This window comes from Lytechinus variegatus, chromosome 6 (assembly GCF_018143015.1).
Source record: "Lytechinus variegatus isolate NC3 chromosome 6, Lvar_3.0, whole genome shotgun sequence".
NCBI lineage: Eukaryota > Metazoa > Echinodermata > Echinoidea > Temnopleuroida > Toxopneustidae > Lytechinus > Lytechinus variegatus.
In genome coordinates this window covers 43,594,063-43,882,420 of record NC_054745.1, presented here as the reverse complement: position 1 = coordinate 43,882,420, position 288,358 = coordinate 43,594,063, and the positions used below count along the sequence as shown (strand labels likewise).

Here is a 288,358-nt window from a genome sequence, read left to right as displayed (position 1 = left end):
TCAAACAAAGTCTATGATTCATTTTCGATAATGAAAAAAGAGACATTCAAGTCTCTGATTGACAGCCGCAGATTGAACATTCGCATGGCGCAATGGTAACGTTTTCGCCGAATTCGTCGGGGCGAAAACACCAAGCGAGCCGTCCCACTCACCAGTCCCGAACGCTGCGCTGTATGTTTGATGATATATCTGGTGCCATTTCGTGCTTATAAATTGGTTTTTTCTACAATGCCACTATCTCATTAAAATTATTTGTCATGATAACATTGGAAATATTATCGTTTAATGGCCCAAATGATTGACTGTAATAAAATACACTTTGAAATATTGTCAGAGAGTGATTAGTTAGGTGATGTTTATGGTCAGAATTTAGTCATGGCTTCGGGTGAACTTACGCGAACGCGGTCACTTGCTCACGGGGCGAGTCGGCCTGGCCCTTTGGTGGAAGGCCGTTACGTGCAGTGCAGCAAGAGCAGAGTTGGGGAGTTAAGTAAAAATACTTTGAAATTAGTAATCTGCAACTATTTTTTTTTGTCTTACACTTATCCCTTTAGATTAATTAGATAAGAGATTAAAATTCTAAAAGTTTAAATCCAATTTTAGACAGTGGCATAACAAAGAGTGGTGCTTTATAATTATGGGGGGGCTTGCATGCCCCCAATTCAGAAAAAAAAGGAAAGAGAATCTTGCGAAATTGTTCAATTGGATTTTGTAACAAAAACATCAAAATTATGCTCATGTCGGTTGCAACTTACTAAATACTTTTTAAATTTTGCCTGATCGATCGATCGATACGCCATATCGTATATAACCCTCAATTTTTTTCGCTCATTACGCCACTGATATAACAGCTAGTTTATCATGCCAACATTATTTGGTTGCGGGATCAAAGCATCAGCTATAGCTAAACATTTATACTTTATGCCTGTTCAACTTCAAATACAGGTTTAGGCCTGTATTTACGAGATGTTTTTAAGATCTATGGGTGCCTTTATTATTTTCATTTTCAATTAAAACAATTATTAATTATGTATTAATTTAGTATTAACCTCCATGATACATTTTATTGTGTTAAATCATGCCATTTCTGTTATATTAAGCCCTTGTAAAAACATGCCCAGTAGCAGACCCCCCCTCCCCCATATATAGAAATGTATATAAAATGAATTGACCCCCCCCCGCTTCCCTATCGAGGACAAAATGAAAAAAAAATTCAAAATAATTGACCGCCCCCCTTTGACGAGGCAGCTGTCGGTGGCATGATGTCTTTGACTTTTTTGCGTGTAAAAATAATACTGAAGAAATATAGGGGCACTCTAAGTGTCCCCCATGAAAATTGATCTGGATCTGCAAGTGCATGGGGCTGCGCCCTCTCCAACGTCATAGCTACACCATGGCTCCGTAACACAAAGATTAGCGATCAATCGCTAAATGAAATGGCTAATCAAGATAAATGTTACACGCGCATTTAGAACCAATCAGAAGCGTTCTTTCATATTTGCTCTTCATCGCAAACATTTGTGTTATGGAGTCCATATCTTTACGTTCTAGCTCTCATATTTTTCAGCTCCCTGATTTTTTGGAAGAAAAAAAAAACAAGGCGAAAGAAAAGAGTGAAATAAATCCAATACGATTAATCACAATTTGTATATAATTATACATATCAGATAAACTGAATTAAATTCTACAACCATGATGAAGAATATTAAACAGTAATCTTGATAAATTCTGGGTTTTTTTTCAAAATCAGAACCAATTAACCTTTTTCTGTCACTTTCCACATTTTGAAGAAAAAAAATTAAGTTGTTCATCGACGCCCTGTAATACTACATGATGAAACTGTATGTATCCCCACTGGGTCCTCTTAACTCCCCCCCCTCTCTCCCCCCCCCCCATAAAGCGCCTTGCTCATTTCTCTTATCTCACCTTGACCTTACTTAGTTAATCTTAACGATTTGGCGGTACTGTCAAACGTGACTGGTCGCCATCATAGCTTCATCCCCAACAAACACGAAACAAACAATCACAATATTCTGTTGTTCGACCCAACATCATTCCGTTCAATACGCGTAAGGCCATACGTGGGCATGCACAAACAACGTGGGTTCTCAAAAACTGACCCGCGTTTGGACTGAAATTGTGATTAAAATAAAAATGTTATAAATATCACAAAAATATGGGTGTAATAACGGATATTTGATTAACGGAAAAACATCAATCGCTTATTCATAAGAACTCCGGAAAAGATTTGAACGAGGTTTTTATCAATGGTAATCAAGAGGAATTAGTGTATAGATGAATGGCGCTCAACGTTAGCCGGGTGAGGGCGCGGGCCAAATCTGGCCAGAATCTGGCAATATGGCGTCGCCCTTTAAGCTGACGTTGGGTCTATGGCTCGTGCACGTACGTGGTAGGCCTTGGCCTACCAAATTGAAAATGTGTGCAGAGGCAGAGGCCATTGGGGCTGTACAAAGTTTTTTTTTATTAACAACAGGGCAGGGTCGTGGAATCACATCAGAAACTCGGGGTTCCTTGCTTTAATGTTAATAGCGTCATTGCATTCACGATCTGCATTTTCGGATTGAATCATTTGGACTATGATTTTGTATGAATGGTTGTTGGCAGGGGCCCATACTTACAGAAAGAGTTGCAATTAATCGTAACTCTAAAAATCATTCGCAACTTGATTTTCAACCAATCAACAGCTCACATTTGGGACTTGCGATTGATATTTTTTTTTACTTGCGTTTAAACACAGCTCTTTCTACAACAGACCCCAGAACTCATTGTGTTTAAAATGAAATTTATATGTGACAATATTACAATGTCAAAAGTCCACTTTTTATGCATGTGTATCTAGAAATACATGTAGATTTGATCCAGATTAGGAATTCAAACTGCTACCTATAGGCTATACACACTGTATGATGAAGGGGGGGGGGGGGGGGGACCTTGGCTAAAGCTAGCTCTTTGTTTTAAAACAATAAAACCATGCCAATTTTAATATTTGAACAAATTATCTTTTACTAATTTGTGGCAAACATTCTAAAGATCATTAAACCAAGTAGAAAATATCACAAATCTCACTAATACGAAAATCCTGCCGTGTTTTCCAAACACCACTTGATTTCGCCGTCTGATGTAGAAGAGGTTCTAAAGCTACGCATTCAATTTATCATGCAGAAAATAGTATTGCTTGTGCCTCAAATTCTAAAATATGTTCATATTATTATATGATAATAGGAAATCTATAAAGCAAACATAACTCCAAAATTCCAAACAGTTGTGGGTTTTCTTTGCATTTAGAGATTACTGCAGCCTCTGTACAAAAATGAATTGGAATTGTTTGTCACTCTGCAGTCACAATTCCACACACAGAGTGCGGCACATTTGCCATTAAATGATTAATGGCCTTAGATCAGTGCAGTATCTAGTAAACTGCATGTTCTCCCATAGACAATTGCAGTATTAACAAAAAACAATAAAAATTAGTCTCATAAAGGGCACTCAACTATATTTGGGTTTAGCTTTTTTGTCTCACCTGCGAAGCAAAGTGAGACTATAGGCGCCGCTTTTCCGACGGCGGCGGCGTCAACATCAAATCTTAACCTGAGGTTAAGTTTTTGAAATGACGTCATAACTTAGAAAGTATATGGACCTAGTTAATAAAACTTGGCCATAAGGTTAATCAAGTATTACTGAACATTCTATTAGAGTTTCATGTCACATGACCAAGGTCAAAGGTCATTTAGGGTCAATGAACTTAGACCATGTTGGAGGAATCAACATCGAAATCTTAACCTGAGGTTAAGTTTTTGAAATGTCATCATAACTTAGAAAATATATGGACCTAGTTCATGAAACTTGGACATAAGGTTAATCAAGTATCACTGAACATCCTGCATGAGTTTCACGTCACATGACCAAGGTCAAAGGTCATTTAGGGTCAATGAACTTTGGCCGAATTGGGGATATCTGTTGAATTCCCATCATAACTTTGAAAGTTTATGGATCTGATTTATGAAACTTGGACATGATAGTAATCAAGCATCACTGAACATTTTGTGCAAGTTTCATTTCTCATGATTAAGGTCAAAGGTCATTTAGGGTCAATGAACTTTGGCCGAATCGGGGGTATCTGTTGAATTACCATCATAACTTTGAAAGTTTATTGGTCTAGTTCATTAAACTTGGACATTAGAGTAATCAAGTATCACTGAACACATTATGCGCGTTTCAGGTCACATACCAAGGTCAAAGGTCAATGAACTTTGGCCGAATTGGGTGTATCTGTTGAATCACCATCCTAACTTTGAAAGTTTATGGATCTGATTCATGAAACTTGTACATAAGAGTAATCAAGTATCACTGAACATCCTGTTCGAGTTTCAGGTCACATGATCAAGGTCAAAGGTCATGTAAGGTCAATGAACTTTGGCCATGTTGGGGTTTTTTGTTGAATAACCATCATATCTCTGTAAGTTTATTGGTCTAGTTCATAAAAAGTGGACATAAGAGTAACCATGTATCACTGAACATCTTGTGCGAGTTAGAGTAGTATTCAAAGTCAGCACTGCTGCTATATTGAACCGCGTGATGCAGGTGTGACGGCCAGAGGCATTCCACTTGTTTTTTAATACTGAGGTCCTTTGAAGTGATTTAATAATAATGTATGTAAAATTTGAACACTGATAAAAATGTGAATTTGATTAGATTATAATGGTTAGCAACATACATTAGGCCCTTATAATATATCCACCTTGTTCAAGGCGCTCCTACATGTATATTACCCGGCTAAGCTAGAGTTCATAGCGCACACAGCTTTTTAAGGAATTACTTCCTTCCGGTACCCATTTACCTCACCTGGGTTGAGTGCAGCACATTGTGGATCAGTTTCTTGCTGAAGGAAATTACGCCATGGCTGGGATTCGAACCCACGACCTTCTGTTTCAAAGTCCGAAGACTAATCCACTGGGCCACAACGCTCCACAGTCTGATGTTAAGGCTAGATATGTTTTTAGTTTTGTACAAAGTGAGTGCATTTTTTTTCTCACTCCACCATGCAACCTTAAAGTACACATAGAGTATTATCTTAAACCCAAGAAATCATAGAGCCTGACTTATATGTACGTAATCTATTTTATAGTGAATCAAATTTTATTTTAAGTTACATGTTATTGACTGCAGTGATTTCAGCGGATAGAAAATGATGGACCTTTGTACTGTACACTACATATATTGGATTTTTCAATGGAGATATAAGTGACAAACATGGGATTTGTCTAATATCATAAAAAACCTATAAGAAAGCAACAAATGTTACATGGCAGCTTTAGAACCTGTGCTGATAAATAGTTGTACACATACATTTACATAAATTTATGCTTGATGTGGATAGGATAAGAATTGATGTAAAATGTAGATAAAGTTGGGTTTGATTTAAACTCTGGTCTAAAGTTGTGATTTAACTATGGAAAGCCAATTGTGATAGAAGAGGTTCAATGAAGCAGCTCATTTGATTCTCATATCATTGTTCACTGTCTGGGAAGGATAGATTGTCTTCATCATTTATAATAAAGAAATAGGAAAGAGCACAGTGAACGTAGGAAGCATACAAATAACAAAATTTGTGCATGTTTGGCTTACCATATTTAGGGCATATTTTAGCGCAGAGTTTATAATAGACTACAATATGGTCTATTAAAATTTAAACCCAATTTTGGTCATAAGAGAATATGGACCAATGTGTGGGGCACCATACTGTATGTATGAGTACATGTACCTGGCAAACATCACTTGGAATATCTTATGTGGCTAGCCTGGATGATGATACAATTACACTATCCTTTTTTAATACAGGTGGACCCGGCTCCCGTAAAGGAAGGATCGTGGATGATATGGTTCATATGTATGGATTCAAGGTGATCATTGTGGAGGATCTACTCTTGGCTGAACTTCCAAAGAAAGTAGCAAACATCTCGGCAGGTGGAAGCATTAGAGAGACAATGTCTATCGTATCGGTAAGTAATATGGATCACTGATGGAAAGGTATATTTGGGGGGGGGGTGGGCAAAGTAAAGTAGAGAGAGCGGTAGGAGGGGGGAATGGATTCTAACTGGTGGAGAAACTTATTTCTCTAATGACTGATGGAGAGGAAGAAGGGGGGGGGGAGAAAGGAAAAGAAAAAGCCAAGGGAGATTACAGGGGGTGGGGGAGGAGAATGAGAGAGGAAGATATACAGGAAGAGGATAAAAAGAAAACATCAGTGTACTGGGAATAATTTTAGGAGCAATACAGACTAGATCTACTCTATGCCAACATGTATCACATGTTTCTCAAATATGGGGAAATACATACATGTACATGTACAGTACGTGTAACACAGTGTTTCCAAATGGAGTAATAAGAGGGGAAGGGGATGAAATAGGGAGAGTGCACCAAAAAATGAGAACAGCCTCCAGAAAACTTTGTCATCGCTTTTACATCAGGGACTCAGTGTTATAATTATGAAGGGAGCAATGGGGAGCACTGCAAAAAGCTCTTCTTTGACATACTGTACAAAGGGAGCTTTTTTGTCCAATTACGAAATGGATGGAAGAATGTACATACACACTAAAAGTCACAACCCACCACCAAAGAGACAAAAAAATCAGATGCCCTGAATATGCAATATTTATCTCATTATGTGTTATTGCAATTAATACTAATTGTGTGTTATTTATAAAACCTTGACTATTGAGAATGAGGTTTTTAAGGTTGGCTCTAACAGCTCAATCAATGTCTGACATTTGTTTTACATTCAGGAATAAGTAATAACAGGATAGAGATTATTCCTGGGAATAAAATGTTGAACAAACTGTATTTCTGTATAATTTATCATATAGTCACAAAAAAAATCAAACTCGCTTTTAAATTGGCGAGTGATAAAGTACCGGAAATGGATTCAGGCCAGCGGTAGCGAGTGATCACTCTCATTCCCCTGAAAACTGAGTCCTTGTATACATGTATTCATTTGAGAGAGATGGATGGATTAAAACAGACATGAGACATTAATGTCTTCACACATTCACACTAGCAAAATAATCATGATCTGATGAAAAAGAACAGTCGATCCGGTATAAATTATATACATGTAGGCCACCCCAGGCGAACGGAAAAAATAGCAACTGGAGACAATGAAGTTGGTTTTCATATATACCATGTTTACATGTGATCGGCTTTTGGTTCAGCGGCTTCTGAGTTTATCTTGCACCGCGTTTACACGCTGCATCAGCTCACGGTTTAGAACCGGCTTGCGTGTCAAACACCTGAAATGATCCGCACACCAACAATATACGTCATAATATAAAGTAAATGAAATTGCCAATGCAGAATCGGCTTTCAGTTTACATGTAGTAAAAAAATTGCTTCTTCATCGGCTCGCGGTTCTGAACCTACATGTACATGTACTACTTTGGTGGTGCAAAATGGTGATTTTGAACCGAGAGCCGATGCAAGTTAATCGCGTTTACATGCAACAAAAGAGCTGATTCTGCACCGGCTCGTGGTTCAGAACCGCGAGCCGATGCAGAATCGAAAGCCAATCACATATAAACATGGCAGGTCTTTATGCAACAAACTTTCTGTGACAAATAAGAAAGGTTTTCACCACAAATAGGTTGCTGCTACATGTACATGTACATAAGATAAAGGCCACCCCAATCTAGGGAAACATAAGAAGTGGCAACTGAAGATAAATATTTCTAGTTTAACCCTTATAATCTTCGGGTTTTATAACGGTATACACTGTTTTAAAATCATTGTCATTTTACATGTAATATATCATTGTCATTTTTACCGTTGTCATTATCATTACCTAGTTATAAAATACCTTTTTGAAATAAGCCCCAAAAAGGAAGGTTTTCACAACAGACAGGTGCTCGCTACATGAACAGTGTACATGTATGTTTGGCTGTACTTGCAAATTACTATGTGTACAGTATAATAAAGAGATAAAAAGAGAGCAGGGGGGGGGGTAGAAGAGAGACAGTACACAATAGAGATGAATGATGAAAAAGCTTGCCCAGGTATTTGATGGATAGAAATAGGATACAGTGGCACACTGGGAAGATGAATTGATCTTGAAGGATCGGGAGGAAATATTTCTGATGACGGAGACGGATTTCAATCAATTGAGAAAGATTGATGGAGATGGATGAAGATTAAGATTGAATGAATGATGAGAGAGTGGGATAGAGGGGGAGAGAGAGAGAGAGAGAGGAGGGCTGGGAGGGTAAAGGGCATTTGACAATATTAGAAAATTCTCTTTTGATCACCATATGAAGATGTATCACTCTCTATAGTCTCTATTTCATTAATTTCAATAATGCATTGAACAGTACCATGATTTATAAAAGTTCTGTACCTACATTTTATCTACCTGGTGGGTGTTTCATAAAGCTGTTTGTATAAAGTTAAGGGCGACTTTAAGAACGACTGTTGATCCTTTCTTGTGGTAAATGCTTTATTGAATTGGCGATGGTTTAGCGTGTAAGAAGGGTTCACCAGTCGTTCTTAAAGTCGCTCTTAACTTTATACGAACAGCTTTGTGTAACGCCCCCCGGAACAGAGTCCGTATTCTGAAGTCGGGTTTAACTTAAACCATTTTTTAAGTCTAGGATAAGATTATGGGGAGCCAAAAGCTTAACAACGAATTGATCACCTTCATAATATTTCCAAGTAATTGATGTCACATTTGGTTTTCCATAGTTAACGTAATCCACAACTTTAGACCATGGGGTAGAGTTTCTAGTATATGGTTTTGTTTGTGCCCTCCACGCGCCGTTGCTATTATCTTTAATTCAAGTTCAATATACATGTACATACAATTCATGTAGATTGCAAATTCTATATACTATGTACTAGTACTTTCTTTAATAAACTTTTAATATTTAGCATATAGAAAAAATGGATAGACGATATTTTGTATATTTTCATAAGTTACAAAATTGTAAACTTTTGTAGTATTTATAATTATACAGCATTTAGGCTACCATTAGGTTACATTTGGGCAATTCCATATAGTATGTACATGTATGTCCAACCCATTTATGTGGGACCTTCATGAAATTTTCTGTCTGTTATTTCTGATTCTTTTGACTCAAAGGACCATGACTTGGTCAGTTTTTATATAAAGTGAAGTAGGGCTTGAGAAAATGGGGGGTAAGATGTACAAAAAGGTTGATCATTTTATTTATTTATTTATTTCTGTATAAAAAACATTGCACATAGTAGCCTTACGGCTGAATTGTGTACAATTTACAAAGATACAAAACACAAACAGTAATTGATAAAAATATAAGATAATGAAATAGCTCTGATCTATAATCAATGAATCTATGATTTAACAAATGAATTTTCTAATGTATATTTTATGATATAATTCAAAATGGTTGCTTTGGGATGTCAAATAAATATGCCATCTTTGATATAATTCATGTACCCATTAATGCAAACCAATCACATCTGTTGCAATAATACATATGAAGCCAACTTGTCTGCGTGTGTTATACGGCCATTTTTACGGTGCAAGTATAGGATTTAGGGATACAAAGTTTAAGGTAATATAATCCATAATTTTGGATTTTTTTTAATTTTTTTTTAATTTTATTTCTTTTCATCAATAATAATTGATTGCCCATTAGAGAGATTTGTCTTTTCATTGTGATGAATGATAATGTACACTGTATTTGGGCTATTATAGACTAGAGTACTTGCATTGATGCCTACTGTACATTAATATTGGCTTGTGGTTGAGTATGCTGTCCAAACGGTAGTGTATAATTGATGAACGAGGGTGACAGATAGACACTGCTGACATTTATCCTAAATTTATGAACATACATGAACAATGTACTGTACAGTGTAGGTACATGTATCATGAGAAAACAAATTTAAAGGTATACACATGTAGACTCCTGTGTGTACATACATGTATGCTGACTGTACAGTGTGTATTTTTATATATATTGTACATTTATGAATGTATACATACATGTACAATACAGTCTCCATGAAAAAAAAGCAGTATATTATATGTGTAATGTACATGTACATGTATACACTAGAGACTTGTGTGTATACTATACATTTTCAATTTTTTTGGAAAACTTAGCTCTGCAAATATATGAGCTTAAATTTACACTGGGCATACACGTACACTATGTTAATGCACAGAAGCAATACATGAACATATCAACCACTCAAATACAGTACATGTACATGTAATTTCATTAGCATCAATTGGTCATTGCAAGTACACTCTAAGAACACTGAGTAAAATTTTACCAAATATTGGGTATCTTTTTGCCCAACCAACATGCATGCTCCTATGTTACAAAATATTGGGTAAACCTACCAGGTAATTTTATAGAGTCAAAAGGGGCCTAAGCTTTTGATCTTAGCAGAATCTTCTTCGGAGGAAAAATTTTGCCTCCGAAGAAGATTCTGCTAGGATCGAAAGCTTAGGCCCCTTTTGAATCTCTTATTTACTCCATTGGCTCTTTTTTTAGATAAGCAGTTTTCAGCAGCTTCTTTTTGCCAGGTAATTTTAGAGTTACATGTAGAATGATAAAAAGCGCCCCAAAAGTTAACCTCAATAACAGCAAAGTCTTTATTTCTACATGTATCTTTGAAATTGATTTTCTCTCACCTCTTTCCAAATAAAATAATTTCTTTAAAAATTTTATTCGCCAATATTCAAATCAATACTGTACCTGTACATGAATATGTTCCATGCATGCGTGTACATATTTGGTGCATGACATTGCATGCAATGTGCCCACTATGGCTTGAGCTGTCTTTTATATCTGCAATCTCTTTTATCAAATTGAGATTGCTTTTATTGTATGCGCTGCCTCAAAACATACAAGTACATGTACTACATGTTGCGGTCGTTCTGCAATCACTTTCTTTATGTGCAAGTCAGGAATACATATCTTCGTCTACATGTATGTCTCCACTCAAATACTGTGATAGGATTTCATTCTAGTTGCCTAGCAACCAAGCAGGTCTTCATATATGTACAGTATATCATCAGGAGGAAGTTTAATATACATGGTGCAGATGCATCTTTTTTTTTTCTTGTTTGAATTATCATATACATGTAATAGAACCTCATGTACCACTGCATTGTGTATATGCTGGATATCTTATTTCAACTTTTCTTTCATGCATTATCTGTTCAATGATTTTGCTACATGTACATGTTTAACAAACATTTCCCATAGATTTCAGCCCACATGTAGAATGTATATAAGGGCCAAGTCTTTCAAAGCAACATAAAAAATGCTTACCAAAAATAACAGGGACCCCCCCAAAAAAAAAACCTTAGAATTTTTTTTTTATTTTGTTTATTTTCTATGAAAAAACTGAAGATCATAATTCAGCAAAACAATCTACATGTAGGATGGTATTATACCATGATATTAATGCATTTTTTTTTTCAAAATTGAAATATGAAAATTGAAACTCATATGCTATCATACATGTATTTTCCTGGAAGAGATATCAAATTTCAAGATTTACATGCAAATCTCTGAACAACATGTACAGTTCTATCCGTATTCATGGGTAATATTGATTTTTTTTCTGGTCTAGAACAGCTCACTGAGATTGCTTAAATATTGACATGATCAAGCCTGGTTGTCTGGCTGTAAAAACACTGCACTGGGTCTGGGTGCTGTATCACAGACCTTTGTCATTGGTCATGCAGTTGTATTTTAATATGAATCTTTGCACAAATTGATTGATGTACATGTAGAAAGCAGTCATGACTACATGTATGTTCAATTGTTAAAAAGTTTGTGAAAATTGGACTCTGGCCTGTAATAACATCAGTATGCTATTCTAACAATTGGAATGGGTAGTTTGTACTACACCTCCGGGGGGGGGGGGGGGGGGGCGGGGGTACTTACATGTAGATTTGGTTTGCGGCTGAAGGTTCAAAACCCATACACATATTTACAGGTCACTTATTAAAGCTAAAAAGGGATTTCTTAAAAGGGTGGACCCAGGGGCGGTATTCCGAACATTGTCTTTTCTCCATATTTTATTTTTTTTTCAGAGATATTGGTATTCTGGTGGATGTCATAAGTTTTGTCGCGAAAATTGTTGTTATGGTGTATTAACGAAATCTTGTAGTGTAAAGAAGTACTTGTTTGATGTTTCCTAAGAAAATGTAATAAACTGATGTGCATGTTTAAAGAATATCTCTTATTTTTTAGCTCACTGCATCATAATTTGTACCTACATGTACATGTACACATGGAAATTGTTCACTGAACCTTTTACCTTTAATAATCTTGATCAATGTACATGTAGAAGATGTGTACATGTATGTTCATGTGAATGCTTGAATTTTAGGCCACAGTCTATTTGATGAATATTGTCTAGTTTATGAAGGCACTACATAAATGTAACATGAACAACACATGTATACATGTACACATGTACTGCAAACTGAGTACAGTATGCACTGTGCATTACATCCACTGTACTATACATGATGTAAAGTGTACACGTACAATACATGTACATGGACGTGTACTGTGTGCCTGAATTGCAAATTAATTTTGTGTTGTGGATGAAATCTATATTTTAGTTTACATGTATATCTGATTGTACCAGAGCAAATAAACCTGTGAAAATATTAATTTCTGTATGGAGTTCAACCGCTTGCTAGTAATCACTAATTAAAGACAGAGCAAGCTCCATTGCTGTGCCTGCCCCACTGATTCCTTTTACTTGCCCACGCTGCAACACAGGCAAACATTGGTTTATTTCATAGCCATCCTCGAACCTGCAGGAATTTTGAAGTTGTGGTCGTCTTTGCCAGCTATTAAAGGACAAACATCATCATCAGTGGTCACCGATATATTTTCACGATAATAAATTTTAGTAACAGAAGTCTCTAGAAACGTACTGCAGTGTTTAATATTTTAGTTAAAGAAAAACTTTTCTAACATTAAAATCATAAAAGGTACAGTATGGGTTCAATTGAAGAAATGAATAAAATATTGACTTTTTCATTTTACATGTACTTTAATGACAAACCAAGAGCAATATGAAAAAGAATCAAAATTAGAGACCACCCCACCCCCCCTCCCCAATCGATAGTCAGCATGAACCATACATGTAGGTGAATACATTATGTACAGGGTGTACATTTTAATACAGTGTATGCCTGATCTGGGCAAAACTGTACTTTGAATAGAATGTGTGTGTCTTTGTATACAGTGTTTACACTTAATCCGCTTGTGCATCGGCTTTTTCATAGCGTGTAAACGCGATTAACTTGCATCGGCTCCCGGTTCAGAATCAGCAATTTGCACCATCAAAGTACATGTACCGTAGTAGGTTCAGTACCGTGAGCCGATGCAGAATCCGTTTTTTTTACAACGTGTAGAACAGAAAGCCGATTCTGTATTCGGCAATTGGTGCGCATTTCATTTACTTAATACCATTGTGAAGTAATTGTAAGCGCTCGGATCCAGCGTTGTCTTTATTATGACGTATATTGTTGGTGTGCGTAACACTTCAGGTTTTTGACACGTGAGCCGATTCTGCACCGCGAGCTGTATACAGCGTGTACATGTGGTGCAAGATAAACTGAATGCCAATCACATGTAAACACGGTAGTAGTAGTAGTACATGTAGGGGTGTGGGGGGGGTAAGGCTTGTCTGAATCAAGCTGGAAGTGATCACACTTGATAGGCTGATTGCAGAAAGAATTGTGAATGACATGTCAAAATACATACATAACTGTACACTTCCAAATCGATGTACAGTGTACATACATGTATACTGTAGGTACATGTATGTACAGTGTATGTGTATTTTGGATCAGCTATGTACAGTATGTATTTTCACTGTTTTAAACACAATTCTGCTTTTCCATAGTGTTTAAATACACAATTACATGTACATGTACACACATCTCCAGAAATCAAGCACAAATGTACTTGTGCTTGATATTTGGAGTTAAGTTTGATTGCAATTCTCTCTGCAGTCTTTTTTGTATTTTATAAAAGAAGACTATGTATAAGTTCCATACCACCTTTATGAGGATGTATTGAGGCATATTAATGGAAAGCTTGTCATGTGATGAAATCTTCTACATTGATAGGTTTATAAATTAATATACAACCAGAAGAAGGAGAGAACGAGAGAGAGAGAGTGAGAGATAGAGCAAGCGAGAAACTTTTTTAATTTTTTTTACATCACAGGATAAAGAAAGAGATGGGGAGAAAATCCCACAAAATATATTGATATCAACTTGGTGTTTCTTGTGTACCGCAATAAACTTTGACCGAATCTACAAATTTTCTTGAAAACTAGACTATTATTTGAGTAAAAATGCATAAATGATTTTTTTTTATTTGAAAGTATGCAAATCATTGGTCATGATGAAATTTTATACTTCATGTACAGTTTACATGTACATGAATACTATGTAGTTTTTTTTACATGTACATGTACATACATACTGTGGGTATATGTATTGTACATGTTTGTGTATTTTGGATCAGCTACATGTATGAACAGTAAGTATTTTCACGGTTTTAAACACAAAATTCTGCTTTTCCATAGTGTTTAATACACAATTACAGTTGACAAACATCTCCAGAAATCAAGCACAAATGTACCGGTAATTCATATACATGTAGTTGTGCGTGATATTTGGAATTATAAAGTTTGATTGCAATTCTCTCTGCACCAGGCACCTGATTTTTAAGACTACATGTACATGTTCATGTATTAAAGATTTCCATACCTCCTTTATGAAGATGCATTGAGGCGTATTAATGCAAAGCTTGTCATGTGATGAAATCTTCTATAAATTGATTGATAGGTTTATAATACAACCAGAAGAAGGAGAGAAAGAGAGAGAGCAAGCGATAAACTTTTTTTTTACATCATACGGGATAAAGAAAGAGATGGGTGGAAAAACCCACAAAACATGTACATGTATTTGATATCAACTTGGTGTTTCTTGTGTACAGCAATCAATTCTGAATCAATCTACAAATTTTCTGGAAAACTAGAGTATTGTTTGCTTAAAAATCTATTTTTCTTTTAATTCGAAAGTTTATAATCATTGATCATGATGAAATTTAATACTACATTGTACAAGTAAATGTATACTAAATGTATGTATTTTTTTTTAATGAAAAAGAGCCAGTTGGAATATTATCTGATCAAAATAAATTCTAATTAAAAACTAAAAAAGACTCCTTTCCACATGTATGCTCTTTCTATATTGGTTTAGTACAGACTGGTATTATTTTTCAGCTGATAAGCATGTTTGTGTGTTTGATATAATTATCAAGATAAGATATGAAACCACTCTCAGTAATAATGTATAAACACTATTCATGAAGACTGGTATGATTTCTCAGCTAATCACCATGTTTGTGTTTGATAGAATGATCAAGATAAGATATGAAACCACTCTCAGTAATAATGTATAAACCCTATTCATGAAGACTGGTATGATTTCTCAGCTAATCACTATGTTTGTGTTTGATAGAATGATCAAGATAAGGTAAGATATGAAACCACTCTCAGTAATAATGTATAAACCCTATTCATGAAGACTGGTATGATTTCTCAGCTAATCACCATGTTTGTGTTTGATAGAATGATCAAGATAAGATATGAAACCACTCTCAGTAATAATGTATAAACCCTATTCATGAAGACTGGTATGATTTCTCAGCTAATCACTATGCAGGGACTCAGTTTTATAATTATGAGGGGAGCAATAAATAGCTCTCCTAGATCTTTTAAGGAGAGCGGTAGAGGAGCACTGCAAAAAGCTCTTCTTCAACATACAAGGGGAGCTTTTTGTCCAATTAACAACCAAAGGAAGTATTTGTAATTGTTTTACAATGTTTTGTAATTAGATTGTGTGTTATCAAAACCTGTTTGAGTTAGGTTTGACTTTGGCTTAAAGTTGAGTAACTAACAATTTTTTTTTCAGGGGCTCCATTTTAAATTTTTTTGGCAAATTTCGGGGGCTACTTTTGCATTTCGGGGGCTCTTTTTAAATGCTACTTTTTTGTATTTTGAGGAATACCTGTTCACTTATTAATGAATTATTACTTTTTGTTCAATATTGTATGATTTTGTAAGTTATTTTTCATGCTTAGAATCTTGGATGTGGGTGTGTGTGGGTGAGTGCGTGTGTGTGTGACTGTGAGTTGGACTTGGATATACCTGTTCACTTATTAATGAATTATTACTTTTTGTTCAATATTGTATGATTTTTACAGTTATTTTTCATGCTTAGAATCTTGGATGTGTGTGGGTGAGTGCGTGTGTGACTTGGATATACCTGTTCACTTGTTAATGAATTATTAATTTTTGTTCAATATTGTATGATTTTTAAAGTTATTTTTCATGCTTAGAATCTTGGATGTGGGTACGTGTGTGTGTGGGTGAGTGCGTGTGTGTGTGACTGTGAGTTGGACTTGGATATAAATGAATTCAATATCTAATTTCTACTCCATCTATTCCAGTACAATACCTTGTACTCAGCCATGTACATGTAATAAAGGCCCACATCCCCTAACTTTTCCTGAAGTTCTTTGAAAACGCAGATCTCCATGAAAATTTCATTTCTCTATTGGGGAGTCTAAATTTGGTGAGAATGTATTCATTAAGAACTTAAATATACATGACAATGAAGAAATCATCAAACTTTATTGGCAGTTTTGAATAATATTCATGAAATGTAAACTCTGTCTGAAACAGAAAATCACCATCATTGAGGCCTTTACTGAGTGAATTGTCCCCCAGAGCTCTGGCAGAGACAGAGCTCTAACTGGCTAGCTAGTAAAAGCGCCAATGCGTGAGCCTGCTGCCAGCCTTGTAAAATAGATGGAGCTTTGTTTGATGATTTATTGTCTGATATAATACCTCATCCCCTAGAAAAGAAAATAAATGATTTTTTAGTCATAATTAATAAATAAGGTAACTTATTTTGGAAGTTAATAGGCCTAAGCCGTTTTGAAAAGCAAAGCCGAATGACAACTCACCAATGCTAGGTTACAAGTCTCAGGGATTTATTTCCTGTGTAATTCGAATTATTTAATCACAGAATCGTGATATCTGTAGGGGAAACATGTGCATTCGAAATTGCACATGGTGGTAGTCATAATGGACCCCTATACATGCAACTGTTTCCCGACCGTTGCATTGATTTTTTTTTCCGTAGTTGGTACCATGTGTATGGAAATACGTGGTACAGAAAAAATAACGCAAAGTCGGCATTTGAAACTGCGCTACTCGCACTATTTTTAAGGATTATTCATGACTTTGAGTGTTGGTTTTTGGATTATTTTTAAATGGTAAGCGGAGCTCGAGCATATTGAGTTGTTATTCACTCGGCAATAAGCATGATTTTGGGTGATTTCGAGGGCGACTTTAGGCATTTCCGCGCAGGTCAACGATCACGAGGCGCGCTATTAATCGCGCTACCAAAAATGGATTAAGGCGCGCATGTAGCGCGCGATCGCTCTCGCGCGCCTTAAAATCGAATCCCTGACTATGTTTGTGTTTGATAGAATGATCAAGATAAGATATGAAACCACTCTCAGTAATACATGTATAAACCCTATTCATGAAGACTGGTATGATTTCTCAGCTATCATTATGTTTGTGTTTGATAGAATGATCAAGATAAGATATGAAACCACTCTCAGTATAAACCCTATTCATGAAGACTGGTATGATTTCTCAGGTAATCACCATGTTTGTGTTTGATAGAATGATCAAGATAAGATATGAAACCACTCTCAGTAATAATGTATAAACCCTATTCATGAAGACTGGTATGATTTCTCAGCTAATCACCATGTTTGTGTTTGATAGAATGATCAAGATAAGATATGAAACCACTCTCAGTAATAATGTATAAACACTATTCATGAAGACTGGTATGATTTCTCAGGTAATCACCATGTTCATGTTTGATATAATGATCAATATAAGATATGAAACGACTCTCAGTAATAATGTATAAACCCTATTCATGAAGACTGGTATGATTTCTCAGCTAATCACCATGTTTGTGTTTGATAGAATGATCAAGATAAGATATGAAACCACTCTCAGTAATAATGTATAAACCCTATTCATGAAGACTGGTATGATTTCTCAGCTAATCACCATGTTTGTGTTTGATAGAATGATCAAGATAAGATATGAAACCACTCTCAGTAATAATGTATAAACCCTATTCATGAAGACTGGTATGATTTCTCAGCTAATCACCATGTTTGTGTTTGATAGAATGATCAAGATAAGATATGAAACCACTCTCAGTAATAATGTATAAACCCTATTCATAAAGACTGGTATGATTTCTCAGGTAATCACCATGTTTGTGTTTGATAGAATGATCAAGATAAGATATGAAACCACTCTCAGTAATAATGTATAAACCCTATTCATGAAGACTGGTATGATTTCTCAGCTAATCACCATGTTTGTGTTTGATAGAATGATCAAGATAAGATATGAAACCACTCTCAGTAATAATGTATAAACCCTATTCATGAAGACTGGTATGATTTCTCAGGTAATCACCATGTTTGTGTTTGATAGAATGATCAAGATAAGATATGAAACCACTCTCAATAATAATGTATAAACCCTATTCATGAAGACTGGTATGATTTCTCAGCTAATCACCATGTTTGTGTTTGATAGAATGATCAAGATAAGATATGAAACCACTCTCAGTAATAATGTATAAACCCTATTCATGAAGACTGGTATGATTTCTCAGCTAATCACCATGTTTGTGTTTGATAGAATGATCAAGATAAGATATGAAACCACTCTCAGTAATAATGTATAAACCCTATTCATGAAGACTGGTATGATTTCTCAGCTAATCACCATGTTTGTGTTTGATATAATGATATACAAAGATACATGTACATGTATGATGCTAGCATTCAAGATATGATTAGAAAGTGCAAGTGTCTTTTTAATATTTAGAAGGATACATTTCCTCGCATGCAATTTGGAATTTCAAAGTACTATTTTATTAATATTTCATGTACATGTATTCTCTACAAAGCAATCTACATCTACATGTATGCATTGTATGTTTGAGTACAGTGCATATACATGTACATGTACGCATTGCATTCTGTTCGATATTGTCATGTGATTTCGAAACTACTTCCACTAGTACATGCCTATATTCATTGTAATATTTATTTGTGTCCCAGTAGTGCAGTCTAATGCATTACATGTATGTATGCAATCGAGCAACACTGTATACCGCGATAGCATTGGTTTTTAACTCATCAATAATTCATCATTAATTGGGCAATATTTTGAGATGATTTTGCTTTCACACACTACATGTACATTTGTACATGTGGACATGTAGTGTAGCTTTCATCAACCAACTACGCTGTATGATATTTCAATTACTAAGGCTGTACATGTACAGTAGTCATGTTTGGTGTTGAGAAAATCATACTTGCCTACATGTACATGTACATGAGTACAATTTGAAATGACGAACTACAGGGCTCACGCTATACATTGTACATGCACAGGTACAGATATTAATGATAGTACACGTTTATGCAGAAACATGCCTGCAGTACATATACATGTAGCATAGTACATGCATCATATTATACTACAATTTAATTTATTTTTACAACGACAGTGATATGAACATGATATGTCGTGCTTGAATACAATTTACTGAAAAACAGGAAAAGCAAAATCAAACTGCTAAAGAAGAAAATCAAACAATCATATACATAAGATTTATCCTGTCATCAAATAGAAACAGCTGCAGATCTAAATGGGTGGCAAGAGCTAAAAACCTTCAACAATAACAACCCATAAATTCCCCTCTGGACAGTCCCATGTTTGTACATTGGTGAAGTGCCCATGCATATATGTAGAGTGACCATGGGATGATATGTGTGAGTGAAATATTTAACACTTTCACTCAAACTGCAATGTGCACAGTATAGGGGCACACTCAGTTGCCCTATTCAAAATGCATTCATCTATGTACATGTAATTGCATTGCATGTGTGGTGAAATCGCAAGGCGCGATAGCGCACTGTATCTACAGTATTCCACAAACCGTCCTCTCTGTTACGATGCCCACTGTGGCGTAAATATTTAACTTCAAGAAAATAAAGATACAGGATTAAAATTGGGAACCTGAACTTTTGAACAAAGACACCGGTAAATAATTTGCTTTCCTTTTAGTTGCACTTATTGCTGGTTTTAAAAAAGCTTTTCTTTAAATGCGTTTTCTGCCAAACTAACTTTCGCATCGAAGTGCGCAGAGATGACGATTTGTGGTGCGTGCGACGAATTGATTGTAGGCCTGGCAGCCATTGAGAAACACCGCTTAAAAGAACCTCTATCCCCTTAAATCATTTAATGTTCAACAAGGTAGCAGCAACTCTCGTCTTTTAACACCGGTTTTCCATGATTCAATATTATTCTTTATGTGTTCTCATGTAAATATTTCTTTCGTCGCTTTGATTTCTTGTAGCCGATTTACATCTTTTTTCCTTTTTAAAATTCTTAAGTTTATTAAAGCAGAAAAGAAAAGAAAAGTGTGATAGTCCATAGTGTACATGTAAATGTTTATCAATGGCTTCACCCCAGATGACAAGCAACCGTGCATGCATGCTTGTCAAATTATTCCCTTGTTGATGACATCATTTGGTATGTGTGGGACCAGATGGCATCCTTCTGAAGCTTATAGTGTAATCTAGCTAATGAGATACCCATTCCAGAGTAAGAGCTTTATAATTGGATCATAGCTTGTTGAGCACATGTTTGTGAAATTTACTGTGCAGTCTGCAATGATTGTGGCGTCTTAAGGGAGCTACTACTATTCAGGGTGAAAATAGAAGCAAGAGAGATAGAAAGACAAGGAAAGAAGGAAGAAAAAGAAATGCCCCGTCCATGTCCTATGTACACTCTACTCTTTTTAAAACTTTGTTTTTTTTAGCAAATCAAGAAAACAAAAAGGTCATCTATAACTATAATACCATTCATAAAAAACAACCCCAAATATGCTACACTGTCTGTATAATTCCGGTAATTTACACCCTATTGGAATTGCAGAAAATCTTTGTAATATTTAAAGTCTTCCACAGCTTTTTTTTATTTCAAGCACCCTTGTTCTTTTCATTTGAATGGCACCATTCTGTCTTCCATTTTAAAACATATACCAGTACCTGCATAATAGTATAGGTTTTTTTCATATACATTTGTGTGCATGCCTTTAAATAGAGACAGGCTTTTTAAAAAAGAAAATCTGTGTCTAATTTTTGCAACCAGAACGAGCAAAGTTGGCTCAGTCGGTAAAGCGTCTGCCCGTAGAACCAAAGATCATGGGTTCGAGTCCACCCTGATTGGATGACTGAAGCCAGTGCGTTGTGTGTAAACGTCTCTCCCATGTTTCATAGGCTTTGCAGGCTATGTTACAGTGGAAAACACTCCGTCCCTTGGATAGGATGTTAAATGGAGGCCCCGTGTAGAGGAGAATCACCACCTTTTCACGTTTAGAACCCACTGCACTATTCGTATAAGAGTAGGGGTAAAACCCGGTGTAGCGGTCCACCTGCATTCCCCCCAGTTATCGGGAGGAGAGACCTGTGGGTCACAGTTCTGTGTGTGCGCCCTTCTCGGCGACCCAGATTGGCTGGCTCCTCCAAAATGCGCCTTTGGATGTCTTTGACGGATACATGTATATGGCGCTATACAAATGCGGTGCATCATCATCATCATCAACCTACTGACTAAAACTTCAAAATTGAATAAGCCTTAACATTGCAGTTAATGGTGATTTTCCGGGGCGTGGGCCCCTCTTTTATTTTCCAGGTCCTTTGTAACACTTTTTTGGGAAATCCCCCTGAGACCAGCATAATATTTTTCTGATTAGATGTCTAGACTGAGAGGAAGAGAGAGAGTGTCAGAGAAGCAGAAAAAATGTGTATTTTGCAATAAAAGTGTTCTCTTTGATGCATCTTTAATTGACTCCTGCCAACTCCTTAAAACGGGAACGAAAGCAACTGTGGGAATGCATTTCTTATTATTAATGCATGAAACTCTAGCCTCGTGTCACTTTGCACTTCTTTAATTTGCTATGACCTTTATTGTATGGAATGCAGCCACTGATGACACAGAATACTTCATATGGGACCAAACTGGGTAGCTCCACTTCAACCTTGAGCTATCAAGATGGGTATCAGATTTCTCTACCATGAACCTCAACAGTGCAATTCACTTTCAATGCATATTGATTGAACCCTGTGTTTAGACACCAGTCTCTAGGGCAGTCTCTCAGTGTGCTCATGTTATTGAACAATTCATAGCGGTATTGATTGAGAATTTCGGCTGCCCTCCGCAAAATGTTGTGTTTTCATAGAAACCCACCGTCTGGAGCATCATAAATTTTATTAGAAATATCCAGGCAATGCAGCTACTCTGTTTATTTTCATACAGAACACTATGAGGAGAAAGAACATGTACTGTACATACATGTACATTATGCAAAATGTTGGACGTACTTAAAGGGGAATCCAACCCAAATAAAAACTTGTTTTTATAGGAAAAGAAAAATCAGACAAGTTGATAGGTAAAAGTTTGAACAATATTGGACAAACAACAAGAAAGTTATGAATTTTAAAAAGTTGTAAATATTGGTACATGTAATCACTATACCCATGGAGACTTCAAATTGGCCGCATATGGGATGTCATAGTGATGTAAGGCAAGGACTACTCTTCCATGTACTCCAATACATATAGCTAAAATGTCATTTTTCCCAAAAGTTTTATTTCAAATTATATTTTTCTTTCATGAAGACAAAACAATATACTACCTGGGTTATATTTAGATTACTGCCCCAGGGGAATAGGTACTTAGGAGAAAACCACAAATCCCTGATAATAAAGTACATGGCCTATGGGAAAGTTGTCCTTGCCCCTTGTCATAATTTACTTAACTCAGTTGCCAATTTGAACTCTACATAGTATTAGTGATTTCAATTTTAAAGCATCTATAACTTTCTTATTGCTGGTCCAATTTCTTTCAAACTTTCACCATTCTGTTTAATTTTTTTTTCTCCTTCCCAACACAACATTTTATGGCTTAGGCTGGATTCCCCTTTAAAAAAGAAAGCAATGTAGTCTAGAGGAAACTCAATGCCTGCAGTCTGGAACATTGTACAGTGTAGATCATTATCAAATTTACAGACACTGCAGGTTATAATGCTCTCAGTTTTTCCTCATACATGTACGTAATGTTCCAGCAACAAAATTTTGATATTCAAGGATGTTTAATTTCTTGTTTATACCGGTACATTAAATAATTTTTTTGTCAGAACTTTAAAAGGGAAAAGAATATTGTGATTTCATACTCTATATGAAATTTGAAAATATTTGCATTTTCACCTACAGTGCAGTGTCTATGTCAGAAAATATTTCAAAATTATGGAATTGTATTTCCCTGACTTATTAGAAAACAAAATAAATTGCTGCCAGTATAGAGTAGGACTTGTACTTAAACAGGTCGTGTGGTCCAGTGGTTAGAGCATTGGACTCATAATCGCAAGGTTGTGAGTTCGAATCCCAACTCTGCCATTGTCTCCACTTTGATAAAAAGGCCCAAGAGTGATATCTGTCGTTTATTACGTCAGCCACTATGAATGATTTACCTAGACGTAAAATGTTTCCAAGGTAATTGGTTAAATACCAGCTTGGCGTTTACCAGCAGAAAGTGCTGTCCTGCTGAGTTCCTACGGGAGTTACCATAACCATTAACCATAAACTTGTTTTTGCTATTAAACAGGTATTACAAAAGTCAATATTTTGGCCAAAAATCGAATGAAAAGAGAGTCTGAATGAACACACAGTGAGGTGTCCTATAATGACTCCATGTGTGATAATAACACTGTTTTGAACTTTTGAGTGAAAAGGGTAATTAGATTGACTCACTTCATTACCTTACCCACTGTACTTGATCACCATACACATACTGTACATGGTGATGTAAAGTACATGTACTGTACACTTGAAAATACGGTCATACAATACATATTAAGCTTCCCAAGTTGCTCTTTTTTCATGTTATTTTGAATAGATTTTATTGAGTCTTCTCTATTACAATATTGCAATAAATCCTGTAACAAAAATCCACATTATTTTATACATGTATCATGTGAAAGCCTTTAACTGTTGAATCTAAAAGACATTTTTCTAATTTGTTCTTTTGATATTTGTTTCATTTTACAAGTGCCATATGGATGGTAATTGCCCTTAAACATTTTATAGGCAATTTGGCTTATTTGTATGTTTTCTGACACTGACAAAGTGCTGTTTGTGAAAAGTCAGTTGCATTAATATGATTTATGATGTTGAATGAGGATCTAAAAAATCAATCAGAAACAGGGCATTGTTTCTGATTGTAATGACAATGAATATTTATTATCATCATTAATGTTGCCAATGTGTAAACAAATTTGATAATACTGATTACCATAATTTATTTTCTTATATTCAATTTGGTATTCAAAGTATAATAGTTACATGTTTATTTTGACATCATTTGATTATTATTGCTTTTACATTGTATGCTTATTTGGTTTAAAATGCTTGCTTTGCAACTAAAAGACCCTGCTAAAATTAACATGTACATGGACATGATCATACATGAAGGAAAGAAATATTCTCCCATCAAATACAACAGGTTTTTAAAAACAAATTTTGTTATCACCATTATAATTCTCATACTTGAAATGCTACATGTAATTTTTTTTTGCATAAAAAATACTTTCATTCTCATCATACAGTAATCTCAATTGTGGAACTCAGTATTAAAGTCGGTTTTCATGAACAAAATTGATTTAAGAAAATGTACCTACCACTTTCTTGATGACCTCAAATTGATTGCTTGAGGATACATCCATGTAATAATAATTACACACTATAATCATAAGAAACATGATATTTATAACATTGCTCTTGGGGGAGTTAAATATGGAAATAGATACAGCTGGGAGAAATGGAGGTGTTTATTAGCCTACATTTGTAGATAATTTTAATAGCATGTCTTGATATAGGAGGAGTTTGATGTTCTGATGAGGAAGAGAGAGTAAGTGGGAGGGAGGGGGGGGGAGGGATATAGACACATGCATGTAGAGGGAGTAGAGACAGAGAGGGAAGGGGGGAGGAAGGTTTGAGGGGAGGGGGTAGGAGAGAAGGGTGATATAGACATATGTATGCATACAAAAGAGAAAAGGGGGGGGGGAATGATGGGGAGAAAGGAAGGGGAGGGGGTAAGGAGAGAGGGGTGATAGAGCCACATGCATACAAAATAGAAGAAGGGGGGGGGGGTAATGGGGAGAAAGGAAGGGGAGGGGTAAGAAGGAGATAGAGGGGTGATATACCATTGTACATGTAGACAAACATGCATATGTAGACAAACATGCATGTAGAAGGTTTACTGGTCCCTTTAATTTTTCTCAGTAGAATGATGCAGTATTCCTTCAAGCGTGAGTATTGTAGGTAATAGGAGTGAATGTGAAGAAGAGAATGAGAGGGAAGGGAAGGGGGGGGGGGACGATAATGGGGTGAAGGGACAGGGAAAGGGGGTAAAATGAGTAAGAGCTGTATCAAGGGGGTAAAAGTAGTTGTAAGCTTGGGGTATTAAAGGAGAGAGAGGGGTGAGATAGATACACATTCATGTAGAAGAGACAGTAGAGAAAGAGAGGGGGGATAATGGGGAGAAAAAAAAAGAAAAGAAGGGGGTGGGGAGAAGGAAAGAGAGAGAGAGAAACGGGGGGGGGGGGGGGGTACATGAACCAAGAAAAGAGAGGGGTAAATTGGATAAAAGAAGTGGAAAGATTGGGAGTATAAATGAGAGAGAGAGGGGGGTGAATCGAAGAAAAGGGGAAGTACAATAAAATGAGAGTGAAATATACATGTACCTTGTCAAAAGTATCATTTAAATATGTTTGACTGAAGGTATCGATACAACAACAAATCATTGAAATGTATTAAAAAAAGAACCTTGTATATGTAGTTTGTACTGAAATCTTGCAAGCATCATGTCAATTCCAATTCTGACACTTCACACACAAAATAATGCAGAAAAGCCACCTAAAAACACATACATTTTAATAGTGCCTTTATAGTGGGATGCATGCTAAATGATGCAACAGACCTTTGATATAAAAAGGTCCCTAATAGAAACTTACTGGTCCCTTTAATTTCTTCTCAGTAGAATGATGCAGTATTCCTTCAGGTGTGAGTGTAGTAGGTAATAGGAGTGAATGTGATTGAGGGTGAGACAGAAAGGATGCAAGCATTTTACGCATCCCTACCTCTAATAGAAAATCATTTCCCACCTAGCGTGATGAACATTGGTGTGGTTTGGGTATATGGGTAGCGGTCTGTCTGCAAAAGCTGTCGTATACTTACAGCTGGAAGAGTTGCTTGAAAGGGCCATACCAAATTTTGAGTTAAATTAGTATAATGAAATTTTGATCGTATGTACGTAGAGTCAAATTTTGTTTTAATAAAGCAACAAAAACCTTTTAGGAGTAAAATACCACCTGTCTATAAGGTCCACATACATAGTACGTGTATGTTGTGTACAGTACATGTGTAAATGTATGTAGGTTTTTACTGAGCAGATTTCCCTGTTGAAACACACATACACGTATCAATAGACCTGGCAAAAACACTGACATGTACATGTATAATTCATGTACCTGTGGCCCTTTTCATAAGATTTGTCTCAATAATAAATTATTTGCAATATTAAACCTACTGAAATCATTGGCCAATGTTAACATAGAAAATACATGCATGCATTTATTTTTCTTTGTATGAAAAAGTGTCCAGGGCTCCGTAACACAAAGGTTTGCGATGAATTGCAAGTATGAAAGAACCGCACCGATTGGTTCCCGGTCAGTATTTTAAACAGTGCGTGTGCAACGACGATCTTGATTGGTCATTGGTATTTAGCGATTGATTGCAAACCTTTGTGTTACGGAGCCCAGGTGTGTGTTTCATATTAAGCTGTATAGTATTAGGAGTGACTTTACAAATGACTAGTGATCCTTTCTTCAATATAAATTATGTTCACAATTTATTTTTTATTTTTTGAAAGAAATGGTCACCAGTATAAGTCACTCATAATATGAAACATCCATGCCCCCATTGGTTGATCCAAGTTTCAATATGCTTACAATACACTCGAGTGATCATGGAGAAGATTGGATGGAACACAAATAATGCATGCAGCCAAGTGCGTTTATAGTGGAAATACAGAGCACGCAAGGTTTCTTTAGATAGGTTCCGCACTGTGCATTGTGCACGAGCTGCTGGAGGCGAGTGCCAAGTGTGCACCATCTGAAGAAACCGAGGTTTCTCTGCATTTGCATTTACGCACAACAGAGCAAGTGCATTATTTGTTTTCTAAAATAGCAACATGGAAATATATTCTTAAAAAGTTACACTACAGTTTTGTTGGACTTCTACCGTCCTGGTGTGCTTGAGCGTGCGATGTCAATTTTCATTGTGCACCTTTTGCACTGCCGTGCATGCACAAGAAAATTTGGATGTCATGTGACGTGTATTGGCCAATCTTGATTTTTGAAATAATACACCTATTATATAATGTTTGATATTAAACCATACCCAAGTTTTAATCGTGTGAAAGGGGTTCATATTGTCTCCATCATCAAATGCTTTCAAATAGATGAGACAGAGCAGGACTAGAATTAGGCATGGATGAAGCATACATTGTACGTGATGATGTACATGTACATGTATGTTTCCGGTATTGCATTAAAAGAATGCAAATATAACCATGTTTGCACCATGCTAGTTGGTCTGCATTCTCAGTACACTTTGTGTACATGTACGTGCATGCAGACATGCCAACCGTTCCCTTTGTTAGAGTATTTGTTCCTCTTTTTTGCTATGAATACACCAATACTTTTTTGTATGATTTCTTACTTTTTTTAAAATTTCCAATCATGGAGTATGTATTATACACAGCATGTGACACTATAGTCTGACTATCCCGGACCAGTAAAATCACTGTTGGGCCAGTAACTTGATGCATGAAAAGAACAAGGTAAAATTCTAGCCTACGAGCACTTGTTCAAAATGGTGAATTATCAAGTTTTCAAGTAGAGTCATTTTACTTGTTTTTTTACCGATCTCACTACAACATGCTGGTATAGTTGCTATGTTGAGACAATTTAAAAAAAATGCTTTTTTTTGTCAAAAAGTCCTTTTTTTTCTTTTCTAAGAATACTTTTTTGCTTTAGAAAGTTGGCAGGTCTGTAAATTGTATATTGAGTTTTTCAGATATTATTGGTACATGTACTGTAAATGTCTGTGACCAATATTTAAACTTTGTCATGTACAACTTGACCCATGGCTCAAACCTCCTACTGTACCTCTGCATCAACCTACTCTCTTTTTACTCACTCAGTGTATAGAAATATGCTTATTTCACTCTCTCTTGAGAGAACAAAATCATTGGTGATATGGAAGTCCTGACAGCTTTAACTTAACTTAGTACACTGCAAAAACTACGGTGTTGATTTAACACCAGCCCGGAATCTATATATGCCCACACCAGAGAAGTATTAAACAACACCGGTTAGAGTATTAGTATAACACCAGATAGATTCCGGGCTGGTGTTAAATCAACACCTTATACACTGCAAAAAACCCTAGTATTGATTTAACACCAGCCCGGAATCTATGTACATGTATGTCCACAGTATTGAAACAACACCATTTTGGAATCAAACCTATGCTTTTTGAAAACAAATTGGTGTTGAATAAACACCTATCTGGTGTTAGACTAATACCCAAACCGGTGTTGTTTAACTCTTTTCTGGTATGGGCATATATAGATTCCGGGCTGGTGTTAAATCAACACCGTAGTTTTTGCAGTGTAGTTGATGTTATTTAGCGATGCATGAAAAAAATTACAATTGCATGCAATGATTGATATTTCAAGCTACATGTAGTAATAGTTCATCACTTTATTCTACATCCATATCGTATAAAGCAAAGTCTTGAATAAATACAAACGTAGAAGAAAGGTCACCCAAGACATCTCTTAGTAAACAGAACAAGCACGGCATACATAAATCAAATAACAAAATGACATATTAACAGGAATTGTAAATATAAAAAAAACCTCATAGAAATGAAGAGACAAAAAGCTAAAGCAATTAAGAAAAGGAGGGGCAATGAAGGAATGAAAAATAAATAAAATGAGTGTGATTTCCGGGAAGATCAACCCCTCTATTAAGGTCTTAATAATGATAATTACTTGACTCTGCTGCTTTTGATCAGGGTAATCCGTTGCTATTGCGTAATGATGCTAATTGCACGTTATTTGGTTTTATTGCCATGAGTGACCCTGTATAATAATGACTGGATGGTATGCTTCAAGGAAATAGCTTCCATTCAACAAGATGCAATTTAGAGATGATATTGCTTTGATGAATCGAATACAGAATATTGAAAAAAATCAAAAGTACATTTGGACATTTATACGTATGACTTATATTTAGAATTCCATTGCAACTGTCATTTCTTTTGCTGAAAGCATCATGGAATGAAAAAAAAATGATGAAGATTATTACACATATTGCAATTATGAGAAGCTACTCAGGATATCATCATCAATGAATGAATACAGAAGTAGAAGATAGAAATAGTCACAAACCACCTGCCAAATTGATGAAAATCTTTTCAAAGAACATCCCAAGGTTCTCCGTATTTTCATGGCTTCTTTGATGATTACGTAGATGCATCTATAAATTCATTGTGCAAGTGAGGTTTTGTTTGGTAATAATCACATGGTGTGTTTATCAAACTTAAGAAATTATCAACACCTTCCTTTGGCAAGGTGTCGTGGTGTAGTGCTTCTGACTCTCGCCTTGCAATCAGAGGGTTGTGTGTTCAAATCCCACCGCGGCCTAGCGCTCCTTGGCAAGGTGTCAATTCACAATTTTCCACTCTCCACCCAGGTGTTAAATAGTTACCTGGTATAGGATGCAAAGGCCTATGATAATTGCAATGTAAAGAAGAAGAAAGAAAAGAGGAGACATAATTTCGTTTTGGTTTGCTTGTCAGATTTTTCCTCGGGGGAAAATGTGTCCCCCTCCCTTTTGGAAAATCCTGGATCCGCCCCAGGGTATAGTACACATACATGTATTTCAGGGTGGAAAAGTAAAATAGGAAGGAGAGAGAGAGAGAGGTGGATATTTAAAGAGAGAAAAAAGGGTGTTGATAACATGATACTGAATACAGAGGTGGAAATTGGTATTAGTGTTAGAGGCCAAATGAGCAATCACATGTAATGAAGGTTTTGACGATGTTTATTAACCTCGATTCAATGCTGTATTCCATTGGGAAATAACTGGCAGGCTCAGATGAAGATTGTTATTGCTTTTCTAATGACCCATTCTATTACATCCAATCTTCACTATACACGTTTCTACAGACCTTTTTAAAGGGGTACTCTGGTCTGGAAATATTTATATTTAAATAAATATAGTAAAATTCATGAAGCAAAATGCTGAAAATTTTATCAAAATTGGACAACAAGTAACAGAGTCATTGAAATTTAAAGTTTAGCAATATTTTGTGAAAAGTTATATGCATGCCATCATGAATATTCATTAGATGGGCTAATGATGTCACATCCCCAATTTTTTTTAATCATGTTATTACATGTAGTTATAAGTTGTGGAAGAGGTTGAAGGTACATGTGTCACACATACATGAAGTGTACCATCGACCTCTGTTCCAATTGATCATACCACCATGTAAACCTTCAAACATCATCCAAAATCATAATTGTTTAAAAAAATTTCATACATGTGTAAATAATGTATCTTCTTTATGTAATGAAATAAGTTGCAGCAATGAATGCATTAAATCAGCTGTCAATCCCATTTTTTCAGTTCTTGGTAGAAAAATTTGTAGAAGCCTATTTTCATATAATAAAATAAAAAAGAACAAGTGAGGATATGACATCATCAATTTGCTGATTGAATATTCATGAAGACATGCCGAGAACTGTTTCACCTGAATAATGCAAAATTCTGTAACTTTGTCATTCCTTTTCCGATTTTTATCAAATTTTCAGTGTTTTGTTTGTTTGATTTTTCTTTATCTGTTTAAATCAAATTATTTTCAGCCGAGAGTATCTCTTTAAAGCAAATGACTCCTTCGCTGTGAAGAACACGGTAGGCCACAAAGGTGATTTGGACTTATTTTAAACAAATGACTGGTGATCCTTGGTTAGGCATTAAATCAACATCAATGAAAATATGGTGTGTATACTTCACCATAAGAAAGGATCACCAGTCTATTAGACACACTTTATGAAACACATCAGGACTAATCCATGGTTTATGAAAATATCATACATTTTTCAGATTTCACCCAAATCGCCGTTATCAGTCTATTGTGGTAACAACAAAATAGACCTTATTTTTCCAGAGAGTACAAGAAGTACAAGTTCTATTCTATAATTGTACATAACTAAATTTCTAGGCAGCGATTTATATTAGTATTTAATATATTTTTTCAAGAAGGACGAAATCCACTTGCTACATACCGTTTCAACCATTGCATGTTTATTTTTCTCAATCCTGGCCATAGTAGAATATAAAAACACAAATTTTTTAAAATCAAACCTTCTTGTTGCTGAGCCAAAGGCTTTAAATGAAGATAATATTAAACGATCAATTACAGTTTGATTGGGTCATACCCTCTTTCATCTAATGCTGATAACATTCAAACGACATCATATAAATGCTGATTACAATGCAAATTTCATACTTAGTGCAATTCAAATGGCATATAATGCTGATTGCAATTCAAATGACATCATATCTAATTCTGATTGCAGTTCAAATCACTTCATATCTATAAATGCTGATCGCAATGCATCATATCTTAAATGCTGATTGCTATTCAAAGAAAATCATATCTTGATTGCAATGACTGCATACTAGTATCTATCAAAATTGCAGGTTGCAATTCAAATGACTGCATATCTAATGCTGATTGCAATTCAAATGACTTCATATCTAGTGTTGATTGCAATTCAAATGACCTCATATCTAATGCTGATTGCAATTCAAATGACATATCTAATGCTGATTGCAATTCAAATGACATCATATCTAATGCTGATTGCAATTCAAATGACATCATATCTAATGCTGATTGAAATTCAAATGACTTCATATATAATGCTGATTGCAATTCAAATGACTTCATACCTAATGCTGATTGCAATTCAAATGACTTCATATCTAATGCTGATTGCAATTCAAATGACCTCATATCTAATGCTGATTGAAATTCAAGTGATTTCATATCTAATGCTGATTGAAATTAAAGTTACATCATATCTAATAATGATTGTAATTTAAATGACTTCATACCCAACGCTGATTGCAATTCAAATGACCTCTTATCTTATGGGCAAGTCCAAGAATTCGCGCGTGTTACGTATGGGACATTTCAGAGGCTTCAATGACCTGAAAAATAGTGTTAATTGACTTTGATTAGATTGAATACCCTCATGATGGTAGACATCTAGGAGAAGAATAATCATGGAAATAATGGTGGCATATGACCTCGACCTTGACCTTTTAGAGAGAAAAGATGGGCCGTTACGTATGGGACGCAGAAAAAAGACAATTTTTAAAACAATTTTTTCAAGTTGAGAATTCTCTGAAAGTATTTCATTTGACAACTTGTAACTTAGTGTGATAGAAGTCACAATACTCTAGTATATCTAAGGAAAGTTTCATGTCATAAGCCAAATCCCTCTAATTACAGACTCTAATTAAACAAATTAATGACATGTTACGTATGGGACAGTTACGTATGGGACATTTTGTCCCCATAGAGAATGTACACAATTTTCCCCATAATTCAACAAATTGAAATAATTTAAAATATAGAAATAACAAAAGAGTTTCTGTCTTTTAAAATGTTCTATTGAGACATATTTGATATGACTGAAAAGGAAATTAGCCATTTCAACATTTTTTTCCTTGTTTTTCATGGTTTCATGAATTTCTTATGTATTTCTATTGTTTTTTATTTTATTCATATTTTTCCATTTTAACAATTTTTTCGCTTCAATTGCTTTCATTAATCAGTATTCATAACAAATCAGTCTTTAAAAACTAAAGAAAAGGTAAATAATCACTTTTTAGAGCACTCTTGATTTTTTTTTCTCCATTCACTTTGTACACAAATCTCCCCATTGACATTGTGTGTAAATGTCCCATACGTAACATGTTGTCCCATACGTAACAATTTTTTAATTAATTTTTAATTAAAAAGTAAACTCTATTTTTGAAACTTTTTGGGGTATAACATTTTCATACTTTATAAATTAGAACTCCCCAGAGATGCAACAATGCAAGTATTGTATTATGAGAAATAACTTTAAAAAAATCCTCAAAATGTTACGTACAGTGCCAGCCGCGGGAAACGTCACAATGCCCCCTCGGGCAAACGCGGTAGCCCGTAGCGGGCATTTGAGGGGAGCGGACGCGGGAAGACGCCCGCGTCCGCTCTCCTATGACATGAGTGCCCGCAGTTAGCGCCCGCGTCTATCCTAGGGTGTTTTCTCTAGGATGTTCGGCAGTGCATTCTTGGTCGAAAGAAGAAGTCTGATTTGAGACATTCGCTCAAGACTGCATGTGATCTTTTTCTCATACCAAGCATAAGTTTTCGATCATTTATCGTGGATAAAATCTGTTATGAAAATTACATTACAAAGTTTTGGGCTGATAACTGGGATTTTAGGCTTTTCACCGAATGACTTATTGTGTTGGGTTACACACTGGCACCAGCGTAAATGGTCATTTCCTATGAATATTCTCCCCGTGGTGTCCGTTATTTCATTAACTGATATAATGAGTTTCTGACAAAGGAGCCGGTATTTGTCGATGTTGACCCTACATTCCGGAGGTCGTCCTAGTTACTCTATTCTTTCCCTGCATGGCCATCCTTTTTTATATACCCTGATATGCCTTTCAGGCGCGGATCTACGAGATGCAGATAAAAGGGAGAAGAAGAAAGCAAAAATGAAAGAAAAAGGCGAAAAGGAAGGGATGGATTGAAGACGAGAAGAAAAGAGATAAGAGAAATAGAAAACTGAGAGCCCGGACTGAGAGAAGGGGAAAGGGGAGAAAGAGAATAGGGGGGGGGGGGCTAAGAGGAGAAAGAGGGAACGGGGCGGGGGCAAAGAAAATAAATAAGGAAAAGGTAAAATGGAGAAGGGATAAGGAAGGGGGAAATTAAAACAAGAAGAACCTAGAGAGAGAGAAAACAGAGGTGATGAAAAAAAGCGAAGGTGAGATAGAAAGAAAAGAGGGAAGGCAAACAAAAGAATGAAGGATAAAGAGAAGGAATAAGGGGTGAGAAATTAAAAAGGAAGGGAAAATTGAGAAAGATGAAATAGCGGGGATAAAAGTTACTGAAGGGGAGAAAGAGAGAGGGAAAGGGACTAAGAAAAGAAACAAGGAAAAGGAAAGAAAAGGATACGACTATTCTTATCAAAATACTGGAACCCCTCTCTAATTTTTATCATTTTTATCCCCTCCCTGATTTACCTTTATCTATCTCAACCACTAGCTCTCATCTTTTCCCGATGTTTATCTGTGGACATCATTTTTATATGCACCTCTCATCATCAAATTTATTTTCATTTATCGTTTAGTTCTTTCTCAATCCCTCTCTCAAACTATTCTTTCTCTCTTCCCAACATATAATGCTATGTTAAATTAAGCTACTTGTACATTTCTATAGAATACAAGAAACTGTTGTTTCACAATATAACGGAGAGGGTATTACAAAAGAAGGGGAAGGGAAAGCAAGAGAAAATAAAGGGGAGAAAAAAATCAAGGAGTGAAAGGGGGCACAGAAAAGGAAGAGGGGAAAAGGGAAGAGAAGGGATAAAGGAAAGGGAAAAAAGAAGGAAAGGGAAAAAAAATATAGAGGGACAGCAGAAGGAGGGAAAGAGAGAAAAAGGTGAAGGGGAGCAAGAAGGAAAAGAGTGAATAAATGGGGGGGGGGGGGATAAAAAGAGGGGAAAGGGAGAGAAAGAGAAAATATAGCGGGGGATATCGAGCGTGATGATTAAAGGGATTTTCGACTATATTATATAGAGGTGAACCGGGACGGGCTTTTATTCTTCAACTTGGCTCGACTAACTCCTTTGTTCCCCGAAAAGAATAGTTAGGTTTGATAGTTAGCGTTTGCGTGAGCACCCGCTAAAATTCTTAATAAAAGAAAAGAATGGTTTGTATAGCTCCATTCTTGCTTTGTCGGCAAGTGATAATTAACTCGTTAAGTACCCATTCCATACAATACGTCATAGTAGCTTTTGAAAACATACTTTTGCTTGGGTTTAAGCATTTAAGCTAAATGCGTTAGGAAAGTTTTTAATAGTTACATATATGCAAATAGTTTTGTTGTTCTGCTCTGAAGCGCATTGAGCATCTAATCAAGATGGAAAGTGCGCTTTACAAATCTCATGTATTATTATTTTTATCTTCCATATAACACTGAATTATGTATTGTAATTAGCTCCATGATTGTACCAAGCTGTGGTTTGGTTTTGTGATTTGGTTTTATCATAGCTCTATGGTTTTATCATTTCCAATTCATATAACAAAATATATTCGAAGGAAAATCTTGTTTTACTGAAATGAAATAATTGAAAAAATGTCTAGACCCTCAATGATATCCAACAGTTCGTAAAAATGATAGGTTAATCTTTACTTCGACGATCATCATATAAGTGTATCAAGGATATTAATATTCGTTTTAAACCCATCTATAATTTTGTATAAAATTGCGCGTAATAAATGCGTTGGACAAGTAATCTTTACTTTGATTATGTTAATTATTATTATCTTCCCAATCCGAATATCTACCGATGTTACTAACACCGCAATCAAGAGCAGATAATGTAATCAGATGTTTTAGCAAAAAGACAAACTTGTTAAATCTGCAACATTGGGGTAAATTTATACTTTTTACAGGGTGGGGGTTTTAGAGACCCGATTTGAACCGAATTGAAAAGAATATCCTTATTCATTGTTGTTGACGCATCAGATAATTAATACCCCCCCCCATTTCTAAGAACATCCTGTCATAAATTGGTAAGCGGATGTGATCAAAGGAGAGGGGTCGGTGTGGACGGGGATCAAAACTCTCACAGACTATTGACAATAACAAAAGAACCAAATAAAAAAATCGATGAGCACAACCTGTTTTGCTAGTGTTCGCTTTTTGCGCGTCTACTTTTTATGATGTAAGAAAGAACAATTTCCCCGATATACAAATGCATTAGCATGATTAGAGAAATGAATTAAGATGATTAAAGGCAAAGAAAATGAAGGTAGAAAGGAATGAGCCAAACTCTAAATCGGAAAATAAAGAAAGGGACAAGATAACACTACACTAAAAGGGAAAACAGAAATTAAAGAATGAAAGAAAGGATGAAAGAAAACAAATAACATCTTAAATCAAAAATTCAACCTACAATAGATCCCGATCACGCTAGTTTAAAAACATAATGGTCTATCACAAGATAATCGAAGTACATGCACATGTAAACATAATGCAATGTACGTACCCTAGGATTTCCTAGGGTAAGTGCGGGCACGGCCAATTTTACATAGCACGCAGGAAACCGCGGGCCCGTCTAAATGCCCTAGTCTGCTCCCCTTGAATACCCTCGGTTAGACGCGAAAGCCCCCTAGGGTGTTTGCGTGCTCGGGCGTGACGTTTCCTGCGGCCGGCACTGTATGGGACATTCCATCCTTGGACAAGACCTAATTTGCATAATTAATTAGATGACATCACATCCCCCTATGACTAAATCTCACAAGTTTTGTTTTTATTTTCTATGAATTTTTATAATTGTCCCATATGTAACGCCCATTTTACCTATTATGCAAATTAGGTGCCCCAAATTAGCATAAATATTCATATTATCAGATTTTTCTTAATGAAATTTTAAAATTTAACATTTGGGCTTTCTTACCCCACCAAAGATAACTTCTTTGATTAAAGATGAAATTTTGCCTTCTAGGGTGACCTTTTCTTGGACTTGCCCTAATGCTGATTGCAATTCAAGTGCTTTCATATCTAATGTTGATTAGATTGCAATTCAAATGACCTCTTATCTAATGCTGATTGCAATTCAAGTGCTTTCATATCTAATGCTGATTGCAATTCAAATGACATCATATCTAATGCTGATTAGATTGCAATTCAAATGACTTCATATCTAATGCTGATTGCAATTCAAATAACCTCATATCTAATGCTGAGTGCAATTCAAGTGAATTCATATCTAATGCTGATTGAAATTAAAATTACATCATATCTAATAATGATTGTAATTCAAATGACTTCATACCTAATGCTGATTGAAATTCAAATGACCTCTTATCTAATGCTGATTGCAATTCAAGTGCTTTCATATCTAATGCTGATTGCAATTCAAATGACATATCTAATGCTGATTGCAATTCAAATGACATTATATCTAATGCTGATTGCAAATCAAATGACGTCATATCTAATGCTAATTGCAATTCAAATGACTTCATACCTAATGCTGATTGCAATTTGAATGACTTCATATCTATTGCTGATTGCAATTCAAATGACTTCATATTTAATCTTGATTATAGTTCAGATGACTGAATATCTATAATGCTAATTCAATAGACAATATGTAATGCTGATTGCAATTCAAACGGCATCATATTTACATGTTTATGACATCATGTCTAATGCTGATTGCAATTCAAATGACATTATAAATTGTAATTCAAAATTTATTTGTTGATTGCACTTCAAAAGACTTGATCTAATGGTGATTGCAATCCAAATAACATTGCAATTTTACAAAAATGACATATCTTTTGTTACATGTAATTGCAATCCAAATGACTTCATGTCTAAAGTTGACTCCAATTCAATTATGTACTTCATATCTAATGTTGATTGCAGTTCATTTATGTCATGCTAAAGATATTCTACCTGCACTTTTATTTTACACAGGTAGGAATGTTTCAAAATTATCAATGACATTTAGGTGTGTATTATTAGGGATTACATCTATTACAAAAAGGGTTATAATCAAACACTAATCTAAAAAATAAAACATTCATTTAAACAAATCAGAGGTGGGCATTCAGAAATGGCATTTAATTTTTTTCTGTGGATAAATATTTTTGCAATGGGGCCCCGGGAAAAGTCTCTTCTCATCGCTGAATAAAGTTAAAGTGAAATCTGATTATCTTGCTGTATAATGGATTGGGATGAAAGAATTCTACTGAGAGATCTATGAGCTCTAAAATCAATGAAATAAAGATGGAGTTAAGATGTCTGAATGCCAAGGTCACAGTGATTAACTACATAATCTAGTTAGAGCTAGAAGGTTGTTAGACTATTGTGAATCATAAAAAACTGAGTGCTGTAAAGGATGTGGGATATGACTAAGATGGAAGTATGGGAACATTTTCTATGCAGTGGAGTATAATGTTAATATGTAAAAATACAAATGAATGAATTAAGTATTGCTTTTAATAATGATTAAATTAATAATTTTGCTTAGTATCATTGTCAATTTATTTAGGATTATTAATTATTTGGAACCATGTTTCATCAGCTCTTATAATCTTTACAATAGGAAAGGAATTGGCAATTTCTTTTCAAGTTAAAAAAAAATATCTGTATTTTTTTAAAATAAAAAATGCAATTGCAAAGAAACATAATGTATCTTTTATGGACTCTGACCAAATGGAATCAAACTGATGGATATCATTTATTATATTTAATCCAAAAGTTATTCACGGGCCTCCTAATTTGCCTCCGAAATTTACAAATAGAAATAGGCATAAAGCTGTACACAACTTCTTTGCCCCTCTTCATGTACATCCCAAAGTTGGTACCTAAATCTTATTTGGCATTGCCTAGCATGGGTAGAGTAAGGACATAGAAAATTCTCATGTGGATTACATATTCAGGGGCCTTTTCCACACCTTTTCCAAACGTAATTTGAATATGTTGACAGATTGAATGTTAACAACTTCATCTAGTAGATTGTTTCTACAGTGTATGCGTCACAACTCTTTACAAAGTGAGAATACGCCTTGTCTCAACTTTGTACCAATGCCATTCTTCTGAATTTTTAAAATTGTGTCCATGTGCTCGCTCTGATCTTGACAATGTAAAGATTTGATCTTGACTATAAAATTCATCAATACCAATTGCTAATTTGAAGATCTGAAATTTGTTCAGTCTGTGTCTCCTATAGGCAAGCGTATGCAGTTTCAGGACTCTAATGAAGAGTGATTGTTTTCTTATAATTTCAGGAGAATTCCGGTTTAATCAATCTTGAGTGGATATTTCAAATGATATCCGATGAGATCGACAAAGCTCCTAAGCACATCTATCTGGTTGACATCGTTCCAAACCTAAGGTTCCTTCTACGATGTGGGGCACTCACGGGGGATCCGGAATATGAACTCAGCAAATTCACACAGAAGGTAGGCTTTTTGAATTTCATGTTTATTCTATCAGGGGAAAATGCTTGTTTACAAATTTATCCCACCACAGAAAGGCATCAATCCAGTTTGCCACTCTCCACCCAGGTGTTTTATCAGTAGAATTGGGAAACCCTATAACTACAAATTGGAAATAGATCGAATAGATAGAGAGAGATATAGAGAGAGAGCATCAGAACTGTCAATAAATTGGATTTTATCCTATTTCAGTAGAAAAGGGGAAATTGTACTAAATGAGATCTACATGTTGGAATCCCTAGAAATAGGATTTTTTTACTCACAAGAATGATTATTTTATTGTATGTTTTTCAAAACTTTCAAGAGAAATAGAGCTTTATGCTTGGAAATAGGACAAAATGAAGAATAGGATTTTTTCACAATTAAGGTAGTCAGCTCTGGCAGAGAGAGAGAAAGAGAAAGAGAAAGAAGGAGAGGGATGATGTATGAGGGAGACAGGTAGATATCATTGGAATGCACATAATAATACTTGTATATTCAATGGATCTATGGAGGATAAAGGCAGACATCATGATGAGATTCACATGTCAATTAACATTCCAACATCCTCACCTCACGCCACATGTTATTACATGCCATGCATTCTATGCATCAACCTAATCAAAACAGAGATGTCAACACTGTCATCTTTGACATGTACACTCTTCATGAAGAAATGAAAAGGGGGAAAATAAATGATACATACTGGTGTACTTGTTCTTTATAATACATGTATGTTTCATGAGGTATATATGTGCAGATGGCCTACAATCTAGATAACCATGTACATGTATTTATCTATTTTTTTTTGGAATTACCGGTACCATCAAGCTCTCAGAAACACCATGTATTAAGCGCTATATATATAGAATGTATCATTATTATTACCTGAAAAAACAATTATAAAATGCCTTGTATTCAGAGATGTACATGTATGGGGGGGGGGGTAGGAATATGTTACTACTGTATGGTAATACGTTTTTTTTGTTTTTGTTTTTACTGAAAGGGTTAACATCTCAAATTAAAATTCTAATTGATGCTTTGACAAATATTTTTTTACTATGGTATTCAAACAAACTCTCAATATATACAGGTATGCAGAGATGAGAAGGTATCAAGAATTGGGGGGGGGGGGGGGCGTTACATGTATGGAGCTTGCATAATTTGAGGATTCATACATGTACATGTATTGTCTTTGGGAATGACTATTTTGAGAATACATAAATGTATAATCTTTGGGTATGACTATTTTGAGGATATACATGTATGATATCATCTTTGGGAAATGACTATTTTGACTTTGTAAAAGTCCTCAGAATGTCTTGTAATACCTTCCTCCCTGTTTCATCAAAATAATGTGAAATGTTTATTTCCTTCTTCATGTACACTGAGACTGTATGCTTTTCAACTATGTCTAATGTCAACTGGTTTGGAATGTTCGCTTGTTTATACAATATGCAGGCTAGCCTGTTGTTTAAACGTTGAAACATCAACACACTGAAAATTTATATGCATGCAGGTTAAAGTATGGTTCAAATAGAAAGTCTGCCGGTACATGTACTGTACATATTAATAATAACCCTTGGGTACTGCACTGAAAAAAAATATGCACTGTAAAATACATTATGAAAAGTAGTTTTAGGTTGTCAAGGAGTAGTTTTATTAAAGAATAAAAGCATATTCCATATGGATTATTGAAATTTGGATTCTGGGGGTTCTTTCACAGATAATTTAAGTGCGACTTAGTGTCATACTTAAGTTCTCAGTTGCGTCCGGTAGAAGATATCATGACAATGCGTGTACTACTGCATATTGTACATGTATGTATGGCTCTAGTCACATTTGAATGTAATTTTTGTTAAACACCCCCCTGGTTCAGTTATTGAAATCAAATAGGATATAATATGCAAAGCACTGATCCCTCCACATTGTATACTGTATGAATGGACTATATCTTTGTTATCATTCTTTGGACTTTGTTGTAAAATAATGTGGACCCAAAGCAATATACAATACTACAATTTAATATATTTTTTAATCACACAGTACCCATCATACTTTGCGTTGAACCTTGCCATCCACGAAAACAAGATTCTTGAAGAAGCTAAAGCACATGGAGCTAAACACCCTGATAAGATGAAGGAAGGCGGACAGAGTGATGAAGCCGATTCATCAAGACTAGCAGTGAGTATTCAGTAGAGGGGGGGGGGGGGTAAGGAGGGGTTGGATCACACAAAAACCTATACAACAGTGTATGCATCCTAATATTGAAAGAAGGTGGATAGATTGATTGGGCTTAAAGTGAGGAGTAGGTGGGGGAGGGGAAATGGGAGGGTGGGAATGGGTTAATTGTAAGACATGGAGAGCTATTAACATCCTGATAAAATGAAAGTAGACAGAGTGATGAGTAGAGATGGGACAAGGAGGGAATTATTGTCTCAGCTGACAGGCAGCATAATGCAGTGGGGGGGGGGGGGCTTTATATCAAACTGACACTTTTTTGTTTCTAGTATGCAACCCCACCCTCCTGTTGAAGTTGACATTACTCTATGTTCTATATGAGATAATTTTCTTTTCCCAGAAGCTCATGTAGTTGATAATAATCTCTTTTATTCTTTTTTTCTTTGATGGTCCACAGAGAAGAAACGTATTGTATCAGAACAGTGTTAAGGCGTGGCTAGCATATTTCCGTAATGAACATCGGTTGGTAACAGTTGATGTCTCTTGCGGTGTGAGTGATCTCATCTGGCATAGAGTATGTGATTTCTTTGGACATGATCTGGAATGTTTGCCAAAGAAGACGGTCAATACAGTAGTTTTATTCGCTTTCAGTGAGTATAGTCATCTTCTTTATCAACAGCCACCATTAAAATCTGCTTCTCTATCTTCATCATCATTGTCATCATCATCAGCAGCAGCATCATCCTCATCATCATCGTCATTACCATCACAATCATCCTTAATATCATCACCAACACCATCATCATCACCATCATTATCGTTGTCATCATCATCATCCTCATCATCACCTTCATCATCATCACCATCATTGTCTTTTCACTATCATCATCTACTTAATATATATTATGACTTTTGTTATCATTCTTTCTCTTAGAGCAGTTTTGATTCATTGACTTTGACATAGAGATCTTCAGAATGCAATTTAATTTAATTTGACTCGAATCAATCACCGTATGCAGAACTGGAAGAAACTAATATGTTTTGATCAATACAATTTTAGAATAATATTAATTTCTACTCAGCATTCAATTTCTGTCCATTATGATGCAACATCATTCACTGGAATTTGTGATAAAAGTAATCTTATCATCAAGTAGTCATCTATTACGGTCCTGTATTTATTTCCCTCATGAATTTCATTGCTTTGATATATATTTTGTTATTCTGTTTGTTTTTCAGACAGTAAAAAATTACCCCCATTCATTCTGTATTCTTCCATTGTGGATATTAATTAATGATTTTGTTATTAAAAAATGATTCTGTTTGCAGATGGGTATGACTATTCAGCAATAGATATGCAGAGATATCATATGGAGCTCATTCATCTTAAAGACGTACTGCCAAAACCAGATATGCTACCGGTATGTATCACTTGATCTACCACCAGATGGTCTACTCCCAATGGGAAAGAACACAGTGTTCCACAGTGTATCCCACAGTGTATACACAGTGTGGAACAGAATGTGAAATCACCTTCACACTGTTGAATTTTTGAGCATTTTAACAGTGTGAATCACATATCCACATAGTCCGCCATGTGAACAGTGTGGCAGACACACTGCCTAGGTATCCACAGTGTGATAATATCATCACACTGTTGAATTTGAGCATTTTAACAATGTGAATCACATATCCACATAGTCGAACATGTGGACACACTGTGAACAGTCACACTGTGTCCACAGTGTGAAAATATATTCACACTGTTAAATTTGAGCATTTCAACAGTGTGAATCACATATTCACACAGTCGACCATGTGAACAGTGTGGGCAGTCACACAGTCGAGGTGTCCACAGTGTGATAATATCACACTGCTTAATTTGAGCATTTTAACAGTGTGAATAATATTTTTCACATATTCTCAGTTTTAGGGCTAACCCATTTGATTTACATGTACTATCAAATTGGTTAATACACAAATTGTTCTTTGATCTACATTCTACTTCAAATGCCCAATCGGTCCAATTTCAACTTTGTATACTTATAATTTGTTACTTTGTCAAATTAAATTTTGACAAAGGCCGCTGACGGGATTCCCATGTGAAAAATGCAGCACTGACTTTTGACATAGTATCTTAAACAAACGAATATTAATTTTGATTGGTTGTTTTTACAATTTTCATGTATACCGGTATTTGAGTGCTCCAGTGAGCATCAATGACATATTATTTTAAGTTTCATAATTTTTGCCAAAACGATCCTCATCCTGTCTGAAAATTATGTAACATATCTTTATCAAACTTTAGGATGCTGCTCTCCACACACTAAGCTTACACATTGACAAAACGGCGCCCACGGCAGAATCATTCTGCGTTGACCTGACGGACACATCAATCACAAAAGACATGGAGAGGCTGGATCACTCCAAGCGAGAGGTAAGCCTTGCACAGCACCACCTTGAAGTTGCTCACATTTTATCCTCTTAAAAATTCATTCCATGGCAAATATTTATTGTCAAATATTGGTTTAAATAGGATTATATTGGAAAGTACTGTCTGCAAGTTCGATTGTCTGTAAAGTACAAATTGAAACGTTACTGCACAAACAATGATTTTTAATTATACATGTAGTATGGTCAATGAAAATAATGATATCAGAAATGTTTATTAAAAAAACATAGTAGTTGAAGTTGTACATGCAATGAAATATACAAGGACTAGACCAGTCCATGTCTAATCAATACGTCTAGTTGGTTTATTTATCCTTTTCTCATTTTTTTCTAGTTCCGGAGAGAGATGAGGTTTATTGAATGGGAAGACACGTACTTGGACAAGTAAGTATTTTGTTCTTCTGTAAAAAATGTTAATTTCAGAAAAAAAAATATATATCCAAGCTTCAAATCAGTGATCATAATCATTCTTTAATATCTTCAGGAAGAATGCTCCGTAATTTGTAGGACCAGTGGACAAATAACTCAGTCTGCTTTTCAGTGAATCCCTCCATTTCCTCAACTTTTATTTTATCAACAAAGATCAAAATAACCTTCCAGATGTTTAATTGAGATTGTTTTACATTTTGCTTTACCCTAATTGTATACATCACAATTGTACAATTATCTATTGTTAACCATAAAACATTTATCTATTTCTTTTGTATGGTCAATATTGCTATAGTCCCTTGTATTTGATTGATTTGTATGGTTATTATTTCATATTTGTGTAATATGTTGAGTCGAAATGAAATAAAGGAAACTTGAAATGACCTTTCCCCCATGTTTTGGAAACTTTAGGTGTAATAGGAGTACTGGAAAGAAGGATTGTGATGGGTTGTATCTTAATTCTTGGCTGCTATAACTCAAGCATTTATTTTGCTTATATAGTTTGCCACTGCATTTGTCTTTCACTACTTTGTCTTATCCTTAAATTGTATTCATGTCTAAATTTTGTTATCACACTGCTGTAAATTTTTCACATTATACAATGTACTTTAATGTCATACTACGATTATGTTTATGTATTGTGAATTTATTTTGACAATAAATGCAGAAACTGTATTTTGACAATAAATGCAGAAACTGCCAAAAAAAATAATGAAATTGGGTCCCAGCTGTGAAGAAGAATCATGCACACGGTAAAGAGTAAAAAAAAAAATTGTTTTACACAGAGCCAGTGTCATGATTGCAAAATACGAGAGAATGTGCATAGATCTGAGATCAAAAGTAAGAGGGTAGAATAAAAGAATGATGTAGGAAATAATTTAATAGAAACTCTTTCAAATAAATTATCATTACTCCTATTAGATACATCTTCATTAGCTCGGAGAAAAAGGAAAGGGGTCGCAAGACTAGTCTCTTTGTCCAGACCTTCAAAGTCATCGCTACCACAGAAAACGAAGTGTGTCTTTTCCCACCGGAGACCGACGTCGGACTCTGTCAGGATTTGGCCTTCTCATTCGGTCATCACAGACACCCCTCTGCGAGATAAGGAGGGTACACCGTTGCCCCCCTCACACCCCCTATTAGACTTCAGCAGTGTAAAAAGGTTGTAAGTTACACGTTTGTTGTGGGGATTCCATAACATAGGGTACATGTGGTATTTTTGTGTCCCATTAAATGCATGATAAATTTTGAACCATATACCAACCAACAATCATAGTGTGAAGAAACATAGGCTAATATACTTCTCAGTATTTGGTAGCCAGCGGAGATCAACTAGTCTCATGACAATATTTATGGTCTCGCTAACTCAAACTTTATCATTTGATTGGGACACTGAAATTTTCGCAAATTGCCACCTATTATAGAATCACCCTAGTAGATTTGAGTGTTAGCAGATAGCAGTATTACACAACATTCCATTAAAGATATGTGTTTTTATATTGAGTGACACACACATTGACTGGGTTAGATGCATGAAACCAGTCTTTTGTACGATTCAATACCATTTCAAATATTCTTGTTTCAATTTCAATTTGAGGGAATGTTTTTCTCTTTGTTTTTTAATCTAGTGAGTAAATTGGTCTCTTGTGGAGCCATTTGCTGGTTTATGCCTTGTTGAAATTCTTGTTTCAAACTCAAAGAAAGATGTTTGTTCCACCTTGGCTCTGAACATAATAACAATGATAGAGGCAGTGGCAAGTAGTGATAAATAGAAAATAAGAGGAGAAAATCAAAGTGGACGCTGGTTTTGAGTGAGCCTGTTTTTTTCTCTTGTACTTACAACCTTTTTACACCCGATCTTATCTCTGAGCTAATCTGTATATATCCTGATCTATTATTGTTTTTTTTTTAACCATTGATTTATAAACTGTATTGAATTTGACATTGTTAACCATATTGGGAGAAGTTTGTCTGAAATATTCTACTTGAGATTGTGGTAATAAGCTATGAAATGTATTCATATAATTGTAATTAAATGAATTATTTACTTCTATATATATATATGAACATGTATTTGAGGTGGGACCTAAACAGGTTTCCCAATTTTTAACCGTTTGAGAGAAGCTATATATGGATATATTAATATTGCCACTCATTTGTAGCAGGATGGCAGTTGATACTGAATTTTGTTGTTTGTTTGTTTGTTAAAGGAATTTTCTTGTTGTTGAATGTACATGATTCTTAGGCAATATTACTTAAAGTACATTTAGAATAGAATGTGGAAGATTGGATTCTCTTTTAATTGAAAGTAGTTTTCATCAAATCGATTCCAAATGAAATTGGTAGGAGAATCATATCATTTTTAAAGTTCAGGCAATATGACTTATTATTACCCGTATCAGACATCTTAGCTGGTCAAAACCATATTGCACTATATTTTCTGAATATCGGGAAGGGCTTGATTGTTTGTATTTTGCTTGGTCTCTATGCGCGTATTGACTTTGTAAGCAGAGACAACGCAATACAGTACCTTTGTTTTGTCTCTGGTCTCACATCCAGGCATTTGCGGATAAGGAGAAAGTGATCGGCTTCATAATGATACAAATAAATTTTGCAATTATCTTTCAAGTACTACAAGAAGAAGTTCTACACATTCTCACACACAACCAGTGTGTGTATCTTCAGCATCTTGCAGTAGAAGAAAAAGAAGAAATGGAAACAAGGAGAAGAAAGAGAAGAAGAAGAAGAAGAAGAAGAAGAAAAAAAGGAAAGGAGAAGAAGATGAGGAAGAAGAAACATAATTACCCCTTTCCCTTGATATTTCTGTTTTCTTCAGAACACATTCCATAATTTCTGTGATTTTTTGCAAGTTTGGAAAACCGAAGACACCACAGAATTTTAAAAGTGAAGATACTATACCCTCATCCATATTTTCTGGCTGCTGACAAGTACCTTTATGATAAAAGTGTTGTATTTCTGACTAATTAAATAGTTGAAAAGGTTTTAATAGATGTGATAGGGTTTTTGAAGAACTTGTAAGACCTAGAGTCATCAACAAAGAGAAATATTGATTGAAATTAATTTCCATTCATTTTGACATATGGTGTTGAATTGTTAGAACAATTAGCATGCTACTTCTATAAAAGCTATTATAAATATCAGTAAGATTGATGGATTGAGAGCTTGACCAAATTATTACAACTGAAAGTGCTCATAAAGCACCTTAAGACTTCAATTTCCCCAAACTAATACCAGCAAATTCACGTCCTTACATTTTTTTTCTATTTTAAGATTAAACTTGGTAAGAACATGTACATGTATCTTTTTTACTGCATTTTTTTCTAAATTCTGTACATATCTTTTTTGACTGCTATATAGTATATATTATTACTGAATTGATACCCATAATGTGTATGCTTATTGGTACTACTGACACATATTAGGTCCTTACATGTTTGGCTAATACCTTGTTCATCAAGATTGAAGTCAATAGAAAGAGTACATTGTGCTGCACTCGACCCAGGTGAGGTGAATGGGTACCCGGCAGGATTAATTCCTTGAATGCATGAGCGCTGAGAGGCAGCTCGAGCTAAAGCCAGGGTAATAATGATAATAACAACGCGCCTCGGAATAGAATATTTCTAGATAGATGGCGCTATATAAATGCCTATTATTATTATTATTATTATTATTACATGACTAAATGTATCACGTGAGATCCATCGTTTACATGTACTAGAAAGGGGTCTAAAATTCAATTTTTTAAGGATTTATTCTTTCAGTTTGTTTCAATTAATACATGAAATTTGATTTTTACTATGTCCTTTTATATTTTTCTGTAAAGACAAATTTTTTCTAATGTTTTGTGCTGGCATTCTTTGGACATCTATTTTTTTCATGTGTATGCTTTGCAAGCCAAGAACATATATGTATTTATAACTACTACTCTACGCACTTTTTTTCGCAAAATTGAAAAAAAAGTGATTTTATAGTGAAATGCATATGAAATTTGGATATCAATTTGGGAGAAGCAAGAGTATCCAAATTCATCCAAGTTAAATGCTGGTGCAATAATCTTCTTTTCTTTGATTCTTAATGTTTTGTGGACAAACAATTTTAAATTTTTTCAATTGTGATTTCCATCTTCAAAATCAATTTCAATTGTAACTTTTTTTTGCATGCCACACTCTCTCTTTTATTTTGGTGCTTATAGTGTTGTTAATAGGTGCTAAATAATTTATTGTATAAAAAAAGAATTTCAACCTGAAGATTTTTTTTGAATAAAAAATGAAATGAGAGGAATAGGAGAGCGGGTCTTACCACTGAGTTAAGGTAATAAAAATAATGATAATGGTAAAGAAAATTAACATGATGATAAAAAACAAAATATCAATTCAGTATTCTCCTACTTAACCAGATATATATGGAGTGCAAAGGAATTTAAATTTACCTGAATTTCATTAGTTCACCAGTCAGTATGATATGTGTTCAAAATTGTTTGCCTGTGAGGGGAAAGGGGAGAGGTAGAAATGTCCAATTGAGTCATATCAGGTTGCTCTTAACTAGTTAATATCAAATGTAACTTTATAAACCTATAATCTTTTTTGTTCAAAATCAGATTATGATTATCCCTTACACCCCCCTTTCCTCTTATTCATCCTTGATTCAGCTCTACAATGTGTTTTTTCAGGTATAAATTTTAGAAAGCTGCATTTGCTAATAATCTTGAATGCTACTATTGTTGTAAGGTATGAATTCTTGAAAGCTCTGCTCATTATCTTTAATGCTACTATTGTTGTAAGGTATGAATTCTTGAAAGCTTTTGCTCATAATCTTTAATGCTACTATTGAAATTTTATAATGAATACTCTGTAGATCTACTTCTTGTTAAAACTAAAAAACAAAACGAACTATACCTGTTTACTGTGTCAAACAATTTTTTACCTTTTGTTTCTGAGTATTAACCAACAGTGTTAAGTGTGTGCATTGCTTTTTTAAACTTGAATTTGTAGATTCATAAAAAATGAAATATTGAAGAACAGAATGAAACAATATGCAATTGAATTGCTCCTGATTTTACAACTAGTTTCAATATTGGACTTGCAATGCTGCACTAATGTTTTTATTTCAAGACTTTACCCACTTTTATATGAAAAGTCCTCCAGCCTATTTGCACTCTTTATTTTATTAAGGTTTTCTTTAATACCTGTACCATTTAAATGCAACATTTAAGACATCTACATGTATGTGCAAATAGCTTCATTAAGACTAAATCAAATTTCTGATTTTAGTTGTTTGTTTTCTGTGCAATGGCCATCCTATTTTGTGTAATTTCTTTTCAAACAACTGGATTTTGAGACTATCTGTGTTTGGGGTATTAGTTTGTGCAATTTATATTTATGTTAATATGATTTATGTGCAAACGGCTGTATTGCAAGACTATTGGCCACCTTGATGAATAAATACTTGGCTCAGTGTTAGAATTCAGGCAATGTGTAAATGTATGTATATATATCAACATGTATATTTCTATTTTTTTTTGCTTTGTGATTGCAAAATAAAATGAGGCTGGAATTATATGCTACGCTTTTTGTAAGAACAGGAAATATATAAATGAAGCTAGTTCTGAATCCTTCTTAATAGTTGTAATGTGAACATGGCATTAAAATGCACTTGTAATTTGTACTTGTAATTTTGAATGTACCCTTTTGATAGTTCACAGATAGCTTGAATATAGTCTGACATCGTTTATCCGGCAGTCTTGTGACCAACACCCTATGTAGAGGAACGTTACAGTGGGGTTTTTTACTTTAAGATCACAGATAACTTTACTTTATACCATTTTATTTGTACGAGATGAATATAAAATGAAATTGAATATCCTGAACATTTCTGACTCTCCCGTGGACATGCATATGTAGCAGTCAGTTTGATAAACACAATCAGATTGTCCATGCTTGTATTAAAATCACAAAGAAGAAATGAATATGGGCAATGCAGTTGTACAATTAAATCATTTACAAAATGTGAATGAGACCATGTTTTTTAATGTGTTTAACATGATTTTGTTCTGGCTGTGTTCCAATTTTGCACATGCAGCTTTACACCCCCGCACATCAATACACCTTAAGGCCACCGCACACCTTACAACTGTTTGCGATCCGATTTTGGAACAAATCATATTTTGATCATTTTATGAAATTGTGATTGGAACATATCATTTTATTTGAGGTTGAAATTAATTAAAAGTATACTAAATATATATATTACCATTTTGAAAGATAGTAAACCTTTATTTTGGAATAAAGGCCAAATTAGTTTCAAATCGTAGCCAATCGTATGACTGGTATGACGTCATAACGACTAGATATTAAATTCACTTTTATTTTAAGAAGGATGATAGCATAGTCACAGATTTGAATATAGGTATTTATATGATGATTTAGAACAGTACATTTTATTCTGAAATCGGGTCGCAGACCAGTCGTAAGGTGTGCGGTCGCCTTTATGAATATAATGTCATAATCTTATGGTGTGCATCGTCCTTCAGAGTCTGTAGGATTGTAATAGAGTTTTTTTTGGTTCAGAATAATGTGAAGATATGGGATTTGGGTTGATTTAGTTTTGGAGGTTAGGTTTTATGCCCGGGGGGGCCACTTCCATTCAAGAGTGGATACCATGCGCGACCATGGGGTCTCGAAAAGCACCCTAAACACGTAATTTCCATATTCTGAAAATGCACCCCTTAACAAGTATTGGCGTCTGAAACCCTACCCTTAACAAGTATTGGAAACAAAACGATACTCTTGGCAAATATTCCCTGAAATGAACCCCTAACCAAGTACAGGAATGTTTTATTGTTACGGGTCCTTCGGTCGTCGGCTTTACCTTATTTGGTTTAGTATACGACCCCACCTTCTACACCTCGCGAAAATCGGACTCTAAACACGAAGTGTTGGGGCTAAAAGGACATCCTTTATAATACATTGTAATTTTGTTTTATTATCCCGCAAATTTGACCCTAAACACGTAATTTTCCTAGAGAAATAGATACCCTTTTTTCATTATTTTTGTGTTTTTGACACCCTTATCACGTTACGTACGTAACGTGCCCTATCGTGAAAAAGACATCCTTTTTACGTGTTTTTTTGGTCGCGCATGGTATCCACTCGTCAATGTAAGTGGCCCCCCCGGGGTTTTATGTTTGGCTTAATGTGCAGATTTTCCATTGGAGCAATTGTCGCCAGAGAAAATGTCATGGAACTGCCAGAGATAGCCGAAGATTACCAGCGTATGCAAGACAATGGCTTCAACCTCTATAATGGCATACGGTCTGTATGTCAATGTTAGCAACAAGAATTGTTTTTATGAAAGGATAAATAAAATGTGAACAGGATGCATACTTTCCATTGCAAAGGATTTGATTTATGTGGGTGTGTTTACACATCATAGGATTTTAGAGTATACATGTATTTATAGCAAACTTTAAAATGAAAAGTCCACACCTTGCTTTTGCTTCAGGAAAATTTTTAGTGTGAAAGAGGCTCGTGATTTCAGTGGAAAAGGCATGACCTTTTTAGGGTGTATTCACAGGTAGTTTTATTTTTTGTACTGATCAGATACATGTAGCAAGTAATATATGCAACATTATTGAAGAAGTTGGATGATGTACAGTTTGAACTTTACATATCCATTGTAAATTGTGGGTCTTATTTCTGTTTACTTTAAAGTAGCATCTTAGGAAATACAAAACATTACAAAAGAAGAATGTTCGTACATATAGGTTTTGAAAATGATGACTTATAATGTTTTGAAAACATAAGGGTTTTGAACATGTTTTTTGAGCATTCCAAAACCTCTCAAGGTTTTGAAAAATGTTTTTCAAGCATTCTAAGCATATTATGCGTGTGTTTGGATACTTGCTATAGTTTGAATACATTTTCCCGTATTCTTAACTCAGGTTTAAATTAAACCCTGGTTTAAAAATATGGTTTGACTATGGAAAGCCAATCGGGGCACAAATCCCTAACACTACATATCAAATTTATTAACTCAAATTACATATAACAATAATAATAATAATATAGGATATTTATATTGCGCACATATCCACCTTGTTAGGTGCTCAAGGCGCTCCTAAATACCCAGCTAAGCTAGGCGTTCATAGCACACACAGCTTTTTAAGGAATTACTTCCTACCGGTACCCATTTACCTCACCTGGGTTGAGTGCAGCACATTGTGGATCGGTTTCTTGCTGAAGGAAATTACGCCATGGCTGGGATTCGAACCCACGACCCTCTGTTTCAAAGTCCGAAGACTAATCCACTGGGCCACAATGCTCCACATCTGTGAATGATACATGTATCTGACGTATATTGAAGTCATGTACACGTATGTTTCTTCATGATGAAAGCAAAAGGAAACAAAATAGTAAGCATAAGAAATATACAACATAAACATAATTTTTGGCTGCCATAATTTTAGTACAGAATTAGAACGTGGTCTTAATTAAACCTGACTGGAGAATACGGGATATTGTAGTATTGTAGTTTCATTTTTAAAAGAATACTAAAATGTAACTTGACTTAACGGAACACTTACATTATATAAGAGTGTAATATGATATTCATTTTGGGCATAACAGTAGTTATTTACTAATATTTACTGATCGATCTTGTACTCTGTTTATACACGTAGAATATATATATATATATATGTGTATACAATGTTTTGAGTTTGAAATAAACAATGTGTTTATGCTGTACATGTTTTTAGAAAAAACGTTTTATAGAGTTACCAAGATTATTCATGTGTTGATTTGGATTGGTTATGTGAATGCTACGGTTTGTTCAATTGTGGGCCTTTTATATGAAACAAAATATTGATTCTGCTACATGTACATCATTTTCTCCTTTGAAATATTTTTTAAAGTGTAAATATTTATAAAAAATTCCTTTTCTCTTTAATGATTGTTTTTTTTAATTCTGTTATTTGTCTCCAATTCTTATACAAGATTTTTAAATAAGAATTTGTCAAACAGAAGTCTGCATCAGTCATTATGATTTATCCTTTTATTACTTCTTTCATTATTACTTCCCCTGTTTGTGAAATAATCTCTCTTCTTTCTTTCTTTCTCTCAAATCTGACCAAAGTTATTTTGTTTGTGTTGAGGTACTGTTGATAAGAATGGCTAAATAATAGACTGTCGTTTGATAATTATGTTGAATTGAGATTTAATGCAAAATAACCCTGATATAAGACTGTGTATAATATCGAGTGACTTAAAAATTGCCCAAGTTAATTTGTTATATTTACTTCATTGAAATTGACCTAGGCCCTGCCTTAAAGAGAATTACAATTGATCCATTAACCTCAATTATATGGAAATCTTTCGATGTCATAATTTTTTTTCTACAGAAAACTTGAAAAATTATCCTTATTAACAAGGAGAAGCACACAGGATTATCAAGAAAACAATAAATGTAATCTTGAAAATGTTTTGAACAAAGACACATTGTAGATGTTGACATGACTGGCTTTCCATAGTTGTGGTTGATTGGATCAATCGCATCTTTAGTTGTCATTGATCGGATCAATATCAACCCTTCAGTTGTGGTTGATTGGATCAATTGTAACTCTTTGTAAGATGGGGACCTTGATTTAAAGTTGTGCATTTAATTTGTTATACTATTTTCATTGAAATTAACCTGATACACCAGGCTGTTCATTTCATTTGTTTATATGCATGTAGACAGCACTTCATGCCAAAAAATAAAATAATCTCTGAAAAAATGTTCTTGTAAACAATCAATCCTTCTCTCAAAGTTTCTTCTTTGTGCTCTGGTATGGATCTCAATAAGTGATATTTTGATGAATTCATTGCCATGGAAACAACCACTTGAGTGAAATAATCCAATTTATCAATGAAAGCAACATTCGCTTCCCGAGGTTTGAAATAACAGAGAGGGAGAAGAGAGGAGTGACGGGAAGTGAGAAAAATTGTTATCTATTGAAACCAAACGGGAAAAAAATAAATCAGCAAGAATCTGAATTTACCATTAGTATACAGGTAAAAAGGAATCAGGTAAATTAAAGACAAACATGAATTACAATGTATCATTATTAACTCATTTATTTTGATCATTTTTCTTTACATATTATTGGATATCGACTAAATGCTCTATTAAATGAAAACCTCAAATGTATACATAACTTACATCGCAAAATGCTTTGTATGGTTCAAGATATCAATAAGAATACCTGACATAGCAGTAATTCATTTCAACATCAACACGGTTGTGACGTTATGACATGAATATTACCTAGTAAAGGTACATGGATAGCACTCCAGCTCAAATACCAACCATCAAGAATACATAATTCATTTACATCGCAACATTAACAAGATGATTTACAGCAAACACTAGTCAACTGGCATGCTTGAATCCAGAACATATTAAAGCCCCTATACAATTTTTGTAAAATGAAAAGCCTGAAAACTGACATCTCTGGATTAGACTTCTTTTCCTTTATTAACAAATCCTTATAAAATTGATTACAATGAATCAATATATACATGTATTACACAATGACAGTGTGCACCTCTAGAATTCAATTACTAAGGAGATTATCTTTTTGCTGCAAATAACCAAAAAAATCTGTTGAAAAAGAGGACTGAATCAATTGGGATAGTACAAAAATAAATATGTAGTCAGGAACAAAATTCTGTCTTCTATAAAGAGAAAGTGTCTGAGATAAATTCATATGATTACATATCAAAGAACAACAAAGTTTGTCGATCTAGACAAATATAGCATCATGGCACATACAAAATCATCTTTAATGTCTACAGCTTTAATTTGCTTGCAACTAGTTTTATAATGATTCTATTCTGAAAGCTAGCTATGTATTGAGAGAATGTACCACTGTAAATAAGCAAAGTGCTGAATTACATGAAATTTGAAAGTAAAAGATATTTTGTGAAATGTCATATGGTAACCAATGAAGAAAACAAATGTATTTCCATGAGTGAAATAATTGCCCAAGTTCAATTTTCATATCATGACATGCAAAGAATGTCTATTTTTGCTCACAATCAATCGTATTTATTCGATCTAAGAGATTTAAATAAGGCAGATTCATTCATATGAGAAACAATGCTTGCCTTTAACATGATGTGAGTTGCTACATTGTACATTAATTCAAAGTGTGAACAGGCAACTCCTTAATTCAAACATAGAATGGTCATGAGGTCTGGTTTAGGACAATTCCACAAAATAATGAAACTTTTTGATAGTCCGACCAAGATTTTCTCAAGTCTTACATCTACTTCACTTCTTTATATTACAGACTGTCAAAAGAGCAAGAAATCAGAGACAGAAAATTTTATGAAGGCCCCACATAGGGGGCCGGACGTACATATTTTCTGGAATTGCCCTTTAGTAAACTGATTTATTTCTATAAAACAAAACAAAATTTTCCTCATTCATGATGCACTGTACACAGTTCCCTTACTAGAATATTTTATCATGATGTACATTCCAATAATATGATTATTTCATTTTTTTCTCATTCTACCCACTGAATTTCTCTTTCAGCATCCTAAAAGACTAAATTGTCTATCATATTATAGTAATTATCATTATTATCATTATTATTCATTCTACCAATTATGTTTTCTTTCAGAGCACTATGAGACTATTAACATATACATGTAATTTGTGCTTTATAAAAATTCATGTTTACTACTATAATCATTTTCATTCTGAACTATATCTGAGACTAGTTACATTCTACCATTGGTGGCGCCCTTTACAATCAAGCTTCTGTATGTCCGTCAATGGGTAACTGTGCTGGAGCTGAATATACAGGATTATCAATGCCTCTTACTGTTGACTGTAAACAAAGAAAAAAACAAAAAATAAACAGAACAAATAATGGGTTTCATTTCAAAATTTCCAGGAGAATATATCTTATTGTAAATGGATGATATACACCGGGCACGGTGGCGCAGTGGTAGAGTGCCCGCCTCATGAACGGGTAGGTCGTAGGTTCGATCCCTTGACTGAGTCATACCAAAGAGACTTTAAAAATAGGACCTTCTTGCCCTTCATGTCAGATGCTCGATGTATGAGAAAGGAGAAGGGTAATGTTATGCACCCACTGGAAGATCAGCTTGTAAACAGCTGAGAGTGGCTACATGTACCCCGGGTTAATGCGAGTTATTACAATCAATTATTACTACTACATGTATTAGTAATATGTATATCTTAAAATATTAGATAGCCAAGACAGATAGCCAAGCGCGATTGGTCCATAGCGCGTCACGCGATATGAACGAAATCAGTGTATTTTCCCAGCCGGTCCACATTCGATGAATATATTGACCAACCGGTCCGTGAATATTTTTTTAAGTGTATGGCGCCCTCTTGTAGATTAGATGTTACCATGTATTATCAGCCTGCGTTGGGTCCAGCCTGGACCTAAACTGGGCTCGAACTTAGATTTAGATCTAATGATTTGAATAGAAAAGGGTAATTCACTGCATTAGACTAACGTTACTTAGATATCTATAGATCAAGATCTCACGTTAGATCTATACCAGTTTAATCAATCACTGTGAATATCATAAACATGCTGCACGCATGTTTAATATATGTTTAATATAACAGATATTGACTGATGTGAAGTGTGAAAAAAAAAATTCTTTGGACCACCTTAAGGATTAATATTTTCCCTCGTGATCATAATATTTTCCCTCAGTGCTGCGCACTTTGGGAAAATATAACCCTTCGGGAAAATACAAATCCGGCGGTCCAAAGAATGTTTATATTACACACCCCATTAGTCAATATCTGTATAATATTCAACTTTTCATATGCATGTGTGCGAGGGTACAAATGGAGCACACTTGAGCTTCCGTAGGCTTGCATACAACAAGCTGGGTGCACATTAATGAATAACAATATCTTTAATGATATTAAACAATCGAAAATGAAATGTTAATAATGCTCACCGTTGGTCCAGCTTCATATTGTCCAAACATACTGGTATCAACCTCCTGTAGAGCAAACTATGGAAACATAAAAATAAAAAGAACAATAAAAATGAGAAAAAAGAAATATCCTATCTTCAGATCTATGCATACAGATCATATTGTAAGTCTACATATGTCATGAAAATTACATGTATTATGGACCAAAGGTCTATCACTGTGAGTGGTGATTGATGGGAAACTACAAGTACCTTTCATAGTGAAATTCTTAGTACATGTATGCGGAATATAATACATAATAACAGTCGGTACTTAGAGATGCCTATCACGCCATAAATGTACATAGTTTTGATGCATATGGAAGATGTTTTAATTTGTACAGGGCTAATACTACACATGCTGTTTAAAAAGGTACTTACATGTAAGTTTTATCACAGAATTGAATCTTCCAAATTGGGATGAGACCAAATGGAATGTAAGATCTGGGGACCATTTCATCAACATTTTTGTCCGACAAGTTGTCAGATCTGACATCTTTCCTTGATTCTGATTGGCTGAGTGGCACTGTTACTATAGTAACTGTCAGATAAAATGGGACTTGTCGGATAAAACGTCCGACAAATCCTTTTATGAAACGCTCCCCAGGTGTAAATACTTACATCAACATTACCAAAGTCTTTATCGAATCCTGGGGTCTCCAGGCCACTCCTTAGAGCTCTTAATTCTCCTTTTCCCCTGTAACATTGGAAAAAAACAGGACTCCATTTTATTGTTTCATCATTCTATTTGGCATTTCAACAAAAAAGAATTTAAAAGAGAATCCAGAAAGAGAAAAGGAATGCATTACTCCCCTCAGCCAAAATGATATAGATACGCATGGAACAAGAATAGTCATTACACGAATAGTCATACACATAGTCTTGTGACGACTTAATCTACATAATTACCAACATTGTTTTCTTAAATGTTTAAGATTTTTTAAAATAGCAATTCAAACCTCCTTCCCCATCAGTCATCCTTGTTCAGGTTTAGTCCCTGACTACAGGGTTGACCGGGATTACCTAGCATACTCATAAAGTTCATTCTCACCCTCTCCCTCCACTTTACTACATCAGTGCATCCCTCAACACAACCCTCCTAACTCTCCTCCACTACTTACTTCTTCCATGCAATCTTCGGTTGCCCCTTCCCCTCTAACCAGCCACCTCAAACTCAAGCACCCTTCGCAAAACATGATCAATATCTCTCCTCAAAACATCCATGAGAACAATATAGATGCATATACATGTGGCTGAAAAGTTAATCTATTGTCGCACAAATGAGCAAACTGGTATTGACTACATGTACCTACAGTACTAGTCTTCATCAGACATGGTGGGCCAGTTTGCTCCAACATGTGAAAAAGATTTACTTTTCAGCTATTTCTTCTACCAAGATGATCAACATATTCCATACTAATTTAGAAGTAACAATGACAAGAATAAAGACAGTCATTGGAAGATTATAATTCTTCTATTGATAAGGATTTGATATTAAAAGTCCTACCTTCTTCCTCTTCGCCAGAATAATACAGATACAACAATGATGATGAGAAAGATGATGATGACGGCCGTAGCAGAGAGACCAGCTACTAGACCAGCTATAGTAAATGGATTCAGAGAAAAGTGACACAATTGTCATGAAAATTGTAATATTAATTTTTTAGGCACCCTGTCCATTTAGGAATCCCTGATCTCTGTACATATACCTCAACAAAACTACATTACACGATACCACAACAATATCCTGTTTAAATGCCATTTGCTATTCCAATGTTTTGTAAATTGCCAGAAACTGTTGGAAGTCAAGGAATAAGTAACTCTCATATGTATAATATTACATGTACCTCTGTGTGAATACACAGAAAGTTCTGATAATAAACAGGCATATTTTTGGGGGGAGGGGGAGCAAGGCACTGAATTCACGCTTCTTGTTGTGTTTTTCATAGCGTAGTTTACAGAAATCAATCAGAATACACTGTTGAGCAGCTAATTTGAATGATACCCATAGAATGCGGGATTGGACTGTTTGTATCTCATTCATAATCCCCAATTTGATATGAATTAGGGCCTTTTATAAAACGGGTTCAAGGATGTAGCCAATGGTGAGTGCGTATTCAAGTCACGTGTTCATGCTTTAATTATGCGCAACCTTCCAGTCGTGCATTTTTCGTGCAGCACTGTGCATTTTTTGTGCAGCACTGTGCAATTTTTGTGCAGCATAAACTGATACGCGTTCAGTAAAAGAGGCTGGCTAGGATTTTGATGCGCTTACTTAGGCGCGCATAGTAGATACACCTGTGATGTCATAATTGACAGTCTTGTGATGTCTTCGTCTGTGCGATCGTACACAAGTTGGAGGGATTTGAACAAGATTTCCATGAAAAATTCATTTTGCTGACCCGTTTTATAAAACAATTAATGCACATTTTAAGATTCGTGATGTTAGTGACGATGCGAGCAACTCTCGGGCATTCACAATATTATGCAAAAGCACTCGGTGCAAGCGCCTCTTGCTTTCGCATGATTGTAAATACCCTCGAGTGTGCTGCATCGTCATAACACACTCAGAAATGTGCATTAATTGTATATTCACACATGATGGCAATTTATCTGTAGAATCATCGGACCTTTCACACAGAAAATTTTGAGTGAAACTGGACTTCAACACCGGAGTAGAATTTGAATTCGTGATTAGCGTTCCTGATTTTTCCCTGGAATAATCATTTAAATTACATTTTTGTACCGTGTGAAGGGGCGGTAGGTCTTGTGACATTCTGGTATTTTAGTACTTAAAGGTTACAACTTGTAATTTTAGTGATAAATTACCCTGAAAGACAAAACCAAAACATGTATTGATTGATCACAAAGTACAATGTAATGACTGATTGCACATGAGCAATGCTGTCCATTTCAAAAGTAAATCGTACAATCAATAGACATGCTTATTGTTGAAGGCACATGATGCAATTGTCAAATAGTTCATTTTACTACAATTGATTGGACATAATAACAATGCAATCAGTTTCAAAATTCAACCCAATTTGGTATGAATTAGTCTCTTAACATCCTGGTAATTACATGTAGTGCTGGTAGTTAGATGTTCATTATGAATAACAATATAACTTGCAATGAAAATTTACCCTGAAAGACAAAACCCCGCGATTGATCACAAAGAAAACTTTTCTGACTGATTGCACGTAATGACAAATGCAAATGATTTCAAAAGTTAACCCTACAATCAATCGCTAAGATCAAAGAACTTTTCCAAAAGCTGACTTTTTGAAAAGCCACACGTCTTTTTTGTAGAAGATTTTTATTACAAATCATCAGTCACCAGAGATGAAGGATAAGGACGGCAGGAAAGCTGCAATGAAAATTTGAATAGCATCCTCACAGTAGCTGCTATCAGACAAGGTACAGACATCTGACAAGTTGCCTATGTTAAAGGGGAAGTTCACCCTGAAGAAAACTTTCTTGTGAAAATAGCAGAAAAAATAGTAAAAAATATTGGTGAAGGTTTGAGGAAAATCCGTTAAAGAGTAAGAAAGTTATTAGAGTTCAAAGTTTTGAATTTGTGACGTCATAAACGAGCAGCTGTCCCATGTGTTATGTAATATAAAATGCATAAATTTCAAATTTTGTATGGTTCCTGATGACTTAATTTTGTTTTCTTTTCATGATCGGGTATGAAACGATTTGCCTATTGATATACAAAAGTTACAGTGAAAACCATTTTCAATTTTCTGAGAAAATGACATTTCATTGATTTTTTACCATTCGCTATGTAGGAATGCTGCTCGCATATGACGTCACAAATCAAATAATTGAAATTCTAATAACTTTTTAATTATTTGATGAATTTTTCTCAAACCTTCGGCAATATTTTTCATTAATTTTTCTGCTATTTTTACAATTAACTTTTTGTCAGGGTGAACTTCCCCTTTAAAAGCATCTTATGCAACTGATCACAAGGTTTATCATCATGAATGAATCCACATAATGACGATGCAATCAGTTTCAAAATTCTTCCCTATGATCAATCACAGAGTATTGTGATAAGAGGTACTCATATAATAGATACATACTGTTAGTACCACCTTTCAAAGGACTGTGAGTGCCTTGCTGCTTTGTAGGTTCCGCAGTTGTAGTTATAACATCAGTTTGTGATGGTGATGATGGCTTACTGCTAGGCTTGGTGGATGTAGTTGGCACTGAGGCAAATAAAAAAAGAAAAATAAATAGTGCGCCGGTTCATTCTTACACAATAAGCGACACATTATACTTGCAGGTGTTTAAGTCTATCACACAATGTTTTTGCTGCGTGATTTTTTTTTATCGCGCCGCAAGCTGAGTTTTTACTTTCAAGTCTTGCGTATCTTTTGAGACCAAATTTGCAACATCTGGGTATGCGGTTCCAAAATCATGCAACATTTTGTAAGTGCATCAAAGACCAAAAATTGCTCCAAATTTTTTTTTTTGTGTACACAGTCAAAGCAAATTGTGTTTTCAACCAAAATCATAAATGCATGATTATGTTTAGTTTTGCTGGTCTAAATTGATTTATTTTATGCTGTTTATGATCTTAAAAGAGTCCCCGAGAAAAATTCATCAAAAAACAATGAAAAACTAAAGGTAAAGAAACAAAGGAATGCATAAGAAATTGCAAAAACATATGTTACCTGCAGACCTCCCTATTTAAGGCTTCCTTTATTTCAAATGTCATGACTCCTTCTTTACTTTTCTCTTTCTTTGTGTACTGAGCACTCTACAAAAATTATTAGTAATATTTTATAAATTATATAATTTACTATTAAAGGGGGAGATTGAACTGTGTGTGGTCTCTCATTGACTGTGTCATTGTTATAAATATATAGTCTTAAAATATATGTTTCCAGATTGTTTTGCTCCTTGGTAACATAAATATAGGGGTATAAATGTATTGAGTAGTTAATTAACATGTTATCATTCAAGTGGGTCTATATTACTAGACCACACTAGCATTATGGGTCAGGAAACTGGCCAAGTAAAGAGTAGTTGAGGACTCGAGATGGCGCTATTGGTTCATATCTGCTTTAATATCATTAAACTATGAAATTGCACAGTTGTGTGTGACATTGTAGCTTAACCCTAAAAAAGACTGGGGGAGGCTGATTCAGCCCCCCCTTGAAATTTTTCGCGATAAATCCACCGCGCAAAATTTTTTCACCGCGTCGCTCGCTGAATTTTTACTTTCAAGTCTCGCGCAATTTTTGAGACCAAAATTGTGACCCCGGGTACGCGGTTCGCAACATTTCATAAGTGCATGCAGACCCAAAATTACTCAAAAACGTGAATTTGTGTACAAATCCAATGCAAATAGTGTTTCTATCCAAAATTCATAAATGTATCATTATATTTCATTATATTTCATTTTACTGCTTAAAATCAATAAATTTTATCTTTTTTATGGTCAAAATAAAGTCCCCGACAATTTCCATTGAAAAAACAATAAAAAACAAAAAGTCGAAAAACAGAGAAATACATAAGAAATTTAGAAAACAATAGAATACATAAGAAAATAAATGTGATGTTGAATATTTTTTTATAAATTTGATCAGATGCCTATCTAGAGTATGTGAAACAAAAATTAGCATTTCAGGGGCATTATTTTATTAATTAGAGCAAACTTATGATTTTACGCATAAATTAGCATAATAAATGAGACATAAGATTTTTTGCAGAATGTGATGCTATAGTTTTGTAGGTAATGCCATGGGTAATGCGTGTGCCAATTTACGTCGCGATCGCGCGATCGACGGCGGAGATCATAAGGGGGGCTGATTCCTGAATCAGCCCCCCCAGTATAGGCCTCAAAATAACCCAGTCTATTTAGTGTTAAGTATTCTATCAAGATAATTCTTACCAGTGGTAGTAGGTACCCCTGTAGTAAGGACAGGAAGACTAGATCCAGAGACACGACAATCAGGAGTAAAGGTTGTATCATCAATAGCCAGGATTCCAGTTGAACCTTGACCTTTGACACCTTCTATGATGACCTATATCAAGATCCAATTATTCATCAAAGATATATGATAATAATAATAATACCAATAACATAATTATGTGAGGCAGGGTCTGCTGGTATAACAGTTTAATAATAATAATAACAGGATCAGGTTAAATGCAATCCGCTGGTAGAACAGTTTTATAACAACAATAACATTATCATGTTAAGTAGGGTCCGCTGGTTAAACAGTGTTTGGAACGGAAGTGTCTACCCTGGGTAAAATATAAAAATTAACAATTATTACATGTAAACATACGTTTTGGCAAAGAGGTTAATAATCATAAAGAGCTATTAGATTCTTTGCATGATATTCAATAACAACATCATTTAAAAAAATATCCAATGCAAAAGATTGGTCTTCAAATACCCTTACATTTAAAATACACTGTATGAAAAATAAGTATATGATCATTACAAGTTATTTGCTTCTCAAACTAAGAACCTACAGATGAAATAAAACATACAGGTCTGGTACAAAGAATGAATCTTTGGCAGGAGAGGGTTCTATTACCTGAAACATATCATCACTGTTTAGAGTAATGACCTCCTTCATCCACATTAGGCCTCGATCAACTGCATCAGTCCATCTCAACAATAGAGGGCCTCCTACCATTGTACGGGTGTAGACGTTGAGTGTTCCTCCATTTATCCCAGTCATGTAATAGAAAAACCGCATCTACATAGATTAAACATTACAAATTCGTTTATACCAATATTCCTTCCTCAAAGAAGAAGCATACAAAATTCTTTGTACATGTAATACACTAACATTCGACAAAGTAATAAAAAGAAAAAAAATATGTGAGAAAGTTGCAAATGTATCAGTGGAGCATTCATCAACCTCTGTTGTCTGACAACTTTCCATGAATGCAATTACCTGAGAAATTATGTTACTATGGTAACTGTCAGAATAAACAATGACTTGTCGGATAAAACACATGACAAGTCCTTTCATAAATGCTCCTCATGTCCAGTACTTAATATGGCGGTATATTTCACATTTAATGCATATAGGTAGGCAGGTTAATGTGGAGAAAAGTGTGGCTGGACAGCTGAAGACTGATTATTTGATGCAAATTACAATTTAATATCATATATATACACATACATCTCTGAATTATTTCCCTTTGTTATGGAAAACATGCAATTCCTGTTTTAAACATGTACATGTATCAACATAATTAACTATGATAGAAATTTTGATGAGCTGGACACTAAATCAGCTTCAGGGTTAACATGTAGTTTAGGCCAATGGCTGGACGCCCACTCTGGAAATCTTTTAACCATTAGCAGAAAAATGTGCATGAAACATCAGCAGTGAAGAAGGAAGATAGTCAAGAAAGACTGGTACATTTTCTCAAAACTGACTTACCTTGCAGTTAGTATTGCTTGCTTGAATAATATAGCTGCCAAGTTGTGTCTTGTCACCACTCTGTGCTCTGTTTTGTGGATCCATATACATGTAATATCCTGATAAAACAAATATTGAAGTGATATGGCTTAGATTATTGTTAAGGCATTCCTAGTTATTTTATTTGCTTGTTTGTTTAAGACTAAGACCCCATCCTGTGATAAAGCTGTTTATGACCAAACAGGTGTTATATCTGGAATAAAGGCAATATCAAGAATTTCGCCAAACCTTCCTGAAATTCTTTTCATCTAGTTCACATGAAAAGTTGTAACACTTTAAACCCATTACAGCTTGAGCCACCTGTAAAGTGAAGTAGGAATAGAAGGTAATGGGGTCTGATGTGCAAAGGGTTAGACTATTTCATACAATTCACCACTTTTCAAGTTATATTGGCGCCGTAAAGGGTAAACCAAATGTGGTGAATTGCTAATCGGTCTACAACCGTGCTGTCTACTTCATGCTACATGAGCAGCCAGAAAGGATGCGAAAGCTCTATATTCCTAGCAATTGAGTCTTGGAACTCTTGTTGGGATGCTCCCCAAAGAGTGGAAGAAGTGTATATTGTGTGCTGACATGCTGGGATTCAATGACATTGATAATATTCTGTAACGCACTTCATTCTGAGTAGTTATCTCAGTATGAAATTGAAGGAATATTTATTTATAATATTGATAAGTTGGCCAATTATTGCTTGTAGACCAAATGAATATAAAGGCCCGTATTCTGAAGTTGGGTTAATTGAAACTGTTCTGAAGTTGTGGATTAACTATGGATAGCCAATAGTAATATGGCATACTTCAATGTATCGACTCACTTTTCTACCAAATCATTCTCAACTGTTTCCGCAGGATAAATAAGATACCTTTCTTCACCATTCACGAGTTAGGAAAGAGCACGGTATCATAATAAACATACATGTATTACATGAGGACAATTTTGACATATTTGGCTTTCCATATTTTTGCACAGAGTTAGACCAAGGTCTAGGTTCAACTTGACCTCGGAATATGGGCCAAAGTATCTAATTTATGGTGCGCCGTTTTCTGTCATTCATGAGTTTGGAAAGAGCACAGTAAACATAAAAAAACATACAAGGACAATTTTGACATATTTGTCTTTGCATATTTTTTGCTCACAGTTAGACCATGGTGTAGGTTGAACCCGACGTCAGAATATGGGCCAAAGTATATAATTTATGGCTTACCGTTTCCTGTATCTGTAGTATGATCAAAGGTAATCTGACTCATCTTAAGAGCTTGTACTCTCGTCCAATCAAAATCATCCTCGGGTGCTGCTAGATGGCTCCAGATTGAACTACACAAATCACCCTCAAAATCACATTGCTTGTAAGATCCTGAAAGAAATATCAATACATTACGTCAAACTTCCCTTTGAAACAATACCGCAGTTCAGATTGCGAACTGCGGTGTTGTACCCCATTTTCCATTTGGATCTCCTAAAACTCATTTCCAAGCCCTTATCAACCGCGCTTGGCCAAGTAATCCAGGGGTAATCCCCGCTGTCTCAATTTCACCCCCACAGGCCAGTATATGAGCGTTGAGCAAAGGACGAAAAGATAAACAACAGCTGCGCTATTACGTAAGACTTCTCTGCCTGTAGTAGGACCTTCGGAATGAAATTATTGTATTCCATATTTAATCACGTTTTCAAAGGCATATTGTATTCAGTAACCCAATGTTAGTCCATTTTCAATTTCGAACGAAGAAAATCGACCTCGGAATAAGGAAAGTAAGCGAATAAAAATGACGGCATGCTTACAGCAGGGACCGCACTCAGCGCTGCGCATGCATCCCATCGTGTGTGGCCCCCTGCTGTGACTGTATATGCCGGGCTGTTGTTTTATCTTTGGACCAACGTCAAGAAACAGGTGTTTTGATACTTAAATTGCTTTCTTGAGGCAGTTACGGCTGGAGAAGAGAATTGATGAGAAGGGGAACTGGGGTATAGTGTTCTCAAATGGAAGTTTTTTGTCATGATAATAGAGGTGATGGATTGAAGTCATCATTAATAACAATCATGGTGGCTTAGTGGTAGAGTGTCTGGTTCAAGAACAGGATGTCATGGATTAGATTTCAAGGTTTCAATCTACACTGACTGCCTCCTTCAATCCTGAGGATTCTGGCAGAATTGAAGTACCGGGGACCGGCAGGTGCAATACATCGTGTGAACACCCTACTCTTTGACAAATAGTGTATTGGTTTTAACGTGCATAGGTTGTTACTCTCCCATACATGGGAACAAAATTTGCGTCCTTTCCGATGGACGGAGTATTTTCCAACATTCACACCCGCACAGAACACTGCGTTGAGGCAACACACAGCTAGCATCAGATTTTTTTGTTAGACGTCTTCGGGCATGCTGCTGGACTCGAACCCACGCATGTTGAGATCTACATGTATGGTCTTATCCAGAACAGGCGCTCTAACCGACTAAGCTACGCTGCCTCCCTGTTGGATTAACCAACAGTGACCATTGAATGAAAAAGTGACAATAATCATCATTGGACAAATTTAAACAACTTTTTGTGTTATTCTTGTTTTACTTAAATTGAATTATTATGAACTTTGGCAGTTAGTTTATTCATTCATGTATGTTACTCAATTTACAATATCTAAATTCAATTTACCGCAGTTGTTTTCATCGTTGCCATTGCCGGTATCTGTGCAACAGTCCTTATTGAGATCGCACTCATGATCTTGATAATAGCAATGTTGATCACTGCATTGATAGAAGTCTGTAGGACAAGATTGGTCATACTCAGTGAAGGCACAATGGTCAAAGCGGATATCATCAATGGCATAGCCACCAGAGGCTGTAATTGACTGCTGGTTTCCTGCTTCTATCAGTATCTGTGTTAAGATTGAATAAGAGACATTAACATTACATGGGCCTTGCCTAGAAAAGTCCCGTGCCCCGTCTTACAAAAAGATGCAATTGATACGATCAACCACAACTTTCAAGTTTTGATTTCTTATTCATAAATACAAATAATTAATTAGCAATATTTTTCACATAATTAGTTTTGTAGATTATGGCGATCGACGACCAAGATCATAAGAGGGAGGAGGGGGCCAATCAGCCTCCCACCCCCTGTCTTCTTTAGCATCAAAATAGCCCAGTCTGTTTAGTGTTGACTCACAAACAGCTTTATGAATCACCCACTTCTATACATGTATATGGGTCAGATTCACTTAAAGAAGAATTCAACTTGGTTATAGATGTATGTAAGTCAAGGGTTCATTCTGAAACCAACCTCAATTGTAACCTTACTCAGCAGCCGTTCGCAATCAAGGTTTTCAGGGTAGTTACAGTAATTGCACAGTTAAAATTAAGTTGTTGTAAAAAGGCTCCTGACCAATAAAAATATTTTGCTACCAGACACCTCAAAACCAACAATTAGTTGCGCAATATAAATTTGAGACATTTATTGAGGTGAAGTGAATGGGTATCTGGTGGAAGGAAATTCCTTGAAAGCTTGAGCAACAAGGCAGTCCATCTAAAGCCAAGGTAATAATAATAGCAGGGCATGTTGGGAGAATTGTTTTCGGAACTGAAGTTTTATAATAATTTTCTTATAATCATCATTATCAATATCATTATCAATTACCATCATTATGACTTACATTGAAGTTTGACAAACATGGTGGAAGGCTGATTCTGGCCTGTGTCCATTCCTCACTGACCACATTGCCCTCATCAATAGCCATCAATGTCCTCTCTTCACCGTCCACTCTACGTTTGATCTCCAGGTTACCATATGAGGAACCATAGATGTAGTACCACACAGATGCTATACAGTCCGTCCCTGCTTGACCATAGGTAGGACTGATCAAGGTTGCATGATGGTTCTTACTGCTTGTCAGACCATCAACATAGTAGTAGATACCTAGAATAGAACACATGCAAAGACTGCTTCAGAAGAGCATATTTCATACATGAATTTTGACTTTTAGTGATATTGAAAAAACAAAAAGCAAATTCTATGTTTGAAGATGATAGGCTATACAACTTGTCATAATTGATGAACAATGACCCATGTGAGGACTTGATTGAATGCAGAAGAAAGTCAGTGAGAGCTTTAAGAAATAAGGAGAAAAGAGCATTTGAAGTTTGAGGTTTACTCAAGCATGAGATGTGCATCATGTGCACTCTCAGTGAAACTTCTAAGCAGTCTGCAAAAACTTGTGTCAAAGAAACTATTGTACCTTATTATCTATTTGACTTCAAATGGTGAATTATTGTTGGCTTTGGGGTGGCTGGTCCCATATCATGCTTATCAATGAAAGTTAATAAATTGTCAAATAACTTTTCTGATAAAAGAAATATTGGTCTATGCTGTAGTTTGAATTTTTACTGCTGTTCTTATAAATTGTTATATATATACACTGTAAGTTTTACTCCCTTTTCAAAGGAAGAATGTAATATATTGCAAAAAGGAGAATTTGCAATTTGCATAAATAGAACAATTTCAGAACTTATGCCATCATGTCCACAGACTTACTTTGCAACTTGAAATAACATTAGCAATAGTAGATTCAGTGATATTCAGAGTAGGTTGCTCACAGCCAATCGGATGCAAGGATTCCAATAGCTTATTACTCACCCATAGGACTTCCTGTAGAATGGTCCGAGATGGGACCTGCATAACTATCCGCCTCCGAGTTGTTGAATCTTGACCAATCAAAGTTATCATTCACTCCTTGTCTCCACATACACATGTCAAGATCAAAATCACATGCAGATGCTGCATAGGATAAAAGCATAGGTGATTAATGGTAATTCCATTAAACATAATGGGAACTCTAGATGGATAATGGGCAAATATCTACAAGGGAAAATGGTCAATTCCTTATATGATAATGGGAAACCCCAAGCACGACAGAGGGGTATTCCAATTCCACTTGGGAAAATGAACATAGAAACAAAAAAAGGTAATTAATTGAAGTACAGTAATTCCTTTGATTACCCGACAATAGACTCCATGGACTAGTTAGAGGTAGTAGGTGGTCTTATTTAGCTTCTGTGGGGGTATGCATACATATGATTAAATGTTGTTTGTCATATCAACTATTCTAATTCTGTAGTTCTACTAGCCAAGCTGTCTGCAACTGTCGTTTATAATGAAGTGATTTGAAAAATAAAGAAATTCTACTTACGGCAGTCTATCTCATCTGATGCATCATCACAATCATAGATAAAGTTACAGAACTTTTCTGAATCTATACATGTACCGTCATTACAAGCTCTCTGACCATCCCTACAGTGTGGACTATCTGTAAAGGGAAAAGGACAAAAGCAAACCCCAAATCATGAATAAAGTTAAAGAACAATATCATTGGGAGGATTTGCCTCAATAATTCTTTTCCTGTACATCCCCTGGATAATGGTTTTACCTTTTCCTTTTGTCATTATATTGAATTTCTTGTGTATTGATTGTTCTTATTGTTTATGTATAGTATGTGCATGTATCATTGTACCTTTTGATGCATGTGAATAAAGTGAATTTGAATTTCTTTGAATCGATGCAAGTACCATCATTACAAAACTCTTTGACCAACTCTTCAGTGTGAACTATCTAAGGTTACAGGTCAAAGGTCAAATAGCAAAATCACTAGGGAACATGGCATTACAAAGGAAGTAACAGTATGTTAGATCTGCTCTGTATTAAAGAATGAATCTTTACATTGATGTTGAATGAGCAATAGTTTCCGACAATCTTTTAATTCTATTCAATTGATGCTAGCTTTTATGATATCTTAGAATACTAAATCTGCTATTCGGCCACGAACTTCATGCTGTTTCCTATTTTTCACTAAACTTAAAGAGAAATTCCAGTAGTTGCAGTAAACACTGATTTCATGAGAAAGTCTGTAAAATCAGACTTGACAGTATATCATTGAGGATCTAAATCTGGTAAAGTTACATTAACTGAACTTTGTGAAATCTTGAAATCTACGCTGAAAAATGTTCACACCGAAGATCCCAAACACAGGTAAGCGCACGTGGGACAATGTATAATTATTGCTTAGAGCGTCGGGCCCGACACTCTACCCGAATCCTGTGCTTATTTGCCAATTTCTCAGCAATTACACAATTTCTTCCAGAATTCTTTGGCACAAGCGTTTTATTTATACAAACAGACACTTTGGTGGTCATTTCATTGGATTCTGCACGAACTCATTTTGATATTGTTACCAAAACTAGCATTTACCTTTAAATCTTAAATCAATAAATAAATGTGCTTATTCTCCACTCACCCGTTGGTGTGACGGTGACTGGTAATGTTTGATCAGGATCTTTGATACAGCCAGGAGTCATTGTGATGTCATCAATAGCTATGTTATCATCTAGACCCCCAGCGATGCCTTCAAAATATACCTACATTCAAACACAATGAAAGAATTAAAATGCTTTCATCTTTTAGTTAATAGGCACGAGTGCTTTCTTTTGTACAAGTTTTTGCATGAGACGAAAGATGCTATCGCTATGTGGTTTACGGTACATCATGTGGAGTGTTATAGAAACAGTGGATAGAAGAAGCAAAGAAATGGATAGGCAAGAAAGTGGAAATTTGAGAGTAATCTTTCTTGAATATAGTCCTGAAAAGGACTGTAAACCAGAAGAGATTGATGAGTTGAAAACAGCTCGAGTAGTAGGATGGATGAGGAGATGCTGGCTAAATTGAGTCGGCGAGTAGAGATGATGAGTAGAAGCAGAAGAGAGACCTTTTCAGGACTACATTCAAGAAAGATTACTCTACTCTAAAATTTCCACTTTTTCACCTATCCATTTCTTTTCTTCTTCTATCCACTGTTTCTATAACACTCCCAGTGGTGTACCGTAAACCACATCAGTGATTGTACATGCCACTATGCAAATCTTCAAACAACGAAAGATGCTATATTCACCTTATAATAGAAATATTGCTATTTGTGTTTTACGAAATTTTGAACTGAATTATTGACTGTATATCCACAAGATGACGTCATTCTTAAAAGATCACCTGACATTAAGAACCCATGATTTTCAAGTCACATCGTTTCAAGCTGGTATTCCGGCCATTGAGGTAGTTGCAAGTCCACGGCTTAACCAGTTTTCCAGCCTTTTAGGTTCAAACAATTAACTCTTAAGGTGCCATTCACTGTAATCAGCAAGTGCCATTTTTTCAAAGAGTCTATATTTAATTGTTTTATTTATTAAAAAGGAATCACTCCTGAGATAATAATGTTAAACCTCTTGACCAGAAGCTGGACTGAACAATGGAATCACTCATGCATGCAATGCACTCCTCAAAATGCAATAGGCATAACAATAGCTGTATGACCATTGTACGGAAATGTGTTTGTGGCACTCCAGTGGATGCAAAGATGTTTATGGCATGTTAAGGGTAAATGAATCAATATTCTACCTTGAATCTATAACCAATGTCTAGAGGAACTGAAAACCTATTCCATAAATCTCCCAAAGACTTATCCTTAGTCCAGGCTCTCTCCGGGTCATCATGGGTTGATACTTGGGTTAAAACACTCAAACGATTTACATTGGCTCCGTTCATGAATGCCCAGAAACGAATCTACAGAAAAGGACATTACATTGTTATAATGGGAATCTGTGCAATTCCATGATTCATTAACTCTTCATGCGTTACGTTCGCATTATTGCACATCCGTAGGCGTGTTTCGTTCGCATTTTTGCACAACCACACATTTCCCATAGACGTCCCCTGTCCCATTGTTTTTCGAACAATTGCATGCCCCGGAGCATGCCTAGCTACAATGTATAGCCTGGCGTTTTTGTATACCGTACATGTGTACCGATCGATCGTGAGTGCGACATTGGTTTAGCGTTCGATGGATTATCGCAGTTTACAAATTACAGAATCGTTGAGTTTTCCCCAAAAATCAATACATCCTGATCACAGCCAGGAAGTTCATTGAAAAAAAAGAGGATAAAATCAATAAAACTCTCCTCACAAACAATACCATGGCCAGGTTTATTGTTAGGAGTCTGTAGGTGGTTTCAGACCGCCTCGAAGTTCGCCAGTTCCAGGTATTCTCTGATCGGGAAATTTACCCCGATCAGAAAATACCAGGTATTTTGGTAATGTGAAAGCAAACTACGCGTAATATCCCCGAAAGAAAATACCCGCTAAATAGTAGGTACTTGGCGAAATTACGAGAACTTTCGTGGGGATTTTTCCAAGGTCGCAGGTATTTTGGCGATGTGAAAGCAAATTACGGGAACTTTTAGCCCAGCGTGTCGTTGGGCGTGGCGGCGTGGGTGGCTGCTGGGCTAGTGATTTTAAATCTCGCGCCTTGCCTGCTTATCAGACCATACTGCGCATGCTCGTAACTTCGGGAACTTATCCCGAAGGATGTGTTTCAGGGCGGTGTGAATGCAGGAATAATTAACGGGTATTTTTTAGCCTTAAAAAGTTCTCGTAATTTAACGGGGATTCTTGTGATCGAGGCAGTTTGAAACCGCCTTTTGACTCATGGCACGAATGTGAATGAGACCCTAAAATAATGCAACACACAGGGGGTTTACAGGTGAACGCATGAAGAGTTAATCTACAATTTATGATCATTGTTAGCCTGATATTGACAACAACATTTGCGTCCTTTCCGATGGACAAAGTGTTTTCCTAATGCATTCACCACGCATTGAATACAGCTGTGAGTCACACTTAACACACAATGCTAGAATCATTTTTTTGTAAGACGTTTCAGCAGGAGACACACAATTTATGTTGAGATTATACAATTTTAGTTGAACCACTGGCAGGAGCTCTACTGACTGAGCTACAGTAAGCCTCCTCTTTGTTTTACCATTACAAGTCAGGGTTCCCAGTTTCTCAAGAAAACAAAATTCCCTGATTTTTCCCTCATTTGAGGCATTTTCCCTGATTTGAGGTATTTTTAAATCAAATTCCCTGATTTTTCCCTGACTGGAGAAAAAGTAATATTAATTTTTTCCTGATTTCCCTGATAACTGACTGGGAGAATGCAGGATTGTCTTTAATAAAAAGTTACCTGACAATCCCCAGGACTTTGAGGTTTAGAGAATACCAGTCCATCCAGCAAGGCTTTCTTATTCACATCATCTTCTCCAGAATCCAGATAGAAATAATGACCTAGAGAAAGTAATGATCAAGACTGTATAATGCAGTTAAGAAGAAAGTCCAAGGGGACATTTCTTGTTATAAAACCCTTATGTGTCAGGTAACTCGACCATTCTACCAACCACCATTGTTACATGGTCAAGCAGAAAATCATGGTTTCCATAGTACATGTATTTGAAATGCTGTTTTAAGTCTTAAAAAAGGGGTCATTGATTACTCACCATCGTGAAACCTTTAAGTGACCAACATCTGAAGCTCTGGTTTATATACATGTACTCCCTTTGACAAACCTAGAGAGGCTGAATAGCCTTAGAGGAACCTCATAAACTAGAATGGTTGAGTTAACATGGGCGTGGTCCTCATTAGGGTGCTCCATCTTGAGAACCTTGGTATCCAATAAAACCTTCTATAATCTAACACAGTAACATACATAATAAAATGGGTGTGGTTAATTCATTGGATTCACAATATGGTGCGCAATGTATCGGTTGCAGCAAACAGGCTAATTGTCTAACTTCGCGGTCAACATCGCATGCAGGCAGCGCACAGTGATAGTTTACTGTAATGTGACTGTGATGCTCTAAAAAGGAAAATCATATGGCAGGAATACACCAAAAACTTTCTAAATTTTACACAGAAATATGCGGGCAAACTTCTATCCATTACGAAAATTTCCCGTTTGATTCTCGACCTCACTTCGGACTGCAAACTGCGGTCGTATACCCCGTTTTGCGTTTGGGAAATCTCAAACAACATTTCCAACCCCGATAAACCCATCTTGGCCAGGTAATCCCCTTGTCTCGATTTCACCACCACGGGCCAGCTAAACGAGCGTTGAGCCAAGGATGAAATGATAAACAACAGCTGTGCTATTACGTAAGACTTGTCTGCCTGTAGAAGGATCTTCGGAATGAAAATATTGTATTCGATATTAATCACATTTTCAAAGGCATATTACATTCAGACATCCAATACTAGTCCATTTTCAATTTCGAACGAAGAAAATCAACCTCGAAATAAGGAAAGTATGCAGAATAAAAATTACGGTATGCTTAGCATGCAAGGACCGCGATGCATCCCATCTAGTTTCTGTCCGTCCAGCAAGAAAATATGGGATGCATGCCGTTCACTCGCGCAACGATACAGTCTTAACGAAAGAAAGGAAGGAAGGAAGGAAGAGAGAGAGAGAAAGAAAGAAAGAAAGAAAGAAAGAAAAAGAAAGAAAGAAAGGAAGAAAAAAGTTTCTATCAACGCGTGTATACATGGAACTCCATGCACTCACCAGAACACACATTGCAATCCATCGTGTGTGGCCCCCTGCTGTGACCGTTGATGCTGGGGTGTATTATCTTCGGACCGAGGTCAAGAAACAGGTGTTTCTATACTTAAATTTCATGCTTGAGGGCAATAGGGTTTTGAGAAGAGATTCGATGATAAGGGAAACTTGGGGTATACTGCTCTTAAAAGCAAGATTTTCGTCATGCCCAGAGATGCCAAGTTCAAAGACAAGCTATGCGTGAGATTTTCTGTGAATCTCAGTGAGATCACAGACATTGTGTACAATGTATATGGGGATAGGCTGTGATAGTTGCGTGAGACAGAGATTTGAGGGGATGAACAAGAGTCCAAAATGCTTGAGTCTCGCGCATAATGCGTGAGACTAGGTAGCTCTGTATCCCACCTCCTGGACCCTATAGTAACAGTGTATCCAGTCGAGCCATGCCAACCAGCGCTGAATAATCGTATGCATGCATACACTTTAGTACTAGCATATGCGATAGATGTCAACTTCTTCCCATGAGTCATTGCAAATTTTGGCCTATCAGTTGCAACCGATAGAGGGCGCACCATATTGTGAATCAAGCATATTGTACTACCACTTACCTGTTGGGCTACCGTGGGTGTGGTCTTCATAGGGGGCTCCATCTAGAGATCCTTGATATCCAGTCAGCCAGAACCAATCTAATTCATCATCATAATTTTGTGTCCAGTCACACACCGTACCAGATTCAAAGTCACACATCCAATAGTCACCTAATAGAGTACAAATTTTAGTTCATTAATCCTCTATTTCCCTTTTCAACGTTTACATACAATGTTTTTTTTTGTGTACCCGATAAGCAATAAAATATGTGTACATGTATATAGCAAATTCAATAGATGTGACAAATGAAGCTCAGTTCTTGAAAAGCATGATTCACAAACAGGAGCGTAGTTACATAATGTATTTGACACTACTTATTCCTTGTTTCTTTAATGTAGTTCAAAAGAAATCTCTCTAAAAGAATATCCATTAGAAACATAAATGTATAACAAGTACATATTGTACCATTTCCAGCGGTTATAGTGTTATCCTTACATCTATTCTCATCCAACAGAGTACAATAGTTTGTCTACGATTCCTTTGTCTACTCAGTACTCACCATTCAGTATCATTGTCTTTCATCAGCCCATTTACCACTTTCTCAACATGTCTTATATCCACTTGGTCTTACATCACTTATGGGGGTGTTGCAAGATAATTGTGATCAAGTGCAAGTCTATTTTCGGTCCCTAAATCATTTATACGCTTTGCAATATTAATCATAAATTTCTGATTGGTCACTAATCTTGCAATAATGAGAATTAGTCTACTTGGGTTGTAGAAAGTGAGTAGTGTAAATAAGACCAAATCGAAAGTAGACTAAATGAGTTTAGCTCATGTGGAATTACACAATTTAAGAAGAAGACCTACTACACTATCCCAGAAGTAGACCTAATGCTTGCAGGCCAAGCAAAGCAACTTGGAATTAGACCAAGACTAGTGCAAACAAGACACAATTGAAAGTAGTCCAAATGGGTTTAGCCCATGTGGAATTAGACTATCCCAGAAGTAGACCTAATGCTTGCAGGCCAACATGCAAGGCCAACCAACTTAGAATTAGACCAAGAGTCCAAATGGGTTTGGCCCATGTGGAGCTAGACTACCTGAGAATTAGACCAATCGTTTGCAGACCAAGCCAACCAACTTACTGCATGTGTTTTCATCAGTGCCATCCCCACAGTCCTGAGAATAATCACATTCTGCTGAGTAAGGTACACAGAGCTTGTTATCACACAGGATCTCACATGGAACATAGGATATAGCCTTGCAATCCGTGAAGGTGATATCGTCAATCGCTATAGTATCATTCTCATACTCCACCAACGCAGCAAAGATGAGCTGGAAAATAGAACAAAGAATAATCCGTCAGAACAATTATGAGGATAAAAAACAGTGAAAGTAGAAAATAATTCCTAGGTAACCAATTAGCTCAAAATCACAGAATATTTTGTCAATTCACGTTATTGCAGTAAGCAAAAATTGTTTGGTTTGGAAAAAAGAACATTTATTCATTAAAATTCCATTCCAAAAGCTATTCCACTTCGTTGAAAAGCCTTCAAATATCTTCTATAAACTTTTTTAAAAATCTTAGCTCTTTATGCACCTTGAGCACTCTACAGAGTGAATTTGGCACTTTGTAAGTCACATTATTATTATTATCATTAAAAGAGTAATCCTTATCCTTCCTCCATATTCTGTCAAATTTCAAATAATTTGAATTCAACAAAAACCAAGATACAAGTTCTGTTTTGCGATCAATTCTTAACGGACACTGCACAGACGATATGATGTTTGATAACTGAAATTTACAGGGTGCACCATAAAAAAGGGGAATGATTGAATGATACCTGATAGGATGCCTCCAGTCTACCTATCCCTACATGAGCTTTCATCCAAGATGACGTCCAGGTATAGAAAGGACTCCAGATCGTGAAACTGGGGTCATCACCAACCTTCACTTCCAGCTTGAACTCTACGTTTTTACTAGACTCCTAAACAGTAAAACAAAACATAAAATGGTTCATAATACGCAATATTCAGAAGCCTTGTAGCAAGTGCTTAATAAATGTTGCATTTTATTTTTTTATTGATATTCTCTAAGTCTAAAATGGGGGGGGGGTTAACATAAAGGGATGTGCTAAATACTTACAATGATTTTAATTTTGTGTACATAGTTTGACAGAGATCACAGTACACTTATATACAATGTTTTATGTGACAGGGTCTAAGGTGAGGCTTGCAACTGGTTTGAATGTTTAAATTCCTTGCCTGAAATGCATTATACTGTCAATTGATAATATCAATTAGTTACAATAATAATAATAATAATAATAGGCATTTATATAGCGCCATCTATCTAGAAATATTCTATTCCGAGGCGCACAAGAAAAGAAAGAAAGAGAAAGTTTGGATGAGTGTCAAAGTGCCAGTAACTAATACTGTTAGAAAAGATAAGATTTCAGTTTGGATTTAAAGGTCTCCAGTGATTGTATAATTCTTAAATTTAATGGCAAATTATTCCAGAGAGAAGGTGCTGAGGCAGAAAAAGCTCGTGCACCATATGCTACACGTGTCTTGGGAGTCTTAAGAAGTTGCTGGTGTGATGATCTCAGGCTTCTAGCTTGTGCATAAGGCGTGACAAGCTCTTGTAGATATTTTGGTGCCAAACCATTACACACTTTCCAAGTGAGAAGAAGTATTTTAAATTCTATACGCTTCCGGATTGGCAACCAATGTAACTTTTGGAGAATTGGTGAGATGTGTTGATATTTTGATGTACCAGTTAAAATCCTGGCAGCTGTATTCTGAGCATACTGAAGTTTATTAACATTGCGTGACGTTATATTAAAAAGAAGAGCATTTCCAACATCTAATCTAATCTAATATAGCTTATAATAGGCACTAATATGGACCCAATATTGTTCATTCAATGAAGTTTCAATAACTCAATACTTTGATATTATTGCCATTGCAACTGAAAATGGGCATTGCACAAAGCCTATAAGAACCCCTGAATTCAGTAATCAACTGGGTAACCCATCCCCTACTGGAACCATTTGATCCCTGTACAAAGCCTATAAGAACTGCAGAATTCAGCAGTAAAGAGGTTAATCAACCAAACAAATCTATACTTTAGGCACCTTGTTAAAAACTCGGAGCCACATCTCTCCCCTCCCTGGAATCTGAAAAGCAGCTTTTCATTACCCGTCCTCATGGGCAACAACACAGAGGGTTATCTTTTGTGTTTGGTGGGGACGTAACAACAGATGTCCCCCAACGAACAAAGGATAATCCTCTGCACTTATGAACAATCCAATCCTCACATTATCTCATAGACAAGTAATGGGGATTGTGAAAAAGCTGTTATCAATAGCATTCTTAAAGCGGGATTTTGGACACTTGTAAACTTAGCCGAGAACAAGATGCAGGATTCTTACAAGATGAAGCAGGTTTCCTTACCTGATAGTAGAACCAGAAATCTAGGATGCATTCAACTGCAGTGTGTGGTAGCATAGGGCTATACAGTCTAGAGAACTCACTGAATTGACCATTGCCTGGAACAACCTTCACATAGTATCCTAGTGTAAACATATCAATGCAACATATCAGGTACAGTAGAGTGATACAAGTATAAATACAAGTTGGTGGTCTTTATGGAAAAAGTTTGATTTATCTTACATTTTCGATCTTGATATGTCACCACTGAACAAAAAAGTGTAATCTGGAATGTTTATGTTGAGAAGCAATAGCACAAATATGAAATGTTGTTGTCAATTTTTTTTTCTAATTTGTCTAAAATATGAGGATTTTTTGGGAAAAATATTTTTAGCTCCATGTGACAAAGCAATGTGGAAAGACTGGAATAGATCTGGAGAGCGTTTCATCAATATTTTCATCCGACAAGTTGTCAGATCTGACATCTTTCCATGATTTTGATTGGCTGAGAGGCACTGTTACTATAGTAACTGTCAGATAAAATGGGACTTGACGGATGAAACGTCTGACAAGTCCTTTCATGAAACGCCCCCCTGGAGAGGACAAGAACAGTCCAGTTGGTGTGTTATCTGCCAATTTGAAAAAAAACTTCTGTGCTAAGCTTAGGCAGGCAAGAGCTGCCTGGAGGAATGGTCTCCTGTCAAGAATTGAGGAAGCCGACGAACAGGGTGTTCTATACACTAGTGAAAGAACAAGGCCCTGGCTCTGATGTGCACCAACTCAACCTTGGAGGTCTCACCTACTCTAGGCCTGATATCATCCAGGGATGGACTCGGCATTTCCAGGACCTTGCCATCCCATCTGTCTCCAGTCCTACACAGGTTCTGAATCCAAACACATCCTGAGAATTTAGACTCCCTTGTTATACATCATCCACAAGGGCTTGACCATCTCTTCACTTCGAAGAGCTGTCCTTGGCCATCTCTTCCTTGAGGCCTGGCAAAGCCAGTGGTCCGGAAAACATCTCTCCTGAGCACTTAATATGCACTGGTCGCACCATTTATCCTTATCCTCATCATGATGAACTGGATGATACATCTGAAGCACATTCCTCTCAGTCCTAAAAATGGCCTCGTCATCTTCGAACGTGGGAACAAGAATCCAACAGACCCAGAAAACTATAGGGGCATCACTCTGACTCTAGTCTTAGGGAAGCTGTTGGAGTTGTTGGTAAAGCCCAAACTTTCTCAACACTTACAAGACCACCAAATTCCAGACCCATTGCAATTTGGCTTCCAACAAGAGAGGTCCTGTACTCTCACAAGTAAAGCACTTGACTTTGTCATCATCTATGTTGGATGCCCAGAAAGCATTCAACAGAGTCTGGCAAAATGGTCTCCTTTCGAAGATAGCAGCAACTCATCCACCTACAGTGCTGCTTGATACCATTTCTGAATTTTACAACAGCTGCTCAAGCAAGGTTTTTTTGAAACATGAAGTTGGTCCCTCCTTTCCTGTCGTCCAAGGAGTAAGGCAAGGGGGAGTGCTTTCCCCCATGCTGTACAGTCTCTACATCAACAACCTCATTAACTCTTCATGCGTTCACCTGTAAACCCCCTGTGTGTTGCATTATTTTAGCAGTGATCCCCTCTACGCAGTATAATACACTCTGTTATTTAGAGTGCCATAACTTTTTATCTGATCATTTTGAAAGAAAATGTTGTGTAGCAAACTTGTAGTGTTTCCTGGGCTTTCTTATCGTATATAAATTTATAGGATAGATTATGGAAAATGTATAGTAAATTACATTTTCTAAATGCTTTCTCCTAATACTTCCAACAAAATTTAGCCCCCCTTTTACTTTGGTTCTTGTGTTAGTGGCATGATTTTTATTTATCCACTTGGACTGTTCATTACATAAGCTTTGTATTGATACCAAAATCATGATAATCTGATAAAAATAGCCCATATATAGTGGAAAATAAAAGAGTAAGCTTTTTCCTGGTCTCATTCACATTCGTGCCATGAGTCACAGACTCCTAACAATAAACCTGGCCATGGTACATGTATTGTTTTTGAGGAGGGTTTTATTGATTTTCTCCTCTCCTTTTTCAATGAACTTCCTGACTGTGATCAGGATGTATTGATTTTGGGGGGATTACCGCTGATCTCTATACTATAGTATAGAGATCAGTGGGGGTTACTAGTAAAGATACAATAAAGTGGTGTTTGAAAGAGAATATATCAAGGAACCCCAGTAGTATGAACAAAATGTTCGAAAAACAATGGGAAAGGGGACGTCAATGGGAAATGTGTGGTTGTGCAAAAATGTGAACGAAACGCATGAAGAGTCTGAGGGAGTGTCATCTTGGCTGCTCAGTCGGCAACCTATATGTTGGGGTCATAGCGTTCGTGGATGACATTGCACTTCTTAGCAATGAGCCCATGAAACTGCAACAGATGTTGAATGCCACTCTTCATTACACTCAGGAGTGGAAGTACAAAATCAACCCTCCAAGAGTGCAATCATCGTGCACAATCAAGACCTTCAGAACAGTGACAACTCTTGGCAGATCAATGGTGAACCGATTGCATAGGTCTCCTCACAGCACAAGCACCTTGGCATCGTCAGGACTGACAATCTTCAGTATGACTACGCTGCTGATGCTATCACAAAGGGATACAGATCATTTTATGCCCTTGTTGGGAACCTCACCACTAAGAGCAAGGGTAGTTCTCCATGTTGCTGCAAAACTATGGAAAACGTTTTGTGTTCCCAGGATGATCTTCGGCTGCTCCAGCATTCCCTTCTCAAGGGCAATGTTGAATCGCCTAGACAAGGCACAGATTCACCTATTTAAGCGGATTCTGGGTCTACCAACAACATCAGCCGACGAAGCCGAATATCTTCTCACTGACATAATCCCAATTAGCCTTTTGGTCACCCAGGAAAAGCTCCTACTTCTGGGACAGATCTTGTGCACTGACATGGACAGGATAGAACGAAGGATGCTTCTTCATGGTATCTGTGCCAGCACCAAATCCATACAAGAATGGCGTAATGCACTTCAACAACTTAGCCTTCCCCCACTTGATGAACTTGTAAGGAATCCTCCTAACTACCATCTATGGAAACGAATGGTTCAGTCGGCAGTGATTCAGGTGTCTGAGGCTAGACAGCATAACGCCCTCACCAAGAAGACATCCTTGTCCTTATGGACTAGAACACCTAAACCAAAGGCGAAGGATCTGTACCCTGGGCAAACTTCCAATCCAAGTCTGCAGTCAGCCATCACCATCTATGCTCAGATCTCTTGCCAAGTCTATCTGACCCAAGTCAGGCTCGCCAAGATTGGCAAAGCACCTGATGATTGCTGTCGTCTGTGAATGTCAGCCTGCAAAGATGTGAAACATCTGGTTGCTACCTGTCCAGCCCTAGCACCTGTCCGACAGGATCTTATCCAGCGGGTTAAGGCTAATCCCAACACCAAGCAGTTTGGACCATGCTTTGAATCTACCCCTGCTCTTTTTGTAGAGTCGGTCTGTGTTTTTTACCTCCTGGGCGTATTAGCAGCAACACAAAAGCCCAATTATATACGCTTATTCTATACTTCTTACGCAACCTCCAGACAACTCATCAAAACTTACTCAGTACTTCATGATTGTAACTTAGAGCCTTAAATGTATTGCGACCCTTCTAACGGCGCCGTTGATCTCCGACCTTAGCGGAGGAAGAACACAAGAGAGAGAGAGAGATAAAGGGGCATGACATACTAATTTGCTTGGTATCAAATTCATCATGTTAGCACAAATATGTTATACATGTATGTAAAGTTGTAGATTATGATCTTTGTCTGGTGTCTTGTCTGTCACATCATGTTTTATTTTGATACACCCTGTACCTACCACTTGATGAGTCTAGATTGTGATCCTTGTCTGGTATCTGGTCTGTCCCAGCCTGTTTCTGCTCCCATACATACTGCCCATAGCTTTCATCATTCCATCCACACAGTCCAGATTCAAACGTACATGGGCCTGCAAAAAAAAAATTGAAAGCAGGTTGTACATTTGTCAAGGATTTATGCACACACATTCATGCCACAAAAAAAATCATCATAACAACTACTTTTGTATTCATAATTGCAAAAATCTTTAGCAAAATATGAATTATCCAAGCTTAAAAACCCAGGTGGACATTAATACATCAAGATATAAGAAAAGGGACATTTATTTCTAAAGAGATATAATGCAGTTTTAGGCATTAAATAAAGGGTCAGCAATTAGTGGTGTATTCATCAAGTTAACAATATCTCTGGGAACCTTAACAGGGCACAGCGAGGAGAGGGAGAAGTCTGGCCACCTTTGACATTGTCATGAAGAAAGACTTAGGCCTTGATAGCATTCAGGAACTGAGGAAAGCCATGCTGGATAGAGAGATCTGGAAGTGCTTCTATGTTCATGGTACCCAATATGGCATACATGTAGGCTAAAGCCTTTTCCTGCCTTCAAACTTACTGACTGAATAAAATAATTGTGATATCTTGTTGAGCGCACCAGAGATGCTCATGATGCTAGCCCAGCAACAGCTCCTTTGTATATACAAACAACAAATATAAACAAATAAAAAGAGATCTTAACAAATACAACCGACTACATAATTTAAAAAAGAGCAATTTTGTATCACCCACCGGAAGTCGTAGATCCTGGTGGGGGCTGGTGACCTCTTACCTGCTGCTCTGATATCTACATGTATTCCTTAATGTCCTTAGCTTAAATGAAATGTATATAAGGATGAAATTATATCTTACCACAGAATGCCTCATCTGATTTATCAGGACAGTCTTCTTGGTAATCACAGTACTGACTAGAATCAATACAAGTCAGGTCATCACACTGCCATTTACCCTTTCCGCAAGGACCAATGGTAGTAGACGCAGGAGTCGTTGTACCCGAAGGAAGTCCACCTGCAATAGAGATTAAGAAAGTTATTACAAGTCATGTCAATACGCTGTTATTTGTCTTTCCCGCAAGGACTAATGGTTGTAGCTGCAGGAGTCCTTGTACCAGAAGGAATTCCACCTAGGATAAAGATTAAGAAAGTAAAAACATTCCAGTTTGGCACACTGTCATTTTCCCTTTCGACAACGACCAACAGAAGTAGACACAGGAGTCGTAGTACCCAAAATATAATGTTCACTGCATCTACAGGAATTCCTTTCTGCCGGCATAATACATGAAGCTTTATAAAGTGTGTCATAAGCAGTCATTCTAAAAAAACCAAAGCCTCTGTCAAAAAATATAATCTTTCTTTGTTTGATTCAAAGGGGAAACACCTTGGGTGAGGCGTCTCTTACTAGGAATCGTGCAAGCAACTTTTCATGGCTAATACATATGATTCATCATAGTTAATATATCGGAATGTGAAGGACAAACAGCTGTGGAAGATTCCTAGTAGCATTCTTTCATTCGTCTTAAAAGACATGGTGAAAGATCTTTGTTACATGCAAAGTGTGTGCATTACAACTAACTTGTAAACAGTATGGTCCCCATTGCATAAGTTATCATTACGGGAACTTTGCCATCCATGGTAACCTACATGTAGATAGAATCCTTGATTTTGATTGGTTGTTGATCATCGTTACCATGGTAGTTACCATTCAATAGCAAGGTTACCATAATAGTATCCTTTATAGGTTAGTGCCCTGAAACCTATTGCAGAAAGGGTTGCAATTAAATGCAACTAAGAAACTCATGTGCAATCCATAATGTGCAATTTAGATTGGTTGAAAGTCAATCATATTATTTTAAACTTGCATTTCTGGCACCTGAACGTATTGGTAACTCTTTGCCCACTCTGTTCGACAACAGTCACATAAAGCAGACTGCCATGTTCGACTGAAGTCACATTCTACAGATAGAGTACATTAAGTCTATTGTTCATACACACATGCACAATAGTGAAGTGTGCTTCACATTGTAATAATAATAATAATAATAATATAGGATATTTATATTGCGCACATTTCCACCTTGTTAGGTGCTCAAGGCGCTCCTATATTACCCGGTTAAGCTAGGCGTTCATAGCGCACACAGCTTCTTAAGGAATTACTTCCTACCGGTACCCATTTACCTCACCTGGGTCGAGTGCAGCACATCGTGGATCAGTTTCTTGCTGAAGGAAATTACGCCATGGCTGGGATTTGAACCCACAACCCTCTGTTTCAAAGTCCGAAGACTAATCCACTGGGCCACAACGCTCCACATTGTACTATGTACACACAAAGCTTTTCTTTACGATAAACCAATCAAAAGATATTGTGAGCTGAATTGGCAAAAACCATTCTTAAGGTTACACCATGAAATTTATGTGGTGCACAGGTGATTCTGTCATTGGCAGAAAAAGAGTTAATCCTTGTCACTGTATAGACCAAAGGCCCTTACACCAATGGACACTTCTCTTTGTAAACTTACCAGTTACTTGCATGCAGTCTGTAGTGAATGATGTGTCATCGATCCCTATATCACCGTAAGGACCATCGCCTCTGACAACCTCGATCACAACTTGGAAGTTAGGAGACCCTTCATCGAGTAGTGCAAGGTTAGCTAGTTCCCAATAGTCATTAGAATACCAGTTCTTGGTGAAGAGCAGGGTCATGTATCCACCAATGTTTGTTCGTAGGTAGATGTTCAATGTTCCCATATCACGGCCATACATATGATACCAAATACGTGCCTGAGAAGAGAGAGAGAGAGAGAGAAGATGAGAGAGAGGAGACTTAATTCCATTCAAATAAACATATTTTTTTATTTAAGTCTCAATAAAAACAATTATGATTTTCATTACAGATCGAGCATGCAATCTTAAACACAAAGGAGTAATGCCGAAAATTTGTTTGCAAATTATAATTTCCTCCTAGGTATTGGTGCCTCTTTATTTACTTTTATCTATTGTCCACGGCGGACTGAATTTGCATATAAATGAGTAAGAAAGAAGAGGATCAAGGGTATTTGAATTCCAGTTCATCGTGATTTAGCCGTGAACCAGAATAGCCTGTGTAAAGTCGCTGCCAGGATAGCAGTAGATGGCAGGTTCGAATCCCACTGGTTTCAATTTTTTCTGACTTATGATTTTCATTACAGATTGAGCATTTGATCTTAAAAACAAAGGAGTAATGCCGAAAATTTGTTTACAAATTTTAAAACAATTAAATACAAACAAAATTCACCCAACAATTATCGATATAGGAATAATTAAGTTTTAAAAACTAAACTGACCATCACCATTGAGAGTATGAGGTAGCATTATTTGAGTTGTTAATTAGAAGAAAAAACAAACAAACATAAGGACCGGATCAGGGAGAAATGGAGGATGTGAGATTGGACGCCTTCCCAATCTATGTGCTGAATTGAGCACAGTCAGTGCTTCAATTCTGCATAATCTATGATTTTGAACCATGGATTCAATGGTATTTTGGCTTTAGACTTACCCTACAGTCTGGGCCAGTTGATTTGTAAACAGGGCTGATGAGTCTGGCTGTATCATTCTCCTTATAACCATCAGTATCAGCTATTAACACCATGTAATACCCTAGGGCAATCATAAAATAAAAACAGCCATATTCATTAGCTGAGCTAATGATGTCACTTCCCCACTCGTTCCTTTGTATTTTATATGAAATTAGGTTTATTCAAAAAATGTTTACCAAGAGCTAAAACAATTGGATTGTCAACTGATTAAGTGCATTAGTTACATGCATTTCTTGCTGAAATTTCTTTAATCTTAATGGGAACACATTATTTACATATGTAAGAAAAAATGAAACACAACATAAGAAAAAGGAAAGCAGCGATGTGAACATCATCAGCCCACCTAATGCATATTCATGAAAAAGTGCCTATAACTTTTTCATTGGATTAATGCAAATCTCTAAAATTCAAGAACTTTGTTACCAGTATTTGTTAACTGATTTGGATGCAATTCTCAGCATTTCGCTCTGTAAATTTACTCTATTTAAAGGAAAAAAATTTCTTCTGTCCAGAGCATCCCTTTAACTCATGAGCACTCTTGTCAGTACAGGTACATACAAACATTTAGCATGCTTCTTTCCATATAAATATTCGCAAAGAACTGAGATTATATTTTGACTTTGATTCTATATATACAATAACACTATTGCCATTTATGAGTAAGACTACATGTAGGGTGACACATTGAGATAAAACTGAGTAAACATACCAAGATATTGAGTTGTGTGATCACGGATGGGGCCGCTACGTACACCAGGTTCAGACTGTCCGCTTAATCTGCTGAACTCCATTTCATCTGAAGCATCTTGAACCCAGTCACAGGTACCATCCTCAAAGTCACACATATCATAGGTACCTGACAAATAACAATGTATAAATACAAAGGGTACATTTCTCAAGGTCACATATAGCACAGGTACCTGACAATACATAGGTTACTATTCTCAAAATCATGTACCTATAAATCAAAAGGGACCCATCATCAAAGACATATCATAGCTACCTGACATTTACTAATATATGAGTACAAATGGTACCATTCTCAAAGTGAAACACATCATAGGTACCCTACAAGTATATGAAGGGTACCATTCTCAACGTCACACATATCATAGGTACCCAACAATTAATAGTATGTGAATACGAAGGGTACCATTCTCAAAGTCATGCACATAATATGTACCCAACAAGTAATAATATGTGAATACGAAGGGTACCATTCTCAAAGTCACACACATCACAGGTACCCAACAAGAAATAATATGTGAATACGAAGGGTACCATTCTCAAAGTCATACATTTCATAGATACATATACCTGACAAGTACTAATGTATATATACTATGTCAACTACATGTATTTGTACATAAAAAAATAAAGTGAGAAGCAAGGTTGTAACAGTCTTTGTATCCCCTACACTTGATCTCTATATTCGTCATTTGATATCTCTCAGATAATAAAGTATCATGAAAGTTTAAAAGTCTTTAATAATAATAGACATTTATATAGCGCCATCTATCTAGAAATATTCTATTCCGAGGCGCGTTGTTACTATTATTATTATTACCCCGGCTTTAGCTCGAGCTGCCTTTCAGCGCTCATGCATTCAAGGAACTAATCCTGCTGGATATCCATTCACCTCACCTGGGTCGCGTGCAGCACGATGTGGATAAATTTCTTGCTGAAGGAAATTATGCCATGGCTGGGATTCGAACCCACGATCCCTCTGTTTCAAAGTCAGAAAACTTATCCACTGGGCCACAACGAACTTTGATGATCTACCTCCATACCCTGTATTACATTGCGTACTTTCAACCCTTAAAGGGGAATCCAACCCAAATAAAAACATGTTTTTATAAGAAAAAGAAATATCAGACAAATTGATAGGTGAAAGTTTGAACAATATTGGACAAACAACAAGAAAGTTATGAATTTTTAAAAGTTGTAAATTTTGGTAATCCCTATACTCATGGAGACTTCAAATTGGCCGCATATGTGATGTCAGAGTGATGTAAGGCAAGGACTACTCTTCCGTGTACACCAATACACATTATGGCTAAAATGTAATTTTTCCCATAAGTTTTATTTCAAATTATATTTTTCTTTCATGAGGACATTAAACAATATATTACCTGGGTTATATTTAGATTACTGCCCCAGGGGAATGGGTACTTAGGAGAAAACCACAAATACCTGATAATAAAGTACATGGCCTATGGGAAAGTTGTCCTTGCCCCTTGTCATAATTTACTTACCCAGTTGCCAATTTGAAATCTACATACTAATAGTGATCTCAATTTTAAAGCAGCTATAACTTTCTTATTGCTTGTCCGATTTCTTTCAGACTTTCACCATTCTTTTAAATTAATTTTTCTCCTACACAACACAACACTTTATGGCTAAGGCTGGATTCCCCTTTAAAGTTACCCACTACCACAAAAGGGCTACACTTTAAAATGTGTGTATCTACACAATTTTGTTTCCGTGTCTCTTGGGAAGTGTAAACTGTGAAAAAAATATTGAAATGTAACTTACTGCAGAGATCAGGAGCTTCATCTGAAAAGTCTCCGCAATCATCAGTAAAATCACATATTCTCATGAATGGTATACAGGCATTAGTAGCACAGCGGAATTCATCAATATCACAGTCTCTCACCTGTGGAACTGTATAGCAAAATAAACAGAGTAAGTCAACAAAATTGTACACCCCAAATATTGCCAAATTGTTAATGAAAGTCCTGTCCAAATAGACATAATAATAATATACAATATTTATCAAGTGCTTTATACGAAAGTTTCAAAGCACTAAGAAAGAAGGGGAAGAAATAATACAAGATATCTCAGTAAATTTTTTAGAACAACAAAGAAACAGAAAGTGATAATACCATTACGAAAAATTAATTGCACGTACAAATAAAGAGATAATCAGCGAATACTCAACTTAAAGGCATGCATCAGAATACATGCATACATGTGTTGCTACAATTGTAGCAATTTCAGTTTGAATGTAATTCCTGTAGATAATGGCTTCATTGTCAGATTCATTCATTGAAGTCACAACTTGTTTTGACACAAATGAAATCTGGCATCACATTAAAACATACATATACCACACAAAATATGATCAAATTAATTGGGGAAGATACTCTTTAATATAATTTTTTTTTTATGTTTTTCCAGACTTAATCAGTGTAAGTCATCTTTACTCAATAGAAAATGAAGAAGACAATTTACCCAGGTAATCGGTCAGACATAGTGGGAACATTTCCCATGATATAAGCCCCAATACAAGGATTGTATGATGCATGGAAAAATGGTAAAAAAACATACACAGTGATAACAATTTTCTTTACTATCTATGTCTATTTTTGTAGGTTATGTCTTAAAATATTACAACTATCTTTAAAGAATGTTTTTTCAGAGTAAAAAGAGTCAATTTATGACTGAAATGTACGATTTGACTATATATAATCTAACCCTATTCTAATAGCATAACATAAATCCAATACAACAAAAGTAAAAAATAATCATACATTTATGATTTTTGGTTGAAAACACAATTTACATTGACTTTGTACACGGAATCACATTTTTGAAAAATTTTGGGTCTGACATGCGCTTACATAATATTGTGCAATTTTGGTACCCTGTAACCAAGGGTCACAACTTTGGTCCCAAAAGATGCGCAAGACGTGAAAGTAAAAAGTCAGTGAGCAGTGCGGTCAAAATATTTTGTGCAATGGCGTAATGACCAAATTTGTTGAGGGGGTCAGATTGACCCCCCCTCAGATAAGGGTTAAAGCACCTTCAGCATCTTATAAATACATGTATGGAAAGTGCACTATAAAAAGTCTATGTGTTACTATTATTATCATAGAGAGAGGTAGAATGAGTTTACCTGGTAATGCACACTGTCTCATACTGATATCATCTATGGCTACATCACCAAACACAGTGTATTGACGTACTGACTGAAACTTCACCTGCAGTGTGACAAATTGATGAAAGGTCATAACAGTAAACCGACAATTATTTTATGCCATTGACATAAATATATGAAATCACATCCTCCCATGCCCATCAAATCATTATTGTGGATTAAAACAAATAGCAGCTTTAATCTCAGAAAATTGCATTCATTTTTGTGTTTTGAAATAATGACAGTTCTATATATATATGAAATAAAATAATTTCGGTGAATTTACAGTACAATAGTTCTCTTTCTCATTAAATTTGTCAATGGAATTACATTATCACGTTTCAATCAAATGATCATTGTTGAATGAAATCAGTAGCGACTTTCACCTCAATGAACTACAATTAATTTCAAAGTCATGACAATTACATAACAAGGTCACTATTAAAAAATGTTGATAATTTTTCTCTTAGTTTCTGTTTGTGGTAACTCCCGTAGGAACTTGGCAGGACAGCATTTTTTGCTGGTAAACGCCAAGCTGGTATATATAACCAATTACTTTGGAAACATTTTACACCTAGGTTAATCAGTCATAGTGGCTGACGTAATAGATGACAGATATCACTCTTGGGCCTTTTTATCAAAGTGGAGACCATGGCAGAGTTGGGATTCGAACTCACAACCTTGTGATTATGAGTCCAATGCTCTAACCACTGGACCACACGACCCGGATTCAGGGTTTGATGGAAAGACTTTTCCCATACGCACAGTTCTGTTTCATAAGATTTTGCTTTGATTTTCATGATTCTCAGTGCATTTAATGAATTTTATTTTTTTTGGCCCAAAAAATTGTGTTTTCAGTGAAGTTCTGAAAATTCCGTTCCCCTTCTCCATTATCATTGAAAGCTTGGGATTATAGAATACAATTAGGCATCATAGTTAGGGTTCGGAGAATGATAGAACATCATCTACATTCTGGCTTGCACTCATTGGTTCTGGTGTTACTCTTCATCATCGGAGGCGGAAGACACAAATTTTAGGAGGGGACCCCCAAACTTTTTGACACAAGCCCCCCCCCCAAAAAAAACAAAAAAATAGCGACCAAACTTTTTTTATGGGGGGACGCATTGAAAATTAACAGGCAAAAAAAAAGGTTATCAACAAAAACCACCACCTATGCTCTTCATGTAACCTACACATACGTAAAGGGATATGGAGACCGTGCCTTTTCATCTATTGCTCCACGCCTCTGGAACTCCCTCCCTTCTTCACTCTGTGAAATTGACAACATTGAATTCTCTAATCGTCTCTCAAAACTCACTTATTTCAGCAGATATGTAATAATTAGCTTAAAGGGGAATGAAACCTTTGGAACAAGTAGGCTTGTGTCGAAACAGAAAAATCAAAGAATAAGAACAAAGAAAGTTTGAGAAAAATAGGACAATGAGAAAGTTATGAGCATTTGAATATTGCAATCTCTAATGCTATGGAGATCCTCCCATTGGCAACGTGACAAGGATGTGTGATGTCACACATGAAGTACTTTCCCTTTGATGGACTATGAAATACCCTGAAAATGTGTCTTTTTGCTTTTTCGTATGGTGATACAAACTCTTTATCTATGATGTATTCTTTAAAATTCTGTATTACATGCCCTCCTATAGAAAGAATACATTTTCTACTCATAGATGTAATAAAAGAGGCAATGTATACTAAAGTAATGGGGAGAGTTGTTCAAGACTGACATCACACATCTTTGTCGCATTGCCAATGTGAGGATCGCCATAGCGTTAGTGATTGCAATATTCAAAAGCTCATAACTTTCTCGTTACTTGTCCGATTTTTCTCAAACTTTTGTTGATCTGTTTCTTTGATTTTTCTGTTTTCACACAAGCTATCTTGGTCCAAAGGTTTCATTCTCCTTTAATTGGATGAGCCTGCGCCTACAAATGTTTTTAACAGAAATATGGTGCAATATAAATACTGTGGATCATAATCGTCTTACATTGAATCCTCCGGGAATCCTTCCAAGAGCTGCGATACCCTCATGCCATGTGTCTCCTTGGCTTCCGGTCTTCACCCAAGGTCTCATCAAGAACTTCTCTTCCTGTATGTAAAGCTCTAGTGAACCAATGTCTTCACCGTACATGTGATACCAAAACCAAACCTCACAGGTCGCTGCTGCATTGTGATGCATACGGGATGAAAACACTGCCCATCGTGTACCGGAAGTAGGGGTGATGCCAACGTACATATACCAACCTAGTGCAAAGTGATGAAAAAGTAAATAGATATGACATACATGTAGTATAATAATAACAATGATAATACTATTACTAATGATATTTATAGGACACTTTATATGGGTGTTTCAAAGTGCACAGGTGGGCTTAATGACGTAGACAATAAATCCATTAAAAAAAATATGGAAGCGTTGAAAAAAGATGATGCATACTGGATGAAAACACCGCACATCGTGTACCAGAACTAGGGGTGATGCCAACGTACATATACCAACCTTGTGCAAGGAGATGAAATAGTATAATGATAGTATATTATAGTGTAATGCACTTTCATTGCATCCAGGGATGCATGCAAAATGCAGAAGGGTCGTTTGGTCCAGTGGTTAGAGCATTGGACTCATAATTGTAAGGTTGTGAGTTCGAATCCAAACTCTGCCATTGTCTCCACTTTGATAAAAAGGCCCGAGAGTGATATCTGTCGTCTATAACGTCAGCCACTATGACTGATTAACCTAGACGTAAAATGTTTCATAGGTAATTGGTTTTATACCAGCTTGGCGTTTACCAGCAAAATGCTGTCCAGCCGAGTTCCTACGGGAGTTACCACAAACAGAAAAGAACAGAAAATGAAAATACCACCCATCTAGTACTGGAAATAGAGGTGATGCCGACATACATGTACATATGTCTGCAGAAGATCAAATAGTAAATATATAGTACATAGCATTATAAAAATAAAATGATACTAATAATGATGAAATTTATAGGGGGTTTTATACAAGTGTTTCAAAGTGCACAAGTGGGCTCACTAATGTAGACAAAACTATAACAAAATAAAAAATATGATAGTGTTGAAAAAAGATGAGTTTTAAAGGTCAAGTCCACCTCAGAAAAATGTTGATTTGAATCAATAGAGAAAAATCAGACAAGCACAATGCTGAAAATCTCATCAAAATCGGATGTAAAATAACAAAGTTATGACATTTCAAAGTTTCACTTATTTTCAACAAAATATGAACGAGCCAGTTACATCCAAATGAGAGAGTCGATGATGTCACTCACTCACTATTTCTTTTGTTTTTTATTGTTTGAATTATACAATATTTCAATTTTTACGAATTTGACGATTAGGACCTCCTTGCCTGAAGCACAAAATGTTGAAATAATGGAATTCCACGTGTTCAGGGAGGAATGAAACTTCATTTCACATGACGATGACGAGAAAATAAAAATATTTCATATAATAAAATACAAAAGAAATAGTGAGTAAATGATGTCATAAACTCTCTCATTTGGATGTAACTGGCTCGTTCATATAACTATTTTGTTCAAAATAAGCAAAACTTTAAAATGCCATAACTTTCTTATTTTACATCCGATTTTGATCAAACTTCCATTGCATTCAGTGATGCATGCTGGAGTAAACACCACCCACTTTGTATATTGTATTCACTGTACATCTATTTTGTAATTCTGATAGTGATTTGAACGTAGAAATAATTAAAATGAAATAAAATCAAATCCACATAAATATTATTTAAGAATTTACCGAATGCAGTAAGTGTGGTGTGATCGAAGGCTGGACCAGTGTTTGAGTCTGGCGTATCCCCTTGATGTCTGATGAACTTATAAACATTGTGACCAGAATTCCACCAGCCACAGGTACCCTCTTCAAAGTCACATGATGATCCTACAGATATAACAAAAGAAGTAATAATATGAAACATTTGATACAACATTTAATGCAATGCTTAATATAAATGTTGCTAAGCACTGCATACTTTTACCCCAGCTTTAGCACAGCTCTTGTTATCAGTCGCTCAAGAATTCTAGGAATTCTTTCCTACTGGTACCCATTTATAACACCTGGGAGGAGAGTGGCAAATTTAGATAAACGTCTAGCCAAAGGATGCAAGTGCTGTGGTGGGATTTGAAACCCTGACCTTGTGGTTCAAAGTCTGGAGAATTGTCCACTGAGCCAGGCACCTCTACTACTAGTACTACTATAGGAGATGGCAAGTCGGTCTCTTAAAATGATAAAAGAAATAAGTATTTATAGATAGCCATCTAAATGTATCTAGAAATAATCTATTTCAAGGTGCACTATTATTATTTCCCCATTTTCAGCTAGAGCTGCTGTTTCCAGTTAAATGTGCGCATTCAAGAATTAATCCTGCATAGGTTCCCATTCATGTCATCTGGGTTGAGTGTAAGCATAAAATGGATCAATTTTTTTATAAAGCCATGGCTTGGATTTGAACCCAAAATTCTCTGTTTCAAGGTCCGGAGACCAATCAACTGGGCCACAGCGCTCCACAAAGTCAAACTAAAAAAGAATGTTATTGGTGCTTGTATTGTGAAAGACTCAAACTGCTAACTTACCACAGTCACTTTCGTCTCTTTGGTTTGGACAATGAGGTATGAAATCACAAAACTTGCTGTATGGAATACACGTCTTGTCAGGATCTTCACAGTAGAAATCACAGTCTGGGGGTTCGGCTAAAAACAATATCAATAAAAAAAGTAATAGTAAGAAAAACAAAATTGATGTTGATAACAATAATGACGGTGATGAAAACAATAATAACTTGAACTTCAAATTGATTTATATTATCAACAAAACCAATCGGTGTCTGGGTTCAGCTGAAAATCACGTAAATTACTATGATAACTGCATATACATTAATAAACAAGAATAATGATAATAAAAACACAACTGCTGATGATGATAATAATCTAATACTAAAATAACATGTAATAACAGCGTTTAAGTTTGTTCATCACTTTGTACACTGCCTCTCTTTGAAATAAAGGAATGATTACAATCAATGGAAAGTATTAACAAATGAAATACAACAATAATTAATTCATGAATCTAAATGGATATCATGTCTTGTATGAAATGTCTATTCACTTGACGACTGTTCGATAAGACTTAATCTGAAATTTGTTTGATAAATTCAGCTAGAACTATTTGAATACTCCGATTTTTTAATTGTGATGCTTTATAATCATACATGTAATTGGAAATTCTTAAAAATATATAAATGAATATTATAATTACCAGGACATTCTCCATCATAGAAAGCGATATCGTCAAGCGATATATCACCAGAATTAGACGTCCCAACTGTAGCATAAAATCTCAATTGGTAGGAATAAGCTTCATCTATCACATCTAATGCGAGCTGTTATATGAAATGAAAGACGGAATTAGAAGTCTAAATTGTAGCACAAATTATCGATTGGTAGATCTATCACATCTAATCGTAGTTGTTATATGAATGAAATACAGAAGATATCGTAACTATATCATAAAATCTAAATTGGTAAATAAGCTGCATCCACTACACCTACATGTTGTATCTACTAAGTGAAAGGAAATACAGAGTAAAAAGTCCAAAACAGAAGCGTAAAAAAAATTGTGAGGAAGAATAAGTTTTGTCAATCGCATCACTTGCATTTTTTACATAAAAGGAAAGACAGAATAAGACATCTGAATTATTGCATTAAATCTCAATGGGAAATAATAAGTTTTTGTATATCAGATGTAATTGGACATACTACAATAATGTAGAAACATACAAATATTTGAATTGAACTCTATAATAATGGGTCTCTAAACCACACAGAAGGTTGTAACGATTACACAGAGAGAAAACACAATTCCTGTAAGTCTCTATAAAGAAAGCGGGTTCTGAAATTGCAATGCTCTTGGATTGAATTGTAAAATATAATGACATGATGTATTATTAACATGAATGATCTGTTTTAGTATTGTGTCCAAAATGTGTCCAACAAGAAATACAAAACCAAGAGTAATCAAATATTCAATATCTACCTCACCACAAATACAAGAAAAACATATCATCATAGCAAATCTTTGAGCCTCATCTTTCTTCTGGTATAACTAAGATGACTCCTCATTCATGCATGAGCGATTGAACAAGAATTGATTAACAAAAAGTTAAATTTACATTGAATCTGCGTAATATCTAGACTATACAACTAATAAAGAACTTTCCAATTAGTGAGAAATCATGTCAATGAAATTTGAATCTAAATTTATATGTGCCATACCGGTTCCATGATATTTGCTCCGACGACAATTGCTCCAATGAAAAATCTGTTAAGCCAAGCATGAAATCTAACCTTTAAAACTAAATTAACCCTCATCCTTACTTTTACATCATTCTGAACAAAACCTAACCCCCTCTCACCAATTGTTGTCTCCAGTATGCTCCTTTATTTCCACTCAGTTTCTTGAGATTGGTGAACTTTGATTGTGTATCAGTCTGCCTTTGAACGTACAGAGATCCTACTGAGGTGCCGTACATGTAGTAATAAAACTCTAAACATCGCTTCTCAGAGGCAAGAAAATCTCCAGACTTTAGGATAGCTTTTTGATTCCTTTGCCTGTCAGAAGACTCTATGTAGATGTAGGTACCTAGAAGGGTAGAAAAAATACATTAGTAGTGATAGCCACAGCAATGATAATAATGGTTATGATGGTCCTGATGATGGAGAAGATGATGGTTATGATGATGTTAATGACAGAGAAGATGATGGTTATGATGATGCTGATGACAGAGAAGATGATGGTTATGATGATGCTAATGACAGAGAAGATGATACATTAGTAGTGATAGCCACAGCAATGATAATAATGGTTATGATGGTCCTGATGATGGAGAAGATGATGGTTATGATGATGTTAATGACAGAGAAGATGATGGTTATGATGATGCTGATGACAGAGAAGATGATGGTTATGACGATGCTGATGACAGAGAAGATGATGGTTATGATGATGCTGATGACAGAGAAGATGATGGTTATGATGATGCTGATGACAGAGAAGATGATGGTTATGATGATGCTGATGACAGAGAAGATGATGGTTATGATGATGCTGATGACAGAGAAGATGATGGTTATGATGATGCTGATGACAGAGAAGATGATGGTTATGATGATGCTGATGACAGAGAAGATGATGGTTATGATGATGCTGATGACAGAGAAGATGATGGTTATGACGATGCTGATGACAGAGAAGATGATGGTTATGATGATGCTAATGACAGAGAAGATGATGGTTATGATGCTGATGACAGAGAAGATGATGGTTATGATGATGCTAATGACAGAGAAGATGATGGTTATGATGCTGATGACAGAGAAGATGATGGTTATGATGATGCTGATGACAGAGAAGATGATGGTGATGCTGATGACAGAGAAGATGATGGTTATGATGATGCTGATGACAGAGAAGATGATGGTTATGACGATGCTGATGACAGAGAAGATGATGGTTATGATGATGCTGATGACAGAGAAGATGATGGTTATGACGATGCTGATGACAGAGAAGATGATGGTTATGATGATGCTGATGACAGAGAAGATGATGGTTATGATGACGATAATAAGATGATTGTGATAACATTATGGTGATAATGATAATGATGTACATTGTATCATCCACACCAACATCTTGCATCCAGTGTTTCTTAATACCAAAACGGGTTTTAAATTTTTGATTAATGCCAAATATTGACACTAACATGAACATTTTACACTCTCCAGTAGCATACCTAGGATTTTCCACAGGGGGGGGGGGCGAAATAGTCCGCCAAAAAATTTGACAAGCAAAAAGAAAAAAAGGTCTTCAACCATTAATAAAGGATTCGCACCAGAAAAAAAATTGACAAGCAAAAAAAAAAGGACCTCAACGTCGGTACGCTAGTGACACTCACTGTGTCTTACGACAAAGTATATATGACGCTACTTTAAATATCATCACCAAAGCCTGTGTGTCTTACCATACTGCGTTCCAAATGTCTAATGATCGGCTGGTGGACCAGTAAAGTCGGTCGGTGTTCGTCCTTGAATGAGTTTCCAATCAAAGTCATCAAGTTTCTCTTCATTTCTCCAGGAGCAGAGTCCAGTCTCAAAGTCACATGACCCAAATGGTTGACAAGGTGTAGTGCTAAGGGTGATATCATCAACTGATATAGCCGCATTCATCGTCCGATCTCTGGTTGAGGCTTGGAAGCGGACCTAACAATAAATCAAACCAAATTTAACTTACATCAAAAGAAGTAATTGAATGAAATTGAATTATATAGAATTAAACAGCGCTATTGCAAGGAATCTTCATGTATCTTTCCATCAAAACGGAGAATAGATAACTAAAAACGCAATGACATAAAGAAAAATCAAGAAAATATTTTACAAAGATGCATGAACAAAAGGGGGAAATAGTAGAGAATAATGACGATAAAGGAGTAAGCAAAGAGGAAGTCAAAGACAAACTAAAAAAATAAAAATAGGAAAGGGACGAAACACAAAATACATTAGATAGGGAAGATAGCTTGTCAATACATGTAGTTTATGCTTCATATGTTAGCAAGGAACCATGCTTTAGGGATGCTAAATGTCCTTTAATTTCTACAGGAAATATGAAGCTCTGACTTTTTACAAGGTGCCTAAAGCACAACAATGGAAAGAAAAATGAGAAGAAATAAAACAGGATACTAAAACGATTAACAAATAAAAAACACACTACATGTAAACTACAGAAAGAGATGAGCAAATAAAACAGAGAAAGAAAAGGATGCAACAAAGTAAGAATGAGGGGAAATAATCATACAAAAAAGAAAAAAAAGAAAAAGGTGGGAGGAGATGGGGAAAAAAGTACCTTGAATGAGGGTAATTAATTAAAAGGAAAATAAAAAAGGTGGGTAGACATGGGAAAAAAGAAAAGAGGAAAAAGAAGAACTGGTACCTTGAAATAGCCATCTGTATTATTAAGGTTGACCTCCATGACGTGCCATTCATCTTCATGTGAAATGCCATCCATCTCCCATAACAATTCAGTCTCACCAGATACTAACTGAACCTTATAAATCTATTGAGAGTAAATAAAGACAAGGGAAACAATAAAAACAAATAATACCATCCATCTCCCATAACAATTCAGTCTCACCAGATACTAACTGAACCTTATAAATCTAACGAGAGTAAATAAAGACAAGGGAAACAATAAAAACAAATAATACCATCCATCTCCCATAACAATTCAGTCTCACCAGATACTAACTGAACCTTATAAATCTATTGAGAGTAAATAAAGACAAGGGCAACAATAAAAACAAATAATACCATCCATCTCCCATAACAATTCAGTCTCACCAGATACTAACTGAACCTTATAAATCTATTGAGAGTAAATAAAGACAAGGGTAACAATAAAAACAAATAATACCATCCATCTCCCATAACAATTCACTCTCACCAGATACTAACTGAACCTTATAAATCTAACGAGAGTAAATAAAGACAAGGGAAACAATAAAAACAAATAATACCATCCATCTCCCATAACAATTCACTCTCACCAGATACTAACTGAACCTTATAAATCTATTGAGAGTAAATAAAGACAAGGGTAACAATAAAAACAAATAATACCATCCATCTCCCATAACAATTCACTCTCACCAGATACTAACTGAACCTTATAAATCTAATGAGAGTAAATAAAGACAAGGGAAACAATAAAAACAAATAATACCATCCATCTCCCATAACAATTCACTCTCACCAGATACTAACTGAACCTTATAAATCTATTGAGAGTAAATAAAGACAAGGGCAACAATAAAAACAAATAATAACATCCATCTCCCATAACAATTCAGTCTCACCAGATACTAACTGAACCTTATAAATCTATTGAGAGTAAATAAAGACAAGGGCAACAATAAAAACAAATAATAACATCCATCTCCCATAACAATTCAGTCTCACCAGATACTAACTGAACCTTATAAATCTATTGAGAGTAAATAAAGACAAGGGAAACAATAAAAACAAATAATACCATCCATCTCCCATAACAATTCAGTCTCACCAGATACTAACTGAACCTTATAAATCTAACGAGAGTAAATAAAGACAAGGGAAACAATAAAAACAAATAATACCATCCATCTCCCATAACAATTCACTCTCACCAGATACTAACTGAACCTTATAAATCTAATGAGAGTAAATAAAGACAAGGGTAACAATAAAAACAAATAATACCATCCATCTCCCATAACAATTCACTCTCACCAGATACTAACTGAACCTTATAAATCTAATGAGAGTAAATAAAGACAAGGGAAACAATAAAAACAAATAATACCATCCATCTCCCATAACAATTCACTCTCACCAGATACTAACTGAACCTTATAAATCTAATGAGAGTAAATAAAGACAAGGGTAACAATAAAAACAAATAATACCATCCATCTCCCATAACAATTCACTCTCACCAGATACTAACTGAACCTTATAAATCTAATGAGAGTAAATAAAGACAAGGGAAACAATAAAAACAAATAATACCATCCATCTCCCATAACAATTCAGTCTCACCAGATACTAACTGAACCTTATAAATCTATTGAGAGTAAATAAAGACAAGGGCAACCATAAAAACAAATAATACCATCCATCTCCCATAACAATTCAGTCTCACCAGATACTAACTGAACCTTATAAATCTAACGAGAGTAAATAAAGACAAGGGAAACAATAAAAACAAATAATACCATCCATCTCCCATAACAATTCACTCTCACCAGATACTAACTGAACCTTATAAATCTAATGAGAGTAAATAAAGACAAGGGAAACAATAAAAACAAATAATACCATCCATCTCCCATAACAATTCACTCTCACCAGATACTAACTGAACCTTATAAATCTATTGAGAGTAAATAAAGACAAGGGAAACAATAAAAACAAATAATAACATCCATCTCCCATAACAATTCAGTCTCACCAGATACTAACTGAACCTTATAAATCTATTGAGAGTAAATAAAGACAAGGGCAACAATAAAAACAAATAATAACATCCATCTCCCATAACAATTCAGTCTCACCAGATACTAACTGAACCTTATAAATCTAACGAGAGTAAATAAAGACAAGGGAAACAATAAAAACAAATAATACCATCCATCTCCCATAACAATTCACTCTCACCAGATACTAACTGAACCTTATAAATCTATTGAGAGTAAATAAAGACAAGGGAAACAATAAAAACAAATAATAACATCCATCTCCCATAACAATTCAGTCTCACCAGATACTAACTGAACCTTATAAATCTATTGAGAGTAAATAAAGACAAGGGAAACAATAAAAACAAATAATAACATCCATCTCCCATAACAATTCAGTCTCACCAGATACTAACTGAACCTTATAAATCTATTGAGAGTAAATAAAGACAAGGGCAACAATAAAAACAAATAATACCATCCATCTCCCATAACAATTCAGTCTCACCAGATACTAACTGAACCTTATAAATCTATTGAGAGTAAATAAAGACAAGGGCAACCATAAAGACAAATAATAACATCCATCTCCCATAACAATTCAGTCTCACCAGATACTAACTGAACCTTATAAATCTAATGAGAGTAAATAAAGACAAGGGAAACAATAAAAACAAATAATACCATCCATCTCCCATAACAATTCACTCTCACCAGATACTAACTGAACCTTATAAATCTAATGAGAGTAAATAAAGACAAGGGAAACAATAAAAACAAATAATACCATCCATCTCCCATAACAATTCACTCTCACCAGATACTAACTGAACCTTATAAATCTATTGAGAGTAAATAAAGACAAGGGCAACAATAAAAACAAATAATAACATCCATCTCCCATAACAATTCAGTCTCACCAGATACTAACTGAACCTTATAAATCTATTGAGAGTAAATAAAGACAAGGGCAACAATAAAAACAAATAATAACATCCATCTCCCATAACAATTCAGTCTCACCAGATACTAACTGAACCTTATAAATCTATTGAGAGTAAATAAAGACAAGGGAAACAATAAAAACAAATAATAACATCCATCTCCCATAACAATTCACTCTCACCAGATACTAACTGAACCTTATAAATCTAACGAGAGTAAATAAAGACAAGGGAAACAATAAAAACAAATAATACCATCCATCTCCCATAACAATTCACTCTCACCAGATACTAACTGAACCTTATAAATCTAATGAGAGTAAATAAAGACAAGGGAAACAATAAAAACAAATAATACCATCCATCTCCCATAACAATTCACTCTCACCAGATACTAACTGAACCTTATAAATCTAATGAGAGTAAATAAAGACAAGGGTAACAATAAAAACAAATAATACCATCCATCTCCCATAACAATTCACTCTCACCAGATACTAACTGAACCTTATAAATCTATTGAGAGTAAATAAAGACAAGGGAAACAATAAAAACAAATAATACCATCCATCTCCCATAACAATTCAGTCTCACCAGATACTAACTGAACCTTATAAATCTATTGAGAGTAAATAAAGACAAGGGCAACCATAAAAACAAATAATAACATCCATCTCCCATAACAATTCAGTCTCACCAGATACTAACTGAACCTTATAAATCTAACGAGAGTAAATAAAGACAAGGGAAACAATAAAAACAAATAATACCATCCATCTCCCATAACAATTCACTCTCACCAGATACTAACTGAACCTTATAAATCTAATGAGAGTAAATAAAGACAAGGGAAACAATAAAAACAAATAATACCATCCATCTCCCATAACAATTCACTCTCACCAGATACTAACTGAACCTTATAAATCTATTGAGAGTAAATAAAGACAAGGGAAACAATAAAAACAAATAATACCATCCATCTCCCATAACAATTCAGTCTCACCAGATACTAACTGAACCTTATAAATCTATTGAGAGTAAATAAAGACAAGGGCAACAATAAAAACAAATAATAACATCCATCTCCCATAACAATTCAGTCTCACCAGATACTAACTGAACCTTATAAATCTAACGAGAGTAAATAAAGACAAGGGAAACAATAAAAACAAATAATACCATCCATCTCCCATAACAATTCACTCTCACCAGATACTAACTGAACCTTATAAATCTATTGAGAGTAAATAAAGACAAGGGAAACAATAAAAACAAATAATAACATCCATCTCCCATAACAATTCAGTCTCACCAGATACTAACTGAACCTTATAAATCTATTGAGAGTAAATAAAGACAAGGGAAACAATAAAAACAAATAATAACATCCATCTCCCATAACAATTCAGTCTCACCAGATACTAACTGAACCTTATAAATCTATTGAGAGTAAATAAAGACAAGGGAAACAATAAAAACAAATAATAACATCCATCTCCCATAACAATTCAGTCTCACCAGATACTAACTGAACCTTATAAATCTATTGAGAGTAAATAAAGACAAGGGAAACAATAAAAACAAATAATACCAGCCATCTCCCATAACAATTCACTCTCACCAGATACTAACTGAACCTTATTAATCTATTGAGAGTAAATAAAGACAAGGGAAACAATAAAAACAAATAATACCATCCATCTCCCATAACAATTCAGTCTCACCAGATACTAACTGAACCTTATAAATCTATTGAGAGTAAATAAAGACAAGGGCAACCATAAAGACAAATAATAATTTTACATTTTTGTGCCCTTTTTTGTGAGGCAATAATCAAGATGGATTTGTTTACCAGTTATCTCAACACCATGCATTAATAATATATAGTCCAGTTACTGCATATTCTACTGCGCTTGATACTTTGTATCGTATTGTTACCCTGGCTGTAGCTGAGCCACTATATCAGCTCTTTAAGCATTAAAGGAATTAATCCTTCCCTGTTTCTATCTAAAAGTGATTACAACCATTATTTAAACACTTTTAGTTTTCTTTGGTTCTCAGTTATGGTTCTATTTATTAAAGGACAAGTCCACCCCAACGGAAAGCTGATTTGAATAAAAAGAAAAAAGTAAAACAAGCAAAAGTAATACTCAAATCTTTTCATCAAAATCATTTGTAAAATAAGAAAGTTATGACATTTTAACGTTTTGCTTAATTTCACAAAAAAAAATATATGCACATCCTGGTCGGTATAAAAATGGGGGAACTGATATTTCTTTTGTATTTTATTACATAATCACTGCGCATCTTTTACCTTAAATTGGCAATATTTAGAGTTGACCATGTAATATGACATTGATAAGCACTGCCCATCTCCAGTAGTAGCTGCTATTGGTCCACTATCTACAATCCCAACGTCTTTATTTGAAGACAGGCTCGTCATGTCAGCAATAAAAACATGGCCTAAAGAAAAAGAAAGAGGTTCATTAAAAAGTATTCATTCAATTTAAAGGAGAGGTACACCCCAACAAAATACTGATTTGGATAGAAAAATAAAATTCAAACAAGCATAACGCTGAAAATTTAATAAAAATCGGATGTAAAATAAGAAAGTTATAATATTTTAAAGTTTTGCTTAATTTTACAAAATAGTTATATGCACATGCTGTTCGATATGCAAATGAGGGGACTGACCTTTAATGAGTAAATTCAAGTCATTATTATTCATTAAATGTCTATAGCAGGATAAACTAATCAAATTCATTTCATATCACGATTATTCTTACCATATTGAGTCCTATATGTGGTGTCTATTGGTGGTGCAACTGATTTTGAATTTGCTTGTATGACTGACCAATCAAACTGATCAGGGGTAGTCTGGCTGTAGAAACACTCTCCATTCTCAAAATCACACGAATCTATGGAAGGACAAGAGACAAAGTGGGTATGATGATTACGATGAATACTATTCTGCTTTCATAAAACACTTCATACATGTAGACAGTACCGCTATGTATCTACATGTAAGGCACTTTACAGATCTCTATACAGTGGTAATAAAGATTTGTGAACCTGACCAGAAAATGTAAATATCTAAAAATATTCAAATTCTACCATCATTTAGACATTTGATTGTGAAGTCAGGAAAAAAAACAGTACAGTCAATACAATTAGATTTGATGTCTAATTTTTAAATTACTTGATGTCCAATTTTTTAATTTATAATTCTAGTCACATTTCTTGCTTTCCTCAGGCATAAAGACCTGTAGGTGTTATGCGTATTAGAACTGTATTATTATATTATTGTTATTATTATAATTACTTTGTTTCTCTGGGCTTGCAAGACATTGTAGTGTTGTTGTCTAAGTTCAATGTTCAGCATGAAGGAGTGCATTTTCTCCTGGGGTTCACTAACTTTTAGCCCTCCCGCATCACTACCCAAGGAATAGAATTACAGATTGCCTTCAAACATAGTGTGCACTTCTAACAAGAGTTTCCAAACTCTTGGCTTTCAGATTTTACATGGTAACCTGGGTGAAGATAGGCAGAGTGTGTCTTGATGCCTCGGTACAGGATGCTATGATGTAGTGGGATTGTAATATATGACCCTCCAATAAGTTTCAGTGGGATTCTAACATACAGCATTCAATTACACAACGCTAGTCAGAACCATTTCATCATGCACTGGTGTCGATCTGTGACGTCACACTATTCAGTGGGGGGGATGACACAACAGACGATCCCCCCTTGAACAATAGATTCACAACGCCGCAAATCGACCCCCCATGTCATGGTGTGCTGTGATTCTGTTTCTGTTTCTGTTTGTGGTAACTCCCGCAGGAACTCGGCAGGACAGCATTTTGCTGGTAAATGCCAAGCTGGTATATAACCAATTACCTATGAAACATTTTACGTCTAGGTTAATCAGTCATAGTGGCTGACGTTATAGACGACAGATATCACTCTCGGGCCTTTTTATCAAAGTGGAGACAATGGCAGAGTTGGGATTCGAACTTGCGATTATGAGTCCAATGCTCTAACCACTAGACCACACGACCACACATTCTGACTTGTGTATCTCTATCAGAGGGTCATAAGTACAAGTACTAATCCAGAGCACTGTTTTTAAGCAAGCAAATTATCCATATTGTGCCTCACTCAACCCAGGTTGAGGTACATGTAAATAGGGCAAGCACAAATTCATGACATAAGTGTATCTCACTAAAACTTACCTGGTGTAGAACAGACCCCGGGATGGAAGCTAATGTCATCTATGGCAATGTCACCACTATCATTAGGTCCACGCACTACTTCAAGGATAATCTAGGAAAAAGAACATGAATCAGTGATGATGCCACAAAAAAGAGAGGGTTCGAGAAAACGAAAGCTAGTCCATTTTCAAGGAATTGAATTAATATCATTGATTTTGTCATTGGGAAAATTAGCGCGGGGTGCACAGATAAGAGTAGCGAATTTGGTCTTAAAAGTTGTGCGAGACTTGAAAGTAAAAAGTCAACAAGTGGTGCGGTAAGAAAATTTCCCGCAACAGATTTATCGCAATAAATGTTGAGGGGGGCTGTATCAGCACCCCCATTCTTATTAGGGATATTTGGACTTTGACATATGACCTGAAATGACTTTTGATCCTGACATGCGATTTTCAACACCGACATCAAATAAATTCCCAGTGCATCTATAGTCCAAGTTTCATCAACAAAAAAAAAGGAATATGAGAATCGTGACGCTGGACTTTTTAGCATGAATGGCAGACAATGGCTGGACAGATAAAAAATTGAGGACATGCCTTTTAGATTCCTAAGAATGAAATTAACCCTATCATGGTGAAGACAAAAATGGCCTCTCTGTTAAAGACATTGCTAACAAATGATGAAAAAAATAACAAAAGTTGAACTTACATAGTAAGTTCCTGTATCTGTAAAATGAATGTGGGCCGGTTTCCAATGAGGGCCTCTGGTCCTCGTCTCAGTCCATACAGCCGTCTCTACATCTCCTTTCTTCTCATAGACTGTGAAGGATCCAATATCTTCTCCGTACATATGAAACCAGTATGTCATACAGTATCCAGTCTTATCAACATTCTTCAAGGCCGCAGAGTTCAAACGGGCCATGTCACCTGGCTCTGGATCACCGGGTTGGTGATTAGACAACTCGGCATATACATAATATCCTTTATAGATGTAAGGGAAAGTTGTAAACGAACTTCAAAAAAGGCAAAGTTCAATTGGGTGATGCTAATAGATACTGTATCTGGCAAGACATTTCAATTTACATTAAAATTACACTGAAAAATCCTAAAACAGGATGAAACCAAAAATAATATTGTTTTCACTGTGCACAGTTGAGACGTAGGCCTCTGAGATCTACTACACATCTAGCTTCTTAAATAAGCAGACATCTGCACACTCCTCAATGAGATAAGTTAGAAAAAAAATCGTCAGACATTTGTTCAAAAAGAGAACAATAAAAAATTGGGGATATTTGACATTTTAACTCAAGTCACAAAAATCTAAGTGAAATCATCCTTGCTCAGGTCTGATATTGGTTCTTTATTTGATTTTTAGAAAGAGATGTCATGTCCCATGCAACCTTTGATCTTATGACCCAGATATCTAATCAGATCATCTTCTCTTTAATATGAAAATATGGACCTAATTCGAAACTAGCCATCACAAAACAAGGTATATGAATAGTAAAGAGAAACTTCATCTGTGATATTTGACCTTGATAGAATCCAAAGCTAATCAGATCATCCCTCCTATATCCACAATAACCAATACTCAGTTGATCCATCAGAATGTTATTGATACATGTAGGTCCATACCTGTTTGGTCCATCTTGGTGTGGTCTGTACTGGGTCCTGTTCCTGGACTAACTGTCTCACCTGTAGCCCTGGTCCAATTGAAGTCATCCTTGAGATCTTGGGTCCAGTTACAGAAACCATTCTCAAAGTCACAATTATGAATGTCAGGTACTGCAAAAAACAGAAAATGAGGCATGAAAATAACAATTGTAGATAATTATAAAATAGGTATATTATTTTAGGCATCGCGATTGGCCAATACGCGTCACACGACATCCAACTTTTTTTGTGAAATTGCATGGCAGTGCAAAAGGTGCACAATTCACGCTCAAGCAAACCAGAGTGGTAGAAGTCCCGGGAGAAGTCCAACAAAACCGTACTGTAACTTTTTAAGAAATTGTTTCTGTGTTGCTATTTTATAAAACAAATAATGCACTTGCTCTGTTGTGCGTAAATGTAAATGCAGAGAAAGCTCAGTTTCTCAAGATGGTGCACACTGGGCACTCGCCGCCAGAGGCTTGTGCACAGTGCGGCACCTATCTAAAAAATTGTTCAGTGTACACACAAAGCTTTTCCTTATCATTAATCATATATTGTAAGTTGAATAAAAAGCATTGCTCATTACAAAGCCCCCATAGTGTCACACTTCAAAATTAATGTGGCACAGAAGAGATTATGTCCATGTCAGACAAAGACTTAAAAAAGAAGGTAAAAGAGAAAGGAAAATTCCATAAAAGATCACCCTACAAGAGCCATGACTCATAAAGACTCCCAATATTGGGGATCAGGTATATATCAGGCATCGTGGTCTTGTGGTTCTGACTCTCACTTTTCAAACAGAGGGTCGTGGGTTTGAATCCTAGCCATGGCATGTTTTCCTTCAGCAAGAAATTTATCCACACTGTGCTGCACTCACCCCGGGTGAGGTAAATAGGTACCGGCAGGAAATAATTCCTCAAAAAGCTGTGTGCACTTGAATCGGTAGCCGAGCTTAGCTGGGTAATAATAATAGCCGGGCCAGCTGCGAGAACAGTTTTCGGAACTGAACTGGCTACCCTGGGTAAATATGCAGTTATCATTATTATTATTATATGTTTTATGGAACATATCCTCATAACCACAGCAGTAATAACAGTGCGTGTACTCACATGCCGTAGGTGGGGGAGGTGGTTGAGTTGGTGGTGGCTTGGTGACGGTGCAAACGGAGGAATGTAGGGCTATGTCATCTAACGCAATATCACTGGTGTAATTGAACCCAACAACTCCTTCAAAGATTACCTGGAAAATTCACACAAAATGAAACATTATGGTCTAGTGGTTAAGACTCTCGTCTTTCAATCTAATCTGATAGATGTGGGTTTGATTAGCCATGGTGTGTTATCTTTCAGGAAGAACTTTGCCCACATTGTGCTGCACTAACCCTGGTGAGGTAAGTGGGTACTGGCAGGAAGTAATTCCTCAAAAAGTTGTGCGCACCGGAATCGGTAGACCAGCTTAGCTGGGGTAATATACATGTAGGGGCGCCTTGAGCACCTAGCAAGGTGGACACGTGCACTTTACAAATCCTACATTAATTTTCATACATGTATATCTAATGACCAAAATATGGGGAAGTATGTGATCATTACCAAAACTGGGATTAATATTTAAGTTAAAATCTGTTACTCTGCTAACCTGTAGCACAATATCATAGCGTAATAATTGATGAATTGATTTCCCATGTTTGTCAATCATTACATTTGTTTGATCAATAATATTTTGTATGTATTGTAATCTAAGTAAAGTACATGCGTATCTCTAGTTATCACGAGTTTTACAATTAGTTATTATGATACTTATTGATTATTCTTACTATTTTTTCTGCATTCATTGTTTATATACTTTAAATTAGCCCACCGGTGCGCTATGAAACACCCGTACAAAGCGCCCTATAAATGTTATCACTATTACTATTATTATTAACAATAAAGACTTATTCCTACCCAGAATGTTGTGGGTGCGTCCACATTGACCTGTCCTTGTATCCATATATTCCCATGATTACCACTCTCTGTGAATAGTAGTTTAGGAGCCGTGTTCTTAGTGGCAGTGTAAACATTCAGATCTCCCATTCCAGCACCATACATGTGATACCAAAACTCCAAGCAACGACCTACAAAGAGAAGAAACACCAAACAAAACATCAAATAAATCAAAACTTACTGGCCCGTATTCTGAACTCAAGTTTAAATTAAGCCCTGATTTAAAGTTGTGGTTTAACTAGGAGAGCCAATTAGGACACAAATCCCTAACAGTACACATTCAATTCATTCACCCACTTGACACCAAAATTGTTCATATTTATCTTGGAATGGTAACTGAAGTATTTTTCTTCGTTATGAAAACCACATGAAAACAATATAGTAAAAATAAGAAATATACAAAATAAACAGAATTTTTAATTTTTGGGAACAAAATTAGATCGTGGTAAAGTTAAAGCTAACTTCAGAATACTGGCCACTATTAATAAGAACATTCCAACAGAAATATTCATCTTCATTATGTTGTATAGGTCTGTACTAGATTTTGAAGAGGTGTGTGTAGTCCTGGACAAGACTTCACTTCAATCTCTCCCACACTTGGGTCAAGAAATTGAGCCATGTCACACTTGTTCATCTTTACATGCATCCAAGGAGAAGGCATCTTGTGACCACTTTATAAAGAGCAATGAACTAAATACTATCCTATTCAAGTATATTTAAACTTTACAACATTGTAAGATATATATTGGAACTAGCATACCTCCAGTCGGTGAGAAATGTTCGCTAAGTAACCAAGACTTGAATCCTTCATCACTAAATGATGACTCAACAAAGACATAGTGACCTGAAAAAAAAAATCAACAATAAATCGAGTCTTTGTTAAAGTGCATTGCACTGAGTACTATCCTATCGAAAAGACTGTTGAAGCCTTGCTGCATGGTAGAAATAAATATCAATTGCATTAACTCATTGAATACTGAAGGCTATCATTATCAAAGGATCTGCATAGGGATTAATAATAATAATAATAATATTCCGCATTTATATAGCGCTTAATACATCGTTTCTAAGCGCTTTACAGACATATTATTACCCCGGTCATCGGATCCTTGCATACCCGCATACAATGTATGCACCTTCTCCACTCCCTGGGGAGCATTCCAACAAGAGTTCCAAGACTCAATTGCTAGGCATACTACACATAGGCTTTCACATCCTAACGGATACCCATTTAACACCTGGGTGGAGAGTGGCAAAGTGTGGATTAATGCCTTGCCAAAGGACGCTAGGCCATGGTGGGATTCGAACACACGACCCTCTGATTACAAGGCGAGAGTCAGAACCGCTACACCGCGACGCTTCCACAATTGTCCAGTTACAGCTGGCAACAGGTTACAATTACTATATTGACTAGTACAGCTAACATGTACATGTACACTTGTTCATTCAGTGAGGCTATGGAGATTAGAAAATTCAGTCATAAATTGATATGGTCTTTCATTATAATTCAGTTAGAATCCTCCAAAGCTTTTGTCAAGGTTAAATAATATGAACTATACTAAAGTATCATCTAGAATTTCAATTTTAGAAAGATGAAGTTGCAGCTTTAGAACTTTTTTTGACCAATGATTCTTTTAAAGTCAATGAAAGATATACATGTACTAATTCTTCACTATACTTTCCCCAAAACATTCACCAGCTTTGATATCTGATATCGTGGAGCGTTGTGGCCCAGTGAATTAGTCCCTGCACTTTGAAACAGAGGGTCGTGGGTTCAAATCTCAGCCATGCCATAATTTTCTTCGGCAAGATATTTATCAAAATTGTGCTGCACTCAACCCAGGTGAGGTGAATGGGTACCCAGTAGGAAAAAATTCCTTGAGTGCTCGAGTGCCCGATCAAGGTAGCCGTGCTAAAGCCGGGGAATAATAATATCAGGGCCCACTGGGAGAACAGTTTTTGGAAGTGGCTACCCTGGGTATAAATGCCGTTACTATTATTATTGTTGCATGTCTTACCGTATGCAGTCTGTAATTTATGATCGACAGCAGGTGCGGTGAAAGATGATAAATTGATACGGTCTTTCATTATAATTGAGTGAGAATCCTCCAAAAGCTTTTGTCAAGATTCAATATGATCTATACTCAAATATCATCCAGAATTTCAACTTTACAAAAGTGTAGCAGCTTTTGAACTTTTTCCGATCAATGATTCATTTAATTCAATAAAAAAATATGGTATTCTTCACTACACTTTCCAAAACAAAAAAGCATTCACGAGCTGACATCTATTATTAAAGGCGACCAAACACCTTACGATTTGTCTATGACCTGATTTTAGAATAACATGTAGTAGAATCTGATGCTAATATTGAGACTTGAAATATCTTACTGTGTAATGTTCTAAATCATCATACTAATATCTATGTTCAAATCTGCGACTATGCTATTATCCTTCTTAGAATTAAAGCAAATTTAATATCTAGCCGTAATGACGTCATAGCAGTCGTACGATTGGCTACGATTTGAAACCTATTTGGCCTTTATGCCAAGATAAAGGCTTGCAATCTTTCAAAATGGTTATATCAGTATTTTTTCAATTAATTCTAACCTCAAATAAAATGATGTGGTCCATTTACATTTTCAGGAAATGAGCGAAATACGATTAGTCCTAAAATTGGATTGCTAATAGTTGTTAAGGTGTGTGGTGGCCTTTACGTATCTCACCGTATGCAGTCTGTAATGTATGATCAACAGCGGGTCCAGTGAAAGATGAAGACGTAGTACGGCTTCCTCTCATCCAATCAGCATCGTCATTCTGATAATCATTGTCAAATCCACACATGTCATATTCAAACGTACACGAGCCTTGGGCTGAACAGAATCTATCATCAATGTTGATATCATCTATGGCCATGCTGCTATCGGGGGAAATTCCTGCTGATGTAAGCTCTATGTAGATCTGCAGTTAACAAGCAAAAAAAACCCCTGTGATTTCAGTTGTGTTGTATAGATTAAAGTGGAGCACAGTGGAACAGTCTTCTGACTTTGAAAAAAAGGGTCGTGGGTTCAAATCCCTGCCATTGCATAATTTCCTTCAGCAAGATATTTATCCACATTGTGCTGCACTCAACCCAGGTGAGGTGAATGGGTATCCAGTAGGAAGAAATTCTTTGAATGCTTGTTGGGCACCACGGCAGCCCAGCTAAAGCCGGGGTAATAATAATAATAATAGCAGGGCCTGCTGGGAGAACAGTTTTCAGAACTGAAGTGGCTTCCCTGGGTAAATATTCCTATATTATTATTATGATTATAATGCAACTTGTACAAAATTTGTGCCTTCCAACAGGAATCCCGCAAGAGGGTGCTACATGTACGTGTCTTTTCATTCCAGCATTTGTCATTCTTTCATGTGTTTGTGATGAAATGTGAGGAATAAAATTGAAAAGCTGCTTGCAACATTTCTATTCAAAAGATGCGACTGAATGTTTTTAGTGTGCTTTACAGATACATCATGTCATTAGATCTTGGTTGATTGTCTACAGCATATGAACTTTATCCACTCCCTGGGGAGCATTACAATATGAGTGCTCTATTTCTACGCATATCACTGGGTATCCATTTAACCCCTTGGTGAAGAGTGGCGAAACGTGGCTTAATGAAATACAAAACTACATGTACAGGTCAGAATGTTCAATGATTAATAACTTTTGCCAAGAACAGGGATTTTTCCAAATCTGTAATGATGTACAACCCCAGCTAGGACTTACAGAGAAGTGTCGGAAAGCTTAGACTGCCTTTACATGAGGTAATTTGAAATTGTTCTTATCAAATGATTTTTTGGATACAGGTATCTACCAAATAATGTTCTAATCTTCATTTCTTTTAACAATAATGACCTTTGACATATGACACCATGACCAAGTGAATCACTTAAATACCAAAAATATGGGCTACATTGGAACCTGATTCAACATCTACATTCAGGATAATAATAGTTGTAATTTTACCGTCTGAAAAGAACAATAAATCATAATATCACTATTGTCATAATGAAAGAACCAGTGCGAGAGTGAGGCAAAGACTATCATGCCTAACCTTATAGCTTTTATCAAGATTAGGAGTGATCTCTAGCTCTGCCCTGATCCATCGATCACCCTGGTCACCGGTCTTGGTCCAGCTTGGACTAACAAACAGGTCCCCATCATCCTGTCTATAGACCGACAGAGTTCCAGGACCAGACCCACTCATATAATAGTAGAACGACACACATCGTGGACCAGTGTGATAGTAATCCTTGCTTTGTAAGATGCCAGTGGTCCTTGGACCATTCACACTGGTATCAACATAGAGGTAATATCCTAAAGGTTTGTTAAGAGAAAGAAGAAACAAATAAAATATATAATATAGCTTTCTCGAGAATGAAATAGATTTAATAAACACATTTCATTTATTCGAGTTTATTTCAGGTATTTCAGTTAAGCAACTGAGTTCATTAATTAAGTTAAGTAGTTAGGTTGTGTAATTAAAGCATAACAATTATGTATGTGCTATATACATATCAAATGATTACTATTATCATTTCTTCAACATTCAATCAAGTACGCCAACAATGATCTAAGAAAACATACATGTTCATGTCAAAAAGAATGCTCTACTTCCCAACATCTACTTCTCGCCTTTCCAATTCACTTCCATTTCTATCCACTTTTATCTCAGTCCCTCCTGGAATTTACACAAGTGTACCGTAAACCTCTTCCACAATTGTTTACTCACCACCATGCAAACCTTCAAACATCATGCATGTACATTTCAGAGCTACCAAGTCTCACGCATTATACGTGAGACTCAAGCATTTTGGACTCTTGTTCATCCCCTAAAATCTCTGTCTCACGCAATTATCACAGCCTATCTCCATATACATTGTACACAATGTCTGTGATCTCACTCAGATTCACAGAAAATCTCACGATAGCTGGTTTTTTAACTTGGCATCTCTGACATTTAATGGTGTTTTGAGAGAGGAAAAATGAAATTATACTACCTGTGTTTGTAAATGTTGTGTGATCAATATCTGGTCCTATTCCTTGAGACGAGAGAGCAGTTCCTCTCAGCCAATCAAAATCATCGCTTTCAGAGCCAAGATTCTTCCAATCACAGAAATCAAGTTCAAAATCACATTCCACTGCAAAAATAGGAGTATCAATATTGAATGATTTATTCTCATTGGCCCAATGCCAGTCGTTCAATCACCATCTTGTTTACTATCATTGGTCTGTCATCAGTTTGTCAACTATCGACAGGGTCTAACTGCCATTCGTCCACTCAACATTTCTTCTAATAACCAATAGCAGTTTAGTCAATATACATGTACAGTGTACCATTTGATCTAATTGGAGTAAGTGTTGATTGGGCAAAATTAATGAAAAGAAAAAAAAATGTGAATTAGACTAAATGATTATCAGACAAAATGGTCAAAGACGAACTGGTGATTAGATGAAGTGATTATTGGAAAAATTGGATGTTGGACGAAATGCTGATGGACGCAATAGCATTAGACTAAATGGAGGTAGACCATGTGATGAGTGAATGAGTTAGCAACAGATGAATTGGCAGTTTCCCCTGTTGAATTATGATTCTGGCTATTTTTTACCTGATTACTAAGAAAGCATGAAAGAGGAACAAAAGCTTAAAGGCACTAACCCCCCCCCCTTTGGAAATCCAAACCTGGGGCCCGTAACACAAAGCTTGGCAATGATCGTAGAACATTTTTCTACAATTAATTACACTTACTACAGTGTACAATCAATTGTAAAAATCAAGCGTACAATCAATCATTAACCTTTAGATTTCTTAACCACAAGTCTACCTAATGAGCTATGAGACCGCTTGTGGAAGGAGGTGGGGTTGCTAAAGGGCCCTCCCAGGGTAGTTAGGGTTAAAGAACTCAGTGTTTGCATAACTTACCTGTATCAAGACAAGCGCCCTCTTTAAACATGATGTCATCGATTGCGATATCACCAGAGAACCAGTTACTACCACACACTGATTCAAGGACCAGTTCATAGTTTGAGGTGGTTATTATGTTCCTTTGACCTAGTATCCATGTATTGCCTTGGTTGCCTCTCTTGGTCCAAATCTGTAAACAAACATTTTAATCACAAGAATATATTCTCTAAGACTTAAACAAGGCAATTTTTTGCTCATTTACATTTAATAATAAACAAATACCAATAAATGCACATGCAGAAAGTTGGTTTTTATATCACTCAATGTCATTCACATTTCAATCCAAAGATCATATTCTCAAAGACCTTAAAAATGAAACATTTTTTGCTCATTTACATTCAATAACAAGCATATAGCAATAAACGCAAATGCAAAAAGTTGGTTCGTATACATCACTCAATGTCATTCACATTTCAATCCAAAGATTATATTCTCAAAGACCTAAAAATAAAACATTTTTTGCGCATTTACATTTAATAATAAGCAAATACCAATAAATGCAAATGCAAAAAGTTAGTTTTTATATCACTCAATGTCATTCACATTTCAATCCAAAGATTATATTCTCAAAGACCTTAAAAATGAAACATTTTTTGCTCATTTACATTCAATAACAAGCATATAGCAATAAACGCAAATGCAAAAAGTTGGTTCGTATACATCACTCAATGTCATTCACATTTCAATCCAAAGATTATATTCTCAAAGACCTAAAAATAAAACATTTTTTGCGCATTTACATTTAATAATAAGCAAATACCAATAAATGCAAATGCAAAAAGTTAGTTTTTATATCACTCAATGTCATTCACATTTCAATCCAAAGATTATATTCTCAAAGACCTTAAAAATGAAACATTTTTTGCTCATTTACATTCAATAACAAGCATATAGCAATAAACGCAAATGCAAAAAGTTGGTTCGTATACATCACTCAATGTCATTCACATTTCAATCCAAAGATTATATTCTCAAAGACCTTAAAAATGAAACATTTTTTGCTCATTTACATTCAATAACAAGCATATAGCAATAAACGCAAATGCAAAAAGTTGGTTCGTATACATCACTCAATGTCATTCACATTTCAATTCAAAGATTATATTCTCAAAGACCTAAAAATAAAACATTTTTTGCACATTTACATTTAATAATAAGCAAATACCAATAAATGCAAATGCAAAAAGTTAGTTTTTATATCACTCAATGTCATTCACATTTCAATCCAAAGATCATATTCTCAAAGACCTAAAAAGAAAACATTTTTTGCTCATTTACATTTAATAACAAGCATATAGCAATAAATGCAAATGCAAAAAGTTGGTTCGTATATATCACTCAATGTCATTCACATTTCAATCCAAAGATTGTATTCTCAAAGACCTAAGAATATTTTGTTTTGCTCATTTACATTTAATAAGAAGCAAATAGCAATTTAGGCAAAAAGTTGGTTCTTATATATCACTCAATGTTAATTCACATATGATTCTCCTTGCACTCCACAATTTTCATCAACTCAATCTGAATGTCAGATTAAGTTTCTGTGAAGATAATGCCAACATATTTAGACAAAGACAATGCTATCAGTTTATTGATCTATATTTGTATAGGTTTGAACAAATTTCTATTTATAATGATATCATTTGTTCCTTGGAAACATATCACAATTTTTTTTTTACTCTATGTGGGTTGGGCCATGATCCCTCTGTGCTGAATTACTTTCAGGGAAGGATCAGGAATGGTAAGCGAAATGGACTTGCTCAATTCAACACACTACAACTTTTCACTGCAACATTTTGAGGGAAATGTTTAACAGCAAAGGGTGTAGATAATTTCTGACAAGCTTTCTGACTTGTAATATTTTGGAAAATAATGATAAAAAGTTTGGTAAACATGTCTAATGTCACACATATATGGTATTATTATGGCAAAGGATAAATACAGTGGATTGTTTGTTTGAGCATGAAATGCAAAGTTGGCGTGACACTGAGTGTACAATGGTGCAAAGTACTTGTGGAAAGGGTAAATATCTATCCACTTTATAACATTGCCACCATGCACATCGAACATGTTGGAGAGATTTTCAAGATAAATTCTGTACAGTATATAATCATTTTAACCAAAGCCTACAGTATAACAGGTAAATATAATAGGCTTCATGATATCAGACATATTCATTCGGTCAGAATGTGTCTGGAATTCTTCCTCCCTTGGCCTCAAAGTCCGTTTGACATGCTCAACTGCAGCTGCCCATCCCTACAGAGTGGCTATCCTAGACCTCTCTGCATCAATCTTCATACCAAGGACAGCTCAGCTGTGGAATTCACTTCCTTACAAAACATTCCCTTTAGCTGCCAACATTGACAGATTAAAAATAGAGTTAATTCATAAGTCATTAACTTGATGACAACCTTTCTGTTATGTATGTAATTATCATTTTATGATGGCAACATGAGGCTCATACAACAATCTAAAAAGATAGCATAAGAAAAATGAAATCTTATATATGCTTAAGGACTTCAAACATCATTAGAATCATACTTACCATAACTTCATTATTACCATCTGTATCTCTCTGAATGAGATTGAGAGACCCAACAGCAGGGCCGGACATATGATACCAGAATGAGATACAGAAGGGTTGGTTATCAGTTGATCTGAGGGCGCCAGACAATAAACGGACAAAATCTCCTTCCGCAGGTAGGTTCTGAGCAATCACAACAGCAAAGTAACCTAATTGAAAAACAACAGGTAAAATGACAGTTTGTTCAACCATCTTGTTAACCATGATGCTAACTGAGTTCCACCAACTACTATCTTTTCTAAAGAGTGCATTGCACTATGAACTATCCTAAAAATAGGCAAACTACATTGTAGAAAAGACATAACAAAATCTATTCCACAAAAAGTGCATTACTCCATGAACCATCCTTCCCAGGCCACACAGACACACCCTCACACATGGATAAGAATAGGCGAGTATTTTATAAATACATGTAGTTTGTCCTACCAACTTCACCAAAGGGACTATTTTCTTTACTATGAAAGTACATGTATGTTGCACTATGTATTAACTGACCTGTCCCATCAGTATGGTCAGCCGATGGACCTGCATAGCCAGTCCCTGATGGAGGATTCCTTAATAATCCAAAATCAAGAGAATCTGAGCCGTCACCCTGTGTCCAACCACAGAAGGTTCCATCAGAATCACCAGCTCCAAAGTCACAGTTTAGATCTACAAGAAAAAAACACAATAACAGGTTAATTTCAGCTGTATCAGTTAAGCTGCACTCAGTAAACTGATTTTCCACCCAAGAAACATAAAAAGATAACTTTAGACCACAGTACTATTTAATATTCATATGGGTTGTGTTTTTATAAAGGTGTACATTGAATAAGCAGGGATAAGACATCCTTATCATGCTCATTGCATATTTATAAGTACATAGATATTTGTGTAACAGTTTCACCCCCCATGCAAAAGTATGAAATGTCATAACTTTGTTTTTCCGATTTTAATAAAATTTTCAGTCTGTTGTATTTGTCTTCTTTTAACTCTATCTGTTCATATCTTATAGTTTCTAGCCTGGAGAACCCTTTTAGCAGTTGACCAGGCCTAGTTTCTACAAATGGGTGCCCTAATATGTATGATCAATTACAAGAATCAGCCCTACAGATTTTAAGCTTAATGTTTCAGAGCTAAATTATTATACATCAATATCTAACACAAATCTAAATACGAGTTTATCAATTTCTGTTTACTTTCTATGTATTATCGTGTGAAAGGTGATCTAAAAAGTATTAAATCAAACATTACGTCAAACCCCCCTTTGGACAAAAACCGCAGTTCAGATTGCAAACTGCGGTGTTATACCCCATATTCCATTTGGATCTCTTAAAAATCATTTCCAAGCCACTATCAACCGTGCTTGGCCATGTAATCCAGGGGTGATCCCCGCTATCTCAATTTCACCCCCACAGGCCAGTATATAAGCGTTGAGCAAATGATGAAAAGATAAACAACAGCTGTGCTATTACGTAAGACTTCTCTGCCTGTATAGTAGGATCTTCGGAATGAAATTATTGTTTTCCATATTTAATCACATTTTCAAAGGCATGTTGTATTCAGTAATCCAATGTTAGTCCATTTTCAATTTTGAACGAAGAAAATCGACCTCGAAATATAAGGAAAGTAAGCAAATAAAAATGACGGCATGCTTACAGGGACCGCACTCAGCGCTGCGCATGCATCCCATCGTGTGTGGCCCCCTGCTGTGACTGTATATGCCGGGCTGTTGTGTTATCTTCGGACCAACGTCAAGAAACAGGTGTTTTGATACTTAACTTGCTTGCTTGAGGCAGTTACGGTTTGTCGTACTTGGAGAAGAGAATTGATGAGAAGGGGAACTGGGGTATAGTGTTCTCAAATGGAAGTGTTTTGTCATGAATGTTTAAACTACCCTTCAAAATAAGACAAATAATGTATTGAAACATAATTGTAAAATGAACAGGTTCTTAATAAAAAAAAATGTTCTATCAGGAGATAATACAAATTTACAGCTTTTGTAAACATGTTTGCTTAATATTTTTGTAAAATGAATTGTTTAGGTTGTTCATTTTTAATGAAATTCATCTCTGAAAGAAAATGAAATAAGACAAATAAATAAATAATTGCAAACAATATTCCAACCTGTAGATTTATCACAGTTAATGAAGTTGATATCATCCACAGCTATATCAGTAGGTGTTTGAGTGTTCTCAAAACCAACCCCAGGTGACGCTTCAAGTCGAACCTGAAAATAAACATGATGAAAATTAAGATCATTCGAATAGAAGAAATGGAATGCCTCTGGCAGTGTTGCATGCATTATGCGATTAGATATAACAGCAGTGCTGACTTTGAAAAAAGCTATTGAATACTTATTCACAAAAGAAAACATCCGTATGATAATAAAATACTATGTCATTGAACCAAAATGGCCTTGACCATGATCATGTGCAAAACATACTTCATAACCCTTATGTCTGTGTTTCATGAACTACATGAATAGATCCATAAACACTCTAAGTCATGATGTCAATTCAACAAATACCGACAACAAAGCAAAAGTTAATTGACCTTAAATGATCTTTGATCTTGGCCATATAACCTGAAACACAAACAATATATTCTGGGATACATGGTTACTCTTTCCTCCTATTAAAGCCTCTTTTTACTATCTGTTGTCCACAGCGGACTGCATTTGCATATTAATGAGTCAGAAATAAGAGTATCATGGTTATTTGTAATCCAGTTCGTCATGATTTAGCTGTTAACCATAATAACCAGGTGGTTGGGTCGCTGTCCAGCTAGCCAGTGAACCTACATGTAGGACCTAATGACATGAAAATTCGCCATTGGTGATGATGATAGTATAACTGGACCCAGTACATTCATAAGCGCCGTGGTGTAGCGGTTCTGACTCTCGCCTTGAAATAAGAGGGTCGTGTGTTCGAATCCCACCATGGCCTAGCGCCCTTTGGCAAGGCGTCAATCCACACTTTGCCACTGTCACCCAGGTGCTAATTGGGTACCGGTAGGAAACAACCATCATTGTGGTTGGTTTAGCAAGTTTGTGTCTAACAGGCTGCTTGGAATGCTATGAATCCAGGGTAATAATATTTGTGAAGCGCTTTGAACAGTCGTAGATTGATAAAGCGCTATATAAATGCTAATTATTATTATATACTTACATAATACTGGCCAGCAAACCTAGGTCCTACAAGAATTGACCCACGGTGCCATGTGTTTCCCTGGTCACCTGACATACTCCAAGAGGAATCCGGAAGGTTATCAACATACAGGATAGAGGTTAGCGTACCTGCCTCACCACGCATGTGATAATAGAACTCCATCTCACATCTACAGTGGAGGAAAATGAGCAGAGATAGCTGAGGGAAAAATATGGGTGTTTCCTTTGAGCCCATATTTAATGTTGCTACTCATCTGTTGCAATCTTAAGAGATGTTAGAACCTCACAGCATCTCAATATGTCTTAACTCTAAAATAAATTAGAGCTATTCTTAAAAAAAATTCTTAGGATTATGAGATACAAGGCCTTTACCCTTAATTAACTGGGGGGTCAAATCCTCAACAAATTTCACCACCCGCCACCACGCAAATTTTTTTTTTACCTCATTGCTTGCTGACTCTTTACTTTCAAGTCTTGCGCATCTTTTGAGACCTAATTTGCGATGCCCGGGTATGCAATTTGGAAGTTACGCAATATTTTGTGAGCGCATGTAAGTCCTCAAATTGCCCAAAATTGTGATTATGTGACTGTACAAAGTCAATGGAAATTGTGTTTTTCAACCCAAAATCATAACTGTAGGATCATTTTAACTTTTGTTGGTTTAGATGGATTTATTTCATATTATTTATGATTGCAAATTTCATCAATAAAAACAAAGGATTGAAAAAACAGAAATACATAAAGAGTTAAAAACCAGGCAGACCCACCTTGACCCAGTACTTCCAAGGACCAGTGGACTCAGGAGGAGAGCTGTCATTCCAAATGTTCCAAAAGTGCTATCAACAAACATGTAGTAACCTGTGCCACTATTAAGGGTGTGGTCAAGACTTGGGCCACGCCCACTTGGGGCACCGCTAGCCTGAATCCTGGTCCACAGGTAAAGTCCGTTGGGGATACCAGTCCAGCCACACTCATCAGATTCAAAGTCACAGTTGCCTATAGAGGATTGGAAAGAGAGTACAACATTAGGTATCTGACGAAAGGTTGCAGAATGTGACATGCTGTATTTTGTTCAGTCAGCATCACCACCGTCATCATCATCATCATTATCACCACCACCACCATCACCATCATCTTCAACATCACTATCATAATCATCACCACCACCATCATCATCATCATTACCACCACCATAATCATCATCACCACCACCATAATCATCATCATCACAACCATCATTATCATCATCTTCAACATCACTACCATCATCATCATCACCACCACCATCATCACCACCATCATCATCACCACCACCATCATCATCACCATCATCATCATCACCACCATCGTCATCACCACCAACACCATCACCATCATCATCACTACCATCATCATCATCATCATCATCATCACCACCATCATCATCATCAACACCATCATCATCAACATCATCATCATCATCACCACCATCATCATCACCACCAACACCATCACCATCATCATCAACATCATCATCATCATCATCATCACCACCATCGTCATTACCACCAACACCATCACCATCATCATCAACATCATCATCATCATCATCATCACCACCATCATCACCACCATCATCATCAACACCAACATCATCATCATCATCACCACCATCATCATCATCATCATCATCATCATCACCATCATCATCATCATCACCACCAACACCATCATCATCATCATCATCATCACTGCTACATCATATTATGATCATCACTGCCATCCCCAACACCACCATCATCATGACCATCACAATCACCACCACTTTTTCTTCTTTCTTGAGTACTCACCACAATCAGTTTCATCTTCTGATTCTCCACAATCCATCTTGCCGTCGCACCTCTGATCAACATCCAAGCAAGTCCCGTTGTTGCATTGGTATGAATCTGGTCCACAGGTTGGACCATTAACAGGAGGTGCAGTAGGCGCTGACGTAGTCACTGTTGGCAACGGTGTGTTACTGAATGAACATCCTGGTGTGAAACTTGTATCATCAATGGCTATGTCACCGTATTCACCATCTCCTCCTACAGCTTCAATGATAACCTGCAGAGATTTAATGTGACCAGTTGAAAAGCGAGATTAACCCTTTTTAAAGTCTGCAGATCCAACAGACCACAATGCTTAACCCTAAATAGACTGGGTTATTTTAATGCCTAAGAAAACAGGGGGGGGGGGGCTGATTCAGCTACAGCCTTTTGAACTCGGCTGACGATCGTGATAAAATTGGCGCGCGTATGACCAATGATATTCAGATCAAATTCTACGAAAAATCTCATTGCTAATTTATTATGCTAATTTATGTGTAAAATAAAAATTTTCCACTAATTAACAAAATAATGACCCTAAAATGCTTGTTTTTGGTTCACAGATTCTTTATAGGAATCTGATCAAACATACATTAACAATTTCAACATCACTTTTGTTTTTTTAAATCCTTTTCTAAATTTCTTATATACATGTACATGTATTGCTTTGTTTTTTCAATGAAACTTGTCAGGGACTTTGTTCTGACCATAAAAAAGACAAAATTGAATTATTTTAATCGGTAAAAGGAAACATAATGATACATTTATGAATTAAGGCTAAAAACGCTATTTGCATTGGGTTTCATGTTTTTCTGAGAAATTTCGGGTCTGCATGCACTTACAAAATGTTGCATAATTCTGGAACCCCGTACCTGGGGGTAGCAATTTTGGTCTCAAAAGTTGCGCAAGACTTAATTGCGCAATACTAAAAGAGAAAAAACTCAGCAAGCATCGCGGTCAAAATATTTTGCACAGGGTATTTATCATGAAAGATGTCAAGGGCAGCCCCTCCAGTTTTTTATGGGGTTATCAGTATGAAATATTATTTGTAGTGATTCAGTTAAATGAAAGAAGTATATCAAGTGCGTGAAACTTTTAAACTTCTTATCTTGGGCCTATTGTATCCCTTTTACTTTTCAAATTATTCATACTTTAAATCCACTTCTTATTCAAAATCCAGCATCCAGTTTACTTGTACAATGTATTCCATTTTAAATTACAGATGCCAGTTGGAATTGATCAGAGGGCCTGAAAATCACCTAGAATACATATTGTACAATATTTTGTACACAAAAATGCTAAAACTATGGCCTGAAAATAAAATGCCAGAGCCTGAATTCAGGCTTTTTCCTGAAAAACTGGCATCCCTGATAAATTGCAATTCAATTCATGATTTCCCCCTTCCACAAATTCGAAAATATAGATACTTTTGCATTTAGCTACAATCTTAATTTGTGATCTTCAAAAGCAACCTGAATATTATCATCAAGGATATTAACATTTTCAAAACTAACCTGAATCGGGGAGCTTATATCTTTCAATTCAATATCAGCTCTCAAGAAGTATTCTCCGATATCGCCACTTCTGGTCCAGATACGTGTCAACGGGCCATTGATCGCTTGTCTCGTGTAAACATTCAGCTCATTGATATGCTGACCAAACAAACAGTAATAGAACCGTAGGTAACATCCTGTAGCTGATACTGAAGTAAGAGTTCTTGAGGCAAGACGTGCCCTGTCGCCATAATTTGCTAAGCTTGCTTCGAGATAGATGTAGTAACCTGAAAGTAATGGTTTGAGGAAAGAAATGACAAAAAGAAACATTTAGGAAAACTGGGCCCCATCTTACAAAGAGTTTATCCAATCAACCACAACTATGTCAATTGCCTGAGAATCGTTTGTATGGTAACTGTCAGCTAAAACATTTAAAAACAACCAGCTTGATTGATTATGATTGGCTGAGAATCATTGTCTGTATGGTAACTGTCAGCTAAAACATTTAAATAAACCAACTCGATTGATTGTGATTGGCTGAGAATTGTTTGTATGGTAACTGTCAGCTAAAACATTTATAAACAACCAGCTCGATTGATTGTGATTGGCTGAGAATCATTTGTATAGTAACTGTCAGCTAAAACATTTAAAAACAAACAGCTCGATTGATTGTGATTGGCTGAGAATCATTGTTTGTATGGTAACTGTCAGCTAAAACATTTAAAAACAACCAGCTTGATTGATTGTGATTGGCTGAGAATCATTGTTTGTATGGTAACTGTCAGCTAAAACATTTAAAAACAACCAGCTTGATTTATTGTGATTGGCTGAGAATTGTTTGTATGGTAACTGTCAGCTAAAACATTTAAAAACAAACAGCTCGATTGATTGTGATTGGCTGAGAATCATTGTTTGTATGGTAACTGTCAGCTAAAACATTTAAAAACAAACAGCTCGATTGATTGTGATTGGCTGAGAATCATTGTTTGTATGGTAACTGTCAGCTAAAACATTTAAAAACAACCAGCTTGATTGATTGTGATTGGCTGAGAATCATTGTCTGTATGGTAACTGTCAGCTAAAACATTTAAAAACAACCAGCTCGATTGATTGTGATTGGCTGAGAATCATTGTTTGTATGGTAACTGTCAGCTAAAACATTTATAAACAACCAGCTTGATTGATTGTGATTGCCTGAGAATCGTTTGTATGGTAACTGTCAGCTAAAATATTTATAAACAACAAGCTCGATTGATTGTGACTGGCTGAGAATTGTTTGTATGGTAACTGTCAGCTAAAATATTTATAAACAACCAGCTTGATTGATTATCATTGGCTGAGAATCATTGTCTGTATGGTAACTGTCAGCTAAAACATTTATAAACAACCAGCTCGATTGATTGTGATTGGCTGAGAATCATTTGTATAGTAACTGTCAGCTAAAACATTTATAAACAACCAGCTCGATTGATTGCGATTGGCTGAGAATTGTTTGTATGGTAACTGTCAGCTAAAACATTTATAAACAACCAGCTTGATTGATTGTGATTGGCTGAGAATCATTGTCTGTATGGTAACTGTCAGCTAAAACATTTAAATAAACCAACTCGATTGATTGTGATTGGCTGAGAATTGTTTGTATGGTAACTGTCAGCTAAAACATTTATAAACAACCAGCTCGATTGATTGTGATTGGCTGAGAATCATTTGTATAGTAACTGTCAGCTAAAACATTTATAAACAAACAGCTCGATTGATTGTGATTGGCTGAGAATCGTTTGTATGGTAACTGTCAGCTAAAACATTTATAAACAAACAGCTCGATTGATTGTGATTGGCTGAGAATTGTTTGTATGGTAACTGTCAGCTAAAACATTTATAAACAACTAGCTCGATTGTGATTGGCTGAGAATCATTGTTTGTATGGTAACTGTCAGCTGAAACATTAATAAACAAACAGCTCGATTGATTGTAATTAGGTTACAGGTAAAAGGCAATTGCAGCAAACAATCATTTCATAAGAAAGTCTTTTCAATCAAGGTTAATTTTCAAAATATTATCAAACATCTAGATCTGGTACAAAAATGTAAACTTAACTTTGTAAAATCATGAAATCTTAGCTCAAAATCAATAATTCTGATGATCACTAACACAGAAAAGCATATTTGGGACACTGTATTTAATATTGCTTCGAAAAATACCTGACCTTTGATTGAATTCAGTGCTTATTTTGCTCATATCTCAGCAATTATGCTTTTTCTTCCAGAGCTATTTGGCACATACTTTTTTAATTATACATAAAAACACTTTGGTGGTATTTTCATTGGATTCAGTTCAAACTCATTTTGAGATCGTTACCATAACTGTTATCCTTATTAATAAGAGCTAGGAAGTACCTGAATCTAGACCCGTCGTGTGGTCTCTACCAGGACCAGTCCCAATCGACCTGGTCAGTCCTTTCCATCTTCTCCAATCAACCTCATCTGCTCTCAGCTGAGTCCATTTACAGATACCAGTCTGAAAGTCACAGCTTTCATAATTGTCTACACTCAACAGATAAAATAATAAGGGGTCAAAGATGATGAATTTTGCCCCCTGTAGGTTATTCAGACTAACGGACAGCAGAAAACTTTGACCCAAATTCACAAAGCTTTCTAAAACCTTCGGTTGAACCATGGTTTATGCAGATTTCAGGAATAAATTAGGCTTATTTACGGCGTTTATCAAAAATGTCCAATGCTGATGCACGCTTTTATCACAGTGCGCCAAATTGAAGCCTGTTCCTGTGGTTATCCATGCTATTTTTTGTTTTGAATTATTGAGTCCACTCTTCAAATAGTGGACTCATGAATAAAAAAAGAGTACTTAACCATGGCAATAGGCGTCAATTTGGCGAATTGTGAGAAAAGCACACATCAGTATTGGAATTTTTTAATATACGCGGTAGATAAGCGTAATTTATACAGGAAATCTGCATAAACCATGGGTTCAACCAATAGTTTTAAAAACCACCTTTGTGAATTTTGGCCTTGACTTCTCATGGCTCAATAGACCTGTAATTATGCATATAATTACCAGCTGGAAAAAAACTTTCAGAGTAAGGCCTGCTGTAAGATAATAATTGAGGTCTCCATTGCTTAAAATTGAAATGGACCTGCAGAATCATTTTTCAAAAACACTTTTTAAAAGCATCTCATGCTTTAGTTTTGGTATGTTTATAATTCGACTTTCGATTGAAAACAAAACAATCTTAAACAAATTATAACATCCGAATTAATTTTGATAAAATATTAAAAACTTGCAGCAAGTTTTCAAGACCATACTATATGATTCTGAAAACAGTAAAGTTCATCAGACCTACATATTTTGAAAGTATGAAGGTTAGGGATTATTGCAAGAATTTTTCGGGAAGGGAATCCATTCTCTGCATTGCTATGGTAACCAAATAAACATATAATATATTCAACAAATTTTGTATTTTTCTAAGAATGTGGAAATGAGTGATAAAGACGTAAATTTTGTGGGCTTGCAATTTTACTAATGGGTTTGCCCACATCATCGGGTTTATAGATAGACACCAATATCACAGAATACCATTGACCCCTAACTTAAGGTTATGATGATAAATATGAATATCGGTAGGTAAGGGACGGGCCCCCAAATTAGAAAAATTCCATGGGGGGGCAGCCATTGGATTTTGTATCATTATTCCTGTTTAAGTATACATCCTGTAAATTGACAAATGATATTATCAATTATTTGTATTAGAATTGTTTATATTATCTTTACCATGGTAACACACTCAATATATATACATGCATTATACATCTATATTCTATGTGTCCGTGCATATATGGTGTGTGTATTATTATGAAATTTTGCTGGTTTTTTATCAACATAAAAAGTATAGAAATACACTTTATAAATATCATCAAACTGCCTAAGTATCAAAATACCAAAAATTTTCTCTACTTTCTGTTAATACCAATTCCTGAAGCTAATGTGTTTTAACTCTTCATGCGTTACGTTCGCATTATGGCACATCCACACATTTCCCATAGACGTCCCCTGTCCCATTGTTTGAGATCAGCAGTAACCCCCCCAAAAATCAATACATCCTGATCACAGCCAGGAAGTTCATTGAAAAAGGAGAGGAGAAAATCAATAAAACCCTCTTCACAAACAATACCATGGCCAGGTTTATTGTTAGGAGTCTGTGACTCATGGCATGAATGTGAATGAGGCTCTTTCAATGGAGAACAGTACCTTGACCAGGCAAAAATTTACTCTCTTCTATTTTCCACTATATATGGGCTATTTTTATCAGATTATCATGATTTTGGTATCAATACAAAGCTTATGTAATGAACAGTCCAAGTGGATAAATAAAAATCATGCCACTAACACAAGAACCAAAGTAAAGGGGGGGGGGGCTAAATTTTGTTGGAAGTATTAGGAGAAAGCATTTAGAAAATGTAATTTACTATACATTTTTCCATAATTTATCCAATAAATTCATATACGATAAGAAAGCCCAGGAAACACACTACAAGTTTGCTACACAACATTTTCTTTCAAAATGATCAGATAAAAAGTTATGGCACTCTAAATAACAGTGTATTATACTGCGTAGAGGGGATCACTGCTAAAATAATGCAACACACAGGGGGTTTACAGGTGAATGCATGAAGAGTTAAAACCTGATAAAAGGCTTTCATTTCCCAGAAGCGTGCCTACGGTTTAACATTTAGAAAAAAAAATGAAGCAAGACCGATTCCGATACTGTCCTTAACATAATCAAACAAACTTACTGCAGTCATCAGACATACCACTACAGCCATACAATGACCCTTACCATAGTCATTCTTGTCAGGCGTGTCTCCACAGTTGTCTGCAAGATCACAATATCAAGCAAACGACAAACAATTACCACAGTCATTCTTGTCAGATATGTCTCCACAGTCGTCTGCAAGATCACAATATCAAGCAAACGACAAACAATGACCCTTACCACAGTCATTCTTGTCAGACATGTCTCCACAGTCGTCTGCAAGATCACAATATCAAGCAAACGACAAACAATGACCCTTTTACCACAGTCATTCTTGTCAGACATGTCTCCACAGTCGTCTGCAAGATCACAATATCAGGCAAACGACAAACAATGACCCTTTTACCACAGTCATTCTTGTCAGACATGTCTCCACACTCGTCTGCAAGATCACAATATCAGGCAAACGACAAACAATTACCACAGTCATTCTTGTCAGACATGTCTCCACAGTTGTATGCAAGATCACAATATCAAGCAAATGACAATTACCACAGTCATTCTTGTCAGATATGTCTCCACAGTTATCGGCAAGATAACAAAATATAAAACAAAGAAACAGTGCAACTCACCACAATCGATCTCATCAGACATGTCTCCACAGTCGTCTGTGAGATCACAATATCTGTCTGTGTTGATGCAGTTTCCATTCCCACAGGTAAATTCTACTGGACTACATCCACCTGGAGGTGGCGCTACAGGAAGAAATAATAGGAATAAAATTGAATAGCAATTCACAGTGAAGTTAATATCCCACCGCTGCCACCATAAGTGTGAAGTGTCAGAGCCAAGAGGATATTTCCTGCTATTATACATCTCTCCTTGTAGTTCCCAAAATTAACACTCAATTCTACGGTGCTCGTTCATTCAAAATGTCCTCTGCTGAACTTTGGAATAAATTACCTGATATTGTTAAACAAGCTAATAATGTAGAATCCTTTAAGTCCCTTTTGAAGACATTCCTTTTCATAAAATAAGATATACATGTACCTATTAATTGATTATATATTTGCTCCTCTGTGAACAGGCTTTTCTTTCTTCTCCATTCTTTCTATTCTTCTTTCTAAGTGCATAGAGACATGATTTTATCATCGTTATATGCGCTATATAAGCAATGTTTTATTATAGTACTATTATTATTACATGTAATTCTGCCTTTGTTTTTTTCTTTTATCATCATTCTTAAAGTATTGGTGTATTACATAATCCATCACAATATTAAAATGATCGACTACTATTTCAAAGAGCTGAAAATAGAACATTCAAACTTAACACACTTGTCAAAACATTGAATTTGGGTGGTCCTTTTCAGGACCAATAGTTGCCCATGAAAAGAGATAGTGAGCCATGACACATACTACACTATTATATTGATGTTAGTCTGATGAGACAAACAAATAATAATGAGGATGTGTTCAGCATAGTAGTAGTACTACTACTGCTACTTCTACTTCATCTTCTACTACTAATACTAGTACTACTACTACCACCACTACTACTACTCCCACTACTTCTACTACTACTACCACCACCACTACTACTACTGCTGCTACTACTACTACTACTATTACTACTACTACATGTACTCCTACTACTGCATGTAATACTACTTCTAAAACTACCACTAATACTACTACTACCACCACTACTACTAATAATAATATGCAACATTCATATAGCGCTTAATACAAATGTTTCTAAGCGCTGCATACTATTACCCCGGGTTTAGCACGGCTACCCTGATCGGGCGCATCGAGGATTCAAGGAATTCCTTCCTACTACTACTACCACTACTACTTCTACTACCACTACCATTTCTACTCAAATTAAAAATGGGTAATCAGGAACCTAATGATGATCCATAATTATTCAATATTGTAACATTGTAGTCCATGCTGTATAGCTTTGAAATTAGCACTTAAGCCAAAATAATAAAAAAAATAAAATTGATTGAACTTACCAGGAAAATTACAGTCACGGAATGAGATATCATCAATGGCGATATCCCCTTCGCCAACATAAGCCCTGAATGCTTTCACTTCAATCTAGTAAGAACAAAATTAATAAGATACTACTACATTAATATCACTATTTTCATTATAAACATTGCGTTAATTTTGTAGTTTAAGAAAACTTTGGATGTAAAAAAAAATCTAATCAGATTTCAGGGCATGCTGATAATACAGAATAGCTTCTTTTCAATATGTATTTTAATTACTAGCAACTACATCTAGTCTCATTCAATGAGTAATAAGTAATAGCTTCAGAATTAGTTTTCATCAGGTGGCAGTGTCATTAAAATGTTCTTAAGTTACGAGCGACTTTAAGAAAGACTGGTGAACCTTTTTTGGGGAACCAAATGAACGCCAATGGACATCTTGTGTGTATCACATTAAGATCACTAATCGTTCTTAAAGTTGTTCGAAACTTACAAATAATTTTATGAGACCCCCACCAGGTCTAGTAAGTGTGTAGCAAGTAATTATTGTAGGATTTATTGGGCTAAAAAATAAAGTTTTCTTGTGTTTACCTACCTGGAAAGTGCCTTTAACACGTCCTATAGGGACAGAAACAAACGACCATTCTCCCGTTCCAAGCTTCGAATAATATGAAACAAAGGCTCGGTCCATCCCAGAAACGAGCAGAAAGTGGACAGATGCATAAACTGAAAAAAGAGAAAAACATGCACACAAACTAACCTCTTTTGGGCATCCTAATCCACAGATAATTAATTTTGTGATTCGTTTATCAATATTCTGCCTAGACCTGTAAGTGTCACAAGCTCAGCATAAGTGACCTGCAAACCAAACACTAAAATAAGTTACCCAAGGTAAACTTTGAGATTTTTTAATGAGCACAGCCTATGCCTTAACCCTAATTCTCCCGGGGGGGGGGGCATAATGGCCGCCCTCAACAATTTCTACGATATATCTGCGGCCCAAATTTTTTGACCTCGCTGCTCTCTGATTTTTACTTTCAAGTCACGCGCAAATTTTGAGACCAAATTTGTGACACCCGGGTACGCGGTTATGACATTATGCAACATTATGTAAGTGCATGTCAGACCCAAAATTGCTCATAAACGTGATTTCATGTACAAATCAAATGCAAATTGTGTATTTAGCCAAAATTCATAAATGTATCATTATTTCTACTTTTACTGATTAAACTTAATTGATTTTGCCTTGTTTATGATCAGAATTAGGTCTGGAACGATTTCCATTGAAAAAAAACAATAAAAAACAATTAAGAAATACATAAGAAATTTAAAAAAAAAAAATAAAATACATAAGAAATCGGTCTTCGTACCAGATTTTTTTCATTCGCAATTGTTAGGAATGCTATTAAGAATATTTTCAACAAAAAAAATTCTAGGAGCTTAATTTAGTGAATCAGAGCAAAAAGTATGATTTCATGAATAAATTAGCATAATCAATTCATATAAAATAAAAATATATGAATTCAGTGAAATTTACCAATGCAACTGCATAAATTACATCATTGTCTACCATCATCCCAATCCAAGGCTGAGATCTTAAGGGGGGCCATAATGCCCCCCCCCCCCACCGGGAATGACAAGAATCAAACTACATGTACCCCGGGAGATTTAGGGTTAAAATGATATACAATATACAAAGTGATCTTGTACAACATTTCTGTGCAAGCTGATTTTGACATTAAACTTCAAATTCGTCTTGCTAATCAATGCGTGAGGTGTTTGTTTGTCACATATACAGTATCAAAATGTAGAGGAATAATCAAATTGTATGATGATGTACATGTAGACAAAATATTATAATTAATTTGCATTTGAAGAAAAAAAGATGTGGGAAACTTGGTTTCCAATTTTCTGGAACACACTGTATACATGTAACTTCTCAATACTTATCAACATCAATCAACAATAACACACACGAGTACTTGATTGAATGTTGTAGAAATAAAATGTACAAGAGAAAAATGGAACCAACAAAAAAGTTTATCAACAGAGCCATGTCAGCAGTATACATATTGAATAATAATAATAATAAGCATTAATTTATATAGCGCAGCTTTTCTATGGATATATTCAGCTGCGCTTGTTCACAGTTGTTTTTACTTATGTCTACACAGCATATTTTCTTAACTAAAGAGATATGTTTTTAATTTGGATTTGAAGAGAGCCAAGGATGGAAAGCTTCTTATCTCAATTGGCAGGCTATTCCATAGTTTGGGGGCAGCAAGTGCAAATGCACAATCCCCAATTAGTGTGACTTTTGTTTTGTGAAATGGGATCTGAAACAATAATTTATCTGTGGAACTTCGCAGGCTTCGACTGTGTGATTGGGTTTTAAGTTTGAGTAATTCTGTAATGTAATGTGGGGCTTGACCGATTAATGATTTATATACAATTAACAGAATTTTGAATGAAATTCTTTGACGTACAGGCAACCAGTGGAGTTCTCTCAGAAGAGGTGTAATGGAACTGAACTTTGGGACACGGTATATAAGTCTTGCACATGAATTTTGGACTCTTTGTAACTTAGAAATAAGACTATCAGGCATTCCAAACAACAAGCTATTACAGTAATCAAGCTTACTTGTAATCAGAGCATGTGCCACCAGTTTGATACTTTCTTGATCAAAATATTTGCGAATGCGCCGAAGGTTATAGAGGAGATAATATGTTGATTTGCATACATTTGTGACCTGGGTTTCCATATTGAGGTTTGTATCAAAATAAACTCCTAAATTCCTCGCAGTATCAGATGGTGTGACATTGGATACTCCAATTTTTATACAGTTGATATTAATTTTAGAGATCTGCTGTGAGGTGCCAATCAGCAGAAATTCACTTTTGCTATCATTTAATTTCAGATTATTATTGAGCATCCACCTATGAATGGAAAAGATACATTGTTCTAGCCTTGAAACACTTGTGTCTGCAGAGGTAGAAGATGGCCTAAAAGATATATACAATTGTGTGTCGTCGGCATAACAATGACAAGAAACTTCAGGAAAAGTATTCTGAGTGCTATTAATAAGGCTACTTGTGTATAAAGCAAAAAGCAAAAAGCAAGAGTGACAGAATTATTTGAAATGAATGCACACACAGCATTATCAAACACCAGCAAACATAGGGGATGGATGGGGGTGCTAAATGTAAGATTAGGCACTAAATTCTGAGGCATTGTATAATAATAATAATAATATGCAACATTTATATAGCGCTTAATACAAATGTTTCTAAGGGCTGCATACTATTACCCCAGCTTTAGCACGGCTACCCTGATCGGGCGCATCGAGCATTCAAGGAATTACTTTCTACCGGGTACCAATTTATTACACCTGGGTCGAGAGTGGCAAATGTAGATAAACGCCTTGCCAAAGGACGCTAGTGCTGTGGTGGGATTTGAACCCCGGACCTTGAGGTTTACAGTCTACAGTTTACACCTCTACAAAACAAATAGCAAATATTCTTATTTGTGCGATGGTGCAACATTTTAAATTTGATGAAAGATGGAGACACTCTTTTTTTCACTCTATTCAACTCAGCTCTATTCAGCGAGGTGTTAGCCTCATTGAATAGAGCATCTTTCTTTCGCCTTATGCGAAATCTTGCAACATCACACTCATGGCTATTCGCTACTTGTATAAGACTTTAGATAGTTTCAAAATGCATCATCACCAGTAACAAACTCACTCTAATCCCTAATGGAAATAGATTGAAGGGAAATACATGTACATGTATTGTAAAAGGGCAGACACTGGTATCAAAGCTGGTATATAAAGCTATAAATGGACAGGCACCAAAATACCTGACCAATTTATTTGACAAAGCAAATTCTATTCATAGTTATAGAACCAGAGCTGCAATAACTGATGGACTTTTGATACCAAAAGCAAGGACAAATTCTAGCAAACAAGCTTTTTCCCATGATGTACGGCAGGCATCTTCTAAACACTCTTTTTCTGCAAGATTCTGGAAAGTGACCCAAAACTAGTTTAACATCCTTCATAAAATTCCTCTAGTAAATGGCTCACTTACCTAATACAGTAAAATATATCTTACATATATATATATATCTAACCAAGTTTAATATACCATTAATAATTTCATGCGCCTTACTCCGTGTGGTTGCTGATTCCACTCCACTGAACTCATTTAGACTATGACAATAAGTTTTATGTTCATGTTCTGTCATTGTTTTCTAATATATTTTTTGTTACTGTATTACAGGGCCTCTAAGTATAACAGTGTTTGAACCCCTGACCGAGTCACTCTGGTAAAATAAGATGTAATACATGAATAAATAAAACGATACCATTTCTATATACGTGAATCCAAATGTCAAGAATACAGTGAGGACTTGCTTCATTCAGCTCCGGTGAGAGAAGAAAAGCTTCACTGTATTTAGAACTTTCACTGGAATCAACGTATAGATAGTAACCTGCAAGGTATCAGAAATCAGCACTTTTTGTTTATAATAATAATAATGATAACAATATGTATAGTAATGACAACAATAACAATATTAATATTAACAATAATATCAATAATAACACTAATGACAGCAACAACAACAACAATAATAATAATAACAATGATATTGCAGTTCTTGTGTAGTGCATATCACCAGCTGAAGTAACAATTCCAAAATACATTTTGCATCAATACGTGAGATTTTTATGGATTGAATATAATATCCAGGCTGAATTTACTCAGAATAATACCATTTGAATGATCAATATGGTAGTTTCTCTACATGGATTACAAATTATTATCTTCATTTCTCTGATTATTCATATAGATTGACACCTTATCATGATTCTAACATTAAGCCTATTACCATGATGATTACATTTTGAAATAAACCATTCAGTTCAATTATTTTATTTTCTCTTTCAATCTTTTTACATTTATCGAAAGAGAAGGAGACCAACTAAAAAGCAGAACTTGTAGGATGAAGGCCCCCTTTCATAAGTACATTTTATGAATAAAAATAAGATAAAATAAAGAAATAAACAATTTATATATACATGTATATATATAATGAATAACAAATAAACAAAAATAAATAAATAATAAAAATAAATGATTAAGTATGCACTGTATACAGAAATCAAATGATTAAACATATATACAAAGAGAAATCAACAAACACATTTACATATTAAGTTCTGAATTACATTACTTTGTGAAAACAAAAAAAGATAATCTAATATGAATTCAGATATTTTTTTAAGTGTTCCTTTGAAATTTTGTATTGAATTACATAGTATATCAGTTAAAAAAGAATTCCATAATTTTGGACCATGAATAAGGAATGACAATAATGATTTGCAGCACTTCATAATAGTTTAAAACATGAACCCACCTTCACTTGTTCCAATTGTGTGATCTTTGGCTGGTCCAGAGTCAGCTACGTGTTTTGACCCTTGACCTCTTAGCCATACTAGGCTGCCTATACTATTGTCCGTGTAATTGCACCAACCTGACTCAAAGTCACAAGAACCTGAGAGTAACAGAAACAATGTACATGAAACTCAGGGGGAATGAAAATTATCACACAAATTTAACCCATCTCGGCCGGGGGGGGGGGGGGGGGGGGCCTCGGAGACCCCCCCCTCAACGAATCGCGCGATATTTTCGCCGTGCAAAATTTTTTGACCGCGCCGCTCGCTGACATTTTACTTTCAAGTCTTGCGCAACTTTTGAGACCAATTTTGCGTCACCCGGGTACGTGGTTCCGAAATTACGCAACATTATGTAAGTGCATGTCAGACCGGAAATTGCTCAAAAACGTGATTTCGTGTACAAAGTCAATGCAAATTGTGTTTTCAACCAAAATTCATAAATGTATGATTATTTTTAGTTTTTCTAGTCTAAATGTATTCATTTTATGCTTTTTATGATCAGAGAAGAGTCCCCAACAAATTTCATTGAAAAAACAATGAAAAACAAAAGGTAAAAAAAACAATGAAATACATAAGAAATAGCAAAAAACAATATAAAATTATAATACATAAGAAAATGATTTTTTTCATGTACACTTGCTAAGGACACCACAAAGAGTTTCTATACCAAAAATTAGTACATTTAGAGCTTTATTTAGGGAGTTAGAGGGAAAAGTATGATTTCGCATACTAATTACGCATAAATTAGCATAATCACTTAATAGCGATTCGCATGAAATAAATTACTATACAATCTTGTAGATTATGCCCCAGGCAACCCGCTTGCCAATTTTCGGCGCGATCGCGCGGGCGACGGCCGAGATCTTAGGGGGGGGCCTGGGAGGCCCCCCCCGGCCATAGGAACTCCCAAAATACCCCGGCCTAGATAGGGTTAATACATGTTATATTTTAATCACAGAAAACTTTTAAGCGGTGTATTGGTTAAACTGGTGTTGGCTCAATTGCCAGAGCGTCTGTCAAACCCTGGCCACGTCAGACCAAAAGACTTGGTGTTCAGCAATTCAAGGGATAGAGCTACGTCAATCTGGTGCTGCATGCGCAGTGGCTGCCGGGACCATGATCAATATGGAAAAATTAAATTTGGAGTATTCCTATTTCGGATTACTCTTTTCAACAATGAAATACTGATTTTCATATCTTTCATATTAAAGAAAAAATCAATGTTAAAATTACAGAAGAGACAGGACAAAACAGAGTCCAGATAAAATTGCATTATATTACTCAAAAATACAGCTGAAAAAACATTATTCATACCACAGTTGACCTCATCGCTGCTGTCCCCGCAATCATCATTAAAGTTACACACCAATGTAGCATCCTTCAGACACACATCATTATCACAGTTAAACTGACATGGTGGTGGGTTAGTAGCCCCTGCACAGGGGCCATCATAGACACTGATATCATCTACAGCAATGTCACTCTGAGAAAGTGTTCCTATGGTACCTATTAGGCTAACCTAAAAGGAAAAAAACAAGATCTCAGACATAACTTTCATAGTAATGAAAAGAATGAGTCATTCACATAGTGCATAGTGGCTACTTATATAGTGCACAGGTCCAACTTTCGGTGCTCATGGCGCTTTAAAAAGGCACTGCTATCATTATTACCCCGGCTAAGCTAGGCAACCGATTAAGGCGCACACAGCTTTTTGAGGAATTACTTCCTGCCGGTACCCATTTACTTCACCTGGGTCGAGTGCAGCACACAGTGGATGAATTTCTTGCTGAAGGAAATTACGCCATGGCTGGGATATCAACCCACGACCCTCTGTTTCAAAGTGCGGAGACTAATCCACTGGGCCACAACGCTCCACATTATTGTCATTATTAAACTTTAAAAAAAATATGTGCACACCTCTTTACCAATAATGCACTTATCATTTCCATTTATTTAAAAGCAGGATAAAAGAGCAATGTAGATTAAATGCCTTGCTCACGGGCATAGGTGCCGCGGCCAGGGATCGAACCCCGGACTTTACATGACTAGCCAAGCGCCTTAGTCCACTTGGCCACAGCACCTCCACATCATCATTCAATAGTGCTATTATCAAATTTATCAATAACCTGTTTATAACAAAGATCATTCTAAAAGGACAATTTCTAACAGATTTCTGCAAAAGCATATGCCAACTGCAAGATGATGTGAAATTTGGACCAACTGGGCTTAGATTATGCGGGTATTTGACCAAATTAAATGGAGACCAAAAAACAAGTGGACCAAATCCACAGTAGACCAATGGATTGAGCGCATACAGTATAAAAATAGAAAAAGCGGGTACCAAACCACCTGAAGCATAGACCAAACAGAAATTAGCCCAAATTGATATAGGCCTAGTCCTGTAAATTTGTTGAGCACATGTGGAAGTCGGACTACTGGAAATATATTTGATAACTAGGCACTGACTACAAGTATTGTCATGAATGAAATCCTTTTTGGTTTCTCCCAGGCACCTTTCTAGATTCAAGGACGCAGACCTCATCTCACGGCGTAGAAGACATACGTGCAAAAGAAGAGGTGCCATGAGATGCAGTGTGCTGCAGACCTGTTGCAATGTGTGCACTGGCCTGTGATCACATTGTATAGAGAGTGCTTGGCTTTAACACTTATTCTGCTAGTTTACTCCAACTTCTAGTATTCCCCCAAAATGAACCACAATATGAAGCTCTGCATTTACATGTATAAGAAAATCTAGTGTTAGACACAGCATAAGAGCCTGTTATAAGTATACCATAAATAGATGCACTTATTCTGCCAGTTTACTCAAACTTCTAGTATTCCCCCAAAATGAACCACAATATGAAGCTCTGCATTTACATGTATAAGAAAATCTAGTGTTAGACAAAGCACAAGAGCCTGATATAAGTATACCATAAATAGATGCACTAATTCTGCCAGTTTACTCAAACTTCTAGTATTCTAAACCTTCTCCAAACTCCCAGAGTCAACATCCAGTACTATGGAGAACGTGCCTTCACCACCCTTGCATCACATCTATGGAACTCTCTACCACCTCAACTACGTGAAGCCACTTCAACAGCTCATTTCAAGACATCAATCAAGACCTATCTTTTTTCATTGTTGTAGCGTAGTATAGTTTAATATAGTTTTATTCACTATGCTTAGTACCAAATTAATACCATGTAATGATATATGTATATTTAATGTTTATTACAATGTAGCACAATACTTAGTTTAATGTAGAATAATATTTAATTTTTTAATGAAAACCATATTAATAATTTGATCTCTTATGTAATAGATAATTCATTTGTTAAGCGCATAGAGATTACCAATATTATGCGCTATATAAGTACAATATTATTAATATTATTATTCTCCCAAAATGAACCACAATATGAAGCTCTGCATTTATTTGAAAATCAAGTGTTAGACACTATAGCCTGATATAAGTATACCATAAATAGATGCATGCACACATTAGTAGAGTACTACACCCTGTTTTGTATACTCACACTATAAGTCATATCCACATCATTGGTAGTGACGGTTACTGTAGCATGCATCCATGTGCTATCGAGTGGACCTGTCTTAGACCACAGAGAAAGATCCATTTTTACATCAAGAGAACTGTCTGCTCCGCCCATGTAATACCAGAATGATATACACTTATCACCAGTTAGAAAGGGAAAGTTAAGAATAGCGCTATCTCCAGTCTGACGAGGTGGAGCCGAGTCAATGTACATGTAGAATCCTGAGGGAAGAGAGTAGTAGATAAAAAAAATTTAATTGTGTGGGGTGTGGTGTAGTGGTTACGACTCTCGTCTTTCAAGTGCATTCTATATTAATTTTTAATAATAATAACTGGCATTTATATAGCGCTTCATCAATCTACGACTGTTCAAAGCGCTTCACAATTATTATTACCCAGTCACTGGATTCATAGCATTCCAAGCAGCCTGTTAGGCGCAAACCTGCTAAACCAACCCAAATGACGGTTGTTTCCCACCGGTACCCAATTAGCACCTGGGTGAGAGTGGCAAAGTGTGGATTGACGCCTTGCCAAAGGGCGCGAGGCCATGGTGGGATTCGAACACACGACCCTCTGATTTACAAGGCGAGAGTCAGAACCGCTACACCACGGCGCTTCCACAATTATTATTATATTATACAATTTGTGTTTATCACAAATGCATTATCAAATTTGGATTTCTTAATGACAAGGATGCCTTTTGTAAATTTTTATATCCCTCTTATCCATCATGCAGTTTCTAATTTCCAATATCTGCTTCGAATATTCAAATAATGTATTAAAAGGGTTTCATCAAAAAATTAAATTCAGCATTTGCCATTTTCTACGGTAGACATTAGCACCTGGGTGAGAGTGGCAAATTTCCTTCAGCAAGAAACTGATCCACGATGTGCTACACTCGACCCAGGTGAGGTAAATGGGTACCGGTAGGAAGTAATTCCTTAAGAAGCTGTGTGCGCTATGAACGCCTAGCTTAGCCGGGTAATATAGGAGCGCCTTGAGCACCTAACAAGGTGGATATGTGCGCAATATAAAATATCCTATACATTCCAGGCTATATGTTTTTCACTTCATACTTCCATGCAAACTTATTTTGAAAAAAAAGAGGTAACAATCCTTGAGAATGTAATATGGTGAATGAATCATGACAAATGGGGAAAAAAGAAAGTGAGAAGGGAAAATGATAACAGAAGATGACAAGAAAATATGAAGAGTTATGTAGAAATGAACAAATTAGTAATTTTACCTGCTGCTGTTCCAGTAGAATGATCTGCGTTTGGACCAGAATTCTGAGAGGGTGTGGGACCACTAGCCCTTAGCCAATCAAATTGATCATTACCAACCGAAGAAGGATAGTTATAAAAGGTACAGGTGTCATACTCAAAGTCACATGACCCTGGAGGTGCACAGTAGTCTTTATTCAAGTTGATGTCATCCAGGGCTAAAACTCCATCAGAACCAATTGTGGCCTCAAAAATTATCTGTTCGAGAGAGAATAAGAAACAGTTATAAAAACAAAGCCTTAATAATATATTACTGAGACTTCCATCCATATAGGCAAATCTTCACAAAAAAGTGATTTCATCATAATTCAGACAAATAAATTTTGCCTTTGCAGTTTCAGAGTTTTAAGCTGGTAAAAAAAGTACAAATAGCAACAACGGACTGACCCCTTAGGCCTCATTCAAGACTAGTGTATTCTGGAGGATTAGAATATGAGAAAAGCTGTGTCAGGATCAGGTTATGCATGGCTTTGTTTATACATGTAGGAGCAGTTGGAGTTGGAGCAAAAGTTATAGAATCCCCACGAAAAAACATGACTCCTAATAAATAATTTTAGGAACATTTGCGACCCAACCACTCTCCTCACGAGAAAAAATAGAAGCCTTGCAGGACTTGTTAGCCTTTGACTTGTTAGTCACTTGTAATACCAAAACTCAGAGCTATATCTACTTTGCCGGAATCCCACTCAGTTTGTATTTCAGCCACAATCCCCATTGTTTTCTATAGTCAGCAACAGCAGGATTAAGTTTGATTCTCACTAAGGTGTCCATGGATGGGGCATCGTACTTACAGTGTGGTCCAAACTACTGGAAAACGATGCTTCGTATGGAATCCACATGCCCCTAGAATTAGAGTTGTCAAGGCTCAAGATCTGAGTAAGCGGGGTATCACCGATTGTGACGGTCGCTGTGAAGTCGGGTGCATCAGTGCCCTCGCTGAATACCCAAAGCTGAAGGCATTGTTGAAATGTTGATGGGTAGACCGGTGAGATCAGTCGAACTTTTGACATGTAGTTGTTATTGATACTGTCCACGTAGATAAAATGACCTGTAACGAAAACGTTTTACTTTATTTTATTTATTATTTTTTGGGTGGGAGTTATAATAATATTTGTTTCAAGGGGCTTTACATAAATATCATCTCCTCGGTCAGCAAATTCTTGGATGCCTGCATACAATATATGCACTATCTAAACTAGTTTGATTAAAAACATAACTGTTCATAAACAGGTGCAACTGAATACATTCTATATAAAAACTGCACTAATAATAATAGACATTTATATAGCGCCATCTATCTAGAAATATTCTATTCCGAGGAGCACAAGAAAAGAAAGAATGAGAAAGTTTGGATGAGTGTCAAAGTGCCAATAACTAATACTGTAAGAAAAGATAAGATTTGAGTTTAGATTTGAAGGTCTCCAGTGATTGTATAATTCTTAAATTTAACGGCAAATTATTCCAGAGAGAAGGTGCTGAGGCTGAGAAAGCTCGTGCACCATATGCTACATGTGTCTTGGGAGTCTTAAGAAGTTGCTGGTGTGATGATCTCAGGCTTCGAGCTGGTGCATAAGGCGTGACAAGGTCACACTTTCCAAGTGAGAAGAAGAATTTTAAATTCTATATGCTTCCAAATTGTACATGTATATACATGTAAATGTCTATAAATATTATTTTAAGAGAGTAGTAAACTACATGTATCAATGTTCTTAATTTTAATGTTTAGATTCCTTTATATGATACAATTTTATATTATTACAGTAATATTAATTGTTTGATCCAATTCTATCTCATTCTGTATCTTCCTAATACTATATGATCATTGATATTTAATAAATAATAGTTCACTTACCTATATTGGTTCCATATGTGTGATCTGTATCAGGTCCATAGGTTAAGGCCAAGGAGCTGAAATCATTAGGTTCCACATTCCAATCTCCTTGATCATTGTAATCCTGATCAAATCCACACAAGTCACCATGCTCAAAATCACAATATCCTATATAACAGGTAAGAAACATACCATAGATCAGCATGTATTATACAAAGCACTTTTAATGTATAATAGCAGGGTCCGCTGGGAGAACAGTTTTCAGAACTGAAGGGGCTTCCCTGGGTGAATATACTATTATCATATCCAAATAAAATGATAAGCTATAAAAAACTTCCAGCAAGGCTCAACCTGAGCGCATATAGACTGTACTGAACTCCTCTTACATGTACTTTGCATTCAACTGACCATTATTCAATTATTCAAAATATTTTTTAGAATAGTGCATTACCATCAATGAAATAAATGTTGTATCACTGTGATGCAAATAAGACTCAAATAATAAATCATAATTAGCAATTCATATATAGATTTATCATTGTTCCTAACAATATGCAAAATTGATATTTTGTTTTTAATGCCCAATTCACCTTTTATTGGCATTTTGGTGGCAGCAGTGAGATGTTATATACATAATCACTATGTTGAGATTGTTTAATTGTTAAAAAAGGTATTTTATTTCTGATATATGTAACAAGGCTATGCAACAATGCAGTGTACAATTTCACTAGGATACAGATACTAGAAAACTTTTGGAGAGGTTTAAACATATCGGGCCTATCAATATCTCTTTTAAAACTTACTGCAAATTGTCTAGAATTACTTGTTAAAACAGGACTTAGTAATGGCACCATTTCACCATAATTATAAGAAAAGAAATTACATTACATGAGTCACAACACAATGAAGAGGTACATGTATGATGACTTTGGACAACTTTTCGGAACTAAAGCACAAAATGTATATTTAATGGTCAAGTCCACCCCAAAAAATTGGTGATTCAAATAAATGAAGAAAACGCTGAAAATTTCATGAAAATCGGATGTAAAATAAGAAAGTTATGACATTTTAAAGTTTCGCTTATTTTTCACAAAACAGTGATACATGTATGCACAACTCAGTGACATGCAAATGAGACAAACAATGATGTCCTTCACTCACTATTTCTTTTATCAACCCAATGAACATGTAAGCCGTCTTTCAACAGGAAACTTATGTTCATCGTCTCCCCCTTTTCAAACAATATTTGAAGGAAGCAAAATACAATTCTACTTGCAGCCAGTCTGCTGAAATATTATGGACCAGGGCCTAATAACATGAAGTTTAGGAACTGATTTGAGGCTGATTTTCATAAATGATCACACACAATAATCAATGCAAACATTGAGGTCAGTTCCATGATCAGTCGCTGAGCTCCATGCTATCGGGCCCTGATACGTGTAAAACTTTATAAATATAAACTCACTCTGTGAAGGACATGTTCCACTGCTAAATGAGATATCATCAAGTGCTATCGCTCCCCTTTGGCCATCGCCCTTATATCCTCGGAATATCACCTATAGTATCAGAAACATTCAGGCCCAAATTCAGAAAGACAGTTTCGATAGCACAAACTGAGCGTGGACTATTTCATTGCAAATACTAATAAAAGTCTTCATTAAAAATAAAAATTTCAGGAAAAGGATGTTAAATTCATGCCTGAATGAAGCGCTATGATACAAGAAATCTGTGTAGTCAATGTTTGTGAATTCTGGCCACAGAGAAGCAGAAATTATTGTCTGATTCTTTAAAAGTCAGATCATGGAGTAAAGTTAAATAAAACTAAATAAAATGTCTGTACTGTATATAAAAAAAGCAAAATAAATGTCAAAATGACTATGGTAAAAAATAAGTAAAGAATAGGAATAAGCACAATATCTTTGCAGTGGACTACCCTTTCCAAGGAAATATAAGAGCCTGATGAATGAAATACAGTCGGATGACTGTATTGTATTTTGTTCTTCCTGATTCATAGATTGGCAAATTATTTTACAGAGGAAAAAAAAAATACATCATAAAACATATAGGAAATTATTCATATTATGGCAATTTTCATAAATATTTGTTAGAAATGTAAACATTGACTTAAAAAAAATAGCATTCTACTTCTGTACCTATATAAAGTGAATTACAGGCAAAAATATACAATATTTAGGGCAAATTGCAATGGCTTATTTTCTATAATTAATTGATTAAACAATTGAATTTTCTCAAATTTTACTTTACAGTCTTGTAGTTTACATCAGGATCTACATGAATGCAAACTTTTGTGGCGATTGCGTAATCAGAAGCAAAGATCTAAAAGAAGGGGTGTCAAACTGACCCCCACCCATTTTATCATATGCCCGGTTGACACTTGCACGCATTGTGGTGCCCGCATTGCCCCGCATTGATGCGTGCCAATGTGGGACACTTTATGGCACGACTTGGCTATATCAGTTCACGCAATGTCCCGACACGTTCACGACATGTTTGCACATTGTTTGCGCATAGTTCGCGCATAGTTCACCCAGTGTTCGCGCATAGTTCACGCAGTGTTCACGCACTGTCCCGACGTGCTTTCATCAAATATTCTCGACACCCTATTCTGTGACGTATCTAGCGCAAATTTAAATATTCAACGTTCTTGTGTTAACACCCTCTACGTTCGTTGATCAGGACGACTCATACTGATCACGTGGTCTGCACTCACAATTTTGCGCATATCATTCGTGAACTATGCGTGAAGTATGCTTGACCTATGCGCAAAGTATGCGCGACCCTGTCGTGAACTAGTCGTGAACTGCGTGCCACTACCCCGGGGGTGTGCCTACTATTCTTTGCGCCACGAAATTTCTATTTCGATGCCACGAAGTGGTACGCAGTGGCACGACTAGGTTGCGCATAGTTCACGAACAGTTCACGAATTTGTAATGCGTGCCACAATTTTCAACATGTTGAAAATTTTGGCACGCATTTCACGCACTGCCACGCACCTATCCGCAGGCTGGCACGCATAGCTCGCGCATTGGCCCGCATGAGTGCGTGCCCATGTGCAAACTATGCGGGAACCACAATGCGTGCAAGTGTCAACAGGGCATTAGTCTAAAATAGTCCAGTTACATTAGGGTTACATCATGTACCATAAAGTCAATAAATGAAGCATATAAAAACACTGACATAAATGTAAATCATAGTGTAGGTGGACAAGTGAAGGTAGAATTGGATGTTTTTCCAGACTCACTGAAAAGCTACCACTGAGATAGATCTGGCCTTGCTTCCAGTCTGGTCCTTGGTGTCCAACCCTTGTCCATTCCATGACGTTGCTTGATCCATCCCTCCATACCTCAAGCTTATTGATATCAGCACCATTCATATGATACCACCAGGAAGCACATATGCCTTTAGGACCAGCGGTCATTGAGCTAGTGGTCAATTGACCAAAGTCATCGGCATTGCCAACATCGGTCTTGAGATATACATAGTATCCTGTGGATAAAATATACAAAAACAAATACACAGATCAAAGAAGAGTGACCATAGAAAGAACAGTGACCACACAGATACCTTTAGGACCAGTGGTCATTGAGCTAGTGGTCAATTGACTGTAGTCATCGGCATTACCAACATTGGTCTTGAGACCTGTGGATAAAATATACAGAAACAAATACATAGATAAAAGAATAGTGACCATAGAGGGAACAGTGACCACACAGATATCTTTCGGGTAAGCGGTCAGTGAGCTAGAGGTCAACTTACAGTAGTCATCGGAATTACCCACAAAGGTCTTGAGATACATGTAACATAATATCCTCTGGCTATACAGATAAAAATAATGTAATAAATATTTAGGATGAAAAAAGAGTGACCAACTGGAAGTAGAAAAAAAATCACAGCGAACCTTCATCAAACTGGAGGTAAACCAGTAGTAGTAATTGGTACATGTATTACCCCACCTTGAGGGTCAGCTGCCATTGAAGTCAATTGGCCATAGTCATCAGTATAACCTACATTGTTCCTACATGTAGGTTATATAGTAACATTCTCTGGATGAAATGAACATTATGTTGATCCAAGAAAAGAGAGCACATAATGTAGAGTCACCACACTGATAGTTCTCAATCAGAGCTTTTAAATGAAGGATCGGCAAGGAATAATTTTGCTTTACGAGGGTGGATGAGGAGCACAGTGTCATATGAACTACATACACATAGAATGCATGATTTAGAGGGTGATATTAAAATTAGAAGTGAGAACTTTGAATAATAAGACCTCCTGCATAAAACATTATTTTCCAATGAAGCATTTAATGGCACAAAATGCCGACATTTGTTTACTTTTTATTGTTAAAAGCTACCAAAACCTTTGCATCGGATTGGATGAGATTTGGAAAAAAACTTTATCATTACTCTCTTTAATTTTCAACAAGTTGGAAGATGGAAGGAGTAGGAATTTTTATTACCATATATGTTTCCCTGTGTATGGTCTACAGTTGGTCCTGTGTTTGAGATCGGTTGGTTGCCTGTGGCTCGATACCATCTCACAGAGGTTGGTGTGCCTTGGGTGAAGTCACAGAAGTCTGTCTCGAAGGTGCAGATAGACAGAACAGGAGCTGAAAATACAAAGATGTAGAATGCAATATTGTTAATTATTAAGATGTAGGGTTTTAGAGACTCAGATATTTTTTGAAGTCTGGCGAGGGCGTTTCAAAGAGACAAAATATCACAACTGATATTTAATGTGCATGCCCATTGCACAAATAAGAATATTCGCTATTTGTGTTGTACAACGCCTCAGAATTTAACAAACTTATGAAACATGAGTTTTTCCCTGCAGCAATCTAGGAAAAGGGAGCAAAAACATTGAAAGCGAAAAGCAAAATCCCACAAGCGCACATGATCTTGGACAGCATTGCGCATTTAGCCAGCGGGCTGTACTGTACAGGCATTGTCACCTTATTTAATCAATGAAATCGCATTGTGACGTCACCTCCTAAAGCTGTGCAACGGTACATTTTGGATGGAACGTCTTGTGTGCAACGGTACGAATGTGCGACATTCAGCCTCCCATTTGCTCGCGTAGAACAAGCTAAGTAGGTGTTGTACAATATAGTAAATCACCAACTGACTGTGAAAAACCTTGTATTCAAATGTATTTGTTTGGAAGAAAGATCATAAAAAATCGCAATTTAGAACTATATGGCAATGGCAGCAAGGTCACATTGTCTGAAAATAGTTTCTTAATTCCTATAATGAACTCTCTCTAGATAAAAGAAGGTTGTCATTTATGTCATTTATTTAAAACATTACTTCATTAAAGCTAACATCATTTTGGGGTGAATAGTTAGATTGTAAAGTTTACAAAGCCACAAATAAATATGAATGAAAGCTACAAGGGTGAGCCATTGTAATTGAAAAAGTTATTTAAAGTACCAGTAAAACTAAAGTTTGAATCCACTTTTCCAACATGAACAGAGTTACCCAGATTTAAATTACTCATAAAGGAAGCATCACTTTGCACTGTAGCTGCCATCATCATTACAGCAATTACAGTGCTAGTTCATTATCTCATTCAGGACTACCTCATCAATCTATCCATATTGTTATTATCTCCCCTGATATGGTCATCCTTATTATCACAATTATTGATACAAATTCATGAAACATGCAAGTCACATTCATATGCACAGTGGATGTATCATGGTCATAGTGGATCTGACTCTTGCCTTTGAAACAGAGGGTTGTGGGTTCAAATCCTAGCCACGCCGTGTTTCCTTCAGCAAGAAATTTATCCACACTGTGCTGCACACAACACAGGTAAGGTGAATGGGTACCCGGCAGGAGTAATTCCTTGCATGCACTGAGCCCCGGTGATGGTACATAACGCTTGAGCTAAAGCCAGGGTAATAACAGCAGCGCTTTGTCATAATCCTGATCATTATCATCATCATGAAGACCATCATCACCATCGCACCATCATGATCATCAAAGCAATAATCATCATCATCATAACCACCACATCACTATTTTATTATGATTTGTTAAGTTTTTTATGAAATGTGAAAATAAATAAACAAATCAATCAATCACCATCAGCATTACCACTGTCATCACCATTACCAACAACACTACCATTATCACATTAATATTATGACTGTTCACAATAAAGATAATAATAATATATTTTTATTGATCTTTTATAAACGTTTACGTATTTTGTTTTTATTATTTTTAATTTACTACTTCCTCATTATCTTATGTACATGTATATAAATTTTCTTTGCCAAAGTATTCTTGCCTATACACATATTTCTCATGTCAGTTCTTACAAAGGTTACTGTTTTTTTTAGTATTTGAAATATGTAATGAGTCTTTTTATTGTTTTTACTTTGTATACATGAACAATTCAGCCATTTAGCTGCTACTCATGTTTTTAATAAACCTTGAATTGAATTGAATTAATAATAATATATAGCATTTATGAGGTGCAGATTATCTATTTGCCTATTCAAGCACTGTATAACTCCAGTTGTAGCTCCAGCTGCTAGAGGCACTTGGTGCAGCCAAGGAATAAATACCCATTCATCTGAACTAGGTTGTGTGCAGCACAATGTGGGTAAATATCTTGCTAAAGCAAAGCATATCATGGCTGGAAGTTGAACCCAGGTTCTTTAGATTGAAAGACAAATTTTATAACCACTATTTCATTGTCACTATCAACGTCATTATATTTAACTTGACTTTCCCTCTACCCCATCATCCCTTACCTGCTGTAGGTTTTGGAGTGGTTACTGGAGCAGGAGTACCAATATTTGAACATCCTATCATCTCAAAGTCTAAATCATCCACTGCAATATCTCCCCGTTCTCCTACAACTTTGTATACAGCCTCCAGTTGCATCTAAGAATAGAACAGTATACAAATAGCGAAAAGGCATGAGTGCGATGGTGAGTGATTTAGCATAAGGTGAATGAAAGATTCTCTATTCAACAAGGCTTTGCTGAGTTGAAAAGAGTGTTTCTTTCTTTCACCGAATGCGGAATCTCACACCTTTGCACGAATATTTGTGTTGTACATTTAAGCCAATTTATGAAAAACTAAAGAGTTTTCCCTGCAGTAATCTATGAAGGGAGCAAAAATATTGAAGGCGAAAGGCAAAATTTTACAGTTGTCATAACAGTCAGAAGTCACATAATACTCACCCTAAATTCTTCATCACTTGCAAGATCAATTTTAGCATTGAACCAAGCATAGCCTTGGTCCCCACTCAGAGACCAATAAGACAGCCTCGGCTTTCCAGAAGGATATGACATCCAAACGTTAAGATCACCCACATCTGTTGAAAGAGAGAGACAGAGGGCAACACAATAATAATTAATTTTGGCAACATGCAGGAAATAAAAGATGACATTAAACATAAACTCTTTGTGTGGCAAATTTGGAGTACCTTCAAAATTCTATAGATTGTAAAAATCAGGATTTCCGCAGGCTATCAGAGACAAACTTGACCTTCTAAGTCCATTTACAACAAGCTTTCAAAATACAATATCATCATGTGTTCTGTGGCAAAGTTATTTCCTTCTAAACAATCATATTATTCTTTTTTTATCAGGAAACCTAATATTGTTAATTCAAGATGATTGGTGAAGGTTTGTATCACATTGCAAGTTTCTAATTCACTTTATTTTACTGCTTTCAACATTTTATAAAACAAGGAAATTACAACAATCTTCAAGGGAAGTATATAAAAGAACATAAAACAAAACATCCTGAGACTTGTAGGGTTAAAGACTTTAGTATCCATATATATATATCAATACTCACGTGTGCCATACATGTAATACCAGAAGCTAAGGCAAGCAGCTTGGGTAGGACTGAAGTGCTCACTGTTGAGTATTGCTGTTTCTCCAATTTTCATGTTTGGAAAGGAACTCTCAAAGAAAATATAAAAACCTGCAATAAAAGACAATTCACAGACTGAGGAAAATCTTGTACCTTGGTAATACGTTTTTTTCACTTAGATCTACATAATGGGATCTGTGACATCTACTTTAACAGTGGCATTATTTTGTAAAAGCAATGTGGAATCTACTTTAAAAAAAAACATCTTAATAATAGCAAATGAAATGATGTTTCAGGCCTGTATTAACTCGGGTGCAATTCAAACTCTTGTCTAAAGTTGTATGGATAGCCCTCCTGTGACACAAATCTCTCACAATACAGGATCAAATTATCATTATATTAGGTACCCAATTCAGTCATAACTGCCTGGAGGAATAACTAATTTTCTTCACCATTAAAACATGATGAAAGAATGCAGTAAAAAATAGGAAACATACAGTATAAACAAAATTTTGACATTTTCAGTTTTCAATATTTTCAGAAGCTCTAATTCCAGTTCTGGAATCCTGGTTTAAGAGGTAGAGCAATGTGGCTGAGTGGTTTATTCTCCTGACTTTGAAAAAGAGGTTCGTGGGTTTGTAATTTCCTTCAGCAGGAAATGGATCCACAAGGTGCTGCACTCAACCCAGGGAAGGTAAATGGGTACCAGCAGGAAGCAATTCCTCAAAAAAGCTGTGAGCAACGGAATTGGTTGCCGGGCATAGCTGGAGTAATGAAGGAACAACTTGAGCACCTACATGTAACAGGGAGGAAACATGCGCTAGACAGATATACTCTATCATTATTATTGTGAGTCAAATAACAAATGTGTGCTTACCATCACGAGTTCCATATGTGTGGTCTACCTGTGGTCCTGTATTAGGACTGTCCGTTCCTCCAGAAGATCTAAGCCAATCCCACTGGTCCTGGACCACCTCTTGGGACCAGCCACAAAGATCCTTTTGGAAATCACAGAATCCTAAAAAAATGAAGAAAAAAAATACAAACTTAACTCATGAAAGCCAAACTTGACTGTACTAAAATAATTCCAATGCCATAAAATACCACAGGGCAATTCCATGAGGTAAATGTACATGTAGGTCTGACCTATTACTGGGTCATAATGAAAAGATTTATCTCTGTTTTCTACTGCATATGTTAAAATACTCTCAAATGTATTATGGCTCAAGCAATTCGAGGAATTAAGTAAGAATGGTGAAGAAAAAATGGTAAGAAAGGGGAAGAAAAAAAATGGTAAGAAAGGGGGAAAAAGTTTGATTATGGAATTGCCAAATAAGTCGCTAATAGCGAAAGTTTCGAATAAATTGACATTATTCATGGATTGATGAAGAAATATATGACATGGGCTATGATAGAAACTAACCTGGAGGTGGACATGCCCCTCTGATGATCTCGACATCATCAATAGCGATATCTCCCTGGACACCATCACCACGTGTAGCTTCAATGACAGCTTTATAACGATGAGATGATGATATACTAACCTGACCAAACCTCCAGGAATCATCAGAAGGACCTTGGGATAAAGCAAAAAGATTTATGTTCAACAGATTATAATGGATCAAATACATACATGCTCTGCTTGATTCATACGATTTAATTCATACACTTGATTTTCCTATACTAAAACTCATTATCCTGCCTTAAATGAATGTAGACTCTTGATTTTCTTAATCTTTTTTTTTTTTTTTGGGGGGGGCTGTTGCATCAGTTTACTTACTGTAATTATATTTTTAGCGTGTATTTTAACTTGGTGGCCCCTTACATGTAGCTCTGCTTTCTCTGGGGCACCAAACCATTATTCGGCACTCTATATTTGTATTCATATGCAATTTGTTTGATAATTGATTTTGGTGTGTAATTGTATTGTACCTGATGATGGCAAAATAAATTGAATTGAAATTGAATGTTTTTGTTTGTGACAAACCTTGGGTGACTTAAGAAAAGATGGTCGCTGTCAGGGGTAAACCAGTAATTCAATATCCTGTTTCGAAGTGTTTATTTAAAGTCTCTATCTCTGACAGTCGCCCCAAAGCAATCCAGTTTCTAAATTTCAGGGGTGATCTAGTCTGTCATGGAAATCATTTTATGAACAAATACATCTTAATAATAGCAAATGAAATGTTTCAGGCCCATATTTTTAACTGAGGATTAATTCTAGCTGTTGTCTAAAGCTGTGGTTTAACTATGCATAGTCCTCTCATGATGGTAAGCTCTCATTTCCTAGGCTGCTCTATCTGGATTTCATCTTCTTTTGTATGGATTTTAACTATTTCACATCTTTACAATTAAAATTAAATTTTACCTTCAACTTACATGCATTTCACATATACTTTATTTACTTTTATATGCCACGTGTACTTTTATATAACTGCGTACTTACCGCTGCGTGTGAACAATGGGTCACTGTTACCATGTGTAACTTGGTCTTCTGTATAAACAGTCAGTTGACCTAGGTCCCCGCCATACATGTGGTACCAAAACTTCAGGCATTCCAAATCAGTATCTACATAGATGGGACTAAAGAGCCTAGCCTTGGATCCAGCTGATGCATCTGATGCTTTAGTGTAAGCATAATAACCTAAGAAGAAAAAAAAGATTATTGAGTCATATATCCATAAATCTTTAGAGCAGTCATTAAACAAGAAACATTTTCATCTGTTTGTTGCAGCTCCACATTTCTTGTTGAGAAGCTGTACTGCTCCACTAGAGCTAATGAGCGAAATATTGCTGAGGGGCCCCTGGTGGGCTCGAGGGAGCAGAGCCTCTTAAAGCTTTGGAATATGAGGCTTTTTAAATGGACAAGAGGGGATTCAATTCATATCAATACAAGAAACACAAATTTCCAACAAACTACACAATTTATTATTTTTCAAATAAGTGACCATTCACAACACATGAGCGATACTACTATTTCACGAGGGCGTGCGCACACCACAGCAGGCAATGACCACCCTACAGCTAATACCTACCTACAGCACTGCCAGTAGAGTGATCATATGAGGGTCCGGTGCTTGGTGTAGGAGTTGGTCCTGTACCCCTCTGCCATTTCCATTGGTTAGTCTGGTCCTGAGTCCAGGAACAGAAATCCATTTCAAAGTCACATTCAACTGTCAGAGAGAGATTGAAAAAATATCAAACAAATGATGCACAGGACACGCTTACAAAGGGTTTGATTTCACAACATTGTGAATAAGGAACAACATAAAAAGAACCCAAACTAGGTCAATATTTCCATTTACATGTAGTAGCACAGAACACCTACATGTATATGTACATGGACTGTACATATCTCATAGAAGCTTCATCTTTTCTGGCATAACGAGAAATGGAATTCAGGAGAGATGCAAGTATAGGACTAATAACGGTAAATTTTCTCAAATTCAAAAATGATTAAAAGCAGAAGTGTTATTTACCATTCCCAAATAGTCACTGTTTTGGGTCCCAAACATGTTCTTAATTTTGACCTCAAAGGTTATAGGGATACATAATAGAGTCATAGTGGTGACACAACATTTCTCCTGCAACAGTTGTTATTTTATCCAAGAAATAGGTTTAGGGTTGCAATATGGCTTTATGTCAGGTTGATGGATAAGATAGGATATAATGCTATAAATCTAGGTTTGAAATAAGTTATTTGATTAGTACATGTACACTGTAAGGGAATTTATAGCAGAGAAATTGCTGCTGCAGCAACTGTCAAGGAACAATCAAAGTTGGATACCAATAAATAAACTACAAATTAATATCACAATCATGTTAAACCTTTGATCAGGGGAGTGTATTATGAAACAAATAGGCAGTTATTTTCAATGACAAATTTGCTTTGAGCCAATCAGATGCTAGGATTTCAGTAGCTTATAACAATAGTTTAGTAAAAATTACTGACAAATTCATTCATGAAATGCTCCCCAGTGTACAGGATAATGGGTTGCATAAGATTACCATACCTTGAGGAGGGCATGGACCATCGTAAAGAGATATATCATCAAGTGCAATGTCTCCAATCTCACTCTCTCCTATTACACCTTCATAAATAATCTGAAAATAGAAAAAAAGAAGCATATTGATGCCATAAATACATAAGCGAAGATATGAATAATCTTTGCTAACATTATTATCATCATAATTAATGTCATCAGCAGTGTCATTTTATCCTCACATTACTATCATAACTATTATTACCATTAGTGTTATCATTATCAATCTCATTTTCATTAATATCATTATTCGTGTGACCTTTGTAAGATGTAAGGTGCTATACGAAACAGTTATTTTATAATTATTATTATCATTATTATTATTGTTATTATTGTTACATCACCATCATACTTATCATGTAAGTAATATCATTATCATAATCATCATAAATGTGGAGGTGGTGTGGCACAGTGGTCAAGGACATGTAGACACACAAAAGTCTGGTGTTCAATCCCGGCCAAGACACCTATTCCCTAAGTACAGGCATACTACTAATTGGAGGGCATGGATTAGCTTTAGCCCCCTCAGGTTCCAAGAAAATAGTGCCTCCAGACCTCTCCATACTACATGGCTGTCCTCAGTTCATTAATGTTATCAATGCTTGTGTCTTTCTTGAAAACATTGATATAAGAGGCATGACTTCTCCTTTACTTGCTGTTCCCTGTTTAGGCTCCCAGATGATGAGGAGATTTGCAGATATAGTTCAAAGTATCGGACACAATGGCCTGCCAACCTCATCCTTTTGCATGCACTTTGACAGATACTTTTGGAAAACACTTAATGAATCAACACTATGTTTTTATTATACACTGAAATAAATGGAAATGCTAGGGGCATTATTGGTAATCATTATAATAGAATATTTTTATATCAACTGTTTGTAATTACCATCCAGATATCATCTGTTGTGATCTCTTTCTCAGCCTTCTGCCATTGATTGCCCTGAGTGCCAAACTTAGTGAAGATGATCTTATCCACCGTCATCTGAGGACCTGAGATCCGTAGATAAACATTGAACCTATTGACATGCACGCCGTACATATGATACCAAAAGACCAAGCACTTAGGGGATCCGGAACCGGTTGGGTTCTGGGCAGGGCTACCAAGTCGTGCCTTATCCCCGGGATTGCGGTCTGTTGCATCCGTGTAGACGTACCATCCAAAGGTACTGCCTTTGGTGTGATCTGTCTCGGGCCCTGTGCCATCGGTGCCGCTGAACCAGAAGGTTCGCGTCCAGTCAAACTGGTCGCTGTCCAGTTGGCCGTATGAGCACATGTTTGATTCGAATGTGCAATCCATTGCTGAGAAAAAAAAGATTAAAAAATATCAAGTATGGAATGTTAAAAGCTGGGAAGGGTAAGACATTTTCTAACTTGCATTCAGTACAAGGTTGCATGTTTAATCTGACTGGTCAGAACAGAACTTTGGAACCAGCAGGAATTAAACCTGTCATCAACTAAATCTAGTGCTTGACAAGAGTCATGACTAATTACAAATGAATTCATCATATCCTCTGATTCCGATGAATACAATATAGTTAATGATAGCAATTATATTGATGATGAAAATAATACTTATACATGTAATGAAGATAATAATGGTGATAACAACAATGATGATGATGACAAGGTGATGGAGATCTTAATGGTATTTGCCCTCCTTAGTGAGGAACCAAAAGAATTTGATATGGAAATGTCTCATATGGCAATGACTTCTGAACTCATTTTTTTATGGGACCATTTATGGCTTGCATTCAGTATAAGGTTGCATGTTTAATCTGACTGGTCAGAACAGAACTTTGGAACCAGCAGGAATTAAACCTGTCATCAACTAAATCTAGTGCTTGACAAGAGTCATGACTAATTACAAATGAATTCATCATATCCTCTGATTCCGATGAATACAATATAGTTAATGATAGCAATTATATTGATGATGAAAATAATACTTATACATGTAATGAAGATAATAATGGTGATAACAACAACGATGATGATGATGACAAGGTGATGGAGATCTTAATGGTATTTGCCCTCCTTAGTGAGGAACCAAAAGAATTTGATATGGAAATGCCTCATATGGCAATGACTTCTAAACTCATTTTTTTTATGGGACCATTTTATAATACATGTACCATTTTTTGTGAAAAACATATTGACCCCATCCCTTTTGGTTAATCCTGGATCCATCCCTGGGACCCATTTCACAAAGAGTTGTTCTAATAACACGTTTGCAATAACAGTTAAAAGCTACTTAAATCCTTTAATCTGATTGGCTGACAGAGAATTTGCTTAAGAACTTGTGCATTTGTTAATACAACAAATCTTCATGAAACAAGACCCAGGTCATGATGTTATGATAATGAAGAATTGAACTCTTACAGACAAAAGAGGGTTGCCAGTTATGTAACGCAATACTTACGTATCACAGGTAAAGATGTTGGACCTCCCCCATCACTGCAGGATCTTGTATTTATATCAATATCATCTATAGCAATGTCACCATTTCCATTACTCGTCCCTGTAGCTTCAAACACAATCTATCAATACCAACAAAAGCATTTGAAATTAACTTGCATGGGTTACTACAGCCAAACAGGTGTTGGTCAACCTTAGACGCTTGACCAAAACAATTTGTACGTCATAACTTTACTCTGAATTGAGGAGTTGACTTTTAAGTGAGAACATGAAGTGTAGTGAATAAGAAACCTATAAAATGTATAAGTGTCAGAAGTTTAGCTGGAAGAATGAGTAATACTTTCTTAAGAAAGTTGGAATTGGTAAAAATATAGTTTCCTGTTATACTTCCTGTAGAAGTATTGATTAAGTATTGATATTATTATTATATCTTATCACCATAACAATATGATTCAGTCAAGTTGGTCCTTATTGTCAAATCTATGAAAAATGAAATATTGTATAATTCAGACAATAAAAAGAGAGTGAGGGACATCATTGACTGTCTCATTTGAGTTGTGAATATCACTGTTTTGTGAAAATAAGCAGAACTTTAAAATGTCATATCTTTCTTATTTTACATCCAATTTCGGTGAAATATTCAACATTTTGCTATTTTGATTTTTTTCTATTTATTCAAATCAACATTTTTCGGGGTGGACTTGACCTTTAATGACTAACCTTAAATTCCCCAATGTACACAATATCTACACTGCCTTGTATCCATACATCACCCTGTGAGCCACTCATACTCCATGCAGAAGGTTTGAAAAGGTTTCCATCAGAGCCCATTATATATACATCCAAGCTGCCAATACCTGGAAGAAAAACAAGGTAAATTTTCTAGAAAATCATGCAAAATTAACCATGCCCCATGCAAGAGCAGAAAGAAATTTTCCGTTAGAAATCATTACTAAATATCCAAACTACTGTACCAATATCAGAAAGAAAAGGTTTCCATCAGAACCCATTATATACAACACATCCAAGCTACCAATACCTGAAAGGAAGAAGGGTATATTACATTATGAATCATACAAAGATTACTCCCTTAATCTCAATGCTTAATCTTAACAAATTATATATTCTGAGAGATGCAATAACAATAACTTTCTCAATTTTTTTTAGGCTACTTGATGCCGGTGTAAGGCCAACAAAATGAAACTGGTCCATGCGTAAATGGAGTCTAACTCATAATTAACTATCTGTAAAAAACACCCCCTGGGGCCATTTCATAAAGCTGTTTGTAAGTTAAGAGCGACTTTCAGAACGACTGGTGAACCTTTACGTGCCAAACCATCGCCAATAAATATACCATTTACCACAAGAAAGGATCACCAGTCGTTCATAAAGTCGCTCTTAACTTACATGTAGGAACAGCTTTATGAAACCCCTACCTGGTCACCACAAGTACTTACCATCACCAAACATGTGATACCAGAAGGTCATACAGGATCCCTGAGTCTTTGGAAGAAATTCACTCACAAGATCAGCCTTCACATTGGCTTGATCACTATCGGCCTCAAAATACATGTACATTCCTGAGAAAATAAAACAAATAATGCATCAAAGTGTTATTGTGCACTACGAGGAGCAGGTTGAGATGTTTGCAATATACATGTAGTACATACATACATGTACATTAATACACGTACATGATGCATACATCTAACTACATCTAATACTTTGAGAATGGTGTCCCAGAAAATGGCTTTACAAAGTTTAGCTTTTTTTTTGCATATATCACATTCTATTGATTCATATAGAAAAACAAAACAAAACATAAAGCATAGATATCCTCCTCTAAACAAATGAGGAGGCCAGGGCAACATAGAATTGATACGGATAACAGATGAATATCATGGAAAAAAGGATATCAGATTAGTAGTTTCAAGACGATCGATGAGAAACAACAAATAATCATAACTTAGATGTATAAGTGTTTGGTGGCTTAAATATTATGACTTGACCTACAACATTAAATTATATTAGTACCAAACAGCTTGTAGTTGGTTATATTTTAATTGGGAATCCCTGGCAAAATAGTGTTGATGTACATGTACTGTGCAGATTGTCCATTTGGGTTTTTGTCTTGCAAAGGTGTGGCAATTTGGGCTTAATGGTTGAGACACGAGATTTGTCGATTGTGAAATTTCTTTCTACGATCACTCGATAAAGTAACTGGATCTGTTTCTTCAATTATTATTATTTAAATCTCAGAATCATTTATGGCCAAGTAATTGTACATTCTCAGCCAGGCGGTCGTATATTTCTATTGGCATGCATCTATACAAAGGTCTGTAAAATAGAACAACTGCTATCAAGTTTGCAAAGTGATTTATGACTTCATTGCACTTACCTTGGTCAGTTCCCGTTGTGTGATCAAATGATGGACCAGTGAAAGGTGATGAGGTAGCGCCGTTATTGCGTAACCAATCTTTTTGGTCTTTCTCCTTTTCATTACTCCATCCACATCTACCATTCTCAAAATCACAGAAACCTGGGGAATAGTAAAGTTATTCACTGCTCATGAGGGTAATAGTTGATATTATCCATCCTGAATTGTTGTTCATAATGGCCCTTATATCATTCATATTATAAAATTTGTGTATGTTAATATTGGATAAAATAAATACAGCTTATCCCTGAATACTTTGGCACTGTTTTAATTCTGTCAGAATTAATTTGTGATTCCTTGAACATTAATAATTTATCGCTTTTGGAGCTCATTCTAGAATCTAAACTGGGATGGGTGCATCGATGGCTGACAGTGACAAAGATCTGAAAAGTGAAGGGTGAAAGTAAAACAATTGCCGTTTGGTTTACTATGGGTCCAATAGGTAGGTGCAAACTTCTGATAGCAGAGAGGGCAACTGCCTGTTAATTAGTGAGGGAAGGTGTTGACAATGATGCTGCATAGGGAAGTCTGTTACAGATTCTCAAAGTACAAAGATAGGTGTGATTTAAGGCATCCATATAAAGGCGACCGCACACCTTACGATTGGTCTGCGACCCGATTACAGAAAAAAATGTAGTAGAATTTGATGCTAACATTGAGACTCGGAATATCTTACTGTGTAATATGTTCTAAATCATTGTACGAATACCTATGTTCAAATCTGTAACTATGCTATCATCCTTCTTGGAATAAAAGCAAATTTAATAGTCGTAATGACGTCATAGCAGTTGTACGATTGGCTACAATTTGAAACTAATTTGGCCTTTACTCCGCAATAAAGGCTTGCAAACTTTCAAAATGGTCATATTAGTATTCTTTCAATTAATCTAAACCTCAAATAAAATGATATGTTCCATTTACACTTTCAGAAAATTAGCAAAATGCGATTTGTTCCAAAATCGTATCGCAAACAGTCGTAAGGTGTGCCTTTAGAGTATATCTTTGCTGGGCTTACCAGGCCTTGAGCAAGCTTCATCCAGAACAGTGAGATCATCGATGGCAATATCACCATCGTCGCCGTCACCTAATGTAGCCTTGATGACAATCTGATATGGGTGGTTGGCTGTGAGAGAGGCACGTCCATAATGCCATCCCATCTCACTGTGACCTGAGACATAGACAATGATACATTGATTTAGTAATAGTTATAACAATTATCATAACAACAACAATAATAATAATAAAGGGTATTTGATAGGTGCTCCTACATGTATATTACTCTGGCTAAACTCGGCTCCCGGTTATGGTGCTCAAAACTTTTTCGAGGAATCCAGACAAAAAAGACAAAGGAATTAAGGTAGTACATGTAGTCCTAATAGAAATATTATTTCTAATGCTCCTACTTCCTACATGCACTTTCATTCAAACAGAATGATATATCTATTGTTTTCCTTTTCTGTCTAGATCTATATATGAGTGTTACAAAGATTTTTTTCCCTTTTTTACATTCGCGCATTATAAAAATTCAGTATAATCGCAATGCACCATCACAGTATAAAGGAAAAAAAAAACATAATATAGTAGTATTGAAAGAAAGACAAGGAGCACCTCTCAAAAAACAGTGCCAGCCACACAGAAACGTTGTTAGCCTAACAGAGCCCTTACAGTAAGCCCAGTAACATATTTCGCATTGTTAAGTCAAAACATTTATATCAATATGTAAGTAATGAATTGTTGTAACATCAGTAATCGCTGCTACATTACTGGTTGTAACAGGGCCAGGGGCGGAAATCTCTCCCAAAAGGTAGGGGGAACAAGGGTCTGGAAAATTTGACAAGCAAAAAAAAAAAGGCTATTACCTAAAATTTTAATTTCCACGAAAATATATTTGACAAGGAAAAAAAAATCATCTCGTCTGAAAACGCACGTTTTTATTCACATTTTGAGTGATATATTTCTTAGCATCACCAAAGACCCAAAATAGTAGGGGGGACATTTGATATTGTGTCCCCCCTACTATTTTGAGTAGGGGGGAACACGTCCCCCCTGGGATTTCCGCCCATGAACAGGGCCTCTGTTAGCGCATTGCTACCACTAACGTTTCTGTGCAGTCAGTAAAGGGCTTTGTAAGGTTATCAACAGCACCAGCAGAATGAGCAGACGAAATAAGAGCAGCATTTATAGGATAATGGTCAAGGTCAAGCAATTATTAACTTCAAAGTCTTAAAACAATGCCATAAAATATGTACGTCCGACCCCCTACATGTGGGACCTTCATGACATTTTCTGTCTCTGATTTCTTGTTCTTTTGACAGTCTGTAATGTTCTCAAAGGACCCTGACTTGGTCAGTTTATGAAGTGAAGTAAGACTTGAGAAAAATGGGGGTCGGAAATACAAAAAGGTTGATTATTTTATGGAATTGCCCCTTACTGAATTCAGTCCACACACTGGACGATTGTTTAGACACGGTATCATAGACGAGAACCTCCAACTTTCCGATAGCGCCCCCATAGAGATGGAACCAGAAGGTCAGGCATTCACTAACTGCGGCAGGGTAGACAGGGCTGAATATCTGGGCTACTTCACCATTAGCTCTGGGAGGCTTGGCCGTCTTCACATAGGCAAACATTCCTGGATAAGAATATTGGTTGATATCCTTTGGTTATTTTTTCTATATATTCTTCTTTTATCACTATTATTTTAGTTGTCACTTACATTACCATAACTATTATTACAATCATTAACATTCTTATTTGTGTCATTATCAATATCAACACCATCATTATCTACATGTACATGTATTATTAGTGGAGGAGCCGTGGTGTAGTGGTTCTGAATCTCGCCTTGTAAACAGAGGGTCGTGTGTTCGAATCCCACCGCGGTCTGGCGTCCTTTGGCAAGGCGTTAATCCACACTTTGCCACTCTCGACCCAGGTGCTAAATGGGTACCCGGTAGGATGTGAAAGTCATTGTAGCTTGTCCAGTATTGTGTACGCCTCACAGGCGACTGACTGGAATACTCCCCAGGGAGTGGAGGATGTGCACACATTGTGTGCGGGAATGACTGATTGAATCCGATGACCGGGGTAATAATATATCTGTAAAGCGCTTAGAAACATCGTTCCGATGGATTAAGCGCTATATAAAAGCGGATTATTATCATTATTATTATTGTACACTGTAGATTTTAAGAGTTTTCCATTATCACTTCTGTCTCTAGTCAATTCACATCATTATATTTCACATTTTCTTATAATAAGAAAAATGGATACAATTACAATATAAAAATATAGATAGAATACATGTACATGTATATAATAATACACATGACAAAAGTATAGAAACTACAATACAAAATAATGTGTAGAATTTAACACTTGCCAACTTATCAAAGGCAGATCCCAAGTTTGTCAAGATGTAATATTTCATTCTGATAACATGTACATGTTGATGCTACTATTCATGGTATGAAATGAATAGATTTTAATTGAATTCATTTTCATTGGGCTATGGGCATGTAGTTTAGTCCTACCTAAATCTGTTCCCATAGTGTGGTCTACCGGGGGTCCTGTGCCTTCGATGCTGGATCCATTGTTACCAATCGACCAATCAAAATCATCCTTAGAGTCTTGACTCCATGAACAGAAGCCAACCTCAAAGTCACATGTTCCTGCAAAGTTTCAAATAAAACATAAATTATTGTCTCATTATTCAATAACTATGGCAAATTCATCAACATATTTGGTTCACATTCGTAAGCTGCTAAACCTTGCATCTCTAAGAATTAGAGTCAAGGTCAGTAAATGACTATTTTTAGAATCATAGAAATTGAGGCAACCACATATCATATGAAAACTGTTTTCTTCATCAAGTAGATAACTCTTTCTAGGCAAAAAAAGTTGACATTTAAGTCACTGTTCTGAATTCATATCTGTAATTTTGAGATACAAAGTGTAAAGAGGCATTCAGTGATTTAAGACTTGAAAAATCAATTGAAAATTGGAATATTTCCAATAAGAGATGAGGGATGCAGTTATGGAAAATGGATGTAAAAGCACAACCAGTCAATCTTCAATTGGTCCAGTTTGATTTTTATTCAGTCTTAAATCTTTATGAAACACTCACCAAGGGCCTGTTTCATAAAGGACTTGCAACTGTTTTAACTTTGCCATAATGGAAACTACCATGGTAACCTTGATTTTGATTGGCTGCTGAGCCCTGTTACCATAGTAGTTGCCATAATGGCAAAGTAACACCAGTTGCAAGTCTTTTATGAAATGAGCCCCTGGTAACTGAAACTTACTTTGTGGTGAACAGGTTCCATCTATTACTATGATATCATCAATGGCAATGTCACCAGCATTCTCCAATCCTTTGAAGGCTTCAAATACAACCTAGTAAAGACAAAGAAAGGTTATATTAGATATTTTTGTTACTAGTATTTGCGCGTTTCATAATACGAAAGATACTACAATGGGAAGATCGGAGACTACCGTACATGCACCGCGTAATGAAACGCTCGGGAAGAGCGCCCTGCAGCGTTGAGTAAGTAACAACCTTCTTTTACCTTTGTGTACAAAACATGAGAGAAATGGTAAAGGGTTGAAGGAAAAGACGATTTTTACATTTCAAATTTTTTTTCTTCAAATTTTCCCCCCTCAGATCTGATATGAATACATTTCGGAGGTTTCTTGGTAATGAAAGGTGGAATCATTTCCATGCGCCACCCTTGAGCTCTCTCCAAAGTTCCCTCTCTCATTTCCCCCATATGTTTTATAAACAGTCGTGTGCCGATATGCGAAGGTTTACTTATTCAACTTTGTTGGGCGTCTCTCCCCATAAGCATTTCTTGAGCGTTCCAAAGTGTCCAATCTTCCCCTTGTAGTATCTTTGAAAATACACACACCATCAATGTCACTATCAGGCGAGGTCCACTCTTCCTTGTAGGTCAATTACTAATTTTCTCCTTTAGCATACACCACAATTAACACAGAATCTCAAACACAGCTAGATTGGGAAGTACAAAGAGATCAGGCCCCATCTTACGAGTTACGATTGATCAAATCAATCGTAACTTGATGGAAATCCATCAGTGTCATAAATTCTTCTACAGCAAATTTGCAAAATGTCCTTTGTAAACTAAGGAGGACACACCAACTTGTCAAGAAATCGATGAATTTATGGATATACATTCATATCTAGAATTTCTTTTGAACAAACATGCATTTCATATGACTTTGCTGGCTTTCCATAGTTGGAATTGATCGGATCAATCACATCTCTTTGTAAGACGGGCCCAAGTAGAAATACAAATGTGATCAAAAAAAAATTGTAGCATTTAAAAGAGGTACATATATATTAACCATTAAAGGAGGAACTTTGGTTCATCCCTAATGCTTAGTACACTTTTTTATGAATCTCCTAGGAGTATAACTCTTTGCATCCTGAATGAATTCTTAACGAGTCATCTAATGTTCTTTTGATGTTTTCTTTGAAATTTACTTCACCTATTGAACCATTGATACAGGTACTGTTAGTTATTTCTAGCTAGCCCTTACTATACATGTAAAAAAAGGAAGGAGAAATGTATGTAATGTATTCATACAAATACATTGTGCTATAATGCATCATATGCATGCAAAGAGTTTACATGGAGGAGTGTTGTCACAATAGAGACTAAAACTGTGAGCATGTAGTATGAAATGCACAAATTATAAGATCTCACTTACTGCCCAAGAAGTCTGTGAGATGACAGTCCATTGTTCATACATCCATTGGTTTCCTTGTGTCCCTAGACGTTTGAAGATTGGTGTCATCATCCCATCTTGCTGAATGTAAACATTAAACTTATCAACATCCGGTCCATACATATGATAATACCATGTCAGGCAAACCCCATCGTCATTGGTTGGCCGCTGAAGATGGGATTTTAGAATCGCTTTGTCGCCATCGGCTTGTCCGTCTGCCTCAATGTACATGTAATACCCTGGCCAGAAACAAATCAATGATGGTCATTTATGAAGACAGGTTTTATGAAAGCCTTTGTTGTGTGTCTGGAAAATGAGTCTTGTTGGAATGCTCCCCAGGAAGTGGAAAGTCATACAAGTAAGGATATGATGACATGGAGGAATAACATATTTGTAAAGCGCTTGGATAAGTTATGATGTATTAAAGTCCATCTAAAACTTTGGTATGAAGATCAACATTTTCATTTCATATCCTCCACACCATAATTGTTTTAGGGCATATCTATTTAGATTAGCTAAGCGTGAAGTTGAAAGGTAATAGACGGAGTTTGGGGGATTCACCAAAACTAAAGACAGGCTTTAAGCACTACATAAAAGCATATTATATTGATGTTTACTTTACCTGAGCCAGTAGTATGATCAAACCTTGGTCCGGTTGTATCCGACGATGTCTCTCCTGTTCCTCTCAGCCAATCAAAATCATCCTCATCTGGGCTCTTCCCTTGAATATACCCACACATACCATCTTCAAACGTACAGCTGATATCTACATGTATTGAACGAACAGAAATCATTGTTAAAGGCAAATATGAACCAGCAACCACCCCATCTACATCTAATCTTAGCCAGTTTTCCTACCCATAATGCAACATGCTGCACAGTGACGTCTCATAATTTAGGCCTACATATATTTGGATATGAAAACCTTTTAAAAAAATCCTGCATACACTACTGTTTTAGCCCAGATTAAATCTAGAAATAAAAAAAAACGAAATTTAGGACAACTGAAGATATTTTTGTCATACAACAATAATATGGACATTTGTAATGCATTGGTATCCACCATGGAAAGCTGCTCATGGTGGAGTCAAGAGAAGAAAATAAAAGGGAAACTATAAAAGAGGGGGAAGAGTTACATTTTATACTTAAATGCTTGTGTGAATATCTTTTTATTTATAAATATGTATTTGAAAGATAACAAAATATCTTAAATTGAATCTTGATAAACCATGTGTGTGTGTGTGTGTGTGTATGTGTGTGTGGATGTTTGTATGTGTGTGTGTGGATGTTTGTATTTTTCTTATTTACTCTCTAGATTGCCATTGTACATGTATATATTTTTCATCACATTCTTGTTGAAATGTTCTATATAATGGGCCCTTCTCACAAGCTCTGCTTCTATGGGGGCCCAAACCTATGTCTTTTTTTGTTAAATTGTGTAATATGTCTCTTGTTTGATTGGTTTCAATATAGCTTGAACTTAAACTTGAATTATACGGTGTTTAGTAAAGTTTTGACTTGACTCAAAGTTGATGTACTATACCTGGGGAGACATTGGAATCGCCAAGGCAACTGAAAAAGCTGATGCCATCCAAGCCAACGGTCAGAGCTGTAAAGTCAGGGTTATCTGGATTATCCAGGTTGAGATGTTCAAATGTAATCTGCAGATACAAAATAATAATCATAACTGAAAATTCCACAGCACCAGAATGGTTTTTATCAATGAAAAACAAGCAAAGCCAATGTTAACTGTAATGGTTCTCTACAAGAACATTATAACGGCCTTGATCTTGTCTTATAAATATGCACAGGCCAAGTATAAGGCCTGTCAAAAAAATGTAGTTACTTGAAGATAGTGGAATGCACTAACAGATGGCCAAAACACAGAAACAGCAGGCAGAGGCCTAAAAACACATCCATGTCAAATTGTTATACACACTGTACCTTCATACCACTATGCAACTTTCAAATATATATTTTGACTAAAATTATTATTTTCACTATCCCCTTTTATTTTTGTCAATAAAACATGAATATGATTCTTCATTCACTTGTGAGTTTAAGAAAGACCATTACAACTTTAATAGTCATGATCAATTCAATACTTACTAAAAAAAAGTCAAGACATATATTGTATGTAACCCGTAAAGTCAGTGTAATTGTATCCTATTTTACTATCACTGCTGCATCTACTACGTCGAAACAAATTCATCTTTTCATTTTTCATAATCATACTCATCATCACCATTGTCATTTTTATCACGTTTATATTATCACAACTAGTTTAGTTTTCTTCTATTTTTTCTAGATAGTATTTCAGTCATTCTTGGCCATTACTTCTGCTCATTATGTGATGTGTTGGTTTGTCAAATTCCCAAGCATATTTTCTTACAAAGAAAATCTGTTTCCCGCAAGTGACTTTATTTTTCAACAATTTATATTTCTGATTTACTGTCAAAACTTCTTTGTTATATCTATTTACCGACCACTAGTCATGTGGCAAAGTGGTTAGTGCATTGGACTAAAAACCGTAAGGTTGTGAGTTCAAATCTTTATAATGTAAGTCAAGCCACTATCCCTGATTAACTCAAACATAGAATATTTCCTATGGAACTGGTTATATACCAGCTTGTCATTTTGCCTGAAAAAAAATTCTTGCTGAGTTCCTACAGGAGTTACCATAACATAAATATTGTTATTAAATCAAAAGAAAAATAAATAAATGATTAAAAAAAATGAAATGAGCAGGCAGAGGCTCTACCTGAATCTTCTCCTTGAACTTTCCAATAAATGCTGTTCCCAACAGCCATGTTCCTAAGGATTCCTTTCCATTTGTTCCATATATCTGGGGCCCATTCTTGATGAAGATAGTGAAAGGTTGATTGGAAGTCATGTAGTAATAAAACTGGACTTGACACAAAGCACCAGTTGGTCCTATAGGAGGAGTGGTCAAGCTGTTAAGACCAAAATGACCATGGAGGTAGAATCCAGGGGCTATGCAATGGAAGAGATAAAGAGTTGACTAGTAATGATTATAAAGTGGTGATACATGTACAGCTGAAAAATACCAAATGACCAGTTCTATTGACCGTTCATGGGTTAGAGAGGATGGTTAATCAAAACCCCAAAATGTGTATTATCTGTATATTATTGTGACTTCAAAAATACTATTACAATATAGAAATATACCCAGAGGTGTGAGTGGTCACAAATAAAAAGATCTGAAAAAAAAGCTGAAGAGTGTTGAAAGTCTGAAATAGAAAGAATTCCCATAATTTTTGTACGGAGATTAAAAAAAAAAAAGCTGAAAATCGAAACCAAAAAATCTGAACTCTCACACCCCTGTATACCACTGGCTTTGAGAATGTATGGGGGAAATTAACTGTTCCAGGTTGCACCCACAATTACTATATTTTCCCAGGGGCGAAGGTCTGATGAAAAATAGTAACATTGCCATTCCAGCCAAGGATGAACAGTTTCCCCTCTTTTCTTTTGATAGAAATGCCTGGAATATTTATTTTACATTCGATTAACAGAAACAGTTAAAATAATAGCTAGATCTTGATAATCTTATCCTTTTTTAATCATCCCAGATGTGGACCAAATATGGCATGCACAGCATATTTAGGTCATCACAAGCCGTCAATCATACAAATGAAATGAAAAATTGTTTCAGTTATATTTTTCTGGTGACAGAATTACAAATAATGCAAAAAAAACGGAATTTTCTTTTTAAAGTATACATAATACATGTATATATTTCATTTTTTCTGGCAAACTTATGCTGTCCTACCTGTTAAATTATTATTGTGATCAGTAGGAAGTGCGTCTGGGTCATTCCCAGCCTTCATAGGTATCCAGCTTAACACAAGAGATCCACAGTACCCATAATCATCAAACTCACATCCACCTGTTCAAGGAACCAAAAGCAAAATGAGGAATGAATTTTTGGATAGAGAGTCCCCTGGCAAACAAACATAAGCTCTAAACCAACCAGCTGAGGGAACATCATCTTAAAAGGTAAAAACCTGAAGGGGATGTCAGAAAATTGTCAATACTATGCACCAATAGGTAAAGCCCACATAATAACTAAAACTAGTACATATCTACTAATACATGTTCCTACAAGATTTTAACCCTAACTAGCTCAGGGGGGGGGGGGCTTTTTAAACCCTATCATTGACATTTTTCGTGATACATGTAAATTTGTAACCTGAAAAAGATTGCGATGCAACATTTCATAGTTTTTCTTTTTTAAGTCTTGTGCAACTTTCAAGTCCAAATTTGCAACACGGAGGTAATGCTGTTCTAAACTTAAGCAACATTTCTTAAGTACCTGTCCGACTCAAATTGCTCAAAACATTATTTCATGTACAAATCCAATGCAGCTTCTGTGTGTAGCCAAACTTTATGAAAATATTATTATTTTCACTTTTATTGATTAGGGATTTGATTTCATGTTATTCATTACTGATATTGTGTCATCAATGATTTCCATAAAAACAGTCAAAACATAAGGTTGAAAAAGAAGGAAAAAAAAATAACAAGTGGAATGCCTCTGGCTGTCTCACCTGCATCACGCGGTTCAATATAGCAGCAGTGCTGACTTTGCATACTACTCTAACTCGCACAAGATGTTCAGTGATACATGGTTACTCTTATGTCCTCTTTTTATGAACTAGACCAATAAACTTACAGAGATATGATGGTTATTCAACAAAAAACCCCAACATGGCCAAAGTTCATTGACCTTACATGACCTTTGACCTTGATCATGTGACCTGAAACTGGAACAGGATGTTCAGTGATACTTGATTACTCTTATGTACAAGTTTCATGAATCAGATCCATAAACTGTCAAAGTTATGATGGTAATTCAACAGATACACCCAATTCGGCTAAAGTTCATTGACCTTTGACCTTGGACATGTGACCTGAAACACGCACAGGATGTTCAGTGATACTTGATTACTCTAATGTCCAAGTTTAACGAACTAGACCAATAAACTTTCAAAGTTATGATGGTAATTCAACAGATACCCCTGATTCGGCCAAAGTTCATTGACCCTAAATGACCTTTGACCTTAATCATGAGACCTGAAACTTGCACAAAATGTTCAGTGATGCTTGATTACTATTATGTCCAAGTTTCATGAATCAGATCCATAAACTTTCAAAGTTATGATGGGAATTCAACAGATATCCCCAATTCGGCCAAAGTTCATTGACCCTAAATGACCTTTGACCTTGATCATGTGACCTGAAACTTGCACAAAATGTTCAGGGATGCTTGATTACTATTATGTCCAAGTTTCATGAATCAGATCCATAAACTTTCAAAGTTATGATGGGAATTCAACAGATATCCCCAATTCGTCCAAAGTTCATTGACCCTAAATGACCTTTGACCTTAATCATGAGACCTGAAACTTGCACAAAATGTTCAGTGATGCTTGATTACTATTATGTCCAAGTTTCATGAATCAGATCCATAAACTTTCAAAGTTATGATGGGAATTCAACAGATATCCCCAATTCGTCCAAAGTTCATTGACCCTAAATGATTTCGATGTTGATTCCTCCAACATGGTCTAAGTTCATTGACCCTAAATGACCTTTGACCTTGGTCATGTGACATGAAACTCTAATAGGATGTTCAGTAATACTTGATTAACCTTATGGCCAAGTTTTATTAACTAGGTCCATATACTTTCTAAGTTATGATGTCATTTCAAAAACTTAACCTCAGGTTAAGATTTGATGTTGACGCCGCCGCCGTCGCCGTCGGAAAAGCGGCGCCTATAGTCTCACTTTGCTTCGCAGGTGAGACAAAAACAGAAGAAACAAATTGATATCACCAAATTTAAAGCCAATACAAATCAATAGCACCATCTCAAGGCCTAAACAACTCATACCTGGCCAGTTTCCTGACCCATAATGCTAGTGTGGTCTAGTATTATAGACCCACTTGAATGATAGCATGCTAATTAACTACTCAATACATTTATACCGCAATAATTTTGTTACCAAGAAGCAAAAAAATTACTTTTCCTCTCAAAAACAGTTTAGTTTCTCTATACAAATACAATGATAGGTCAATTTATTCTCTGTAGTATTAGTAGATATCTGAAAACCTATAATTTAAGACTATGTATTTATAACACATAGTCAATGAGAGACCACACACACAGATCACTCCCCCCAAATACACAAACATTACCATCCTACTGTATCTTACCACAGTTTTGCTCATCTCGTCCGTTGTTACACTGCACGATGAAATCACAGACTTGATCCTGGGTGATACACTGACCATCACCACATTGGTAATCAGAGGGTATAGGACAGGGGATAGGGGTGGTGGGCGGGGCTGGTGTGGTGCCTGGGGGTAGTGCATCGTTTGAGAGGTCACAGTTCGAGAACGAGATGTCATCGATCGCAATGACTCCATCTGGTCCCTTGCCTGTGACTGCCTCTATTAGCACCTTGGATTGGATAACAAGAATGAAATGAATGACACCTCTTTTTTTCTTTTATAATCAAATTGTACAAATTCCTTGACATCTCAAAGACAAAACATGTAGCATCTATTGTGTGTCAGCAGCATGCAAAAAGGTGATTTCTTGCCAGTTCAGACGAGCTGAAGAAGCATCCTGATCAGACGTGAAACTGTTCTTTGTTTCAATGCCATTTAGTCTAGATGAACAGATTTATTTCCTTCTCAAAATTTGTATTTCAAAACATCCACCAATTACATGTGTGATTCTTTTGTCATATTATCTTTAACTATGGTAATTTTGTTTTTTCATGTTGCTCATGAAGAGTTGTATGAATTGACAATAATAATAATCCGCTTTTATATAGCGCTTAATCCATCGGAACGACGTTTCTAAGCGCTTTACAGATATATTATTACCCCGGTCATCGGATTCAATCAGTCATTCCCGCACACAATGTGTGCACATCCTCCACTCCCTGGGGAGTATTCCAGTCAGTCGCCTGTGAGGCGCACACAATACTGGACAAGCTACAATGACTTTCACATCCTACCGGGTACCCATTTAGCACCTGGGTCGAGAGTGGCAAAGTGTGGATTAACGCCTTGCCAAAGGACGCCAGACCGCGGTGGGATTCGAACACACGACCCTCTGTTTACAAGGCGAGAGTCAGAACCACTACACCACGGCTCCTCCACTAAGGTAAGACAATAAAGACCTTTGGCTTAGGAGCAAGAATGAAATGAATGACATTTTTTTTCGCTATTTTTTCCATTTAAACAAGAAATCAACTAAGTTTAATTCTATTGTCCTACTTGTACAATCTTATAGTAAACTGTAGCTATGCTCTATCATTCTCTAAAGGTACTTATGTTAAATCATATCGATCCGTAAAGCCCCCTTCACACTTATTCTGAATCAAGCAGAATTGGCCGGAATGAAATGACTATTGTTCGGCCACGAGTTGGTCATTTAAATCTACTTCGAATACCATTTGAAAATACATGTACCCCTAAAATGTTTTGAACATGACCAAAACCTTTGGGAAGGCCAAAAGAAATAAAAATATTTCAAATGCACTCAGAATGCAGTCAAAATATTTAGAATGTCAAAGAATGTAGCATGAATTATCAATCTGACTCCATTGCGATTCATTTTGACTAGTGCATGATGATTCACCTGGTCAATGTACTGAATTTCAACTCCAGTTTGGTGAATTCATGCATGTAACTTGCTACCCCAAATCTCTAGATTTTTAAAGTATTTTTTCCTTCCAGCTTCTACTTAATCTAGCTGATTCCAAATATAAGTGTGATGAGGGCTTAAGGAAGACCTCTGGAGAGTTATTTAGATGATGATACTTTACCTGGAATTTGTCCTGTACTGATATGATCTGATTGTAACGAGCAAAGCTATCCACATCGAAGTTAGTCAGACTAATAAGGAGAGTCAGAGGACCTCCGACTGATGTTCTTGTGTAAACATTGAGGGTACCAACATCAGGGCCATGTTGAAAGATGAACATTGATATCTGTAAGAAGGATAAAAAACAATATTGAAGATTAGTCATACGGTGGCGGAGTGCTGGTCTCGTGGTGAAAAACATTTGCTCTGGTCCTAATATTTCAAATGTGACCTACCAACCCAAAACCACCAATAAGTCACCAGGGGGGTGTTTCACAAAGAATTAAGTATGACTTAAGTCGCACTTAAATGCCGACACGTACATGATATGCAACGCGCAATCTTATTGATAGATACGCGGGAGTGCGCGTCCTCATGGCACGATCTGACCAAGCGGTCAAGCCTTTCATACCGTACGCAACTCGGCATTTAAGTGCGACTCTAAGTCATACTTAAATCTTTGTGAAACACCCCCCAGGGAAGTTCTCATATCCATTTCATTTTGATTCATGTTGCACAAATTAACACTTACTTCAATAAGACTAAATGGTATACGGAAAAAATGGCTATTGGACCAACTTGTTATTAGATGGAATGGTATTAGAATAAATGAAAGTAGACCATGTGGTGAGTGGAGAAAATGTTGGTAGACCGATGATAGTAGACGAGTTGGCAATTGGACAAATTGGTATTAGACGAATTGGAAATAAACGTGGTTGCTTACCAAGATGCATTCATCCTGCCTTAGCATTCAGGCAAATTGGCCAACACAAATCTCTGACCACAACCACATACACGAACCCTTTAAAAGCAGTTTAGGCAACTTGTCAAAAGTCTGTGCAGTGTTGTTTAGCGAGAATCCAACTTTAAAGGTTCTATGCATCTTTTCATAACAGCTTCAAAGAGCTCCCAACTATTTTATCTTTAATGACGTATGACAATATGGTAGCAAATTGACGTTTCCAGAGGGAAACATTGAGCTCTGTCTTTGACAAGGTGTGTAAGAAGTACAGAGTCCTTAAAAAAAATTTGGCTTACAAAAGGAAGATTCTGTGGCTAGTAACAGAAACAATTGATACTGACCATACATGTAGAGGTCTGACCAGTTGGCCGGAAGATTGGCGATGCGATCCTGGCAACATCTCCTGTTCCGGTACCTTTAGCATCGGCAAGCATGTAATAACCCCCGACTTCATTAAGGGTGTGGTCACGTGTAGGGGCATACTTCGCACCCATGTCAAGAGCTCCTGATGTCCTCACCCAGTTGTAGTCGGCAGGGATGTTTGTGTATGAGCATATACCAGATTCAAAGTTACATCGGCCTGTGTATGTGTCAGGGTCTATGCAAATACAGATCAGAATGTCAATGACAAGATTACATTTTTGGAAGTTACAAACATTTAGCAGCATGGAAAGGTATATTCTGAATCAAATATCCAAAAGTAATATCTTCATCAGAATATCTAATATGATATTGTGCAATGACATTTGTGTGCCGTAAGTAACTTGGTAGTGTCTTCATTTTCAACACATTCCGAATGGCACCACTGCAATTCACTGAACTTACAACTGGCAAAATAGGAAGATCGGAAGGATGCAAGGACATCCAACCCAGGTTCACCTACCCCTATGACACCAACCGTAAGGCATCCGCCCAAGGGACGCCAACCCAAGGAAAAAAAAGACACTAAATCCCAAAACACCAATCAAATGATAATAACCTCAAGGCCACGATCTCAAAAGATACCACCCACAGTTATATCAAATTAAAGACACCAACCTAATTAAACTAACCCCAAGGACATCAAACCCAGGTACGTGTACACCTGCTATAAGGACATCAACACCACGGACATGTTCCTGGAGGGCAACAAGCCAAAGGACACAAACCAAAAGAGACTAACCTCAAAGATGCAAACGCTAGGAGACTAACCTAATGACACCAACCCAAGATACACCAATTCCAGGACTCCAGCACCCTAAAAACAATACCAACCAAATTACACTAATTCTAAGGACATCATCCCAAAGGACACCAACTCCATGGACACCAACCCCAAGGACAGCAACACTAGTCATATCAAATCAATGATACCCACACAAAGGACACCACTCCAATTGCCCTTCCTAAATGCACCCACCCCCAATGATATCAACTAAAGGACTCCAATACCACAAACACCAACCCCAAGGACATCCACGGAGAGTAGCTCAAGGCCCTACCCCTTCAACACGGGTCGTGTGGTCCAGCGGTTAGAGCATTGGACTCATAATCGCAAGGTTGTGAGTTCGAATCCCAACTCTGCCAATGTCTCCACTTTGATAAAAAGGCCCAAGAGTGATATCTGTCGTCTATTACGTCAGCCACTATGACTGATTAACCTAGACGTAAAATGTTTCCAAGGTAATTGGTTATATACCAGCTTGGCGTTTACCAGCAAAAAGTGCTGTCCTGTCGAGTTCCTGCGGGAGTTACCACAAACAGAAAACAGAAACTCACCACATTGGAGCTCATCTGAATAGTCCCCACAGTCATCAGAGTAGTCACAAACCAGATTCATGCTGATACAGGCTCTATTGGAACATCTAAACTCTCCCTCTTCACAAGATGTCTTAGGTTCTGGGAAGCCACACATGATCATCTCAACGGAACGGATGGCTATGACACCTCTGTCAGAAGCATAGTCAAGCATTCCTAGGAAATTCATCTGTCAAGTGAAGAAAGACAATAATGTGGATTTATCATGCCACCTTGCCAATTAAAAGTCAGGGCCCGTATTCCATAAACGAGATAAGCATGCTTAAGTAAAAAATCTAAGCATTTTGTCTTATTTTTCTGTCTAAGATAAAAATCTTAGCCAAAACGCGTATTCCATAAAGAATTGGCTAAGAATTTTGTCTTAGAATTTGGCTAAGAGGTTTTGCACAACTAAGACAGATATAGGATGAATGGCTAAGTAACTTTTCTTAAAACTGCAGATTCTGTATTCCATAAATACAACATGGCTAAGAATTTAGCCCTAACTTTAAGACAGCTGTGAGTTGTCTTAAGTGTATTAGTTTCAAGGTAATTCAGCCAACAAAATTTTATAATTTATACCTATATTGCATTTCGAGCTCCTACCTCATTTTTTAAACCGATTTTCATGAAATTTTGAACACACATCGGTCTTAAGGTAAGGAGGTGGAAGATGTTTTTCTTTTTCAGAAATTATGTTGCCATGGTAACAGTATATTATGGCCAAAATTTTGCCGTTTAAAATACTTCATTAATTTTCTACCAATACTCATGAAAGTTGGCTCACACATTGGATTTGAGGAAAAGATGTGCAAGACACATTTATGCAAGTGTCGGAAATTGTGTTTCCATGGTAACGGTATATATTGGCAAAAATTATGTATAAATCTTGCTGTTCTAACTACTTCCTCAGTTTTTAACCAATTTTCATTAAATGTGGCACAAACATTAGTCTTGATGTGAAGATGTGCAAAACATATTTTATGCCTACATAAAAAATTGTGTTGCCATGGTAACAAAAAAAAATACCAAAAATAAATGAAAATCTTATGATTGAAATACTTTATCAGTTTTCAACTGGTCTATTCTCCTAAAAACTTGGCATACACATTAGTCTTGAGTTGCAGCTGTCTAAGACATATTTTTGCCTGTATCAAAAATCATGTTGCCATGGTAACGAAATATTATAGTATAACGAAAATCTTGTAGTTCAAACTCTTTTATCTTTTTCAACCAATGCTCATGAAATTTGGCACACACATCACCCTTGAGTTGAAAATGTGCAAGAATATTTTTTGTCTGTATCAGAAATCGTGTTGCCAAGGTAACAACATATTATATAATTAAATTAGGTGAAAATCTTGTGGTCTGAAACCCTTTTTAGTTTTCAACCAATTCTTATAAAAGTTGGCTCACACATTGATTTTGAGGTATAGATCTGCAAGACATAGTCTATATTGGAAAATTTGTTACGTGAACCAATTTTTCTGTGGCCGGTCGAGACAAGTATTTCCTAATAAAACCAATGTTTCGCAATTGGTAGCAAACTGATCTACAAATAAAAGAAATGTGATTAGACATGTGAGAATCAAAAACTATACCGAGATTGCGACAAGAACTTGACAGATTTACAGTGAGGCCAGAAAATGAGATTGAGTCGATGTGGATTTTACTAAGATGTACCAGCACTTTGGAACCAAAAAAAAATTCACATTTGGCTGGATTCAACTTAATGCTAGATCCCTAGCCTGCTTCCTTTTTCAGGCCTACTGTAAGATGAATAGATCTAGACTATCCTACATTTACTATTTTTTAGAACTAGAATCTATATTTTGATAGAGTCTACAAGTCTCTACTTTAGATCTCGACCTATAACTATTAACACCTAGATTGTTATAGTTCTACTTCTACTAGATCTAGATAGGGTCTAGCTTTTAGTCTTATTTTTCTTCTAGATCTAGGCCTACGTTAGAGATTCTAGATCAAACAGTAGACTAGTCTGACTAGATCAGCCAGTCCTAACGTTAGGGCTACCGTCTAGGCTAGAAATAGAATCTAGAATGAATAGAAGAAAGTATAGCCATAATACTATAGGCTAGGTTGCCTAGACCTAAAGTAAATTTTTATATAAATGTGGGCCTAGGCCCCAGTCTAGACTGAGCTATTGGTCTAGGCTTTACTTTAGGCCTGTTTTCTAGAAACCTAGATCTAAACAAACTCCCCAAAATATATAAATTAAGAACTCCTCCAAACAAACATATGGACCTAAAAGAAAAGTAGACCTAGGCCTAGATCTACTTAGAATCTACATAGGCCTAGATGTCTAGGTCAGGACTAGGCCTAGGCCTAGATCTAACTTTAGGCGTAGACCGTAGTTGGCAAGCAATGCATATGCCATAGCGATAGGCCTAGCAGTAGCACTGTAGACAGGAATAACCGTCGTTTCTGGGATTTTATTTAAAAGTTTCTGACAATTTTTACTGTCATATCACATTGGTAAGATTAGGGTCTAGTCCAACGTAATGTTGTTAGACTGTCGAGTGTCGTACTCGTAGTTTAGCAGAAAAAACAAAATACAGTCGGAGACAGAAGCTTTTGGTCTAGGGCTAGATCTAGGCCTAACTCTAAGTCAGATCTATTCTAGTCCTACATGTAAATCTATCCCTGTCCTAAGTAAGGCTAAGCCAGGCTAAGTCCTGAATGTTGTTCTAGGCCTAGACCAATACTAATATAGGTCTAGGCCTATATGATGTATTATATAGATTCAGTCTCGGTTGCTCGATCCACTATGGGCTATGGCATGCCACTACTAGACTAACAAAGGTCAAAGTTACGTTTTGCAGCCTTCATGAAACTAGTAAAAAAAAGTAAAAAACAATGACAATGTTTAATACTCCTGCAAACAGACGAATATTATAGATCTAATTGGGCCTAGGCTAGATCTAGGCCTAATGTTAGACCCAAGACTAGTCTCAAAAGTTACAAAAGTTTTCCCTTAGGGGGCCTAGGTCTACTTAAACTGAAGATAGAGTAAAGATGTCGAGAGGAATATATTCAATTTATATTTTGACAAACAATACATGAAAAGTAATATATGGGACTGATACACAAAAAAACTGTGCAAGTCACTCGGTTTGGGATTGAAATGTTTTGGTAATTAACAAAAATATAGATAAGTTGAATTAAAAATGCTTACCTTATATGTGTGATGAATGCTCTTCTCTTACTATAATAGTTGTAATTAGTTTCAATAAAATCCAAATTTTTAAGAAAAAACAACTTTAGTCACATTTTTGCAAGTTTGTTGCAGTGACCTCTGCAGCAATTTATCATTAAGAAGGTCACTGAAGGTCATAGAATTTGAGACTTTGGCTTAGCCATATTGCCTGACTTGAGACAAATGTCTTAAAGTTTATAGAATATTGTTAGGGAAGATTTCTTAGACAAGCAAAATGCTAAGACAAATTGCTAAGACTTAAGCAAAAAGCTTATCTTGTTTATGGAATACGGGCCCAGAGCTTCATCTTTCCTTAAGGGATTTAATTGACTTTTCATTCCTAAACTTCACACTTCATCACAGAGAAGACAACATGGATGCGGGAATGCTGGATTGTTGCAAAAATTATTTGCCACTGCTTTCTCACATGCTATTGTTTTGTCATTCAGGAAATGTGAAAATTAGGGACCTTGTCAAAATTCTGTGCCATGGCTTTGAGCAGGAATCCCAAACCACAGAAATATATTTTTGTGGTAAGGCGTATACTGCATTCATAAGGTCTGTTTTCTCTTCAAATTGGCAATCGTCATCATTTACATATATGAAAAACGTCAATAAAGATACAAAATTAGGCAAACTATATGGTAGTAGCAAATTTCTACCCCCCAAAAAAAAATCCCAATTGGCATATATTTTAACAGTGATTTAATTATTTTGCAAACTTAAAATATGTCACGTTAGGAAGCTTTTAACGGGGAACAGCGCCACATACTACACTGAAAGTGTTTTCATTATTTCTAGCATACAGGTATTTCCTCTTTCTGACCATATCCTATATGTCATTGCTAGCATTCTGGATTAAGAAGAAATACATTGTATATCCTACAAGAGAAAAATAACCTCTCGAAGAAAATGAATACATTACTTGAAACGGTCTTCTTATTCTCTGGACAGTAAAGATCGCTCGTTCCCAGTTACCAGACATTGGAATAGCAGCTCTATACATGACGGTCTCTTCTGCTGGCGATGTCTTATAGGTCACAACTATATCATCTATAGGTAATAAATAACAATAGCAGAGGTATTAATTGTTATCATTGGTAAATCTAAAGAAGAGTCTGCTGATGTCAATGGGGAAACTTGAAGTCAAACATAAAAAGTGCAAGCCAAGAAAGTAATCTTTTGATTGGTTAAAGATCTTTTTGGTTAAATATCAAGTACATGCAACATTTGAAAGCAAGGCCCATATTCTGAACTTGAGTTTAAAGTTGTGGTTTAACTATGGAGAGTCAAATGGCGCACAAATCCCTAACAGTACACATTCCATTTTATTATATTAACTCATAGGACACCCAAATTGTTAATTGTTGAAAAGAAAAGCAAAACCTAATTTTCATTCCCTTCTTTCCTTCATTTAGATGAAGTCTAGATCAGTTGGCCATTTCATAAAGCTGTTTGTAAGTTAAGAGCAACTTTAGGAACAACTGGTGATCCTTTCTTATGCGCTTAACCTTCGCCTATGAATATACAGTTTACTACAAGAAAGGATTACCAGTCTTTCTTAAAGTCGCTCTTAACTTACGAACAACTTTATGAAACGGCTAAGAGATTTATGAAACACACACCTGAATATCTTATTACTGAAGGATACAATAGGATTACGCAGCATTTTCAAAAGTTTGCTTCTGTTATCTAACTTCTATGAACCTGTAATTGTTCCTTGTGAATTAGTTTTGAGTACCCATTAAAAATATAAATAAAAAGAACCTCTTTTTGCAATACTTACCTGCACCATCAAGGTAATACCAGAAGCGAACAAAGCAGCTAGAACCTGTCTCCTGGATCCACGGGCTAACCAACCGAGGATAGTCCGCTCCGGCAAGTTGGTCTGCCGTCCTATCAACCACCATGAAGGTAGAATTGGGAGCTGGAGGCGGTAGGGGAAGATTGGGAGGAGGGGTGGCTGGAACTCCGGCTCCCTGGCGTATCCATGGCAACAGCCCTGTGAAGTTGCTTGTGTATCCGCACTGGTCATCGTCAAAGAAGCAGGTACCTGGATAGATGAAGTGATAATGTTAAAGGTCAAGTCCACCTCAGAAAAATGTTGATTTGAATCAATAGAGAAGAATCAGACAAGCACAATGCTGAAAATTTCATCAAAATCAGATGTAAAATAAGAAATTTAGGACATTTCAAAGTTTCGCTTATTTTTAACAAAATAGTTTTATGAACGAGCCAGTTACATCCAAATGAGAGAGTCGATAATGTCACTCACTCACTATTTCTTTTGTGTTTTTATTGTTTGAATTATACAATATTTCACTTTTTACGAATTTGATGATTAGGACCTCCTTGCCTGAAGCTCAAAATGTTAAAATAATGGAATTCCATGTGTTCAGGGAGGAATAAAACTTCATTTCACACGACAATGAAGATAAAATCAAAATATTTCATATTTCATATAATAAAATACAAAAGAAATAGTGAGTGAGTGATGTCTTCAGTTCCCTCATTTGCACACCAACCGAGATGTGCATATAACTGTTTTGTGAAATGAAGCGAAATCTTAAAATGTCATAACTTTCTTATTTTACATCCGATTTTGATGAAAATTTCAGTGTTATGCTTGTTGAATTTTTCTCTTTTTTCAAATCAAGTTTTTGTTGGGGTGGACTTGTCCTTTAAGTTTACTAGTAACATCCAGAGAAAATGGCATCTCATGCCTTCAGCATTTATGTGGGAGAAGAATAATAATGATGGCTGGTTGTAGAGCAGTTAATAACTGAAGTGGCTAGACTGGGTCGATTTTTAGTATATTTAGAGTATCACTCTAATTAGTTTTACATATCATTATCAGTTATTTCCCTATTATTATTGCCACTATCATTAATATTAAAATCATAATCATTATCACTACTATTACATGTATATGGGCCCCGTCTTACAAAAATTTATAATTGATTTGATCAATTTTAAGTATATGGAAATCCATCAATGTCATGATTTTTTTAGGAAATTAGATTTATGTCCTTTGAAAACAAAGAAAAGCATACTGAATTGTCAAGAAAACAGTGAATGTATGAATATACATGTACATCATTTCTAGAAAATATTTTGAACATGTATTTTAGATGTTGATGTTGCTGGCTTTCCATAGTTGCAATTGATTGGATCAATTGGAACTCTTTGTAAGATGGGCCCAAGAAGTATCATTACTAAGTTATTACCTTTAGCAAGCAGTTGTAAAAAAGTGTGTCCAGGGGCCCGTTGCAGAAAGAGTTGCGTTTAAACGCAAGTCAAAAAATCAAGCGCAAGTCCCAAATGCGCGCTGTTGATTGGTTGAAAATCAAGTTGCGTATGATTTTTAGAGTTGCGATTGATTGCAATTCTTTCTTCAACGGGACCCAGGGCCCAATCTTACAAAGATTTACAATAAATTGGAACTCTATGGAAATCCATCAATGTCATAATTTTTTCTACGAAAAAAATTGCACAATGTCCTTTGTATGCAAAGAGAATCACAGTGAATTTTCAAGAAAAAAAATGAATAATATAATAATAACGGTATATTTCCCCAGGGTAGCCACTTCAGTTCCGAAAACTGTTCTCCCAGCGGGCCCTGCTATGAATGCAAGAATATACATCATAACAAGATAATACTTTGAACAAACATGCATAATAGATGTTGACGTTGCTGGCCATCCATAGTTGTGATTGATTGGATCAATTGCAACTCTTTGTGAGACAGGCCCCAGAAGTATCACAAGCAGTCATAAAAAAGTGTGTCCAGAATATAACCTTGCCTAATCTACAAGAGAGGAAAGAGAGAACACTCACCGCAATTTGTTTCATCAGACCCGTCTGTACAATCCGATCTCATGTCACAGACCTTACTTGCATCTACCTTCTCATCTCCTGTTAGGCAGGTGAATGGTGGTGGAGGGGTAGTATCAGCACTACAAGCACCATTGAATAGATACAGGTCATCGATGGCAATGTCACATGCAGCTGCATCACCATGAACTCCCTCTATCATCATCTGTCAGGAGAAAAGAAAATGTGAGGTCAGACATATACAGTATGAAGCAATAAAGGTGGCTGAGCTGAATCAATAAGCCAGTTAGTAGTTCCTTTCTGCGCATGATCAAAAGATTCTACGCATGATCAGAGGAAGGTCCTTTGTACTAATGTGACATGGTGGTCTAAAATCTAAGAGATACATGTACTGTAAGCACCAACTTTGATGTCTTGAACTTGAACTTGGTCTGTTCCTGGTCTATTCAATTCTTTCATCCTGCTATGCAAGACAAGCTTACGTAATATCTTGCTTTGAAATCTGCCTATCATAACCAGAGATGCTCGGCGGGTCGCAAGCCGAGCACATCCCCCAAACCCACTGTGTCGTCCGGCACAGCGATATATAGAGCTCACACCGAATTTTGACAAATTATCATGGCGACAATGACCCTAGCATGCAGGTCCCCCAAGTCCATCAACCAGCCAAGTGTGGTTGAAAAGTGACTTATGGTTGCAGAGAAAGAGTCTTGCATGTAAATTTGTACGTTGACCTGAAAATGACCTTTGACCTTACCATGTGACCTCTGACTGCAGCATAACATGCAGGTCCCTCAAGTCCATCTACAATCCAAGTTTGGTTGAAAAGTGACTTACGGTTGCAGAGTTAGGTGTCATAAGAGAGTCTTGCATGTAAACTTTAACGTTGACCTGAAAATGACCTATGACCTTACCATGTGACCCTCGACTGCGACATACGGTTGCGGAGGTAGGTGTCATAAGAGAGTCTTGCATGTAAACTTTAATGTTGACCTGAAAATGGCCTTTGACCTTATCATGTGATCTCCGACTGCAGCATAACATGCAGATCCCCCAAGTCCATCTACCATCCTAGACTTTGCTAAATGGTTCTTGACTTCCGAGAAACACATAATTAACAGCCCCAAACAAATTCTCTCCAGCAACTACATGAAGCTAGGTTTATACTAAACTGTGGCATTAGCCAACTTACTCTATACTGCTTTCCGACACTAAATGTGAGTAGTCTTAAGTTCCAACCATCAGCTTCACCAGTGAAAGACCAGATTATGTTCGTCTGATATGCAGTTTCCCAGGCAACCTAATATACAGAAGGAAGAATTGATGAAAGAAAAAACTCATAAATAAAAGAAATAAAACACCAAAATTAATCTAAACAGGTGCTTGAGATGCATCTCCACCAAATGGTGGATGTTGAAACGGATTCGCTAGGATTTTATGCAACAGCAAATATCCATTTTTTACTCATGCAATTATATCTACGTGTATATCATTGTTATTCCCCTACCGAAATTTAAGCGTGCCGCTTGCTAGTAACCAGCATGCGACTAGCAGGGCGCTCGCTTAATAAGCGAGTGCATGCTAGCGAACAGTCCCTGCTCGCTAAAAGATCGCTTAACTATTACTCTGCACGCATATCACACGCTTATTAAGCTAGCCGCATGCTAGTTACTAGCATGCCGCAAGCTAGTCGCACGCTTCCCGCAAGCTTGGAAATTTCTGTAGGGGTTACATTATGATAATCATATTTATACCATTTGATGTTATGGTATTTTATGGAATGGAATTACAAATTAAGTGTGTTTCAGAATACATGTCCGCTGTGCCTTTATTTTGATGTTACTCCTCAGGGATAAGCCTGAGAGATTGGTCATCATGCAGAGTTGAAAATAGTTAAAAGAAACATGGCCAACTTACTGTTAGCTTGTTCTTGCTGCCTGGGCATTTCATATGATACCAGAGACTGAAGCAGACAAAGTCCTCTTGAGGATCAATGCTAGAAGACTCCAGTCTAGCTCTAGTCCCATGTGAACCTAGAGCTGAATCAATATACATGTACCAACCAGAGAGGGAGCCTGTTGTGTGATCAAACTGAGGTCCTGTCCCCTGGTTGCCTGTAGAACCACTGTGTCGTAGCCAATCAATCTCATCCGCATTCTGAGTGTTCGTCCAATCGCAGGTGTCGATTTCAAAGTCACATGATCCTGACAGAGAAAAGTGAATTATAGGAATAGTTAATCGCGTCTTCATTCAGATGATCTGAAAAGCATTCAAAGACAGTGCTGCACCAGCCCGAGTTTGCTTAATCTCAAGATTTTAGCCCGATCGGCCCTCTTTGCTATTAATCTCGAGATTCAAGAAATCCTGCTCGAGCAAGGCATCGATGCATTATGGTCTGATGCCATGAATAAATGATCCCAAGTGTGTCTCCACCTGCGAATTAGAGGGATAATTTGTAAAATAGCGCACTACTTTTCTTAAATAATCCCAAGTTGACCTGGGATTGCAATCTTGAGATTAATCCAGCGAACTAGCACAATAATCTGGAGATTATTCAGATCGGGATAATTCACCAGATCAGAAATAGCACGCTAATTTGAAAACTCTGGCTGGTGCAGATGGCCTTTAAAGATCAAGGGTGAGACTGCTGTCTGTTATTTCATAAGTCTTCATATCAGTTTATAACATCTTGTAATTGATCTGTATATTTGCTATTCAGATTCTTGATTATAATAAACAGTAATAACTACATGTACATCTAAGCCTTTAAAAATAAAAAAGCATCAAAGTGCACAATATTTACAATACAAATATAACAGAGATAAAGTAGAAGGAAATAAGTAGTCAGAGAGTATGTTTTTAAAAGTCTCTTAAATCAATATGTAGTGTGATGATGTTCCATTCCTTAATGTGTGATCACTAGCTTTTGTACAGATCTTTAAAATAGCACGCAAAAATAATATTAGCTACAATCCAAAAAATATACAGAGAGACCTGTGAGTCATAGTGATTCAGTTTCCTTTTTTTCATCCATGTTTTATTGTTCGAAATAGCCATGAAATAAAATACTCCAAAAATTTGCTTTCCCCAATTAATCGTGGGCCCTGCAGCCGCTGTGCAGTGCCAGATCGACGAGGCTCTATCCCTTTAATTGTTGAACGCCAAACAGGGAAAACAGCAACTTCAATCTTTCGAGCTGACGCCCAGGATTTGAACCCCTGATCTCCCGGTTGTGAGACAGATGCTCTACCAACTGAGCCAACACACCTCCCATGCACATGTGACACCAAACAAATAATAATAATAATGGAATGGCAAGTAAAATTATTCTAACAACAATCCAAATATGTCCTACCTAGTTGTCCAGTGCACCGTTGATCTTTGACATAGATATCATCAAGAGCAGCAAAGACACCTGGAATAGCTTTCTTGATAACCAGTTTGAATGTAAACACATTGTCATTGCTGGATGGCACTTCTATTGAAGCTTTCCTCCAAAGACCACTCGTTGGATCCTTCAAGATGTGAAAATTAATGAAATTTTATTGGTTTCCTTCTTATACAGTGCGTCCCAGAAAAAAAAGAAAACGGATTCCCATGTCTTTTAATTCAAAGGCAAAGGAACTATGATATTTCATTTACATAATCACATAATTAAATTATTTTTCTTTATTCTGATACCTAATACATGTATTAGACAAACACTTTAGGCATTAATGAGCAAGACAAGTTTGAAAATTCAATTTCAAAACCAGGTTGCCCAGAAAAATTGGACAGGATTGGTTCGTGATACGACAACCGTGCATATTCCATGATTGGCTCATTAGCATTTTTGTGTATTCTTTGTTAAGCTCCTCTCACTGATCCCTGAAATGAGAGTGGATTCAGATTCACAAGTGAGTTTCTGTGTAAATCATTTCTGATACGCCTCAATACATGCGATTTGCTAAACTGTTGGTTTCAAATGAAAGATAACTTTTCAATCTTCCCATGAGTATCATATGGTAAAAACATATTTAATAATTGTGAAATCTGTCTCTAAAAAAAGGTTTCCTTTTTTTGTTGGATGCACTGTATATCTAAATTTTCATGATTACATTCTTGTTAAACATGTGAACACAATGTTACCAAAAATTCAAACAGCATATCCATTATCCATTTATGTTTGAGGTAGGATGAAGGAGCACTCATAGCTCAGGTTGTTATGAAATAGCATAGGGGGGGTGGAGGTATTGATTGCACGATTATGACTAAAATTGATCCACACATCATCCATGATTTAATTTTTAAATTTATTTATAATTTAATTCATCCCATCATATTTCCTAATTATTATATGTTTATTTTATCAGTACAAGTCTTGAATTTTATATTCTACTGTCCATAGGTACTGCCTTGACAGAACACTTGCTTTGTTCTTTTGCAGTTTCCCATTTCATGTTCATTTTTTTATACATGTACTGTAATTATCCTTATACAATCTTAGCCCTTTTCTAAAATCTTTCTTGCATCTTGCTATGTGTCTTTGTTTCCTTGTTTGTTTGTTTTTAATGTATTTTTGATGTTTTTTGTGTATGCTCAATGTATTTTAATGGACGTGAATAAATAAATGAAATGAAATGATGTAATCTCCAAAACTGTTTACACCCCAAATATAATGAACATTAATTTGGCCATAAAAGTGTAAATGACTATAACTCTCAATTTAGGATCTCTTGTGGGAATTTTTGCAGGAACTTATACGTCACCAAGGTGCCTATATACACAACTGATTAGGCAACATGCCAAATATCTGTGACACATATTTTAGTAATTAATTCAATGCAGCTTTCCCATTCTTTTCTCAATGAAGAAATGTTGGAAACTTGAAATGAGAAACTACTTGCAAGATTCCCAGTAGGAAAAGCATGGCTAAGCATGGCTTTGACTCTTGTAAAGGTGTCATGTCATGTAGGTGGAAGGGCCATGGCGCTCACCCAGGTGCTAATTGGGTACCGGTAGGAAACAACCGTCATTGTGGTTGGTTTAGCAAGTGTGCACCGAACAGGATGCTTAAAATGCTATGAATCCAGTGACCAGGTAATAATAATTGTGAAGTGCTTTGAACAGTCGTAGATATAAAGCCAATTGTTATCATTATTATATCATGTTACCTTAAAAGATGTTGAAACCCCTGTTGGTAGGATAGCCCCTAAGGCATCTATTTGGTAGGCTGCTACAGTCAGCTCTCCAAAGTCATCTAAAAAATATTACACAATGTGTAAAGTGAGCAATATGAGGAAAACAAACTGAACAAACATAAACTTACACATATAAATGTACCAGCACAATAAAATATGGAATACTAGAAATAATAAAACATATCATCTTTTGGCAAGGCATCAATCCATACTCTTTCCAGGTCAGTGCTAAATGCTGCCTGGCATGATGTGAAAGTCAATGTAGCTTGCCAAGTGCAGTGAGCACCTGACATAGTGACTGGCTGGAAATACTCCCCAGGGAGTGGAGGATGTGTAATCATTTTGTATGCAGTGACTGACTGAATCCCATGACCAGGAAAACAATAATCTGTAAGTGTGGAGATACGTACAATGTATGTGTCGTAAGCACCTTATAAATACCCACATCATTACAAATGTATGATTGATCTTGATACAGTCTACATAATCTCATTCATCTACATCTATATTCAACACAAATGCATTCACACTACATATACTACCACTGACGTGCTAGACCTTAATTATGTTTTCATTTGAACCAGTGAAAAACACATCCAACTTATATCCCTTCCTTGAATAATCTACATATAGTCCCACTTATACAAATTCATGTCGCCTACCGCTAATCATGTACCAGAACTCAGTGCACCTGAAGCCACTCAGAGGATTGGGATATATGGATGAGAGCAAGGTTCCACTAGCATCAACTTCTGAAAGCTGGTCTGTCGTGATTCGCATGTAATATCCTGAAAATAAAAAATGGTTACAGAATCATTTTTTGTGATCACATAGCTCAAATCCACTCACACAGTCAATTTTTATCATTTTGTAAACAGAGAGGATTTACGATTAGCAGGCAGATATGATCAAGTGATGATAGGACCTCCCATCTGATAGAATATATGTGGCCTTCATCACTATCAATATTGTAATCATCATTGGCATCTATCATCCTCATTTCATTTTTATTACAATCATCAAATTCATCTTTATCATCATCTTCATTATCATTATCACCACCATCATCTACATCATATTCATTTTATTATCATTACCATAATCATCGTTAATAGAATCATTATCATCAACATTAATAATGTCATCTTAACGTTATCGTTGTCATCCATTATCATCATCATCACTATCTTAATTATTGTTATCATCAACATCAAATTCACCTTTAACTTCATTTCATTATCCTCACAATGTTGATCAGAATCACCTTACATCGTCATCATTAACATCAAAATCATTTATATCATCCTCCTTTTCATCATCACTATCATCATCATCATCATCATCACCATCAACCTCATCATCATCATCACCATCATCATCATAATCATCATCATCATCATCATCATCATAATCATCAACTTCATCTTCACCATCATCATCACCATCATCATCATCATCATAATCATCAACATCATCTTCACCATCATCATCATCAGCAGCATCAACCTCATCATCATCATCACCATCATCATCATAATCATCATCATCATCACCATCAACCTCATCATCATCATCACCATCATCATCATCAACATCATCTTCACCATCATCATCACCATCATCATCATCATCATAATCATCAACTTCATCATCACCATCACCATCATAATCATCATCAGCATCACCATCATCATCATCATCATAATCATCAACATCATCTTCACCATCATCATCACCATCATCACCATCAACACCACCAGCATCGCATCATCACCACCATCATCTTTATTATCAACATCATGTTCACCACCATCGTCACCATATCATCATTTTACCACCACCATCATCATAATCATCATCACCATAATCCTCCTCCTCATCGTCATCATCACCATCAATTTATGATCATCATAATTATCATCCATTTGAAATAATTAATACCATCTTGAGTGCCGGACGTATGATCATTTTGAGGCAGTGATTTAGGTGATGACAGTCCATGATCTCTGACCCAGTCAAGCTCATCTGTGTCATCATTAGCATACCCACAGGCATCGTCAGCCTGGAAATCACAGAATACTGCATGCCAAGACAAAAAAACAAAATGATTGATTGGGTCATTTCATTCCAAGCATAGAAAATTAAGGGGAGCAAGCTAACCAACACTGTGTAGTGAGTGTTAATAAATATCGTTTGAGGTAACTATAAAAAATGCAGAAAATAAATCAGCCTATACTTTCATTTGTATGAATAATCTGAAATGTTATGAGAGAAAAAAATATTTGTTTTGCCCTGGTAACAAAATTATTGCTGTGTGGATGTATTGAGTAGTGAATTAATGTTATCATTCGGTTCCGCTTATCGTCATTCCAATAGAGCAGTGGATTCTTAACAAACGTGGTGACTCTCTTCTACACGGGGCCTCCATTTAACATCTTAACAGAAGGACAGAGTGCTTTCACTCTAATATAACCCGCATCTATGGAACAGAGGAAAGACGTTTACATGCAATGCAGGCTTCCGTCATTCGCTTGGGATGGACTCGAACCCACAACGTTTGGTTCAACAGGCAGACTCTTTACCGTCTGAGCCAGCTTCTTTCTTAAAACTTGGCCAGATTTGAATGGATGAAAAGGTGAGGTGGCTTTTTAATAGATGCTGGTTCTTATGTGCTTTAATCAGTAGAGGGCGCCATCGTGCTGACCACACCAAATTCAAATGGACTCTGCAAATATAAGTATTTTTTGCTTAATTTTGCCCAATATCAAGAGACTTTATGGATTGGAAATGTTGCTAAACATTGCTTGACTGTGATTTGTCAACAATCTATGTGTTTCTAGCTGTGTATATTTGGTATATTGACTACAATGAGTGCCGTTATGATATGCTTTCTTGTGATATTGGTTGTGTGTATGGAGAGTGGACCGTCATTCGACAACATGCCGGCAACCTCGGCAGCTAGCCAACCACATCAATATAGCACAACACAACTAAATCCAGTGAACTCTAATACAAGTAAGCACATTCCTGTTATGAAGTATACTCGTGAAGAATTATTAAGAATCAAGGAACATGGTGTGAAAGGTGATATTTCGACAAATGTACAGGAAACTATTAAATCACTTGGAATTTCGAAGCGACGTCGAGGACGACGTGCTGGACGAAATTTACGACGCCATATTGAAGTCGTTTTTGGTCATCGTCCATATAAAACAGAAACCAAACGAGATGTAAACAAGGCGAACTTAACAAAAATACCTACAAGAACAAGTAAATATCCAGTCATATTGCCTTCATTTCTTCTGGCTAATGTGAGATCATTAAACAATAAATTTGACGAATTTGAAGCTGTTGTAACCGACAATAATTATGACATTGTAGCTGTGACTGAGACTTGGTACAAAGATGATATACCCCTAGAATATGTATCAATCCCAGGTTATAATGTGATATCAAAGGCAAGGGTTAATCAAACCGGAGGAGGAGTTGCTAATTATGTGAAGAATTATATAAACATGAGTCATGTACCAGACACCAACGTCCCAAACGAACTTGAGGTAATCTGGGTAAAAGTGCGACCAGCTCGCCTCCCTCGCTGTGTAACAGAGATTTACATCGCCGTAATCTACTACCCAAAGCAAGATCAAGTAATCGCACAAAGGATGATCGACCACATCGAGAGTACAATAGAAAAAGTCCTTACAGATCACCCTAATGCTGCTTTTGTAGTCCTGGGGGATTTCAACCAACTTAATGTTGATCAATTACTTCTGAACAAGAAATTCTCCCAGGTTGTTAATAAGCCAACAAGGGGATTTAATACCTTGGACAAAATAGTGACAAACATAGCCCCGCTTTATGAAGACGTCGAAATCCGTGCTCCTATTGGCAGCAGCGATCACTCAACCGTGGTATGGAGGCCCTGTGATTCGCATCCCCCACCAAACAAAACATTTGTTAAAACGAAAAGACCAATGAAGGACGGCAGCATCCGGGCTTTTGGTCGATGGTTGTGTGAACACGACTGGACCGAACTGAATAAATCAGATGACGCCAGTGAGCAGTGTAATATATTTTACACTACGCTTAATACTGCAATTGACACATATTTTCCTGTTCGTTCTGTCAAGTGTCATATAGCCGACAAACCGTGGATGAATCCAGAAATCAAAGCGATGATACGTAAACGTCAAGTGGCATTCAGTGATGGAAATGATACTCTCTCTCGCTATTGGAGCAACAAGATAAAACGGGAGATAAAAGATGCCAAACGTTTATATTACTCGGAAAGAATCCAACATCTGAAGAAAAGTGATCCTGCTGGCTGGTATAGGGGGATACGCAATATGACGACTGGTAAACAACAAGGCATCAGGATCAACATACCAGATATGGACAATGATGATCACGTTGCCATCGCGAATAGAATCAACGAACACTTTATTGGTGTTGCCAATGACATCCCCCCTTAGACAGAACCAAGTTACTTTCATACTTACCTGCACGTCCATGCCCGTTGCTAGAGCCATGGGAAGTTTTCAGAGAACTCAAAGCTGTTAACCCTTCTAAAGCTTCTGGCCCAGATGGAATATCTGGACGCCTGATAAAGGAGTTTGCTCTGGAACTGTGTGTACCGTTGACGAAGATTCTTAACTCATCATATCAAAGCGGCTGCGTCCCTTGGCAGTGGAAGCGAGCTACTGTCGTGCCAGTTCCGAAGTCAACCCCTGCTACTCTTGAAGCGATCCGACCAATCTCCCTGACGGATCAATTCGCCAAGGTAGCAGAGAGCTTCATTGCTAAATGGACAATGCAGGATATGAATCCGTATCTTGACCCTCAACAATTTGGAAACAGGAAAGGTCTATCTACGGTCCATTGTCTTGTTGACATCCTTCACCATCTGTGTCTGAACTCGGATAAACCCAAAACTGTATCTACATTGATATTAACTGACTTTAGCAAAGCATTTGACCGCATCGATCAAAACGTAGCCGTCATGAAGCTCCTGTCTCTCGGTGTTGACCCATCCCTTGTGCGTTGGATAGCAAACTTTCTACAGGGTAGACGATAGTGTGTGAGGTACAACACAGCCGTTTCTGACTGGTCCGCAGTCTCTGCTGGTGTCCCCCAAGGCACAAAACTTGGCCCCATGGTATTTTTGGCCATTATTCATGAAGCTTCCTTAGACATTGTCGACCCTATTCGAAGGTACAAATACGTTGATGACCTCACTCTCCTGGAGTGTCGCAGCCGACTGGATAATTCCATTATCCAGGAAGCTGTATCATCGTTGAGAGATTGGGCTCAACGTAACCAGATGAGACTAAATCCTCAGAAATGTATATCTATGGATGTGTTCTTCATGAGGAATGCCCCTCTTCCTACAACTGTTGTCCTAGGAGGTAGAGAAATAGCAAGGCAGCAATGTGTGAAACTCCTTGGTGTATTCATTCAGCAAAATCTTAAGTGGGACAAACAAGTCACCGAAATGTTGAGGAAAGCATATGCAAAAATGCATATGCTTCGTTTGCTCAAACACCACAAGGTCCCCACTCGTGATCTCGTGACAGTCTACAACTGCTACATCAGACCAACAGTCGAATACGCCGTTCCAGTCTGGAATCCAGGACTTACCAAGGATCATGTCCGAAAACTTGAAAACATCCAAAAAAAGGGCAATGAAAATCATCCTTGGACGTCAATTCACACACTATGATGATGCTCTCGTTTTATTGAACTTGAGTACCCTTGTTGAACGACGGCAAATGATTTGTCTCCAATTTGCTAAGGAACTGAACAAGCCGACAGGACCATGTCACCATTTGATGCCAGAGGCGCCAGAAACTGCCCTCTCTATGAGGCTTAGAAAGAGACCCCAAGTTCCGCAAATAAAATTCAGAACAAACAGACTCAGGGATAGCACTATCCCATACTCGGTGAAATTGCTGAATGAACTCTAAATTGAACATAAAACCTCAAGTACCCGAATGAACTAAGTAGTTGAAACCAATATTCTTATCTTTTTACATCTACTTCAAGTCAGTTTTATATGTAAATTCCAGTAATTATTAATTTAATAACAAATATTTAGGGAAAATTATTTTAATATATTTCAAAATTTTAGCCAGTTCTTGTGTCTTAATATTTTTGGGCGAGGAAATGTTTAAAAATCTGTTACCATGGTTACAGCATTGTCGTTGGAACACTCTCCCCCTGAGGTTTGTAGGAATATGCTAATGATGGTGTGTGTGAGGGTGTATGTGTGTGCTGTGTGTGTGAGAGAATGAGATGTATATTTCTTAGGGCGGGGATAATGCTTCATGTACTTTGTTCGGATCAGGAAGGGAGGGGGGTTATCTTCCAATATAGTTCACACTCTGTAACCCAATATAATTTCATCACATAGAGTATCATTGTCATATATGGGTCAATTTTTTGTTTCTCATTAAATTATCAATATTTCAATCTGTGTGATTCATCTTCCATCCTTCCTCTTTCTTTTGTATGCCTTTTCCCTTTCACCTTTTCTCTTATTTCTCCCCTCCTTAACTTCAGTACCTTCTCCCCCTCCTTTCCTTCTTCACCTATTTTTCTCCTCCATCCACGTGCATATTCTTTATTACCTTTCCCCTGAATTCATGTATTTGTTTTCAAACTGATCCCGTATTATACATCTAAATTGTGTTTAAAATGTATTACTTTCATGAAATTACGAATGTATGATTATGTGATATATTTTTCTTAACTAATATTTTTATTTACTTTGTTTGGATTATTATGATTATGTAATGCCTCTTTTGTAAACTTACCTTTGTAAACTCATCGCAATTCGACTCTGTCGCAATGATGTTTTTTATCAATAAACCAGTTATCTATCTATCCTTTGTCTTAAATTCTGGATCTTGAATGAATCTGGAATCCAGAAGACACATCTAACTTCTAAGAATAACAGATCAGAGAACTTTAACAGGATATAAGCAAAAAGCTCATTCAAGTGATGTCCTTGATGATATTGTTTCATAACATACATTTTCACATTCGTACAAAAAAATGGCACTGGCATCATTAAAAAAAAAACAAATAAAAGCACTGTTCAATACAACAGGAACCTAAATTTATGTGAAAAAAAATAGCAGAGGGTTAGAAAACAATTACTTGCTTGCAGAGAGAGTATTAATAATAAGCTGTAAAATACTCACATAAGGCAGGACAGTCACCATAGTTGAATTTAATGTCATCCACAGCAATATCACCTTGGTAACCGTCTCGAGCCACACCTTCTAGGTAAACCTTAGGGTTGTTAGTGTCGGTAAAGAGGGCCACGTGTCCCACCATCCAGTTATACCCTTGGTCTCCTGATTTAGTCCACACAACTGAGCCTTCTACTCAGAGTGTGGGGGGGGGAGGGTAGAGAACAAATATTTGATTTAATTATGCCTATTCAAGTATGCATCAAAATAATATGGGAAGAATAGTATATGAGGGGATAGATCAAGGATTGAGAATTAGAATAAGAAGATGATAGTCAGGCGCAGATCCAGGGGGGGGGGGCACAGGGGGCATGTGCCCCCCTCCCATTTGAGAAGCTAAATTAAAAATTTGTAATGTAAAAATGCCATTAAAACAGAGGTGTGCCCCCTCTTTTGACATTGAGAACTTATTTTCTTCTATGCTTGTCAATTTTTTCGGGTACAAAATATCCTTAATTTGTGGTTGATAACGTAATTTTTTTTTGTTTTTTGGGGGGGCGGGACTTGTCAAAAATTTCCTCCGAAAAATTTGCCCCCCCCCCCCTTTGTAAAATTCTGGATCCGCTCCTGATGATGGTTACAATTGAAGTAAATTGAATTGAGAAAATTCATTCAAAAGAGGCCATGCCATTATATACGTCCTACATCCATCCAGTTTGCATACCTGGCGCTGGCATGGCTTTGGTCTCCATTCTATTTGGAGGGGAGAATATTAAAAACAAAACATAATATGCCTGGTATAGAAAAGCATAATTAAAAATGAGAGGGTTGGGCTGACAAAAAGGCGGAGAAAGAGCATAGAGGAAAGAAATAAATAACAAGAAGATTAGAAAAAAGAACAAAGAAAAAAAGGAAGAAAAGAATGAAAGGAGCAATAAGAAAAAAAAACAGACCAAAATTAGAGAATAAGGAATTTTTTAAAGAGAGAAGAAAACAACATTAACTCATTACAGAAAATGTAAATCTTGCACCTGTTCACAGGTCTGTGGTTGTGGGTTCCATCTCCAGTCTTGGTCAGTCATATGAAGAGACATAAATACGGAATGATGATGCGCCAAAATCTAAGAACTTAAAGTTTAATTTGATCAGAATTCATCATCAAAAAGACAAAAGAAGAATTCTAATCAAAGTCTTACCTCACTGACCACTCGTCCTCATCTCGTCATGTTTGATCTCACAGCTGTCAATATTTCTATTATCGAATCCTTACGTTGATACTACATTGTTGTACAGAGTTGGTACGTATAAATGTAAGGAATTTTCTCATATAGGCCGACCACCGGGGAGCTATACGCCCCGCGGTTTGCGGGGAGGAAGGACTCACGTATACGTAGCTAGCCGAAAGACCGAAAGACAGCGCTTGCACACGTGTGATATCGATCGCACGATTCGGGGATTTCCCTAGTCAGCTGTTCAAGTCACCCCCCCCTCCCACGAGCGCTATTCTTACATTGGGGCATAAATACGTATTCTGAAGTAAGACCTTGTACAATAATTACGGGGAGCTGATCTAAAAAAATTGCTTAAATAAATGGTGTTTTTCATGTATTTACTTTTTTGTTTCCCTTTGCTTTCAAAATGAAGAAAATAATTCAGTTATCTTTCCAAGATAGTTAATTATAAATGACTCGAGTGTCATATAAGTTAATAAATTAAACACTATTAATAAAGATTTGTGCCCAAATTGGCTCTCTATAGTTAAACTTCAACTTTAACCAAGTGTTTAATTAAACCCAAGTTCAGAATACAGGCCCTGTGTTTATATATTTTTCTTTGCTTTGATTCCAAGACTGTGATTCATTTTATATACAGGGAATTATTCTTAAATCCATTTACAGCCTTCCCCGTTTACTGAACTGACCCCCTCAATAAGTACATGTACCTCTTTTTATTTAAAGAAAAAAACAATTATATATTTACAAAAAGCAATACAAACTAAAAATTACAAGAAGTTTTTAAAATGTAGCAACAAATAATTAAGAGCATACATGTCTTAAGTCATGAAACAAATACACATTCCAAATGATAAATATTTCCAAATGCTTTAAAGTTGTTATGCCTATTGAATGTTAAGCAATGATCTTACCTGTATTACCCTCTGTGTTTCCATATCCTACACTGAGTTGACCAACATGAGCGCCATACATGTGAAACCAGAAAGTCATACACATTGGAGTACCAGCCTGGAGAGGGTTGCTATAGATACGGGCAGCATCATTACTACTGGTAGAGCTTGAATCAATCACAATATAGAAACCTGCAAGAATGAATAATAGCTAGTTAATAAATAATTCACTGATGTATAGATGGGAGTGGTCCTGGGGAGCAAGCCACACCCCCCCATCAAAAAAAAGTTCCACCACCAAATAAAGATTAATGAAAAGGGTTTAAATATGATATTATATCCTTTTGGTAAAAAATGACGATTTGTATATCAAGAGGGTCAAAGCTGGCGCTTTTAAATTTCGCTTCAAAAACCATTATTGGCTAATTCAAATTTTGTTCTCATTATTGCTGAAGTCACATTTCCCCCATGATGTCCACAGTGAGATTCGAAAACATCCGTTTTACAGATTTCTGTACAAACCCAAAACAGGAAGCTGGGAAAAAAATATAAAATAGCTGATCAGACTCGCAGTACAATTATGCGAAAAGTAACTGCGCCATATGGTACTGAAGGCAGTGTTTTTCTTTTCTTTAAAGATTTTATTAATGAAGTAGAAGGAATTGAAATCATTTTTTCATTTTTTTTTGGGGGGGGAGCCGGGGGCAAAACCAGGAAGGAGCTAGATCCAATAACTTAAAGTAAAAGTTGTAACAGATGTTTTAAGTGCGTTTGAAAAAGATACCAGTAAAATAATAACAATAACTACAATCATAAGGAAGTAATAATGTGTGATAATTCGTGGTATGGAGCCAGATATGATAATGATTTTTTTTTTCTTTTGACATTTTATCACTGAAGTAGTAGGCATTGAGATCATTTTTTTTTTGGGGGGGGGGCAAAACCAGCAAGGAGCTAGATCCAATAACTTAAAGTAAAAGTTGTAACAGATCTTTTAAGTGCGTTAGTGAAAAAGATATAATAACAATAACTACAATCATAAGGATGTGTGATAATTCGTGGTATGGAGTCAGATATGATAATGGTGTTTTGATAAATGATAATTACCAATGCTGTTTATTCAAAATATCGTTCCCGTATCTTCATTGTAATAATCTTCATATCCAAAATAAAATTTTCATTGAAGTGGGTAGAGGGACCTATTCACCGAATATTACTCTATTGTTACTGGGGGTGCTGATCCCCAGTGTTGAGCATTGTCACAGCACCCAAGTAACAATAGATAATCCTCCGTGGCTAGGTCCAAGAGTGGGTAAAATGCATTTTGAAATATTGTCAAATATAAATTCAATATATTTTTTACATACCTTGCTTAGTCTGAGTGGTGTGGTCCGCAGGGGGACCTGTCCCGACGGTTGGTGTACTCCCAGTTTGAATAGTCCAATCGAAATCATCGTTCTTTCCCTGCGTCCACGTGCAGAGAGTGTCTCCTTCGAAGCTGCAATCCCATTGGAGGGGTGCAGAGGTAACCGCTTTGGTCGGGGTAGGGGTAGGAGGGGCTGTGGAATACAGATTTAAGGGAGCATGTTGGTGTCAGGTGTATATCAGAAGGTAAATTCGAATATTTTATAATGATGTATCCATTTATTGGAATGTATTTAGTCAGGTACAAAAGATCAGCAAAAGGCTATTTTTTAACCAATGACATAAATTCAAGATTACAAAAAAAATCATCGAAATCATGCATGTAAATGAAATCAAATTCTGAATTATTATTGTAGGCAAAGCTTAGTAACATAATTAAACAAATATTTTCATGTAATTACAACATGAAAATGACCCTCCACCTGTCGATTCATATTGTTTATATCACTTTTACATCATTCTGTTCATCCATTTCTGTTTAACTGTCTGGCTATATAACTTCATTTCATCATCATGCTGTATTAAATTTCCTCTTACTTTGTAATTGTGTTGAAAATTCTACCGGATCATACTCACAGGAGTTCAACAGGAATTGGTCATGTGACCTGAAACTCAGGCAGAATTATCAATAATACTTGATTAACCTCATGCCTAAGTTTCATGAACTAGGTCCATATACTTTCAAAGTTATGATGTCATTTCAAAAACTTAACCTTCAGTTAAGATGTGATGTTGATGTCGCCGTCAGAAAAGCGGCGCCCGAATAATAGACTAAATAAATGTGAATGGTGATGATGATAATAATAAAAATAAAAAAATTAATAATATTGGTAATAATAATAATAACAATTATAATGATAATAATAATAATGATGTCATCATCATATAATGATAAAAAATGATAATGCTATTGTTATATAACGCTTTTCAGACTCTTAATGTGCCGAGTGAGATAATAAATCAATTACTTACGGACATATTTGCAGTTGTGCTCGGTGTATTTGATATCATCTAACGCTATATCCCCTCTATAACCAACACTATCAATGCCTTCAAGTTGGATGAGATGATAGACACCAACAGATACGTCAATCTCAGCTAGAAACCAGGCGTTACCCTGTTCACCCGTCTTAGTCCAGAGAGTCTTTCTCTCTGCACCGGTCTGGAGTTCTTGAAGATGTACGTTCAGCGTTCCAATTTCTAAGAAAATGATGACAGTTAGAAGAACTCTCTTAGAGAATTTGGAATTCATTTTTGTACTAAATGAAAAACATGGTCATCGTCGTCATTACCATCATGGTGATAATGCTGTTAGTGACAATGATGATGGTTGATCATTGATTAAAAAGATCATCATCGTCTCCACCATCATCCTCATCATCATTACAATTGCCATTATCACCATAACTTTCATGACTATCCATTAGCGTACCTAAGGGGGGGCAGGGTTGCAGACGCCCCCTGACGAGTCACAACTGATCCAGGGGACGTGCCCCCTCTCCTTTTGAGAAGCACAATTAATAATTTGTACATTGTAATTGTAAAAATGCAAACGTATTGAGAACAGACGTGTGGCCCTAAACTTGAAAACCACTCTTTTTTTTGCTTGTCATTTTTTTCTGGTACTAAATATCCTTATAATTGCAGTTGAAGACCCTTTTTTTGCTTTTCAATTTTTTCGCGGACGAAATATTCAAAAAATTGCTCCCCTATTTGAAAATCCTGGGTACGCCGCTGTGACTATCATTATCGTTATCATCGCTTTTAACATTAAAATTGCCGTTAATTGCGATGATGTCGTCAACATCATCGCAATCACCACCACCCTTGATACTATCATCTTCGGCGCCATCAACAAGATCATTGTCATTATCGTTTTAATCATCACCATCAATCCTCATCATAATCATCATCATCATTATCATCACCATCACCACCCTTAATACTATCATCTTCGCCATCATAACCATCATCATCATCATCACCATCATCCGACATCATCATCACCACCACCACCACCATCATCATAATCATAATCATCATCGGCAGCAGCAGCAGCAGCAGAAGCAGCATCATCATCATTTTACCTAGTCCATACATGTGATAATAGAATGAAAAGCAGCCTTCGATTCTCGGTGCGAAGTCAACAGATTGAAGAATAGCATTATATTTGTCTTGCGAACTCGACGCCTCAATGTACAGATAATGACCTATAGTAAAAAAAAGAATGATTACGAAAAACAATATTAATATTACATAGTTGATATTTATCATTATTTCATACTTACTCCAATCATTAATCATCAACCTTTTTATAGTTTGTGTTTAGTTTGTTAATAAATATTTGTCTAATTACTAATTAGACAAATTACTAATTAGACAAATATTTATTAACAAACTAAACACAAACTATAAAAAGGTTGATGATTAATGATTGGAGTAAGTATGAAATAATGATAAATATCAACTATGTAATATTAATATTGTTTTTAAAACAAATCCAAACTTCGCCTAATAGGCGAAGTTTGGATTTGTTTTAACTTTATCTCTTCGAAATAATTTCACGACGAACAACATTTTGCAATTTATAGGATTGAAAAAATCTTATAAATTTGATCAAGCTAAAAAAACACAATGAACTAGATTTAAGAATTGATGGTCATGCCATCAAACAAGTATCTTCGCTGAAATACTTGGGTGTGTATATTGATTCAGAACTGAAATGGGATGTTCATGTTAACCACTTAAGTGAAAAGGTGGGTCGTATGATTTCGTTCCTCCGTAGATTAAGTAAATTTATCAATAGGAATAACTTGAAAATTATCTATCAGAGCGTTATACTACCCAACTTGGATTATGCTGATGTAATATGGCAATCTTCCTATGACAAATATACAGATCAGCTACAAAAGTTGCAAAATAGAGCTGGTAGAATTATCCTTAATATTAACAATCGGTCACATGTTTCTACTGACTCAATTCATGAAGTAATGGAATGGCAAACCCTGAAGTCTAGGCAAAACTTTCATATTCAAACAATGATGTTTAAGATCCTCCATGATTTGGCTCCTAAATATCTAACAAAATACATATTTTACACCTCAAGACCTTACCATTTTCGAAAAAATAATTTGTGCCTCCCCAAACCCAGAACTAATTATTGCAAACGCACATTTTTCTATAGGGGGACAAAGTTGTTTAACAGTATCCCAGATAATATTCGTAATTGTATGACCTTAAACTCGTTTAGATCAGCGTTGTCACATTTGAGACATTGATTTCTTTCTTGGGGGAGGGGGATGGGGCCCAGGGATGGGGTAGTAGTGTAGGAGTAAGGAAACTGATAGTGATTTTTTTCCCTCTTCTCTCCTTTCTTTCTTTTTTCTACCTTTTCTTTTCTCTCTTCCTTCATTTCCCTCTTTTGTCTTTTCTTTTCTGTTCTCTCTTTTTACTTGGTCCCCATGGAAGACCAGCCGCACATATAATTGGTGCAGCTGAATATGGGTTATCCAACCGTCTCTTGTCTTAAGTTTGATCTTTTAACTTTCTTAACATGTTTCAATCAATCATTTTTTTAATCAATGTTTAGAATCATTATGTATGTTACTCCTTGTATCTCTTGTATATATATTGTTATGTATTTTTTATGACGGAAATAAAACAAACAAACAAACAAATGTTTCTCTTTTTTTATTAAAGAATGCAAGGATCCAGAAACTAAAAACAAAATCTCAAAGTCTAACATTCCGCCTAGCACTTTCTTTTAAAGGATCAGAAATTCATTCAGGGAACTGATTAGTCAGAGTCGATTTTCATTGGCGAGGAGCAATGAAAAGAATATGAACCAATGTCATTTTGGATATTTCTGTTTACCGGTCGATTCGTCTTTCATTCCTACCTAAACGCTACTGATCGTTGCATCCCTACCTAAAACGCTACTTTTCGTTGCATCCTCACCTAAAACGTACAGTAACTGATCGTTGCATCCCTACCTAAAATGCTACTGATCTTTGCATCCTTACCTAAAACGTTTCCGGTTGTGTGATCGTTCGTCGGGCCAGTTCCTCCGCTAGATGTCCGACCGCTGATGAGAACCCAATCCATTTTATCTATGTCATCTACATTGAACCAATCACAGATAGGCTCTTCAAAGGTACAGTAGCCTGCAATCAAGTTTGAAAAATAAAAAAAAAACAACGAAAAGAATTATTTGTTTATGCATGCTTTAGTTAAGAACCAACTGAAATTATGATGAAAGCCGTTTTTCCGATGAAGGAACAATTTAAGAGGTTAAACGCAAATAAATGAATCATTTACAAGTTCTGATTGTGTGATTTTTATTTGTTAAGCGTAAAGTTGCTGTGTGTATGTCTGTAAATGTGCGTGTGTCAAATCTATAAATCTATAAATTTATGTTTAGTACAAGTGTTTCTTCCACGGGTCTGTGGAATTATGAATGCATTTAGGTATTGTATAGCAAATACCAGAATACAACAATACCATCAGAAAAATGCTCCCATTGGAGGTGCAAGAAGCTTCAGTTTCGTTGTAATTAAAAGCGAAAAACTCTACTCTCTACATGCAAAGAATTAATCTGGTCCCTAATTTTACTCTCCTCAGAGTGAGCCGAGAGGGGGAGGGGGGGGGGGGGGTAGAAGAAAAAGCGGTAAAGGCAAAGAGAAGAAAGATCGGAACAGTTCACATACTTTGTTTTTTACTTTATTTCCAAGCAAAAGACAACAAAAACGTTTCTCAAGAACGTACCGGGTGACGGGCATCCTCCTACGTCGATTCTGACGTCATCAATAGCCATCAAGGATCCGGGAGTAGAACCAACAGTCCCTTTAAAAGCAGCCTGTGAGTTTAAAGTTGAGAATAATCAAGAAAATGACAAAATATTATCAATGGTAGTTAATTTCAATAAATAAGTATAGAGACGGAAGACCTTCATTTTTTAATATAAGTTTTGTGTTGTAAAAGAGATCAATGTTTATATTTGATTTTTTTTCATTGATTTACCTCAAAACTATGTTTGTCCGTCACACTACTACTTCCAAACCTCCACCCCGCGTAGCCGATAGGGGGCGCTTCCCAAAGCGGATCAGAATATCTGCCAGACTCGCGAGAGTGAATGGTGAGTGCACCGACCCCGTCGTGGTAATAGTAGAATCGAACGCAATGTGGTATCGAGGTGAGTGTGTAAGTAGGGCTGAAAAGAATAGCGCTTTGACCATCCACTGGGTAGGTAGTTGTATCCACCCAGACGTAGTAACCTTCAACATAAACCAGATTGAGGTATAAAAATATTGAAATAGTGCCTTTTAAACAGCCTGTTTGATATCAAACTAGATTTATTGCCGCATATCTAATGTCATAGGACCTACATTAGATGCGGGTGACATAGGATCTAGATATGCAGCAATATATCTAGTATGATTTGGACAATCAGTAATTAACTTTCACTTCATCATTATCATCGCCATTATCATTCTCACTAGTCCCAACAATATCACAAGTGATTGTCATCATCAAGTGCTATCAGAATTATTATCACCAACATCTCTGACATCATCATCGGATTGATCAGGGTGGTGATATCATGTAGATCACTCTTATCACAATCACCATACCAAGCACCGTCTTCATTTTCATTGTCGTCATCATCAACATTATCACGATCGCCGTCGCTACCATCATCACCACCACCCCCCAACGTCATCATCATCGCCACCATTCTATCAACATCATCACGATCACCGTCGCTGGCATCACCGCCACCATCATTAACGTCATCATCTTCGTCACCATTACCACCACCACCAGTGGCGTACCGTGGGTCACGGCATTGGGGGGGCACCAGCAAAAATTTTGAGTCACTTCGTGAGCGCGCGAAGCGCGCCCAGTTGCCAGGTATACTGACCTAACAGAGACATTTTAAGGACAGTGCCATTAAACGGATATGTATCTCACTGGTCAAATAATGCGAGCGCGAAGCGCAAGCTTAAAATTTTTGATATTCAGACCTAAATAGGGACATTATATTCAGTCTTTTGTAATTATGATTTGTACCTGTCTCGCTAAATAATGCGAGCGCGAAGCGCGAGCTGAAATTTTGTTAATATTGACTCTCCAAACAGGAAGATTTTAAGGACTATATTTTAGGAATCCATTAAGAGTATACACATCTCACCATAGTCATCTAATGCGAGTGCCCATAAGCGCTTGCTTATTTTGTTAGAATTACATCTAAACATGCACATAAAGCACTTGTAATCATGATTAACACACCCATCTCACTAATCAAATCTTGCGAGCGCGAAGCGCGAGCTGAAAATTTGAGAAATTCAGACCTGAAGGGGGGCATTTTAAGGCATATTTGTAGGAATTCACGAAGACCATACGTAGTTCACTAACCAAATGATGCGAGTGCGAAGCGCGAGCTGAAAATTTTTGATATTCAGATCAGAAAAAGGGACATTTTAAGGACTGATTCTAGGAATTCATGGAGAGCAGACATATTTCACAAAGCCACTACTGCGAAAGTAAGCACGGACAGGAAATGTTTTATATTAAGACCCTAAATGGGGCCATCACTTTTAAGTAGTCATGAAAAAGAAGCATACTATTGTACATAAAACAATAATAACTCGAAGTGCGAGGAAATACATTTGGCAGTTTGGTGTATATTGACTTGAAAACGGGAGGTTTTATAGTATATAACAGGATCATATTTCTCGGTAAACAGACAATGCGAGCACCAGGAACAATGAAGACATAGGCCCTATGCAAATTTATGAAAAAAATGTTTCTTATGTAGTATAACATAACATAATTATGATATAATATAACATTATAATGAACAATAATGTCTTCTTTTCCACTACGTTTCTCTTCCTTTCTTCCTCTTTTTCTCCTTTTCCCCGTTTTTTTTTTTTTTGGTCAGCCGATTGGGGGGCACGTGCCCCCCCATGCCCCCCCGTAGTTACGCCACTGACCACCACCATGATGATGATCATCATCATCATTATCATTATCATCATCATCACCATCATCATCATCTTCGTCATCATCCTCATCATCACCACCACCAAAACCACCATCACAATTATCACCACCATCATCAATGAGCCATGTTCTCACCCGTATCTACCCCAACAGTACTATCAACTGGGATGTCCTTGTGATCTTTACCACGACTCCGAGACCAATCAAAATCATCTTGAATCTTCTCTTGAGACCAACCACAGAAGTCTGTCTCGAAGCTACATTCCTCTGTAATATAAACGAGTAGAAGTATTATTATTATTATTAGTAGTGGTAGTGATAATAGAAGTAGTAGTAGTAGTAGAAGTAGTGGTAGTAGTAGCAGCAGTATTAGTACTAATAGAAGAAGTATTAGTATTAGTAGTAGTAGCAGCAGCAGCAGTAGTAGTTGTAGTAGTAGTAGTAGTAGTAGTAGTAGTAGTAGTAGTAGTAGTAGTAGTAGTAGTAGTAGTAGTAGTAGTAGTAGTAGTAGTAGTAGTAGTAGTAGTAGTAGTAGTAGTAGTATTAGTAGTAGAAGTAGTAGTAGTAGCAGTAGTAGTAGTAGTATAGTAGTAGTAGTAGAAGTAGTAGTAGTAGTAGTAGTAGTAGTAGTAGTAGTAGTAGTAGTAGTAGTAGTAGTAGTAGTAGTAGTAGCAGAAGTAGTAGTAGTAGAAGTAGTAGTAGTAGTAGTAGTAGTAGTAGTAGTAGTAGTAGTAGTAGTAGTAGTAGTAGTAATAGTAGTGGTAGTAGTAGTAGTAGTAGTAGTAGTAGTAGTAGTAGTAGTAGTAGTAGTAGTAGTAGTAGTAGTAGTAGTAGTAGTAGTAGAAGTAGTAGAACTAGTAGAAGTAGAAGTGGTAGTAGTAGTAGTAGTAGTAGAAGTAGTAGAAGAAGAAGAAGAATAAAAAGAAAAAGAAGAAGGAGAAGAAAAAAAGAAGATGAAGAAGAGTAGGAAAAGGAGGGAAAAACAAAAAAACAGAAAAATGTCTTCCCGCAAATATCACACCTATTCCCTCACTAATGTGCCATGGGAAAGGATGGGTCAGAAATGTAAAAAGAAATTGAGGATAAATATATGTATGTCGCAAAAATTATGCTTTCATTTTTCATTAATGAAAAAGAAAAGACACTATAATATCAGTCTCCCTATGCATTATTATCACGGTTAATTAAAACAAGATTTTTTTTTTATTCCCCTTGTCTTAAACTACAATGGTAATGATTCAATAGTCCATATTTTAAAGTGTGTGATTTAATCATTAGTTATGCGGTAAGGAAATCATTAATACAATATTAATTGAGACACACGCTTTTTTACCTCAAAACTAGCAATTATAAAAGCAGTAGCTGTTTTGAATCGTGGACAAATTTATAAACCACCTTTTCTAATGCGAATTAATCACAGCCTATATACAGATATAGCTAAACCAATAACTAAGACATTAGTGTAAATTTTAGTTTTCACTTTCTTGTACAGGAAAACAGATCGTTTTAAAAAGCGATGTACATACTCAAAACTGGACAGTTTGAAGTTAGATCGAGGAAAATATCATCTATGGCAATATCACCCCAGTAGGAAATTCCACGTACTGCATTGAATATGATCTATAGGATAAAAAAGACATAACAGGAAAAATATCAAAATAAAACACCACTGATTATAACGAAAGCATTCTAATGAAATGAGTATCAAGTAAATGATAATTATAGTTATAAACTGATTATTTTATTAGAAGTTGTAGTCAGTTACAGGCGCGTACGCAGGATTTTTGAAAGGGGGGGGGGTTTCGAGCTGATTTTTTTTAAATCGAAACGAAAGGAAACGAAAAAAGGGGGGGGTTGAACCCCCTAACCCCCCCCCCCCCTTGCGTACGCGCCTGTACAGTTAGGAATAGTACTTGTAAAATCATGATATAAATCGTATAAGATATTAGTTATTTTATATCACAACCACTACTGCAGCTGCAGTAATGGTTATGATTACAATGATGATGATAATGAAAATTAATAACAGTTATAATAAAAATACCAGTTTTTCATCACTTATGTGATTTTTAAAAGAAAGATGGTATTCAATATTGCTCTACAAATCTGCATGCAATATGTAACAAACAATACCTTACACGTACAGACAAAAAATAAGTTCGATTTGCTCCGATTCCTCAAGTTCTACAATAAACTGAATACCTTGCATATTTAAAATGTTTTCTTACTCGTGCTGTTATTTATTTATTTTGAAATGATTAAAAATATGAAAATAACCCTTTAAACATCAGGTTGAAAATATATAATAATTAGCAAATAAAATATAAAAAAATATGTATTTTACTCCGATGAGTACTACCGGTACTTGCAATAAGTTTTGATATAGGCCTATACATCAAGAATGAATTGAAATCTTTTTGTTTTACCTGATAATGATAGTCAGCCACAATGTTTATTTGTCTGTAAACCCATTTATTTTGGAGTGTCCCAGACTGCTTCCACAAAGATTCTTGTTGATTTTCGTCTATGCGAACAGAAGAGACCTGTACTTATTGGAAAATATAAATATGACAAAAAAAAATAAATGAAAACCGTAAGCGTTGGTAAAAAATGGTAAGAAATCAAAATCCTATAAACATATTTGTAATATCCTGAAGTTTTTCAACATTTATACATTGGTAAAGATCTCTTTTAGCAAATGGCGATATAACTGTAGAAAAAATCTTCTCTTTTTGAAAAGTTCATGAAAATTATTTGCGCAGCTCTCCCCCTCACTCTTGTTTTTTTAGATATCGACCGTCGACCGCACCGAAAATTGGCATGCACGTTTCTGGGAAATAGCCTTCAAAAGTGTATAGTAATTTTTTTCATGAAAATTGCGATCAATTAGGCTAATTTATGCTTAATTGGTGTGTAAAATCGTACTTTTTGCTCTAATTCCCTAAATAAAGATCCAAAGTGTCATATTTCTGGTGTAGAAACGCTTGGTCATGTTATTTGTAACTAAACATGAAAACAAATGCAATATCAATTCGATTTCTTATGTATTGTATTGGGTTTTTCATTTCTTATGTATTCTCCTTTTTTTGTATTTTTTAAATAAACGTTGTCGGGACTCTTTAGCGATAATAACGGCATAAAGTAAATCCATTTAAACCAAAAAAGTGAAATAATCATCTATCTATGAATTTTGGTTGAGAACAGAATTTGCATTGACTTATGTACACTAAATCACGTTTTTGAGCAATCTGAGGTCTGACATGCATTTACGAAATTCTAAGTAATTTCGAATTGCGTACCCGGGCGTCGCAAATAGGTCTTAAAAGATACAGTAGACTTGAAGGAAACCCTTTCACGTTCGGAAAATATTGTGCGAAAAGTCGAGAGGGGGAGGGAGCGGGGGCTCCATGGCCCCGGGTTCATCGGATAATAGGTTAAACAATATATGCTCCCGATTTCTAAATCCTGGATCCGCACCGACACTCGGCAACAATTAACTCGGGAATTACAAAAAAAAATAAGAAGATAATGCCTGAATGATACGGTGTATATGCATACCGTAGTTCACACTCACCAATAGATTCATACATGGTAAAGAAAAATATTGTGTGATCACACACTGTAAAAACTGTGGTATTAAAGTTGACACCAATTGGTGTTAATAATAATAAAATAATAATAATAATAATAAACAGTTCTTGTATAGCGCATATCACAATTATGAATAATGTCTCTATGCACTCCCAAAGGACTTGGATATTATTACCCCAGCTGTAGCTTGGCTGCCGTAATTACTATGATTACAGCGCACAGGTACCCATTCACCTCACCTGGGTTGAGTGCAGCACAATGTGGATAAATTTCTTGCTGAAGGAAATTGAAGGTGTTCATAGAGGACAACACCCTGAGGTGTTAAAATTACACCCTTTGAACATAACACCAAAGAATGTTAATGTAACAACACAATGTGTTCCAATAACAACAATAGGTGTTAAACTAACACTGTCAATTTAACACCCGTGTAAAATAATTGATGTGGTACTCTATGTACACCGGTTAACACCACATTTTTTTTACAGTGAATCATACCTCCAATGCACCCATCGATTGTCCATACATGTGAAGCCAGAATTTAAAGCATGCTCCGTTAGGTGTAGCAGTGATAGGTACAGATTGTAGCTTAGCATTGTACCCCTGAGATCCAGGTGACGCCTCGAAATACAGGTAAAAACCAAGTTCTGTAAGAAGAGGGATACAAGTTCAGTCAGCTCAACAAGAGGTTCCATAAGTCTAATTACAACAGGAAGGTTAACGATGTTCGTTCGACTCAACCCATTCGATTTTCTTTCAATTTGATATTGCTGATTGACAAAAGTGTATGAATATAATTGAGAATCTAACACTGATTCTAGAAATGGTAACTACTGAATTTCCTTTGCCCAAATTGGGAAGATTTATCAATGACTTTGGAACTATTTTTGACTGGCGAAACATTTAGGGCTATTAACTGTTTCAGTTGAGTTGATAAATTTGATCCCATCATAGTTATCTTCATAAATGGCGATATATTTTCAAAATGAGCTGGCTACGATACTCTTCTCTGGTCATATATGGAATGTCAGATATACTATCCTCTTTTTTCACGTATATTTTTTATGAATTTTTCCAAAGTGCCATTTTAACACGCAAGTCATTGGAATGTTTTACGCGCGTGACACCAAGAGTTCCAAGCATCGTATTAGTCATTTCGTTATTGATGACCTTTATCTGCTCATGCGCAGATGAAGGTCTACAGAATACATTATATACATATAGATTGAAATCAACAATTATCATGGAATCATTACATCTACATCAAATCATTTACATCAATTCATCTACATCAATACATCAATTAATCTATATTTATTCCTCTTCTTTTAATTGTTATTATCTTATTACCAATATCGTAATTATCATCATGCTAAAAAAGAAAGATGATTGTGTCTTACGTGAATTTGTAGTATGATCATAATCAGGCCCTGTATCAGTTGTTGGGGTTCGAAAGTTTTGTCTGTACCAGTCAAGATTATCATCCGGCATATTCCTCCATCCACACCAGTTAGAATCAAAATCACAACTAACAGTATCTTGATTGATGGGATTGGCTGCCAAAGGCATATCTGAAATAAAAACAGATCCTCGATAAAATAATGTAATGCTAATTATTTATTCTTTTTCCAGTGTTCCAGTGTTCTGAAAATAAAATTCATCTGTAGAAGTGCCATTATGGAGAAGTACCGTAACAGACTAGTTCATGAATTCGTATCTATTGTAATCCATTGTATAGAAATGTGTATTCATCAGCATTAGGCCTACAAACATAAATGAAACACATATACATGGTGTGAGAACAGAGAATAAAGGGCAAATATTACATGTAAAGTAGACGGACAAAAATATGATTTTTTCACCAGAAACCATATTTATGAGGTTAGGGTAAATCATTTTCTATGAACATTCATGATTTTATGACATTAGTTTATTTTTATGATGTTGACTTGTTATGATTGTATTTATTTGATTAATATTTTGTTGAAAATGAAATAAGTGAAATGAACATGAAATGGTTTCACCTTCAACGCGTGGTGTATTGCGTCTATTGTAATAAAATAAAACTGTCTGTATACGCCATGCTATCTTATGTTATGTGCTCTTATCACCATTAACCGTGTCATATTAATATTTCTACAACACTACTCCTATGCCTAGTATTTTCTGCTTCTTCGGATGCTGCTACTTTTTGAAGAGAACATATTATGGATAAAATAAGAAATTACTTGGGAGACGTCGGGGTATTTGATATTACCGCGCTGCAGAACTCAGAGATACAAGAACTCAACTATCCCTCATCTCACACACTCAGGGCCGTCGCCAGGGGGGGGGTGCGGAGGGTGCGAACGCACCCCCCTTCAGAACCACAAAAAAAAAAAAAATAATAATAATAAAAAAAAAAAAAACGGAGGGGGGGGGGTAGGGATACTTGAGGGCTCTTTTGAAAAAGATCTGGCCGGCGGGCTATATAACTGCATGAAATTGAGTTAATGAGTTGTTTTTTGTGTTTTTGTGTTTTTTTTTTCATAAAAAGCACCCCCCCTAGAAAAAAGCTGGTGACGGCCCTGCACACTGTTAGAAAATTTGTCCTTAAAATAAAAGAACTTCCTGCAGCAGAGTCTCGAGAACACCTGTAATCTTACCAAATTGCTCAATCTTCCAGGAAATTGGTATTGGGTGTATGGAACCTTACAAATTTCCTTTAATGAAACACCCATTTCCCCTTTTTAAACAGACCTGATCTGTTAAATTGCAGAAAAAAATCCTGTTTTATGAATTTACAGAATGATTCTGTGATTACTCTTTGCAAAATAGTCTTTCTTTTTTCTGTAAAATCAGGGATTTTTTAACAGTGCAGCGCCATTGAATGCTGTTCTGTGATAGGTCTAAATTAGACATTGCTATGTATGTGCCTATGTATATTATGTTCTTAATATATTTTGTTAATTCTTACGTATATAATATTCCCCTTTTCTGTTAACTTTGTATATGTCAGCCTTCGGACTGTTTTACAATGTCTTTTCATGATAAACCGAATTGAATGAATGAAGAAATATGGGTCAGAAAACGTTAGCTGTGACATTATTTCATTCTCGGTTCCAATACGAAACAACGCAATATTTTCATTTACATAGCGTTCTTCACAATAACTGTATCACAGCGTTTTACAAAATGAGCTAAAAGAAAATAAATATACATACATTAACGACAAGTGAACTGACTATTTAAAAAAATTCTTTAATTACAGCGATTTAATTTTAGGGGCATTTTGTTTAGATATGCACGCTGACGAGTTGCTCAATTCATTACAAATCTACGTCCAACCTTACTCTGTTGGATTCATGAATATTTATTAGTAGTCTTTGAAGAAATAAACAGTATTATGATGCCCAGAAGAGAGTTTGGTAGATGAAGCAACAATATCTCCGTGCCGCGATATATTTTCTTGTCAGTATTTGTACATCCGACGCGAGAGGGCAGTGTGAATGACAATATAATCGGCTGTTTTAGAGACTTGGACTGAATCAAATAGAGAATCTCGGACTTGCATCATTGTTTGATAAAACCAATTTAAAGTCATTCTAGGCGAGACTCGAACTTGCGTCCACGAACTCGACTGCAAGATCGGCTGACTGCTTGAGCCACATCAATCGAGCATATCAATATGTCATATATTCTATCGTTTCGTGTCACCATGAATATTCATAAGGAGTAGTCTGAATAGATTAAACTCTGGTATATCATCATTCACATTGCCTGTTTCTGTCGGCTGCATAAGTGCTGACGAAAAAATCGCCTTCGGGCCCAAGACCAGAGGTGAAAGTGAAAAGCAAAATGAAAGAATCTTACAATCGCACGTATCGCTCTCCGGGCTGAAATCATCCAATGCGATGTCTCCATAGCTGTAATAACCTAATACCGCCTCAACTTTGATCTGTTATTAACGAAACATTTGAAATGATTAAAGCAAATATGAACCAGCAAACTTGTATATTACCAATTCAAATCCTCAACTATATAATTGCCAGTCTCATTACCCATAAAGCATAATGTAGTCGATGGCCCGCTTGAATGATTACATTACAAATCAGTACAAACAAAATTATACAGTAAAAAGGATAGAAATGAATTAGTATAGTTTATTTCATTCTCAGAATTAACTATTTCTATCTCAAAAGACTATCTCGAAAGATTTTCAGACTTGCAGTTGGTTGTCTACCTTTTTGAAGGAATACAAGCTGTTTGGATATTGTTCCGAATATGAACGCACGAAAAGTAAGCTCTTCATTGCCATTTTTACAAAAGACAATCAAATTTTCACAGACAAGCTTTGAAAACGTGTTTTTTTTTTCAACTAAGCCTTTACATGGAAGACATGAATAAAAGAAAGCATTACTTTGAAAGTATCACAGTCGAACTGACACATAACCCCAACCCCCACCCCCCCCCCAAAAAAAAAATAACGACAAATCATTTCGAAATAGTTGAAAGTATAAAACACATACCACAAATATTTTTCTTGTCGATGGGGTCGCCGTAGTTGTCTATGGGAAGGAAACACGAAATGTGTTTGGTTATTCCTTTAATTTAATTCTTCAATATAATTCTAAACAGGTAGAGTGCCTCTGGCAATCTGGCCTGCATTACGCGATTCAATAAAGCAGCAGTGCTGACTAGGAAAACGACTATAGAATAATTATTCACAAAAAACACCATTCACATGATAAAAAACTAGGTTCATTGACCCTAAATGACATTTGCCCTTGATCATGTGACCGCAGACTTAAACAAGACGATCAGTGATACATGTACTTGATTACCCTTATGTCCACACTTCATTAAGTAGATAAAAAAACTACCACAATTGTGATAGCAATGCAACAAATACCCCAACACGGCCAAAGATCATTGACCATAAATGACCTTTGACCCTAGTCATGTGACCTGAAACTCGCTGAGGATGTTCACGGATGCTTGATCACTCTTATGACCAAGTTTCATGAACTAGATCCATATACTTCAGAATTATGACATTTAAAGAATTTAAACTTCGTTCAGATTTCGTTTTGATAACTTAACAAAAAAAGTTCATTGACCCTAAATGACCTTTGAGCTCGGTCATGTGACCTGAAACTCACAAATGACGCTTAGTGATACTTGAATATTCTTATATTAAAGGTTCATGGACCATAACCATAAACTATTAAAGTCATTTTGGAAATCAACAGATAACCCCAAAATGGCCAAAGTTCATCATTTAACTTTGACCTTTGTCATGTGACCTGAAACTCAAAGTTGATGTTAAATAATACTTGATTACCCTTCAAGTTCAAGTTTTATGAACTAGTCCATATACTTTCTGAGTTATGATAACATTTCAAAATCTTAAGATGTTGATTTCCCCAACATTGTTCAAGTTCATCGACCCTAAATGACCTTGGTCATGTGACCTTAATTAAACTAGGCCTACACCCTTTCTAAGTCATGATGACATTTTGAAAGCTTAAACTTTGGTTTAGATTTGATGCTGGCGACTCCACCACCACTGTCGGAAAAGCGCTTGTAGTCTCGAGATGCTATGAAGGATAGACAAACCCCAAAAGAAAACCCGATATGTCGGTGTCAAACGTCTTTGAAATTTTTGAATGATTACTCGATGATTTCTGCTGTAGCTCAGAAAACAACTGGATATTATTTGATAATTTGGATGAATTTAAAGGATAGCTGACCAGTTCAAAAGTAATTCTACAAAGAATAAATATAATTCAATTTTATTAAAAATAGACTTAACCATCTTTTAAAAATGACACATAATTATACTGACGATTCTATCGTGCTATCAATTCATGTATTATACAATAGGTAATACGGCCTTTTCTACCGTAGCCCTTGAAACATGGAATTGCCTGTCTTCTGCACTGAAGACTTGTCTAACCCTTAACCTGTTTAAGAAGTTTATCAATAAGAGGGATAAGTGGTGTATATCGTTTTGTCATCCAGCCAACTAATAAAGGGTATTTTGAAGAAATATACGAAGAGTATGTGCGCAAAAGGGATTAAATCCACTTTAGACCATCCGATAAAATCACGGTTTTTTGTCATTCTCCCATATTGCAATATTCTTACGTGAAACTAAATTGTAATGATAAACTTCCCTACAGTGATACCCGTCTTCGTATCTTATCCAAACAAACTGAAATAAATCCAACCCCTTTGGAATAAAAAAGTGATAATTCACCAAATGTGAACTTTAAGATTTTCATTGATCTTAAAAAAGAATGACTTCATAAGCTTTAAAATTACACATTACTTGCCGAATATATTAATACTAATCCACTCAAGTGCATGAGTGAAGGTAAGACAAAATGTTTTTCTCAATTGGTTCACTCAAGCATGAGATGTGCACACTATGCAATCTTACTGCATAATCTAGGACCAGTCAAGTAAAAGAGTTGTCAGAGAAACTTATATATCTGGTATTTTTTTCATTTAACTTTTATATATTGACAATAAAAGAGGAATAATTACTCTTCAGATACATGTAGGTATATTTTGTTATGTTATACCCTTTAAAGGCCAAATTTTTATTTGGCTGATTACCAGGAACCTCTCTGGTGTCTTTGGTGGTTTGGGGGTGGCAGGACACACGACCCTTGCAACTATTCTACTTATTGTAACAGGAAATACCACTTAATGATTTTCATTTATGTAAGATATGTTTGAGGATTTTTATACAAAACTATTGTTCATTATTTTGATGTCAAGTCTCAGATATGTATTTTCGTGTCCAGAATTTTGTTATGAAAAATGTTGCAAAAACCAATAAATGAAATGAAAAAATGAAATGAACCTCAATAATAAATACTGTTCTACTGACCATGCCATCGTTGGGATCTAACACCTGGAATTTCCCTTGCAACCAAGTCATCTGATCAGGATTCTGTTGCCCTTGGAGACGCCATCGATAGGTTTCTTCCTTTGTGACGTCATCGATGAGGATGAAATTAAGCTCACCGATATACGAACCAAACATGTGATACCAGAATGTAAAGCATGTAGTTGTGACGTCATAATTGAAGGGCGGGGACAGTAACCAGGCAGAATAACCAGGTTGTGCGGTTTGACTCTCGAAATAGATGTAAAAGCCTGTTAAACAAGACAATCAGTTCATAAAAAAGAATATTTATTATTTTAAATTCATTGCACAAGTGTAAGGATGTTTTAAATGTAGTTATGCCTTTGTGTAATTGAGTATTTTAACAGACCACCCCCCCCCCCCCGACATACTTACACACACATGAAGATTTAAGGAACGATGTAAGAACTAGTGGTAGTGGTGTAGTAATAATAATAATAATATCAGTAATAATGATAAGAATGATAACAATAATAATAATAATAATGGTAATAATAAATAATAATAGTAAGAATAATATTAATATTGTTGATGTCTCTTTGAACGCATACACAGTTTAACGCTCATGGCGCTAATTGCGTAGTCATTTGGATATAAAAATAGCAAACTATATAATACCATGAGCAATATTAAAATTCATATCTGTTTCCGCTCCATGCATTTTGAAATGCAAAATACAGCATAGAAAAGGAAAAAATGTATGTTAGAAATAATAATATATCCATAGTAAAACTATACCACAGCGGTTACAAACATATAGAACTATATAATTACAATACAAAGGTATGTACGAAGGAGATAAAAAGAAAATGTTTACTTAGAAGTTTTTCGAGATTTCTTAAAATAAAAGATCTGTAGTTTTTTATGATTTGACGAAAGAGGGGATGCTGTTCCATTCTATTATGTATTTTGGCATCTGGTTATGAAGGGCTTTGAAGAAAAATAGTAGTATCTTAAAAGAAAATGACACCTTTGAAAGAAGATAGCTTGTGTAAAAACAGGAAAATCACAGAAACAGTTCAACGAAAGTTTGAGGAAAATTGAATGAATAATTAGAAAGTTATGAGCATTTGACGTTTAGAACATTGTTGAAATGTAGATCCTCCCATAGGCAATGCGACAAAGATGTGTGATATCACATGTGAACAGCTTTCCCATTGCTTTTTTGTATATAATTCTTTCTATAGGAGGACTTGTGATACAGATTTTCAAAGAATATCTAATGGATAAACAGTTTGTTTCACCGTTAGAAAGAGCAAAAGTTTGTTTCACTTCGTAATTCCGAAGGTTCTTTATTCCGAAGGTTCGTAATTCCGAAACACGTAAATTGCCTATACCTCGATGTTCGTTAATCCGAAAACGAAAAAGGGTTCGTTAATCCGAACATTTGTGGCGTTATTCCGACGGTTCGTTAATCCGAAAACGAAATAAGGTTCGTTGTTCCGAAGGTTCGTTAATCCGAAAACGAAATAAGGTTCGTTGTTCCGAAGGTAAGTTAATCCGAAAACGAAATAAGGTTCGTTTTTCCGAAGGTTCGTTAATCCGAAAACGAAATAAAGTTCGTTTTTCCGAAGGTTCGTTAATCCGAAAACGAAATAAGGTTCGTTAATCCGAAAACAAAATAAGGTTCGTTAATCCGAAAAATGAAAACCGGGAAAGCAGAGGCAGAGGCAAGGGGGAGGGGGCGGGGGACACTGTTGCCGTTCAATTGTTATGAGGATGGGAAGGCAAGGGCGGCCGAACGAATTTTCGTTTGGGGGGTAAAGCCAAAAAATGAAACTCATACGTCAAAATGGACACTTTGGTGATATTTTCACCTTAAGATTATCATCTGCTTGAAGTCATTGTGTGTCTGATAGTGATTAAGTAGAGAAAAACCCTTTTTTGAAGTGATTTCTTATTATGGCAAAACGTATATTTAGGCTTTATTTTTCGGGAGAGAGTATAATGAGCGAGCGGCTTGGTAAAACAAATTCAAAGGTGAAGTTGTAAAACGTTTTTTGTGGTCAATTATTCTTATAATGGCATTATTGTGAGGTGTTGCGAGCGTGAATCACAAGCTAAAATTTTAGGGTATTTCAATAAAAAATGAAAATAAGTTTTTAAAAATCCGAGCAGATTTCTGCTGTCATTAAACAGATGTGCATCTAACTAAAAAATTAACACGAGCGCAAAACGCGAGCTTAAACATACTGACCAGAAAAGGAACCTGTTAAAGAAAGCATTTACTGACCTCTTTACGCATATTTCGCCAATCGTATGAGAGTGCGAAGCGCAAGCTGAAAATTTGCAATATTCCAGCCTGAAAACTTAACTTGTATGCTTTAAAAAGAGTATTTTATTTCGAAAAACACGAAAAACGGCATATTTATTTCGTTTTCGGATTGACGAACCCTCGGAATTACGAACCTCATTTTGTTTTCGGATTAACGAACCTTATTTCGTTTTCGGATTGATCTTACCTTTGATTTTTTTCTTTCCACACAAGCCCACTTGTTCCAAGGGTTTCATTCCCCTTTAAAAACAATTCTCTATAATGTTGTTTGATACGCACCTTCTTCTGTCCCTGTTGTATGGTCAAAATTAGGTCCTGTTCTTGGTGTCGGTGTAATACCAGTATATCGGATCCAATCGGCTATATCACCAGTTTGTGTATTCTCCCATAGGCACTTACTGCCCTCAAAGTCACATGATACTAAAAAATGACAAAATATACATGAATAGTTTAGCTCAAAACATACCCAAATCCACTGATACTAATGAAAATAGGGGGAAAACAGAATAAAATTTACAGATTAGTACATATACTTTAGATCGAGTTTTACACAAAATACACTGATGCTGAAGAAATTAAAAACAAAAATAAAACAAGAAATGCACTTCTGTATCAATATTAAAACATTGACGTTGTTATTATCATCATTGTCTGTTTTAACTGATTCACATCATTTATAACAGATTTGTTTTGTTCTGTTACCGTTATCAGTATTATACTCTTATTATAATCACTTTACCGATCACCACCAATATAAGGATAAACTACTATCATGTTAGAGAAAGGGGGCGTTGCAGGAAACTTACGTTCAATTCCGAATTGAGTGCAAGTCCAAAACGAAAGTCAAGAATAAATCGATTGCTTAAACGCAAATTTGCAGCTTTTTGCGTTCAATTGCAACGCCAATTTACGCTCGAATTGGGGCAAGCGTGCTAGGTATGCAGTTAAACGTTCCGCATTGCCCTAATCGGCAGTGACCGCTACGCAGGATGCTTTCGGGAGCGTAGAAAGTTTATTGTAAAATGCTCATGACAAAGAAGTCTTTGTACACTGTTAAAAAACTCTGATTTAACAGAAAAAATAAGATTTTGCAGAAAGCAATAACAGAATCATTCTGTAAATTCATAAAACAGGAATTTTTCTGCAATTTAACAGAACAGGTCTGTTTAAAAAGGGAAAAGGTGTGTTTTATTTAAGGAAATTTGTAAGTTCCATACACCAAATACCAATTTCCTATAAATTACGCAATCTGGTAAGAGTACAGGTGTTCTCGAGACTCTGCTGCAGGAACTTCTTTTATTTTAAGGATAAATTTTCTAACAGTGTAGAGGAATTCAAACAGCTATTTCCTCGGTGACTAGATAAACGGCGTATTTGCAGTTTTTAGTCTGCTTCGGAACGTCGGACGAAACTGCTCTTCCGCTTCACCAATTTTCGACAAAGACCTCCTAGCTTTCCATTGTCATTTGAATTGCATTTTCAATGTATTTGCTGTGTGCTAAGATTGATTCTGTATCGTGGGGTGAAAACAGGCTAATATCATAAGAAGTACAGGTTCTAATAATGCACCCCTTCCCCTACATGCGTCGATTATATTCTTTCTATTTTATTTCTCACTTTTGGTGACGCCAATCTACGCCTGATTTGGGGGACATGCGGTTGTTATGCAATCGAAGGTAAGTCTATTGCAATGCCCTACTAGCAAAAGTAAGAGTGTAATACTCACAGTCGTGTCCACATGGACCACTCCTAAAGTCTACGTCATCGATTGCAATATCTCCTGTCTCCTTGTTTTCCCCTACCGATGCTTCAAACACCACACGATACCTCTGTGCGGTCGCCACTTCTACTTGCTTTGAATGCCATCCATTCCCGAGGTTGCCCGATATTGCAGCTATTTCCGTTTGGCTGCCATCAACGTCAAACTGTGTGATTAAGCCATCATAACATTTAATAAAACGGTCAATATGAAAATATATTCATGGACTGGCTGGTCAATATACTCATCGAAGATGGACAGGCTGGGAAATTACACTGATTTCACTCATATCATAATAACGCGCTATGAACCAATCGTACTTGGCAATCTAATATAACATTTCATAAACGGTCAATATGAAATATTGTATCCTTCACATTTGTTCATTATACATGTATCATTATTAATTGATTGGGTGAACTATATGTTAGTTAACAGAACAAAAATCTTCTATGAGACTGGAATTAATTACTAAAGCTATTGACCAGACCAGTCATCAAATTGTAGTGACCAACCTCACTATTACAAAAGAACTATTACACACCATTCTTCTCGGGAATTAGAATAACTGCCAACACTTATAGCCATTGACTAATATTTTATGGAATTACGCGAAATATTATGCCGAATACAACATCGTTACTAAAGGAACATATAATTCAGGAATGGATGCAGGGGGGGGGGTAAATCCTGTTTTCAAACTGACAATCGACAAGATGCTTACAGCGTGCTAGATGAATAGCTTGATATAGTCTTTGGAAAAAAGGGGGGGGGGGTCTGTCAATGACTTTGGTGTAGCAAACTTACCAGTATCCTTAGTGTATCTACTCCAGCACCGTTCATATAATAGTAGAACTTCCAGCAGGTGAAACCAGACGGATCTGGATCTGCAGTCTTTGAATTGAATTGGGCTATGTCTCCAGGTGATTGTACAGATGAGTCTATATACATGTACTTGCCTGTTAAGGTAAAAACAAAATCCAGTTATGGTTATTACCGCTATTTCAATTACATAAATGATATTTTGGAATTATAGAAATTAATAATATATATATATATATATATTTATATATATATATATACATCCGACCCCTGTAATGCGCGAGGTTTCTGAAATGATTTAACCCCAATTAGACTAGACCTTCTCGACATTTTTCGCGATAAATCCGCTGCGCCAATTTTTTTGACCGCGTCGCTCGCTGACTTTTTTTACTTTCACGTCTCGCGTAAAAAATGTGATCCCGGCCGGGTACGCGGTTATGAAACTAAGCAACAAGTGCATGCTCAGAAACTTTAAATCAGGTATATACTTGTTAATCCAATGCAAATTGTCCAAATGCAAACAGATTTGCACATTTCCCGGTGTGGCGTTTGCACAAATACTGTTGTTTGCACAAATCCCGGCGAAATTTTGCACACATCCCGTTGTTTGCACATAGCACGGATCCACAACCCCCCGCACTGTGTTGCACTCAACCCAGGCGAGGTAAATGGGTGCGGAAGGAAATAAATCATCAAAAAGCTTTTCGCACCGGAATCTGTAGACTATTGCCAACTCGTCCACTCACCACATGGTCTACCTGCATTTAGTCTAATGCCATTCCGTCCATCAACATTTCGCCTATCAACCCTTTGGTCTAATAACAATTTGATCCAATCATCACTTCGTCTAATCACCGGTTCGTCCATGACCATTTTGTATTATAACCAGGGTCGTGGGTTCGAATCCCAGCCATGGCATAATTTCCTTCAGCAAAAAATGTATCCACATTTTGCTGCACTCAACCCAGGTGAGGTGAATGGGTACCCGGCAGGATTAATTCCTTGAATGCATGAGCGCTGAAAGGCAGCTCGAGCTAAAGCCGGGGCAATTTTCTAGATAGATGGCGCTATACAAATGCCTATTATTATTATTATAATTGATATTATTGTTATCATTATTCTTGATTTCATCAAGTTGTTGATGACTTAACTTACCGTAATCGGTACCATAGGTGTGGTCTACTGTTGGACCAGTTCCAGGGGTCAACGTACTTCCGGATCCTTGCAGCCAGTCAAAATCATCCTTGATAGTTTCTTGATGATATCCACATAGGTCATCGTGTTGAAAATCACACATATGGGTACCTAAGGTCAAAGGTCAAAGCAAACTATCCGTATGAAGCAAATGTCTATGGTCATGATGATCATGAAATAAAGGGCTTTATCATTAATTGATTCTTTTATTTCCATGCAACAGATGAACATACAACATACCTATATAACAAATTAACAATAATATGTCGTAGTAAAAAAGTAACGGTCATTTCATGGGAGGGGACAGTCATAATAAGTACAATGGATTGAAAAAGACGCCCCTCAAAGAAGACTACTCATTCACCGTTTTCAATTTTCACTATCACTAGTTTATAATTACATTCCGTGAGCTCTTAAAATCTTATTCTTCTCCCCTATCTATTATAATGATTAGGATGTGCATTAACATTGTTATTACACGCTAGTGGTGTCAAATAAAAAGAAAAAGAATCTTTACCTGTGCATTCCCCTTCAATCAAGTCAAGGTCATCGATAGCGATGTCTCCAAGGTATGATATTCCTCTTATTGCTTCATAAACAACCTATTTAACAAACACAAAAAAAAACGGGAAGAGAAATAGGTTTGTTGAATTGATTTGAATTGAAGAATAATTGATCAGTTTATTTCAAGTAGTTGATTATTTTATTTATCAATCTAAATGGTAAGCGAAATTTCACTTAAAGAAATGCTCATTTTTTGGCGTTTCAATGTTAAGCCACCAATGGTTAAAAAAATTGTGTAATGTATTTTTCTCTTTTATCCAGATTTAGGGTTAGTTTTCAGGACGATACTAACAATTGATATCCGCTCTTCAATGGCAGTGTCCCCCTTTCCCCACACACCGTTAAAAACGGTCATGGCGCCGCAAACTTCTCTGGAAGCATATTATCTTACTTAGACATTGCTTATTTTGACTGATTTCGGCAAGAGTGTAAATTTACCCTGAATTCCTCGACGTCAACCACGTCCACATATCCTTCCATCCATTGATTGCCAATAGACCCAGACCTAGTCCACACTGGTAGGTCCAGGATCGTTGCATTCCTTTGAATGTAAACATTAAGCGTGTTGACGTGTTGACCGTACATGTGGAACCAGAAGTCAATGCAGTATTTGCCTGGTGGGGCGAACGCACTGAGGAGCCGTGCCTTGTCACCGGCGTTCCCAGTTGAGGTCTCCAAGTAAAGGTATTCACCGAAGACTGAGAGAGGTGAAAAGCAATATTCAGGTTCAAGTTCGAGTTTATTTCAATTCTGCAAAAGATTATACATGTTTTCAATGAACTAACAATACTTAAAAGGCAGAACTGAGGTAATCGTTTAACAGGCACAGCTTGTAAGACGTAGATCATCACATTTACAGTGCAAAGAGACGTGACAATACATACATATACATCATGTAAGCGAACAGAATAGGAGATAAAAAGGAATAGAGGGCAGAATTTTAAGGAATAAAATTAAGAAAACAGCAGACCTAGGAGGTATATCGAAAAGATGAAAGTGGAGACAGGAGAGGAGAGCCTAGAGAAGAAAGAGTGAAAAGGGAAGAAAAAAAATAACTTACAAATGTACGTCATGTACGGAAATTCATGTACATTTATGTACATGAGCTACTAAGAAAAGCAATACTGAACATACTACATAGAATATTATTGGCAAGACAGAGAGACATAATTATACACAAAACACACATACAATGGTTTATTGACATATTTTCTTGCTTGAACGCTGGATAGATCTGTGTATATGCCAGTTAATTGCCTCTTAATCTAGGTGGTGGTGATGGGGGGGGGGAGGGAGGTGAGATTCAAAAATAGTTAAAGTGTGACATACATTATATTCATGCTTGAATGCCGACGAGCACATATGTAACGCACATTCTTATTCATTGATAGTGCGCATCCTCTTTCACTCATCCCAACTAGTTAGTATTCTTACAGTTAATCTGAACCTCAATTGTACTTTTTCCCCAATTTCAGAAATAAGCAAAATGCGAGGATGTTCCAAATCAGATCGTGGACCAGTCCTAAGGTTTGCGGTGGCCTCAAGAAATATTATCTTTAGCGCTATATATATATGTAAATGTTCCATCGTGCATTGCATAATTCTATCATCATAGTAAAACAAGTAAAGGCCTGTTCCCACTGGCCGACGGACATAACGGATAGAGCGGACGAACAAAATTTCGGGATGGCCCAGAGATTGAAAAAAAAATGGGCAAATAATGAAATCATAGTGGATAGATGCTCGATGGACGTAGAGCTTATGAAACACGAACGCAAAGAGTACACAAGAGATCATAACGTTTTCCAAGGTTCTTTTCCGTTTTACATCCTCCCTGCATCAGTTGGTGCAGTGAGACCAAGCCTTAATCGTTTGTTGATTCTTATAACCACTTTATGAATTCATTTCCTTAGATCTAAAAAAAATGTTCCAAAATACACCCTACCATTGCCGATGGTGTGGTCGTGATTTGGGCCCGTGTCAAAAGATGGTGTACGACCGAACTTGCTAGTCCAATCCTGTTCATCATCATCAGCTTGTGTATATCCACATAGACCATCCTGGAACGTACAGTGCCATTGGTTGTATTCTGTAAAGGAAAGGTTATCGAATCGCAGATTTTCACTGGTTACCGGTCAACAAAAAATCATAAGTAATAGAATTACATACGATATTGAATTGTTTGTTTTCTTCACGCGTCTGCTCATTTAATAGTCTGACACCAAATATATTTCATTTTATTCTCCTGTCCATCAAGGACGTAAGTTTCACTGGTCCCGAACACTAGCGTACCTAAGGGTGGGGGGGCAGGGGGTAGACTGCCCCCCTGACGAGTCACAACTTACTGATCCCTAACGAGCCACAAGCCACAGGTGGCCCCCTTCCCTCTTTTGAACTTGAAACTTTTTTTTTTGCTTTTCAATTTGTTTTCTGGTATGAGATCCTTTATTTCTCGTTAAAACCTTTTTTTTTGGTTTGTCAATTTTTTTGGCGGACGTATTTGCCCCCCTTTAAAGATCCCAGGTACGCCACTGGCCTTGAATATTCTCCCAAGCAACGCCCATTTATCATGTTTGTGTCCTTCAGTACAAGTATTCACAAACATGCTAAAACATCATTTATTTAGGAAGTATTTAGGTGCGAATCAATTGTTTGCAGTCTGCAAGAATAAATATAATGAAGAACATGTGTAACATATTTTATTCTCGCAGCATTTAATAAAATGACTTTAAAGGCTATATGATGGATGGTTCTCCATCTCTTGAAACTCCTTGCCTTAAGGGTGCGTCTGAAAAGAATGGAAATGTAACAATTTTCTGCCTACTAAAAGAAGCTAAAGCATGAAAAGTCGATCCTAGCATTTTTTTGGAGGTTGGAAAATTGCATTTTTTTACTCAATGTGAACGAACTTCGCCTTACCTGAGCATTTCGTTGTTGTAAGACTCGTATCATCGATAGCCACATCAATGTAGCCTCCCTCGCTGTACACGACCCGGAAGTAAATCTGGAATTCCATATCCGAGGAAAGGTCAAATTGATATTCCAGCCACATGTCACCTTGATTGCCACTGACGACAAACACTTCCTGTGGGTCATAGGTCGTAGGAGGGTCGAACTGTTGATAGTATACCGTTAGGTTAACTTCCCCTGTTGATTCAAAGAAAGAGATAACTTTTCAAACCTTTGTCTACGCTTACAAAATTTCATCAAAGATACACAATGGAGAATTTTTTTTTCAAAAGATTAGTTTAAATACCTAATATGTTGGTGTGAGAGAGAGAGACGTGTGAGAGTCTAAAGTGTGAATTTGTAGTGGTCAGAGACAGCATGTATGCAGTTATACGCTTATTATTGAATCTCATTGTGTCGCTTGCACAGGCGACCAAAGCTGAAAAAAAATGCGAAAGACTATAATACAGAGAACAGTGGACGTCACAGCTTAATGCAATCTCGAGAAAGCAACGTGTCATATAATACCAAATAGCATAGAGTTTCCCTCATAGGTCATTGGAACATTCCAGTCATGGGAGAGTCAAACGAAACTCCATCCTGTGCACCTTCGCCCATCAAGTCGGGTATTGTTTCATATTACCATTACGATGATTCGTAGTTGACGCCATACATCTGATGACACATATTTAAAGTCTTAGGACTGGCAGATTGTTGGAAGAAAGTATTGCAATAAAATGGTGGTGGGTGCATACCCCTTATTCACCTTTTGGTATATTGCCCATGTTGTAACGCCCAACAATGGGAGCCAACTGGGCAGGAAGTGCGATAATGTTGATGTGAGAGAAGATGCTTTTTTAGTCTTTGCTTTGCTTTGTGTAGATTTGAAGTGGCGTTTCAATGTTTTCTGTGCTCTTCATTTCAATGGTTGGGGGTGTGAGGGAGTTCGAACTTCCAGTCTGGGACGGTTCTTAGGATGAACGAATACTTGTTAACTGTTTTTGTTGGTGGAGATGGGAATGAAGCTTATCGATGAAGATTTCCGAAGGGGCCTTTGGACCGGGATGAGAACTTTTCGTACTGGGATAGCTATTCGACCCGCAAGCGCCTCGCGCGAGGTTGTTTAAACATCTGAATACTTAAAATTAGTATCTTACCTTTTCCCTTCATATGGTACCAGAATGCAAAGCAATCGCCCTCAGCGGACGAAGGGTCGAAGACTTCACTAAAAAGTGTAGCAGTGTCGCCATCTTCAGCGTCCGTGGCGTCTACATGTACGTAATACCCTGTTGAGAACACAAGAACATAGCAACGTGAACGCATCTTGGCAATGTATAGTATAATATCTTGATTTAAGTTAACTTACTTCATCCAAACACATTTAAAACACATTTAAAATATATTTTGCTCCTAATCTAGCCCTAGCTTGTTTTCCGAAGGGGCCTTTGGACCTGGAGGCCTTTTCAGCTCTTCTCCACATTTTTGCGAGATATATCAGTTGCGCGAAATATTTACACCGTGCTGCTTACTGAATGTTCCGTAACTTTTGAGACCAAACTGGTGATGCGCAGGGCGCGGTTACGAAATTACCCAACATTATGTGAATGCACGTCAGACCAAAAGTGCTCATAAACGTAAATATCATGTACAAAGTCAATACAAAAAACAATGAAAATAAGATGAAAAAACAGAAATACATAAAAATAAAAACAATCAGTTTTTAAGAATGCCCACAGAATATTTTCACCTAACCATGGGTACAGTGAATTATAGCAAAAAGGAGGATTTGCCAAATATATTAGCACAATTGATTCATATTAATAAAAATATATGATTTTTTGTGCAATTTACCTATGCATTGGCGTATATTATGTAATTATCTACCTATATGGCGCCTTGCTTTTTTCGTTTATTTGGCATTTTGAATTGCGTTTACATTTTACTCTTCATTTAAAATTTGTTTTGCTCTGCTTTTGACAGTCGTTCTACACCTCTTTTTAGGGACATTTCAATACTTACCATTTCTACAATGTTTTTTCTATTCATTTAAGAAGCAGTTTGTTATTCAATTTAAGGGTGCCTTGCTACTTATTTAAAGAGTATTTTGCTACTCATGGACGATGTGTGCGGTAATTCTCGTCATTTGTTGCTTAGATACTCGTATAGAGCGTGTCTTTCTACACATTAAAACCACGCTTTGCTACTCCTTTTCATTGGCGGCGGAAGCCAAAACATTTAGGGGGTGTCCACCTGAAATTTTTGGATGGACACAGGTAAAAAATTGGACAAGCGCCCCAACAATTTTTCGACAAGCAACAAAAAAAAAAAAGAGTTATCATAGAAAAATTTAGGGCCGCCTATGCTCCTTTTAAGGGTCTTTTGCTACTTGTAGGGCATTGTTCTAGATAGATTTGATTGGAAAAAGTACCTTCAGCTGTTCCTTTAGTGTGGTCATTAGCTGGTCCGGTGTTGCCACTGACTGTTCTACCAGACTCCCGTATCCAAGGTCGCTCATCGTGATCGCCATCATCCCCAGTAGTTTGCCACGAACACATATCCCGATCGAAGCTACAGTGACCTATGGAGTGCAATATGATGTTAAAGAAAAAAAAAACGTTGTCAATTAAATTGAAGAAATCAAGAAAAAGTTTTAGGAATTCTCTACAAAGTGATTTTTTTCATAAATTCACACCATTAACATGTAAGTCTACAGTAGATAATTAATACAATTAAGAAACTTTAAAAATGTTGATGATAACCCTCTACAAGATATACTTTGCAATTAGAATTTTTGTTTTGTTTTGTTTTTAATATTTGTGGGGCCATAGGCTCGATCAGCACTTGTGCTGTTTTCTGGTCCAATTTACCATCGTATTTTTATACATGTGTAACTGTTAGGAAACTTGTTTCATAACCTGTAAGCATGTGAATATTGTTGGTAAATAAATAAATCAAATTAAATGATAACCAGCTATCATGAGCTATCATTTCCGTTCCACTGTGTTTCGGAAAAGAAATATCATGAAAAACAGATCCATTGCAAAGGAGTGCTCTTTAAAGCCTAATCACACGAACCTCACCAAAACCAACCAGAAGTCACCAGGGATGTTTCCCAAAAAATAATTTGATCTTAAAAAAGTAGAAATTATTAGCTTGTTTCAAAAAGTATATCAACGTCATTCTGTCAAAATGGGGAGTGTATTATAGTAAACGAGATGCATGAGTTGTATTTAAAACATGGGCTGCTTCGAAGTTATATACCATTTTAGAGCTACGAATGTGCTTTATCAAGCTCAATAAAAATTCTACAATAAATCTAAATTACCAAAGATGACATATGCAGACGTTGATTCATTTTACTAATGCATCAACGTGGCAATTCTTGTATGTTCATTTACCTGGTTGATCACATGCCCCGGAAGTAAACCCGACATCGTCTATGGTAATGCCTCCAGTCGTCGCAGTTCCAACTGTGCCTTCTATGATGACCTGATGATGAAAGTGAGAGACAATCACATCGTCAATTTTTGGTTTCAGCTTTTGCCCTGGGTAATCCTTAATTCATTGAAGATTTTAAAACGCATTGGGGAAGGGCCCCATTGTGGACCGCGAGGACGGAAATCTCTCCCTAAAGGTAGGGGGGGCAAGGGCTGGGACATTTGAGAAGCCCCCCCCCAAAAAAAAAAAAAAAAAGTTATCACCCCAAAATGTAAGGTAATTTCGACCAGAATAAATTTGAGAAACTAAAGGAAATAAAAGGTTATCACCAAAAAAGTAAGGTCATCTTGTCCAAAATAATTTTTTTTTCGATTTTGAATGATTATTTATGCATTTACTTCCATCATAAAAGACCCAAAAGCGAAGGGGAACATTTGGTATTGTGTCCCCCTACTATTTTGTGTAGGGAGGACGTGTCCCACTGTCCCTCACGGGATTTCCGCCCATGGTGGACGCTAAAAATCTTGGTGAACTCAAGGAATGACTTCATATGACACTGTGGATAACTCTACTGTCAGAATGTCCACCAGGTTTTCACAGAGTGGACTTAATGAAAAGGTGATTCACACCATTTAGAAGTTTAAATGGAACAGTGTGAGAACTATATAACACTGTGGACACCCCGACAGTGTCAGTCTCTACACGATGTTCACATTGGGTGATTTCCAGTGCAGTGTTGACCTTTTGGCGTTGGTGTTAAGTCAATTTTTACACGAGTATAACACCCAACATAAAATAAAGATGGTCCTGAAAAGTCACCCACTAAATGTTGAGATGTCAATAATGTGATCTATTGCAGTTTTATAAACTTAGAAAAGGTTTCAGCTAGGGGAAGCAATCCGAATTCCAACACCAACAACAACGCCAATACCAGACTTCAAATGACCCAGTGATATGACCATTTCGTCTCATAACCAGTTGATCTAATATTCATTTTATTTTCATTCATAATGCCTAATCAACACATAGTCTAATTAGTCCAAATGGCATATTGTACCAACTGGTTATATGCAGAAATGCTCAGTGGACGAAATGGCAATTAGACCATGTGGATATTAGACGAACTGATGGTAGACCAAATGATAGCAGACGGGTTGGTAATTGGACGAATTGGCATTGGAAATGAACCCTCAGGCACATACTTTTTGACACTGTGTTCTTTCCAGGATGACTTACCTGATAGGGAAACTTGGAGACGACCGTTGTAGCACCAAACCACCACTGATCACCACGGTTACCACTGATGGTCCATAGTGGATCAGTGACCACCGTTGTGCCATTATCTACCCATGTGGCCATAATGTTCAAGGATCCTGCGTTCGTCTCATTTAAGTGATACCAGAAACCAAGACATTCTGCTTGACCATCGGCAGGCGGGTTTCGCTCTAAGCTGAGTAGACGGGCTTGATCTCCAGGTTCGGTTTGTGCATCGCGGAAGTCGATGTAAGCATAATTTCCTACAAAGAGACGGGGCATCGATGAAACAATACCTGAGCAATTACAACAGTTATTGACCTCTCCGTTTTTCTAGTTCAAATTAAATCTCAGTAATTTTCATGGCATGATCAGTCGGTGACGTTAAGTTTGAAAGGAGAAAATGCAAACAAAGTTTACAATTTCATGGAATTATCCATAAGTACGCTTAAATACCTTACGAAGTAAGTGATGAACAATATTATATTTAACTAATTTGGTAAATTTGAGATTTGACCTTAATACAGTGATTTGCAATTTAGTGGAGTTCGGCATATATCAAAACAATGAATGACTGTAATGAAATGGTCCCAGGTTCGTAAAAAAAAAATAACTAGTTCAAATAAAACTACCAAACCAATATTCAAAGTTATTATGCTTTTCCAGCTGCATTGTGAATGCAATGATTCTACCATATGAAAATGCTTTTACAAAGTATATATTTTTAGCAGGAGTAAAGCGAAATTTCTCTTACTTGTAAGACAAGACATAAATGAAGAATGAAGATGATGATGATGGGTTCTTGTAAAGCGCCGGTATCCGCCTCAGCTGGGCGCTCATGGCGCTTGCTCAAAAATAGGAAATATTTTTCAAATTTCAATGTCTTCAAACAGTGCTTAGAATCATAATTCAGTTTCAGAACTATCCTAGTAATGCTACAATTTAGTTATTCTTGCAATAATGTTGGAGTGGGGAACAGAAAGGTCTTCAGGAAAGACTCAAAACTTGATTGGGTCTAAGAGTTTTTGTTATGTAGCATCGAATCTTTACCTCCTACAGCTCCTGTGGTATGGTCCCTGAGAGGTTGGTCGTTACTGTCACTTCCGGAACCAATCAACCAATCAGTGTCATCATCAACCGCTTGTTCCCAATCACAGAAGTCGACGAAGAAATCGCAAATGTCTGTCAAGAAAAGAGTGAAAATGTTAGGTCATTACTCCAAGATATCTCAGTACCCCTAATTCGTAAAAACATGCACTTCTACTACTAATACCGTGGACTTATAAAATCAACGTCAACCAGTCGCGCTCATTTTTACCTCAGAAAGAGTTAGATCTATTACAATAAAAGAATGTGCCTATAATAGATGGAAGTGTCAGAAATCAAAGCACATATGGATATAGATGTATGCATCCTTGGGTGCCCTATTATGGCTAGCACTTCAAAAAAGTTTAATTTTTAAATATTTTTGTGCTTGCATTCGGTTCTTGTTTTTATTAATAAAAGAGAGTAATGTGTTGTGTTTTGGGATGGACTATGGAATAATGTGATAGCTGGAAAATGTCCGATATAGACAGGCAGAGACATCTTTTTTTCATGGCATATGTCACATTCATTCTTCAGTGAAATTAATGCCCTCTCTCTTGGAAAATCATTGGACCGCCCATTGATAGCACTATGGCATACGTAGGTCTACATTCTCAGATAAAGGAAACACATCAATAGGCGTACCTGAGCGTCCGGAACAGTTACCCGGGTAAACGCTGATATCATCAATAGCTATGTCGCTCAACCCTGTTGCTCCTACACTTGCGTTGAAAAGGATTGTGTAGTATAAACCATCAAATATATCAAAGTTCACCTATAGGAAAACATGGAAACCAAGATATGAAAGTCATTTATGATATATTTGAATCTATTGAACAGATGTGAATGGGTAAGAAAGGGCAGAGAAAAGCAAACATTACATCAAGTTTATCACATGTGGAAGTTCAATCAATTACCGACTTATGGAAAGCGTTTCATTAACATATTTGTCCGACAAGTAGGCAGATCTGACAACTTCTCTTTATTTTGATTGGCTGAGAAGCATTGTTACTATGGAAACTGTCGGATAAAATGGGACTTGTTGGATAAAATGTCCGACAAGTCCTTTCATCAAACGCTCCCCTGATAACACATGATATATACACACGAAAAAGACTCTCATTTATGCATAAAATATAAAGTTTCTGTTTGTGGTAACTCCCGTAGGAACTCGACAGGACAGCATTTTGCTGGTAAACACCAAGCTGGTATGTAACCAATTACCTAGGAAATATTTAAATGCATATTTAAATTCTGCATTTCCTGTACTGCGATGTCCTTTAGTGTTCCAAGTATTTCAGGATCGATATGTTTAATGAAATAAATTGAAAATGACTGTTCACACGGAATAAAACGAGCAGTGATTAGCAGACTTACAAGCGATTGTCTCCAGGCACTTCCCTGGGTACCATTATATGACCTAAACGTTGTGCCGATTGTATCCTTGTCTTGTAGCGCCTGGACATCAAGTCTACCAAGGTTGGTTCCATACATGTAATAATAAAACTCGAGACATTGTGTGGACCCAGATTGAAAATCAGATGATTTAAGGATGGCAATGTCCCCTGTTGCACGGCCGGATGTTTCAACATATGCGTAGATGCCTGCAAGTGATTGAAGTGATTGAAAAGTCAATGAGGGTTCCAAGACTTGATGTATTTGTCGTCATAATGGATCGAGCCGGTGGCATCGATGTTCTATATCAGAAGTATGTATGTTAAACTCTAAAGGTGAGGACTGAAAAAAATTGAACCTTCCGGGGGACGACAAGAAATGATAACTAGGGACGAAAATATGCGGTTCATATTAATTTTATGAGGATTTAATTTCAACACGAATTATTAATGTGGAAAATCATTCGTTTGAAGTAAAGAAAAATGCTTTCAGTGAAATGGACATTCTGTAAGAAGCACTGGGAATATAAGTTGGGATAAGAAGGAGTTGTAAAAAGAATGTTGTTTATGATTTGCGTGTTTATTTTGTGTATTCAATTGACGGCGCGTTCTTATTATTTTTATATCCATATGTCATGTATGTAATGCAATTTTGTTAACATTATATTCTGTTCTCTTTATTCTCTGTTTTATTCTCATCCTGTTTGGCCTTTGCCTTTCTTACTTTCTACGTCTATTGGTATTCATTCGAGTGTTTGTGTTCATCTCAACGTTAACAAAAAAAAAAATGAGCTTGATGCGTTTACCATATGACGTCCCTTTGGTGTGATCGGATGGCGGGCCTGTGTTGTCAGAGGGCGTCCTACCCTGTATGAGCTGCCAGTCGAAATCATCGAAGTTCTCCTCGTTTTTCCACGTACAGAAACCATTCTCGAAATCACAACTGCCAGGTTGAGGACATAGGCCATCTGTAATCTTGAATTCATCGATGCTTATTGAGACATCCTCATTCTGATCGAGATTCGTAGCTTGGAATATGATCTGAAAAAAAAATAGAAAATGGGTAATTTTGTAACTGCTAAACTATGTCGTAGCGTTATAAATGGTTGTGACATTTATATTTCGCTTTTCTTTTCACTTTTCAGTTTCCAGAATTGAGGGGAAAACTATGCTTTCGGGAGGACAATCTAACAAAGTATAGAATTAGTTTATTTACAAGTATGGTCATTTGATCTATGGTAATTAACTAAAACAGGAATGTTTCAAGCGCATACTGCATTCTCAAGATCCTCAATTCACTTAATTAGATCTCGGTTATTTTGAGCAAACCTTTCGTGGGAGTGGATTATCATTATAAAGTATGCATTAAGAGGCATAGGTTTTAAGTTGACCCTCCATTCAACGGTAGCTACATTACAATACTTTTAGAAGTACTAGATCCCAACTCCTCTTGCGGCTGAATGAACTTAGCTTCACAGACTATTTGGACTATTTGGATATACAGTTCACACTCTTAAAATAATCAAATCTAATACTCTGAAGACAATTTACCTGTACCTGTGTCAGTGTTCATTATGTGTTTACACAAAAGACTGTGTGAAAATGTGATATGAAAATGACGATGATGATACAAAGTGTTCCACACTGCTATCCACAAAGTGAATCCACTGTTAACATACTCTGAACACTAGAATTTCTGAAGGTTTACAAAGAATAGTGTAGAAAATCCTTTTCAGGACCAACACTTGCCAAAGAAAGATACATGGTGTACCATGAAACCTACTACACTTTACTCTGAACACACTCCAAACACATTGGGAAGAAACTGAGGACATAGAGTGAATACACTGAAAACACACCAGGTTCACGACTTACAGACATAGTGGAAACAATGTAACAACACCATAGACACACTGTAAGGACACCATGTGTACACTGTGAACACACCTTGGAAAAACTGTGAACACACCATTTCCACACTGTACACACACCAGGGAATGCTTTACATACAGTAGATAAACTATGAACAACATTGGATACACTGTGAACAACACCGTGGATACACTGTAATCACACCATGTGTACACTGTGAACAAAACCGTGGGCATTCTGTAAACACACCATGTGTACACTGTGGACACACTGAATACACCATGTCCATACTGTAAACACACTGGGGATATTCTTTACACACACAGTGGACCAACTGTGAACACACCATGTGCACACTGTGAACACACCCTGGACATACTGTAAATACACTATGTGTACAATGTGAACGCACTGTTAGACACTGTGTTCTTTTCAGCAGGGATATATTATTACCTTGAATTCCTCTGTGATGGATAGAGCTGCTTGTATTACGTGCCATTCATCTGCCAAATCTTCACCAACAACTGAAGCTAGCTGATTTTGATTCGTCGAAGTCAATCCTAACTGTATGACCTGGAGAATGATTAAACTGTCTTGTCAGTGATGGAAACAAATGTACTATCAATCAATCACATACAAGGACTTCTATAGCTTATAACAGTATTCACTGCTAATCACGTAGTTATACTTAATGAAACCTATCACTGAGTGAACTGCAATCTTCTCAATTGGTTTAATAAAAGGTGACATTACAGGTGCTGTCATAATTAGTGGTCAACTTATTCCTAAATAACTGAGTTAAAACTTTTACAATTATTTTATAGATTATCCACATGAATTTCAATATGTCTGAGTATTGGTAGCATGGAAGCAATGAAGTACCTACTGGTATATTCAAATGGGGCTCTAAATAAATGGCTATAAATGTTTTACCTTCAGACTTATTTTAACGCTATTTTGCATATAAAACCAGACGTTAATGCATCTGTCTGCAGCTGTTCCTGTTGGAAATACACCTGTCGATAGTCCACCATCGTTATTGTTCTGATCATCATGAAGTTCAAGATACATAAAGTGACCTACGTGGAGACAAAATAGACACAATGCCATCAGGAGATGTAAAAAGCAGGGGGCGAGGCAAGACATAATTTATTGATATCATTTATAATTGGTATATTGATCATAACAATAAAATATAATTTTAAACCTCCTTTGCAAGATAAGCAAGCAATTGAAAAAGTTGCAAGTAACTGCAAGGTTTGTGAACACCGTTTTTTTTTTACAATTGATCGTAATTTTCCTGGAACGACTAATGAGTGTGATTTATTTACTGTTCATGAAATGATTTGGCTTTTTAATACTGCATTAGAGACGAATCACATCAGGAAGTTCCAACATACTTATACTAAAAGGACTTTCTCTTGGAACTGATTTGAGCATAATTTACAAATTGTTCACCCAATGTGAAAACAAACATTTACATCTCTAGAGTGTAGAAGTAATTTAACATCGTGCTTCGCTATGTTACACACTGTGATATAATCTGAGTAAAATTGTAAAACACAGTAAAACATAATATGAGCAGGGTCCTGTCCACGGAGGATTAATATATTGTTACAGGCGGTGCTGAGCATTGTCACAGCACCCTCAGTAACAAATTGATAATCCTCCGTGGCTAGGTTTATAAATGAGTGACAAATTCTGTTATACACTGTGAAACACGTTGTATTGCGCATTGTGAAAAACACGATTTTACACTAGGACATAATGTGAGACACACTTTGATACACACTGCAAGAGACAATGTAAGACCCAGTGTGATACACTGTGAGACATACTATGAAACACACTGCAAGACACATTGTGTGATACACTGTCACTGAGTCTGATATGGTGAGTCACACTGAGGGACATTCTGTGAGACACTGTGTGCGACATACTGTGAGAAAATCTGAGATACACACTGCAAGACACACAGTGAAACACAGTGCGATACACTATGTTCTTTCCAGGAGGGGCGTACCTGCAAGTGTTTGACTCTGATACATAATGTGGGACACACTATGATACATTCACTGTGAAATACAGTGGAACGCATCGTGAGGTACATTGTGTTCTATCCAGGAAAGGCGTACCTGCGAGTGTTCTATAAGTAGCATCAAACGGTGGAAGATACGGGGCGGTTGTCGGTGTTGGTGATGACGAAGATGGAGACGACGATGTTAGTACCCATTGTACGACATCACTTGCTGGTTGGTTGAAACCACATACTCCATTCTCGAACCCACAGTAACCTAGAATAACACAATTCAACACACACAAAGAAATCACAACATGACAAGAAAAAAAATGCGTGCTGTGGATGGGGAGTTGGCTTGTCAATAAGTAGCATAATTACGTATGAACACATCAACAAAGTAAAAAAAAACAATTTTAAAGAAAACACAAAATAGGAGAATACTTCTTGATCAAACTACTCAAAGCAGGGTTCTCTATTTAGTATATCTCTTGGCGCATTCAATGATGTGCCAATATTGTCAATTTGGTTCATGAAGGCGATCAACTCTAACAGGACAGAATTACGTAGGAAGAAATATCTTATTCTTTGACGAGTGTCAAACCTTGTTGGAGAGATAACAGCATGATTTAATTTTCACAAATAACCAAAATCGTTTAAATGTCATACCATCAGATCTGAAAACATACTGCCGCATCAATGGGCGTTTATAGGCGGATGTGGGGGCAAAAAACCTTTTTAAATTTGAATTACATAGGAAATATAGAGTTTCGGAATGTACACCTCTTTTATTTATGGGTGGCACGACATTTCCTCGGGTCTTGATATCTCAGAGGGAATAGGGTTAGAGTGAGGGTTGTATAAGATTTTTCGTTCAGAATAATTCAAAGATAAGCATTAGGGGTTATTCAGTTCTGGAGAATAGAGTTTGTTTTTAAGTGTGGATTTTTAGTCGGAGCAATTGTCGCCAAAGCAGATGTCATGGAACATCTTTTACATGTTTTATGCTTCCATGCTCTTCATTTTCCTCCCTTTTTTATATTTTTTTCTTCTCTTCCTTTTTTTTGCATAACTTTTGCAGTGGGCAGTATGTGCAACCTTGTAATGTCGTTCGTGCCTTTACTAATACAGTCAACTTTAGTAATTGATGAGACCCACTTTGCTTTCACGTGCTTATACAATATCATATTGGTGTAACATTATCTGCCTTAAAACTACCTAATTCTGAACAATACTTACTCGGTGTGCCGCAATCGCCGGTTGTGAATGTAATGTCATCTAAGGCGATGTCCCCTTGAAAATCTGGCCCCCTGATACCTTCAAATATAACCTTTAAATTTGATAGAGACATAGTATATGAAACACATGGTTGAACTTCAGACGTGGTAACGATCTTAAAGGATAATCTAGTAAACAACCGGAAATTGCAACCCAACACCCGATCGCAACCCACAATCATGACGATAGCGACTGTAGGTCACTCGAAGCAATACGAAATTTCCCATTATCCTATGCTTTGTAATACATGAACAAAAAATAAACAAAAATCAAATTAGATATACCTAGTCAATTCATGCAATGTATTGCCTATTCATGCAAACTAAGCATTGTAAGAGCATGATTTAACGAATTATATTTGCAGAAGAAAATTTATATATATATTTTTCAATTTTATATTACAACTACCTTACAAAGATGCACGTCCCTTCATCATGTTTATGCATTCAAAAATCCTGAAAATCATTTAAATTTTGACTGTCATTTAAATTACACTGAATATCTTGGTGTAGATGTAATGATTCCATTATAATTGCTGATTCACGCTTTATGTTATATCATGTATTCTGTTTCACTTTATTGTATGTTACATACACTGAATTTCTATGATGTTGATTTATTTTTTAAACTGCAGGTCGCCTTTGGAAAGCAAATCTGTTAAATCTGAAAATATTTCAAATCAAAGATCAAAAGTGTACCCGAATTAAACAGATCTGCATTTAAAGACAAATTTGAAATCATAATCAATATTTAAAAAGTCGCGTTTCTGTTTTGAAGATATGTATGAGATTGCAACTCTTTCATCAACTGACCAAAAATTTCCATGGATTACTCACAGTGAACCGGTCCGTTGTATTAATCTGCACTCGTGCTGGAATCCAGTGCGGACCCCTGGGCTCTGTCTCACTCCAGAGGGCGGTCTCATTATCATCAATCTTCATGTATACGTTTAGACTTCCAAGGTGCATACCGTACATCTGATACCAAAACTCCATACAGCTACCTTCACTTGGGTTGATAAGGAGATTAGACAAAAGGCGAGCCACGTTGCCAGGTTGGAGACCAGAGGCTTCTGTATATATGTAGTATCCTGAAATAGATTGATTGTTTACGAAGTTTTGGAATTACACTGTTAAAATTCGTTAAAAATGTAAAAAAAAATATTAAAGCATTTGGTAATGGGTTAATAGGGAAACAGAAGGAAAAAGAATCAGAATTCGGGTAATTATTTATTGCTCATCAAATTCTCCAGTGCTATCTTTTTTAATTTTACCCTTAAACATGATGGTCGATAAGAATGCTTCCTCTACGATAATAATTTTGAAGAATCCTTGTTGAAGCTTCCAAACAAGCCAATGGGAAGGACATTTAGCTTATTTCTGAACGTACTTAGTGTGATGATAATAATATATGGGTTAGTGGTTCTGACTCTTGTACCTCAAGCACGTGTTCATCTTCTTTAGGTTCAAATCCTTCAGATTACAGGGGCTATTGCATTCAGCAAGAAATCATGTTGTACCCATTCCACGTATGGCTAACGGGAGCAAGAAAGTATGTATTCCTGGAAACGAAGAGCATGGAACATCTTATCTACTAATCTGGTGATTATATTGCATTATACTAGAGCACCTGAGACTTATGATAAAGCAAGTGCTACATGAAGGTATTACATGAATGTTTAAGTAATCAAGAAGCGTTATCCAGAACTATCCTCCATTTATTATTCTTACCTCGATCATTTCCATAGGTATGGTCCGCTCCGGGTCCGGTTCCTGCACTATCCGAGACTCCTGAAGCCCGAACCCAATTAAAATCGTCTTGTTCATCTTGATACCAGTAGCAGAGATCGCTCTCGAAATTGCAGTTGTGTGTAACCGGAGCTAAGCAATGAAATGATATCAATACACGAGTTAACTTATATTGTTCCCATTTTCCCCTAAATGAAAAATAGAGGAATTAGGATCAGAATGGATACCTTGATTTCTAAATAAAGATTTACCTCAAGCACAATAACAAGACGGTACGAAAATTTGCTTTAAATTCGTTTCAATAAAATTTATTTTTATCAGTATGAAAAGAACAATGTAAATAGTTAAAACGTGCCACAAATCAAACAGAGACATAAAGTATACTGAAAGGGCAGCAGCGAAAAATAAAATTAACCTCATCTACGGCCGATCATACATTGTATAATAATATTTTTAGATTATTAGTTTATGTCGTTGGAACAATATGAATTCAAATACGATAAAAATAAAGAATGGGAATAACGAATGAGGACTTTACTTATCAATTCCCCTCCAACAATGAAGTAAGCTGTATAATATCCATAATTATATGCCCATTCATTCTCGACATGGCTTAAGACATGTCCTTGTTTTTTGTGTAGCTCGTTAAGGATTATTTTGGTCTCTCATGGATTTTTTATGGTAAACAGAACCCTATAACAGAACTATCGTTAGGTTCAAGTCAAATGTTAATCCACCGATACTTCTTAGATTAGCAAACTTGATACGTTGCCCAATGATAACCCTTTTAATTTTTTATGCTTATTACGCCTATGGACGTAAGGCGATCATAACATTACCTGCTTCATCAGAGCAATCCCTGTTCTCAACCGTGATGTCATCGATGGAGATATCAGCGTATGGAGTAGGACCAATGGTACCTTTCAGGAGAATCTCATAGGAGTATGAACCAGATAGAGATTGTATGGGAACCTGTAGCAAAGTGAAAAGAGAAGGACCATTCCATATTATGATGATTAAGGGTGTATAGTCTAGCCCTCCCTGAAAATCATCTGTCTCTGTCTTAAACGAAAATGAAACCTATGAAACAAGAAAGCTTGTGCAAAAACAGAAAAATCAAAGAAACAGATAAACGAAAGTTTGAGAAAAAAATAATAAACAATAAGAAAGTTATGAGCATTATTGTAATGTTAATCCTCCCATTGGCAATGCGACAAAGATGTGTAGTGTCACATGTGAACAACTTTCCCATTACTTTTATATATTTCACTTAAATGCCTCTTTTCTCATTTCTATCAGTAAATCATATATTCTTTCTTCAGGAGCGCATTATGGATAAAGAATTTGTATCACCCTAAAAAGAGCAAAAATATAAATTTTCGTAGTATTCTATAGTCCATCAAAGGGAAAGTTGTTCACAGTTGTCACATTGCCAATGGGAGGATCTCCATAGCATTAGTGATCGAAATATTCAAATACTCATTATTCCCATTGTTTGATCGATGTTTCTCAAATTTTCTTTAATCTCATTCTTTGATTTTTCTGTTTCCTTAAACTAAATGTCAACTTGTTCCAAAGATTTCATTCTCCTTTGATAATAGTCGTAACGGTTCCAAGTTACCATTGCTTTATAAGCTTAATGAATTATGGGGATTAAGGGCATACAATAGATTGATAAGTTATGGGTTTGCCCAAAGTTAGTCATACCCGAAAGAAAATCCAGTCAAATCAAAACTCAGGAGAAAATAAATAAAATAAAATGTAAGAATCAGATTGGTTAACTTACGACCCAAATTGGACCAGCAAAATATTAGCTATGATTATTTTGATCAAAGTTGCAAAAGAATGAATTCATTATTCTTAGGCGGACTCTGAATTACAGTAAGCATGGTAGGAGATGCTGTTTAATGTCAGGGATATTGAGGAATGGTCTGTCCTTTTCCAACACAGAGCATTTATAATTTTTACCAGTGTCTTTCCCAAAAAGATTAATACTGAGGCCAAGTGCGGAAAGGTCCTTCAGAAAATAAAACAAATCCTTAATCTCTGTATTGGCCAATTTCATAACATTCGTACACTGCAAAAACTCCGGTGTTGATTGAACACCAGCCTGGAATCTATATATGTCCACACCAGAGAAGTGTTAACACCAGTTCGGTTTTGGTCGAAAAAAAGATAGGTGTTAATACAACCAAAATTAGTATCGGTTTGATTCCAAACTGCTGTTGTTTCAATACTTCTCTGGTGTGGACATATTATTCTGGTCTGGTGTTAAATCAACACCGGAGTTTTTGCAGTATATATTACACTTTTTAATCTAAGCATTTAAGAATGAATTATCAAGAAGCAGGGGTAAATTATATCATGATGGTACTTACAAAAGCTTGTTTCCATCCGTATCCCTTGTTTCCTTGTATGGTCCTGAGAGTCAGTTCTGGGGATAGACCCTCGGCAGTGATCTGTGTTATGAGATTACCTATCCCACTACCCATCATGAAATACCAGAACCCGAAGCATCGGGTTGTATCGGCTGTGAACACTGTGGATTTCAAGATGGCAGCATTTCCCTCTTCCAGGAACGAGCCTTCTAAGTAGATGTATTCACCTGCAGGGAATTGAAACAACTGATATGGTGATGTTATCCTGGTGATAACCCATCAATAATATACCATGTATTTCGCCAAATGGATTTGAGGCACGCTATTATCAAAGATGAACTGTTTGAAAAAGTATCTTTCAAGTTTTGAATAGTAAATTCATTTTTTGTGTGATAACGTTTGTTCTTTCAATATGGCAAAAAGTTTTGAAACTGAAGGCAAAATCTAAAAGACTTATGACACTAGCTAATAGGCTAATTCATATTCCCTTGATCTAGAAGAATTTCAAGTTGCACTTCTGAGAGTTCAGCCAATTTAGTTTACTATCAGTATGAAGTTGTTTTCGTTAAGTCTTCCCTACCTTTGATCTGATACAACTTTGTGCTATTCCCATTTATTCTAATCCACAATTGGTCTAGATTTTACTTCGCCCACTTAACATTTTTGTTTTGAGAAATGAAAATGTGCAAAAAAGTGGGGTCAGGTGGTGTTAAACCAAGTGGATATTGGACAAACTTGAAATTATAAAAACTGGCCGCTAATCGGAGAAGTGTCAATTGCACCGAACGTTAAGTAGTTTTGGTTACAATTCAAGACCAGTTGATTGTTATTGCAATCCTAAAATCGTGAAATAAATACATATGTGATATTGAGCAATCATAATAAGAACGTTTTTTTTTTCATCCGAGGATATAATGAAACGAATTGAAGATTAAAATAAAATATTTTTTGTTTTGGATTTGCCTGAAGACAAACTGCAATTAGAGCACCCATGCTGGAAATAAATCAGTGTTACACAATGTGTTAACATTACTCACCATGTTAAAATGTCATCAACACTGTTAAAATGCTCAAATCCAACAGTGTGAATATATTTTAATGCTGTGGACACCTCGACAGTGGGACTGTTCACAGCGTGTTCACATGGCCGACTATGTGAATATGTGATTCACACTGTTAAAGAGGCTCAAATTTAACAGTGTGAAGGTGATTTCACATCGTGTTCCACACTGTGAACAGACTGTGGCACACACAGTGGAACAGTGAAACTATATTTGCTCCTGCGACAATTTACCCGGACTCTATTTCGTCTAAGATGTAGGGTTAGGGTGAGGGTTGCAAAGTAATCCAGGGTTGAAGTTGGTCATTTGATTAGTGTGTGGAATTTACAGCAGAACAATTGTCGCCAGGAGCAAATGTCATGGAACCCAGGGGCCTGTTTCATAAAGCTGTTCGTAAGTTACGAATGACTTTACGCACGACTGGTGACCCTTTCTTGTGCTACATGACATATCCCTATGTAGCTGACTTATGTACACGAAACGAACATGTTCCAATCGTTCGTAAAGTTGTGTGTAACTTTAAGAACAGCTTTATGAAACACCACCCTGTGCTCTTCCTAGTAGCTGCACGAGATTGGCCGAGTCGGAAAATTGAGGACGCGGGTGTAGACCTAGTGGCAATATACGGCCAAACTCACCATCCTCAGTCCCATACGTGTGATCCACATCAGCTCCAGTGTTAGCCGATATCGTCTTTCCATTGTTACGCAGCCAGTTAGTGTCATCATCATTTTCTTCATTCTTCCACGTACAGTATCCATTCTCAAAGTCACAGCTACCAAAAGGTGAGCAGGGGAAATCCGCCAAGGTAATGTCATCTATTGCTATACCGCCTGGCCAGTCGATGTTATCACTGCTAGCTTCGAATGAAATCTTTGATAAGGTTGGTTGATAAAAGAGAAAGAAATTGAAGAATAGTCAGGAAACGATATCACACTTAACTACCAACATCATTAATGGTTTAAAAGTTAAGAATGAGTGACGTTATCAGAGGGATAGTAAAGTCAACACAGTGTGCGCATGACGTCATCATTCAATAATGAACTTCACGTGCTTCATTTTTAACGAAGTCCCAAAGTTTTTCTTTTTAAGAATTCTTATATCTCTTTCGTCACAATGAAGTTCAAACTGCAAAGCTATTAATTCACAGGATTTGCTCTCACGCATCGCCACACGAATTCATATTAATAATGTCATGTTCGGGGACGCACAAGAACTCCTACCCCTTCCAATTCCAACCCCAAATATGCTCAAACATTTGAAAAAAAAGTAGCATAGGCTTTCGGGCATGAATAGCTTATCAAACAAAGAGGATTTAAACTGATTCAACATAATTTGAAAATAGCAGGCACATTCCCATGCCAGAGCGCCGAGGATTTTTCTAAATTTTTAAAATTGATGTAGCATTAAAAAATTACGGACAAAGACCTAGCATAATTTATCTCCCTTGCAACACTAAAAATCGTTGTCAAGTGTTACAGAAGAAGTCCTAAAAACATAGGCGGTGGAAGCGCGGGGGGGGGGCTGTCCCCCTATTTTTTTGTCCCTCCTAAATTCGAGGTGGGGGACGCCCCCCTTTTTTGTTACTTGTCAAATGTTTTACCTGTATCCATCCCAAAATTTCAGGTGGACCCCCTACTTTTTGGTTTCTGCCGCCAATGCCTAGAAATGAGGGGGGGGGGGTTAACAATCGAATTTCTCACAAACAGGATTTTCTTCCTTTGCTTAAATACGGTAAATACTATGTTACTCACGTCAGAAGATCATTACCTTCATTTTCTGTGTTGTACTGACAAGGTTTGTTTCTTGAACATGCCATTCTGCAGGATGGCTAGCAGAATGCATCTCCCATAGTTTGGTTCGTTCTCCTCCTATCACCAAGAATACCTGTTGAATAATTATTTGTTTTATTTTCATCTGCATTGATAGTTACAAGAACACTTGTCGAAATATAAAATTGGTAAACAGAGTAGATACATTTCAAGTAAATATAGTTGACAGTGAAACAAATAAGGAATTTAATTGATCTCACAAAATGCATGAAAAACCAGAAAAATCAACTCGTGGTTCACAAAACATTGTAGATTGCGAGGAAATGAAATGTATTGAAATAACCAAAAATATTTTCAAACATGAAAACCGCAATTAAAATATTGTTTTTGTTTATTCATTTTATTCATAAATATTGAAAACACAAATTCTTTGTTTTTAATTGCTTCTTTCATTTATTTCATCCTATTTATTTCATTATACGCATCATCACCACTGTCTAATTTTATGAATAAATACAATGCACAAGTACACTCTAAACATGAAGTGCTTATTCAGCTCTTAAAGGGCGTGTATAGTGACTGCACTTCGGAGTGCTGATTTTTCTCGTTGAAATTTGAACTAGACAAAACAGCACTCCGAAGTGCAGTCACTATACACGCTCTTTAAGAGCTGAATTAGCACTTCATTTTTTAGAGTGTATAATCATAACAAATTAGTATATACTTAGTCGTAGAAAAGGTAAAAAAGGAGAATAGCAAAGGCCATAGACATCTGGAGCACAATCATGCTATTTTTATAATATTTGTCAGAACACTTGTAAACAGTACGAACATAAAATACAATAGAAAAAAAATAGTGTGTAAATTAACTATGTAAACTATGTAAATGAACTATATTTACTCATTACCTTTAGTACAGATACGGTAGACGTCCCCATGTAGTACCAGAACTGAAAACATTGACCTTTAACCCCGGTCGCATCGAACATACCGGTCTCAATAATCCCTTTCTGATTCTTCGATGTCAAAGATGAAATATCAGCAAAAAGAACGTGTCCTTTAAAAGGGAAAGAGTAAAAAGCAGGCATGTTGGATGAAGGTAAACTATTACCTGGGGTCTTCCAACGAGGCATTAGGTCCACGAGGCCGAAGGTTTCGTCTGTCTACATAGAAAATTGTTTTCTGCATAGCGTATTGCTATAAAACCTGCTTCCGTTTTTAAAAACCGAACTTACAAAATGAATTTTATATGGTCAAATGGCTAAGGTGGCTAGGTTTTCCTTATCATTATTATTTATGCATACGTATAGACAAAGTACGTAACAGTCGGGACCTCAGACCTTTTTCTACTATATCTCTCCGAATAAAAACAAACATTTTATTATCCCGAGCATGTAAATGTAGACCCCAGTTAACTGACTTCATTTTCTTCAACTGTTCTTATTTTCCAGAAAGCTATTTTTCTTTCAAATTAGTAACAAATGTAACCCTATCAACAGCAGAGCAAGTAAATAAATACCTGTATGAAGGACATCAAGTAATTTAAGCGCTTGAAAGTGCAATTAATGAAATATATTTCTTTAATGATTATTATTCTCTAAAATAGAAAGTAGATGCTAAGATAAATTGTAATTGCTATGCATTGTTTGAATGGTCGTTGTCCGGAAGTGGGTTTCTTTGGTAGTGATCAAGACGAATTCCTGAATATATATTACCTGCTGCAGTTCGGTAAGTGCTGTCGATAGAGGGCGTGTTGACATCTGAACTTGGCTGGATGACATTCCAGTTGAAGTTACTTCCGCTTCCGGAAGTGTAGCCGCAATCTCCGCTCTCAAAATCACAGTGATCTGAAATGCCAAAATAAACATTAATGCAGTAATGACGAGAGTGAAATCATAAAATTATGATATTTTTTCTACTTATGACATTTAAAACAATTTTGACCAAATAAATCTGTTGTTAAGATCTGTTGATACAAAATATAAATTTGACTATGTATTGTTTGATTTTGTTGTGCTTTGTGAACGGAAAATGAATAAAATCTAATCTAATCTAATCAAATATTCTGACAAAGTTAGTATTAAGCGCTATATAAGCAAGTATAATTATTATTATCAACAGATATTAAAATGCACCTTTAGCTAATGGAAATAAAATATGATTGAAAAACTGGGTTAGCACGACAATTCTAACCAGTTGTGAGTGAAGCCTGCCCATTTCTTTCTTTATTCATTTTTTGCAGCTCTGTGAAAGAACCTCGTAAGATCTCGTGAAGTTATTATAGCTATTCAAAATAAAAATTGATTAATACATTCTCCACTTCCTGGGGAACAATATTATACAAGATTATATATTTGTACTTACTTGGTGTTGGACATTTGCCGTCGTGAAACGAGATATCGTCAACTGCAATGTCTCCATACCCGATGTTTTCTAATGAAATTCCTCCTTCTACGACAAGCTGTTGTAACAAAAGTTGGGGAAAAACCAATTTAATCAAAACTTTGCCTAATTCCTAACGGACAATAATTATGCCTTTCAAAAGAGATACATTTTCAATGGCAGAAAGGAGCTTAATAAAAACTAGAAAACTACTGAGATAAGATCCTTGAATTTAAATCACATCTTACTACGTCTAGCTAAGGCTACTCAAGAAACACAAAATGCGTGAAGGGTGGAAAATGTGGAGAAGGGACGAGATTAAGTAATAAGTGTATTCCACCCTCGGCCTTTTCAAGGGGTGATTTACCAATTTCCATGTTTTAATTTTTTAAAGTAAATACATTCTTTGTTAAGTATTCAGATTGATAATTCAAAGGGCTTTACAATAATCAGCCAATACATATCGACTGTAAACGTCACATTTGTTAGTGTATCCCTATTGACAGTAGCGGACCGTGACCCGGAGGAGACAGAGCATGGGGGGGCACTGCATTGTCTGTGAATAATGCTGTGCCCCCCCCAATGCTTTGTCTCCTCCGGGTCACGGTCCGCCACTGCCTATTGCCAATGTATGACAGTATAAAGATACATGTGTAGTCTGACAACTTATTAAATAACAATCATTGCTGATGAAATGCCTCGCTGGAAAGAACACCTTGTCATACAGTGTAATATCCGTGTGTTCACATACTGGACTTTATGAAAATATTATTCACACTGTTAAAACGCTCAAACTCACAGCGTGTTCACGTGGTCTACTATCTTAATATGTGATTCAAACTGCTGAAATACTCATTGAAGTTGGTTCACACTGTTTCTTCCACACTACACACACTGTGGCACACACCTGAGGAGTGTTTCATGAAAGGACCTGTCGAACGTTTTATCCGACAAGTCCTGTTTTATCCGACAGTTACTATGGTAACAGTGACTCTCAGCCAATCATTATCAAGGAAAGTTGTCAGATCTGACAGCTTGTCGGACGAAAATGTTCATTTGATGAAACGCTCCTCAAGAGACACTGTATTCTTTCCAGTAGGGCACTCCCATGGTCACTGACGGTTATGCCTACCTACCCGGTATGGATCGGAGCCAGTGAATTGTAGCTGTGCTTGATTCCACTGTGGACCTCTAGGTTGTGTCTCAGTCCATATCAAGGTCTGCGGATCATCGCTTCCTTCAATCTTCTGGTATAGACTCAGGACACCAAGGGTTGAACCAAACATGTGGTACCAAAAATCCATACAGTACCCATTGTCACTGTTCTTTATGACGTCAGAGATGAGAAGAGCTTTGGCACCCAAGGCAGCACCGCTAGCTTCGACGTAGATGTAATATCCTGAACGAAAAAATACATGCATATGTAGGTTGGTTAAAGATACAACTAAGCATCACCATGGTTATAGAACAACGCCATCTTTGTCCTGGCTTGCGCTAATCTGGTACTACTGCCACGCTTCATGTACCCATCACACACCTAAATAGATATTGAGACCGTGCCTTTGTCGTCTATAATTGCTGCACGCCTATATGAAACTCCCTCCCATTTCACTCCGTGAAATATACGACATCTAACTCTTCAAATCTTCTCTCAAAACTCACTTATTTCAACAGATGTGTAGTAATTAGCTTACCTGGATTAGTCTGCGCCTATAAACATGATGAATATAAATATGGCGCAATATATCTGTGGGCCAGCATCATCATTATGGTAAGAAGATTTAGGATACAGATCCTATAGAAGATCTAACACACGGCAACAACATATGATTTTCTTTATTATTGCTTCGCTTTTGCAAAATCAAAAGGCGGATGATATCCCCTTTAAACATTTTGATTGAAAGATAATACCATATGAACACACTGTGGCAAATAAAAAATATCATCTTTTTATGTCTTTCCTTTTTCTATCTTTTTCAATTCAATTTTTATTTCAGAGCCCCCACCCTCTTGGGCGCCCCTCACCTTTCTTTCTCCCACTCTCCCTTCTCTTTTTGCCAATTCAGTTTATTTCCTTTACACTGTAGTATAGTGAATTGGATGACGATTCGCAGTTAACTGGTGAACCTAAACATCCACACCCCTCTTTCCTGACCTCTCGTACTCTATCCCTATCCTTTAATGATAATAATAATAATAATAATTGGCATTTATATAGCGCTTTATCAATCTACGACTGTTCAAAGCGCTTAACAATTATTATTACCCGGTCACTGGATTCATAGCATTCCAAGCAGCCTATTAGGCGCAAACATACTAAACCAACCACAATGACGGTTGTTTCCTACCGGTACCCAATTAGCACCTGGGTGAGAGTGGCAAAGTGTGGATTGACGCCTTGCCAAAGGGCGCTAGGCCATGGTGGGATTCGAACACACGACCCTCTGATTACAAGGCGAGAGTCAGAACCGCTACACCACGGCGCTTCCACACTTTTATCTGTCTACCTTTCTCATTAACGTTCTCTCCTCTTTTTTAGCCCACCTGTCTTATCTCCTTTTGTATGGTCATTTGAAGGACCGGTTGATGTGGATTGGGTTGGACCAGAATGTCTTATCCATTTGATCTTAGGGTTAGGAGTAGAAGACCAGGAGCAAAAATCTTGATCAAAATCACAACTGTGGGCATCTGGCACTGGGAAAAAGCACATTAGAAAGACAAAAAGATCAATGACAAATATCGAACACAATCGAACGACGAAAGATTATTAGTCCAGGATAGGCCCCATAGGAAATTGACCAAACCTTGTTTTTTTATATATACAATATTTTTTGATGGTTTCTTGTCAATTCGAGGGTGCTGATTACGAATCTGAATGATGCCACTCGTGTAACCTTGAGCATTTTCCGCAAATTGGCAAAATCCAATATGGCCGCCAAAATATGCAAATTACTCATGAAATTCATAAAATTGTCCGCACATTGGCTGTGAAATGCATGAAATTGTGTGGCAGGAGTGAAATACAATCTTAAAAAATAATTTTTGACAAAATATTTATCTTCCTGATATTCAAAATGGCCGCCATAGGCCATTCTATACACTATCATGTACAATATGAATAGGGAAAACTAATTTTCACAAAAATGAGCACTAAATTGCAAAAATCGCGATGTATGAACGAAGTAATATATGCAAATCATCATTACTAATGAGATATATTACTTATTATGTCAAATATGGGAACATTGCTGTATTTCGATATCTAAAATAGCCGCCACTGGCCCAAAGAGTATTATGTACAATGGCAATTTAATGGCCGGGGCCAAAAAAATGAGAAGATTGAGCATTAAAATGCATATTATTAAGATAAACGAGTGGAATACTGACTAAAAACATAGTTGTAAATATGCCATTTATGTGGTAAATGCTGTATTTTGAAATTCAAAATGGCCGCCATAGTCCCTATCTTCATCATGTACAATGCGAATAGAGAAACTAATTTTCACACGAGTAAGAAACATAAAATGCATGTAATTGTGATCTATGAGTAAAATATTGTCTGACAACATGTTTTATAGCAAGACATATCATTTCTTTTTGTCATGCATGAGATAAATACTGTATTATGAAATTCAAAATGGCCCCTATAGGCCCTAACAGTATTATCTACAATGTGAATTGGGACATATAATTTTGTACGAATTTGGATTTGCTTGACTATGACATCCATATAATCCTGTTGTATGAGTAAAACGTTGTTTGAAAACATTTTTTTTAATCATCGCATTTCTTATTTCATATAATTGATAAATACTGTATTTTGACATTCAAAATAACCTCTACAAGCCCTAACTAAATTATGTAACATTCGAACAGGGAAACTAATTTCCACAAGAGTGAGAATCATAAAATGCATATAACTGTGATGTATGGGTAAAGATATTGTCTTAAACATTATTTCTAACTAAATACATCACATATGGGTCGTGGACATGGTGGAGGTAATAAATGGTGTAATTTGAAATCCAAAATGGCTGCCATAGGTCCTAAAAGTATTGTGTACATTGTAACATGGGACATATAATTTTGACAGAATTTGGCTTTGCTTGACTCTACATATTGCATATAATTGTGAATTGTGATGTAAAGGTGAATAATTGTCTAAAACCATGGTTTCTAACTAGATATATCATAATGTTGTGTAATTAAGGTGATAAATGCTGCATTTTTAAATTGAAAATGGCCACCATAGGAACTTATCGTATAATATACATTTTGGGTGGAGACAAATCACGTTCACAAAAAGGGCATATGGCAGCCATTTTGAATGTTGAAATACAGTATTTATCACCTAAATTACATAAGATATGATATATTTTGTTATAAATAATGTTTTCAGACAACGTTCCACTCATACATCACCATTTGACCAAGCAAAGCCAAATTCGGTTCAAATGATTTGTTCCCATTCATATTGTGTATAATACCGTAAGGGACTGTAGCGGCCATTTTAACTTAAAAATAACCGTATTTATCACCTAACTGGCAGAATAAATGATATATCTTAATAGAAATTATGCTTTCAGACAATATTTTACTCATAGATCACTATTACGTGCATTTATGGTGCTCACTCCTGTGAATATTGGTTTCCCACTTTGCATTGTACATAATACGGTTAATGTCGATGGCGGCCATTTCGAAAGTCGAAATACAATATTTAACACAAACTTAAAACCTGAATGATATATTTCGTAAGAAAATAAGTTTTTAGACAGTATCCAATTAATTTATCACATATATATGCATTTTAGCGCTCACTCTTGTGATTTCTTTTCTCCCATTTCTCATTTCTGTATAATACTTTTAGGGCCTTTGGCAGCCATTTTGAATATCAGAATACAACATTCACCACATACATGGCATATTAGTAATATATTCCGTTAATAATTATGTTTATAGTTAGTATTACAACTGTTTAATCTTCATAATAAGCATTTTAGTGATCACTCTTGAGAATTTTTTGGCCCCCATTGCCATTGTACGCAATACTGTTTGGGCCAGTGGCGGCTATTTTAGATATCAAAATACTGCAATTTTCCTATATATGACATTACAAATGCTATATCTCGTTAGTAATGGTGATTTGCATATATTACTTCGTTCATACATCGCGATTTTTTGCAGTTTAGTGCTCATTTTTGTGAAAATTAGTTTTCCCTATTCATATTGTACATGATAGTGTATAGAATGGCCTATGGCGGCCATTTTGAATATCAGGAAGATAAATATCAATTTGTCAAAAATTATTTTTTAAGATTGTACTTCACTCCTGCCACACAATTTCACGCATTTCACAGCCAATGTGCGGACAATTTTATGATTTTCATGGGTAATTTGCATATTTTGGCGGCCATATTGGATTTTGCCAATTTGCGGAAAATGCTCAAGGTTACACGAGTGGCATCATTCAGATTCGTAATCAGCACCCTCGAATTGACAAGAAACCATCAAAAAATATTGTATATATAAAAAAACAAGGTTATGCCTCTTCTATCCTGGACTATATCAAATCTAGTGCTGCATGTATGTCTTCCACAACTGATTCACCTTTATCTTCTCATTTACAATTCTTAAAATTCAAAGTTAGTTTCTATCTTCATTTCCTACATATTTCGATTGAAATTAAACATTTGACAATGGTATACCCTTGCAGACTCGTTGAATAAAAAGATATACTGAGAATTGATAGATACACGAATGAGTGAATGAATGAATGCTTTATTGATTGTTTGATTGAATGAATGAATGAATAAGATAGTAAATGATGAATGTGAATATTGTTTGAATGGAGGAGAAATTAATGGACAACTCACTGATGAGCACATGAAATAATGCATGTATCAAAACTGTATGAAAGAGTTGATGAATTGATTATTGGGTGAAAACTTACAATCATCTGGACACACGATTCCTGTTTTAATTGACAGATCATCTATGGCCATATCTGAGTAATGCGATCCGCCAAGCTCGCCAGTAATATACATCTAAGTGAAAGTGAATTGAAATGCATTAAATTTATTCGTTTTTTGGTGATATATTAGCATATATAAGTCAATCAAAGGATACAATCGTATTCTTAGTGTATGTTTAGTGAAATTATAATTGTTAGTAATAAAGTCTTCCAGAGTGAATATTAAGCTTCTAACGCGCTTCTTAAAGCATACCCTTATTTACAAAATGATATATCCACACATTCAAGTACGTGATTTCATGTAGAAGTAAAATGGGTATAGGCTTCAAAAAGTTCAAATAATAAAAGAAAACAATTAATGTTTGAAGTTTGGAGGTCACTCAAGAATGAGGAGATGTATATATACACGCTTTGCATTATCTAAGTATAACAAGTTTACAAGCCGTTCTAACAAAAATGTGAGAAAGAAAGTGTACTTTCTTTAACTTTTTAAAACCATTTTTCACAATATGAGGAAGAATTATTCTTTCCGATAAGCTAGTTTCTCATTTTCATTTCTTGAACGTCAAATAAAAGATGATTTTCGGACTGCTAGTTACCCATTCATAATTGTTTTAAAATTTTCAATTTCAAAATTAATGAATCAATAAATAAAAAGTAATTGACATACGATATGTTACCAGAATGAAATTTATAATTGGACGCATTTAAAAGGTTTGAAGTTTTGGGTTATGTTTAGCCTTTTTGCTACGAACAATAACAATTATCTTGATTTTGTAATTATAAACATAATTCATTGATTTTACCTTACATATCTTATTGCAATATTGTTTGGGGATCCTACAAGCAACACCTATTGAACCGCATCTTTATTCTTCAAAAGAGAGCAGTTCGTATAATATGCCATAAATCCTTTCTAAGTCATAGCACACCTCTTTTCTTAAAATTAAATATACTCCCAATTTCTTTACTACATGATTTTCAATTATCCGTTTTAATGTATTCCTATTGTAACAGCCTTCTGCCTAATAATGTTGACAACATTTTTCAAACCAATATGGATATCCAGAAATATAATACTAGAAAGTTAGCTGATACTCATGCAATATATGGCCATTATTCTTTCTCAAACAACATATTTTTATGTAGGGGACCCATTATTTGGAATAAGAACCCTCAACATTTTAAGCAGTGCAAAACCCTTCAAAGCTTTAAAAGACATTTAAAAATTCATCTCATGCAGAAAGTCTAGTAATATTGATATAGATACACTTTTACACTTTTTTTTATGTTTGTTTGTTTTGTATTTCCTTACTGCATTTGTTTTTTTATTGTGTTGTTCTGTGTTAGTTTCATGATCACTAATTTATAAGTTCCTTGTAACTTTTCAGAAAAAAAATAACAGAGTCCTTCTAAAAATTGTCATAACGGGAAATTCCAGGCAATTTAATTAAACATGGGTATTGGAAAAGGGGGAATGGAGTTTTATGAGGATAACTTTGTAAGTTTCCACACACCAAATACCAACTGTCCGTAGTCTTACGCAATTCATGTTAGATTACAACGTGGAGTGTGCACAGCAAAAACTGTGGTGTTAACCGGTGTACATAGAGAACCACACCAGTTATTTTACACCGGTCTTAAGTTGGTGGTGTTAGTTTTACACCTATACGTGTTATTACAACACCTATGGTTGTTAAATTTACACTCTTTGTTGTTATGTTCAATCTCTAGGGTGCTATTTTAACACCTCAGGGTGTGGTCCTCTATTAACACCAATTGGTGTCAGTTTTAACACCACAGTTTTTACAGTGCGACTACAAATATTCTCGAGACTGTGCTGTAGTAACGGTTTATTAGCATTTTGTTTTATTGTTATCATTTTAAAGATTTTTCTGACAGTGTTGAGATCGGGGAAATGGATGAGTATGTACCTGAGACGAGCTTGAAGTGGACTGCAACCAAACGTTTGCCTGCTTCCACAGATTCCCTTGGTCGCCCGCTTTCTTCCACTTCTCCTGGTTTTGAGGGCTATACACTGTCAATGTACCCATGGTTGTCCCCAGCATATGATACCAGAATGAGACACATGCTCCCCCAGCGGGGAGGGCGGGGATGGTCGGCGATATGATGGTCGCCTTGTCCCCAGTACTGGCATCAGCACCTTCGATGTACAGGTAAAATCCTGTATGGGTGGCAGCAAAATGAGAGAGAGAGAGAGTAGAGAGGAGGGATTGAGGAATAACAATGAATTTCATTTAATTTTACACAATCAGACAGTTCGGAAATTCGGTCGTATACATAAAAAGTTTTATATCAAATTTACATGTGGATCACATGCGCTACAGAACGACATATAAAAACCGAGATAATTATAAGAAACTATATTAAATTACAGTAATGGTACAAATGCCCCCCAAATGGAGAATAACTTGTAACATGTCAAAGGGTATTTATATTGCGCACATATCCACTTTGTTAGGTGCTCAAGGCGCTCCTATATTACCCGGCTAAGCTAGGCGTTCATAGCGCACACAGCTTTTTAAGGAATAACTTCCTACCGGTACCCAGTTACCTCACCTGGGTCGAGTGCAGCACATTGTGGATCAGTTTCTTGCTGAAGGAAATTACGCCATGGCTGGGATTCGAACCCACGACCCTTTATTTCAAAGTCCGAAGACTAATCCACTGGGCCACAACGCTCCACAAAGTAAAGAGGATCGTTTGGAAAACAAATAGACAGAACGTGAATACGGCTAGATGCTCTTTGACGAATCATAAATATTTAATATCGGCCCCATATTGTATTCAGCATTGATATCGCAGGAGACGGGGTTTAATATTACTGTTATGCATAATCAATATTATTACTTAATTTTATGGTTGCCATTGTTGAGCATGTCGGTTGGTCAGGGAGGGATAACCTCGGATCACAGTTATCAAGTTAGCCTTTTTTCAAATTCAGACAGCTAAGCTACATGTATCCACAAACGGTTCTGTTTTGATTCATATATATTGTTGGATCCTCATTGTTATTGCCATTTTGATAATTAATAAATACAAAAAGAAATAAATGGTAAAAAAACAACAACACATACAAACATGATGAATTAAGACTTTGAATCCGGTATCCATGTACATTTCATGACCCCAGCCCTCCACCCCCCCCCTTCCCCGAAAAAAATCCTCCCCCAAATAAAAAAAAAAAAATAATGGACATTGAAAATAGGCTTTGTATGAGTTCAATCTTTAATTCATCATCATTTTGTCAGTCCTGGTGGGTGTTTCATAAAGCTGTTCGTAAGTTAAAAGCGACTTTAAGAACGACTGGTGGTCCTTTCTTACGTGCTAAATATTCACAACTTATAATGGTGAACATCATTTACCATAAGAAAAAGTCGCTCTTAACTTACGAAAAGCTTTTTGAAATAAGCCCCTGGAATTAGCAGAAAAAACACGGTGTCCAAAAATGTGTACACCATTGTAACCACACACTGTGGATCATTTCAACAATGTGTATAAGATTTTCACATGGCCCACTAAAACACTCTCTTCTTTTTTACTGGGTCCAATCTGGTTCAGATTTTAAAGAAATTCAAGATAGTTTCGCCAAACGATGACATCAGTTATATCTTTTCATCGACACAAAATATCAATACAATGAACACTGACATAATAAGTACTCCAGAGGCTCTCACTGCTCGAGACCTAGGCTCACTCCGACGTTAAATTCGGTTACCTAATCATTATTTAGGAAGAAACAGCAACATAAACCCAGGGATTTTATTTCCTGTTTGTAAATTGTTTAAACCCCACCTGGTCACACCGCCGGAGCGTTGTTGGAGCGGAGAGAAAAAATCATCACCGCTCGCTACCGTTCACCATTTTTTATTTCGATTGTCCCACCCCCCTAATTTTTGTGAGCGAAATTCGACCCTCTCTCCCTACCGCTCCACGGCCACTCCAACAACGCTCGGACGGTGTGACCAGGCCTAAAGAAGTAATGCTTTTTTAATTGATATATTTCACATATAATCATTTGTCAATGTATAATGTGAAAAATGGATATGCATAATGTAAGCTGTGAATCTCGAACCACATGAAGTTTATTAAAGTCACTTTCATTTCTGCCATAGCTTACCCCCCCCCCCAAAAAAAAAAATGTTGTTTTATTTCAATGTAAGCACTTCCAAGTTTATTTTCAGATTCATTATTATCATTATTTATTCGGCATAATCAAACATAATATACAAAATATACAAACAATAGGATAAGGAGAGTCACATGGATGCTGGGAAAGGAAAAAGATTAACTAAATAACTATAACCCGAAGGTCTTCCTTTCCAATTTATCATTTATCATCCTCTCATTTAAAATATATGTATATATAATTTCTCGGTAATCATTACCTGAGCCTGATGTATGATCTCCGGACGGTCCAGTCCTTGGAGTCGGAGTAGGTCCAGAGTTCCTGGTCCAGACTAGTTTATTCGATAAATCAAAGGTCCATCCACATTGATCACTTTCAAAATCACAGTCGAAATTCGGAACTTGAGCGTCACCCAAGACACCAGGGGTTAACACAACCAGGAAGATAGTTACTGTATAATACCACATGTCTGCAGCATGGGGTCTGGCCTCAGAGAGGCTGCGACGAGTATCGAATCCTAGGCCCACTGGGCAAAGGTGTTTGGTGCTAACCACAGGGCTAACCTTGTAAATTCTGCTCGATTTTGCTATGTCAGTAGTTAATAGAAATATTTATGGCCACTTAATTTGAAAAGTTAATCCTTCATAGATAAAACTATCGTTGAACGTATTTATGCAACAGATCGCCAATACACTCCCCCTTCTTCAGATAACATCACTCAAGAAAAAAGAATCTAAAGTATATCAAATATTCTGTAGAAAGACAAAGCAACCATGTGCCCCGATCCTGGACAGTTTCCTTCTCTAAAGAAAGAAACATGCATCAAGATGGCTGCCGGTGGTAACTCCTCAGGTCAAATACCAGTTATGGAATGGTAACCGGTAGCTGTTTTTTTAATCTGAAACTATTTATTAACTTAAAAGAAAATAGGAGTACATGTGTGCCAGTTGGTGATAGGATAGCGACGAGGTTTATGAGAAGGGTTAAGGTGCAAAAAGGGTATATATTGATTGGAGATTTGTGTACTAGAAATAAAAAAAAGAATTTATTACTGCACAATATAATTTTATGCATTGTAAACAATGGGGTTCCATGCAATCTTGTGGAAAGATTTGAGATTTGTTTTTGCCTGAAGTTATAACATACTCCAGATTGGACCTTTATACAGTGCGTATCAAAAAAGGACAGATTTGTAAAGTCTATAATGTTTTTTGTTTCAGATTATATAGTCTATATTTTGGCGTTAATAGTTGATCGGAAGTCTTAACTTTCAAATGTTATTAACAGAAAAAAAAATTGTTCATGCCTGAGCACTGGCAAACATGGAATGTTTTTGTCTGGGGTTAAAAAGGAGGCTTGCTCCAAAATGGCATAACATAATAAGTATGATCATCGGATTTCTTGCTAATCAGCAGACTTCCCCTTAACCTTTTCATTATATTTGCCATAATTTTCAAATCATACGGTCAGAATTTATTTTCAAATCTGCATGAATTTTTCTGTTGTTATTTCTTTTTAATATGTTCTCTTTTAGCTTTGAATATTCTTTTTAAAGCAAAAACACAAATTTGTCAACCGAAGTATGGGAAGGCGTGTATTTTTTTTTTCAAATCCTTTCATTGTGTGCTGTATGTGCCTTTAAACAGTGGCATACAGATGGACGGGGCTCGGCGTGCTCCCCTCCTCCAATAAAAAAAATTATTACCAAGAAAAAAGTGGAAAGGATATAAAAGGAAAGATAGAAAGTGAATTATGTTTTATTTTTTGAATATTTTGTCAGAATTCATCACAAAATTTAGTATCTTAACAAAAATATGGAAATCTCTGCTTGCTCGGTTCGCTTGCTCACAACTTTTAAAACATTTCATCCGATCTGCCAAATCTAGCTCCCTCAAAACTGACTCCATTGCCATTGAAAGACATGAATCCTTTCCTCTTTGTCCTGTCAAGCAGATATGCCTACATGTAACTTGGTCAATGAATTACATAAATAGGATTCATGTCTTTTATAAAAGGTACCATAACATACTTCGTTTCACATAATTTCACAAAATTTGAAAAATTTCAAGTTCTCTCAATTAACAATGTAAATCTTCTGACAATAAGTCCTCTTTTCTTACTTATGACGGAAAATTCAAAAATAAAAGACGTTTACATGAAAACACAACAATAATTCAAGTAATTAAATGAGTTTGTAAATGAAATTTGACAGCATAATTTGAAAATCATTGCAAAAAAAATGAAGAGGTTAAGATGAAGTCTGCTGATGAGCAAGAAGTCCAATCATCACATTTCTCATTTCTGCCATTTTGGGGCAAGCCTCTTTTTGGACCCCAGATAAAAACGTTCCGTGTTCACTAAGCATGGACAAAATTATAAAAAAAAATGACAATTCAAAGATAAGATTTCAGAGCATCTATTTACACCAAATAACATAATTTGAAACAATATTGTTAGTCTTTTTAGAACTGTCCCGTTTTTCTGATACGCACTGTATTACTCTTTTATAAATGGTTGCATAAATAATAATAATAGAGCCAATTTTTATAAAGCGCTTTTCCCAGAATGGCCCAAAGCGCGTTACAGCATATTATTACCCCGGTCAATGGATTCATTTCAATCAAGCACGAAAAGTGCACAATTCCCACTCCCTGGGGAGCATTCCTTGCATTCATCGCAGCCACATTATGGCGCTGGAAAAATCAAACATACAATATCTTTCGCATCCTACCGGGTACCCATTTAGCACCTTGGTCGAGAGTGGCAAAGTGTGGATTAACGCCTTGCCAAAGGACGCTAGACCGCGGTGGGATTCGAACACACGACCCTCTGTTTACAAGGCGAGAGTCAGAACCACTACACCACGGCTCTTCCACCTTCATAAGAATTACAAAGCAAACTAAAATAATATGATCATTGAAACAGGTATAGACAAGATATAGAACATAGTTGTGTAAATTATTACAAATTTTGCATCACATTTGGGGTCTTAGAATCTCAAAATAAAGAATGAAGTTCAATCGGAAGGGGGGGGGGGGGGTTAAAACCTTATTTTTAGACATTTCCGATTCCCTTTTTTATATAATGAATGTCCTAAAGTCCGCGAATAGATCTGGTCAAACTATCATTTTTTTTGGAGTATTTTATTTATTCAGCGTAAACTAGAATAAAGATTGAATTTTAATAACATATATGAAAAGAAAGCAACAATAAAACAGAAGAAGTGGATGGACCAGGCAAAGGAGTAACTCTAGTTCATGTGTTAGGATACCGGATAAAAGAAAGAACGACAAGAGACCACGAGAAAGGTTCGATGTGCATAATTCGGTTGAAAAGGGTTTAAAATTTTGGCATCAGACATTTAAGTAATAATGAAAAAAAAACCAAGTAATATTATTGGTGTGGTCTAGTGGTTAAGACACCGGCGCACAGTGGGCCAGAATGGGTTGAAAGGGAGCCAAAATTATATTCCGTGTTGAATTTTTACTTTAACTTGTTGATTATGGATAATTTTGGGCGTAGAATCGAACGAACATAATTTAAAGCCGATATGACGTCACCTTGATGCCAAATTTTGATTGGCTACTTGAAATATCTGTGAAAACACAAATTATATAGTGTAGTATATAAACTTTGTGTCATGTGCTACTGTAAAGTTGGCCAGAGTGAATGTTAGTTTATGCCTAAAATGTGTTTTAAGAGATGCCGAAAAATAATATTTACTGCATCAGAATGATTATTAATTACATTTCTAAAAAAAAAAACTTTAAATCTGAAAAATATTAACCGTGCATTTTCAAGCTGTGTTGACTTGTGTAAAACGCAGACTATATAACACCACGAATATCACTATTACGAGGGTTTTGGGATGAAATTATTCTTCAAGTAAGTTTTTTCCCTGGAAGAGTTGTGGGTATATAGCCCTTATTTGCTTTAGCAACATTTATTTTGTTTAAATTAATCCCGGAATTCATGTCACTTTCACGGATTGGAAGGGGAATCGTCCTCGCCGTGCAAAAGCGAACGGCAATGTACCCCCATGCGGTGCGCTAAAGATGACTGCGCGGTATAAAAATGACCGTTTTTTAACAGGTTTTTGGGGGTGTTGTGTCAAGTTAAATCGGCTCTAATATAAAAACGGGCAAATACGGGCAGCTAAATTTGGTATCGACTTAAAGCTTAGACATCGGAAAAAATGATGTTTATAGAATTTAGACGGAAATCCACGGAAATCTAAACTATTCTATTGTAAATGCAAAAAACATGGATTTTTCAGCCTATTTCGAGGAAAAATCATCCTATAAACCTCTTAAAATGTGTCTTTTATCTACTTTGAACCCTTTCACACGAAAAAAGAATATATCAGGATTATGTGGGAGCCATTTCAGATTCCTACATGAAAAACCTCCTGTAAAATGGCCTGTTTTTCAACTAGGATGTCATATACGCGACATTTCGCAAAATGTCACATTTTACGATTTGAGGTAGGAAATTAACAACCTTTATGCAAATTCCGGAATGAAATATTTTGCTGAAATATTCTTCACAGTATTGTCTTTCAGCTGGGCATGACAAAAATTAAAAATCTGAAATTGCCCAGTGACTTTTGGCGCACTTTTGTTTCGCCCCGGCCCACTGTGCGGCGTTGAAACCTGTTGTTCGATTCCCGGCGGAGTTTTTCGGCATCACCAATTTTTCCAAAAGTAAGATAGCTCTGGGGAACTTTGAATTAGGCTACGTCAACTCTTCATTAATTTTTGTCATTACATAAATATGTCAGGGTGTGTGTGTGTGTGTGGGATGGTGTGTGTGCGTGTTGTTTTAGTCGTCAGCTACTAAATCAACTTAAAAAAAGCCCTTAAAAAAACCCGGCCTAACGTGAACAATAAATTCTACTTTTATAAACAAATAAAAGGCTCGTGTAAGGGGGATATAATGACACCAGAGACCTGAGGAATGAGAATACTACAGCTTAAAACTGGGTCGCGGTAATTTAGGTGTGTGTAAATAGATAAAGTAGGATTACAAAAACAGACTGTTCTCAATTTGATGAATGGTTTAAAATCACTTATTAAATCATTTTATTTAATTGTAATAAATCACAGTTTTCCGATTCATCATCTCCTCCGAAAATTTGTCAACTTTTGATAAAATCATCCATCATCTTATAGTTCACTGAATTCATATAATCAGAGCTCAGAGTAGTACGTTTCCACAAAAAAGTAGGCAGGTTAGACGTAGACATATCTAATTATCCATTAACATTTTATTGACATGTATTTTAACGAGAAAACTCAATTCATTTAGCAACTGTTATTACTTTCATGACTAAGATACTTGAAGCAACTAGAACACATCGAAACGCTCCTACACTGCTTTGTTTCTTTTTGTTCACATAAAACATAAAAAAAAATCAATTCATACACTTAACGTACATGAAAATGTTTAGATAAGGCAAACATCGGCATTTCGATATGCCAAACACATTTTGAAATATACGTATTATATGAAGAAGAGTTGCCGTACACTTAATGTAAGACTTTAAAAAGAAAGAAAAAGTTATTATTCTAAAGAGGTGTATTTATTGCACCTTCATGTGACTATCAAAAGGCAATGGAATGTCCGTGAAATGTTATCGTATACACAAATACTACAGTAGTATCACAATGAAAATTGATGCTCCGAATCCATTTTGAAATCAACATCCACAGTGTAACAAAATGTCGTATAAAAGTATTATAGACCAATATTATCACGGTGGTATATACCTGTTTGTCAAACAATTTTATAAGGTCAAAATTGCAGACATGCATACAATATATAAATGACACTATCAACAGTTTCTTTGGATATATTTGAGCATTTTCATTTTATATAGCCATAATTTAGAAATCAAAGGGGCATAAATCGAAGTCCATACGTGAACAGCGATGGTACACACAGTGTGAACTTTACCTCCAGTTTTGGAAGTGTTGCAATGATAAACCTCAGAAAAAAAATCACGTGGTTTTACAATTATATGATGGTAAAGGATATCAAATGCATGAAAATGAAATTCGTGGAATCTTGTGATGAGAACTTTTCTTGTTACCAACTTTTTAAACAGAATATTCGGAGCTGAGTCAAATGCAAGTAATTTTATGGTGAAGTAAGTGAACGAGTCCCTTTAACAACTTCAAACTGATTTCTCAAGGACAAGCTAGTTTATTTATAACAAACAATATTTGAGGAGTAGATACATTGGCACGACTACAGTCACCAATACACAAGTTTGATTCGTTAATGAACTGCAATCATATGATACTTTTGCATTTAACCTCGTTTGGGGATCTTTAGTGATCCTTATCATAATCCAGTTTGCGTCGATTAGCAATAGATAACATTCAAATGAGCGTAGGAAAAACGGATTTACGAACAATATTTGTTGGGAATAGACATATAAGAGCTTTATTAATCCCTAATAACTTGAGTTTCAACCTATTGATGCATTCAAATAATATTATTGAAAACTGTGTACAAACAACTTTGCAAATTAATAAAAAAAAGATAATGATCATTAACAAATAAATCAAGCATGTTTGCATATACTAGTCCGAGGTAACATCAAATTTTAGGTACAAAGAAAAAGAACAAAGATGTAGATGGACGAGGTTTGGAGACTAAAGGCATTAGTACGACAAATATCACATATACCCTAAGTTTTAAACCTACTGATACAGTCAGGTGATGGAATATGGGATTGAGGAAATACATTATGAAATTAAAAAGAAGAATACAATTTCAAGATGAGATGGAACTATTTTAAACATAAACATCACAGTAAGTATGACGGTCTCTGGGAAAACAAATCAACATTGCAAGAAAACTTGCAAAACTTGAAAGCAATGATGCACGTATAGCACAAATCGAAAACAAGTTAATGTTCAGTAGAATAAGCAGAGCAAAGCATTAAAATTTTACCATTCTGTACAATAAAAAACGATTCAAATAAATGAATACGTATTCGTATAATTATGATACTGAATAAAGGTTCCATTGACAAAGAAAAGTGTTGGTCCCATTTCGACTATATGCAGGAAGTGCCAGAACCACAGAGATTATTCATGGGCCAACACTTTAAACAGCAGTCTTCAATATCAATATTACTTTGTATGATGACAATGCAAATATTTTTTTCTTCATTTGTTTGTGGGAGAGGGGGAGGAATGTTTTTTATGGAAATAAGTAAACTTCTACAATTCTTTTAAACATTTAAAATGTGAACTTTTTGGACATATACATGTAAATTAAATACACATTTATTGGAAAATACGAAATAAATGTGCGACAGATGCTGATATGGATTCTACACAAGTCATATAATGGCCGTTCACAAAACTATTCAACTATTCACTAAAACAGGCTATATGTGGAATGTATTTGATATTTTTTTATAGCTAGCTGTTTCGAATAAAGATAAAGAGGCTTCCACCAAATCAATATCAAATTAATCAACCCATATGATAATGGAATGTAGAAGCTTAATAATGTAAATACATTTTTCTTGTTTGAACCTAGTAAAAGAATCTAATGTTAAATACTAAAGAATGGCTACATCTTGACATGAGATGGCGCTCTTCATTATCAGGCCTCACTGTTTTCGTCTATTGGTAAGGTTGAAGGCGATGAATACATTGGGTTATCAATTCCTGCACCGGAAGGCTACAGAAAGAAAATAAATAATGAAAAAATAACAATACATAGGAAATAAGATCTCACTCATTTTCTATTACATAATATGTAAGCCCAGGAACATTAAATACATTTAGCTGCGCACCCGCTTTTTAAAATATTATATCAGACATGATTTTGAACAATTAATCTTAATTTGAATAAATGTTTTACTGATTAATTTACAGTTTGTGCAAACATGACAATGAGTAGAGAGCCAGAAGAATTGACGGTGATGCAATTGTAACGAATAAAGAAAAAAAAATATATATTACAGATTACAAGATGAATTATATTTTTGTTACTAGTTTAATGGCAATCTTGGCAACCATTACTGTGAGTTCTCGAATAAATCTTGACAAATAATTGAAAGAGGATAGTGTATGCTGGTTTTTGGAGATGGAAAATAATTATAATGAATTCGAAATTGAATGAAAAAGCATGCATTGGTGGAAATTGGTGTAAGTTTTTGGCAATCACCAACAGGAATTCAATAAACTTGTTTTGCAATGGCCATAGGCACAGCATAAGATATGAAAGCTAAAAAAATATTGATTATTGTGTATTAAGGGTAATGGCATTTGATACCCTATCCTTACCTTGGAATGCATCACTGATATGAATTTGAATACTCAAAAATATTCCAAGTTCAGTTGAATGATTTCTGCATTTTGGGCACATAACTATCGACCTTTAGCAATGTAACTGATTAGAGTAACAGTTTCCAAAATGGCTGAATTCGCTTCCCTTATAGAAATATTACACTTATATTACTATTATCATTTTTATGATTATTACTATTGTTATATGTTTTTGCTAATGTCATTATATCATTGTTGTTATTATCATTATCATTACTTCTACTTTTACTTACCATTGAGTCATCTGGAAATTCCCCAAACATGCTTGTATCAACCTCTTGTAATGCAAACTATATGGAATAAGATAAGGCAGGGGGTATGGTAAGCACGAGTTTATTTAAGTATAAGAGCAAATCCTTACTATGAAAATCTAAATACACTGTCCCATTACTTGGTACACATTACAAAACAAATTATGACATGTCATCAGTATCAGGGATAGTTAACAGGACATAATATAATTACATGTATCGTACAATTAACAAAAACTGAAGTCAAAATGAGGTTCAGGTTTGTGTAAAATGTAAGAATATGTATCATTTGGGAGGCAGTGTAGCTCAGTCGGTTAGAGCGCATGTTTCGGATAAGATCGTAGATCTCAACGTGAGGGGTTCGAGTCCCGCTCATGCCGAAATGCGCCTAACAAAAAAATCTGATGCTATAAGGTTGTGTGTTAGCGTGCCTCACCACTGTATTCAGTGCAGGACTGGTGTGAATGCAGTTGGAAAACACTCCGTCCATCGGAAAGGACGCAATGTTGGTCTCGTGTATACTATAGGAGAGTCACAACCTATGCACGTTAAAACCAATACACCATTCGTCAAAGAGTAGGGTGTTCACCCGGTGTACATATATTGCACCTGTCGGTCCGGGCAAAATTCAGGTCAAGTCAATCTTGACATTCATATGCCATAATAATCAATATAATGATTGTGGACTTTAATGGAAAGACACGTCATTTTTATCAAAAATATATTTAAATATTGCATGTTAATCAAGTATTCATTGAATATAGCTGATAATATTCTTTCCACATAGTACAATCAAGATTACTATTTTAGTTGTTATATGTATATTGATAAACAGGAGGATGAATACAATAGTTTGATCATACTTATGTGTGCATATATGAAAATAATGTTCCAATATGTTGGCAGACAATACAATATAAAGTAAACTAAATAATTGTTATTTGTGTCATGCTTAATATGACAATGATATATTGCATTAATATGTAACAAAAAAAGTTGAAACCATGATCACACGTATCATTATAAACATTAACATAAGAACAAATTTTCATTATGCATATAATATGCAAGCTTGGAGTCAAATGGTCTGTACACAGTATAATCCAATGTAATACGATTCATGCAAATGCAATTGCACACAGGTCAAAGGTGCAAATGTTCTCATGATGTGTCCCATTTGCCTTTGTAACTTGCTTAGCAGGATCCTGTCTTACAAAGAGTTTATATTGATCTGATCAATCATAACTATGGACGGTCAGCAACGTCAACATCTAAAATGCATATTTGTTCAAAATATTTTCTAGATATGATGTCTATTCGTAAACTAATCGTTCTCTTGAAGGGATTCCCTTTGTTTGCTAAGGAGATGGAGCAAATTCCCGTAGAAAAAAAATTATGGTATGGATGGATTTCCATACGGATGAGATCGACTTGATCAATCGTAACTCTTTGTAAGACGGGGCCCAGATATCCAGCATACTTACATTCATGTTACCAAAATCTTTATCATATCCAGTTGTTTCCATACCAGTGTGTAGGCTTGCTAGGTCCTCTTTCCCTCTAGAAGAATGAGAAGAATACACACATAAATCATGGATTAATATATTGGCCTAACATTGATGGAAAGAATATGATTATACGCAGTGAGCTCACAGTGTGTTCACAAAGTGGGCTACATGTAAGTGAAAATGTGAGCCACACTGACATAGTGTTTATATACTTGATGTTTATTCAATGCATATATTTAATAAATATTGAGAGATAAACAGAACCTGCTAAACATAAAACTGTGGAAATAAATCCACGTTGTGAACACATCCATGCTATGACTTTCTGAAAATCTTATTATACCATTAAAATGTTCAAATATACTTTATTGTGAAAATATATTCACATTGTAGACACAACTTTATTGTTTACAGTGCGGTCAAATATTGTGTTTATAGAGTGGTACATGTGAAAGTTTGATTCTACTGTTAAAATACTCGAACATAATATTGTGAAAAAAATCTACACTGTTGATTCAGCTTCATAGATTCCCTTTTTAGAGATTCAAATCTGACAGTCAGAAGATGATTTCACACTGTGTTGCACACAGTACACACACTCTGGTCCATTGTGCTGCACACAGTGTACGCACTCTGGTACATTGTGCTCCACACAACACACACATTCTGGTGCATTGTGAGGCACACAGTGTACACACTCTGGTACATTGTGCTCCATACAACGTACACATTCTGGTACATTGTGCAGCACACAGTGTACACACTCTGGTACATTGTGCTCCATACAACGTACACATTCTGGTACATTGTGCGGCACACAGTGTACACACTCTGGTACATTGTGCTCCACACAGTACACACACTCTGGTACATTGTGCGGCACACAGTGTACACACTCTGGTACATTGTGCTCCACACAGTACACACATTCTGGTCCATTGTGCTGCACACAGTGTACACACTCTGGTACATTGTGCTCCACACAGTACACACACTCTGGTACATTGTGCGGCACACAGTGTACGCACTCTGGTCCGGGGGGGGGGGGGCCAGTTCCATTCACGAGTGGATACCATGCGCGACCATTGGGTCTCGAAAAGCACCCTAAACACGTAATTTCCATATTCTGAAAATGCACCCCATAACAAGTACTGACGTGTGAAACCCTACTCTTAACAAGTATTGGAAACAAAACGATACTCTTGGCAAATATTCCCCGAAATGAACCCCTAAACAAGTATAAGAATGTTTTATTGTTACGGGTCCTTCGGTCGTCGGCTTTACCTTATTTGGTTTAGTTCGACCCCACCTTCTACACCTCGCGCAAATCGGACTCTAAACACGTAGTGTTGGGGCAAAAAGGACATCCTTTATAAAACATTTTATTTTTGTTTCATCATCCCCGCAAAATCGACCCTAAACACGTAATTTTCGTAGTGAAATAGATACCCTTTTTTCATTATTTTTGTGTTTTTGACACCCTTATCACGTTACGTACGTAACGTGCCCTATCGTGAAAAAGACATCCTTTTTACGTGTTTTTTTGGTCGCGCATGGTATCCACTCGTCAATGTAAGTGGCCCCCCCGGGACTCTGGTACATTGTGCGGCACACAGTGTACGCACTCTGGTACATTGTGCTCCACACAGTACACACACTCTGGTCCATTGTGCTGCACACAGTGTACACACTCTGGTACATTGTGCTCCACACAGTACACACACTCTGGTACATTGTGCGGCACACAGTGTACACACTCTGGTACATTGTGCTCCACACAGTACACACACTCTGGTCCATTGTGCTGCACACAGTGTACACACTCTGGTACATTGTGCTCCACACAGTACACACACTCTGGTACATTGTGCGGCACACAGCGTACACACTCTGGTACATTGTGCTCCACACAGTACACACACTCTGGTACATTGTGCTCCACACAACGTACACACTCTGGTACATTGTGCTGCACACAGTGTGAGCACACGCTCTTGTACATTGTGCCGCACACAGTGCACATTTTGCTGCTCCACAGTGCAGGCACTCTAGCATATTGTGCTCCACACAACGTACACACACTGGTACATTGTGCTGCACACAGTGCACATTTTGCTGCTCACAGTGCACACACTCTGGCACATTGTGCTCCACACAGTGCACAAACCGTGGCACATTGTGCACCAAACAGTGCACAAACCATAATACATTGTGCTGCTAACAGTGTAGACACTGTGGCATATTGTATTTTTATAACAGGTAAAAGTAAGATTTTTTTCGTTTCTGCATACTAGATCCTGGCACCTTGCCTCTGTTTTTTTTTACTTGCCCGGTGCACACTATGCAATATGTTGCGCTCCAATTTCAAAGAAATTATAATAACACTTGGTATGAACATTCCAGCCGAAAAAGCTAGTCTTAGCGATCCGAGATAGGAATAGTGATAAGACTAATGAAATAAAAATTCAGTCTAGTTCGAGCCTGCCTGCAGGAATAACATTCAATTAAAAAAATCGCAATAACATCATCACCATCGGCCGCGACTTGAAGCCGATTAGGACTTTACTCTTACAAAAGGGCTTGATGCAAAGGATAGTTATGATTGTATTATTCCTGAAATTATACTGAAATTAAAAAAAGTAGTTGCTTCTTGGAACATTTATATTTAATGCCAATTTCGATTTATAAAAAAAAATCCTAAGGAATGGATTGCAGTGTGAGCTGGGCTTTACTGATATTAGACAAAGAAATATATTACCTTCTTCCCTTTCGCCAGTAGAGAAGTGATATTATCACTATAATGAGGAACAGTAGGCCAAAGGTCACAGACAGACCGATGATTAATGCAGCTTTAAAATAAAACAAACATATTAAAACCACGTAAATAAACATCAGAGTAAACACAATAGGTCATTTAAATTTCTAATAGAGCATGCATGGGTTTTCTAAAAATGGTAAAAAATGGGACCACTAAACAATAATGATAAAACAGAAAATCTAACACAGGGTAGAAGTTTCAATGAAATCCATAATAAGAACGGGATTTAAAAGACAAATAAAACTCCAATAAGAGTCTGACAACTCTGCCATATACCACATATGATAAAAATGAAAACTAGATTGAATTTAGGGGGAGATTGACGAAAAAAAGATTAATAATAACATGATGAACTACCCTTTTTGAGCGGACCTGCCAACCTTCTACAACCAAAAGAGGTTTTTTTTTTCTAAGGGAAAAAAAATGACAGAGTATTTTTACAAATTTGTTTCAATGTTACAATTACCAGCCTCTTTGAATGAGAGGCTTGTTGGTTCAAATCCCAGCCATGGCATAATTTCCTTCAACAAGAAATTTATCCACATTGTGCTGCACTCGACCAAGGTAAGGTAAATGGGAACCTAGCAGGAATTCATTCATTGAAATGCCACCATGCTTGTAAAGGCTGTGAGGCTATAAAACCAGGGTAACAATATCCAAGTACTTTAGAAGCACATAGGGACGTTATATGCGATATACAATAGCTTTGTTATTACTATATATTATATGCTCTCACTTGTATAATCCAGGGACGCACATATGGAAATCAATGGAACAAAAAAAAATCGGGAATGTTTGTTAATCCTTACTATTGTCTTCTGGTGGTTCATCGGAAGCCTCTGGCTCTTCTGTTGTTATTTCTATTTGCCCTGATGTGGTTATTGGTGCTTCTGTTCTTCGTTTAGTAGTAGGGGGAACTAAACGGGATGACAAACAGACCAGGGGAACGTTGCAGAAAAAGTTGCAATCACTCGCAACTCTAAAAATCATGCGCAACTTGATTTTTAACTGCGCGCATTTGGGACTTGCGACTGATTTGTTGACTTGCGTTTAAACGCCACTCTTTCTGAAACGGACCCCTGATCAAGATTTCGATGATAAAATTAGTCCCATTGAAAGCAAACTTGCATGGTGTATTCATTTGAGCCGTTCAATTGACTATCCCGTATAATTTCTGCAAATGTGGTGCCAAGGTATTCAGTCAGGTAAAAATGACCTGGGTCCCGTTTCATTAAGACATATTATGCTAACAAATGCATAATTTCTATAGCAAACTGACTAGCAGCCAATGACATTGAATGATTTCAGTAGCTTGTAACTGTTATTAAGACAAGTTTTAAGAAACAGACCTCTGAAGGAACGTCACCTTTTCCACTCAATTAAATGACAAGGTGTATGTATATTTATATAATGCAAATCTCTCTTTCTAATACTTTCCTTCTAACAAATTGCCACATATTTCTCTTTCCTGAAAATATACATTACAATTCTTCCTTCATAATTCAATATCAAATTGTGTTCTAAACAAATTGAGTCAAGTCCTAGCAGCTATTGATGAAAAAAAAAAAACAAATTGACTTTCCATATAAGAAATGTAGTTGCTAAATTTCTAAGAATTGATGTGCTTGTTAAATAAATTCTGTTCTTTTCCCAAATACTAAATTTTAAGAAAACATCTGTCCTATTACTTGAAATCTTTCATATCACGAATAATCATCTATCACACATGAGCGATATTGTCATATTGTTGCAACAAAATCTTGAAATAAAATATTTATTACATTTACATTTTTCTTTCATTGAACGATTAAGGAATAATATTGATGATAAAATTGGGGTAATTAAAACAGCATAATTAATAAAACAAACATTTACAATAAAATATGATAAAATATAATCAAAACTTTGAATAAAGAATGAACAAGGTATTACATACCCAATTTAATAAAAAAACAAAAAGACATTAAACAAAATTATTTTAGCAATGAATATGAAATGAGCTGATATTTCAACTAATGACGTTTAAAAGAAAACTACATAAATAATAATTTATGCATATAATAATAATTTTGTCTCGTTTACCAGTTGTAGTTGGTGGTCTAGTTGTACTACTGGGTAGACTGCCTGATGATGCTCTGCAGTCAGGTGTAAAGGTCGTATCATCGATGGCCAACACTCCCGATGACCCTTCACCTTTCACCCCTTCTAAGATGACCTGCATAAATTCACAATTGGTTTGTGTTATGTACACATGGCAAAATATTCAACCAATTTAAATACCAAGTGAGAAGATATTCTACAAGCTATACCCACCTTTATATCCTTGACTGTATAAAATTATCACCCGTATCAGACATCTGAGCTGGTCATTTACAAAACCGTATTGCCCTACATTTTCTGAATATCGGGAAGGGTAGGTATATTGTTTGTATTTTCCTTGGTCTCAATGCGCGTATTTACTTTGCATGCAGAGCTAGAGACAAAGCAAAATATACCTTTGTATTTTCCCTGGTCTCACATCCGGGAATTTGTGGATGCGTAAAGAGATACGCTTAATAAGGATCCGCCCACCAACAATATACGTCATAATAAAGACAACGCTGGATCCGAGCGCTTGCAAGTACGTCATAATGGTAAAGTGCAGAGCCTAGACCGATATTAACATGACACAATATAACTCTATTTTTAAAAGAAATATCCCCATTATCATGATTTTTGCTCTAGATATCTGATTTGGATGATAATAAAAATATTGACTGGCTCTTCTTTCGGGGAACATGAAATATATTGCCCTTAAATGACCCATATTTCCCTCGTCTAAAGACTCGGGCCAATATGTTTCATTTGCTGGCAATATATTTGATGTTCCCCTCAAGGCCAGTCAATATTATATAAATACTACCCAGTCATGATCCTTTCTGGCTATAAAGTGTTTAATGGTCATTCAATCCAAAGTCTGCATCACAGCATAATTACTCTGGCTTAAGAAGAACAACGGTTACACGCACTTTGTTTCAAGGAAAATATTCCTTTCACATTCGTCCTTAATAAATTTACCTCACCTGGGTTGGGTGCAATACAATAAGGACACATGTCTTGCTGAAGGAAATCTATGCCTCTAAGTAGAATCTGAACCCATGACCCTCTTATTAAAAGATGGGAATCAGAACCACTACACTATGATGCCTCCATCTGTATCATGATCATGAAAACAGATGCTATAATCAATGATTAGATTATGTAGGTATAGTACACACTTTTATATTGTGTCCTAGAAAGCAGAAACAAATGGTTTCAGGAAAGTCCAAAATATAGGGGGTGTAATCGAATGTATACATGTTTTCCATTGTCAATAATCACAACCAAGCTCCCGTAACATAAAGGTGATCATACACTTGATTCTTATGATTGATTGTACATTGTAGTCTATAATGTAATCAATCTTAGAAAAATGTTCTATGATCATTGCTAAGCTTTGTGTTAAAGGCCCCTGATTATTATATTCATAATGGGTAAGGGTGCCTATTTCTTTTTCAAAAGTCTACCTGGCTAGTCTATCATGAAGAGTCACAAAAAAGGAAGACATCTGGGAGTTTTTTCATGTAGCATCCTGCCAATGCTAATCCTGATTAATTCATTTTGAGCCAATAAGATGCAAAAATTTCAGTAGCTTTTAACAATAGTCAGTGAAAAATCACTGCCTTTTGTTTCATGAAAAGCTCCCCTATACCTGGAAGATCTCGTCACTGTCGAGAGTAATGACTTGCTTCATCCACATTAAACCTCGATCTCCAGAGTCTGACCATCTCGACAATAGAGGGCCTCCTATCAACGTGCGAGTATACACATTCAAAGTTCCACTGGCGCTGCCACTCATGTAGTAGTAAAAACGCATCTGTGTGTAGTATATTGCACCCACATGATGAAAAAAATGAAAATAGGTTACGATGACACGTGTCCAGATGACATAAAAATATGTCCGATATCATCTTCCTTCATCTGCTAGTGCGTATGCTTACCTTGCAGTTGTAAAGGCATTGTAAATAATAATAGCAATATTCTACAAGTATCAACAGTAAAAATGAATAACATTAATAACTTTACCTAGTGTAGCATTAAAATGAAATAAATAGTATTCATATTGAGCAATAAATAAGTGAAATGTTCATATTAATATTTGATGGATACCGGCGCATTACAAATGTTTATATCATTATTAAAATAATAACAATCACATTCATAACTAGGAATATTAAGTATTGCATAGCATTGCAGATATCTCTAATTCTCTAATAATAATGATTCCAATTAGAAACAGGGCAATCTCATATACATTAATTATCAATATGTCTGTCATCTCCCAATAAAAATTCTTTCTAACTTTGCTTCATTAAGGACCAAAGCAATGATAATTTGAAAGCATAGCATCATTTAATTTGAAGCAGAATACAGAGAAAAATCACTTCAGGATGGTCCCGGATATCAAGGGTAGGAAATACCCACTTATATAATTATGGCATTATTAATGGAATTTACATGACTATTAATGAAATTATCTAAAAACATGCTTAAGAAAGTGTTGTTACTCTGTCACAGACGAAAAAGAGGAGACATGATTGATGTGTACAAATATCTGCATGTTTGCTTTTAAAAAATGTTCTGAGCTTTTCTTTCTGAGAAATACTGTAATGGGAAAACTAGTGGTTATTCCTTTAAGCTTGAGAAGAGATTGTCATGTAAGTTTTTCTTTGCTAACATAGTGAAACATGACTGTGTGGAACAATCTAACTGTCGAGGTAATTACTTCTTGTTCAGTGAATGCATTAGACTTCATAAGCATTGGGAGAATATTGCCAATGAGTTTGTGCTTCCAAAGTAACTTTTCAGTTATCAATTTTTGTTTACAATAACCCTGCCACACCTCCCTGCCAACGGAAGTAGTGCGTTTGTGTATTTTTGAAGGATATCAGCAATGGGTATCTCTACTTTGAACTTTGGAGTAGATTAAAGTAAGTATTTGAACCTCACCTTACAGTTGTTATTAGCAGGCTGTATAATAAAGCTTCCGAGCTGTGTTTTTTCACCACTACTTGCTTGGTTGGTAGGGTCCATATACAGGAAAGATCCTTTTATGGGAAACATGATAAACCATTTCAAAAAGATAAAAAGCTACAAAATAGACCATTCTTACCTCTTGCAAGTCAAAAAATTTGATATTCAAATATTTATTGATGTTTACTTCTTTCTGTTGTCTATTCTCCTAAATTATGTTTTGAAAGATATATTCAAAATTACCCTATCCTACTCACAAGATTAATAAAACTTTTAAAAAAAGATCTGAATCGCATGATGTTTGTAAGCGCACAAATGATTGAATTATGTATCAACTTGCTTTATGAATGTAATCATTTGCTGATATTATGTTTTTCTTATTTTAATCTGTCTGTTCCTATATGTCTATGCATGAGATAACAGAATGGCGTAATAAACATTTTAGCATCGGATAAACCATGAAAAAATTTAAGCATGGTTAAAAAAAGAAAGAACAGAAAAGGTAGGTTTAGTCTATTCATTACTAAAAAAATACAAATAAATAAATTTAAATCTAAATTACCATCGCCTGAATCTAAGGTGTGGTCAAAGGTCAATTGCGTCATATCCTGTCCTTGCACTCGTGACCAATCAAAATCATTTTCTGGCATCAGACTCCAGACATCACACAGACCATCCTCAAAGTCACATTGCTTGTAAGAAGCTGAAAGAAGGTGATTTAAGAGTCAAGTAAAAGAGACGCAAGGGTAAGGTAAGTGGGAAGTAACGAACATGGAAGGGGTTTAGGGGAGAAAGTGTAAAGTAAGTGTGAAGTTAACGAGAAGCAATGTTAGTATAAGGGTAAAGTAGGGGGAAATTCAGATAGAATAATAGTGCAGTAAGTTGGAAGTAAGGGCAAACTAATCATAGAGTGAAAATGAAGGAATAGTGAAAAAATGAAATGACGTGGAATCAAGGGGAGTAAGTATGAATTGAGGGGGATATACATGTAGTACACAATAACCCTTAACCCTAAATAGACTGGGCTATTTCAACGCCTAAAAAGCGGGGGGGGGGGGCTGATTCAGCCTCCCCTTATGATCTCGGCTGTTGATTGCGCGATCGCGACGAAAATTGGCACACGCGTTACCCATGGCATTATCTACAAAACTATAACATCAAATTCGGCAAAAATCTCATGTCTCATTAATTATGCTAATTTATGCGTAAAATCATAAGTTTGTTCTAATTAATAAAATAATGCCCCTGAAATGCTAATTTTTGTTTCACATACTCTAGATAGGCATCTGATCAAATTGATAAAAAAAAATTCAAAATCAAATTTATTTTCTTATGTATTCTATTGTTTTCTAAATTTCTTATGTATTTCTTTGTTTTTCGACTTTTTGTTTTTTATTGTTTTTTCAATGAAAATTGTCGGGGACTTTATTTTGACCATAAACAAGATAAAATTAATTGATTATAAGCAGTAAAAGGAAAAATAATGATACATTTATGAATTTTGGCTAAGAACACTATTTGCATTGGATTTGTACACAAATTCACGTTTTTGAGTAATTTTGGGTCTGCATGCACTTACGAAATGTTGCGTAATTTTGGAACCGCGTACCCGGGGTTCAAAATTTTGGTCACAAAAGTTGCGTAAAACCTAAAAGTAAAAAGTCAGTGAGCGACACGGTCAAAAAATTTTGCGCAGCAGATTAATCGCGAAAAATGTCGAGGGGGGGGGGCTGAATCAGCCCCCAGTCTTTTTAGGGTTGATATATACACTGAATTATAACTCTCAATGTCAACAAAATTAATCAACTCACCGCAGCTAGCTTCATCAACCCTTCAAAAGTGACAACAGTGAGTCATGTCACACTAAAAAATAAGTCTGCATTATCTTCAGTCCTAGTAATACAGATAAATACCTACAAATACACTTACCACAGTTAGTTTCATCATTTCCCATGCCATTGTCTGTACAGCAGTCTAGGGTCAGGTCACACTTACTATCTCTCGGATAACAGTGATCAACAGAACACTGGTAGTAATTAGACTGGCATGGTATCAATGATGGTGAAACGTCAAAGGCACAGTTATCAAGACGGATATCATCGATAGCAAATCCTCCTGGAGTAGGGGTGGTCTGTTGGTTACCAGCATCTAAGACAAGCTATGCAGGAGATTTTAATACACAACAGTAAAGAAAAGGGCAAGTTAACGAATTTATTTTTTCGTCTTTTAATGATTTTGTATTTTGGATACTAGGCGGATTTTTTTTGCTTTTAATTTTGATAAATTATATGTTAAATGTTAAGCATTTTCTACTCGTTATTTAAAGGGTTATTTATTGTTTTTCTCATTGTCATGATTGTGAAAGAACTTAAAATATCAACACGAACAACAATGCATTATGGATATGCAACAAGTTTAGTTTCTTGCAGAAATTGATGGATCCAGGCACATCAAATTTATTTGATTATTATTTTTTTTACATGTTAAATATTATTTGTTATGTATTTACGTTCTTTGAATAAAGAAAAAATGAATAAAGTCTCTCTTTAAAAAGAAAATCTGATTTTCCAACCCCAGCGGTTTCTTTTTATTTTTTTAGCCATTGAGAGCAATTCAACTTTTCAAATTCAAATTCGAATTCAATTCAACAAATTAAGTAAAAAATATAAAACCAAGCCTCAAAACAGTCATTACATGTCATTATATAAACAGAAACACAAAATTACACAAGCACATAGGAAACTCAAAAGGTGGAGGGGATTGGCAAATACTAATTGATCTCTCAAGGACATTCCCTATGACAAAATACATAAACAAATATTTCAGTTTCAAAACAAAGACAAGTTATTTGAAGAATATGCCATAAAGAGTTGGCCGTCCTTTATCAAATCAGCTAATAATGAATATGAAATATACACAACAAAAAAAGTAAGTTCCCCCCTAAATCAAATTGCTGTAACTTTTGAATGGAATTATTTTGAGATATGATTTTTCGTAGGTGGTTTTCCACACTCATTAGGCAACTCCTGGGGAAATATGAGATTGATCGATTGAGTCATGCATGAGTAATCAAAGATTGAATTAAAAATGACCATTTTTGAAAGTCACAAGATTCGTGTTTCAGATTGTGCAAATACAATGTTGGAAAAAAGTCGTTTTTTAAGTGAATTTTATGGTTTTATACTGGTTTACTATCCATCATTTAGACACTCCACACACAAATTTGATATCGTATGTTCATGGTTGAGTGAGCACATTGTATTGCAGGGGCCACGGAAGTGGGGGGAGGGGGTTCAGCCCCCCCACTTTTTTCAAAAAGCATGTACAAAAATGTAAAAATGACAATACGATTGTGATTTTTTGCATGGTCAGCCCCCACCCTCCCACTTTTGGCTCAGCTCCCCCCCTTGAAAACTGTTCCGCGGCCCCTGTATTGTGACGTATCATCATAGGGGGTTATGGTAGTATCCTTTACAACTTGTTAGATCATGTTAAAATTTGAAAATGTTGGTGGCTCCCCCGATTATAGGCCCCTCCCCCATTTTAAAATTATGGGTCCACCACTAATTTGCCCATAAGTTAAACTGATCATGAGAAATTGTTACGAAAAGAATACATTTATGCCGTATAAAGAGTATTCATTCCTAAGTTTTCGAATGTGCTCGCTCAACCATGAAAAGGTTTTAAGTTCGGAAAGTGTGTGGTGATAGAAATGATGGATGATAAAACAAAAACATTTGAAACCGAATTTGCCCTCAATATTCACTTTATTACCCTTTAAAATGAGTCTTTGACATTGAAAATACCAATTTTCCCACTTTGATGCGTGCTCACTCATCCATGAATGAACATATCGATTTCATTTTTGCACAGAATTCTGTCCATAGGTTGATAAACATTACTGCCAAATGACATTGCTAAAGACAGCCTTGAAAAAAAGTTCCACCATATTGATTGAGGGGTTACTTATTCTTAAACATATGCACCCATAATGTACACAAGTCTATGAGAGAAGTCAAAATTTTCACAAATATGAAATGAGGGTTTGTTTCATGGACGGTTTTTGCCACTTCTGCCAACAGTTATTTCATGAAACTTCGCACATGGCTTCAGAGTAACACTATTCAAAAGGTGCGCACACCAAAATAACCATTTAACACGGCACAGAGTGGGGCCAAGGCTTTGAACTTTCTTCTCATTTGCATAATTTTCGAATATTGTGTGCTCACTGATGCATTAAACATCGGGATTTTCATAAAAATCAAATCAAATGAACTATGCAAGGAGGTTTTTAACAGATATCCATAGTTACAATTGCATTTGTTCCAATAAAGTAAAAAAGAGAGCATCACATTCCACATGTTCATTCAAGCGTGAATGTTTAATTGAACGCCTTTGAATCTCTGCAGCATGTTAAATTATAGTGAACATAACGAAAAAGTTGAGAAAAGATCATTTTCAGTTACCAAAATGAAACAATACTTGCCTATGATATTTGAAAATCGTATTTTTTGTTTTTATTAAATTCATTGAATCGTGAAACGATGAATATTGTTGAAGATACTCTTCCCAAAAATAACTGTCATCATATTCTTTCATTCTTACTGACATAAATGTGTAAAAATCCAATTATTGCAAATTTGGACTTGTGTTTATTCAACCGTGAAATTCCAGAATAGCCAAAAAAGTTGTATCGTCTTAGAAAGTACCTTTTACAAGCCTTCTGACTATTTTTCATGATAAGAATGAGGAATTAGTTCCAGTGAAATGGAATCAAAGTCATGATATTTGGCTTGTGACTTTTGAAAAGTGACATTTTTGCCTTCTGACGGTGCTCACTGAAGCATGACGCAAAGTAAGTCCACAACATTTACTCAGAGGGTAGCTTATAAAATTACCTACACGCTCATGTAAAAATATACTAAAAACTCGCATTGGTTCGGAAATTATTGATGTTTGTTTATGGGGGGACTTACTTTTTTTGTTGTGTATGTAAAGAGACCTCCTTATCGAGATGGCTTGTAGCGCTTGGGCGTTACCTCCGCCAGCGCCCGATTTAAGCGAGTTGTTAAGTGTTCAATTCCTTAGAAGTTAGTATTATTTTAAGTATTATTGTACCATTTTGGGTGTGTTCACAATTCCTTTGCCTGTGTCACCTTTTCTTTTCCTTCCCCCCTCCCTCTCTCTCTAACACTCTCCTTTCCTTTCTCTTGGTTACCTTCATTCAGCTTTCTTAATTCTCTTTCCCCCTCATTTCCACTCATTTTCTTTTACAAGTAACTAAATTTATTTATATATTTTATTAATCGCATGCTTCACCCCTTTATAATTATGAGTATTTTATAATTGTTTAGTATTAATATATATTGTAAACCCACCATTGGAATTGGGACAGGAGGCTTTATGCCACAGTAATTAAATTAACTTTTTCTGTCCTTGGAGTTCCAATGGTTGATATTTCCTATTTTTGTATTGTTTATACTGAGATGTATTTTTGAATATTATTTGCCAATTAAATAATAATGATAAAGAAATAATAATAAAGCATTTCTGAAAGTTATGTAGGAAAGATGTTTTGGTTATCAAGAAGAGTATTGCATTTCAAAAAAATATATAAAAAAAGTAATAACAACACTAAATTAGACAAAAACATTATGAAATCCCTCTATCAGTAATAAGTTGAAAAAGGCAAGAATGGTGTAGACACAACGAAATTCAAGAAAAAAAGAGGTGGATTGTAATTGGAATGGAAAAACCCTGGATGGGGGCTGGGGATCAATTACTAGTATGTCCTTGAGGACTTGACCTGCAGACATATCATGGAACCCATGCCCCGCCCATACAAAGTAATTGTATGCTTAGAGATGAGAACTTACATTGAAGCTTGCAAGGCATGGCGGAAGAGCTATCCTGGCCTGTGTCCACTGCTCGCTGACCATATTACCCTCGTTAATGACCATCAAGGTCCTATCCTCGCCAGCTAGTCTTCTTTTGATCTCCAGGTTACCATATGAAGCACCGTATATGTAGTACCACACAGATGCTATGCAGTTAGTTCCTGCCTGACCAAACTTAGGGCTGATCAAGGTTGCATGATGATTCCTTGTGCTTGTCAGACCATCAACAAAGTAGTAGATACCTTCAAGATAAGGATTTGAGAAAAAAAAATCATGCATTCATTCCAAAATCTTGATATTCAGCGATTGATTTGATTGATTTGATTTATTTCTTTCCACATTCCAATAACGAAAGCATACACACGTGTAATCATTTTTTTCTTAGCATAACATAATAAGCAAATGAGATAAGTAATAACATATGCATTAATACAATCTAATAATCTAATTGAAATATATATATATACCTGATAAATTTCTTTGTTTCTAATTGTTCAAAAATAGCAGAAAAAAATTATATTTATACACATATCAACATAATACATTTTGAAATGTGGGAGACCTTCATCTTAAGCTTATAGCTTGAAAGTGATAAAGGCCTCAAAAGGAAATGGAAAGAAAAATCAGATAAACAGTGCAAGTGTGCGATGATAGTATTTATCATATTTATATCTATCATGGACTAATTTTTGTCATTCAAACTGAATTCTAGAAGATGATATATTTTCTTTTCCTAACATGGTTACATTGTGCAGTTTCAAACGATGAGTACATGATTATTATTTAATGCATATATTTCCTGTATGCTGCATCGCTGCCAAAGGAATTATCAAAGCGACATTAGAACAGCCAAAAACACCAAAGTTTGGCAAAGAAAACATGTGTATTATGTAATGGGTATTTTATTTGAATGCATTAATGTATCAATATTTTTTAGATTTAGATGTTGATTTGAAAAAATGTTTTTTCTTTATTAATTTATTCATTTGGTACCAAAATGTTCATGCATACAGTATATGTATTAGAATAGCCATTACATTATTATTTTCTGGTAGGGACTAATATGGTATGATAAAGAATGAACCTATTCGCCAAACCTACCCATTGGACTACCACGTGAATGGTCAGAGATTGGTCCAGCAAAGCTTGATTCCTCAGAGTTGTTGAATCTTGACCAATCAAAGTTATCATTCACTCCTTGGGTCCACATACAAAGATCATTCTCGAAGTCACAAACAGATGCTAACAGGTAGAATAATAAGGGGGAGGGGGATTAGTCACATCCACTGGTATATCGCTTTTCAATGAATCAATCATTCTGAGGAAAAGCAAATACTTTGGTTTGTTTACCTTATAAGAATAAAAACTGAGTACAAACTGGAAAATTGCATGCGGAATACAACATAATACACATACCAGGAAATATACAGATGGAAGGCTATTCAGAGCCATTTATGTTCTTCCAGCAATGTTCATGAAAATTGTAATTTTGACATTTTCTATGATATTTTTGCTGAATATTGCAGCGTCAATACCTATAACTAGATGCCATATTTGAAAATAAATGCAAATTAAAAAGTTTTTCTTGTAAAGAGAGAGAAAAAATAATTGTTATGGTAACACGAACGTCCAAATAAGCACACATAATGTCACAAAAGTTTGTAATAATATCGTCCATAATGTTGAAAAAATATCAAGCACAATACTAATAGTAATCCAAATACAGTGCTTTATGTATTGCGAATGTTCTCTGTTCTCTATTCATCTGATTCTGGCTCCCTGTTCGGTGTCTGCGTGTCCCACCTACCATGAGAGTAGAGAGTAGTAAATCTAGACCTACTAGCCCGTATTCTTAACAATGGTTTAAATCAAACTCCGGTTTAAAATTGTGATTTAAATATGGAAAGCTAATCGTGGACAAACATGTCTTTTAGTACATGTCCAATTTATTAACTAATTGGGCTATCAAATCATTCACAACAGTCTGTGAATGGCAACGAAATTATTTTTCTTCATCGTAACTACAAGGGGACATTAAACATTAAATATAAGAAATATGTGATATAAACAGTTTAGTATTTTCCGGCTTCCAATAGTTTTAACACTGGGATAAAACCCGACCTAAGAATACAGTCCTTCAATTTCTATTGGACTTCCTATGAAATTGCAAATGTAAATTTATGAAGTCGTTCAAATAACGCTAATTATTTCAACCTGGGACTTTCTGTAGCTCCAGGGGTACACTTACGGCAATCAAGTTCATCAGAGACGTCATCACAATCATAGATGAAGTTGCAGAACTTCTCAGAAGCGATGCAAGTACCATCCCTGCATGCCCTTTCACCAGTATTACAATGTGGAGCATCTGTGAGATAAAAATCAATGATTTTTTGTTTATTTGCATTTATTACTGCATTCGAAATAATACAATGTAAGATGACACAATTTATTTATTTCGTTTTGTTTACCCAGGGTCACCCCATCAGTGGACTAAGCACTGTTTTTTCTTGGGGCCTGCATACAAGTAACAAATACATATATATAATAAGTATAAACAATGAAAAAGTAATAAACAAGAAAGAAAATATGTTCAAAGAGACAAGCAACCTTGTCAAAATAATCTACAATATACAAACTAATCCATAACTTAAATAATATAATCATAACTAATAATGAATACAATATAATGATGTGCGCATAAACTTGACTTCTTGAAATAGCAATAAAATTACTTAATGAATGCATGAGACCACCATCTTGAGTGGTTAAGCTTGAAATTGATGGCGGTTTCAATGTTGATAACACGGGATTCATAGAAAAGAGATTTGTGTATCAGTCACAAAACATAACTACACATAACTTGAAATGTCTAAAATATCTGGAGACTTTTACCCATTGTGGTCAATTATATGGGATTTATATACAATATTTTTTTTCAAATTATCATTCGAGCGCAATATCAAATTTAATTTATAACATTTCGAAATTAAAAGATAATCATAAATCATTTGAAGAATAAGTGCAATATTTAAAATGTCCAAAAGTGACATCTGGATACTTTAACTTCATCTATGGTGAGAACTAGTAAATTGTAATATTTGTTTTGATACATTTCGTTGTGCAAAATATTTCTATTTCTATTTCCTTTATACTTCATATTTCCTTTCTCTTAACTGCTTACAGGCAATTGTGAATTTGCGGTATATAACATTTTTTGTTATTACTTAATATCAACTGAAATAATGATACTAACTGAATTTTGTGCATATCCCCAAGACTATGTACAACTTGAAAATTCGTAAAAAGTAAAATTCTAAAAGCTGTATTTTACAGATGCAACATTGATATTGATTAAGTCGCAGGAGATCTGGGAAACACTTAATTTCACAAGCTAGCTTCAGATAAAACAACAAACTTGATGGAAATGATTTTAAGTTTAACAAGATTATTGATCTTTGCCATAAAAAACGGCCACACTTTTGAAATACTCAAGTTGTTGAAATGACGTCTTGATGCTTTCAGGGAACTATAACTTGAACTTGGAATCCCATGAAAACATGTATATTAATAAATTTGGCATTCGACCTGCAGGATAGCGTTAGTAGTGGTCTGACGTCCATTTGACAAGGCGTCAATCCACACTTTGTCACTCCGACCAAGGTGCTAAATGGGTACCCGGTGTGAAAGTCATTGTAGCTTGTCAAGTACTGTGTGTGCCTCAGAGGCGACTGACTGGAATACTCTCCAGGGAGTGGAGGATGTGCACACATTGAGTGCGGGAACGACTGACTGAATCCGATGACCAAGGTAATAATATATCGGTTGCCTGTCAGGTCACGTATTAAGTTCAAGATCTTACTACTCTCTTTTCAGTGTTTTCGACAAATGGCTCCATCTTATCTGTCAGAGTTACTTGTAAAATATGAACCTGTTCGAAATCTTAGATCACTTCATAAGGATTTATATAACGTACCGATTGTTCAGACAAAGTTTTATGGTGAACGGGGGTTTGCGCATGCTGCGCCGGAACTCTGGAATAGCATCCCACAAAATTTAAGGCAAGTCGACACAATTGGGCAATTTAAAACTGCATTGAAAACATATTTATTTAACTGGAAAGAATATTAAAGCTTTACCAGCAGCTTACCCTTCATCTTTCTTTTTCTTCTAAAGCGCATTGAGACCTTTGTAAGGTATAATGCGCTATACATAAAGCTGTTCTATTATTATTATTATATCCGTAAAGCGTTTAAAAACGCCGTTCTAATGTATTAGGTGCTATATAAAAGCCGATTATTGTCACTATTAGTATGCATTCATATTGGCCATCTATCTTTGTTATTACCTGTAGGCGTGACGGAATCAGGTAATGTTTGATCAGGATCTTTGATACATCCAGGAGTCATTGTGATGTCATCAAGTGCTATTGCGTCATCAAGACCACCAGCGATCCCTTCGAAGTATACCTATATTGAACAATGGGATGACTTTCTTGTTTTGATTTTTTATATGAGAAATTTTGATGCTTCATGCATTCATGGCTATAGACATTCATGTGTATAAGAGATTAGGTTATATGGACAGTTTAATACATAAAACTAGTAAAACAGATAGATGTAACTAATTGATGATGAACATCAACAATATGATATGAGGACCAATGGCTTAGGGTCCTCTCCGAGGGACATGGT

At 36.1% G+C, this 288,358-nt stretch overlaps 5 protein-coding genes and 1 long non-coding RNA gene across 6 annotated transcripts in view; 2 read left to right on the top strand and 4 right to left on the bottom strand.

Annotated features, from left to right (window-relative positions):
* Positions 1-6,041, top strand: part of LOC121417883 — a 7,398-nt gene extending 1,357 nt beyond the window's left edge. The window contains exon 2 of the mRNA XM_041611617.1: positions 5,860-6,041. Within this exon, the coding sequence (XP_041467551.1) occupies positions 5,860-6,041 (182 nt within the window). The remainder of the gene's footprint in view (positions 1-5,859) is intronic.
* A 33,487-nt stretch (positions 6,042-39,528) lies between these two features.
* Positions 39,529-45,878, top strand: LOC121417882. Its single transcript, XM_041611616.1, has 7 exons — positions 39,529-39,697; positions 41,759-41,896; positions 42,351-42,543; positions 43,223-43,314; positions 44,202-44,330; positions 44,679-44,728; positions 45,695-45,878. The coding sequence occupies exons 1-7, from the start codon at positions 39,563-39,565 to the stop codon at positions 45,876-45,878; spliced, it is 921 nt and encodes a 306-aa protein (XP_041467550.1). The 5' UTR covers positions 39,529-39,562.
* A 10,729-nt stretch (positions 45,879-56,607) lies between these two features.
* On the bottom strand, positions 56,608-58,505 carry LOC121417512. Its single transcript, XR_005970365.1, has 3 exons — positions 58,428-58,505; positions 57,790-57,846; positions 56,608-56,669 (listed from the first exon to the last, which is right to left on the bottom strand). It is a non-coding gene; the product is annotated as an uncharacterized LOC121417512 (long non-coding RNA).
* Positions 58,506-59,309: 804 nt separating this feature from the next.
* LOC121417881 (MAM and LDL-receptor class A domain-containing protein 1-like) lies at positions 59,310-93,407 on the bottom strand. Its single transcript, XM_041611615.1, has 25 exons — positions 93,156-93,407; positions 91,133-91,217; positions 89,770-89,898; positions 87,944-88,090; positions 87,195-87,295; positions 86,179-86,440; positions 84,516-84,671; positions 83,614-83,742; positions 79,732-79,850; positions 78,120-78,263; positions 77,421-77,610; positions 76,293-76,442; positions 74,320-74,420; positions 72,696-72,860; positions 71,545-71,665; positions 70,444-70,560; positions 69,891-70,031; positions 68,911-69,173; positions 67,914-68,136; positions 66,471-66,620; positions 65,228-65,325; positions 64,367-64,531; positions 63,712-63,844; positions 61,895-62,020; positions 59,310-59,407 (listed from the first exon to the last, which is right to left on the bottom strand). Exons 1-25 carry the CDS (start codon positions 93,402-93,404, stop codon positions 59,310-59,312), a joined length of 3,762 nt encoding a protein of 1,253 aa, XP_041467549.1. The 5' UTR covers positions 93,405-93,407.
* A 157-nt stretch (positions 93,408-93,564) lies between these two features.
* On the bottom strand, positions 93,565-260,257 carry LOC121417880 (MAM and LDL-receptor class A domain-containing protein 1-like). Its single transcript, XM_041611614.1, has 125 exons — positions 260,050-260,257; positions 257,575-257,825; positions 255,620-255,713; positions 252,211-252,360; positions 250,803-251,065; positions 249,649-249,745; positions 249,000-249,131; positions 248,193-248,341; positions 247,283-247,399; positions 246,151-246,385; positions 244,452-244,678; positions 242,913-243,045; positions 242,056-242,205; positions 241,169-241,415; positions 240,287-240,453; positions 239,166-239,324; positions 237,964-238,109; positions 237,484-237,603; positions 235,965-236,199; positions 235,142-235,368; positions 234,410-234,539; positions 233,729-233,860; positions 232,661-232,941; positions 231,385-231,475; positions 230,415-230,564; positions 229,144-229,272; positions 227,957-228,184; positions 226,983-227,126; positions 225,476-225,735; positions 224,991-225,075; positions 224,435-224,584; positions 223,265-223,416; positions 222,425-222,623; positions 220,978-221,118; positions 218,385-218,653; positions 216,013-216,051; positions 215,357-215,441; positions 212,905-213,075; positions 212,003-212,151; positions 210,340-210,456; positions 209,440-209,533; positions 208,049-208,180; positions 205,928-206,181; positions 205,673-205,763; positions 204,931-205,071; positions 201,881-202,108; positions 200,851-201,042; positions 199,505-199,675; positions 197,368-197,550; positions 192,107-192,244; positions 190,828-190,953; positions 190,139-190,224; positions 188,341-188,500; positions 186,903-187,189; positions 186,178-186,285; positions 185,046-185,190; positions 182,938-183,204; positions 182,077-182,204; positions 177,917-178,124; positions 176,500-176,756; positions 175,379-175,543; positions 173,754-174,000; positions 171,309-171,425; positions 170,277-170,509; positions 169,059-169,176; positions 168,138-168,281; positions 167,498-167,754; positions 166,072-166,162; positions 165,301-165,438; positions 164,199-164,399; positions 162,783-162,935; positions 161,729-161,869; positions 160,788-160,910; positions 160,051-160,187; positions 159,335-159,452; positions 157,802-158,214; positions 156,883-156,973; positions 155,905-156,042; positions 155,316-155,513; positions 154,296-154,448; positions 153,750-153,890; positions 152,855-152,983; positions 152,233-152,366; positions 151,798-151,930; positions 149,494-149,643; positions 148,599-148,673; positions 148,287-148,520; positions 145,035-145,181; positions 143,974-144,230; positions 143,146-143,380; positions 141,883-142,121; positions 139,661-139,865; positions 138,307-138,444; positions 137,254-137,379; positions 133,483-133,613; positions 132,909-132,993; positions 131,521-131,643; positions 128,514-128,660; positions 126,157-126,404; positions 124,607-124,877; positions 123,545-123,773; positions 122,779-122,947; positions 121,736-121,838; positions 120,125-120,280; positions 119,591-119,778; positions 117,004-117,175; positions 116,081-116,221; positions 115,135-115,397; positions 113,764-113,998; positions 111,798-111,881; positions 110,999-111,168; positions 110,165-110,294; positions 109,038-109,187; positions 108,112-108,383; positions 107,428-107,518; positions 105,982-106,113; positions 105,510-105,658; positions 100,187-100,309; positions 99,253-99,459; positions 98,887-98,908; positions 97,614-97,840; positions 96,458-96,581; positions 95,776-95,892; positions 94,943-95,083; positions 93,565-93,668 (listed from the first exon to the last, which is right to left on the bottom strand). The coding sequence occupies exons 1-125, from the start codon at positions 260,255-260,257 to the stop codon at positions 93,565-93,567; spliced, it is 20,628 nt and encodes a 6,875-aa protein (XP_041467548.1).
* Positions 260,258-267,081: 6,824 nt separating this feature from the next.
* The window catches only part of LOC121417511 (MAM and LDL-receptor class A domain-containing protein 1-like), a 23,376-nt gene continuing 2,099 nt past the window's right edge, over positions 267,082-288,358 (bottom strand). Inside the window, exons 4-17 of the mRNA XM_041611232.1 lie at positions 288,013-288,133; positions 285,916-286,032; positions 284,769-284,909; positions 283,647-283,909; positions 279,700-279,928; positions 278,333-278,473; positions 277,747-277,844; positions 276,449-276,613; positions 274,801-274,933; positions 273,528-273,635; positions 272,659-272,749; positions 269,877-269,952; positions 268,375-268,431; positions 267,082-267,491 (exon numbers count right to left, since the gene is read on the bottom strand). Coding sequence (XP_041467166.1) covers positions 267,414-267,491; positions 268,375-268,431; positions 269,877-269,952; positions 272,659-272,749; positions 273,528-273,635; positions 274,801-274,933; positions 276,449-276,613; positions 277,747-277,844; positions 278,333-278,473; positions 279,700-279,928; positions 283,647-283,909; positions 284,769-284,909; positions 285,916-286,032; positions 288,013-288,133 — 1,818 coding nt within the window. The 3' untranslated portion in view covers positions 267,082-267,413. The remainder of the gene's footprint in view (positions 267,492-268,374; positions 268,432-269,876; positions 269,953-272,658; positions 272,750-273,527; positions 273,636-274,800; positions 274,934-276,448; positions 276,614-277,746; positions 277,845-278,332; positions 278,474-279,699; positions 279,929-283,646; positions 283,910-284,768; positions 284,910-285,915; positions 286,033-288,012; positions 288,134-288,358) is intronic.

Bases quoted from the DNA above. Each gene is read 5' to 3' on its own strand.
- LOC121417881 (XM_041611615.1), bottom strand. From the start codon at position 93,404: ATGTACGTTGGCATCACCCCTACTTCCGGTACACGATGGGCAGTGTTT. The intron at 86,441-87,194 runs GTAAGTCTAAAG...CTCTCTTCTCAG, and splicing joins CAACTGGCCCAGACTGTAGG to GCACGTATTTGGTATCATAT. The intron at 77,611-78,119 runs GTATCATTCAAT...TCTATTTTCCAG, and splicing joins GACTGGAGGCATCCTATCAG to CTCATCTTTGCTGCGTTGGT.
- LOC121417880 (XM_041611614.1), bottom strand. From the start codon at position 260,257: ATGTGGTATTATACAGTAACTATCTTCCTGGTTGTGTTAACCCCTGGT. The intron at 236,200-237,483 runs GTAATAATATAT...TTTTTTTTTCAG, and splicing joins CCATCACAGAGGAATTCAAG to ATCATATTCCAAGCTACGAA. The intron at 111,882-113,763 runs GTGAGATACGTA...TTTTTTTTTCAG, and splicing joins TACATTACAGACTGCATACG to GTCACTATGTCTTTGTTGAG.
- LOC121417882 (XM_041611616.1), top strand. From the start codon at position 39,563: ATGATATCCGATGAGATCGACAAAGCTCCTAAGCACATCTATCTGGTT. The intron at 39,698-41,758 runs GTAGGCTTTTTG...TTAATCACACAG, and splicing joins TCAGCAAATTCACACAGAAG to TACCCATCATACTTTGCGTT. The intron at 41,897-42,350 runs GTGAGTATTCAG...GATGGTCCACAG, and splicing joins CCGATTCATCAAGACTAGCA to AGAAGAAACGTATTGTATCA.